This window comes from Mesoplodon mirus (genome assembly GCF_964341445.2).
Source record: "Mesoplodon mirus genome assembly, chromosome: 6".
In the NCBI taxonomy this organism is placed as follows: domain Eukaryota; kingdom Metazoa; phylum Chordata; class Mammalia; order Artiodactyla; family Ziphiidae; genus Mesoplodon; species Mesoplodon mirus.
This window is the reverse complement of record NC_138982.1, coordinates 101392280-101604836: the sequence shown is the minus strand read 5'-3', so window position 1 is coordinate 101604836 and position 212557 is coordinate 101392280. Positions and strand designations below refer to the sequence as shown.

Here is a 212557-nt window from a genome sequence, read left to right as displayed (position 1 = left end):
AGGATAGAAAAACAAATCAGTAATAGGAAGGAAAATTTGAGCGAAAAGACAAACGGGCTGGAGCTCGTTTGGGCGGGAAGCCCGGAGCCCGGCGTAGCGGGGTTCCGCGTCCCGCCGGGTCTCAGGCCAGCGCCGGCAGCGAGGACCCAACCGGCGTGGCGGACGGCCGCGGGGCCCGGGCTCGGGGCGGTGCCGAGGCCTCTGGCTCCTCCCGGGGGCGGGCGGGCTGGGGGCAGGAGGAGGAGCCGCCGCACAGCGCAAGAAGTAGCCCCGCTGGGAGCGCATCGCGCCCGCGCTTCTCCTGCCGGAGATGGATTGAGCCGCGCCGCCCGCCTGCGCCGAGTCAGTCCTACCCTCGCCGGGTCCCGCGGCGGCGTTCTCAGGGCGCAGGACACCGTCTCGCGCGTTCCCCGGAGACGGCCGCGGACCGGCTGTCGCGCCGGGGAGATGTCCGGCGGCCGGAGGAGGGGCGGCGCCCCCTGGCACAGCTTCTCCCGGTTCTTCGCTCCCCGAAACCCTTCCCGGGACAAGGAAGAGGAAGAGGAGGAAAGGCCGGGGACAAGCCAGCCGCCCGCGCCGGTCCGGGGCGCAGCCAGGTGGGAGCCGCGGGGGGGACGTCGGGGGGCCCTGCGCCGACTCGCGGGACGGGGGGCTCCTGGCCCCGGTGCCCGCAGCCAGCCGCTCTCGGCCAGGCTGCGCTCGCCACTTTCTGTTCTTCCTCCATTGCTCAAGTTTCGTCCTTCTCGCCCAGTTCTCGTGCCGCATCGCTTGGTTTGTTAAATCCGGGTGAAGTTCGTGACCCGAGGCCGCGCCAGCCCGCGGGGCGCTCTGCCTCCCCACCTCCCCTCCCCGGATGTGATTCGGTTCCCGTCCCACAGTCGCGTCTGCTCTCCAAGTTCTGCGGCAAAAGCGAGTCCCCCGGCGTCCTGCCTACAGTAATGGGAAACAGTTGTGAGCCGAGCCATCCGCCAGGGCAAAGAGGGCGCGATCCGAAAACCACTTCTGTGGGAAAGGTAACGCTTTGGAGCGCCACCCCCTTGGCTGGGATTTTGCCATTTTATTCGTGGTTTCTCAAAATGATTTAAAAAAAAAAAAAAAGAATGGTGATGCTGAGTTCCCAAGACTCCATCAAAATATAAAACCCTCGCTAGGCTTATTTACCATTGCCTGACATTTAGATGATGCCACTCTTCTTTCCCATGTCTCTTCGGAAGCATCTGCCTCAAGTTCCCAGACAGATTCCAGAAACCAGGACTCGAGCTGTCTTGGTTTCAGTAATGAAAACTTGCCCCTTCTCTGCAGTCTTTTTTCCTTCTCCACCTGCTGCTGTAAAATCGAAATTTAAAAAAAAATTCATGTCTAATAAAACTACCTATTCCTGAGTCCTTTCATCTGAGTCCCGAGGGAGGAAGAGGGGTTAAGTGATATACAACTCGCTGTTTTAAACTTTTGATGGCAAGAGAGGCTTACGGCTCCGTCTTCCCCCAAATTGCACTAGAAGATCACTCATGTGATTGGAAGGACGCTCTCCAGAAAGTTGTGTTTACTTCAGATGTTAAGGGCTTCGTGGAGGGCTTCAAAGAAAAATGGATAGGAAACAGAACTGTAACTGTGACTGAGCTGATTCCATCAATATTCATTCAGGTCTTGTGATTTGATTCTAGTCGTTTATGTGTTCCTCGGTTTCCCTATTTGTGAAACATTTCCATTTTGACCATCTGTTAATAAAATGCCACGTCTTTCCAAGAAAGCTCCTATAATATTTGGAAAACTTCTCCTGGGAAGCTTTAGCTATTATTGCCCTGTTAAGAGAAAATTTTAAATTCAGAGTTAAACAGTAGTTAAAAATAGTTTTGAAGTCTGACAGGGCTCAAGCAGAATGTCTGAATGCTGGTGTGGGCAGACAGCCTGTGGTGCCTGCCATCACTGTAACAGCAGTAACGGTCTTGGATAATATGGAGGCAGTGTTTAAAAGAAATCCCAAGTAGACTCAGCAAAAGTTGGAAACTTGTGTCAGTGTTAGCAGGGAATAGGCAGGCCAATTTCAGGTTTATATCAGAATTGACCTGAAACCCTGCCTGCTGCCCTGCCCTATTTTGGCTTTTTAGGCACTTCTCAAATCTCTTTTCTCTCTGGAGCTAACCACTACAGCAACTTGTCTCTTGTCTTCTTACCACTCTTCCATTCTCATCTCCAGAGAGGCGCACACTGTGGCTTTTTGACAGTGAGAAATTTAATTGTGCTTATATGGACACTAATTGTGTCCTTATCATTTTTAGAACTTGCCAGATGTTAAGGGGATAGCAGATAATCCTTTGTGTGGGTGTTTTACCTTTTAAATGAGTTTAAATCTCTCTTTTCAAGGATATAAACAGACACAAAGCCTTTATTGAAAGTTTAATGAAACGAATGGAAACAATGTCCTAGTAACACAACACCCTGGTGTTAACAAGATTGGAAACAGAATTGCGATTTGTCACTGTGATCTTATTTCAAAATGAAGGGGGTTTTGGCTGTTTATTTTAGAGGCAGTAAAAGCTTTTGGTTTTAGTGGGAGCCTAGTTGACCTTTTGTACTGGTGATTTTAGATGCAGGGGAGTCCGTTCAGACACGAGGGGCTTGGTGTGGTAGGGATGTAAAGATGACTGAGAAAAAGGTCCTTTCTCTCAAGGAACTGGGAGAAGGGAAGAAGACCACTTGAAAACAGTCATCCTACCATCTATGGTGTGTCTGGCCCATTACAATTGACAGAGTACTTTTAATAATATTATGCTTTGAGGTTGGACAGACCTGTACGATCAGTATTTTCATTTTACTATAAGAAACAGTTAAAGAAACTTCCCCAAAGTCACACAGCTACTTTTCAGTTAATGAACAAGTATTAAGTCCTATGCAGTGCCTGCAACTCTGAGCCCCCTTAACATACATTAAGGATTAATCTCTGCATTCTGACTTTTCCATGTACTCAAAACAAAATGCATTCTCTCAAACTTGGGTTGTATAGTCTCTGTTTCTGCACTTCCAGTGTTGGCTTACGTGAATTTTGTGATGTAACTTGTGTGTGTACAAACACAAATGGGACATAAATTCCTTAAGAACAGAATTCCTTAACAATTTCTTAAGAACAGAATTAAAAATTAAACACAGACGTAACCACAAGACCAGTAAAAGTAAAATTTACAGCATCATCCTAACAGCTGTTTTTTGGCTACTCACAAAATGCATATGGTACCAACTGGGACAAACACAAGTTTTGGGGGGGTTGCTAGGACTGTAGCACTGTGTACCATGCCATGATTCAGGTGGTCCAATATTTCCCTATTTGAACCATAGGAAAACTTTTGCTTTTATGGTGTGCTGTTATTTGGGCATCATTTGCTGTGAACACATCATTTATATATTATGTTCGCTGCTGTTCTCATTAACCTTCAGCAGTTAAAGAAGGCCTGTTTGCATCAACACTGTTGTATATGGGAATTCAGGTGTTGGCAATGGAATTACATTTCAGTACTTATGTCTTGGGTGGTTGACCAGATCCAGGAAGTGTTTATATTAATTTGTTTTAGGTTTTGTAGAGATGAAAACTGCAACTGAATTCAATTCACTGCTATAATGTTTAGCCCAGTTTATGAGCATGCAATGAATGGACTCATTAGAAGTGATAGGGGAGAGCGGGGAGGGCTTCATGGTGGAGGTGGTTTTACCTGGGCCTTCAAGGCACTGGTGTTTTCCACAGGTAGAGAATTTAGCCACAAAGAGAGAAATAGGGAGTGGGTCTTCTAGGCTGAGCGAAGGCCTTCAGAGGTTATGATCTCTTGGGGGCTGTATACATTAGTGGGGCAGAGTGAGAGAGGCGTTAAGAAAGCTAGATTAGCGCTGGGCCTTAAAGAGTGTTTGGCTCTCAATTTAAAGCTTAGAGAATTTTTGTGAAGGTCTTTTAAACAGAAACTGCCAAACTGAAATTTGGAGGATACCTGCCTTCTAATTTTCCCCACTTTGAGAAGATGATTGCTCAGTTTTGTTTCTTTGCTATATCACACATGATGGACGTGTTTCAAATGAGCTCCGTACAATGTTCGTAAACTCGGGAGGGGGATAGTAAGGCGAGAACAGCATTTATTCAAGGGCCCACTGTGCACTTCCTCCTGGGATGGGTACTTTTACTTGCATTGTCTCATTTAAACGTCACCCTCAGCCTGGAAGGTAGCCGTGGACACTGTTGGCATCTTGAGTGGAACAATTCTTTGTTGAACTGGGCTCTCCTGTCCTTTGCAGCACAGTTGGCATCTGTAGCCCCATCCACCAATTGCCAGTTGCATCCTCCAGTCATTGGGAGAACTCAAAACACCTCCACCCAGGTGGGTGGCAGGGAGAGAGATAGGACTCCCAGCTGAGAACGATTTACTCCAAATCATGACAGGAGTAAGTTTCAGGGGTGAGATTTGAAATTGGGCCTCTCTGACTCAGAAGCTCTGATTCTTTTTCCACACCATCCTGCCTGCCACCCTGCTGAACTATGCTCCTTCAGAATACATCTGAATATGTAAGTCAGTTGGACCTTTCCTTCCTTTATTCCAGAATGGGTAATGCTGTGGCCCATTTCACATGTACTCTTTTTGGCTGTTCCTTTGAGCGTCCCAGTATAGTGCTATTGATAGAAGGTAAGACAGGATCACTAGACCCAAGGTAGGGCTGTGTCTCATCTTGGTGTCCCCTTTACCTAGCTCAGGTGAGGGAGTGAATCTCTGTTGATGGAGCATTAAAGCACTTACTACTGGCTTTAAGCGAGGGTTAGTACACTCCTACCCTTAAAATGGGCATTTTGAAACATGGGGGTACCATAAAGCTCTCTAGACAGTGTTTGGCTATTGATTTGAAGTTCAGAGAATATTTGCTTTTCACCATGGCTGAGTGTGATTGATAAATGGGTAGAACCAGGATGCTAATGGGACGTAGTGCAGGAGATAGTCTCATAAAAAATGTCAATAATGCCCCTGATACCAGCACGAGAACTGTTGGCCTTCAAGTTAAATGTTGACCACAGCATCAGTTTTGTAAGGAAAAGGAGCTTTGTTCTCCAAATTTTTATAATGATTGCATTTTCATTGATTTGAAAGCACTATAGAGAATAATAGATAACTAGTTTAGTGGAATAAGAGATACCTATGTGGTGTTGAAGGACCACATCTGTAGTTCATGCCTGCAGCAATAAAGATGACTGGGGGCTTCCCTGGTGGCGCAGTGGTTGAGAGTCCGCCTGCTGATGCAGGGGACATGGGTTCGTGCCCCGGTCCGGGAAGATCCCACATGCCGCGGAGTGGCTGGGCCCGTGAGCCTGCGCGTCCAGAGCCTGTGCTCCGCAGCGGGAGAGGCCACAACAGTGAGAGGCCTGTGTACCGCAAAAAAAAAAAAAAAGATGACTGGAAAATTCCAGAAGTCCTCGACCCTGTGTATTTTGTGAGAATCTTGAGCTTCCAGGTTAATGGAAAGCACAGAACCTACCTTTGGCAGTGGAGTAGAAATATAGACTGTTTTATGGTGTTGTAGCCATACTTTTTTTCAAGTGAGATTTCTGACTTTTGGGCTTAACAGGGTGTCTGCCAGATGTCTACCTTGGGGATTCTGTTTCTTGCTGAGGAAATTCCTTGAAAGCTAACTCAATTGTACACTCTAAATGGGTTCGAGTTGCAAGTGTACCTCAAATTGGCCCACAGTAAATTTAATCAGCACTTCTAACTTTGAAAGTTCTGATTAAACAAACATTTTTGGGTTTTTTTTTATCTCAGTGGAAAATACGTAAAAAGGATACTAGCACATTCTGTAAAGTAAGAGGAAAATAATACTTCCTCAATAAAATATTTTATTTCCTAACCAGAGTTTTGATGAAATACATTGATGTGCAGATAGACCAGAAATGCCAGTACAACTGTGGTAGCAAGAAAACATAGGTTGACATAAATTGAAACTCGGGAAAGTAATCCAGGTTCTCTACTGAAAAGAGAGTATCAGCATGAAGTAAAAGTTAGTCCTATTTTTTTAGTCTGTTCATTCCATAAATTTGAGTGACTGCTACTTGTTGAGTATGTTGCTAAGGAGTGGGATACAAAGATGAATGAAAGACCAAAACTGCCCTCAGAGGGTTCCTAAATTAATGGAGGAGATAAACATGTATGTCTCTATTTTCCAGATGAGCTCATTATGTGCCAAACACGTATTTGGTGCGTGTGACATGTGGTTCAGAACTCATGTACTGTATCATGAGGGTCAAACATTGTATGAAGACTTTCTCATACAAAGTGTCCTCTCGCTGCTCTGAACTTCTCCCTGAGCATGGTTTGATGAGCAGCCTTGGCCAAGACAGACTCGTGGGGAGATGTGGCAGTAACTATACCAGCAGGGATGGAAGTGCTTTCCCTCAGTCCCGCCTGCTCCTCCTTGACTCAGCAAGTCTTAGATGGAGGCAGAAAAGCGCATCCTTTCAAAAGTCAGCATTCCAAGTAAGCGGAAATCCTTACACAAAATGGCTTGGTGTTGATAGAGAAATAAGTTGAAGTTTTGTGACCAGAAATAACTAATCTTACTGTTTATTTGTCAGTCGTGAAGGCCAAGTACTGGTACAACTCCAGCAGGATTACCTCTCAGTGTTTAACCCCTGGGGGATGTAATTGGAAATATCCCAAAGCAGTGCAACAACTGTTTGCTTAGTCAAGTGTTTCTTTTTGCCTGACAGATTAATGATGACAAAACTAAACCACCCTTAACCAGGAGATTGGGATTGAAACATATATACACTAATATGTATGAAGTAGATAACTAATAACCCGCTGTATAAAAAATAAATAAAATAAAATTCAAAAAAACCAAAAACCTAAATAAACCACCCTTAATTGAGGCCCTAATAAGATCCAAACCCTATGCTTGGGGCTTTAAACATATACATTCACTTAATCCTCAAAGCAACCTTATGAGAGAGGAAGCTTTACTCCATTTTACAGATAACATAATTTAAGGCTTGGAGAGGTCCAATAACTAATCAAAAGTATCAACATCTTGTGGTAGAGTAAGGAGTCGAATTCTCCTTCCTGAATTCAAAGCCTACAGCATTATGTGACTACATTCCCTGCTTAACTTGGGAAGACCCAAACAGAAGGCAGACCTTAGAAAATGGTATTGAATGGAAATAAAAGACAATGGCATGCAGCTGGATGTCTGCCCAGATGGCCTGGGTCAGTGCTCGGTACAATAAAGAATTTATGGTCCTGGCAGTTGAGAGAGGAAAATATATACACTTATACAACTTATAAATTTATACTTGAATACATAAAAAGAGTCAGTCTCCTTCGGAAAAGATACAGATTAAGACTAGCAAGATACCATACAACACCTGTTTGATAATCAAAACTTGAGTTTGTTGGGAGGAACTCTCATATACTACCAGTGGGAGTGTAAATTGATACACCACTTTGGAGGGCACTTTGACAAGTTCTGTCAGTATTATACATTCACATACTCTGATTTAGCAGTTCCCTTCTAGGAATTCCATTGGCTGTATACAGTTTGCAAACAGGCCAAAAGTTGCCTCTACAAGTTTAGTCATTGCAGTGTTGTTTCAATTAGCAAGAGGTGAAAAATAAAGTGTAATCCCATCAGTAGTGGACTAATTGGTAAATCATGGTATATCCATGTAGTGGAATATTACACAGCTGTCAAAAAGAATGATAAAGCTTTTTATGTACTGATAAGAAAATGTCTCTTAGATACATTAAGTAAAAAAATTTTAAAAAGCAAGATACAAACCACTGTGTATAGTATGCTCCTGTTTGCATATGAAAATGGGGGAGTATGAGAAAAGTCTGTTACTAGTGTTGTGCTAACTACTTAGGGAAGGTGAGGGACTGGGTGAATTAGTGAGGAACAGGAGGGAGACTTTTCATTTTAGACCTTCTTATACTTAAAAAAATTATGTGAATTATCTATTTCAGAAAAAAAAAAGGACTGGTTATGACCTAGTGAATATCTCTGTATAAAAGAGGAAAAAAGAGAATTTATAATCCTGAGTTGGCAAAAGTTCTCCAAAGAAAGAATGAACTCCATTAACTTTTTCAAGTGAGAAAAGTTATGATTAAGGCTATAAGTAAATGGAATATTTATAATGCAGAATAATTAGATATTTTGATACTTTCTACAGGTATGAGGAAGGCTTATATATTATTAATCTGCAATGTGAAACTGGGTGGAGTTAACAGAGCATCAAAAATATCAACTCATTTTTGTGAGATCACCTAAATCATCTGCTTTAAGTAGCAGTGTGACTCTGGGCAGTTCATTAGCTCTGTCTTTGATTATAAAGCGAGGGAGGTAGCCCTCATTGCTAAGGTCTCTTCCAGCTTTATCATGCCAGCCAAAACTCCATAGGGTAATAGGTGTGTACAAAATAAAGAAGTATGCCTTATAGATTAGGAAGACTTTTGTTTTACTGGAAAGGCTACATATGAATATGCATTGGGTATTTCCTCTCTGTGGTCCTAACACTTTCATCAGTTGATTTGAAAACCTCACCAATGTTTTAACAACAATTCATTTGGTACCACTTGTGCCAGGCCCTGTACTAGCCTCTGGGAATCCAGTGCAACATGGTCTTTGGTTCAAAATGCTCCTGCAGTTTTGTGAGGAAGGCAGACATAGCACAAATCTTTCTTTCCCTCTTAAAATAAGTACCAAGGTGTCTCACGGGGCTGTGGAGCATTTAACAGGTGTAGGCCCATTCTTGAGACTCTCTTCTTAGAGAAAATGGTTTTAGTCTCATTTAAGCTGTTTCTTCTGGCCTTTCTGTACATGTGTCTATTTACTATTCTTTCTTGATTTGTAAACTTTAGACAGTTTATATTGATTTCTGGTGATGGTAGATGAGGACTTAGCTATTTTACACCTCTTCCCACTTCCCTTTATTCATTCAGCCAAAATAAGTGTTATAATTTTGGGACTGAATCAAAAGTCAACCTTTCCATGTATATAAAATACAGTTTTGTTTAGAATAGTACAACATGCTTTTGAAGGAGCACGTCTTTTATATGTTCCTTATGACAAGTAGCTCAAATGGTAGTGCCAGAAATGACATGAAAATGGTATTTGAATGCTCTCACAAATAGTAATTTTGTGTGATTTCTACATGATATGTTAGAAATTTCTCCTTTACTCTTTTGTACTAAAATTTATGCAAAACATGGATGCTACCTTAGTGGCAGGTCATAATTTTTTATAACTGCCATGCTTCTTATGACAAGGAATGAAATACTTTGAATTTTAAACTTTGATAACTGGGAACAGGTTGGGTGAGATGTAAACTCTCAGACTTTTATTGTCTTTGTTGTCAAAGCACAAAGGATCATACCCTGGCTGGAGGGGTGGCATTGTGCTGTATTAGTCAAAGCTGAAAATATGTATGGTAATAATTTTGATTGCTCCATTGTTCTAGGTAGGCAGATAGGGATATTATTTGGCAATGTTGTATTTATTATGATACAGAGAAATTGCCATTATGAAATATTTGTACTGTTAGTATTTAGTTATTTGTCTACTTTAAATTTGCTAGCATTTTTCACTAACTTGTTTTTGTGTTTTAAAATCAACTACAATACTTGTTTTTTCTTCCTTTTGATAGTCATATATGCTTTTCTAAAACAGCTATGAAATTATAAGAAAATCAAAAAGAAAAAAAGCACAGCTCATACATAACCCTCTCCACCCAGAGACGAGTACTGTTCTTCTAGATCATTTCCTATGTGCATATCTACATGTATACATATTTTTAGAAAAAGTAAAAGTTCTCTTCAGGATTTTGAAACCTGAATTTTTTTTTCACTTAACAATGGTGCTTTGTCATTTTCTACAATAGTTCATATACTTTTACAAATTATAAAGATAATTTTAACCCTTTAAAAAATCTTAGATGGGTCATTACTTTTCAGAATCTAGTTTGAGTATCTAAATGTGTCTCTGCTTACAGAGGGTTTGTATTCCGATGGGAAAGTTATATAGATTTATATATAATGTGCTTTGAAGTAAAATAAAGCCGGGTGAGGGAAGAGGACGTGATGGAAGTAGTGAGTCTGTAATAAGGTACAGAGAGGATGGTCATGGAAGGCCTCTCTATTGGGTACCATTTGACCCAAGACCGGCATGATATTTGGAAGTAAGGACCTGAGCAAATCAGAGGAAAGGTCTTTCCAGGAAGAGCGAAGAGCCAGTTTCAAGGTTGTGGGGCAGGACCATGTTGGCACAGATGCCAGAATAGGCAGAGACCACAGAATGGAAGGGAGCCAGGGGCCAGATGAGGTAGGTCTTGATAAGGAGTTGAGATGATGAGATTACTTTTTTTAAAAAAAAGTAATCACTGAGGCATGGGTTTATATGTATTTGTATGTCTGTATATTCTCACACAGTTTATCAGCTTATTGGTATCCAGAAGAATTGACAGAGGAGGAAGAATTTGAGTTGGAGGTGAGGTCAGCCTTGGTTGGCTCTGGGAAGGCCCAGTCTCACCTGTCCTTGGATCTCCAGTGCTCCTGCCTCAGGCCAGTTTGTTGAATGGTACACGAATGGGTGTCCCATTTTAGACAGCAGCTAGAATACTGCTTTGAGTTCATGTCACAGCAAAAGTTCAGGGTATTGATTCTTTTCTTTTTAATTATTTATTTATTTGGTTGCACCCGGTCTTAGTTGCGGAGGGGTATTGATTCCTGTGAGGTGGGTCACAAATGTTCAGAATCTGAAGGGTATGAGGAAGAAGACTTTGGGAAAATAGAGCAGTGGCTGATGTCATGTGTAGATGGACAGCTCAGGTCACATCTAACAGACTGAGCTTCTCTATAGCCTGTGATTAAACTGTAATTATGGGTCTTGTTTTGGGAGCATGTGATGGGAACAGGAAGTAAATAAGCTCCAAGGTGGATACATAAATTACAGGAGAGGGTTGACATTATGGGGAAAGGACTGTCAGAAGCTCTAAGACTGCAAAGCCGTGAAGCTTCATAATCATGTCTGTTACCTCTCCTTCTTGCTCCCAGTTTCTCTCCAAAGAGTTCTGAAATGTAGACACCAGATGTTTGGGCTAAAATACATGCTGTTTGTCTTAAAAGTGCAGCATTTTGTTACCTTTTAATTTGAAACCCAGAAATAGCCATAACCACCTGTTTTATATTCTGTTAATAGTCATTAAAAAAAAATTACAAGTACTACTCTACTGCTGGCAGTCACTGTTTATGAATGGACAGTGTTCTAGATGGTTGTTTGGAAATTGGCAGTGTGGAACTGTCTTTATTCCCATAGAAGCAGGGTTGGAGCTGCTGGGTGGGATTCCAGGCCAGTGCACAAAAGTCAGTCTAATCCATAATGTACCTGCAGTAGAGCAGCGAACAAAGAGAACTCTAGAGCTTGTCGTGTGAAGATGTGTTGCTAAGATCCCCAAGGTAATGTGGATGTCCCAAGGAATGGGCAGACCCTTTGGAGGTGTGAGGGTGCTATATTTAAGGACCCAAGTGAGGGATGAGACGGAGCAGTCCAAGGGGATAGAGGACAGACCCCGGCTTGGCCTCAGTCACTTTGAAATAAGGGACGGTAGAAGTTTCTGCCTCCTTGTTGTGATGCCCTGATAGCAGTTTTGACTGAGTTGGTTTCTTGGTCCCAGTCTTTTTCTTCCTTTACCACAGAAGCCTCAAGGTTTAGTCTCCCTGTTCCTTTTTCCCCTCACTCTGCTTACTGAAGGATCATATGGGATTTTAGATCTGGCAGAGTGCTGATCTGACACTTCCAATGTACATATTTGAAAAAATCAGATCCAGAAAGAAGCATTTTGACTGAAGTGCCTTTTGTCCCTAAGGTGCCATCCCTGAAACAGACCTACGTCCGTTTTGTTTTATCTTACATCTGGCATAAAGTCAGTGGTTGCTTAATGACTGTAAGTTGGATTCCTGGTTTTCAGACTTGGTCTAAATATGTTTACTTCAAAAATGAGGAGCTTCTGTGTCACTTTGACCTTGATATTTATCTGGACCATTTTGAAAGAGTAATTTCCAGAGTTCTGTTAGCTAAGTAAGATGAGGCTATTAAAATTCAAGGGAGTCTTATTTGTGCCTACGTGTGATTATGATTACTGCCTCTCCCCCCTGCCATGAGCAGAATGTGTGCTTTCTAAAAATACTGCTGTTGAAATAATTCCCGGGTCCCAAAGGGGGTTAAATTGTGAAAGAACAATAGGAAAGGCTTGTCGTCTTTCTTAATGTTTGAGATCATCTGAATTCGAAATGTTTCTCTTTCTCTTGTATTTTTGAGAGTCTTTCGAGACTTTTCTGTTAATGTTTCTTCTTCTTCTCCTTCCTCCTCCTCCTCCTAAGTTGACATCTAAGTATGCAGTGTTTTGAGTGTCTTTATAGATTCTGTTCTAATTTTTTTGTTTTGTTTGTAAATCAATTGAAAATACCCTTGTTGCTATTGAGTAATTTTCTTCTCACAGCCCTACTCCCCTCTTTATACCTTTAGAGAAAGATGATGCAGGATGAGAGTGGATGGTACATGCTCTCAAGGGACTTATACTAGTATTTCATTAAGGAAAAAAAACTGATGTGTATTATTCCATTGTTCCCAATGGAATAGTGTTTTCTGATTAAGCACACATAACTGGAGACTGTTTAATATCAGTTATTTTAAAAATTCATTTAACAAACAATACTTGAGTGCCTTCACACTGTCAGGCACGATGCTAGGCTCTGGGATACAGCCATGAATGATATCATTCCTGAGTTAAATCAGTTCAAGTTCTAGTTCAACAGATGGACAACCAGCCAGTCATTACCAGCAGAAATGTATGAGAGGTATAATTGAGTGCAGTGGGAGCACAAAAAATACAGGTTAATGGACTTCCCTCGTGGTGCAGTGGTTCAGAATCTGCCTGCCAGTGCAGGGGACACGGGTTCGAGCCCTGGTCCGGGAAGATCCCACATGCTGCAGAGCATCTAAGCCCGTGCGCCACAACTACTGAACCTGCGTTCTAGAGCCCACGAGCCACAACTACTGAGCCCGCATGCCACAGCTACTGAAGCCCGCGCGCCTAGAACCTGTGCTCTGCAAGAGGAGAAGCCACCACAGTGAGAAGCCCGCACACCACAACGAAGAGTAGCCTCCGCTCTCCGCAACTGGAGAAAGCCTGCACCCAGCAACGAAGACCCAACACAGCCAAAAATAAATAAATAAATAAATAAATTTATTTTAAAAAAATACAGGTTAAGCTAGAACTAAATTGTAAAGGATTAAGAGTTGGACAGGGTGGGGAAGGATGTTGCAGGCAGGAGAAGAAAGTGGTTTGCTGGCATGTGAATTTGGTGCATTCTGAGAATGGGAATTAGTTCTATGTGACAGGTGTGTCTGTGACCAGGAAGTGAATAACTTTCTATATCTATATTAAGGACTCTTCAATTTATTCATCAGCTGATGGAGATTTATTGAAGGAGTTTTCGAACACAAGAGTGTCATGGTCAGATTAACGATCACTTTGACCAGGAAGAATGGATTGAAGCAGAGTGATCCTGAAGATGTCAGAGACAAATGAAGAAGGGACCCTAGTCATCTAGGAAGGAAGTGGGGAAAGCTTATCTGAAGCAGTGACTTTTATACTTAACCCCAAATTTTAAAATATTGTTTGTTTTAAAACTCAACACATTTTAAAATTTTGATTTAGCAGTAAGATTAGTGAAACAGGGCTTCCCCGGTGGCGCAGTGGTTGAGAGTCCGCCTGCCGATGCAGGGGACACGGGTTCGTGCCCCGGTCCGGGCAGATCCCACATACCGTGGAGTGACTGGGCCCGTGAGCCATGGCCACTGAGCCTGCGTGTCCAGAGCCTGTGCTCCACAACGGGAGAGGCCACAACAGTGAGAGGCCCGTGTACTGCAAAAAAAAAAAAAAAAAAAAGAAAAAGAAAAAGATTAGTGAAACATAAACATAGGATATAAGTTTCAGAAAGTTTTACAAAGTGTCAAGTATTACTTCTTTTGGTGATTTCAGCTTTAAATTCTTCAGTTGTTTGCGTAATGCAAAATACTTATGTGCTGACTTAACAACTGTTTTTCTGGTATTTTGTGTGTGTTTATAGTGTGGAAATGATTATAGCTACTTGCAAATACTGAGTTCTGCCTTAAATCCCATGGACGCCGAGCTGCATTTTCTGCAGAGTTTTTGTATTGGAAAAGACACTTTTACCATTTTCATTTACAATTTCACTAAGGCAGTAAGTTTATAGAATACCCTGTAAACACTCTAAATAAGTATACTTTCAGAAATCTTGAAGCAAGAACTAGGATACTAAAATGCCTATTGTATGTTTAGATAATTTTTAGGTCATTCAAAATAGATTGTAGTTAGAGAATACACTTATAAAATCACCATAATCAGTAGTATTCATGATTATACTCCAAATTTTTAGACCATGCTTTTTTTATGTGTATTTTGCCAGTCTCTTTGCCTCAATTTGAGCTTAAATAGACAAGTATTAATTGACATTTAATTTAAAAAACCTGAATTGTAAGTAACCTTGTGGCAAAAGATAAGCCTAGTAAAATAGGAAAAAGAGATAAGAACCCACTCACATTTAAAATATTAACCATCTGAGGGCCTCCCTGGTGGCGCAGTGGTTGAGAGTCCGCCTGCCGATGCAGGGGATACGGGTTCGTGCCCCGGTCTGGGAGGATCCCATATGCCGCGGAGCGGCTGGGCCCGTGAGCCATGGCCGCTGAGCCTGTGCGTCCGGAGCCTGTGCTCCGCAACGGGAGAGGCCACAACAGTGAGAGGCCCGCATACAGCAAAAAAAAAAAAAATAAATAAAAAATAAATAAATAAATAAATAAAATATTAACCATCTGAAACATTCTTATTTTATAGACATGGACATCTATATAGGTTACAATTCTGTGTTGTACATTATTTTTTCTACTTTTGTTCCTGTTTTTTCCTATGGAATTTCCATGTGTTAAACACATAGCTCACAGATTTATCTTATTTACATGCTTGCTTTTTCCTATTGACATTTAAAAGGCTTAAGAGCATGGTTGTATCTTGTTGGTCCTTGTATTCCTGCATAGAGTCTGAGACTAAATGAAATTTTAATCCATTATATTTTCCAGGTGTCCATGATCTTTTTATTTGTTCCTTCTGTTTTTTGATTTTTTATCATTATCATTTGTTGCCTGGATAGTCTGCTCAAGTGCCCTGGATTGTATGGATAGAAAATCTAAGTGGCACAAATATGGCCTCTTTGCATCCTGATGTGAGCTATCGACCCCTCCTCCTTTCCATTCTCTCTGTCCCTGCCAGTCACCATGATTCCTTATGTTTCTCCCCATCCAGTCATTCTCCTGCCTGAAGGCTTCCCAGTGCTTCTCACATTCTGTAACTGGTCCTCTGGTCTCATTCTCATCTGTAGCAGGATTACCTCTGCCTGTCACAAGATCCTGTGCTCCAGTCTTTTTTTTTTTTTTTTTTTAATTATTTTTGGCTGCCTTGGGTCTTCGTTGCTGCACGGGCTTTCTCTAGTTGTGGCGAGTGGGGGCTACTCTTCGTTGTGGTGTGTGGGCTTCTCATTACAGTGGCTTCTCTTGTTGTGGAGCATGGGCTCTAGGTGCACGGGCTTCAGTAGTTGTGGCACGCGGGCTTAGTTGCTCCACAGCATGTGGGGTCTTCCCGGACCAGAGCTCGAACCCGTGTCCCCTGCATTGGCAGGTGGATTCTTAACCACTGTACCACCAGGGAAGTCCCCTGTGCTCCAGTCTTATATTAAAAACAAACAAACAGAACACAGTTTCCCCAAAATGCCATGTTCTCTATCACCTCCTGCCTTTGTACCTCCTCTGTGGGCACTTCACTAAGCAGGCAGAATCACTGCCTCTTGTTTCCTCTGTGCTCCATGGCACTTCTTTCATTCAGCAGTTGTAACTTGTATCAAGTTGTATTATTTGTTTGTTTGTGTATCAGTCTCCCCTACTAGAGTTTTTACAAAGACCCTGACCAGTTACTCCTTCTTAAATCCTCAAGGCCTAGCACAATCCCCAGCACATGGTAGAGTGTCATGATAACCTTTAGAGTGGAGCTACTCAATTTGTCTAGGATTATCAAAGTATGAAAAAAAAATAATATGTAAACATAGAGACATAAATATTTAGATCTAAAATGCATGTGTGCCTAATAGGCAAACTAGGTTATTGTGACATCTCATAAGGCATCTGTGAAGGTATTCCAGACAGGACAATTAGAAGTGACTATCTGGAAAATCAGAATTTTAAGGGGCCATCTGGGACACATTTGGGGTTAGATAAACCTGCATCTATTTTGAGTATCCCCAGAATTCGCTAGATGACCCTATACATTTATAAAAATTTGCTGAGTAGAAGTATATTCCAAATAACACTCAGCATAGGCATTAAAAAAAGATTAGACTGTGGAGAACCTTAATACAGATAAAATCAAAGAATGGTAACGCTTTCCAAGATTATGATAGTTGTGCACTGGTGCTCCTTTGTTCAGGTGCATCATTAGTGTGATGCTGGTCGTCAGCATAAGAAAGTATAGCACAGAATGGACTCACAAAAATGTCTGGAGCCGGGATGAGCATTTTCAAATGTGTGTTTCAAGTGTAGAGACTCCTATCAACGTCTTTTTAGTATAACACTTTGTATATAAATCTTGAGTATTGCAGATATAAAGGACCTTTCAGTTTTTTTCATTAAATCCAGAAACTGTATGATTTTAGTAATTCTCTTTCAATTTCAAAAGAAACTGTGGTTTTTATTTTTCAGTGTTGAAAATGAGCCCATGAGCACAAGTCAGAAAAAGGAAAAGGTACTTTCATCAGAAGCAGTAAAGGTATAGTTTTAAATTAATATTATTTTATATCAAGCAAATATGTTTCTTAGTTTCTGCTGTTTCTTATTCTTTTAGATTCTGTCATCTCATTTTACGTTTCAGAAAGAGCATAAAGTCTTATTACTTTATGTGGAACTCCAGCCCAGCTCTACTGGACATTTGTGTCTTGGGGTGTGGGTAGGGGGAGAGGACTGAGGAGAGACTTGAGGCAGTGGTGCTCCTACCCCAGCTTAGCCACTAACCAACTGTGAGGCCTTCAGCTGAGGCATTTAACTTTGTGCCTTGGTTTTCTAATCTGTAAATTGGATCATCTGACTTCCACAGTCTCTTTTCTCTAGGAACTTCTTTGATGTATGTTGCGTTTTCTCAAATGCTTCTGACAACTAAGAGTGCTTTTGAGGGCGTAGAAGTTAGACATGTTCGTACATGTCATTAGTATGTGATGATATGTTTGTCAGCTCATATATGAACTGGCTTTCCCTGCATCTACAGGACAAGCATGAAAAGAGTATAAGGTACACTTCTACGCAAATAGTTACTGAAAAGTGTGGTTAAAAATCCTGGAAAACCACTAAACCTTATAACATTTCTTTTTAGTCATAAGTGATTTTATAGAAATTGGATGTTTGTGTTGTTCGGGGATGTGAGGCCAGGTGTGTGATCAAGTTTAGGTAGCTGTCTCCCATTCATGGAGTTTGGTCCCAGTTACTTTCTTTTTAAACGATTTGTGACAGTCAGTCAAGGAGAAAGCTTGTGCTTTCCAGGGATTTCTGGGTACATTAGCTTGGTCAGTGGAAGGACCAGAAAGTCATCTGAATTCTTCATTACTGATATGGGGACTCTCATTATATGAGATCCAAAGACCTTAAATATGGTCAAGATAAAGCTGTTGTCCTTCTTTATTCCCTCCTTCTCCATCATAGTTAGCAATATAAATATTGTTTTGAAAGAAAAAAAAATCAGAATCTGATTTTTTTTTTTTTTTTTTTTTGTGGTACGCGGGAGCCTCTCACTGCCATGGCCTCTCCCGTTGCGGAGAACAGGCTCCAGACGCGCAGGCTCAGCGGCCATGGCTCACGGGCCCAGCCACTCCGCCACATGTGGGATCTTCCCGGACCAGGGCACGAACCTGTGTCCCCTGCATCGGCAGGTGGACTCTCAACCACTGCGCCACCAGGGAAGCCCTGATTTTTTTTTTTAAACTTTATATAGAAAGAAAAAAATCAGGATCACCTTGCTTCCTTTCCCTTTCTTCTTCCTTTGTGAATTTGGCTACTAAATCCTGCTCCCAGGTTTTATAACACCTCCTACCTATTCTGTTTCAGCCAGTCGTTAACCAGCTTGCTGGTTTACCACTGCATGGGCTCTGTAGCTTTCTCCCTCTTGCTCAGCTTTCACATGTCTTGAGTTGCCTTACTTCAAGATTTTTACTTCTAATTCTATAGGTGCAACCTTGCTCTTGAGTTGCTTCACAGGAAGTACGTATGTTACTTCTGAGATCTCAAACTTCAAAGTTGCTTTGGCTGCCAGCTCCTGTCATTCTCTCTCTTAATCCCTCATTGCTTCTGCACCCACCCTTGAGCTTCAGAGAACCTTCATATTCTCCCTGCTCTCTTCTCCTCTCTTGGTCTCTACTTGTTTGTCTACTTAGCCTGGAACCGATATGTAACACTTCAGCTATTAATCTCACTGAAAGAAACAGTCTTCAAACTTGACCCTCAGACTTTAATTTCCAATAGTCCTGCTTTCCACCTGCAAAGTTTTGCACCAGAGAGTTACATCTTTGTGGCTTCAGTGTCTGTGTGGTGGCAAATATAGTGGCTGGGTCTCCATGATTATTATCTTTTCTATCTATTCTTAGTATCTTGGTTTGAGTGCCCAGGATAATTTCAGTTTGGGATTTGGGCCCCCAAGTAAACAGGGCTCATGTTGTGAAACTGTTTCTCTTATGGTTTGAGACCTATAGGATTACTTATACATGGGCAGTTTTGTTAGCCCATGATAGAAGGGGCACCATGGCACTCTTACTGGGGTAGTGTAAGCATTTTGGACCATGTAACTGTATTTTTTTTTTTTTTTTTTTTTACTTTCTGGAAACTATTGGTAGGATTTCCTCAACCTCGCTACACAGACCCAGTTGTTCTGGGACCTGCTGCTGCCAGGCATCAAAAATACTTACATTTTGCAGATTATATTCCATTACTGGTTATGACCAGATATTGGGTATAATTCTCTGTGCTATACAGTAAATCCCTGTTGCTTCAATTAAAAAAAGAAAAGAGAAGAAAAAAGTACTTATTTTGATAATATCAATAGTCAGATGCATACCTAGGGGGAAAGAAAGGTTAGCAACAATATCTATGATCTTATTATTTTAAATAGTCTCATTTAAAGTTTTTTATTTAGCAATTAGTATAAAACACACATTTGCTTTCTTTGTAACGAATGGTTTTCTGAAACATAGCACTCCACTGTAATGTGACATTTCTTGCCATGCTTCCATCTTCTTAACCTGAATTTTATGATAATGCCTTCCATGATAAGGAAAAATGTGTACCATTTTTCCTCTCCAGTGTAAAATGTAACAGATTTATGTATAATGAATGTTTTTAGTGCATTTCTTTTTGTATTTGACCTTGAGATACCAAATCAAGATATTGAAGATTGTATTGTTATAAATTTAAGCTACAAAAAATTAATTACATTTTTCAAACAACTGGAGACTGTAGAAGCTTTATATTATCTTTGGACATAATTAGATTCTTAGTTCTTAAAATATCACTTATACGCTATACAAATTTTGCTGTTTTGATAACATTGGAATCTATTTCTCACATGTGCATCTACTGTTCCACTGAAATGTATATTTCTTCTATATTAATCAGTTTTTGTATCTAGCTGGCAAAATTCCAGATATGTAGTCCATATTCTATGTTTATTTCTCTGTAGGGAATGTAGATTCTTGTCTTGCAGCCTTAGACTCTTGCTGTGCTCATGTCTACTGTTATTTAAAAGAGAGGGAAGGCATGTCATAATGCCCTGCTCCCTTCTGCCTGTTTCAGAGGACTATTCATCCCTTCCTGCCTTCCAAGGCCAAACTCCCTAAATCCCCCTGCTAGTGGTACTGGTCTCTAATTTCCCACCTTCTTTTGGACTTCGCCTTGCACTGCATCCACCTCTCCATCTTCACTGGCTTCCTCTATTTCTCTCTAAATATATAAAATTTTAAAAAATATATTTTTTTCCTTTCATGGGTCTGGATTCCTTTCAGGCTATCATTTCATTTTACTTGCTACCTTTAACTCAAAGATTTCTTATGAAAGTTTGTCATAATCACTGTTTAATTCTTAATGCTTTCTGATCTGACTCCGGCCTCCCTCCTGGTTCCCTTAGACATGGGAAAACCAGTACTGTGCCTGCCATCCATTGTCATAGCTGTTAAATGAGTGAGAGTCATTCCATGAAACCCTGACCTCTTGCTAATCATCAGTGCCCTTTTCTTAGTTCTTACTGTATTTAACCAGTTGAGACACTTGATTTTCCAAGTCTTGTCTCCTTTCCAGAAAGTTTCTTTTTTATATTTGCACTTATGATATTGTACATTCTTTTTTTTAAAATGCTATGTTCCATGTGTTAAATACACTAGGTATGTACATTAGGTAAATATGAGACTTGTATAAGTGATATAATTGTCCTCTGTCATGCCTGCCTTGTTACTGTAATGTTTTACACATTCTTTTTTTTTTTTTAAGATGTTGGGGGTAGGAGTTTATTAATTTATTTATTTATTATTTTGGCTGTGTTGGGTCTTCGTTTCTGTGCGAGGGCTTTCTCTAGTTGCGGCAAGCGGGGGCCACTCTTCATCGCGGTGCGCGGGCCTCTCACTATCGCGGCCTCTCTTGTTGCGGAGCACGGGCTCCAGACGCGTAGGCTCGGTAGTTGTGACTCACGGGCCTAGTTGCTCCACGGCATGTGGGATCTTCCCGGACCAGGGCACGAACCCGTGTCCCCTGCATCGGCAGGCGGACTCTCAACCACTGCACCACCAGGGAAGCCCTGATATTATACATTCTTGTTTCAATTCCTGCCTCTGGCCATTCCCTTCTGTTTCCTTCACTGATTCTCTTTTGGCTAAATTACCTTCCATGTAGATGTTTCTCAAAGTCCTCAACCCTCCTCGACATCAGTCTTTCAAAGTAGTACCTTTCAATCTTATTACTTCATCTTTTGGCTCTCAGATTTCTACCCGACATCCCTCTTGAGCTCTAGAGTTGATTGTCAGAGTTCCAGACGTTTCTACATGGATGGCCTTTGATACTGCAAATTCAGTCTGCCCAAAAGTCTCAATATTTTCAGAGATGTTCTCTCTATATAAATTTTTTTGGGAGATAGAGGCGTTGGGAGGTAGGGAGGATCGTTTAACTGCTTGGGATGGAGGAAGAGCCCTGGGGGTCAAGTACTCCATTTGGAGATTTTCAACCAAACTCTGCTCTTAATCCCATGTCTCATATTGCCCTAAGTAGTACCTAGTATCTTCAAATCCTGAGCTTTTCCAGGTGGTCTGCTGACAATCTGTCTGTAGATTGTTTCCCCCTTAATGATCAAAGTTCCCTGTTGCAGACACTTGGGTGGAAGCTTCTTCTGGTCAATTACCATGCCTTCATCTGCTTTTGCCTTCTAAACTTTTTTTGAAACCTCTTATCTGCTAATATCTACTCTCTTCCTCTCCTTGTATTTATAACTTAAAAAAAAAACCCTTTACTGTCATTTTAGAGTGTTTTGTACAAGAGAAGAAATCAGTGTGTGTGGTTTATCTCCAGTGTTAATCAGAATTTTTATCTCTTTTTCTTTCTATAAATTTATCTATTCATTTATTTAATTTTGGCTGCATTGGGTCTTTGCTGCTGCACGCGAGCTTTCTCTAGCTGCTGAGAGCGGGGGCTGCTCTTTGTTGCAGTGCGCGGGCTTCTCATTGTGGTGGCTTCTCTTGTTGCAGAGCACAGGCTCTAGGCGCATGGGCTTCGGTAGTTGTGGCACACGGGCTTCAGTAGTTGTGGCTCGCAGGCTCAGCAGTTGTGGCGCATGGGCTCTAGAGCACAGGCTCAGTAGTTGTGGCGCATGGGCTTAGTTGCTCCACGGCATGTGGGATCTTCCCGGACCAGGGCTCGAAGCTGGGTCCCCTGCATTGGCAGGCGGATTCTTAACCACTGCACCACCAGGGAAGTCCAGAATATTTATCTCTTAATAGTTGAGGAAAGTGAATCTCAGAGACATTGTCACTTGACAAACTCATATTATTATTGAGAGGAGGCAGGAGAATTCAGATGCAGTTCTGTACCATAGTGCTTCCCATTTGTGAACTTAATTTGTAAGGTATACTTTATAAACTTAATTTACCAAAAAGAAACCCTATTAAAAATTTAAAAAGCTGTGGCAGTAAGTCTGTTTTTAGAATGAGTCATGAGCTAAATAAAATGAATTAAATCTGAACCATAGGTTATAGATTTTCCAAACCAGGCCTAAATAACTTGATGATTATTAGGCCTGTTCTCAGTAGCTTGGCATCTGCTTTATATAAAGTTTAACTCTTGCCCCATTTTAGAATTGTGGCTCATAACTGATCATACAACTTTGGTGAAGGTTGTCGTATCTTTTAAGAGATATCTGGTTGCTATATGCCTATGATGTTTCTAGAGACAACCGAGGAGTATCAATCTAGTGCCTATTACTGTTAGTTGTTAATAATTCATAACCCTTATTTTTAATATTATCATAAATAATTTACTAAAAACAACTATGCTTTTTTTTATTGTTGCCACTGTTCACCGATATGTAAAAATGGAAGAATTGTAGCTCAAGAGTATCTCACTGAATAAAAAGTCACAAATTGTTCTTTGTATCAATGCCTATATTGAGGGTAAGATGAATTAGTGAGATGAATATATTAAATTATGCATTTGTTTATATTTTGATTTGTGTAACTCTTCTTTCCTTATTGGTCTTTTTCAACTCTTTTTTTTGGCCAGAGGTGAAATGGTAGTCAAATTTAAATATATTAAATGTTTGCATGGTTAGGAGAAATTTAATTACTGAACTAATTTTTAAAAATAAATTATAGCCTTAATGCATGCTTGCTGTCCTTTTTTTCTCAGTGATACAGATAGCAATATGACATGAATTTAAAATCTAGATTTAGGGCTTCCCTGGTGGCGCAGTGGTTGAGAGTCTGCCACCGATGCAGGGGACACGGGTTCGTTCCCCGGTCAGGGAAGATCCCACATGCTGCGGAGCGGCTGGGCCCGTGAGCCATGGCCACTGAGCCTGAGCGTCCGGAGCCTGTGCTCTGCAACGGGAGAGGCCACAACAGTGAGAGGCCTGCGTACCACAAAAAAAAAAAAAAAAAAAAAAAAAAATCTAGATTTAAAAATTTTTCTTTTTCAAACTCGGGAACTCTCTTTTTAAAAATTTCAACTATAGTTGGACTTGGAACCCCCTATGTAAACAGATTCAGGCAACACTCCCCTGTTGATGATGGGAATGAGTAGCCTGGAGCCTCAGAGTCAGCCACCATTCCCTTCCTCTGCCAGCCATGGCACCTCCTTGGAACAGTTTTAAAATTACATGTGCAGTGACGGAAAGAACACAGTCTTTGGAATCAGACGTATCTGGGCTTAAATCCCAGGTCTCCACGTGGTAGCTTTCTAACCTTGGGAAATTTACTCAACCTCTCTGAACTTTGGTTTGCTGCTCTGTAGTGGGAGGTGTCAGTCCTTATTTTATAGAAGTGTTTTAGAATTAACCTGAGATAACATGTGCTGCACTGCACGATACCCAACACAATTTAGGTACTGAGGAAAAGAGCTGTCTTCTTGCCATATGCAGTCTGACAACAACTTAGAATCTAACTCTTTTGCTTAAGAATGGTGCTGACTTTTTCTGGGTGAATAGTATGGAAATCAGCTATTAGAAATATTGATTCTCTGTAACATTTGAAAAGGCATACATGAATGTATGTATGCACACTGAACTTTAGCTAGAACTCAAAAACTCTTACCCTTGATTGCTTCTATAAAGACTGGGTGCTGTCAAGGTGCCTGGAGATTGCACTGTATGTTACTGCACCATTCACATGACCAAAGGGGCTGCCAGGGCTTAAGCCTGTTGATATGGCTGGTGCTGCTCTGGGGCCTTGATATCTCAGAGTTCTTGGATGTTGAATGTATTGCATGGTATCTGGTTTGATTTGCGGCGGCTCCAACGTCTCATAGACCTGGAATAGTCCTACTTTTTGGTGTGGTGGCGTACCTTATGAAAATGGAAACTGGGGATGAAGGGTCATGTACATACTCTAGATTTTTTGTGAGTGAATTTGCCTCCACAGGTGCCAGATACTGATTTGAGAGCTCCAAAAGGCTCTCATAGATTTAAAAACATTTATTATTCTGGCCCAATGTTTTCGTTGGAGAAGTGTTTTAGACCATAACAAGAAGGAATGGCTTTTCCCCTATGTTATGTCATCTTGTTCTTTTCTCTTCTCACCTTACGCACCTGCCCTGGTTGATTTGAGTTTACCTACATCTTAGCCAATGACAAAAATCACATCTGTCCCTCCAGCCCAATGTGTTCTCCTGAGCTTCAGGGTGATGGAGCCAATTCTCTGATGGACCTTTCCTGTGAAGGTCACTGAGTATGAGATCTGACTTACTCAAAGTTGAATTCAGTGTATTTTATCCTAATTTCCTTCTGTTCCTGTATTCCCTGTCCTGCTGAAAGGCGCCACCAGTTACCCAATCTTGATATCAGGGAATGATTCTGCCAGGTAATGTGTTGTGGCCAGATACCTTAGGAGAAAACTAACTAGAATTGTCTAGTAAGCAGCTGGGTTTAGTTTATGAATGCCAGATTTTGGTAACTGTAAGTAATCTAGGTAATAGTCCTACTCATGATGAAAGCATAAAGTTGTTTGCCCTAACCTTGTGGTGACAAGGAAAAATAGGATGTTAGAGTTTATTGGAAGAACACACACACACACGCACGCACACACGCATGCATGCATATATGTAGGCAATTTCCATTCTGAAAAACTTTTGAGTTGTAGTAGGAATTTCCCAGGCAAAGAGGGCAAGGGATAAATGGTCTCAGCAGTGGTAATAGCTTTGTGCAAAGACACACCTGTAGTAAGAGAAAGAGGAAGCAAGAGGGGAGAGGGAAGAAAATAGGCTCCCATGATGCCTGAGGCCACATATGGTGACATGAGTCACTGTAAGCATTGCGAGTGACAAGAGATTGAATCAAAGAGGGACTCGATCCACCAAGACCTTAAGTGCCATGCTAGGGAGTTTGGATTTTATCCTGACAAGGGTGCACCGCCAATGGAGGCCTTTAAGGATGATTAGATTTGAAATCTAAAAGATTGCTGTAGCTTTTGTCTGGAGAGCATACTGGGGAACTTTAGGAATGGAAAGCAAGGAAACAAGTCATTCACTGCTGGCAGTATTCTAGGGGAGAGGTCATGGTGTCCTGATGTTTCATCTGACTTTTGAACAAGTGGGAATGTTACAGTTTGACAGAAAATGGAAGAATGGAGACGCAGCATGGTTCAGTTCAGTTTTGGGTGTATTGAGTTTGAGGTGCCAGTGAAGCATCCAGGTGGGTATGGATGTCGGGTTGATCATTGGATATACAGTCTGAGTTGAGAATACAAATCTGGCAATCATCTGATGAATCTGTGAGACATGAGACCTCATAAGAAAATCATGAAGGTAAAGTAGTGCCCCGGGCTGGAAGTTGCAGAAACTTGACATGTAGGGAATGGCTAGAAGGATGTGCACTTGAACGAGATGGAGAGAGCGTTAAGAGAGGAAGAAGGGAAACCTCAGGGTGATGTCATGGAAGCCAAGGAAGATTGGTTTTCAGGATCAGATTCAGTCTCACCTCCTGTAGACACATCATATGAGACCGGGACAGAAAGAATGTACATTGAATTAACAAGTAGGACAGTGTCTCTGAGAGATCGTGGTCAGAGCACAACTGGGGCAGAAGCCAAATTGCAGGGACTCAAGGAGTCACTGGGAGGAAAGGGAAAGAAGATGGTGAGGGTTGGTGACTCCTTTTAAGGCGGTTGGTAGTGAAGGCAGAGGAGAAGCCTGTCCCTGGACTTAGACTTTTGAATGGTGGACTCGCAGAAGGGGCGGACGAGGAAGTGGGCTTCCTTAGGAGACATCAAGCGTTATGAAGTGGTGCCCTGGTGGATCCTTAGAGGGAGGAGTCCTTCATCCCTTTATGGTGAGGGTGAGTGAAGGAAGTGGGACAGATGTGCTGTGAGGCAGGTAGAGGAGGGGTGGAGGCCGGACCGTAGGAGAGCATCTCCATGAAGTAGAAGGTAGGTGCTTCTGCTGGGCGCCGGATGGGATGGTGGAGGGGGTGTGGCAAAGGCTTGAAATAGCTGCTGTGGAAAATGGGGACGGTTGCAGACCGATTTCCAGCAGAGGCTGTAAATCGTGAATTATTGGCAGCCTACATCTGCATAGTTGTGCATATCCCTGTGGATTTTGAAAGCAAGATGCATTCACTTATGTGGAAAAGATAAAACTGGAATCTTTCCGGGTGGGGATGACCAGAGAACAAACAAAAGAGGGGTGTTAGCCATATTTGATGGCTGGATAGAAAAGATATGAAAATTTGTGGGAGCTGAAAGGGACAGGGTGAGAGAGGCCAGAAGCTGTGATGAGGCAGGAGGACTGGTGTGGTGGGTGCACCTGGGACAGCGGGTTAAGAGAGCTGGAAAGATGACAGGGTGTGAACACTTGGGAATGCCCGAGATTGAGATCCACAGGCTGGGTGATGATGGGTAGAGACAACGGTCAGGGGTTGCCAAACAGTGAGGTCCAGCGGAAGTGGAGGTCATCGGAGTTGAGGATGCCAACACAGATCAGGGTGTTGTAAGGATTATCCCTGCTGTGTACAGTGAAGGCAGAGCCTGAGCGGGGGGAGATGACCAAGCCAGGTGCTTGAGAGAGTAAAGGAAGGGCCATCTGGCTCTTCACTATTTCTCACTCAACAGACTCTTCGTTTGGCGACACTCTCTACCCCTTGGCCTTCTTGACCTTGTTCCCTGTGCCAGTCACCATGTTGCGACAGCACCGGCCACCTGTTAGAGGCTGATGAAGGAGGTGACAAACTAATGCCAATTAGACCTGAAAATAAGTTCTCACATCCCTAGAATGTAGGCTCTGTGAAAGCAGGGCTCTTGGTATATATTTTTTTCATTGTTGGATCAACGCACATAGAGTAGTATCTCGCTGTTCATCATTTATATAAGAATGAATACCTTAAAATTTGCACTGACCCCGACTGTTCCTTGGTACACCTGGTCTCAGCCTATTGCTGCATTCCCCCAAACGCTCTTCCAAGTCTTCTCTATTTTGGGAGCTCAGATCCCAGCTCCACCTCTGTGTCCCTTGGTCAGCTAAGCATCTCTCCTCTCACTTTACTGAGGTCAGAGCCACTTGTTGGACCTGGCTCATAGCCTTCTCCCCCTTACAAAATTGCTCAGGCTTTAGCCACTTCCTTATCACTGTAGCTGGAAGAGGAAGTGCCCCTACTCCGCTCCAAGGCTTGTGCTTCCCCTTTATTAGAAGTATTAGAGACTGTACTGGTCTCTTCATCTCATCACCTTCTGCTTTTCTTTCTCAAATCCGTCATCCTTCTGTTGTACAGCAGTTACTCCCTTCCCACCAGGTGTAGAGCTGAGCCACAAAACCGGAACAAAAAGTCATTTCTTCTGTCTTGGACCTTAAACTGTCACCTTTTTACCTTTTCTCTAGTTAAAAAAAAAAGTCTCTCAAAAAGTGTTGCCTTCTGTTGAATTATTTACCGAGTGTTCCTATTTCTTTGCTCTGTGTTCACTGTTTAACACCTTGCGTTTGGGGCTGTACTCACAAATTCCTGAGCTGTTATGACTATTTCTCTTGCATTCCTAGGGCTTTTCTATGGTCTTCATTTATAAGTCCATCAAGTATTTAAGCACTCCTTATTGTCAGGCACATTTCAAGGTGCTAGAGATAACAGCAATGAATAAAACAGACAAAAAACCCTGCACTTGTGGCTTTAATTACTTTCTAGAGGTAGAAACATATTAAATAATACGTGTGTGTGAGAGATGTGTGTATTTGATACTAGCAAGTACAAAGGAGAAAAATAAGGCAGAGAAGGGATACAGGCCGTTGCAGAGTGGAGGAGTTTACTATTTTAGATAGAGTGACTGGGGAAACTTCAAATGGAGATGACAGTTAATAAAGGTTTGAAGGTGGTGAGCGGGTGTGAGTCATATAGCTCTGTGGGGGAAGAACATTCTAGGCAGAGAGAAGAGTGAATGCACAATTCCCGAGGGATGAGTGGGCCTCATGTTTTTGAAGAACAGTGAGGAAGACAGTCCTCATCTTTCTGACCTTACAGTGGCGTTTGGCATTTGCTCCCATTTGCTTTTGGAAATATCCTTCGTCGTTTGCCTTTGGAGACCAGCATTCTGGTGGGATGGCTGTCCCGGTTTTGGCCTTCCCCATCTCTTTCACTGATTTTTTTCCTGCTTTGTGCCTGCCTTTTAATCTTTTTTCCCCAAGGCTGTTTTGTTGGTCCCCCTTTCCCCTGAACACACTGTGTATCGCCAAATTGTGTTCTTAACTGTGCTCTGACTGCTTCACCAGGGGACCACACATTCTACACGTTTGACATCTAGTTTGTTGCCTCACCTCCCCCAAACCCCACAAAGGCTCTAATCTCACCTTTCCTTCTATTTCCCATATCCATTTTTGTCTTAACTACTTAGATAGTTTCCCAATTTAGAAAACTTAATCATCTGTGACTTTGTTATCTCTCACCCTCCACTAATTGGTCATCTTATCGACTTCATTCTCTATCCTCTGGGCCCCGGTCTTCTTCACCAACGGCCCTGCCGTAATAAACGTACTTCACACTTTTGTGTTCTCGACCCAGGCGCTACCTTATGTCTTGAATGCTCTTCTCGCCCTTCAGGAGCAAGCTCAAACATCACCTCCTCTGTGTAGTGGATTCTCCCCATCCCCAGCCAAATTAATTTTGTCTTCCATTGTGTACATATCTCTCCCATGCCCCACACAGTGATATAATGATGAGTATCTTGCTAGACTGTAAGTTCCTTGAAGCCACAGCTGAGTCTTATTAATCATTGTACTTAATGCTTTCCTGTGTTTCCCTGTATTGGGCACATAGCAAAGAGAATAGATAGATAGACGTATGAATTTGGACCTAAGGACACTGTGTTACAACATATTGAGTATGAAGGGAAAAAAATTAAATTCCCAAGATACATATGCCTTCATTTTATTTATTTATATATATATATATATATATATATATATATATATATATATCCTTTTTACCTTACCAAGATATATATAGCCTTTATATGTTATATTCGGGATACCAACGTCTTTGAGGGCAACTGGAATCGATGTTTTGTTAATGTTTGCTTGAATCCTGAGTGCTTTCATTCTAGTACTCGTTGGAGCAGTGGTAAACAGTCCTATTGGCAGGTGACATTGGCCCTAGCTTGTGGCAGGCTGAACTTCATTGTTGTCTAGGCTGAGGGCAAAGAGCAGCTATTTTATATCAAATTTTAAGAGGTAGTTATATAAATACTGGGTTTGTTGTGTTAACTTTGAATAGCAGTGCTCTTTCGTGCTAACTTTTGTCTCTAAATTTAAATAGTTTTTTGGTGGTGTTGTTGAAGGTATTTTAATTACTGATACAAATTTCTCACAAGATTAGTAGGCAAAAATTAAGCAACTAAGACATTAAAATGCTCTGAAGTACATTTAAGATACAGGGATTCTGGAATAGCAAAGAAGTGATAATTGAGGGGAAGGAGAAACAAGTGATTTTTAAAAATTTTATATATATCACTCTAAAAACGTTAAATGGGAAGGCTTTTACTAGTTTAGCATAATGTATTTTCATTGTTGAGACGGCAGTCCATTATATTTTTTTTAACTTTTTTTCTTTTTCTTTTTCTTTTTTTTTTTTGCGGTACGCGGGCCTCTCATTTCCGGGGCCCCTCCCGTCGCGGAGCACAGGCTCCGGACGCGCAGGCCCAGCGGCCACGGCTCACAGGCCCAGCCGCTCCGCGGCACGCGGGATCCCCGCGGACCGGGGCACGAACCCACACCCCCTGCATCGGCAGGCGGACTCCCAACCACTGTGCCACCAGGGAAGCCCAGCAGTCCATTATATTTTGAAAGGAATTGTCAAGTAAAAATAATTGAGACAGAGAAAGAAATAGTATTTTTGACAAATTATTTGTCTTGAGATTTTATGGATGTCAAAAAATGTAATTTCCATGTTCTCTAAGTTTTCCTTTTTTAAAAACCATTGTCCCAATTTTATAGAACTCCTTTGTGAATCTCTAAAGCATTTTAGGAATATTTGTGTTATTTTAGTGAGTAGCCTGTAGTTCACGTTCCTCGGGTAGCCTCCCAGGATGAGTGATCATACTTGTTGCAGAAAACAAATCACTGTTCTCTTCGTGTTGCAGTCTTAGTTCAGTTTGAAGCAGGAAGAAGTATTGTGGGTGGCCATTACAACAAATTAAATGGAGTAGTTAAAGGCAAAAAATATGTCTTTCATACACATGATCACTTTCAAAATGTCAACTAGCATATTTTCTACTGCTGTACCGAGAGGCTATCTATGCTGTCAACGTGAGGAGAGGGCGCAGTTAATTTATAGGGCAGACCCCATAAAGAGCAGGAGGCTGGGTGGATGAAGTGGAGGCACGTGGGATTGAGTTGCCGTTGAAACCAGTAAAAGGTGAGACTTTGAGTGACTCTGGAAGGCTGGTGCTACTCTAAATGTAGAGACTCACAAGTTATATTAAGGACGTAACACCCAGAAAAATGCTATGCTGTGTGTTTACTCAAAAATATCCCTGACTTCTAAGGTGGGAACAAACAAAAAATATTGCTCGCTTGAAATTAATTTCCTGGGCTAATGGGTTCTAAACATTTTCTCAACCATCCATATGCTAAATATTATTAGTGGTTAGTGGAACACTCCTTTAAACTGTTTTGAATTCGGATTAAAACAGGGAAGGGAGGTGAACAAATGACATTATACTTAGGATGTTCTTGAAGATCAGCTTCTTACAAAACTTCCTGTGAACCTACAGTGGCCTAAGGTGCTCTCACCTCGGTGTCCTGATATTTTTCTGACTCACACTTGAGCTTTCCTTTTGTAAGGACTAGTGAGTGTGACATCTGACAGATACTATCAGACCACATTCCTTTTACAAGTAGGTGAGTGAGCATGTGGGGAAGGCAGGCTGAGCCGGCCCCTTGGCCCGAAGCTAAGGCAGCTTTAGGGAGGAGTGTGCCCTGAATGCCAGCACACGCTCTGATGGAGCAGCTCGGTTTCCTCACACAGAGTATGCATGAATGGGAGCTTGCTTCACTAGTAGGTTAATTATGAGCAGGTAAGATGCACCCCTGAAAGCGTTTAACGTCTGCAGGAATTCCTGGTGCTGCCCACCGTTTGCATTAATGCACGTATCAGGGCTTTGTGTTTTACCTTGAAGAGTTTGTAGCGGGCTTTTCCTCTAAATGGATACACCATGTTGCTGTCTTTCCTCATCTTCCTGAGGAACAGTTTTCCACCATGTGGCAGCTTCAGAGGTTAACACAGTGCTGAAGTGATGAAGTATATTTAGGTGTTGTCTGATATACCAAGTGTGTGAAAATCCTGTCCATTAGCTCTGTAATAATAAAGGCTAAATTTAAACACCTCTGAGGTCTGCCGTGATCTGTCCTTTTACTTATCTCTCCATACTTACTTTTTGCTCTTCTCATTTTACACTCTTACCTCCAGTCCTTTTAAACTCCTTAGAAGCTGACACCTCTCTGGATGCAGAGAGACGGGGAGAAGCAGGGAGCGGAGAACAGAGCGTGAGGGAGATGCACAAGCATCACATAGGCACTTTTTGGGTCTCCTTCAGAGGGCACTTCCTTTAGGAAGCATCGCCTGAGTTACCACCTCTGCTCTCTCCACAACCAAATCTGGACTGGTTACTCCTGGGTCCCCATGTGGGCTGTACCTCCCCCTTTGTGACATTTACTATCTAGCTTTGTTAAAGTTGCGCTGACGGTGCCCTTCAGTAGCTTGTAAACTACTAGGGAACAGAAGCCATCTGTCTTATTCACAGATGTATCCCTGGCGTCTGGCACAGAGTGTGTCATGTAAATAGGTTATCAGTTAGCCTATGTCATTTTTTAAATGATGGTGCTTAATATTCTCTATTTCGTTTTCAAAGATTCCCCAAAGTGAGGACAAAAGGAGCCATGCTGAGAAGCTAATCACTCTTCCAACACAGGAAGATTCCAGAAAGCCAAATGACCTTTCCGGTTCCACTTCAGATGCCAAAATGGGAGAAAGCGATAAACAGCCGAAAGAAAGCTTTTTTCAGTTTCTTGGTAACTTATTCAATATCTCAGGAAAATCATCTCTTGGTGAAGCCAAGCAGTCTTCTTTCAAAGATGAACATGACAAAACTGAGAAAGACTTACGACATCCCAGTGACCATCCTGATGAAGGGGTCCAAAGGGAGAGGGCTGTTGTCAGTGGCTCCCTGGGAACCCTGGCACTTCCAGCAGAAGCACAAGAATCCAACTCAGCTGAACTCTCAGATGCCTTTTCTTTGGATACAACACAAGACAGTGAACAGGAAACCAGTGATTTGCTAAGAAAGTAAGTTCAAAATCTACTTATCTAAAAAAACTGAGCTTTTGGACCCAGCTTTTGAGCCTTAGTTCTACTACTGTTAATTAAGGGAATTAGAAAAAGTATTCTGTAATGTCCTTGCTACTAGGTGAAAAATTATATGATTCTGTGTACCATACACATATCTAGGGCCCTTTGAGCTATTTTAGGGGGTGGTACTAATACCTTTTAGGTGCTAACTTTGTCATAGTAAATGACTTATTTCTGATTTAAGACTTCCTTAAATGGGAGTGTTTTCTGTTGTCTGAATTCTTCTGTAGTAGGACAGGCAATGTGTTCAGTATCTGCATTTTGGGAACAAAAATAATCCTACGGTTTGTGTTCACGTTCCATCAATATCTTTTCTTTGTGGAATCCAATTAAAGGGGTTAAGAAAAGAAATTAAATTGACTTTATTCATGAAATTAGCCTTTTGAACCTTTCCCACAGCTCCAAGAAACAAATCTTGAACAAATTTACGGAGCACTTCACCACCCTTTTTTCTTTCTTTGATTTACAAATGGGCACTAACTTGTTTTTCTTTTACTCAAATGAGCTAGAAGGAACATTTTCTATCCAGAAAATGTTTATAACAATGTTGAGTCCATTAGACATTTTGTGTAACATAAAAATATTCATTCGTAACTGATAAGGATCTGTTTTATTTTATTTTTAAAAATTTATTTATTAAGTTATTTATTTTTGGCTGTGTTGGATATTCGTTGCTGTGTGGGCTTTCTCTAGTTGTGGCGCGCAGGGGCTACTCTTATGTTGCAGTGCTCAGGCTCTAGGCACGTGGGCTTCAGTAGTTGTGGCACAGGGCTCAGTAATTGTGGCACACGGGCTTAGTTTCTCCACGGCCTGTGGGATCTTCCTGGACCAGGGCTCGAACCCGTGTCCCCTGCATTGGCAGGCGGATTCTTAACCACTGTGCCACCAGGAAAGTCCATGGATCTGTTTTACTGATTTTAATTTAAACTCTACTTGAGAATTATTTTTGTTCCTTGAAGAGTTCATTAATACTATAGTCAGATATAGATGACAACTTAGAACTATGTGATTCTTCATAGTTTCAAAGAGTCCTCATGTGTGTGATTTCAGTGAATTCCTCATAGTAAGCTTTTGAAGTAGGGGTAGGCACAGACCCATCTTACAGTTGTGAGAACTGAGACCCCAGATGGATTTGGGTTTGCCCATCAAGAGTGATGAGGTGGGGCTTGCCCTACCAGTTGTTAAAATGTACTGATAAAGCTACATAAATTGAAATGATGTCATACTGGTGTAATATTTGCTAGACATTTATATGGAACAGAATAGACAGTCTAGAAATAGACCCTCGTATATTTTGTGATTTGAGCCCTTGAATGTGATGGCATTATGTATTCTTGTAAAAAGGAAGACTTGGGGAAATGGGATAATAATTTGGAGAAAAAAATAAAAGCTAGATACTCATTTCATTTTTACATTAAAATTAAAGTGGAATAAAAATGTTTAAGAAACATACAAAGCAGCTAAATGTGAATTATTCTGGTGAGAAACAATTTTCTAAGCATGATAACAATGGAAAGTATCAGGAAAGAAAAGATCAGTAGATAGGATTGCTTCCAGTTTTCCAACTCTCTATGATAAAAACTGTGAACAATGATACATTAAATTGGCAAATCAGAAAATTATATACAAAATTTGTATGTAATTAGTATATACAATTATATGCAAATATAATCATATATAAATATACAAATCAAAATTTAGACAAGTTATTACCTATAATTTGAAGTGTTAGAAAAATATCCTTATCAAAAAGCATTGTAAGTGATTTCACCTTCACTTAATTAAAAATAGTAAACAGCTTTGTAATTGTTTTCATGTACCGTTGAGTATGCAGGTTTCATTTTTAATACCCATAAAGCCTTTAAGTAAACCTGTTGTGCTAACACTTTTTAGATTGCTTTCCATACATTAACTCATGCTTCTCGTGTAATTTATGTAGGAAGCTACTTCATTGTTGGGTTGAAATTCTTTAAAAAGTTCTATAATTCTTACATTTTCAGCAAATTCATACCCATCATGAGAAACTCTTCTGTCAAAACTTTATTGTGATTTTTAAATAAATGTCTGGTTTTTCAGCTTTTCTTTACATAAAATAGTTAAAAGCCTTCCCTATTGTGAGAGAAGATATTCTTTTTAAAAAATTATTTTTATTTTTATTTTATTATTTTGTTTTGGCTGCATTGGGTCTTTGTTGCTGTGTGCGGGCTTTCTCTAGTTGCGGCGAGCGGGGGCTACTCTTCGTTGCGGTGCACAGGCTTCTCATTGCGGTGGCTTCTCCTGTTGCGGAGCATGGGCTCTAGGTGTGTGGGCTCAGTAGTTGTAGCATGTGGACTGTAGAGCACAAGCTCAGTAGTTGTGGCACACGGGCTTAGTTGCTCCGCGGTATATGGGATCTTCCCAGACCAGGGCTCGAACCCATGTTCCCTGCATTGGCAGGCGGATTCTTAACCACTGCACCACCAGGGAAGTCCCAGAGAGAAGATATTCTTTTTTTTTAAAATAAATTTATTTATTTATTTGTTTTTATTTTGACTGTGTTGGGTCTTCATTGCTGTGCATGGACTTTCTCTAGTTGCAGCGAGTGGGGGCTTTTCATTGCGGTGGCTTCTTTTGTTGCAGAGCACGGGCTCTAAGCACGCGGGCTTCAGTAGTTGTGGCTTACGGGCTCTAGAGTGCAGGCTCAGTGGTTGCGGTGCACAGGCTTAGTTGCTCCGTGGCATGTGGGATCCTCCTGGACCAGGGATCAAACCCATGTCCCCTGCATTGGCAGGCGGATTCCTAACCAGTGTGCCACCAAGGAAGCCTGAAGATATTCTTCACTATGTAATTTGAAAGGAAATAAATCTTAACGCTAAAAAAGTAGCTTAATCATACTTACTAAAAGTGAAGTAGATATACTGAATACTTTTGCTCTAACACTATTATTTTCAGGCTGCCTTTATAGAATTTTCTTTGAAGAATGACACATGTCTTGGTTGACCTTTGTAGTATCAGATGTATTAAGTTTATCCAGGATAGAGTACAGCCATATGTAGTACTTGGAGGCTTAATAAACTTTCACATGATAGGTAGTTATGTTTGGGCTGAAATGCATAAAAACCTTTCCAGATTTTCAATATGTATGTCTATTCCCTTAAATATTTGAAATTTCTAGATATTTTACTTTTTTCCTAGTGTTGTTTGGATCACATACCTCTACTTATATTGGATAAGCTACAGATCCCATGCACAATTACATAATACATGAAATTAATATGTTCTTTATTCAGTTTGTGAAAATAAACCTTTCTAAGTTTCCATCTTTAGTTTATTTGTAAAGTTATGTATTTTTGACATTTCCATTTTCTTTCTATTTTCTGTATTAGGGAAAATCTTAATTAAAGGACAGTTTTATGTTCTTAATACTATTCAATTATGAAGACTCAGCTACAACCTGTGAAAGAATGTTGTAGAAAATAGACTATCTTGGCATGACTAATCCTTTACAAAGTGTGAGTGTAGCTCATCAGTACCTGAAAGGACTAATTATAATACATGAAGCTAAGCTTGAAACTTTGATGTTCAGTGCATTAAACATGATAATATAGTTGTTTAGTATAAAGGGTACATATTTTAGTCACAAGCATATAACATTTCCACCTAGGGTGCTGAGGGAGATTATTTCATTAGAAATTTATACTGGTTCATATAAATCAGTTTAATCATTCTAGTTGACCTTAACCAGAAAGCTCCCAAGATGGGAATGGAAAACAATTATCTGCCTCCCCCTCCCCCAAAAAGGACTCCAAAACTACCAAAAGGCATTCTTACAGTGAACTGAAATTTTTTCTGGAGTGGATTTTTCTCTGTGCTTTACTTTAATAGAAGTTCTTTTAGAGCAAAAGTCACATTATTGGATTGATGTAGAATAAAACGCCTTGACATCTCGTTAGGATGGAGTTGGTAGTAAGAGAACCTGAGTTTACTATACTTGAAGAATAAACTTCTGATCCTTATCTCTCGAGTCTTATTTCTTTGGACATCATGTACATTTTGGTGATCTTTTTTTTTTTTTTTTTTTTTTTTTTTTGAGGTATGCATACACTTTATTTAAAAAAAGTCATTGGCACAGAAAATTAAAGAGAAATGGGGACCAAAAGTAGCACAAAAGATTATCATATGAAAAAAGCAGTGCTATAAAATAACTTTCTCAAAATTGTACTTAACTTTAGCTTCAAATAACCATAAAATCTAGTCGGAGTTACTTCAATTATCTTTAATATTTCTCATAAAGTACTGTTATTTATAGAAGAATATTATTCATTATTCTTTATAGATGAATAAGAATGGTATGGAAGTATATAAATACTGAATTATCTTCCGTGACTGATGGTGAAATTTATCAGTGGAATCCTCAGGAACATTTACCAATCAACTTCTTTTTCACTCAGAGAATAGGCTCTGTCTTTTAGAAAATGAATCACAGAAGACTTTCACATACAGGCTTCCTAACACATTAATAAACATAATTTGAAATGGTTATAAGTAGATTAAGCCATTGACAAAAATGACATGAACGTGCCATTGATTAAGGATAAACAGAAGATAAGAGATACAACTTTATATTTACAATTAAAATTTTTATGTTATTGTCTGTCATGCCATTTCTATCAAAAGTGGCTGGCAGTTATACCAGAGAGAGAAAATGAATTTTATGTCTGAAAGACTGCTTATTAAGATTTTTTTTTTCTAAATTTTATTTTATTTAATTTTTTTGCTTTATAACAAATTTAATCAGTTATACATATACATATGTTTCCATATCCCCTCCCTTTTGCGTCTCCCTCCCACCCTCCCTATCCCACCCCTCCAGGCGGTCACAAAGTACCGAGCTGATCTCCCTGTGCTATACGGCTGCTTCCCACTAGCTATCTACCTCACGTTTGGTAGTGTATATATGTCCATGCCGCTCTTTCACTTTGTCACAGCTTACCCTTCCCCCTCCCCATATCCTCAAGTCCATTCTCTAGTAGGTCTGTGTCTTTATTCCTGTCTTACCCCTATGTTCTTCATGACATTTTTTTTTTCTTAAATTCCATATATATGTGTTAGCATACAGTATTTGTCTTTCTCTTTCTGACTTACTTCACTCTGTATGACAGACTCTAGGTCCATCCACCTCATTACAAATAGCTCAATTTCATTTCTTTTTATGGCTGAGTAATATTCCATTGTATATATGTGCCACATCTTCTTTATCCATTCATCCGATGATGGACACTTAGGTTGTTTCCATCTCCGGGCTATTGTAAATAGGGCTGCTATGAACATTTTGGTACATGTCTCTTTTTGAATTATGGTTTTCTCAGGGTATATGCCCAGTAGTGGGATTGCTGGGTCATATGGTAGTTCTATTTGTAGTTTTTTAAGGAACCTCCATACCGTTCTCCATAGCGGCTGTACCAATTCACATTCCCACCAGCAGTGCAAGAGTGTTCCCTTTTTTCCACACCCTCTCCAGCATTTATTGTTTCTAGATTTTTTGATGATGGCCATTCTGACTGGTGTGAGATGATATCTCATTGTAGTTTTGATTTGCATTTCTCTAATGAGTAAAGATGTTGAGCATCCTTTCATGTGTTTGTTGGCAGTCTGTATATCTTCTGTGGAGAAATGTCTATTTAGGTCTTCTGCCCATTTTTGGATTGGGTTGTTTGTTTTTTTGTTATTGAGCTGCATGAGCTGCTTATAAATTTTGGAGATTAATCCTTTGTCAGTTGCTTCATTTGCAAATATTTTCTCCCATTCTGAGGGTTGTCTTTTGGTCTTGTTTATGGTTTCCTTTGCTGTGCAAAAGCTTTTAAGTTTCATTAGGTCCCATGTGTTTATTTTTGTCTTTATTTCCATTTCTCTAGGAGGTGGGTCAAAAAGGATCTTGCTGTGATTTATGTCATAGAGTGTTCTGCCTATGTTTTCCTCTAAGAGTTTGATAGTGTCTGGCCTTACATTTAGGTCTTTAATCCATTTTGAGCTTATTTTTGTGTATGGTGTTAGGGAATGATCTAATCTCATACTTTTACATGTCCCTGTCCAGTTTTCCCAGCACCACTTATTGAAGAGACTGTCCTTTCTCCACTGTACATTCCTGCCTCCTTTATCAAAGATAAGGTGACCATATGTCCGTGGGTTTAACTCTGGGCTTTCTATCCTGTTCCATTGATCTATCTTTCTGTTTTTGTGCCAGTACCATACTGTCTTGATTACTGTAGCTTTGTAGTATAGTCTGAAGTCAGGGAGCCTGATTCCTCCAGCTCCATTTTTCGTTCTCAAGATTGTTTTGGCTATTCGGGGTCTTTTGTGTTTCCATACAAATTGTGAAATTTTTTGTTCTAGTTCTGTGAAAAATGCCAGTGGTAGTTTGATAGGGATTGCATTGAATCTGTAGATTGCTTTGGGTAGTAGAGTCATTTTCACAATGTTGATTCTTCCAATCCAAGAACATGGTACATCTCTCCATCTATTTGTATCATCTTTAATTTCTTTCATCAGTGTCTTATAATTTTCTGCATACAGGTCTTTTGTCTCCTTAGGTAGGTTTATTCCTAGATATTTTATTCTTTTTGTTGCAATGGTAAATGGGAGTGTTTCCTTGATTTCACTTTCAGATTTTTCATCATCAGTATATAGGAATGCCAGAGATTTCTGTGCATTAATTTTGTATCCTGCAACTTTACCAAAGTCATTGATTAACTCTAGTAGTTTTCTGGTAGCATCTTTAGGATTCTCTATGTATAGTATCATGTCATCTGCAAACAGTGACAGCTTTACTTCTTCTTTTCCAATTTGGATTCCTTTTATTTCCTTTTCTTCTCTGATTGCTGTGGCTAAAACTTCCAAAACTAGGTTGAATAAGAGTGGTGAGAGTGGGCAACCTTGTCTTGTTCCTGATCTTAGTGGAAATGGTTTCAGTTTTTCACCATTGAGGACGATGCTGGCTGTGGGTTTGTCATATATGGCCTTTATTATGTTGAGGAAAGTTCCCTCTATGCCTACTTTCTGCAGGGTTTTTATCATAAATGGGTGTTGAATTTTGTCGAAAGCTTTCTCTGCATCTATTGAGATGATCATATGGTTTTTCTCCTTCAGTTTGTTAATATGGTGTATCACGTTGATTGATTTGCGTATATTGAAGAATCCTTGCATTCCTGGAATAAACCCCACTTGATCATGGTGTATGATCCTTTTAATGTGCTGTTGGATTCTGTTTGCTAGTATTTTGTTGAGGATTTTTGCATCTATGTTCATCAGTGATATTGGCCTGTAGTTTTCTTTCTTTGTGACATCCTTGCCTGGTTTTGGTATCAAGGTGATGGTGGCCTCGTAGAATGAGTTTGGGAGTGTTCCTCCCTCTGCTATATTTTGGAAGAGTTTCAGAAGGATAGGTGTTAGCTCTTCTCTAAATGATTGATAGAATTCGCCTGTGAAGCCATCTGGTCCTGGGCTTTTGTTTGTTGGAAGATTTTTTATCACAGTTTCAATTTCAGTGCTTGTGATTGGTCTGTTCATATTTTCTATTTCTTCCTGATTCAGTCTTGGCAGGTTGTGCATTTCTAAGAATTTGTCCATTTCTTCCAGGTTGTCCATTTTATTGGCATAGAGTTGCTTATAGTAATCTCTCATGATCTTTTGTATTTCTGTAGTGTCAGTTGTTACTTCTCCTTTTTCATTTCTAATTCTATTGATTTGAGTCTTCTCCCTTTTTTTCTTGATGAGTCTGGCTAATGGTTTATCAATTTTGTTTATCTTCTCAAAGAACCAGCTTTTAGTTTTATTGATCTTTGCTATCGTTTCCTTCATTTCTTTTTCATTTATTTCTGATCTGATTTTTATGATTTCTTTCCTTCTGCTAACTTTGGGATGTTTTTGTTCTTCTTTCTCTAATTGCTTTAGGTGCAAGGTTAGGTTGTTTATTCGAGATGTTTCCTGTTTCTTAAGGTGGGATTGTATTGCTATAAACTTCCCTCTTAGAACTGCTTTTGCTGCATCCCATAGGTTTTGGGTCGTCGTGTCTCCATTGTCATTTGTTTCTAGGTATTTTTTAATTTCCTCTTTGATTTCTTCAGTGATCACTTCGTTATTAAGTAGTGTATTGTTTAGCCTCCATGTATTTGTATTTTTTACAGCTCTTTTCCTGTAATTGATATCTAGTCTCATAGCATTGTGGTCGGAAAAGATACTTGATACAATTTCAATTTTCTTAAATTTACCAAGGCTTGATTTGTGACCCAAGATATGATCTATCCTGGAGAATGTTCCATGAGCACTTGAGAAAAATGTGTATTCTGTTGTTTTTGGATGGAATGTCCTATAAATATCAATTAAGTCCATCTTGTTTAATGTATCATTTAAAGCTTGTGTTTCCTTATTTATTTTCATTTTGGATGATCTGTCCATTGGTGAAAGTGGGGTGTTAAAGTCCCCTACTATGAGTGTGTTACTGTCGATTTCTCCTTTTATGGCTGTTAGTATTTGCCTGATGTATTGAGGTGCTCCTATGTTGGGTGCATAAATATTTACAATTGTTATATCTTCTTCTTGGATCGATCCCTTGATCATTATGTAGTGTCCTTCTTTGTCTCTTCTAGTAGTCCTTATTTTAAAGTCTATTTTGTCTGATATGAGAATTGCTACTCCAGCTTTCTTTTGGTTTCCATTTGCATGGAATATCTTTTTCCATCCCCTTACTTTCAGTCTGTATGTGTCTCTAGGTCTGAAGTGGGTCTCTTGTAGACAGCATATAGATGGGTCTTGTTTTTGTATCCATTCAGCCACTCTGTGTCTTTTGGTGGGAGCATTTAGTCCATTTACGTTTAAGGTAATTATCGATATGTATGTTCCTATTCCCATTTTCTTAATTGTTTTGGGTTCATTATTGTAGGTCTTTTACTTCTGTTGTGTTTCTTGCCTAGAGAAGTTCCTTTAGCATTTGTTGTAAAGCTGGTTTGGTGGTGCTGAACTCTCTCAGCTTTTGCTTGTCTGTAAACGTTTTAATTTCTCCATCAAATCTGAATGAGATCCTTGCTGGGTAGAGTAATCTTGGTTGCAGGTTTTTCTCCTTCATCACTTTAAGTATGTCCTGCCACTCCCTTCTGGCTTGTAGAGTTTCTGCTGAGAGATCAGCTGTTATCCTGATGGGGATTCCCTTGTGTGTTATTTGTTGTTTTTGCCTTGCTGCTTTTAATATGATTTCTTTGTGTTTAATTTTTGACAGTTTGATTAATATGTGTCTTGGCATATTTCTCCTTGGATTTATTCTGTATGGGACTCTCTGTGCCTCCTGGACTTGATTAACTATTTCCTTTCCCATATTAGGGAAGTTTTCAACTATAATCTCTTCAAATATTTTCTCAGTCCCTTTCTTTTTCTCTTCTTCTTCTGGAACCCCTATAATTCGAATGTTGGTGCGTTTAATGTTGTCCCAGAGGTCTCTGAGACTGTCCTCTGTTCTTTTCATTCTTTTTTCTTTATTTTGCTCTGCAGCAGTTATTTCCACTATTTTATCTTCCACCTCACTTATCCGTTCTTCTGCCTCAGTTATTCTGCTATTGATCCCATCTAGAGTATTTTTTATTTCATGTATTGTGTTTTTAATCGATGCTTGATTCATCTTTAGTTCTTCTAGGTCCTTGTTAACTGTTTCTTGCATTTTGTCTATTCTATTTCCAAGATTTTGTATCTGGGAAATAGAATCTTGGATCATCTTTACCATCATTATTCTGAATTCTTTTTCAGGTAGAGTGCCTATTACCTCTTCATTTGTTAGGTCTGGTGGGTTTTTATCTTGCTCCTTCTCCTGCTGTGTGTTTTTCTGTCTTCTCATTTTGCTTATGTTACTGTGTTTGGGGTCTCCTTTTTGCAGGCTGCAGGTTCGTAGTTCCTGTTGTTTTTGGTGTCTGTCCCCAGTGGCTAAGGTTGGTTTAGTGGGTTGTGTAGGCTTCCTGGTGGAGGGGACTAGTGCCTGTGTTCTGGTGGATGAGGCTGGATCTTGTCTTTCTGGTGGGCAGGTCCACGTCTGGTGGTGTGTTTTGGGGTGTCTGTGGACTTTTTATGATTTTAGGCCACCTCTCTGCTAATGGGTGGCGTTGTGTTCCTGTCTTGCTAGTTGTTTGGCTTAGGGTGTCCAGCACTGTAGCCTGCTGGTCGTTGAGTGAAGCTGGGTGCTGGTGTTGAGATGGAGATCTCTGGAAGATTTTCGCCGTTTGATATTATGTGGAGCTGGGAGGTCTCTTGTGGACCAGTGTCCTGAAGTTGGCTCTCCCACCTCAGAGGCACAGCACTGACTCCGGGCTCCTCAATTTGGGATGATGTGTTGTCTATTCATGTATTCCACAGATGCAGGGTACATCAAGTTGATTGTGGAGCTTTAATCCGCTGCTTCTGAGGCTGCTGGGAGAGGTTTCCCTTTCTCTTCTTTGTTCTCACAGCTCCTGGGTCTCAGCTTTGGATTTGGCCCCGCCTCTGCGTGTAGGTCGCCGGAGGGCGTCTGTTCTTCGCTCAGATAGGACAGGGTTAAAGGAGCAGCCTCTTCGGGGACTCTGGCTCACTCAGGCCGGGAGGGAGGGAGGGGCACGGAGTGCGGGGCGAGCCTGCAGCGGCAGAGGTCGGCGTGACGTTGCACCAGCCCGAGGTGCGCTGTGCGTTCTCCCAGGGAAGCCGCCCCTGGATCCCGGGACCCCGGCAGTGGCGGGCTGCACAGGCTCCCGGAAGGGCGGTGTGGGCAGTGACCTGCGCTCGCACACAGGCTTCTTGGCGGCGGCAGCAGCAGCCCCAGCGTCCCACGCCTGTCACTGGGCTCCGCGCTTTCAGTCGCGACTCGCGCCCGTCCGTGGAGCCCCTTTAAGCAGCGCTCTTAATCCCCTCTCCTCGCGCACCAGGAAACCAAGAGGGAAGAAAAAGTCTCTTGCCTCTTCGGCAGCTCCAGAGTTTTCCCGGACTCCCTCCCGGCTAGCTGTGGCACATTAGCCCCCTTCAGGCTGAGTTCTCGCCGCCAGCCCCAGTCCTCTCTCTGCGCTCTGACCGAAGCCCGAGCCTCAGCTTCCAGCGCTGCCCGCCCCGGCGGGCGAGCAGACAAGCCTCTCGGGCTGGTGAGTGCCGCTCGGCACCGATCCTCTGTGTGCGGATCTCTCCGCTTTGCCCTACCCAGGTATGTGGGGAGTTTCTTGCCTTTTGGGATGTCTGGGGTCTTCTGCCAGCGTTCAGTAGGTGTTCTGTAGGAGTTGTTCCACGTGTAGCTGTATTTCTGGTGTATCCGTGGGGAGGAAGGTGATCTCCGCGTCTTACTCTTCCGCCATCTTACCCGGAAGTCGAGCATTTTGGTGATCTTTTAGGGAAAAAAAATTTGCAGCCTTGAAAGTAGGTTTTAAGTATAAAATTTAAAAGCTTTGAAAAAAATCAAACAATAAAACTTCTTGTCATCTCTTCATACTTCTGGATCTTCATGTATTGTTCTGAAAGGCTCTTGTATTTTCTGAATAATTTATGCATTTTGATATAGGATTTTACCAATAACATTAATTTACCTATATGTATTTTTTCTTCTTGTATGTTTTCTTAGATAGGTTCCCTTATCCAACTTTTAACTTTGTTTCATAACTGTGTTTGATCTAGCCTGAAATTTGTGTAGCAGCTAAAATCACTTCTCCAAGGCAAAGCTGTTCTCTATACATCTCCTGTAGCTGTTTTAAAATAGACAGTAAGATGAATGTAACTAATACAAACTTTTACAATAGTGGTGTGGTAAGATTTTAGAGGCCAGCAATTATATAGATTGAAATAAACTATTTCAGCTAAAATTCAAGAACTATGTTAAGGGGCACAGTTAATTGAGATTTTACATGTCAGAGGTTTACGTTGTGTTTTATCATGTGGACAAACCTAGCATTCTTCATGGTGTTGCTTTAAAGTTAGGGAGAGGGCTTCCCTGGTGGAGCAGTGGTTAAGAATCTGCCTGCCAATGCAGGGGACACGGGTTCGAGGCCTGGTCTGGGAAGATCCCACATGCTGTGGAGCAACTAAGCCCGAATGCTACAACTACTGAGCCTGTGCTCTAGAGCCCTCAAGCCACAACTACTGAAGCCCACGTGCCTAGAGCCCATGCTCCACAACAAGGGAAGCCACCGCAATGAGAAGCCCACACACTGCAACGAAGAGTAGCCCCTGCTCTCCGCAACTAGAGAAAGCCCGTGCACAACAATGAAGACCCAACGCAGCCAGAAATAAAAAAAATAATAAATAAATTTATTTAAAAATTTAAAAAATAAAGTTGGGGAGAAAATACCTCTATTTTAGATACTGGAATACTGATAACTGGATTTCTTAGTTATTCATATGGGTTCTATAATGTTTTGTTAATTATATGTTTAACCTGAAAAAGAGCATACATCAAGTTTTTCTACCATTCATTTTTGTAGCTGGGACCCTAAAATGTAACTAGAGAGCAGAATTGAAAACACTTTTGTATCATCTATAAGGATTAAGACAGTCAGAAACAAATTACTTAGCATTTAGTATCATTGCTTTACTTAGCCATTCATTAATTCACACAAAGTTATTAAACATACATCATTTGCCAAATCTTATGTAGGGCACTTAAAAATATGAAAATGATGAAGATGTAGTGCCTGCCTTCAAATAGGCACTAGGTTAGTGGGGAAATAAATCAGTGCATAGATCTTTATAATCTAATATATAATCTAATATATAATCTAATATGGCAAGTGATGTGCTCAGGGCGCTTTGTCCCCATAGATCAGAGGCTAACTGCCCATTCTAGCAGTAACGGTGTCCTGGGGTAGATTTGCATTGGGGTTAACTTGGGAACTCAGTTCCCAAGACTCATCTTAGAGGACAGAAGTTTCTGTCTGGGGCTGGAATTGAAGAGGAGAGAAAGGTGTGTGTTAAGGGCTGTAAGGCAGTATAGCATAGCATAGCATAGCATCAGAACTCCCAGGGGTAGATTCTCCAAAAGAAGTTAGATGCTGAGGACATCAGGAACTTTATGCTAGGGTTGAGAAAAAGTAGGGAACATGTGCTAGAAATCTTTTTTGATTTCTGCATTCACCCAGCCAGTTTAATACTTACTCTGCTAATTGAAGAACTTAACAGGAGAGAGGATTTTTAAGGCAATTCTTTCATTTATTGACTTAAATATATATTGAGTGCTTACTGCAGGCTAGACATCTTGCCAGATGTTTTCTTTACAACTTCTCTAACTCTGTGCAAAAGTTGCTGTTCCAAATTCACATCTAAATAAAGGAAGAGAAACTCGCTATGATGCTCTGATATGATGGAGAAATCAGTGATTAGCCATGAGGTACCAGTATGAGGCACAAAGGCAATGTGGTTCCTTCTAGTCAAAAACTCCTTGGAGATCAGAGCTAGAACTCAAGCCTCAGGCTTGTCAGCCCATGTCCTCTCCATCAGCCACCGTGAGAGAGACAGACGTAATTGGGTGAGAGGGACAGTTCTGAGGAGCTCAGACATTCATGCTGGTTGACATTCATGTGCTGCTGGTCACGTCTGTATTATGGTTAATAAAGATAGGTTGAACTAAAATATTCTAGGATTTCCTTCCCAAGTTTGGACATATGAAGAATAGGAGTGTTTGAAAGATATACTTCACCATGATTTCTGGAATTACTGTTAAGTGTTACTAATTATATTTCCTGATACTCTCGTGCTATTTCTTTTTGCAGACAAATGGATGGTAAACCAGAGAGGCCTTTAGTAACACATGCAACATACCGAGGCCCCAGACAAATTAGGAAGTATTTGAAGCAGCAGACGGCGCTGGAAACCTTGAATGTCTTAGACAGAGAAAATGAAAGTTCCGACTCTAGTACGAGCACACATATTGGCCCTGGAAGTGAGATAGAGGCTGGGATGGCGTCACTGTCATCAGCTAGCACAGACGTTTCTGTGAAAAGACAAGTGCTTAAAGGCCTGATAGAAGACTCTGATTATAATAAAATAAATATCAACTCAGAAAGCCATTCAACAAACAACCGAGAACTGTCTAGCACTGCTTCTTCTAGGGATGTTTTAAATAAAAACGATCCTGGGGGACCTGAGAGAAGTCGGTCATCCCGTTCTGAGACTAACTCTAGCTCCACTGATGGAGAATTTGACTCACAGCACCATTTAAGTTGTATACCATTTTCTCAGACTGACAGAAATTTGGTATGTTCAGCACTGTTTACAGAAAGTAACAGCAAAATTCCTTGCAGTCCAGACTTGCAGAGGACGGCAACACCAGAAACTACGGTAATAGAAAGCAGCTCGATGATGAGTGATGGGACACTGGTGCAAAGAGAGGAGTGTGCTGAGCCTGAGAACCCTGCTGTTTCCCACTTCTCTGGTAGTAAATCTGATGGGAGTGACACTACCAAACATGGAAATACAGATTTGCCAAGTCCAAATAAATCAACTAGGCGTGAAGCTCTGCAGTGGCCAGAGAGTAAGCGTTCTGACAAGCACACCAAAGGTAACTCGTCAAAGCACGCTGCCAATCACACCAGCAACATTGCTCTCCGGAGACATCCTATAACAGACCCAGAACTTGTAAGTGAAGAAGACAGATTGTCTGCCCTGGACACACAGGAAAATTTGGCTCCTACAGAAATCAAGCAAGAAACAGAAAGCACCTCAGTTGGTGAACCCACAACTTCAAGTCATGTAGAAGCTCCAGAAGATAGAATCGAGTCATTACCCAAAGGTACTGACAAGTTGTTGGTAACAGAAGCCAAAAAGCTTGTTAGGCCACATAGCAAAATGCCTCCCATTATTAGAATGAATCAAAAGGATGCTGCCTCTGTAAAACACACCAGTGAATTAGCAGTTGTAGCATGCTTAGAAAATAAAATATCACCTGAACTGAATAGAAATCACATTTCAGAATCTATTCTTGACTCTGAGAGTCCTCAGCAAGCCAAAGCATCACCTGACGCCAGGACATCTCTTAACCTTGACCATAAAAAATCAGATTTCAATACTTCATCTCCTACCTTTGTTTCCCGAGTTGGCATGCTGAGCAGGTTGGATGTTCCTATTTTAAAGAATGAAGGTCCTTCTGTGCTCATTGAAACTGGGGATGTCAACATCATTGGTATTTCCCATCAGCCTAGTAAGTGTCAAGAAGAAAATGTGGCAAATCATGCTGAGGCCACAGACAGGAAGAGTCTCCCTGCTTGCCTTCATCCTGAGCATGCATCTGCAATTCTTGAGTCCAAGGAAGTTCTTCCTGATAGTGAAAAATGCCAGTTTCCACTAGGTCTTGAAGCCAGTGACACCCACTTAACTGCAGTGGACTTGAGTTTTGAGTCCGAAAGCCTCTCTAAGGACCACAGTTCCCCTTCATCTCAGGACCGTGATAAAGCAGAGTTAATGCTGTCAAACTCCAAAGCAAGTAAGGGCACTATAGGCAAGTCTGGTTCTTTTTTCTCCTTGGAAACCAAAACTGATAACCTTGCAGAAATGTTATCAACATCTGAAGTTGATGGTCAGAACAGTGTTCCTGTTGGGTCACATTCTGGAAGAGGAAGAACTCTAAGTCTCTCCAAGATATCTGTTCCCCAAACAGAGCCCAGAGACATTTCTCAGGATAAAATCTCTTCTCCACTTGAAATTACAGATGTGCCAGCAAGTCCTATTTTATCAGAATTGACTTCCCTAGAAGTTGAACGGGACAGAAGTTTTCAGTTAGTGGGTCATAAAGAGATTAAAGAGAAATATTCAGATGCCAGCCTTAAAGAGAACTGCCAAACTGAGGTATCTCCTTCTGCCTCCAAATATCGAGGTACACAGGAAGCAGAGGTGGAAGCCTCAGGTAATCCTCCTGCTCTTCTCCAAAGTAATACACTTGGGACTTCACCTCCTGTTCATGATGGAAAAGTCACTAGGCAAATGGCACAGAACTGTGAAGCCAACCCTTCTGTGATTCACCCACCTTCAGTTATTTGTGGGACCAAAAAGATTTCTGGTTTTTCAGAAATGGCAGAACTCAGTTTAACTAATACTTCCGCCAAATTCCAAGAAACTGACAGCACAAAAGTAAATGCACCTTTTCTGGGTTCTGGTATGAGTTTGGAAAAAAATGCGTTTGCATCTGAGGATTCAAATTTTCGTACTAATCCTTCTATGCCGAGATCAGAAAAGAGAGCCTCATCTCACAGAAAGAAAGAGGGTGCTCATCTCCTAAGTGGTGGTATTAATGGCATGCCTTCTTCCTCCAGTAACTCTGAAGAAGTTAGCATGGTTACAAGTTCACAGAATCCCCCAAATAATTTTAGTTCTGTAAAAGTTACCATAGATGTCCCACATGAAGGTACCTCCTCAACTAACCTGCTGTACCCTAATAGCTCTTATTTGGAATTTGAAACATCTATCCCAACAGGGGCAGAAGTCACCCCACTTCAGGACCGTTTTGGGGATCACACTGGGATGGTATCAGTTGATTTCCCAACTGCTGCCCAATTTGACAGTCCTATGGAAGCAGAGACCAGAGCAGTTGCTGGGGCCCCAGCGTCAGTTAACAGCTCAAGCCAGCAGTGTTCTGAAGCATCTGCTGAGCACATAGAAGCAAGGAGGAGAGCACATGAGCAACTTCTGGACCTCGAAAGTGGTTCATGTAAAAAGGCTGATACATTGATTGGTGAGATCTTTAATTCTGTCAGGGAAGAGCTAAAATCCAGACACACAGTTGGTACCTGCCAGGAGTATATAGCCGTAGACGGCATAATGAATCCAGGTACCCTAAAAGAAGACATCCTTCAGAAAAACCCATCAGAAGTGACACTGACAGGGATCCAGCTGACAGGGCATTTGGAAGAGCAGGCCATGGAAAATATGTCTCAAGTCCAAGGGGAAGAAAAGGCTTGTGCTTCACCTATGGTTGGTGAGAAGAGTCTCCTTTTTGATTCTGATAGAATGAATGTATCTTGGTTGTTAGAAGATCAAGCCAGGGAATTAGTCAATGAGATTATTTATTCAGCCCAAGAAACCTTAGCAAATGATGCTCAGGATACCCGGGATTCTGAACTTCAGGCTAATACTTCAAGAATTCTGAACAGTGGTAGTGTTAAGCTGCTTGATATGGTAAGAGAGTTCTTGTTGTCAGAACAGGCAGTAAATCAAAGCACATGTGAAATTAGTGAAAAAGTATTAGGTAGATTCTTTGCTGTAAGTAACTTAGTTAGTGACACAGAGTCAATTAAAGGAAGAGAAATTGTTCTCTACCAAAAATCCCCTTTTTCAGGAAATAGAGGTGGACAGTCTGATAGTATAAATTTGCAGGAGTCAGATACTATTTTACTAGCTGAAGACATGCCCCATACAGGGTTAGATGATAAGGCAAAAACACATTCGTTTCTCAACGAGGACTGTAAAGAAAAAATGGACATAAAGTGTGTTGATAATCACAAAACTGAGACAGAGGAAAGAAGAACTCTTGTATTAAATTTCACATGGCCTCCATTTGTGAATGATGACATCCATGTACCTGGGACATCTAAAAGCAGTTTGTCTGATACTCTTTTATGTATATCTGAAAAAAGCTTGCCAGGACATAGTAATAAAAGCATACCCCTTGCAGTGTCAGAAGTAGGGAAAGTACACAAGAAGGGTACTGAAGTAAATATAGGAAGAATTGAGCTTATACCTTCCATGGTAGAAATGGGAAAACCAAATAAGGATGCTGAATTGAATATTATGAAATATGAGGCAGTCCCCCCTATGTCAGAAGTGGGAAGAGCACATAAAGAGGATGCTGAACTGCGTACCTCAAAAACTGAGCCAGCAACTGAAATTCTTAAAATGAGAGAAGCATACCAAGTGGATGCTGAGAGGTATATTGAAAAAACTGAGGGATTACCTGCCATTTTAGGAATGGAAAAAGCTTATGAAATGAGGGATACTGAAGGGGATATTGGCAAAACTGACATGACACCTGATATGTCAGAATTGAAAAATGTCTACCAAAAAGATGCAGAGGGAATCACTGGAAAGACTGAAGTGATACCTGCTACATTAGAAATGGAAGATGTTTACCAAAAGGATGCTGAAGGGGATATTGCACAGACTGAGGTGACACCTGTTTCATTAGAAATGGAAAATATTTACCAAAAGCACGCTGAAGGGGATGTTGGTAAGACCGGGATGACTTTGGTTATGTCAGAAATGGACAATTTCTACCACAGAGATGTTGAGGGCACTGCCGAAAAGGTTGAAATGATACCTGCTACACTAGAAATGGAAAATATTTACCCAAAAGATGCTGAAGGAAAGATGGACAAAACTGAGGTGATGCCCATTACATTAGAAGTGGTAAATATCTACCAAAAAGATGGTGAGGGGATCACTGGAAAGACTGAAAGACCTATGATGGACATGGAAAACACTTACCAAAAGGATGCCAAAGGGGTTATTAGGAAAACTGAAATGGTACCTCCTTTTGTGTTAGAAGTGAAAGAAGCACACAAGAAGGCAGTACCTGCTTCCTTAGAAATGGAAAAAGCACATAAGAGAGATGCAAAAGAGACAATTGGAACGATTGTGTCCATGCCCTTTAAGATAGAAATGGAAAGAACATCCCCCCAAAATTCTGACGGGACTGTCAGGAAACATAAAGTGTTGTCCACAGTGGTAAGCATTGAGAAAACATGTGGAACAGATCTGGAATTGCCCGTTACACAAGAAGAGGCCACGCCTCCCATATTTGAAGCTGAAAAAGCACTCCAAGAGGTTGCTGAAGGGAGTGGTGGAGAAATGGAGGAGGAGCCTACTGAAATGAAGGCATGCTTGATAGCGTTTGACACTAGACTCGCCTCTTTCAGGGGTTATAAATCACCTACGCTAAGTGAGGATTATGAAGGCTACGCAGCCTTAGCAATGCCAGATTTTCAACCTGAGGCTACCATAGGAAAGCTAGACAGAAGAATATCTGTTACTGCAGTACGTAAGAAAATAAGAGATCTAGATTATGGAGATGAAAAGGAAGAGCCTAACGTAGCCTTCATTTCTCAGGATGAACAAGAAAGTTCTTCCTTTACTATATTATATGAAGAGCCTCTTCAAGATGAGGACAAGTATGCTACTGCAGAAGTAAGAACACAGTCCCTCCTGATTCCGGACACATCTACCAACAGCATGCCTGTTTTCACGCGTGAAAGTTCTGAGAGTAGAACTGACCTCGTCCATCATTTTGAAAAGGAAACTAAATTAGGTGAGACATTCGATGATGATAGTTCAGAGATGTTCTTATCAGTAGAGGCCAAAAGGTACAAGATTTATCCCTTAGCTTTGTCTCCCATTTATGAGGATGACAGCTCTCAGGAGGACATTCTATCCAGCGAAATCTCACCTGGTCATCATGGCTCCACGAAGTCAAGAGAGAGTGCAAACCAGTCCTCTTCTGTTTTATCGCTTCTCCAGTCAGTATCGGAGCGTTTAAAGATGAATTTGGATGAAGATGACAGATGGAGGGGAGGGGAAGAGGAGGAGGAGGAAGAGGAGGAAGAGCCATTGCATAAAGGAAGTCTGAGAGCTAGAAGGCGGGAAAATGTTATCTTCAAGCTGCCAGATTCTTCTACAGCATTTTGCCCTGATGATGACCAGGAAAGTACTGGCGTTTCTAAGAGTTCTTATGTGATGTCAAATGAGCCTAATACCTCTAATCGGCAAATTGGTCTGTGGCCAGAAAACGCCTCATTTCTACAAAAATCTGACCTTACTTCCAAACTACATTCTTCTTTAAAGAGTGCTTATCATCAGTATTTGCAGACTTCCAAAATCCATTCCTCAGAAAAAGGAGCCAGATTTGGTGGAATTTTTCGGGAGCCAGTGTCAAAATATTTCCGTGCTCAAGACACCTCAGGCCGATTAAGCTCGTACACAGAGGTAAGTTATTGTGATTATTAACTAGTGAAGTAGTGCTTTGGGTCATGAAATGATCTAAAAGTTTATTAAGAAAATCAGTGTTTTGAGGTTGTAAAAGATTGTTTTAAAAAATACCAGAGGTTACTTTGTTCTTTGAAGTGTATCATAACTCATGAATTTTAGCTGGACTGTTATATTTGAGAAAACAAAATTGCTTCATCAGAATTTAAAAGGCATAAGAGAGAAGCAAGTTATATCCCAGTTCTTTGCTAATTTTTAGTTTTCAAACTAAATTAAGTGACAGCATTCTGAGTTTCTCAAGGTACTGTATGTAGAAAAATTGTCACTTGCTGTTGAGCTTATGTGTCTCATGAAAATATTTCACAATACTTAAAAATATTTTAACTACTAAAAATATTTTAAGTCTTTGCTTGACAACAGTCTCTCACTGTAGTTGGTCTTGTTCATACATAGGGCAATGAACAGACTAATTCAGAGAAAAGGAGATGAAAACATTATAGCTGGAAAATGTCTTGAAATTCAATTACACTTTTCTTCAACTTATAAATATTTAAGTGTTTACTATAGAGTATTCATTGAATAGGGGACATTCCTTTTATTTTTTTATATTTATTTATTTACTTTTGGCTGCATTGGGTCTTCATTGCTGCGTGCAGGCTTTCTCTAGTTGCAGCGAGCGGGGGCTACTCTTCGTTTCGGTGCACGGGCTTCTCATTGCAGCGGCTTCTCTTGTTGCGGAGCACAGGCTCTAGGCACGTGGGCTCAGTAGTTGTGGCTCACAGGCTCTAGAGCGCAGGCTCAGTAGTTGTGGTGCACAGGCTTAGTTGCTCCGTGGCATGTGGGATCTTCCCAGACCAGGGATTGAACCCATGTCCCCTGCATTGGCAGGCAGATTCTTAACCACTGCGCCACCAGGGAAGTCTCAGGGCATTCCTTTCTGACATTCCAAGATCATGGAACTTTCTCTAGGATTCCCAAGGACTCTATCCGTACTTTGAATACCCTTAGTAGCAAGTACTAATACTTGAATACCAACCAATAGCTTGCAAGGCAAGGTCCTTTTAAAAGAAAGCTTGGTATTTGAAGAAATGTTTCTTTAATGGTTCCTGATTTCCTACTAAGTCAAGTGCAACCTCTTCACTCTATGACGAGGTCCCCAAGTCTTGTTTGCTCAGCATTGTCTCTTTGTGCACTGGTTCCACGCCCTGTAAGATGTCTGCACTTTTTCTCAAGATGGTCTCTTCCTGGAATTTTTTTCTTTACTACCTCCACACCAACCTGCCACATTTTTTCACTTACTGAAGTCCTGTTTTTCAAGGTCTGCTCCATACCACTTGTTCACACAAGCCTCTTGGGAACCTTCTTCTGCCATCAGCTCACCTCCATGCTGGTGCCATTTCTCTTGACTTCCATAACTTGGCATTTTGATTGTATTTTACCTGAGGGTTGAACTTAATCCCCCACCTAGAAGAGACATGGGAATGTGATCATCTGTTTCCCCTTTCTAAGCTATAAGCTTCTTGAGGGCAGAGACAAAGCTTTATTTTCCTTTGTATTTACCTTTATATCCCTTATAGTACCTAGAGGTGCACCTTGTAATGATGCTCACTAAATAAATATGCGATAAATTGGACCTGTGACCGCTAAGAAAGTGAACTGTATATCTTTCTGTTTATGTTTCTTAAGGCTTACTTCTTCCACTTTTATTATTTCAGAATGTTGACAAACAAACTCTGAAGTGTAACCCAAGACCTGGGAAGGTAAGCATAAGTTTCTTAGGTAGACTAAAATAAAAGAAGTAAGGTTACTTTTACGTTTGGGAGTTTAAAGTAAGTACTTTTAACTGACTTAGAACATGATTGTTTTACTCAAGGATTTAGCATCTAAAGTAATATTTACTTTTATATATTTAGGATGTTTTATTTTCTACATTCTAGGACATTTTGGAATTTTAAATGCATTCTTAAAATTAGTTATTGTGCCTGCTTACTGTGTGTTGCAGATGGTTATCTATGATCTCCATGGAAGTACATATAAACAAGAGATCTACTGTAATATTCCCGATGCTACATCTTGGTCCTTTCCGAATGGGGTACTGATAAAAGTTGTAAGGGGCTGGTAAGAGATCTCTTAAAATTTATAGCATTTTCCCCCTAAATTAAGTGTTTTCTTGCTGTTTATGCTTTATGTTTTTTGTATCAAGGTCACATTCCTTTTCCTCTAGAATAACTGTTTGAAACGTTATTTGTATTTTATAACGTAATTGTTCTCTTTATTTACTGTGACAGAAAATATAGGTTGTTTTAAGTACTTACAGCCCGCAGTAAGTAGTAAGTCCTAATATATACAGTATATATAATCAGTACCATTTTGTAACTGCATTATTAGCAGGATAGATTTGGCAAGTTTAGCTGAAGGCTTCAATTGAATGAAGCGTAGCTTTGAAAATGAGTTCAAAATTTGTGGGACACTAAAGAATGTGAAGGCCACATGCTTAAAGTCAGTTGTATCGGGCTTCCATGGTGGCACAGTGGTTAAGAATCCGCCTGCCAGTGCAGGGGACATGGGTTCGAGCCCTGGTCCGGGAAGATCCCACATGCCGTGGAGCAACTAAGCCCGTGCACCACAACTACTGAGCCTGCGCTCCAGAGACTGCGAGCCATAACTACTGAGCATGCGTGCCACAACAACTGAAGCCCGTGCGCCTAGAGCCTGTGCTCCACAAGAGAAGCCACCGCAATGAGAAGCCCGTGCACCGCAATGAAGAGTAGCCCTCACTCACTGTAACTAGAGAAAGCCCACGCACAGCAACAAAGACCCAACGCAGCCAAAAATAAATAAATAAAATAAATTTTTAAAAAGTCATTTGTATCACTGATCTGCTCAAGAAGTGAAAGATTCTTTGTATGGTGTAAAAATGATGGAAAACCTCATTTGTTAGTATGGACCATGTCCCCTGGACATGTGGGGGCCAGAGTTTCTTTGTCCAGTGTTTGCGTTACCCACTGGTCAGTAGTCACGTTAAACAGTGTGGTGTAGTGTATCTTCATGTTATAAAATGAGACACATGTGCTCTATTGTCCAATGACAGGAAAATTAGGGTAGAAGTGGAATTTGGAATTGTTAAGCTATTGTTTTTAATGTAAATGTGTATACAGCATCTGTAAAGTGTATGTATACATAAATACAGGCACGGGCATAAACTGTGGTGTTGTGTTCAGGAAGTATTACTTCCAAGTTCTGTGCACTTTTATTCTTCACTCTTTGCTTATCTTTACATTAGCATATGTATCATTGTTTCAAAATAGGATTATGTGCTAGTAGTGGAAAATAGCCCAGATATTAAAATTTAAGTAGAGAAGATGGTCTGTGAATTATAAGTATCATTTGTTTTATGCCTCGTTTCTTAGAAAATTAATTATAACCGATCATGCTTTCATATTTGTTCAGCTGGATTTTATATGAGAAACCACATTTCCAAGGTCAGAAATGTGTACTAGAAGAAGGGGAAAAGGTGTTAAATCGTGACTGGATCCTTCAGAACAGAAAGCATCCACAAAGAAACTTTGTATTGGGGTCTATCAAACGTGTCTTGAAGGTAATGGAACAGTTGATTTTATCCCGATTTTTTATTTTATTTTGTTTGTCATGTAGTAAAGCTGTACTTTGGCCCAGCAATGCTTAGAAATGGTTGCTAATATTTGTGCTAATTTTATTAATCTTCATTATCATATTGACAATTTTTTGACCAGATATGTATAAAGTGTTAAGTGAATGAAAATTTAAAATATTACATGTAATCTGGCACATAAAATGTTACATGTTGTAATATATATATATGTATTTTTAATAGTAGTAGGGGTATACCATCCAGACATCTTTAGGATAAGATATTTACAAATATATCTTTTTCTAGTGTAGATTTCTACTCCTCATTGTAGCTCTGTGTGTGTGTGTGGTGTTTATGAGAAAGGGGAAGAGAGATGAGTGTTAGAAGAAATTAGAGAAGGAAGGATGTGGAGAGGAAGCGAAAAAGTGTTGCTTTTTTATTTTCTGTTTAGAAAATATTATTTAATACTAAGATGAGGAAGATCTTGCCATATAATGAAACATTTTGTGGGAAGTGCCTTGGTGGTTTAGAGGAGGGGTGAGTTAGTGATAATGACAGAATTCTCCCATGTATTCTTACGAGTTCCTTCAGCAGTAATGTAGTACATGATTTAGTGCAGTTACTCCTGTGACAGTCGTGGACATATATATTTTTCAAATTATGGAGATTCCATTTATATGCTAAAAATGTCTAAATTGGAGTGGACCCTATCATGATGACTTGAATCCACATTATTTAACACTTGATAGTTGCAGATAGCATACAGAAAAATAAGAGAGCATACAGGAAAATTCATATTATCATAAAGAGGTGTCTGCATAAATTCATACCGTCTGCAAAACTGTTAAACAAACCTGTGTCTAACAAATGTTTGTGTCTTCTTTTGGACCCAATACTGTGATAGGCACTGGGAATAGAAATACAAGTGATGTACAGTCTTTTACTTCAGATTGCTGAGAGTCTAGGTCAGAGACAGCTGAATCACATGACCATATGATGTGAGAAGTACTATGCAGGGCCCTACAAGTGCTTGAAGAAGAGGTACCTCACCCAGAGGAGGTGGTACCTGATTGGCATCTTGACCGAGTGAACAGGAGTTAGGCAGCACGGGAGATGTGAGGGAGTCCCTAGCAGAGCCACATGTGTCAGATACTGAGGTGAATGTTGGTGGCTTGCTGGTACTTCAGGGAGATTGATGGCTACAACATAGAGGGCAGTTTTCGTTTTCATTGAAAAATTTAATCGCAAGCAGTTCAGCTCAGCAAGCAGCATTTGAGTGCTCACATAATTAGCTAACTCACGAGAAATTCCTTGAAACAGATCATTAGTTTGTAGGTGGAATCTTCTAAGATTTAAATAATGTGTGGTTTTGTGCCTGCCTTGTGAATGTCAGGCACTGTGCTAGGCCTAGTGGGGGGAAAAAAAAGATGAATAAAGTATTGTAAGCAGCAACCTCCACCCAGAATCAAACAACAATAAAATCAAACAGAAATTCAATCTGTTGAGCCTGGGTATATAAATGGGTATTTGCACTTCCGCCATTTGCTTCGAATATATTATAAGGAAGAATAAGTCATACTTGCATTTTTTTCTTCTTCCACTGTTTGTTTGTGGAGTCATTTTTTAAATTGCAGTGTTAGTGCCCGCTTGTCTTGGACATGCTAGCAAGTTTTAGTGAGGAAGGAAAATAAAACTATTGAGCATTGAATGGAAAAAGCATTAGCATTGTTCTAAATATTTTACAAAGCAAGAATCAGGCATCAAACTGCTTCCTTTCTCCCACCTTGTCAAAATTCTGCCTATCGATAGCTTCATTTTCCTGGCAGCCATTCCAAATTCACCTAGGCCTACACCAGCTTTATCTTGTTTCATCATCTTTTAGTGGCTCTAATCTGAGTAGTCAAACTTTTAATGTTCTTTAAAGAAAATACTTTCATGATGTCTTTCTTTTGCCGTGAATAGATCGAGCAAGTAACAGAAGATACCATCAGTCATCAGCAGCTGTAGATCCTGCTCAAGGGTCATCTTTGCCTCCAGTGGAAATAACTGGAGGTGGGGTAGCAGTGCAGTGAGTCTTGACTCAAGTGCTTTCTCTTCTCAAATAGAAAAAAGGAATATTGCACATTACTCTGTTTATTATGCATTTAATATCTATTTTCAAAGAATGACGTTTCCTTCTTTCAGAAGTTACTTAGGTTGTGCCCTCATTAATGAGCTGAGAAGAGAGAGATCTGTTGTTAGATCAGGGACTGAAGGTATTTCATGTAAGGTGGAGGCAGGTTTTTCTTACTGTTTTTGTAATTCATTCCCACCCTGTTTCTCTCCTATAGCTTTGTCTCCATACTAGTTGTTTTAATAGTCTAAGCTTGTAGATTTCACCAAGATATTATAAAGTATATCATGACTAGAAAAGTCTGGGAGGAAGCCATATAAATTCTACTAAGAGTAAACTGCTTATTGTTGCTAGGTTACTATAAGGCGCCCTTCAGTTGCTAGTGTTTACTGCCTTTGTCAAGAATTATACAAATCTTGCAAAAGACATTACTTCTGTGAATAGCCACCATGGAGAAAATAGAACTTATCAGTGAAATCTTTTTCAGTCAACTAGAGAAAAAAAATTGTCCTCTAGTAAAGATAGTTGAGAACATAAGCATTCTTATTTTTATTTTCAATTTTTTAGCCATCATTATGCTTTTTCCATTATCTGTTTCCTTCTGTGTTGTGGTAGACTCATGCCTCTTAGCTTTTTCCCTTTTAAAATACACCACCCAAACATTGTTTGTATAACACAATGCAGAGGAAACTTATTTGTGTGAGACACTTAGTTATGTATTCTGTTACTGTACCTCAGATCCCTGGGGGAACATTAGTATGGCAGCATTTTAAATAATGTTACTAGAGCTCTATTTTTAATAGCAAACAAAAGAGTCTTGAAGATTGACAGGTGACTTCTGGAGATTTCTGGCTATTTTTTAAATGAAACTTTAGAAGGAAATACACCTTTTATACTTTAAAGGATATTTTAGGTTATACCTTTTTACCATATTGCATTTTAGAACTAACTTTCTGAAAACAAGATGTATCAATTTGCTTGCTTTTACATATTAATAAGAATGATTAATAATGATTAATAGGAGAACTCAGTTTGAAGAAAGATTAAAAAATCAGAAAATTGCAGTTTTAAAATTGCAAAGCAGATTATAATAAAAATATAATTGTTTAGTCTAATAAATGTCACCTCTAAGTGTTATTGCATTTACCTGTTTCATTAAAGCACAATCATTTGAATTTCACAGTGTCTTAGATAAGAATTATGCTACTGAAACTTGAGTTATGTAATTAAACACTCATGATTACTGAGATAGATTGTGTGTTCAGACAGAAGCACATCTGTAGTTTTAGAGAAGAGAAAAATAATTGTGGTTTTGATTCTTTAAGAAATGATCAGGTATTTTTTTAATTAATTAATTTTGGGGGGGTCTCTCCCATTCTTTTTTTTTAATTTTTTAATTATTTTTTTAACATCTTTATTGGAGTATAATTGCTTTCCAATGGTGTGTTAGTTTCTGCAGTATAGCAAAGTGAATCAGCTATACACATACATACATCCCCATATCTCCTCCCTCTTGCGTCTCCCTCCCACCCTCCCTATCCCACCCCTCTAGGTGGTCACAAAGCACCGAGCTCATCTCCCTGTGCTATGCGGCTACTTCCCACTAGCTATCTGTTTTACATTTGGTAGTATATATAAGTCCATGCCACTCTCTCACTTCGTCCCAGCTCTTTTTTGAGTTAGGACTTGACTACCGAAAACAAACTTATGGTTTGCAAAGGGGAAACGTGGCTGGGAATGATAAATTAGGAGCTTGGGATTATCATACATACTACTGTATATAAAATAGATAACCAACAGGGACCTACTGTGTAGCAAAAGGAACTCCACTCAGTGTTCTGTAATAACCTATATGGGAAAAGAATCTGAAAAAGAATGAATATATATATATATATATATATGTATAACAATCACTATGCTATACACCTTAAACTAACACAAGATTGTAAATCAACTATATTCCGATAAAATTTAAGAAAAGATTTTCGTAAGTAATGATACAGAAAATTTTGTCTTTAGTTACAATAAGGGAAACATTTACAAAGCTTAGAGAGGCCAGAAGCAGAGGTAGTATGAGAATGGATACCAGTATGACTGAAGAGTTTTGGGGGGTTAGTATAGCTCACTGGGTTGTTGCCATATTATAGAAAGGAAAACAGAAATATAAATTTGAAATGCTTGGGTCTTGAGCCAAGGAGTATGATGAGGGAAGTGGTGTTCTCACAAGCCCAGCTGTATAAAGAGTAAGCTTACTATAAAGAGTAAGCTTACTCGACTGGTGGTCTAGGCCCATAATCAAAGTCTTGGCCTTGATGAAGAACCTTGACAGTGGAAATTTTAAAGGAAAGTTTGACAGGACATGGTGACTGTGGATGTGTGACGGAGTATAGGTTCAAATTTCATAATGCCTTTCTTCTTCAAACCAACTTGTACTAAAGAAAATAAATACCACAAGTAGGAAAACATTTCCTTTACCCTCACCTCTAATTCCTATTTCTTTTGTCAATGTAAATTGGATAACATGCTGAGAGAACAGTGCCTCTCTGTTATTTATTTTTTATGTTCCCCATGAGATCAGCTTTTATTTAACTCCCTTCCTCCCTATGGCTTTGTTATGCTTCTAAGAAGGAAGGCTTACAGACTCTTGGCACTCAGATAGTTTGGTAAATCTGAACCTTGGTTAATGGAGCAAGACTTTTAAAAACAAAGCAGAGAGAATTGGAGTAATACTTTTGCAATCAATAATATTTATAATTTTCATGTTATCAACGTAACTCCTTAGAGAAATTTATTTTAACAGACTGGTAAGGAGAAACAGTACTTCCTTTAGGCTGTTTTTGGATAGAAATTCAACTGAACAATGAGAATAATTGTAACTGCATGTCCAGGGTGTTGAGAATACTGGAGTGTGTGTCTCTAGATATTTCAAAGCCAATCTTTTTTTTCAGGATTGCAGCATTCCAGAGATAGAACTTTGCGCACAGTCTGACCCAGCATGTTGTCCCATCTACCTACAGTGCGCAGTCCCCAATTTGGAAGAGCTGAATATCCCCAAATCTGTGTCTTTTACTGTGAAGTCAGGAGTGTACGTATCTGTTTCTCTTTATTACAGTGATTGCTGGTTACCAAAGTTAACTTTTTATTTGTTTCAATTGGTGACATACACATTTCTGAAGTTTTAGTTAATTTTACTGTTTATACTTCCGGATACCCAAGGAAGACTTTTGCAGGGATTAAAACAGATTCTGTCTTTTTTCAGATCCAATTAAGTCTTTGATATATGACTCACAGGAGCAGATACAGATTCTCAGACGTAGTTCTTGATCGATGCATCCATTGTCTTTTCATCCACCAGACTGTGGGACTGAGAAATAAATACATGTCCCTGGCCTAAAATTCTGGAGCCTGAGCTGTTTGTAGAGTGTCTCAGTGCTGATAGTTATTGAGGGCCTTCGTAGGACCAGGGACATGGCACCTTTTTATTACTCCTCTATTCCTGGAAGACAGGTAGAGCTGCTGTCATGTCATAAATGAGGAAATTAAGTGGCTTGTCCCAGGCTACCAGTTGGTAAGCATTAGATTTGATACTAGGCCTTTCTGATTCCAAAGGTATCTTCAGGACTGTGGATCTAAATTCAATCTTAATTCAGTCCCAGATTGGCTTAAATCATAAGTTTGTGATGTCTGGTTCAACATGGATCCTTCTCTCTTTCAGCATTTTCGTCTGCTCTGGAGATGGTTAGTGTCGAATTTGGGGGTCACTGTTGGTCATCTTTCTTCATCTCCCCCAAGTGTAGATTAGAACTGTTGGGCAGACCCAGTAATTGACATGATCCTGAGAAATGTCTGTAATTATCAAGCTTAGCTGGTTGCTAAATGGGTCTTTTAGGAATCTTATTTCAAATACTGTTCCTGAGGCAGCCCAAGAACTGATATTGATTCTAAAACTGTGGGTCAAAGGTATAAAATGCTTAGTGGAATCCCTACGTCTTATTGTCCTAGTTTAAAAAAGAATGGAATATAGTGGAATGGTTTTTATTTTTCAGTTACATCCTAATTGAATTAAAGGTTTCACACCTTTTAAATATTGGAAAATTCTAAGGAAAGCAATGCCGGTGCTTGGAAATCATATAGTAAACTTAGGATAGTATCTGAATGTAAGTACTTAACAACTTGTTAACTCATTGTTATATGCTGTCTGGCAATGTCACTTTGAATGTGTTTTACTAGTGTAATTCTGTGACAGAGGTTTCTTTTACTTTTTGTAGCTTTTTTTTTTTTTTTTAACTTTCAACTCTTACAGAACCAGATTAAGGTATTCCTATTATACTTTAACCAACCATTCATTTCTTACTTAGTTGGCTTGCCTACCCGGATATTAATTTCAAGGGGCAAGCTACAGTTTTGGAGGAAGACCATGGACTCTCTGAGATTTCTGCAGCAGAAATGAAATCATTGCATCCACTTCAAATGGTAAGCAGATTTAAAAAGAAGCATTTTCCCAAGCATCCATGAATTCAAAATTAAGATAGCTCTGATGTTTGGTCATGCATCTCGGTCTTGAGAAATGTATATGTATACTACTGAATGGGCAAACTATTCATACATTGTTTTTCTGTTTCTTTCAGTGTGTGTGAAAATATTTTAATGTTTTCTAGAAGACAGCTGTCTGAATTTACTTTGTGCTAAATTTATCACAATACAAGCAGTTTCCTTATAGTAGTATTCTGTGAAAATTTTGCATACTTTAAAAGTTCTGAATTTGTTTTTTTGATGCTTATTAGAAAATTGCTTGTTGTAAATTATACTCTTCCATTGCAGTAATGAATGATAAGTTCAGCATTAATAATAAATGGGCAGTTCTGTCAATGGTTGCCTTCTTAAAAGTAATAAATGCCTGCATTAGTGATTTATTTTGTTGAAAACATTTTTACTTGAGGGGCAAACTTCAATTAAATGGTACTATGTGATAAACCATTATGGTTGTGCTATGCCTTTAAAAAAATCAACAACAGGAAAAACTGAGAAATTTTAAGGAATATCACAGTGTGGAGTAGCATTGGAAACGAGGAAATTATAAACTAGAGCTTTTGTGAGGAGTGGGTTACCTTTTATGCTCTACACCCATGCGGTCACAAAGATAGTAAATGTGATACGAAGTGTTGATAGAACTTGGAAGAGGAAGTGCTCTCTCTAATGTAGAAAGCCCAAGCGATTGTAGAGAAGAAATTTAGTATTAAGTGGTTTAGAAATCTACTCTGCCAGATGAAAGTTTTAAATCTACTAACAACTCCACTGTTCTGAGACACTCTGCTGTGGGGTTAAATCTTTAATTGGTCACATGTACTTAAGCACTAAAGTTTGGTTTCCTTCCTTGTAGTGGTTATACTCTGGAGAGTATCTTTTAAGATTTTTTACCCCATCTACACTGTTGTAGAGTAGTCTGACTTGATTTTGACCACTGTAGAATTCTCTACCTAAATTTTTAAATTTTAAAATACACAACTTAAATTTGACTGGTATGTAATCTTCACTAATCAGATTTTTATATAACCTACATACATCACTTAGTTACTTTTGAGTATTTTAAATATGTATATGTCTAATATTAAAATTTCTTGTCATCTTAAGGGTGGACTGAAAGTGGAAATGCCTATGAACTTAAAGGTGAGTCTTAAACACACTTTGGTAGCAGGCTAAAAAGTTTGAGTATTCATCTTTAAGTATTTTGGACTATTAAAATAAAAAAATGATTACCTGAATGTATGCTAATAATAGCTAGCTAATGCATATTGGGGTGGTGGGAAGTGACTGCACACAGTGGTTGCTGAGAGCCCAGGCTTGAATGAGGAGAGGGCTCAGTATGCAAAGGTGGAGGTCTGTTCTGACAACCTAGTCAGACCCAATAAGTACCTCCTAACAGGGTGGAAAGATGATAGGTTTGATATTTGTTTTGTGGAGTGGTTGAGGTGATAGCTAGACATTCAAGTGCAAATACCTGGCAGGCATTTGGGCGTGATGCTGAGGATGGAGATCAAGGATGATGGGAGGAGGTGTAGGCAGCTCCTATCGGGTGATATCAGTTTGAAAGTATGAGTATCTGAAGGGAACGGTAGAGGCAATGAAACCTGGGGTAGTAGTAATGCCAGGATTAAGTACCTTTTGGGAACAGAAAAGAAATGGAATTATAAGATTATGGTAAAGAGAGATAGGAAGAAAACCTCTGTTTACTTAAGTTACAGCGTTTCCAGAGACAGGCAGCGAGACAGGGATTCATCCTCCTCTCCTCCAAAACAAGGCACAACGCCTCCAGCTTTCTCATTTCTGGGCTTTCTAATTTGTGGAATTGACTACCGTTCTCTCAATCACATAGATGGAGTTTTTTAAAACTTAGTATCTGACTGTCTCTAATACACCTTGGCTGTATGTTGGAATCATACATATGTGAGTTTTAAAAAAATACTTATGCCTGGGTTCCACTGGAAGAGATACTTCTTTGGTCTGGGGTGTGGTTAAAATTTTTCAAACCTTCTTAGGTGATTCTAACATGCAACCAAGGTTTTGAACCAGTGACCTAATAGATGCAGAATTAGTTGTGACACAGTTGTGACACTCCCTGAGTGATGTCTCAGTCTCCTTGTCTGCTGAATGAGAATTTCAGGTGCGACAGGCTGGGAGTCTGACAGGTTGTAGAGGTGTGTGAAAGGAATGGCTATCCTAGATAGTCACAATTTTCAAGTTGTTAGGTGTTGGCTTATGACTTACTCATCAAAAAATTATTGCTTCTTACTTAGTTTGAATGTGTTCAGCATATGTAGCATGTATTAAACCCAAATAATACTTCATCACTTCCAATAAACACTCTGAAAATTTAATACGTAGAAGACAGCAGGAGCAGTACTACGTATTTTTTTCAGTCTGTGTAATGTTCTCAGTTTTGTTTTGTTTTTTTTAATAAAGAAGCTATAACTTGGTTCAGTGTGTCTAAGCATGGGTCTTATTTGCCAACTGTGCACAACTTATGCCATTAGCCATAAATAGGACCAAATGATAAGAGTGTGAATAGATGAGCGCTGTTATCACTTTCCTGTACTAAGGGCAGCTTGTGTTTGGGAAGTTAAGAGCATCAGGATGGTAGAGGAGAAGTACTTGTACCAATCCAAGTTTGAAGTAAATGAAATACTAGAAATCTGTTTCCTACTACATTCCCTCCTCCCCCGTTTGAACCAAATATCCAATAAAAATACCAAAATTCTTTCAATCATTTCAAACTTTTAGGAAGTTTTGTATTTAAATTCAGGAATTTGCATATCTAATTCTTCTCAGTGATTAGTAGTGACCATACAAGCAGTGCTCCAAGAAACAGCATGTTTTCTCAAACCAGTAGATAATTTGTCATTATGCCCTGGAACCCCTAGAGAGTTTTTATTTCTTATAGAGGAAGTTAAATAAATGTAAGGCAGGTCTGTATCAAATTTTGAGCAGAGAGAAAAACATAGAAAGATAATTCAAGAACCAGTTATAAGACAGTTTACTCCACGAGATGGTCCTAGGATTTGGGTAACTAGAACAATGTAATCATACTTGAGTATAGTGATACGAGAGAAACATATAATCAAGATGTTTTAGCTTTATGATGATAAAGACTCACGTATTCCTTGTGAATGTCAGACAGTGTGCTATATTTTGAGTATGTATTAATGAAGAAGATGGACAGTGGCCCTTAATTCAGGTTGTGGCTTTTAGTGTCACTTAAGTAAATCAGTATGTGTCTATTCTAAAATATGAGCATGCTAAGTAATTTTCTTTCATATTTTTCAGGTTATTATTTATGAAAAACCTCACTTCCATGGACAGGCCAAAGAGTTTAGTGAACATGTGGATTCTGTCCCTAATTTTTTAAAAAATGATGTAGACTTTCATGGAATTGGATCAATTCGTGTCATCGGTGGAGTGTGAGTGTTATATTTTCAATATGTGATTCAGTTGTCGATTTTTGAAGATCGGCACAAAAAATGTGCTAAGCAGAGCAAAAACAACCTACCTTAGTCTAAAAATATACACCCCTTCTGAAATGTGGGAAATAAAAAATATTAGTTACTGACAGCTTCCTGTGAACTCTTGTTAGTATTAGAGATTTTGAGATGGATTAAATGAAGAAAACAGTTTCTAAAACTTAGAACACTTAGTATTTCTAAACACAATATAGAAGATAAGAATTGCAAGATAAAATTATTTTTTGACAGATTGTGCACATGAATGAGAGCCCCAATTTTTACCCCCTATTCTACCTTAGTTGACTTTCTGTGCTGAGGATCTTGGCAGTGAGTCCCCCCTCATTGAAGAAGTAGCCTGGATTGTGTGTTTACAAAGTCAAGGATTCTTGACACTGGTTATCCCCTGGCCCTGCATTGTTTTAAGAAAGCTCCCTAAGAATTTCTAAGTACAAATCCAAGTGTAACCATCATGCTACTATCCCAGTCTCAGTCGGCAGTTACTGGGGCAAGAACCCCAGACAATCTATGACTGCACCTGTGATGTGCCTTTGTATTTGTATCCTGGCAGGTAAAACCATAGAGAAGAAGCCTTCCTCATAGCGTATTTGCCATTGTCAACTCAGTGCTAGAATTCCTTCAGACACATTGTGTTAGTCTCCCTGTTGATAGGTTGGATTGTTTGGAATGATGGTTTATTTTAATTTAAACATCCGTATCTCTTATTATTTGCAGTAATAACATCATATAACTTGTTAATGCTATTGTAGCAAAAGATGCTACTCAAATATTTTATTCATAGAAGTTAAATAACTTGTTTAAGATCAGTCAAGGGTCTACATTTAGAGACTTAACCTTTGCAATTTCTGACAATAAATCAAGCAATGGCCACACTAGCCAAAATGGAAATATAAGAGAGTATGCAATGCCTTAGATATGTAGGTCATGTCCATAATTGGTCTTGTAACTGACCAGGGTTCTTGGCCTCTTTAATCAATAGGAGGCTGACAAGAAATTCAGGCAAGGCTTCACTGGGGCCCCTGCTGTAGCAGTGGGGGAGAGAGAACAAACAACAGATTCCCTTTCTTGCTCACTCCCTGGGCGGGTGGTGAGCTTTTTCCTTATATGGGGTGAGGGTAAGGGTGTGTCCAGGGATTGAGCCCGAGGGGTGGCTTAGGTAGTTTGCCCACCCCTTAGGTGGTGTTGTGTGCAGCAGGCATGGGCAGTGCCCTGCCTTTGCTCCCCAGCCCCCTGCCTTTGCTCCAGGCACTTCAAAAGTGGCAGTTGTGTTTTTTGGTCTCATTGTATCTTTTGTTCAGAATTTGCCCCAACTGTACATGTACTCAGTTATTTTTAGTCCCATATAGTTTCTTTGTATTTTGTTGCTCCAGGAGAGGTTTGTTCAGGTGCAAGCATTGTGGCACTGCAGCAAAGGGTCCCAGGTTCCAGCCTGTCTCAGTCTGACATATTAGTAATCATCTAATTCCTTATCTTTGAATTTAAAAAATTTATTAGAGGCTTAAAAAACACATCTCTTTTAGATAAACAAATTTTTATTGTGTTGTATTTAGTTACAATGTTCTCTGATCTGTGGACACACATACTTCTTGTTAATCCTGCTATAAAATATTTTTTGCCTTTTCTTTCCTTTAGGATCTGAATGGTTTTATCATTAACTATATAGTGATTTGCATTGTTATTTTCTAAGTGTATTTGCAGTTATTTTATAAAAATCTCAAAATATTATGGCTGGTAAAACAGTATACACACTTTCATTTTTTATGTGACACCTGCAGGAGAAAAATGTGATGTCCTAATTTAAAGGTGAACAGCTGACTTCGTTATTTTTTCACAATTTCTACTATTTTTTGTTTCGTTTTACTGTTTCTCTATTTCATTATTTTCACTTTTAACTTTTGAACTTTATCTGTAAGTAATAGGAACTCTTCCTCACCTCTGTCTTGTCTCAAGGAGTCTAGGGAAAGTGAGGTTGATGTGTCTTAATTTTTCTCAGATAACATCTATTTTTAAATATCCCAGATAGATATATAAATTGAATACTAATCAAAACTTAATCTATCGAGAAAAGCTGGGCAGAAGATTTTTGAACTGTCATTATGTAATAATTGCTGATCTATCCTTTAATATTAGATCTTCTATATCTTATATTATTTTTCCCATTCAGGTGTATTAAAAGCATGTTTCGAATAGCCACATTTATATAAACTTAGAATTTGAAAGTTCTCGTGTGAAATTTATTTTCACATAATAGTTTAAGAATAAAATAATGTTAGTTTCTTTATATATTACAAATTAATGAAGATGTATAAAATGTTTTTTCCACCTCATGTGGACCCTTACCCTGCCATATACACTAAGGAAATTGGAGACAGGTTCATGATTACTGAATGGCTACTGTTATTTTTGTACCCTATGAAAACGGTTCTTTGGAATATTTTTTGTATCTTCCCAAAATAATCTTAGTCAGCCCTACCTGGCTTCATTTTGTCAAGCTCCAGAATTCAGAGGTCCCCAACCCAGGACCCCAAAATAGTCACCCTTGAAAATCTGCCCCATTGGAGGGGGTCCCACTCTAGTTACACAGTGCCGGCTGAAGGCAGATTTAAGCAGGTCAACATGTGTTTTGAACCATCTATGCCCACATTGCGTTAGCTACTGTGGATTGCTCCAAATAAAGGTAAGTTTCCTGGAGGACTCATGACTAACGGTGTTTATCAGTGTTCTGTACTGATAATTTTAGAAGTCAAGAAACCTTTGTCCCTGGAAGACTGCCACAGTGCTTCCAGTTTCCATTATCACCACTGATAAACTAGTGGGAGCAACATTTCCTACCCATACATATTTACAGAAGTCTTTGTATATATTTAGGCCACGAGGGCTAATACCAGCCCAGTCGCATTTCCCAGTTCTTGCTTGCTAAACCCACCTGTAATGTGTTTCAGATCTGAAGCTGGTGACAGGTTCCTTTGCCTTAAACCCTAAATAAATATTTAATATGGTAATCATTCTGTGGTTCCAGCAGGGCTTAATCAGAAAAATAAGACTGATTATCTTTAAATCTCAGTGTGGGCTTGCACCGTTTCTCATTGGCTATTTGTGCTTTCCATTATTTTTTACTCGGCAAACTATTCTCCGACCACCTTGAGATGTGGTATCGGGTCATGCCACAAACATTGAAGGAGAGTTCCTCTGTTGCAGTTCTACAACAGTTAACTTTTTGTTGGGAAAAGCCTCCAAACTATAAAAACTATTGATCCATACACCATTTGTTTGTCTTTGTAAACGGTAGCAAAATAAATGTGTTGCTTTTTAAAATATGGTGATGTGCAACTAGTTGCTTTATTATGATTTTCTCTCTTGCTTTCTTGACTGCAGTTTTATTAATGACTCAGTTGGATATCCTCTGTATTTCTAGGTGGGTTGCCTATGAAAAAGAACATTTTAAAGGCCAGCAATTCTTGCTTGAAGAAGGAGATTTTGAAGACAGTAGTGCCTGTGGGGCATTAAGTGGTTCCATCTTGTCTTTCCGGTACTTACAAGCTGTGAGTTAACCTCCTTGTTCTTAATTTTCTATTTTTTTTTTTTTTTTAGCTTTCCATGAAAACTGGATATGACCTCTGGTAGAACATAAGATTATAAAATGTTTCTAATACCTGAGAGCATTAAACTGAACGGCTTATGTGACTTGCATGCCTTTCTTAACTGCCATGATTAATATAGAATATTTATGTTTAGTTTTCATCCATTGATTCCATAATCATTTTTGACCACCTGCTTTGTTAGATGTATTGTGTCAGGTGCTGGAGATATGGTGGCCAGAGACTCAGTCCCTGCCTTCGCAGAGCAGGCAGTGATAGGGTAGATAGCACCTATATAAATGTTTGATATTGTTTGACTGTAACTGGATTAAGCACAAAGTACTCAGGATACCCAGAGAAAGGTCACGTACTTCCCCTTGGAAGTAGAGAGGAAAAGAGGGCAGCTGAGTTGAAATTTCAAGTTTGAGAGTTAGCCAAGTGAAGAAATTTGGGGACAAGGTGAAGAGGAAAGACAGGTGTTTTAGCAAGAGGTTAACATATAAAAAGGCAAGGATGTAAGCCAGTGGTTCTCAGCTGGGGGTGATTTTACCTAGGGGGTATTTGGCAGTGTCTGGAGACATCTTGGACTGTTATGACTTTGGGGCGGGGGTGGTATGGCATGCTACTGACATCTAGCTGGTGGAGGCCAGGGAGGCTGCTAAACCCCTGCAATTCACTGAACAGCCCCCCACAACCACGAATCATCAGCCTAAAATGCTAATAGTGCTGAGGTTGAGAAACCCTCATGTCAGTGAACCTGGTGTGTTTTGGAAATGCAGCAAAATCAGGATATTAGGCAGAACTTTGGGAAGATGAATCCAGAGCCAGATAACGAAGGGCCTTATATGCCATGTTGAGGAGCTCACACTTTTTTTCTTGACCTTCTTGGCATGAGGTGAAGAAGGTAAGTAAGTCTGGAGGCAGGAGGTCTAGAATGTTCCAGGACTCCAGGCAGAAGCTTATGTTAGAGAGTTCTGCAGGATATCAGGGCTTATCAAATGTTGCTCATTTTTCTGACCAGCTCTGGAGACTTTTTCGGTGTGTGTTCAGAGGGGCATGTTTTCTCCTAATTGAGGAGTTATACCACTGCAGTGTATTTCCAAAATAATCTTCACCCATATAAACTCTAAACTATCTGGCATGGCCTCCAAAGCCTCCTTTAGAAGGAATTGATAATGAAGTGAAGGGTGATTATTGGGTCCACGTGGGCTTTGCATGAGCACAGGGGTTATGTGCTCTGTTCCTTAAGTTTCTGTCTGCCGGGGGCCACCAACACCACTGTTGCAAACCCTCACCTGGTCGGGCATGAGGAGCCTGAATGGGAGAGAAAGAAGCACAGGGAACAGGAGAGCTTTTTTTTTTTCCCATGAGTGATCCTTGTTAGTAAGAAAGTGAGTTGGAAACCGGTTCTACCGAAAAGAAATGTAGCACAGTCCACTGAAGATTGGGCACTGAGTTTGCATGAGCAATGGATAGATAGCTTTTGAGGTATTTAGTTCAAATTCTAATGTACAAGGGCCACGGGTTTTCTCTACATAGCTACTCCTTACTTGAGCCCTAAAAGGCAAGCCAGACAAAACACGATACAGGCTTTTTTTTCTTTTAGGTCATTGTGACCACATGTGTCGAGGAAGCTAAGGGTTGTGATTCAAAGCATCTTCCACCTAGTATTGAGTAATTTTTAAAATTTTCCCTCCTGATTTAAAAAAAAGAGTTGGGTGGAAGTGTTGCTCCTAGAAATGTTCAGTAGTGAATATGATGGTATCTTCCAAAGATGACTGCGACTAAAACAAGCAAAACAAAAACCAAAACCCCAAGATTTAACTAGTTGAACTCTCCCAATAGTAGAAAAGGTAAAAATAAAAAATACTGTGTAACTATGTAGCTAAAAATTTAGGAGATATTTGATATAGACAGTCTATGATAAAATACATTGGAAAAATTAGCAGAGATTGGCATGTCAATTACCTCTGCAAACAAAAGTTTTGGGTATTTACAAAAATGATGACACAGTTTTTGTACAAATAAGTAAGACTTTCCCTCAAAGAAAATCTTTTTAAATTAGATTCTTTAAAAATTAGGACTATGGGGCTTCCCTGGTGGCGCAGTGGTTAAGAATACGCCTGCCAATGCAGGGGACACGGGTTCAAGCCCTGGTCGGGGAAGATCCCACAGACCGCAGAGCAACTAAGCCCACGCACCACGACTATTGAAGCCCACGCCCCTAGAGCCCATGCTCTGCAGCAAGAGAAGCCACTGCAGTGAGAAGCCCATGCACCACGACGAAGAGTAGCCCCCGCTCGCGGCAACTAGAGAAAGCCCACGTGCAGCAACGAGGGCCCAACACAGCCCCCCCCAAAAAAAAATTAGGACTAGTTTACCTTGTAAAGATGTTAGCATAATCCTCATTATAATAATCCTAACATTTTCAGGTACTTATTAATGGCTTTACATGCATACTTGCACTTAATCTTCACAAAAATGAAGAGATAGAGACTCACGATTCCCATATTATAGATACAGAAACTGAGGATCTAAGATGTTCGGTACTGTGCCTGAGTGTTAGAGCTGTGATTTGAGGGGCAAGTCTGTCTTACTCTAGAGCCCATGTCATATTACCCATTTTCCTTTGTTACAGAATGATTAGAGTAAAAAATTTAAGCACTTCAAGAGTGGAAAGCTGGAATCTCATTCAGCCAAAGGATTATTAGCATTTCGTTTATAGCTATAAATATATAGTTACTCCGCAGACTAATACACATGTATAATAAATAATTATTTACATACTTTTCAGATTATTTATAATTTAAATGTATGTTCATGAAAATGTTTTCAGATGAAATATTTTATACTCTCCAGGTATAGCATATAACTGGGGAGGAGTTCTTTTTTAAAAACCACTTTATTGAGTTATGATTGACATGTAAAAAGCTGTACATATTTTTTGTAGACAACTGAGGAGTTTGGGAATAAGTATACACCCATGAAACCATCACCACCATCAAGGCCATAGACATATCCATCTCCTCTCAGAGTTTCCTCATGCCCTCTTTATAATTATTATTAATTTTTTGTGCTATAAGACACAACATAAGATCTACCCTCTTTGAAAATTTTAAGTATATGACACAGTATTGTTAGAAATAGGATTTAAAGCTCTTGGGGTTGTCACCTATGTCAACCTGTGTGATTAGCAGGCAGAGATGATGTGAGACATCTTTTCCCAAGTAGACTCTCAGAGGTCTCTAACCCGGGAAGAGTGAGGCACTGCATTTACGATCTAAGCTGAGGGCTTCCCTGGTGGCAGAGTGGTTGAGAGTCCGCCTGCCGATGCAGGGGACACGGGTTCGTGCCCCGGTCCAGGAGGATCGCACATGCCGCGGAGCGGCTGGCCCCGTGAGCCATGGCCGCTGAGCCTGCGCGTCCGGAGCCTGTGCTCCGCAATGGGAGAGGCCACAACAGTGAGAGGCCCGTGTGCCGCAAAAAAAAAAAAGAAAGAAAAAAGAAAAAAAAAAGATCTAAGCTGAAATAATAGAAAATAGAGGACAGATAGAAAAGTTGCATAACACAATGCAGTCTTCTAACGTCCTGGCTGTAGTGTGTGGAACACTCTGAATCTGCGAAGGTCAGATCCTGGATATGTTCCTCAGGGATAATGTGATCTGTGTCATGGATTGCTTTGGAGAGGACAACCAGAAATGTGTTTCTAATTCCAAATGAGTTAGGCAGATATATTGACTTGGAGTTGATTATTTTCTAAAGTGAAAAGGACCAGAAGGAATATAGCAGTATTTAGACTCCAAGGATTAAAGAAGGAATTTTTATTCCTTGGCTTCCTCTATAAAACTTTCTTGGGATGCTTGTTTTTCCTCAGTTTCATACTAGACTAACTTCTGGATTTGCTTTTGTTATGATTTTCAGACTTGGGGCCTCTTTTCAGATCTCTGAAACCAGGTGGTATGCAGCAGACACTGTTATGTCTCCTTAATTAATGGATACACCAGATCTCAGCTGGTGTCTCATATTACGCTGCCCACCCCTGGGGTTGTAGCGTAAGAGTTCCAGGGCCCAATGAGCTGAGGGATTTTATGAAATTTAAGAATAATCAAATTACTGATCCTTAAGACTTATTTTTGGTCCTGAAGCAACAGTTTGTTAGCTTGCTCTAATTGTGGGGAGTACTGTACCTGAGACCATATTAGACTACCCAGAGTTTTCATTGGATTTAAGTGCTTTAAAAATACAAAACGGAGTACAGATTTGAGGTCGTTCCATCATTATTCATCCTTCTGGAGCAACAGAGCTCCACTTAAATCTGTGTGACTTTCAAAGTTATTTGATAAATTTAAGTATTATGTAGTTGTGCTTATAGTCAGAATGATAATAACCTAGTAACCTCACAGGACTTGTGTCCTGTTGCAGTCACCTCATGAGCAAGGCAGTTAGAAGTTTTGGTTTTTTGTTTCTGTGTTTTCTTGCATATTTCATCCCATACTTTGTACATCTGACCCTTGAGATTTAGCCCCAGATGACTGGATTTGGCTTGGAGTTAAGAGCTCTGAACAGCAGGGATACCATATTGATGGCAACTAGTCAACTGGATCAGATATTGTATATTTGGTAGGTTTGAGTGAAAAATGCAGAGAGGGTTAAAGCCAGAAGCCTGGCTCAGAAACATACTTAGAAAAAGATGGAAGGCAGAAGCTACCAGGCATGAATAAACAAAAGCAGGAGATTAAAGAAGAGAACGATGTCACTTAGGAGTCTGCTCTGGCCCTTGGCCACGTCTCTGGGAATGGTAGCCAGGGTAGGAAGGACACAAACTCAAGCCACATGAGTAAATTTATTTGTGAACCCAGTGCTGCCAGCACTTGTACTCGGCACTGGGTCCTGTGACAGTGGGTCCCTCCTCCTCTGCTCCGCTCCCGGCTGCATCATTGCTAAATGGCCTGTGCCTTCAGCCTGCTTCCCAGCTCACCCTCCTCACTGCCGCCACCCTCCCACGACCCACACAGTAGGGTTTGTGCAAATCAGTGCTCAAGTAAAGTCCATGACACTGTAGCACAAGTGATTTCTCAATGAAAAGGCACAATCACAGCACCTGTGCACATATCTGTGATTATCTTTGTCCTTGTCCCGTTTCACTCCAACGTGACGCAGTGACCCATGGTTTATGTCAACTTATTCCCACTCAATTCCTACAACCCTAACAGGGAGTAGAGAACAGTTGTAGGGGCAGAGGAGATAAAAGCAGAGATAGAGCGTTCCAGAATCACCAGAGTAGGGGAGGAGGAGTCCATGTGTGAGAGCTGCTGAAGACCTGCCCATTGTCATGGGGCCTGACTTGGTCGGCGGCTATTGATACCAGTTCCTGACCAGGACCCAGATGGGCGCCTTCAGTTGGCATTACCTCATTGTATTCTCACAGCCGCCTGGAGCTATTTACACACTTTCAGGTTGCAAGAAACGGAGGCATGTTCATGTTCCTTGGATGATGGAAGTTTATGTTGTCAATATAACCAGGTTTGTTGATGTGGCGCCCAGGCTGTAAAATGTCATTGGGGAGGCTTGTCCTGGAGACCTTAAGGCAAATCTCTTCTAGGATGTTGAAGCCTTGATTTAATATATGTACTCTAGATTTGTATCTGGAAAATGGCAGATCTATATCTGTAACAAGATAGATATAGACATCTATGTATATATGTGCACGTATATGTATATATATGTGTATATATACACATATATATGTAAAATAAGGGTTTAAGGGAGCTCAAAAGAGATAACAAGTGCAAGTGTTTTGAAAAGTGTTCTATTAATAAAATGAGGGGTGGTGGGAGTCATGAAGAGTAAATCCACCCTGCTCCCGGTTTTCTAAGAACCATGAGAAAGTAATGAAGGTGACAGGTGTTCTCAGGTTCCACATGTTTATTCTCAAGGAGGAATTGAGAACACAAATATGGGTTAGAAATTACTTTATAATAAAAATTTCTGGTAAAAAACCTTTATCTTTTAAAGTTTCAAATGAAATTTGACCCAGCTGTGTTAGCAGTTTTTAAATCCTTCAAACTTGACAGGTTGTAAGTGCAAGAGAATTTTTTTTAATGTATTTTCTTTCTCTCCTCATAGGTGCTTTGTTTTTATTAGACACTGTTTTGCTTGTTCATGTAAAATGAATGGTTATACTAGAAATCTTAGATAATATTTATAATAATCATCATCATAATGAGAAATTTGATAGTGTTTGAGATGTATAGAAGCTGATAACTTTTTTCCATAGGTCTAAGACTTGAGTTACACACAATGAAATATAGTAGGCAGAAAGGAAGAGTCTTTGTTTTGGGTTTTTTTTTTTTAATTTACTTATTTATTTACTTGGCTGTGCCAGGTCTTTAGTTACAGCACGCGAGATCTTTAGCTGCGGCACATGGGAATCTTTTAGTTGGGGCACGCAGGATCTAGTTCCCTGACAAGGGATTGAACCGCGGCCCCCTGCATTGGGAGTGCAAAGTTCTAGCCACTGGACCACCAGGGAAGTCCCTCTTGTTTTGTTTTTTGTTTTTTTAATGCATTCTGTATTTTCCATTTAAAAATATACCTATTATAAAGTTTTGAAAAAAATATAGGGTAGAATTGTTCAACTTCTGGACCCAAAGATAACCACTCTTGGTGTTTTCTTTTTTTTCTTCTAGTCTTTTTTTAATGAAAGTTGGGTTTTTTTTTAGAACTTGTAATCTTACCAAGTTTATAAGTTTTAGTTTTTGTCCTACTGTTTCATCCTTACATTTATATCTGACAGTGATTAAGAGTTTAGAGTAGACAAATAGACAGATTTGGACTCAAATTCAATCTCTGCCACTCAGTAGCTGTGTTATATCAGGCAAATTACTCAATTTTGTTAGCTGTAAAATGGGAGTGATAGTAATATAGTCACATTGGAAATAAGGCATGTAAAGCTCCTGGCAGGTAGTAAGTGTATGATATAATTTTTAACTGTTAGCTTGTTAAAAACTCTGCTTAATTGTATTTATTCCATCAAGCAGTGGATGCATAAAGGTTTATGTTTGTAAATCTTTTGGACATTTATACTTTTTACAGCTTTTCACTATGATAAATAATTCATCTTTGCATATAAATTGGCTATCATTTAGTTTTAGGAAACTTAAGAAAAAAGGAATTTCAGACTCAAAGAATGTAAACAATTTCAGTCGTTTAAATATATATCTAAATTATTTTCTAAAGTAGCTGTAAAATTTATATTTCCACCAGGAACGTTCCCTGGTAAAACTGGGTTTTTAAAAAGATCTTTCTTAACTTAAAAAGTGAAATTGTATCTGTTTTAATTTGAATTTCTTTACTTTTATTAGTGAAATTATACATTTGTTTGTTTTTAACATTAATCTTTTTTGTGAATTATGTGTGCCTTTTGCTGATTGTCAAGTTGGGTCTTAGAATTTTTCTGTTATTTTTGTTTTAAATATGCCTGACTATACGGAGATGTCCTCTGATTTTAATTTTTAAAGAACAATTTTTTTGTCAAGCGGATTTTATTTTTTCTGTTACATTTAAGCTCATAAAATCCTCTCCCACAATGCCCACAGTACACTGTGTGTTTACTTTTTGGTTCATATGGCTTTTGCTTTTTAGGCACAAATGAGACTTTAGTTTCCTTTACAATTAGTGTTATATATGATAGTCTGTAAGTCCTGGCAATTTACTAACTGTTGACTAATTTCCAATTTCATAAAAATGTGTTTTCCTGATTAAAGTAAATTCAGACTTATTCTTTTTTCTTTAAAGTATATAGGAGCAGTGACAATTAAAATTGTTTTCAGTGCCATTTAAAATTCTTCCTGGATTTATTTGTGTGAAAACTATCCCACAAGTATGTGAAAATTGCTAAAATACAGCAATCCATAAAACAAAATACCATTGTTCTCCTAAACTTTCCTCTTCCTCCTTTTAGAATTTCATAGAATCTTCTATCACGCTGTTTGAATCTGATCTAGAAAGTGGGAAGTTTATTGACATTACAAATCAGGAAGTTTCTGACTTAGAAGAAATGGGTTTTGGCAGTGAAACAAGATCCATTCACGTTAAAAGTGGCGTGTAAGTTGTTTCCTATTCTGAGAACCTAGAGCTTCTTTGGTGTTTAAAATTACTGGTTGCTCGATTCTGTGTCACCTCAGTTCTTCTTACTTTTTATCCTGCTAGATGGGTTGCCTACCAGCAGAAGTTCTTCTGTGGAGAACAATACATTTTAGAGAAAGGGAAATACAAATGCTTTTTTGACTGGGGAGGATCAAATAATACAATCATGTCAATACGACCTATCCACCTGGTGAGTTAAATGTGAACGTAACCAATGCCAGTGGCATGTAATGGCATACAATTGAACACATGGAACGGGCTTTTATAAAGTGGAGCTGTTGGATTATTTTGTATGTATCTATAGAGAAAATGAACAGCATATGGATTTCTGCAGATTCCATAGAGAGCTAGTAGATGGCATTAGCACCCCGACAATTAGGGACTCTGTAATTTGATCAGTTCATTCATTCAGTAGCATTTATTTAGTGCCTTTGCTGTGTCAGACAGGACTGATCACTGGAGATGAAAGATGAATAAGACTGACCTGTCTCAGTCTCTTAGAGAAGACAGGCATATGCACAATTGCTTATGGTATGACTAGTGAGGAAATGAAGTGTGTAGGCAGTGCTGAGGGACCAGGGGAAGGGAGAATGGAGAGCCTGGGGAGCTGGGGACCATGCCTCTCCTCAAGAAGAGGATGCATTGAGTGATGTCTTAGAGGATAAAAGCACTTTTGCCAGGAAGGGAAACGGGGCAGAAAAGGCAGTTCACCAAGAGGGAATCATCTCCTCATGTGCAAAATTATGAAGTTATGAAAGAGTGTGGCCAGTGTGGTTAATAACAAACACTGCAGAACAGTAGGGTGCCCAGGAGGTAGTGATGGGAAAGAGAATGTTGACAAGTTCAGACTCTATCTTTCTAATGGACTATTGGGGCACATTTTTCTTCTAGCTATAATATTACTCAAAATGAATTAGTAATAAACATTAAAATTATTATAAGCTAATTTAGTCGGTTATTTGAGGGTCCTAACCAGTTCAAGGAATCTAGTAAATTGGTCAGACCATATATTTTTTCATTTTTCAAAGGAGATTTTCAGCACTTTCAAAGACAACTGTGATTATACGATTATAATTTTTAAAATGTTTTAATATATGTTTCAGGAACCACTTGGGATAAATGAGCCTCCACATTTGGTATGTTTAAAAATATTCTTAACTTATAATTGTTAAATTGTTTACTAAAAATGTATGCCCATTCTCTCAAGTCTGTCCCTTTCCCTCAGATAACTTTTATGGGTCTGTATGGCAGGGCAGTTTCTATTGTCCTAGGAACCTGGGAACACAAGAGTGCCCATCTTGGTTACTGGTCATATTGGCCTGGATTTGTCACGGTTCCTTTCTTTTTCTCCTACTAGAGCTTCAGCACTGACCACTTTGGGTTCGTTTTGAACCTCTGCCACTCCTTCTTTCCTGTTGCCCATCCATTCTTCAGTGTCACATTCATATTCAGCACAGTACGTTATGCTGACTGGAGGAGCAAACTTACCATGGAGAAATGGCATGCTTATTATGTAAATGTATTTCTAATACCTAAATCACATATTTCTTAAAAGCACTGATAAAACTGCAACCCTGCTCCTTTATTTCTAGTGTGTTCATGGTTTGAAGGATTGGGTAATACTCTGGAGCCTAATGTTTGTTTATTATCCATTGAGGGCTAGAAATTGTGCTTAATTAGTGCTTCTAATAACTCTGTGAGGTCAGGATTTATTCCCATTTATTAATGAGAAAGCAAAGATTTAGAATTTAAGTAAGCGTCATTTCACACAGCTAGAAGTAGCAAAAAGAGGCATTTTTTTAGTATCTAATTCCAAGATTTTATGTCAAAGAAAGACATATCATGATATGAGCAGTACAACCATAAAAGAAAGGGGATGAGTTACAGTGCTTCCTCTGTCTCATTTTAAATAACAAATTCAGAAAAATTTCTTCAGAAAACCAAATACAATGATTAATTTTAAATATTTGACATTTGCTAGTTTTACATAACGCTGAATCTTTTTCTCTGAGTGTGTATGTTTTTCGTGTTCATGTCAGTGTTTATATATTTCAAATCAGCTTAGTTTAACTGTGATTCTGTTCACAGTGCTTCCAGGTTTTATTATTTTCCGATTAGCTCAGGCCGATTGGGAACATTTCCTCTCTGAATATAACTCAGTTGCTGTTCTGGAGACACTTCCTGCCAGATCTTTACTTTGAATCTTAGAAAACTCCAACTGTGGACTTTCAAAGCGCTTTTTCACATGAATCAACACAACATGAGTAGATAAAGAGGTAAACCAGGATAATTCCAAGCTGCACATTCTCTGAGTTTTAAGTGCAGATAAAAAAATCACATTCTTTTAAGCTCTGTTTTTCCCCCTCCTATATCCCTGTTCTTTCTTATGAACTTCCTTGTTTGGGGCAGATTGCTCAGAGGATTTTCTTAATAGTATTTACAGTCCAACTTGAAGAGAAAGTAAGCAGCAGCAAACACCCAGTGAAATTGGCCCTGCTTATTTTTCTCAATATAGCTCAGCCATTGCCTTGTGAAATAAAGGTCTCTGACTAGTGTATGACAGCTGGATATTTGGTAACATGCAGACAAAGCCTCCTTAGTTTACCCAGTATCGAAGCCCTTATTATTTCCATTGGACCAAATATTCAGAAAGTTTTGCTTGTTTTCATTTACCCAAATAAAAACAAACAGATCTTGGCTGAGAGTCTGGTTCCATTCAGTAACTAGAAGGTATTTTCTCCTTCGCAAGTAGTTGTGATAGTCAGGTTGACAATGCAGAAGCTGTGTTCGTATGGGGTAGTTAGTTTCCCTATCTAAGGTATAAGGAGGAAGTTACATCTCAAGTTCAAGTCAGAGAGGGAATTCTTGTGTGCTGGTGATTTGAAAGGAAACCTCAAGCAACTTAAGGGAAAAGCCAGAAGATATATGTGTGTAGAAATTAATATATAGCATGAGAGTTATGCTAATAAAAATATTATTGCTGATGTGTAAGCATATTATGATGATATATGTCTTTTTGGGACACAGAACACCACCTTTTATTGAGAAGATTATTTTTTCCTGTGGCTGAAGATTGATCACCAAGTCTGATTGCCAACTCACAATATTTGATACAATGACAGGACCATTATAGAGTTCTTCATAGTTAGCAGCTGGCATTTTATTTTTGTTTTTATTTTTTCCCAAACAAAACAAAAAACAAACAGAATGTGGATTATGTTCATAATGTCCTCATCTCTCTCTTTTAGCAAGTCCTGAACATCAGAAATCTCACTAGATTAAATCTTATAAAAGTGAGTTTCATTTCCAGAGAGGCTATAGTCAGGCATCCATTCTCTAGAAATTCTAACCAGTTCCCCACTTTGACCCAACCAAGGACCTTTCTTTCCTAGAATCTTTTAAAAGTCCATTTGCAAATATAATTAGAAGTTTGGATTTCTTTAAGTACTGAGCCTCTGTTCCATTTTATACATGATTCTAGCTGAGAAAGAGCAACTGAATATTTTCTTCTATTGGATAATTTGGCCAAATTGAATTTCAGAGTGATCACAGGATCTTTAACAGTGGTGGTTACTGTTATCATGTATGGAGGATAAGAAAACAGTAGTTTTAGTCAAATATCAGTAAGATTCAGGAGCAGTAGAGGAAAACATTTTTTTGGTACTACGACCAGATCATTTTTGTAGAATCCAGACACCAGAAATACTCAGGAAGTAGTACTTATCTAAGTAAAGAAAGCCTTCTATGAGTAAACAGGGAAGTAAAATTATTATAGAATATGTAATGGATGTGAAAACTACATGGCACTGCATTATGAGACAATGTGATGTAATGGAAGAGTGGAAACAAAACTGTTGTTTGTTTAACAATCAGTACATTTATTTGAGGGCAGTCCAAAGGGCTGCAGAAAGTCTTGTTTAGACAGGATAGAATGTTTCTCAGAGAAATTATTTTAGCATTGGAATAAATAAAATTACATTCAAAAATTATTCTGATATTGTGGAATAACTTGAGAAAGCACAACTGTTGTTCAGTAATTAATAAGTTCTTGAGGTTTTAGTTTGTCATATTGAAGAACTATGACATCTATTTCTGTATATCATAAATGAAAAGTACATAGTAAACAAAGGATTTCTACAAAATTTTCATCATAAAGGGGTGATAATATCTGCTTCAAAGGGTAGTTCTAAAGAAGATAAAAGATAGATATATGAAAAGGTACCTTGGAAACCAGTGATACACTTTTTTTTTTTCTTCTTCCATACAGTTCCATTTGGTGCTGGTAGGGATTAAGCCATGCTCACATGGCGCGGAGGAATAGGCATAGTTCAAAATAAACTCATTTCTTGTTCAACTGACTATTCATGTGTTCTAAGCCACCTATCCGAGTTGTTTTGTACATTTATTCTCCATTAACCTGGAAAGGAAACCAAAATAGTGAGTCATCCAGCTAGCTTTTCACAGGACTTATTTTCACCAGGGCACTGCCACTTAATTTCACCAAGGGTAGAAACCACAGATTAATTATTATAATTAGAAAGTGCAGAGTTGGTTTCGGGTGGTCCATCCTCAGAACATTATTATGAGAATTATTCTATTCTGAGGCATTTGTAAGGTACTCAGAATGAGGGGTTACTTTTCTGGGGTTGGACAAATCTTGAGTGAACTGTGTATCAATACCGTATCTCATTTGGGGGGTAAAAATAAACTCAGGTCAGTATTAAGTCCTTTTTTTTAAATTTGGGTAAAGAGTATTTTAAATCATCAAAACAGTACTTTATGGCAGAGTGAGTGTGTGTATGTGTGTGAATTTTAATGCTTCTGGGTGTGACAACTGAGACTAAAAAGTAGAGGTGGCTGTTACATACATCAACTGCAATATGATTAGCTTGCATCATCAGTTGTCCAGGATTTGACATTTCACGACTTCATGGTGAAATATTGAAGTGTAAATCTTAAGCTCAGCAATATGAATATAATTAGTTCAACAAACTGGGTATACACGTAGTGAATCAGACAACCATGATCTCTGTTCTCATGTGCCTTTTCTGATTCTTACTGTGAATAAAGATAATATTTGCCTGTAGGAGAAATTACTCCACATTTTTGGGAGTTAAATGTGATTTACTTTTTAGCCTCATGTTTTATAAACCTTTAAGTTAAAAAACATAGTCTGAAAAACCACTAAGTAAAATATATGCTCTTATCAAGGAATCCAGGGCAGTTTGCCTGGACATGTAGAATTGTTCTTATACAGGGAATCAATCATTCCAGAGGTTTGTATTGTTTTGGGCTTGCTTTTTCTTTCTATCCCCTGTATCCACCAAAGGACCATGGTGTAGGAACTTGATGGATCACACTTCCTTAAGGCAGGGAGTCCCTTGGTGTTTTAATGCTCCAGATACAGCCTCCTTTCACATTAGGAAATTGTATTGTGCAAGCCCCGGTTGGTCAGGGGGAATGGGTTCTCTCAGCTTTCTGGTTTTGGCTTCGCTTTGATATCAGACCTAGCAAGGTCAGAGCAGAATGAAATAGCTAAGAAACAGTTCCTCAGAACTCAGAGACCACCCGTCTCTAAGAGGACCCTTGGGAAAATGAAGGTGAACATCAGCTGCTCAAAGAAGCCTTGTTCTCCATGACAGCCGTGGCAGGAGAGAGGGCGGTGCTGTACATGGTTATCATGAGGCACTCTTAGCTACGACGCAGGCCTCTTGGTGCCGGGTGGATCTGTGGGCCATGTTATTTCAAGGCTCCACTGTATTATGAAATATTTATAGGCCTCATTCATTTTTTTCTTACTTATTAGAGATCCAAGGCCACTAGTGTTGCAGATTATTATATCTCTGGTCTAAAGGGAATTATAGTTGAGACTTCATGAATTTTCCTTGACAAAAAGGACTAAAGCAGAAATGTAGTTATATAAAGCTGTAAGCTGTGCATTTAAGGTACTCTTCAGTAAACTGAAACCTGTAAGCTGAAATATATGGCACAGACATCTTTCTTCACCATAAATCTTCCACTAATCCCATCATTATTGTCTTCTCTGCCATCTGCTCCTATGGTCTCACAGATACCCTCATGCTCTCTTATGGGCATGTGCTTGTGCTTTCTCCATCTCCCTTTTATTAACTGTGGATCAAGAAGGCTTGGGGAGAGAAAAGGCATAGCCACCACACCTCATACCACTCCAAACTGCCTTCGTGTTTAGCACTAAATTGCTTCTTATTTTACACATGTAGTCTCACCACAGGGGATAATAATTGCTTGATACAATGGACAAAGACCACGTTTTAGTAGAGGAGGGATTTTGATTTACTCTTATAGGTAGAATTATTTTCCAGGCCTCTGTGTCCAACATCTGATGCAAGAGATGGATGGAAATGATAAATAAATCTTGACACTTCTGGCAAATATGTAAGGGGAAAAAATTGAGTTTAAGGAGAATGTCATCCTTAACATGGATTCCTTGTTAATAAATAAAACACGAGTCTAGTATTTTGCTGAATTTTTATAAGTGCATGAAATGAAAGGTTTTCATTTGCTTTGTGATGATGTCAAGCAACTGTTTTCTGTTTAATTGTTGTGTTGTTGCTCTTATAGCTCAAAGCATTCAGTAAACCAGGGTTCCAAGGTGAATGTATAGATTTTACCAAAGAAATTTCGGATTTGACTTCATCATTCACGCCATGTTCTTTTAAAGTTCTTCGGGGTTGGTAAGTATGCTTATGGAATGATTTCTGCTGCTGTTTACATAACTAAATTTCTTTTAAATTTACAGAGATTTAACTTTATTTTTTGCGTATACAGTGAAATAAACATATTTAATCATTAGTCAACTGCTAATTTGCCTATATGATCTTTGCCCAGCTTGTATTACAAGCTACTGTGAAATTGAATGCTGATTAGCCAACTTTGGGAGCATTTTGGTGGGGTTTTTTTTTTCTCATTGTTATCTTAGATTATTTCCTAAATGTTTTGAATGTTTATATTGTGTGTTTACTGTGTAGTACAATAGAATGCTATAAAAATTAGCATTTTTTGTCCAGATAAGACATATTACTCCTAAATTTAAAAAAACCTTTTTGTTTGTTTAAAGTATTCATTGTCCTTCCCTGGTGGCGCAGTGGTTGAGAATCTGCCTGCCAATGCAGAGGACACGGGTTCGAGCCCTGGTCTGGGAAGAGCCCACATGCCGCGGAGCAATTAGCCCCGTGAGCCACAATTACTGAGCCTGCGCGTCTGGAGCCTGTGCTCCGCAACAAGAGAGGCCACGATAGTGAGAGGCCTGTGCACCGCGATGAAGAGTGGCCCCCACTTGCCACAACTAGAGAAAGCCCTCGCGCAGAAACGAAGACCCAACACAGCCATAAATAAATAAATAAATAATTTAAATAAATAAACAAATAAATAAAGTATTCATTGTCCCCATTTCACAGATGAGGATCCCTGATTTAGAGTTAGTTTCCCAAGGTCACACACCAAATGTCAGACCCAGGATTGTTGGGCCGTTTTTTTTTTTTTTTCTGTATTCTTCCAGCTGTGGCAATGTACTGGACCTTTCTCACATGTATATGAGACTGTATGTGATTCTCAATTTATATTCTAACATATATTCCTTTTTTTAACATCTTTATTGGAGTAGAATTGCTTCACAATAGTGTGCTAGTTTCCGCTTTATAACAAAGTGAATCAGTTATACATATACATATGTTCCCATATCTCTTCCCTCTTGTTTCTCCCTCCCTCCCACCCTCCCTATCCCACCCCTCTAGGACATATATTCTATGTATCATTTTTTATTTTTTTTTTATTATTTATTTATTTATATTTTTTGCGGTACACGGGCCTCTCACTGTTGTGGCCTCTCCCATTGCGGAGCACAGGCTCCGGACGCGCAGGCTCAACGGCCATGGCTCACGGGCCCAGCCGCTCTGCGGCATGTGGGATCTTCCCGGACCAGGGCACGAACCCGCGTCCCCTGCATCGGTAGGCAGACTCTCAACCACTGTGCCACCAGGGAAGCCCTATCATTTTTTATTGTGGTACAATATGTATAACATGAAATTTATCATTTTAGCCACTTTTAAGTGTATGTATCTTTACAGTGGCATCTCTGTATGTCAAGTATCTACCTAATAACTCATCAAAGTCTCTCTTCTCCCTTCAAAATATCTTGGATTCATCCGTTCTCCTCCGTTTCTCTTGAACTGGTAGAGACAGGGGTCCTATCTTCCACTTGAGGAATTTCAGTCCCCTAATGAGCCACACTCCAGTGTCATCTTTTTGTTTTTTAATCAATCAATTAATTAATTAATTTTTTGGCTACGTTGGGTCTTCTGTTGCTGTGTGCGGGCTTTCTCTAGTTGTGGCAAGCGGCGGCTACTCTTCGTTGTGGTGCGCAGGCTTCTCATTGCAGTGACTTCTCTTGTTGTGGAGCACAGGCTGTAGGCATGCAGGCTTCAGTAGTTGTGGCACACGGACTTCAGTAGTTGTGCTCATGGGCTTAGAGCACAGGCTCAGTAGTTGTGGCGCATGGGCTTAGTTGCTCCGCGGCATGTGGGATCTTCCTGGACCAGGGCTCGAACCTGTGTCCCATGAATTGGCAGGCAGATTCTTAACCACTGCACCACCAGGGAAGTCCCCCAGCGTCATCTTATTTCCAGTGTTTACCACAAACCAATCATAGCCCAGCTATTTGTCCCCAAATCCAGCTTAATATTTTACTACTCTTCTTTAAATCCCAGTCATTCTCTAATACCAGTCAGATCAAGTTCAAACTCTTCCTTTTCCAGGATTTACCGTCAATGAGTCTCGTTTTCCATATCCATGCTCCATTCTGTCCTTGTACTGTCCTCCTTTCCTCCTGTCTTCGGGCATTTCCTCAGCTGTGTGTTTTCCTCCTTACCCGCTGTACCAGGGGTCAGCAGACTTTTTCTGCAAAGGGCCAGGTAGTAGATATTTTCAGTTTTGTGGGCCATACAGGCCCTGTCCCAGCTATTCAGCACTGCCACTGTAGCACCAAAGCAGCCTTAGGCAATACATAAGCGAATGAGCATCGCTGTGTTCCAGTGAAACTCTGTTCATGGATATTGAGATTTGAATTGTATATAATATTCACATATCACAAAATCTTCTTTTAATTTTTTAAAACCATTTAAAAATGCAAAAATCAGTCTTAGCTTGTGAGCTGTTGGAAAACGGGCTATGAGGTGGATTTGGCCTACATGCTGTAGTTTGCTAATCCCCGCTCTGTATCAAAGGTGGTAGGTTTCAGGTAAATCTAGCAGATGTTATTTGGTTGGCCTACACACTACGTTTTAAAAGTTTTTTGTATCAATACTTAAGTTTAGAATATTTTTCAGAAGAATCTGTTTTTCACCTTCTCTTTAAAAAATCAGAAGATTTGGAAACTCTGGGGAAACATTCACCTTTGGTGATAATTAGCTGGTGTTGAGTAGAGGCATATGTGCTCCCCAGTGTACCATAGGATATATTGCCAATTATTTTTCATCTGGTACACTACTCATTTATATTACGTGCCTGACCTCCTGCAGGTACGTAACGTCGTGAGCCCTGCTTAATACTAACCTGCATATATGTTTTTAAGGTTCAGTCCATTCTCATTCCCTCTGTTAACCTTCTTGATTAACCCTAAATCAAACAGTCTTTTCCCTTTCTGATTTCCTATAACTCTTACTACTTTGAACCTCTCTGTATCTGTTACTGTTTTTATACTTACTTCCAAGAAGGGTATGAAAGTTTTACAATGTGAAAACACATAAAGTAGGACACGGTTAGTTAAATAGATTATCTGCAACTCTTTAGTGAGAAATATGTATATCAAGGGCCTGAAATAGTCTTGTTCCTAGTATTTGACTCTGAGTTTTCTTCTCTAAGAAAAAAGAAAGTATTTTGCAAGATATAGTTTAAATTTTCTGATAAAAGGAAGCACTGAAGTTTTTTTTGTTTTTTGGAGGGAAATGTTTTTGTCCTAGACACTGAAGTCTAGGACAAATTAGTCATATGTATTGCTTCATGTAGGAAATGTATATGTTATTTACTTATAAATAAATGTATATATAATTTATACATATTTTTCAGTATAATGTGTGTGTGTATATATATATATATATATATAATTTATATACACAGTTGTCCCTTGATATCTGTGAGGGATTGTTTCCAGGAGTCCCCACATATACCAAAATCTGTGGATGCTCAAGTCCCTTATATAAAGTGGCTGACTACAGTCGGACCTCTGTATCTGCAGGTAGGAAACCTGTAGATACAGAGGGCCAACTACATACAAAATGTACATTTTATTTACATATTTTATTTAGGTTTATGTGTAATTTATTAAACTATAGTTTTAATAAAAGAATACAGGAACCATGGTGATTGTTTAAGTATGGGGGATGCTTCAGAGATGAGGATTTGAGCCCAGTTCACCCCTATGTAATCTTAAGCAAATTGGACCATCTCTCTAAACCTCAGTTTCCTCCTCTGTAAATGTGGGCTAATAACAGTACTTACCTCAAAGGATTCTTATAAGAACTAAATAAATAACGCACATAAGGGCTTAGCTGCATGCCCAGCACATTGAAAAACCTATCGGAAATATTGGCTATAAAATGCTTATTACATAGGAGACATGGCAGTAAATTTTGTCACAGAGCATTTCTGTGGTTATCTAAAGTTAACCTCGTATAGCTAGAGCACAGTTCTGGTGATCTTAAAATACAGAGCTAGAGCTTAAACACACCAAAGCTAAAGTAGTAACAGTCAATTAACTTCTCCCTTGTGCCCCTTCTCTCCAAAATGGCATGTCTTAGCCGAGCTTTTGATGAGTGCTATATTGAAGATAATTTGCTATGGAAGATTCTAAAGGGTTCATTTCTTTTTAAAAATCTCCGCTTGCCATCAGCTATGCAGGTGACAGGTTTTAAATACTGTTGTGTGAGTTTAGGAGTCTAGCTTCTAACTCAACCTAGACTGAAAGCAAACTCATCATTAAGGGTACAAATTTTGGTTTTTCTCAAAAAGAATTTCTAATCTGTTAAAGTACTTAATAATTACTATAATTTGATCCCAGGTTTTTATACTGGAAAGCACTGAATGAAGTTAATGTCTTTAGCTTACAGCAGATGTTTTATTTCAAATTTATTTAATAGTTGGGGGAATCTTGGGCAAATCCCCTAACTTTTTTACCTCACTGGTTTCTACCTCATAAAGTAATGAGTACGTGGTGAAATAATGCATGCAGAGTACCTCGTCTGGCACGTGGTAAGCAGTCAATAGGTGACAGTAGTAGCTTTTTTTTTTTTTTTTCCCAAACCAACTCTGGGTATTTGCTGCTGACCAGCACCAGGAATTTTGTGTCCTACTCCTACCCTGGCTCCCACTGCATGGTGACGAGTCAAACTGCCAACTGATGCACTTTGACTGAATGTTCCACCGCTTGGTTTTTCAGCTGGCTCCTGTATTACCAAGAGGACATTTCTAATCATCAGTGTGTGTTAGAAGAAGGGCTGTATGCTGACCTTACGTCCTGTGGCTGCCCAACATCTAGAGTCAGATCCCTCAAGCCCATTGACTATGTAAGTACTTCGCTGATGCATATTTATAAGACTTTTTCTTGTCCATTTTAATTACCGTGAATGATAACATGAAGTTGGAAGAAATAATACAGGGGAAAATATAAAAATTTAAGTAACTTGCTTGAAGATTGTAAAATTGAGATTCACTCATGAAATCCAACTAATGAAAGATTGATTTTTGTTGTTGTTGCACTGCGCAGCTTGTGGGATCTTAGTTCCCTGACCAGGGATTGAACCCTGGCCCTCGGCAGTGAAAGCACTGAGTCCTAACCACTGGACCACCAGGGAATTCCCAAGATTGATATTTTTCTTCTTTCTTTGTTTTTTTTTTTTTTTGATCAGAATGCAAAATTTAGGAAGTAGAGTAATATAGCCCTGAGCTTAAATGAATACTTTAATGACTTTGGGTGACATTGACAAAGTTACTTAGTTTCCTCATCTATAAAAGATAGTAGTACTTTGTAAGGCCACTGGGATATTAAATGTGATGGTGCTTGTAAAATACCTAGCACATGGTGAGCGCTCAATAAGTATTAGCTATTAGTATCGTGGCTGTAATTGGTAGAGCTGCTTCATAAAAATAATAACCTGATCATTTTATTATTCGGCTAGATAAGTCACATAACAGCTTGCCTGCTACTTAGGTTTGCAGTGTTACTTTAAGTCATGGAACACCATTGGTATTGATTTCAAACCTTGTTTTGGGGGAACTAGGGCTTTCCTGCCTAGAATGTGCAGAGTTATCTGGGTCACCTTGGAGGCTTACATTTATAGAGTAAGTAATTTCTCCTTTCTGTCATATTTACTCAGAATTTTAAGTGTGAGAAAAACAAGATAGCTATTCTGGGACATTCATTCCAGGTTCCTAGTTAGTAGTGTCTTTGCAGAGGAGGTAGTAAGGATCTGGAATATTTTTAAGATGTCTAGTTATGATGATTCCCTAGGAGCATTTGGTCAAAGCTGAGATTTACACAATGATGACTAGAAGCCCTACATGGTGACAGGAGTGACTCAGTCAGATCTTTCAACCAGAGCTGACTCCAGGAGTGACGATCATACTCAGGATCTTCGATCCCAACCTCAGCAATGTAGTCTTTTTTTTTTTTTTTAAGATTTAGTATTTATTTATTTATTTTTAATTTTTAAAATTTTTGGCTGCATCAGGTCTTAGTTGCGGCAGGCGGGCTCTTTATTGCGGCACACGGGCTTCTCTCTAGTTGTGGTGCGCATGCTCCAGAGCTCATGGGCTCTGTAGTTTGCGGCACGTGGGCTCTCTAGTTGAGGCGTATGAGCTCAGTAGTTGTGGCTCATGGGCTTAGTTGCCCCGCAGCATGTGGGATCTTAGTTCCCTGACTAGGGATCGAACCCGTGTCCCCTGCATCGTAAGGCAGATTCTTTACCACTGGACCACCAGCGAAGTCCCAGCAATGTAGTCTTATTTCAAGGCATTCCTGGAGAGAGTATTCTTGGTATCAGGGTAAAAATAGAGTCTTGGCTGAGGAACAAGAATAAAAATAGAGCCTCGGTCTCTCTTAGTGACCTTTAGACACCAACTTGGAAAGACTCGGTGGCTACTGATGCTTCCTGTCTATTGGAGGAAAACTGGATTTAAAAAAAAAAAAAAAAAAAAAGAATGTGTTTTGGTCAGTCTCTCCAAGTATTGATAAGGCTGGAAGAGGCATGGGAAAGTAGTCTGCATTTACTGGGAAGGGAACTTTTTAGCAATTTTTAGTGGTCAAACTAGCAAGACAGATACTTAGGTGCTCCAAATGAATGGTATTACTATTTTTGTTTGAGCAGTTACATTTCTTCCACATTCATGAAGTCAAAAATAAATAGTTAAAATTAGGAGTAAAAATACAGACAGAGAAAAGAAACATCTCTACATAAGTTGAACTATGCAGTTGCATGTCCCTGGTTTGGTCCTGTGGAATCCAGGCAGTGTAGATGAAGGTGCCTCTTGGAAAGGATTTGAGAGCTATAGCCTTTTCACTTCAAGAACTGATTAAAGAGTGTATTCAGTTTATGTAAGGAGAGCATATAAGTTTTCTTAATGCCTTTACCAGGTATGTTTTGAATCTCTGAAAGGTCTTTGTTGAAGCCATGTTTAGGCAGTAGGTTTGGTGGTGAAATGGAAGGAATATGGGGTGACGTAGAGCATCCCAGTAAAGATCTGCAAGCTGACCAGGCGGCAGCCTCAACAGGTAACATTTCCTTGGTGAAGTCAACCATGCTTCACCCTGGTGGCCCTGAAACCCTGAGTTGATCAGACCTAGGAGATTGATAGGTAAACCAGAAGGCCAACCTGGTAATTTGTAGTAGGTGGATTCTAGTGGCTAGAATACTTGAGAATTCTGTCCTGGGCATTTTTCTGCCTCTCTGGAAGAACCCAGGAAATGGAATTAGTCATCAGACATTTTAAGATTTGGATAAAATTAGGTAGATGTCTTGAGTAGTTTACCTGGGCTAATATTACCCACAAAAGAGACTCCACCACCCCACCTCCCCAGTTGTTTGCATTCTCCAGATTCTGTGTCTCCTTTCCTTGGAAAATTCTAGACACACTGTATCTATCCTGCTTCTCTGATTACTTTCACAGTCCTGTCCCCCTACTGTGTTCCTACTTAGGAATTGATATGCCTTTTTCTATAGATTGGTTAATACTACTGCTCATGCCACAATCCAGTGTGATTCTGGATTCATTGTGGGAAATGTTACGTCCAGTTGAGTTAACTTTACACGTATATGAGCTAAATTTTTGATTTTTGCTTTTATTAGTTAAAACTGCAGAATTATGAGGGTGTTGCTTGTAGTTGGCATTCCCAGACATGCTGTGACTTTTAGTGTTAAAGTGTCATAATGGTATAGTATTGAGGAATCCTAACACTTCATCTTCATACAAGATCAGTATGTCTTGCAAATGACAGTTTGCTCCAGGCTGATTTCTATCTGTGCAGACATATGTTACATTCTAGAGGTCCATGGATGCATAATTTGCAGTCATTTTACTGTGAAAGGAGCTGCGAGCATAGTTTACAGTTCTGCTTTTCACTAGTGTGACCTTGTACAAATCACCTAATTTATTTTGACCTCAGTTAACTCATCTGTAAAAAAAACTGTTAGAACAGGTATTTTTACATCTTTGACAGCCTCCACTTCAACAGAATAAGTATCCTGGGCATATTTCTAATTGGACATGAAAAGCAATGTGTCCAGTCTTAGGCCTCACATGGTCTGAGGGAATAAGATGGTATGTTAGCTTTCAATAAGGTTATGCCAAATAACAGTCCCCAGAACAGTTGATGAGGGGCTAGAGGTGGGTGGGGAACATTAAGTAAAATGTTTTTTAAGATTGGTCTAGTAGTGTGTGGGGTAACCTGCTTTTGTTGCGTTTCCATGGGAGCAGCAGTCTTCCCATTACTTCTTTAGTGTCTCCATGGTGGCTTGGCATGGAAGTTGGCCTCCTTTGAAGTATAATCCAATCCTGGTAGCTATAAGCAGGCAAAGCAAAAGAAGCATTGTAACAAGAGGTTGTAGAAAAAGTTCAAATGAAATTTATGACTGTGATGACATAAATGATCTTAAAAGGTAGAATAAGAATTGGCGAGACAATAATTCATTCTGTGCAAGAGTAATGAATAAGGGAGGGGTACAGCTATAAATAGAAGAGGACTGTAAATCCAGCCACAGATGAAAGGAAGCAATGACTTTATAAAGTGTAGAGGAGTTTGGTTACTTTTAAATTTTCAGATGAACTCATATATAGTTAATAGCAGTAACTACTGTGTACATTTTGAACATGAAGGCCAACAAAAACCTACAGTAAACATCATACTTCCAAGTGGGATATCTGAAGCATTTCCTTTTAAATTCAGGCAGAAGACAATGATCTCTACTATCACCACTTCTATTCAACATTATTTTGGAGTCCTAGGCACTTTAATAAGATTAAAACCAAAAAAGGTATAAAGGAAGAAACAAAATTGTCAAGAATATCCACAGACAAGTTATTAGGATTAATATGAAATCTTTAAAAGTTGCCAATTACAAGATAAATATCAATTAAAATATAGGATACTTAGAAATAAATCTAACATAATGCAAGTAAGTTCTTTATGAGGAAAATTGTAAAAACTTTCTTGAAGGACATAAAAAGATGGAGAGAGATTTTATAGATGAAAAGACTCAATATTGTAAATATTTTGGTCTTCCCCAAATTAATAAAATTTCAGGCAGAATGCTTACAGAATCTTTTGTCTTTTGCAGGGGTGGTGGTAAAACATGACGAGCTCCTTCTAAAATTAATTTGGCAAAGATAGGGGTTCAAAATAGCCAAGATTATTTTTAAGAACAATAGGCAGGATCACTTGTCCTACCAAATATAGATATTGCATTATTCATCAGTAATAATTAAGGTAGTGAGTATTGGTGCAAGGAGAGACCAATAGAAGAGTGGGATAGGAGAGCATAGAAACTGACCTACATGAATAATGGAATTTGGAAGGTGACAGAAATAGCATTTCAGTGGGACTATTATGAAAGACGGTTGGCCCTTTACATGGAAAAAGATACCATTTGAATCTTGCTTTATTCCAAACACCAAAAATAAACTCCAGATGGATTAATGGCAACCTAAATGTGAAAAACAAACCTGAATGAAATGTACAGTGCCGGGCATATAGTTAGTAATTACGTGATACCTTTGTAAGGTGACAGATGACAACTCGACTTCACGGTGATTGTTTTGGAATGTATAGAAATATTGAACCACTATATTGTGCACCAGGAACTAACATGGTGTTGTAGTTCAATTATACTTCAAAAACAAACAGACAAACAAACTCATAGAAAAAGAGGTCAAAAATAAAAAAAGAAAAAGAGGTCAGATTTATGGTTAACAGGGAGTGGGAGGTGGTGGAGGGGGAATTGGATGGCAGTTAGTCAAAAGATGCAGACTTCTAGTTATAAGATAAATAAATACTAAAGATGTAATTTGTAATATGATAAATAGAATTAACACTGCTATATGTTATATAAGAAAGTTGTTAAGAAAGTAAATCCTAAGAGTTCTCATCACAAGGAAAAACAATTTTTTCCAATTTCATTTTGTATCTATATGAGATGACGAGTGCTCACTAAACTTACTGTGGTCCTCATTTCACAATGTATGTAGGTCAGATCATTGTGCTGTACACCTTAAACCTGTACAGTGTTGTGTGTCAATTATGTGTCAATAAAACTGGAAGAAAAAAACAGAAGAAAATATGGAAAACTATGCTAATGTTATTGGAGTAGGATGGATTTAAACGCAAAACATACAAGTCAGTAGTAAAAGGCAAGTGTATCAGTTTCCTGTTGCTGCTGTAACAAGTTACCACAAATTTAGTGCTGAAAACAACAGAAATGATCTTACAGTTCTGGAGGTCAGAAGTCTAAAATAGGTCTTACTGGGGTAAAATTACGGGGTTGGCAAGGCTGCATACCTTCTGGGAGACACTAGGGACGAATCTGATTCTTTAACTTTTCCAGCTTCTAGAGGTCCCCAGCATTCCTTGGCTCATGGCCCTCTTCCATCTTCAAAGTTTATCACTTCAAATTCTGTTCTCTATCCTCTGTCTCTGACCCTCTTATAAGGACCTATGTGATTATATTAGGTCTATCTGGATAATCCAGACAAATATCCCCATCTCTAGATTCTTAACTCTTAATCACATTTGCAAAGTCCCTTCCACTATATCAGCTAACATATTCATAGGTTCCAGGATTAGGATGTAGACCTCTTTTTGGTTGGTGGTGGGGGGAACATTAATTACTGAGCCTACCACAGCAAGCCACAGACTGGAGAATATATTTTCAGCCCTTACAAGCTACAAAGGTTTAATGTATAGAATATAAAAAGAACTCTTTCAAATCAACTGAAAAAAAAAGAAAACCTATTTTAAAAATCAGCAGACTATGAATAGGCAGTTCATAAATGTGAGAAAATGGCTAATAACATACAAAGGATGTTAAACCTCACTAGTGATCCAGTAAATGCAAATTATCAATAAAATAGTAATTAGGTAGCATTACCTTACTTTAGGTACAAACATTGGAAGATCTGACAATACCAAAGCTTAGTTTGGTGGCAGAGAAGTGGAATTATTCGGACAAAGCTAGTGGAAGGAGTATCAGTTGCTATAAGGGAAAATAAGGATGTTTGTTGCAGCATTGATGGATGAAACAAACTATAGTACAGCACAATCATAAAAGGAAATATAATATATTAAGTGAGGTTCATGTGTTACTAAGAATGTTACAGTAAGATATATTTCTGTGAAATTTAAAAACAAAGGATGTATAAAGATTCACAACTTCAGCATAGTGGTTACTTCTAGGGAGGGGGGAAAATTAAAATTCATCTGTACATGTTATGTTTTTACTTGTTTATACAATTTGATATAAATATAGTAAAATTCAAATGTATTACTTCTGGGTGCTAGATACATGATCATCTAGATATTATTTATTCTTTTTGAAATGTATTATAACTTTTTTTTTAAAGGAAGAAGATCAGTTAGAAAGGTAGGCCTGTGATGAAACTGATTTTCTAAGCCAAGTGAAAGAGGCTTTTATGAGGGGCATTACAGTTCACTGGAGAAGAGTTTGGTTTGAGAGTCTGACAGACCATTGCTTGTTAGCTGAGTGACCCTGGGCATGTTTCTGATCACTCTATGCCTCACCTTTCTCATCGACTAAAATGAGGATTACATGAGCTAGTGCATATGAAGCCTTTAGCACATGAAAACACTCAATAATATTATAATAGCTCATAGACAAGAATTAATATTTGTTGTGCAACATCAAGATTTGATAAGACTGAAAGTATTTATGTGATTTTGTTTTAAATGGGCCAAACTTAGAAGATTCCGGATTAGAGTCTCATTAGAGATTTATGAGCCTTCTATTAAATTTTCATCACTGCAGATACGTTTTTGCCAGCACACTGTTTGGTATTTCTCTGGATTGGAATGGTATTTGAGGTGCACATTATGGTTACTTTCCTTGAATTCAGTCTAGTTGTTCATAGTTTTTTAGCCATGGTTCACTTGGCAAAGATTAGGGTGAAGTGATATTGTTGGGCTATACAGATATGGCTGTTCTTAGTGGCTGTTTGCTTAGATATTTTTAAAATAAAATAACATGTTATATTTAGAGTCTAACCAACTAACATAATCCTAAGGTAATATCAACACCTTTTCCATACAAGCAGTGATTTGAAACTCAAAGAACTATACAATGCTAATGTACAGGTCTCTATGGTTTTTGGGGTTTTTTTTTTTTTTTGTATGTAAATAAATGAGCATGTTTACTGCCCAAAGGGAAAGAGCCAGGAAAAAGTGGAAGGTGGAAATGTCAGAGACAGATGATATGGGACAGAAGAATTCCCCTGGACTTGGCAACTGGAAATACCTCAGAGTGAAGATCTGGTTAAGGCAGATAAGGATGTAAAGTGCTAAAAAGCAGTAGAGATGATAGCTAACTTTGTTACTCTGGCAGATGAGGCTGCAAAGCCCTTTGGAGATCAGAACGTGAAGGGCTTTGTATACCATGAAAGGAAGTTTTGGATACTTCCTGTTAGAGATCAGAGCTCAAGAGCTTCCTTCCATCTCAGTGTTTGAACTTGTTTAAGTATCCCAGGCACTTGGCAAATTATCTGGCATGCAAGAAAAATTCAGAAATGTTTGCTAAATTGAATAATTTCTTCTTTCTTCTAAGCAATGAGAAGTAAGGCAAAATTTTATCAGATGCTTTGTTTTTAGTATTAATAGTCAATAAACTGTCCGAGTAATTTTCACCTCTGTTCTCACTTCCAGAATGGCCTCTTTTTCTCCAATAAATGTGGTCTTTGAATGGGATGTTCCCTTTCATTATGTTTTTGTCAGAGGTCTCTCTCCCACCCCCGCCAACTCCCCCCTTTTAGTCTAACACAGACTCTAACTAGAGATATTCTGTGTGATTACACAAACCATGCTTCTAGGACCCCAACATATTTCCATTTCAAAAATCTTTTGACTATGTGCTTTCAAGTTATAGTTTATGTACTCCCTGGAGTGAAAAATTGAAGTCTTGGTCTCATGTTGACACTGAGCTAACCAATGTAATTCAATATTTGCTTCGTCTTTAAAATTAGGAAAAGACCATTTAACAGACTTCATTCCACCTCCAAGACTTGCTATATGGATAAAAAAATAATGAAAAAAAATGTATAAAGTACACATGTTCTCTTTACCATCTTGCAAACTCATGCAATTGATGATTAGGGAAACTAATTCACCCCCATTGTTAAATACTATTCAAGCTCATATTCAAGTCTGTATAGTTTTAAGAAATGTCAAAAATTAGTAGTTAGATTTAAACATTTTATCCAATATATATTGAAGATGTGTTCATATAAATGTAATTCTTCTAGCAGAGTACCTATACCCAGGTCTCAGAGCTTCAAATTTAGATGGTGTACACACTTGCTAAGTTGATGGGATAGGTAAGAATGGGGTCATAGATATTACCCAGATGAGCAAGATGAAGTCAACTGCTTCAGGTAATGTCACACATGCCAATCAAAAATATTCTACATGATAAAATTACTTAAAACATTTTAGAACTATAGTGGAGGGGTTAAGAACACAGCCTCTGAGGCCATTCTGTCTAGTTTCAAATGCCAGCTCTTTTATTTACTGTATGTGACCTGTGCCTTCATTCTTCATCTGTAAAGTGGAGATAATAATGGTACCCATGTCAAAGGAAAGTTGCATGGATTAAAGGAGTGAATACAATTCTACAATTCCTAACATGAATGTATTTTGGGATTTGGAACTTTTCACATTTTAAACAGTAATATGGTTCATAGATAGCATATAAGACAATAACCCCAGAAATGTTCTGGGCAACGCCCCATAATTAAACACATTTCTGTTGCTGTAGCAAAATATAATCATGGCTACACAAGTTGGATAAATATTATAGTTTTTTACTTATTCAGATCAGATTTTGTTGCCAAATGAATTAGGTTAAAAAAATTGGGATATATATGTATATGTATATATACACACATGTATATATATATCCATCCATTCACAATCCCTTCTATATAGTTTGTGTGTGTGTATGTATATATGATGCCCAGCACATATTAAGTGTCATGTATATTAGTTCTTACTATTATTGTCATTTAAAATATTATTTTAGTTGATGGAGTGATGTTTTCTTTTCATTTATACAGTTTAAGTATTCTTTTCCTTTCTTAACCACAGCCTCCTTTTAGAGGCTGTATCCTCTTTGCATGGCTTAGACTTCACACGGCAGGAATGTCCTTTTCCTGCTGACACCTAAGAGCCTTTGGCCCCAAATGGTTGGCTGTCTTCTAAGTTAGCATGGACTGAGGCCAAGAGATTTGTAGAGCTCAAGTTGTAATTAAATTCTGGTGGCTTCTGTTGTCCTTGGAAAGTTCAGATTACTCTGTCATCTTCAGCTTTAAAGACTGTTAATAGTGTATATATACTCTTCCTACTTTCATATTTGGAAAATGTATCAGAAAAATAAAATTTTAACATAGTTCTTTAGTGCTGTTTATTTCTGAATGATTGCCTTCCTAATCTTCCTAACCTTTAGGTACATTTATAAATCGAGTACATTTATGAATTTAAGTACAGTTGACCATTGAACAACACAGGGGTTTAGGGGTGCTAACCTCCCCATCTCCACCCTCTATAGGCAGTGGAAAATCTATGTACTATTTCTGCCTCAAGACAAAGGAATTGATAAATGTCTCACCCAAGGGCAGGAAGGTGAAACAATTTGGATAGAATCAGGACTCGAACCCAGTTCTTTTGATTCCATATATTGTGAGCTCTAATGAACACAGACTTTCCCCAACACTTAGTTAATTTAAAGAACTGTAAAATGAAAATACAGATACTAAATTTATTGGAAAAAAATCCACGTTCAGGTGGATCTGCACAGTTCAAACCCATGTTGTTCAAGGATCAACTGTGTATTTATAAATTAAGACCATTTAAGTAAAAATAATTTAAATAGAGAAAAGTTAAGTTAAATATATATCTCAAACCTCTAAAGAGGGAATGACTTTAAGCTCAGAAACAATAGATGTTCACAAATGAAAAGTTTGATAGATGGGACCACATGATGATATCTCGTTGTTGTTCATGGAAAGGAGGGAGGTTTGTCCATGCCTGTTAGTCATGTTTCCTCCTTGGTTAATGCTGTTGGTTTGTGTTCTTTTTGCCCATTTATGTACTGGGTCTCTTAGAGGATCCTTACTGATTTATGTAAACTCATAAAAATATCTTCAGTCATTTTCTGCAATTTTTTTCTCAATCTTCCTGCATGATCTTTTTTTTTTTTTTTGCGGTACACGGGCCTCTCACCGTTGTGGCCTCTCCCGTTGTGGAGCACAGTCCCTAGACACGCAGGCTCAGTGGCCATGGCTCACAGGCCCAGCCGCTCCGCGGCATGTGGGATCCTACCGGACCGGGGCACGAACCCACGTTCCCTGCATCGGCAGGTGGACTCTCAACCACTGCGCCACCAGGGAAGCCCCTGTATGATCATTTTTAAAACAATTTTTGAGATCCCCTCCATCAGATTTTGCATTGTTATCGTAAGATAAATTTCTTGATATAGAATTGCTAGATTGTCTTTGAAATGGGGAGTGAATTTGATGCAATTTGAGTGATAATGGTAGTCTTTTAAAAAAATGCCTTTAAAAAAATAAAATAAAATAAAAAACGCCTTTGTGGACATTCCACAAAAGGAAGATGAAAAATGTACACAGGACCTATTTTCTTAGAATATCACTTAGCATTTAAGTTATATCCTCACATAAGATTTTAATTTTTCCCTGTGGAATACAAAACAATTACCTCCTGTCAGCGGTAAGTGCCTGTAATGTAAGTGCCACTCTCACCGCAGCAAACTCTTTACTGAGGAGGGTGTTGCTGATGGTTGATCCTGAGCCCAGTCCAGGCTCCTTGCCTGGCCGCCCTTCCTTACTAATTGGTAACTCAGCAAGTGGAGGTAAGCTGAAATGCTTTTTTATTAGCTTAAGGGTGAGAATGTTGGGAAAAGGCCAGCAATGAAGTCAGGGGCTTCTCTGTGGATTTTGACTGTCCACTAATTTTCAGTCACCAATTTTAGTGGGTAATTTAGAGCCTGCTATCGGCTGCATTTCTAAACTGCTGCTGTTCTGGACCCTCCTATAAGGACATTTCTTCTATAAATTGTTGGGATGCTTCCAATTTTTATTTTGCAGAGAGCAGAAGAGAAGCCTGATCTTGTCTGCAGTCACTCAGGAACTCAGTGGCTTGAGATGAATTTCCATTCCTGACCCAGTTTATGTTGTTTACTGAAGGAAAATCAGTGCTCCCGGGCAGTGTTTTTATGCTTAGCTACCGTCTCACTGCACACAGTGATGCTTACCTTCTTTTCCAGCATCCTCTAACCCCTCAATCTGCACTATCTGATACCATAGCACTAGCCACATGTAGTTTCTGTGGGGTTTTTTTTTGCGGTACGCGGGCCTCTCACTGCTGTGGCCTCTCCCGTTGCGGAGCACAGGCTCTGGACGCGCAGGCTCAGCGGCCATGGCTCATGGGCCCAGCTGCTCCGCGGCATGTGGGTTCTTCCCGGACCGGGGCACAAACCCGTGTCCCCTGCATCGGCAGGCGGACTCTCAACCAGTGTGCCACCAGGGAAGCCCCACATGTAGCTTTTTTAATTAAAATTAAATAAAACAAATTCACTTTGGTCACACGAGCCACATTTCAAATGCTCAATGGCCATGTATGACTAGTAGCTACCATACTGAAGATACAGATATACAATATTGCTGTCACTGCAGAAAGTTCCGTTGGACAGTGCTTCACACCTTCCGTGATCCACAGGCAACCTTTGCCACATAACATAAAGAGAAAATTACAACACGTTTTACCTATTTTAGAAACCTGGAAATTTCTCGGCATCCTTTTTCTATCTTTCCTTGTATTTCAGAGGAAGCATATTTCATCCTTTTCAAAGCGATCCTTTTCCTCATGGACTGATTCCAGTCAGGGGTCTGCACTGATGGGACAGTGGATTGCACCTCCGCCTTCTTCCCTAGAACCACCCCTCTTGTCTTGCGTCATTCAGATTCTTCCCGTTATGCTGCCACCTTCCACCGTGCCTGCCATGTGGACCAGCCGCCAATTTCCCTCCTCTTTACCAAACTTCTCTAAAAAATAGCCTGTATGCCCTGTCTACAGTCTCTTCCTGCTTATTCATCAGCCCTTGCAGCCTAGATTCTGCGCCTTATCTCCTGCATGTGGCTCAGTGAGCTCTCTCATTGGTTACCAGCTGCCCCCTGATCGCCAAACCCAATCAGCCTCATCGCAGTCACCCTCTTCCTCGACATTGCAAAAGTATTTGATACTGTGGCCAACTCTTGCTTATAATTTTCTTTCGCCTTTACTTCTGTGATATGTCCTCCTTTGTCTCCTCTCTCCTAGTTCGTTCTTCAGTCACCTCCACAGGCCTGCCTTTCATCACCACCGCCTTCGTTTGTCAGCGCACTTCTGTCCTCCTGTCATTTCCGTTTTCTTACCCATAACTGGCTCCAGTTATTACCCAGATTCTGAGAGTTCCCAGATTATCATCCCTACATTCGATCTTCTCCCTGAACTCCAGATCAGAAGGTCCAGTGTTCATTGGACATTTCTGTTAGGATTATCCTGCCTCTATCTCAACCTTCAAACCTCCAGTTCTCAATATAAGTTCTTAGCTGCGGGGCATATTTCCTCTCCAGATTTTCTTACAATTAGTGTTGACTGTTGAACAACATGGGGGTTAGGGGTGCCGACCCTGCGCACAGTTGAGAATTGGCATGTGCCTTTACTGGTGGCCCTCCATTTCCGTGGTTCCACATCCAAGCATTCAACCGACCTCAGACTGTGTAGTACGTATTTATTGAAAAAAATCCCTGTACAACTGGATCCGTGCAGTTCAAACCCTTGTTGTTCACGGGTCGACTGTGTACCGCCGTGCCCCCAGCCACACTCTCGCACATGTTTTTTCTCACTTTCTCATTCTATCTGTTTGTCTCACTTGGTCTTTCTCATCGCTGCGATAGTTTTCCTGGTCATCCCTTATTCGCCAATCCTAACCTTCCAACGCGCCCCCCCACCACCACCACCTCCTGTTTTAGGTCTGACTCTTCTTCTTTGGCCTGGAGGATTCTTCCCCTGTACTGATACTTGCATTCTTTCTTTTCTTCACTCATGTTGTTGCCAGATAAGTTTTCTGAAGTCCATTGGAAGAAAAATATATGCAAATACATTTACATGCAAACATAAGCATAATAATTACCAATTTAAATTTTTGAATAAATATTTCCGTGATTCAAAAATCCAAAAGGAACCAAAAGGCATGCAGTGAAAAACTTCGCTCCCACTTGGGCCTTTTATCTTCTCAGATCCTAGTTTCCTGACAGACACATTCACCATGGAGTAGTTTTATATTGATTTTTTAAGGAAAATGTTAATGTGTATAAAGCACACGTTATATATGTGTGTGTGTACATAAATTTTCCCTTCTCTACACAAATGGCAGCGTAAGAAATATGCTCTTCTACACTACTCTTAACTTTGTCTTTGCCACTAAAGAACATATCTTAGAGATCTTTCATAACATTCTCATTCTTTTGTACAGCTGTATAGAACTCCTCCACAATTCACTTAACCCGTGCCCACTTGATGGACATTTAAGTCATTCTCTGTCCTTTGCCATTCCAAACACCGCTGCCAGGAATAACACTTTGATCAGTCATTTTGCTCTTCTGCAAGTATATCTGCAGGCCACTTGTGAGAGCGGTTGCTGGACTGTTTATTTACTGTTCTCTGAACGTCCACAGTCCCTGCCCCCAGTGCTCTGCTTCTCATGTACCAACTTACACATAGTTCAGCCCCTTCCTACTCCTCTGCCCAAAAGCCTTCAAGGACTCCCTGTTGGCAATAAATCTGTCTCTGCCCTGTCAGTGTAAAGGAGAAGCAGGCAACTCAATACACAGTAGCAAACAGCCAGAGCACTGGGCACTGTTTCTTGTTGGACTCTGTGTTCTAGCTACATAGGTCTGCCTGCTGTTTCCCTAACATGGCCCGTGCCTTTCTGTCTCCCTTCTTTGCACAGAGTGCCTTCCCTTTATTCTCCATAGGCCTCTCCAGATCCATGGCATCTTTTGAGGCTGAGCTCCTATACCACCATGTCTGTGAAGCTTCCTTGATTCCTACACCCTTCTGCTAAAAAGAGTCTGGGCTTCCACTGGGTACTTTCATAGGGCATATCTTTCTCTGCCCTGGATTACGTTCCAATATCTGTGTAATTCTCCTAGTTTAGCTTCTAGTTAGTAACGCCCCAAACATAAGGATGGTGACTTGTTTTGATTTCTCATCCCCCCAAACTTGCCTACCATGGTGTCTTGTATATACCAATGAATGAGAGCAAAGTTGATTCTATTCTTGTCTGACATGAGGGTTGGGGGAATACTTAAGAGCCTAGAGCCAAGAAGTCTTGTATTCTCAGTGACTGCTGCTGTGACCTCCTGGGAGATGAGAGTGCTGTTCCATTCTATGTTTATTCTATGGCCAGCATTGGCTGGACCAAAAATGTGGTATTACAGCACAACCAGACCTTAATATGTGATTGGAACCAGGTCTCCATTTTTATTATGACAGCAAGACTCCTTTTTTAAAGCTTCAATTTTAATTTACAAAAAAATTGAATAAAACTTATTTATGGAATCTAGTCTCACCACTGCAGCTTTGACTATAAGGCCATCAGAGGGTAGAGCAGTAAACTGCATATGCAACAGTGGATCCAGGGTACCCTGCGTTCTAACTGGGATGTCACTGAGGTGTGGCCACTGTGTATGGTGATGTTTTCTCTTTTCTGTGCTGTTAGGTTTTTGAAGAACCCTCCATTAGCCTTTTTGCTCTGGAACATTGCGAGGGGAGAGAGTTACATCTAGAAGAGGCTGTGAACTCTGTTCTGAACAAGGACCTGCACTTCTACACCCAGTCCGTGTGGGTAAAAAGTGGACTGTAAGTATGGGACAAGGGCTTGGCCTGCTTCAGTCACTCTTGTAGGACAGAGTTGCACAGTTGCTTTTTACTCCCCCACTGCTGCTGTTACTTGGTCTGATGGTACTCTTACTCCTTCTCTTCTCTCTCCATGTAATAATAGTAGTTTCTCTCAAATAAGAGAAGACAGTGGACTGTGTCCAGTATGAAGTAGCAGGCAGTGGTCTGGGAGAAGAGCCTGCTGGGAGAGAAGGGCTGCCATGTGTTCAGAACGTGTCCTAGAGAAGGTGGACCAGATGACCCTAACAATTTGCGCCCACTTTCCTTTCAGAAGAAACCTAATTAAACCAGCAACTTTGACTGGTTGAGACCATTGCCTGCTTATGACAAGTGACTAAAACTAATAGGTTTTTTTTATATTTTGATTTGACATCTTGTTTATTCTAGAGCTGTTTGCTCCAAGGCAGTTATTTTCAGGCTGGATGTCCTGGCTGACCCAGCCCACCTACCAGCGTTGCTGTTCATTCAGGATGTCAGTCAGGGTGGATCCAGGTCTTGCGGGGCCTGCACTTCTACAATCTAGGGAGATGACTCTAAGAAACTAAATGAAAAATGATGGGTACATAAATTAGGTATGAACTTGCAAATTTATTCAGAACAGAAATGGTAAGTGGCCTGCAGGGGAGGGGTCCTGAAGTTGAAGCTCTAATGCTTTCTAGAAAATCTACATCTCAGGCCATTTCTGAGAGTGGCTGTCAGCCTGCCCCTCCTCCTGTACCTTTGGTGTTTAGGTACCAAAAGTCATCTGAAAGAACACACATTGCTCTCAATGATTAATATAAAGATGCCTATTTTTATGTCTTATGACTCTGAAATTGTGTGATAATCAACTCTCCTTGTTAAACTATCTGGGAATAATGAAAGACAAAGCTGAGACTATAAGTTGATTTGAAAACTGAGTTAACTATTATAATAAGTGGTTTCTGTATCATTCACGTGTACAGCAGTTTAAACTTTCTTCTGCAAAGCATTTCACATGGTTTGATGTTTATTAAACATAAATTGATTTACTCTCTCTAAGCATAATAATCCCTATATTATATTCCAGTATATCATTTACCACTTAACTAACTCTGAACTGAATTCTACATCCCTGTGATATAGGACTTTCACAGCATTTTTTTAATACTAAATTTATTTATTTTATTTATTTATTTTTGACTGCGTTGGGTCTTCATTGTTGCGTGCGGACTTTTTCTAGTTGTGGCGAGTGGGGGCCACTCTTCCTTGCGGTGCACGTGCTTCTCATTGCGGTAGCTTCTCTTGTTGCGGAGCATGGGCTCTCGACGTGCAGGCTCAGTAGTTGTGGGATCTTCCTGGACCCAGGGATCGAACCCGTGTCCCCTGCATTGGCAGGTGGATTCTTAACCACTGCACCACCAGGGAAGTCCCTCACATCTTTTTTTTTTTTTTTTTTTTTTTTTTTTTGCGGTACGCGGGCCTCCCATTGCCGTGGCTTCTCCCGTTGCGGAGCACAGGCCCCGGACGCGCAGGCCCAGCGGCCATGGCTCACGGGCCCAGCCGCTCCGCGGCACGTGGGATCCTCCCAGACCGGGGCACGAACCCGCATCCCCTGCATCGGCAGGCGGACTCTCAACCACTGCGCCACCAGGGAAGCCCCCTCACATCTTTTTTTTTGTTTTTTTTTTTGTTTTTTTTTTTTTGCATTACGTGGGCCTCTCACTGTTGTGGCCTCTCCCGTTGCGGAGCACAGGCTCTGGACGCGCAGGCCCAGCGGCCATGGCTCACGGGCCCAGCCGCTCCGCGGCATGTGGGATCCTCCCGGACAGGGGCACGAACCCGCGTCCCCTGCATCGGCAGGCGGACTCTCAACCACTGCGCCACCAGGGAGGCCCCTCACATCTTTTTTATACATTTCTTTTCTTTACATTTCTAAGTGGAACTGATAGTTATTGACTCACTTCTGGAAATTTCTCACGAGCTTATTTCACTCTTTTGTAGAAAACTGGTGCCATTTTACCTTAACATTCTTATTGCTTCTCTTTAGTTTATTATGTACCTCCTCTCGCTGTTCTGAATTCTCTTAAAAGAGAATTGGTACATGGAGTAAGGACTAGTGAAGGCTGTCTGAAGGTTTTCCTAGGCTACAGGTGGCTCCCAGAATACCACTTAATGCACAGCCAGCTGCCCTCAGTGACAAGTTTTGTTCTGTTTAATCCCTGTATTATGCCACATCTCTGATCTGTGGTGCTAATGGGGGCCAAGTTAATGCTTTTCAACTGAGAAATTCATTAGATTAATATATAATGAGGTATAGTTTATTGAAACCTTGCCTGGGTTTTATAACTGAGACATCCCTGCCTGTCTAAAAAGAATCTGCACAGCTGGAGAGGTAGCTCAGCCTTTCCATGGTCATGCTGTCCTGACTCTGCACCAACCTGATGGTTTAGACTGTGTTGGCAAGAAGGGGTGGAGGGAAGGTCATATGCCTTGTTCATCCATTCATGATTTGGCCAAGCCTGATCTTGGCTGTGAGAGCAGGAGGCTTCGTCTGAACCAAGCAAGGCAGCCACCTCGTCTTCATGCCTACTTTCTGAAAGCACCATATGCCATGACCTGGAGTCCTGCTGAGAATTTCAGATCCTCTTGGCAGTCCCAGCTTATTCTCCTTAGCTTGATAGCCACCTCAAGCAGGACTCAGCAAACCTTTTCAGTAGGGGCCAGGTGGTCTTTTCAGTTTGTTGGCTATCCTGCCTCTGTCACAAGCATTCAACCTGCCATTGTGGTGCTGAAGCAGCCGAGGCCAATCCGGAAAGGAATGGGCATGACTGTGTGCCACTGGATGAGTCTCCAGGCTCAAGACGCTCACCTTGAGGCCCTGCACACTTTAACTTGGCCCGATTTGAAGGCCCCTGGGGTCCTGAGAAGTATTTGCAAAGGAGCTAGACCTTGAAGTAAAAGAGTTCAGACCAGATTTCTGTGGATAATTTTAAGTAGCCCTTGCTAGGAGTTGTTGTGGAAGGAGGTGTGTCTGCAGAGGTCACCAGAGCTGTCCAGAGAGGCTGTGAGGGACATGGGACAGTGAGCCTAAGAGTGGAGAGGAAACAGGTCGTTTTTAACTGGGTAATTAGGGAGGAATTACGATCTATCTCTGAATGTTAAAATGTTAGGAAAAAAACTTGGTATTATCAAAGGAACAAAGAATTCTAAAGCTGGAGGGAACCTTGTTTTGGAAGTAAGAAAACCAGATTCCTGATGAATCTAAATCTTCTCAAAGCCACAGTCCAGTGGGCTTTCTCCTAGTCCTCCCTGCTTTTTCCATTAAAATATACAATTACACAATGTTTTTTCTTAAAAACAGTCTACAATCCTGGAGGTTTTAAAGAAGGAACCCTATATGGTATAGTAAGAGGTATTTTTGTTAAGAGATTGCTTTCTGTTTTAAGCATCCCTTTTTTTTCCTTTCCTGTTCTCGTATAGGTGGATAGTTTATGAAGGATCCAATTTCTTAGGAAGACAAATCCTACTCAAGCCTAATGAGATCCCGAATTGGACAGCATTCAGTGGATGGAAAACAATTGGTTCCCTCCGTCCTATGAAGCAGGTAAGGAGAAGAGAACCGTACGATCCAAAATAGCTCCATTTCTTAGTAGAAATGTCAAAAAACACAGCATCTGAACTATGGACCATTTAATTTAGTTTGCCATTTATGTTATAGGAGGATCTGATTAGGATGGGGATTTTATAGATTTTAACTAATTCATAAAATTGTACCTAAGGTCAGCACTGGGTTTTCGCTTTGAGTCCAGAGTCTTATTGACCTTGTTGCCTTTTCATGGGAAAATAAGTATCATAAGCTCTGTGGCAAGCAGTGGAAAGAAGAATGAACTCTGAGAGTGCACTAGTTTTACTTCCTAAGTACTTGGCTTTTTCCCCCCACTTACATAATACTCAGGATGGATCCTGGCAATTTAATTAACATAGTATTTATTGCACACCTACTGCTTGTCAGTCTTCTATTCAAAAGCTTCCCACTGCACTTCGGATATAGTCTAATCTCTTCAACGTGTCCTGTGTGATCTGGCTCCCCCTGGCTTCTCCAGCCTCATCTCTCATCACCTCCCACTCACACGCATGGCTGTCACATGCACCAGTGCACAGAGTGTTTTCCCACACTAACACAGACTCTGCCCTCTGTCTAGAAGTTTCTTCCCTCATTCTTTGCCTGGCTAGTTCTTACTTCTCCTTCTAAGTTCATCTGTAGTGTCAGGTCCTCCAGGAAGCCTCTTTCACTCTCTCTCTAAATCCAAACTACATCCTTAAAGACCTGGTTCTTTTTCTACAAGACACTGCCTGCAGTTTGTAATGACATAGTTGTTGTTGGACTGGGTGCTTTCTCACTCTACTAGAAGCCCCGTGAAGGCAGGGGCTGTGCATATTTTGCTTATTACTCTACCCTGTCACAATGTCTGGCACATTGTAGGAACTCAAGGACTATTTGTTTAATGAAGGAATGAATGTATAAATGGATAAGTGAATGTTTGACATTATGCAGAAAAATTATGGAAGATATTTAAGGGTAGACATGATTTTGGCCTTCTTGGAGCTTCCATTTTTGTTGGGTAAAAAATACAACCAACTCAAAGCAGTAATATAAACTGCAAAATGGGGAGGGACCAAGATGGTAGACTAGAAAGACCCTGAACTCACCTCCTCTCACAAGCACACCAAAATCACAACGATCTGCAGAACAACCATCGATGAAAAAGACTGGAACCTACCAAAAAAGACATTCTGTAACTAAAGACACATAGAAGGAACCACAACGAGTAGGAGGGACAGACTTGCAATATAATCAAATCACATACCCCTGAGTGGGTGACCCAAAACCTGGAGAATAATTATATTGCAGAGATTCTCCCAAAGGAGTGAGGGTTCTGAGCCCTACATTGGGCTCACCAGCCTGGGGGTCCTGCACCAGGAAGACGATCCCCCAGAGTATTTGGCTTTGAACGCCAGTGGGGCTTAATTTCGGGAGCCCCACAGGACGGGAGAAAATAGAGATGTCACTCTTAAACGGTGCAAACAAAATCTCATACACAATGCCCAGGGAAAAAGCAGTAATTTGATAAGAACCTGGGCCAAACCTACCTGCTGGTCTTGGAGAGCCTCTCAAAGAGGTAGGTGGCAAACGGATCAGTGAGCTGGAAGACAGAGTAGTAGAAATCACTGACGCTAAACAAAAGAAGAAAAGAGAAAAAAAAAGAGGACAGTATAAGAGCCCTCTGGTACAACATGAAGCACACTAATATTTACATTGTAGGGGTCCCAGGAGGATAAGAGCAGGAGAAAGGGCCTGAGAAAATATTTGAGACATAATAGCTGAAAACTTCCCTAACCTGGAGAAAGAAACAGTCACTCTAGTCCAGGAAGCACAGAGAGTCCAATACAGGATTAAACCAAAGAGGAACATACCAAGACACATTGTAATTAAAATGACAAAAATTAAGGATAAAGAGAGAATATTAAAAGCAGTGAGGGAAAAGCAACAAATAACATACAAGGGAACTCCCATAAAGCTATCAGCTGATTTTTCAGCAGAAACTGCAGGCCAGAAGGGAGTGGCATGATATATTTAAAGTGATGAAAGTGAAAAACCTACAAGCAAGAATACTCCACCCATCAAGGTTTTTGTTCACATTTGATGGAGAAATCAAACTCTCTACAGACAAGCAAAAGCTAAAAGAGTTCAGCACAACCAAACCAGCTTTACAACAAATGTTAGAGGAACTCCTCTAGGCAAAAAAAAAAAAGGCCACAACAAGAAACAAGAAAATTATGAAATGAAGAAGCTCACCAGTAAAGGCAAACAAGCAGTAAAGGTAGGAAATCATCCACACACAAACCTAGTAGGGAGGTTACAAAGCAAAAGTAAAATCATCTATATCCACAATAAGCAGTTAAGGGATACACAAAACAATTAGGTGTAAAACATGACATCAAAAACAGCAATCATAAGGGGAGGAGAGTACAAATAGAGGCTAGTTAAAATGCATTTGAGATTAAGAGATCAGCAACTTAAAACAATCATTTATATATATAGACTGCTATATAAATACCTAATGGTAACCATAAACCAAAAATCTACAACAGATATACACACAAAAAGGAAAAAGGAATCCAAACATAATACTAAAGATAGTCATCAAATCACATTAGAAGAGAACAAAAGGAGAAAAAAGGGGAGAAAAGGGCCTATAAAAACAAATCCAAAACAGTTAACAAAATGGCAGTAAGAACATACATATCGATAATTACCTTAAATATAAACAGACTAAATGCTCCAACCAAAGACACAGAGTGGCTGAATGGATACAAAAACAAGACCTGTATATATGCTGTCTACAAGAGACTCACTTTAGATCTAGAGACACATACAGACCAAAAGTGAGGGTTTGGAAAAAGGTATTCCATGCAAGTGGAAATCAAAAGAAAGCCAGAGTAGCAATACTTACATTAGACAAAATAAGACTTTAAAATACTGTTACAAGAGACAAAGGACACGATATAATGATCAAGGGATCAATCCAAGAAGATGACATAATAATTGTAAATATATATGCACCCAACATAGGAGCACCTCAATATATGAGGTAAATATTAACAAACGTAAAACGAGAAATTGACAGTAACACAATAATAGTAGGGGACTTTAATATCCCATTCACATCAACGGACCGATCATCCAGACAGAAAATCAATAAGGAAACACTGACCTTAAGTGACACATTAGACCAAATAGATTTAATTGGTGTATAGAGAGCATTCCATCCAAAAGCAGCAAAATACACATTCTTTTCAAAGTATACCTGGAACATTCTCCAGGATATATCACACGCTAGGCCACAAAACAAGCCTCAGTAAATTTAAGAAAATTGAAATCATATCAAGTATCTTTTCCGACCACCATGCTATGAGACTAGAAATCAGCTGCAAGAAAATAACTGCAAAAAACACAAGCCTGTGAAGGCTAAACAAGGCTAAACAACTAAACAACCAATGGATCACTGAAGAAATCAAAGAGGAAATAAAAAAATACCTAGGGACAAATGAAAATGAAAACACAACAATCCAAAACCTATGGGAAACAGCAAAAGCAGTTCTAAGAGGGAAGTTTACAGCAATACAGGCTTACCTCAGGAAACAAGAAAAATCTCAAACAACCTAAACCTTATGCCTAAAGCAACTAAAGAAAGAAGAAACAAAACCCAAAGTTAGTAGAAGGAAAGAAATCATAAAGATCAGAGCAGAACTAAATGAAATAGACTAAAAGCACAATAGAAAAGATCAATGAAACTAAAAGCTGGTTCTTTGATAAACCTTTAGCCAGATTCATCAGGAAAAAAAAAGGGGGGAGAGGGCCCAAATCAATAAAATCAGAAGTGAAAAAGAAGTTACAGCTGACACCACAGAAGTACAGAGGCCCATAGGAGACTACTACAAGCAACTATCTGCCAATAAAATGGACAACCTGGAAGAAATGGACAAATTTTTAGAAAGGTATAATCTCCCAAGACTGAAGCAGGAAGAAATAGAAAATATGAACAGACCAATTACCAGCAATGAAATTGAATCAGTAATTGGAAAACTCCCAACAAACAAAAGTCCAGGACTAGACGGCTTCACAGGTGAATTCTACCAAATATTTAGAGAAGAGTTAACCCCTATCCTTCTGAAACTATTCCAAAAAATTGCAGAGGAAGGAACAGTTCTAAACTCATTCTCTGAAGCCAGCATCACCCCAATACCAAAACCAGACAAAGACATCTCACAAAAAAAGAAAATTACAGGCCAGTATCACTAATGAACATACATGCAAAAAGCCTCAACAAAATACTATCAAACTAAATCCAACAATACATTAAAAGGGATCATACACCATGATCAAGTGGGATTTATCCCAGGGATGGAAGGATTTTTCAGTATCTGCAAATCAATCAATGTGATATACCACACCAACAAATTAAAGAATAAAAAAACATATGTTCATCTCAACAGATATAGAAAAAGCTTTTGACAAAATTCAACATCCATTTACAATAGAAACTCTCCAGAAAGTGGGCACAGAGGGAACATAACTCAACATAATAAAGGCCATATATGACAAACCCACAGCTAACATTATACTCAAGGATGAAAAGCTAAAAAAATTTCCTCTAAGATCAGGAACAAGATAAGGATGTCCACTCTTGCCACTTTTATTTAACACAGTATTGGGAGTCCTAGCCACGGAAATCAGACAAAAAAAGAAATAAAATGAATCCAAATTGGAAAGAAGTAAAATTGTCACTGTTTGCAGATGACATGATACTATACAAAGAAGATCCTAAAAATGCCACCAGAATACTAGAGCTCATCAATGAATTCAGTAAAGTTGCAGGATCCAAAATTAATATGCTGGCATTTGTTGCATTTCTGTACACTAACAATGAACTATCAGAAAAAGAAAGTAAAGAAACAATCCTGTTTACCATTGCATCAAAAAGAAAAAAACACCTAGGAATAAACTTACCTAAGGAGGCAAAAGACCTGTATTTGGAAAACCTTAAGACACTGATGAAAGAAATTGAAGACAACACAAACAGATGGAGAGATTTACCGTGTTGTTGGATTGGATGAATCAGTATTGTTAAAATGACCATACTTCCTAAGGCAATCAACATATTCAATGCAATCCCTATCAAAATACCAATGGCATTTTTCAAGGAACTAGAACAAATAATTTTAAAATGTATAATGGAAACAAAAGACCCCCGAATAGCCAAAGCAAGTTTGAGAAAGAACTGAGCTGGAGGCATCACACTCCCTGACTTCAGACTATACTATTGTACAAAGCTACAGTAATCAAACCATTATGGTACTGGCACACACACAGACACTTACATCAGCGGAATAGGATAGAGACCCCAGAAATAGATCCATGCACCTACAGTCATTCTATGACAGAGGAGGCAAGAATATGTAATGGAGAAAAGACAGTCTCTTCAATAAGTGGTGCTAGGAAAACTGGAGAGCTACCCATAAAAAAATCAAATTAGAACATTCTCTAACACCATATACACAAATAAATGCAAAATGGATTAAAGACCTAAATATAATACTGGATAGTATAAAACCCCTAGAGGAAAACATAGGCAGAACACTCTGACATAAATCACAGCAATATTTTTTTGGATCCATCTCCTAAAATAAAGGAAATAAAAGCAAAAATAAATGGGATCTAATTAAACGTAAAAGCTTTTGCAAAACAAAAGAAATCATCAACGAAACGAAAAGGCAATCTACTGAATGGAAGAAAATGTTTGCAAATGATATGACTTAAGGGATTAATATACAACACATAAAAACAGCTTGTATAGCTCAACACAACATACAACCTGATTTAAAAATGGGCAGAAGAACTGAACATTTTTCCAAAGAGGAAATGCAGATGGCCAACAGGCACCTGAAAAGATGTTCAACATCACTAACCATCAGAGAAATGCAAATTAAAACCACAATGGGATATCACATCACACCTGTCAGAATGGCTATTATCAAAAAGAAGACAGAGGGCCTCCCTGGTGGCGCAGTGGTTGAGAGTCCGCCTGCCGATGCAGGGGATACGGGTTCGTGCCCCGGTCTGGGAGGATCCCATATGCCGCGGAGCGGCTGGGCCCGTGAGCCATGGCCGCTGAGCCTGTGCGTCCGGAGCCTGTGCTCCGCAACGGGAGAGGCCACAACAGTGAGAGGCCCGCGTACAGCAAAAAAAAAAAAAAAAAGAAGACAGAAAAGAAATGTTGACGAGGATGTGGAGAAAAGGGAACCCTTGTACACTGCTTTTGGGAATGTAAATTGGTGCAGCCACTGTGGAAAACAGTATGGAGGTTTTTCAAAAAACTAAAAATAGAACTACCATATGACCCAGCAATTCCACTCCTGGGTATATATCCAAAAAAACCAAAAACACTAATTCAAAAAGGTATGTGCACCCCAATGTTCATAGCAACATTATTTACAATTGCCAAGATATGGAAGCAACCTAAGTGTCCATCAACAGATGAATGGATAAAGAAGACGTGATGTGTGTGTGTGTGTGTCCTTTAGGGTAGGAGTTATTACAGTTGACTCTTGAACATGGGTTTGAAATACGTGGGTCCACTTATACTCCAATTTTTCCAATAAATACTACAGCATTACATTATACAGTGATCCAAGGTTGGTTGAATCCACAGATGTGGAACCAAGGATGCACAGGGCCGACTATAAGTTATGCTCAGGTTTTCAACTGCGCAGAGGGTTGGTGCCCTTCACCCCTGCATTGTCTAAAGGTCAACTGTATTCCTGTTTTCTAGAAGGAAAAATAAGGCTGAGAGAGAGAGCAGATTGGCAAAAGTGTCAGAACCAGGATTTGAACCCATACCTGTTATGCTCTAACATCTGTGTTCTTAAAACAACCACACCCTACTTTCCTCCAAAATAAGAGAAGCATTTACAGCGTGGTACCATATACTTCAGGCACTGAGCAAGTGTAGGTAGCATAGTGGGTATAAATGCCGAGGCTCTGATTTTCAGATCTAAGTGGTAAATAAATGGTAGCCAATAAAGTTACCCTAATGATTGGTCTTGCTGCCCCCTTCTCTCTCTCGCTCTGTCACACACACACACACACACACACACACACACGCGCGCGCGCGCTCATCCCTACCATTCTGGTTCTGTTGGTTCAAATCCTAGCTCTGCCACTCAGAAGCAGTATGACTTTGGGTGAGTCACTTCATTTCTTGGCACCTCAGATTCCTCACTGGTGACACAGTGATCGCATTGCTTACCTCTCAGTATCACCGTGAGGGTTAAATAAGAGACTGACACAACACGTGGCTCATATTGCTGTGGTAACACATTTATTTTGAAAGGTTCTTTATTCACGATGTCCTTTGAGAGAACCAGAGATGCCTGACTGAGGGATACTAAACATCAGTGCACTTTCTTGGCAGAGTGTGTGGTACAGGATTTCTTGACCCTCACATCTTGCTTATTCCTCAGTCCTGTCACGTGGGATGATGGGTAACCGCCCTGAAAAGCCGTGGGGAAAAGGCACGGCTGAAGTGGGATTTCAGTTTAGCTTTTACCGACTATATAATAACGCTTAATCCCATGTTGTTAGAAACTTTAGAAGCCAAGTTGGATGCTGAGAACATTTCCTTCACTTTTGAAAGGGGGTTCCTTGCTGGGGAAGGATGTCTCTGCCTATTGTTCAGGGTCCTGAGATAAAGAATAGCTAGAACAGTGGCCTCTGATTTTACAGTTTTTTGACAATTAACATTATATATTATTCTCCTTGCATTGTGCTTTGGGAAATTATTCCTGGTTAAACGTTTAATTTCAAAATAATATTTTAATAGATTATTTTCCCTTTGGTTATTTAGGCCACAGCTTTGAAACGCAGCAAAGGAATTCTAGGTTTCTAAAACAGTATTATGGGTCCTGTTTCCTTTTTGGTAAAGCTCTTGGCACTGCTTTAGTTCATATTCTTGTTTAGAAATTCAGGAATCATTAAAATGTGATCCTCTTTGAGCTTGGGAATTAGGAAGTGACTAAGGCACTTATACTGCATATCAGTGTTTTAATGTATAATTAGAGGAGTCAGACTACAAGTGTGTAATAAGGGTAATTAGTACCTTGCTTGAGTTAATGGATTAAAACTGTGATGTTTGGTCCTAACATAATTGGAACTGTCCTCTGTGAAGGTCACACCTGTTTTCTTATATATATAAGGTAAGGAAACTGTAGCAAAGAATGTACTGAAGCGTCCAGAATTAATTGCAGTGGGAGATTTATAGAATTATGATTTATAGACTTTTGAATTATAGGAATTTAAGTACCTACTGTTGCACTATGAATGTGGAAGTAGTGGTTTGAAACAATTAAAACATTTTGCCTAGTAGAGGTCTTTTTCACCTGCTTTAAATTACCAGATTAAAAAAAAAATGTCTTTCTATTTGCTCATTTAAGTGTCCTGAATGTTTATTTCCTTAGGAAGGCAAACTTTAACTGGTCTCATGTTGACCCATCTTAAGTTTCAAAATAGAATATTCATTGGTGGGTTTACCATGATACCTTGTTGAATTTACTTAGCACTTACATTTCTCAGAGTGAAAGTGCTCTTTTGTTAAATAACAGATCACGTGTTACTATTATGTGACAGGGTTGTAATTGGGATGCCAACACCTGACCCAAGGTGGGGATGTTGGGTGTCCTGTGTTATATTACATTAAGACTGGAGGCCTATGTCCTGGGACTGAAAGAATAGTTTCTGTGGAGCTTCAGTCATGTGCTGTGTCCTCTTGTCATCTTATTTCACTGCCACTTTTGGAATCGGTCTCATTCCCTGCGTCTAAGAGTAACTGGTGCATTTCTGCACAGGCCTTAGAGCATCCGGGTGAAGAGGGAGTGTTTTGCTGCGGACAAACCTGGCTCTTCCTTGTCTGTGTCACCCTTATTTACAAAAATGCAGGTCATAATTGTACTTTCTTGAGGGGTTGTTCTGGTCATTAATTCTGACAGATGATATACTGTGGCCCAGAAAGCATTTAGGACTAAGTCTCAATAAATAATAACTGTTACCCATAGAGGCAAGTCCCAGATTTAATATTTTATTTGCAAACTTCTTGTATATATTCCAGGCCCAGGAGATGAAGTCCTTTGTTGCCCAGTTTTTGAATACCTACATAGTGATCACCTACATGCATGGTCTCTTTCCTTGAAATATTAACGTCAACAAAGTATAAACAAAGAAATTACCAGTGCTACTAGGGCCCTCAGCTACCTGGGCTTTTCAAGACCTCCCATAGCATTCATTGGGCACTTAGTCATAGCTCAAGCCAGTATGTCTGATTATTGTACTGTCGCTGCTAAGTTGTTGTTACATCCACGTAGGTAGTGCCCTGCCCTTACTCCTACTCCTCTGCCTTCCTCAGGCCAGCTAGGACATAGTAGTTAGTGAATGAACCTCATTAAGTGCCTAATTCTGCACTGCCCCTTGCCATAATGGAGTGCGAGTGAATGCAACTATTACCTTTCACCCTTCCAAAAGAGTGTATTTCAGAAACAATATAATAGAGACTGTACAATTTAAGCTGTGTGCTCTGTGGTGTAAGGATTTGTTAATAGAAAATATTAATTTACACACATCTGCTAAAGTGAAACAGATATAAATAAGCTAAATTCTGTTAACCTCTCACATCCCCCTCAAGCTCTCCTTTGGAAAGATTGATTTCCAGATTCAAAAGGTTTTTTCAAAATGTCTCTGTTCCTCCCGTCACAGCCTGCAGTGTACATTAGAATAAAGAACCGAGCCCAGGATGAGTATCTGACAGTCACCGGAAATGTAGCTGACACAAGGGCAACATCTGTGTGCATTTCTCCCTACAGTGGGAAGAATACTCAGATCTGGCACTACTGTCGAGGACTCTTTAAATCCAAGGTAACCGACCCCACTGATAGTATACCCCGCTTTTCGGTCTTTGGTCTTTTTCGTTTGGAAACCAGAATCTTGCCAAATCAAACGGCATGATAAAATATGCAATTTCCTATCAACAGTTTTTTGCATAAGAACATTGACACATGTATTACTGAAGCATCTAGGTGAAATGGACTCAGAAACTAATTTTCTACATCAAAAAATTCTCTATTTTAAAGTAAAAAGTAAGACTAACACATACTATGGATATTCCTAAATGGTTTTTTTAAACCAATGATAAAAGTCACTGTATCCAAATGGACAATGTGCTGTTGTGAGACATTCCTTACACTCTGTGGCCCAGATTAATTTAGCTGTCTTTGTGATTCCAAACATGTTGAAGCCTCCTCATCTTCAAAATATACAATGAAGGTAGAAGAAAGCTGCTGTTTTTTGGAGGAAGCTTAGAAAACAAAATTTAGGTTTCTTTGTTTTTCTGCACCCCTTCCATTATGTTTGATGCTGTGGGGAATAAGACACCAGTTTTATTATGTCACCAGTGGATTCTCGACCATTTCTCATGCTTCAACAAAAATGAAAAGCACTTAAAAGTAATTATTGTCCGGGTATCTTGCACATCACCCAATGTTTTTGTAAGAAAAACATGCTCGACCTTACACATTTAAGCTAAAAGGGATTCAACATTTAATTGTAATTCAACAAACCTTTGACCATCTGTTGTCAGATCCAGACCATCCTTTTAAAAACAAGTACCTCTAGTTCAGTACGTTTATTTCCATACCATCTCCTTCCCTCAGCCATAAAGACGACTTAAAAAGTTGACTGAATTTATAATTATGCTAGTTTTCTTTTGAGATTAGACAGTCATGTCTCTGATCTGTTCACATGGAAGAAAAGGGGCCCAATCCAATTGATTTTAGTAAACACAGTACTGCCAATTTATTTCTTGACCCTTTTAGGCCAGTGACACATGTCTCGATGTGATTGGTGGTCGAGACATACCTGGAGCTAAAGTTGCCCTATGGACTGAACATGGGCAGTCCAGGCAGAAGTGGAGACTGAACAAAAATGGGACCATCAGCTCCTACCTCAGTGACCAACTTGTCCTTGATGTTAAAGGTAGGCCTGTGGTGAAACCCAGTGTTCTGTGTCCTTGGATATTCATTTTAAATTCCAAGCCTCCTCCTCCTTATGGGTAAAAGAAGTCCTTATGCATAAGGGAAATATTAAATCATTTTAAATTATGCTTGAAAAAGTCGAGATATGCCATTTTTAACAAAACAATGAGCTATATATGGATCAAGAAAAAGCCTAAGGACCAAGCCTACAAAGGTTTTTGTTTATCAGTACAGTTGTAAAATTTTCATTTTCTACATCATCTTTGAGAACATTTCTAAATTTGAAGCATCATCAACCATAAAATGTCATCCATTTCCTAAAGAAATATTTATCTTTCTGTTGTGAATTGCTGTGGTCCTTAAAATTTATGGTCCTTTAAATTTATCATTTAAACTTGTTTTTGAGTTCAGCAAGGTCAGGGCCAATATTATTCAGTGCTGTCGCTTTAATTGAGTTAGTCATAGCCATTCTTGGTGTAGAAACTAAAACCCAGCACCTGACGCTGAGCTGGAGCACTCTCAGAACACTGTGTTCTTAAGAAGCCCATTGTTAGGGCACACCGCTTATGCAAACATCTATTGTACCGCTTAGCTTTTCAATCAGTCATAATGTCTGATTTGAGGTGAAGAATAGCTACGCCCGTTTAACCTCAGTTTCCCATTTCAGACCGCTTTACAAATGACATATTAATCTACCCCAACAGTGAGTGGGCTGAGCAAAAGCTTGTGAAAACTGTGAAATTGCTAAGCACCTGTGTGAACAAATAATCTTTCCTTTTGGGATTTCTATTTTAGGAGGAAATTATTATGACAAAATTCATGTAATTGTAAATGAGCCCCTGGAGGGAGAAGAAACACAGAAATGGGACATTGAAATATTGTGAGAGAATCTGCAGCATCCCTGAGAGAGAGCAAAGGGAGAAGGACCCTCATGCCCCGTGAAAAGGAAGCTACCTGTCCTCATGCTTCTGGGATCACTGAGCAGGATGAACTTCTTCCCCAACCTTGAAGACCGTTGTTGTTAACCACGGAAAAGCTCAAAATATTCTTGCCAGTCATTCAGTGTTCCTGTGAAGAATGCGTTACGATTTCTGGGAAAGGTTCTACTCCTGCTTGATCTCCAGCTTCGGTGAGCAAGTTTCTTGAAGTCTGTTCTCTCTCCTTTCCACCAAACACGAATCCTATTCCTGATAGCCACTATAGGACATTGGTGATCCTGTCATCCTGTGTTAGTTATTAATCTCCTAGTAGATGTGTGTGTGAATGCAAGGCACAGAGAAGCAGAGTCCTATAGGTCAAGTCATACTTTTAAAAAGATGAATAATTTTTTTAGCAATATCTGAAAACATATTTAATAAACCTTACTATTAAGCTGCTGTATTAGATAAACATTAAAGGTTCCCTACTGAAGCTTTTATAACTGAAGCACCGTAAGTATTCACACTTGTAACTGACCCCAGGGAGGGACCTCAGCTTTGTAAGGAAAAAGCTCAAGTACAGGAGTGTTTTCTGTGGCTGTTCTTTGCTCGGTCCTTCAAACTAAAAAAGCACAAATAGCCTGCGGCTGTCCTTGCACTCTAAGTATTAACAGAGACACCCTTCTGGGTGACAAGACTGTAAGTAACCAGGGCTTACCTATCCTGGTTCTGAGACCTCACCTGATCTACCCTCAAGAAGTGTTTATAAAGACTGTCACCTACGTGTAAGGATAGTCAAATTTTTCTTTGCCTGAAGTAAAGGGAAAGTTCAGATGTTCAAATTAAGACCAAGTAGTATTTGATCCTTGACTATACCATTTTACTTTACAAAATGTGACAGAAAACTCAGTTTTTCACTCCCATTTTAAATAGCTTTCATTCAAGCAAAATCAGGTAGGATAATGTCTTTGACTTAGTTTCAAGTAATCATTACCACCATCACTATACAATTCTCAAGCATTTTTTCCCTCCTGAGTTGGTTTTAAACTTACATTGAGACAACTGTTCCCTTCATCCCCAACTTTTGCCAGAAAGCAGAAAAAGGTCTGCTCTATTTTTATATACAGAAAGATTAAATTCTCCAGTGATATTTTAAAAAATATCAACCTATATGCACTTTAGAATGTAAAGTAACAGTGAACTGTTTTAACTCAAAGACCCACTATTTTGCGTATTTTTTATAGAGACTTGGTCTTTCCATGTAAATATTGTTTTTTTTTTCTTCCCTTCAATCTCAGGCTCTTTTGTCATCTTTCAAGCAACATCTGTAAAACTATTTTATGCCCACAGATGTGAGTGCCTGTTAGTGTGGCAGTATTATTTAATGAAATTGATGTTATAGGGTAACTTTATTTTAATGGGAGGCCTTGTGTATACACAAAGGTATGTATATTTTCACTGTAAAAAACCAAGTTAAAAAATTCTTCATGATAATTGTTTAAAATTTTTCTAGAGCCAGTGAGGCTCTTTAAAGAAGTTGTTTCTTCCAAAGACAAAGCCAGGTAACGACATTTAAATTTAAATGATACATTTATTGAGCTGTGCCTTTTCTACCACACTGGATTATAAATAAACTTGTCAAGAAGTACAGTTTTTGTCACCTTCTGGGACATTTAGTAATTTGCTGTTCTTTCTTCTGTGTACCTCTCTTAGTACATATGGCCAACTGGTCACCTGTAACAGGTAGGTCTCATGTTATGTTATTAGATACACAGGTAAGGAAAGTTACATTCATTATGTCCTCGGTTCAAAGCAACAGGGGCTCCCTAGCACGTAAATCTTTGCAGAATCAAGTGTCTACTATTTTATATATACATATTAAAAAAGAAGCAAAGGCACTAGACTACTTGGATTAAACATTCTGTCCAGAGGGATAATACCAGGCTTTGCTTTTCCTCATCTGTAGTAAGTTTCAGGTCCTTGACAGAAATAGCTGAACTGTTCCAAATTTGCTTCAGTGCATCGATATGTGATAAAGGAAAGCGAAGTCCATGAGACTGAAAAAAGATAAACTATTTAGTCACTTAGGTGGCATTTTCCATAATTCTCAATACATCATTGATATCCTTCACAAGTATGAAACTTGTTTCAGATAAGCTACTTACAAAAACTATCATTAGATAACTTATGAAAGTTGCTAATTCCCATATGAAAACTCAGACTTCATGAAAGGTATTCTATTTTATAGAGTGGTATTCTATTTTATAGAGTAAGAAATATTAATCATTTGAAATGCTTCACATTTGTTACACCTTTCCTACAAGGCCACAGGTCCTAGTATCTTTTAAAGCAGGTACATATATCACAGAAATGTCTGACTTAATCATCCCTGTGCAAGGGCTGTCAATCTGTGAAATGTGAAGTCCACACTGCAGTCATAAAAAAGGTCATTACCCATAAATCAAAGGTAACAGATTCTTCCCAGCCACCACCAAATCACAGGAAAGACATGCATTTTAGGTTGGAACAAACCTCTGTTTCCTCATTTCCCATCATGTGTGTCTCTCTCCTATTCTTTAAGGAATGATAGATGTAAACCATCTTTCCTCGAGTTTCATCCTTAAAAAAAACAAAGCAAGTCGTCAACACCAAGAAAAATCTTAATGCCTCAGTGCTTAAGTGAAATTTATTGAACACTAAAGAATCCTTCTGGCAAAAAGTTATGAGATACAGATATATAGATATATACACACGCAATGTAGAATGAACGTATTTCATTATAGTACTCACAGATTACTATTTGTATGCAGCAAATGACCACTCAAGTCATTTTTTAAAAAGATAACCTCTTCAGAAACTTGATTTAATGAAAAAGCAACCATTTATATATCAACTTAGCAATGAAACATTCAAGTTTTTCGTTTCATCATACCTGCACTATCTTTTTGCATCAGGAAAATTTGACATTCCTAGGTACACATAAATGGACAATTTATGAACACCACAGAGTAAATATTAATTCCTAAGAAATACCAGCTATGTGATCTACAGAAACTTCTATTCCACGTAAAGTAGGCTCCCCAATGGTCTCGACTTCCCTTCCCTCTCCACCCGCCCTAACACAGTGCAGTGTATTATCTCTTCCAGAACCTTTAGAAATTCCTTGTCACCTCTCACTCAGATGAGGACCAAAAGCCTTAGCCTGAAATAGAATGCCTCAAACTGACTGATTGATGATCAGAATAACTAGGATTTTCTTTTTTTAAATGGGGATGTGGGAGTATATACTTTTGAGGTTTTATATATACGTTATAAACCAGTCTTCTCCAGGTCTGGCCCTGATGGCTGGAAAAATCTGGTTATGGAGACATCTAGGTGCCCCCCGACTCTCATCCCCCCTCCAGACATTCATTGGATACCTCCCAAGAAAGCTGATTAGGAGGAACAGGGTGAAGCCACAGGGCATGGGAGAGTTCCCAAGGTTTAGGGTTGTGTGGCGGTGCTTTCAAAATAAATGCAGAGGCTCCACACCAGACGAAGCCCAGGAACTTATAATTTCTAAAAATTTTCCAGTTGATTGTAATCAGCCAGTTTGGGGAACCACTGGGCTAGGTGGCAAGGTTATGGAATGTAGATTTTCCTCTCCATCATCTACAGAATAGAGATTTTTTGAGAAGAACCATCAACAAAACCATATGTAAAGGCAGGTCTGCGCCGTATACAGGATGGGAGAGGGACTGAGACAGGGAGATGCATGAACAGGGTCTGCAGCCGTCTAAGCAAAGGCAACCTGGCCTGAATTAGGAGACAGAGAACAGACATTTAATTACTAATTAGAGGAAAGAAGGAGGGTTCTGTGGGGCCGAAGACAAGCCCTCAAATGCCCAACAGGCAGGAAACCTTGGAACCATAACAGTTAGATCTGGGCATGATCTGATCTAAAGAGATGGCGTTAAGCTGTGAGGAGGTGGATGCCCAAAGGAGGAGGGCAGGGCCGTTTGTCAGTCTGATAACCTGGGGCCTGCGATGGAAATGCCCTGAGAAGAACGGAACCCTCTTCCCCTCTGGATACTCACGGATGGGTCCTGATCGGGTCCTACGGTGAGGACGACATGGTCTCTAAATTGCAGCCTCACAGTGCTGTCCAACCCCGGTAACTGTCCACCTGGAAAACCCAGAGATAGGGAAAGCCAGCCTTCAGAGAGCAAAGCAGCAGGCTCAAACTTGCTTGCAGGAGCAACTATTTAGGAAGTACACTTAGTAACAATTTGCAGGTGAATCCAAATGTGGGGCGCCCTCTCCAACTCACGTATTTACTCTCCCCGACATTTACAGTGATCTGAAAAGTGTAGCTTACAGCTTGATGGAGCTCATCCTTATACTGAAGACATACATACAGACTTCTGTTGTTATTTATTTAATTGTAAGTTCATTATATAGTTGTCACCAGTACCCGAGGATTAAATACTATCACAGGACAGACAGGGCCACCGTGCCTTCTGCACAGAACTCTCTCACGTCTCCAGTTTCTATCCCCTGCTTGCTCCACATGTGGACTCTGAAAGGACTTCCTGGGCTCACCACCCCTCCAATTACTAGTTGCATGACCATGGCAAATTATTCAGCCTGTGTAGGTCAAGTGCAGTGTCATAAAAAAGCCACCCAATAAAGTCCACAGAAAAAACTACTCTTTCCTAGATTGGATTAAACTTAGTGAAAAAGCAGCCACTACAATCAGACCAGCCTTACAGGGTCTTCTGGTTGGAGAAAGAGTTGAGGGATCATAACTTTATTGACTACAAGGACTAAGGCAAGGAAAACTCTGGAGAAAATATCCTGGGCCATAAGCCTATACTCAGAACACTGTTCTGCTAAAGATTAAAATATGCGCTGGGAAAACATGTGCTAGGGCTTCCCTGGTGGCGTAGTGGTTGAGAGTCCGCCTGCCGATGCAGGGGACGTGGATTTGTGCCCCTGTCTGGGAAGATCCCACATGCCGCAGAGCGGCTGGGCCCGTGAGCCATGGCCGCTCAGCCTGCACGTCCAGAGCCTGTGCTCCGCAACGGGAGAGGCCACAACAGTGAGAGGCCTGCGTACCGCAAAAAAAAACAAAAACAAAAACAAAAAAAAACCCATGTGCTATTTTGAGTAGATGCTATCAAAAACAAATTTTAAACTGCCACCCCCCACCCAGAGACTATAATAAAAATGTACATAGAATTCATGTTAGAAGGGACCTTGCAGAGTGTGTATCTATCTCAGTGGTTCTCCACTGGTGATAAGGCTTTTATGAAAATTAGTGAAAATGAAACTCTCCTTGTACCTAAGAGAGAAGCAGCCTGAGAGCCAGCCTGGCACTCACAGCTGTGTCTCCGTGTTCTCCAGCAGAACATAGACCATTACACAGAACCCCGATACTAAACGAGGCCACACTGTGACTGAGAGAGATTGAGACAAAACCAAGACCACTTCATCATCAGGTCAGAACTCAGGCCAAAGCAAGGACACTGTCCACAGAAGTGACCAAACGTGCCCCATCCTGGCTAATCTGAGTGACTGCTGCTGCTTTACCAATTGTCACCTTGGCTTCATTTCACTCCTTCTGCTACTGGCTAAGATTTACAGGAGACCCAATCCGAGAATCCCTCCTTTTTCCCGACAGCATTCAATCCCGAGTGAAGCCCTGCTTCCTTGAACCCTCCTGAAAATCACCTAACTCAAACCCAAATCCTATAAATCCTTTCCAACATCCTTTTATTGAGGTGCCTGCAGCCCCCAACGGCGTGCTCTCTTCCCTGTTACAAGTCAATAAACCCAGCTTTGTCCGGCTACAGGAGTGTGGTGTGGTCTCTGCTCCAGGACCCCGATATCACCATCCACCCAGAAGTCTATCGATGTCATCTGTACCTTAAGCCTGTCACCAAATAGTCACCTGGGACTTGGGAGAAGGTCTGATAATCTTGGGCATTCTGGTAGTTCCCCTGCTGATGGCAACATTTTACCCATCCCTGAGTTAATTCCAACAAGATTATTTCAATGTTCAAGTTCTTAAAACTTCCTGAAGATGATGAATTCCAGAGGGGCCCTGAACACACATACTCCCCACCCCAAATCACAGGGCTCTCATTCCCCATCAGGCTGCATGTCCTGTCCAACCTCACACTAAGGATAGGCCCACATTCATCCTCAAATGCTTCATACATTCCATCAGCTCAAAGAGGTGCCCACCCAGAAAAGCTCAAAATATCCCCCGTTAGCCCCTGACCACCTGGAAGGAAAGAGCGAGCTGTACCTGGTGTGGAAAGTTCTGCTCCGTCTCCCAGGTAGTAAGGTGGGAGTCTGTTCATAGCAAAATCCTTCTTCATGTCCGCTGAAAGCAGTTCTCTGGTGCCCTCCAGCCGGTCTGCAAGCATCCTCAGAAAGCCACTTAATTTTCTTGTTGCAACGGCTGTGGTTTCCACCTGCTAGAAACACAGAAGTGACTCCGGGCCCAGACTCCAGCGACCTTACTGCCCAGGTCCCAGTCTCTGGAGTGGTCCACTGAGCACCAGCACCCACGGCAGACGCAGATCCATGTCACTCCCTTAAGAACAGTATCCCTTTATTTCCTCATAACCACTGTTCATCTTAAGCTGCCTACCGTTTTCAAAAAAAAGATCAATTTTCAGGATTTTGCCTGAAAAGAGGGATCCCTGGGAATATGGTACAGTCTCGGCTTTGCCTTTGGAAAAGCAAATCACTGTCTGAGGTGACTGCTTCAGACCGCGAAACCACCCTTTGCTCAACTCAGCACTAATGCACTCATCTTCTCAAAATTAGCCAACAGGGCCGCTGTTTCAAAGGTAAAACCAGGGCTTCCCTGGTGGCGCAGTGGTTGAGAGTCCGCCTGCCAATGCAGGGGACACGGGTTCGTGCCCCGGTCCGGGAAGATCCCACATGCCGCGGAGCGGCTGGGCCCGTGAGCCATGGCCGCTGAGCCTGCGCGTCCGGAGCCTGTGCTCCGCAACGGGAGAGGCCACAACAGTGAGAGGCCCGCGTACCGCAAAAAAAAAAAAAAAAGGTAAAACCAGGACGGCCAGGAAAGCCAGGGAGCACACCAAGGCCAGGCTCTCCAGTGGGTCTCTCCTAACTAGTGATCTCACGTGTGCTCAGGCTACAGTTCCCAAGCCAGGTTAGTTATTCATTCAACCACTGATTCAGCCAGCGCTCCCAGTGCCTGCCACTGCCGCATGAAGTACAGGAAGCGGGCCGTCTGCACAACACTGTTGGTCCTTTGGGCAGCACGCAATGTGCAGCACTCCATTCGTTCTGCAAACCACCACGCCCGGGAGAAGACAAGCTTGGCTCACACGGGGAGGATTCTGGGGTCCCGAGGAGGGAGCCACAGCTTCAGCTGGCCTGGGCCATGGTTACCCCTCCTTTCCCACCTGCCTTTACTCCTTACCAGGAGCAGCTGCCGGGGTATGCCAGCCCGTAGCTCGACGTCTGCCTTTGCAGTATCAAACACGAGCCCTGAAATGGTGTCCAAAAGTAAGTCTCCCCATGAACTGGAACATGTACCGAGAAAAAAAAAAAAAAAAAAAGAGTGAACACATAAGAAATGTGCATAGAACACTGATTACTAAAAGCCTAAAGCTACAAACTGTCACACCAATTCCCCTGGCCTGACATCCTGAGCTCCACTAATTTCATATTACTCAGCATAAAGACTACGGCCTTCATCAGTCACAGTCTTCCCTTCCTTCCCATCCCAGACACTCAGGTGCAAAATTAAAGGTGGGAAGCTAGGCTTCCTTCATGATTTGTCTTAAATGTAAAGATACCAGAGAATTAATTACAGACTGTCATAAAGTAGGAAGTTCAAGGGACCAATTATTTTTTTAATGTTTTCAACATTAAAAAAACCCCAAAGCAACACTTTTAGGGTAACAGCAAGATCCCCGGACTGTGTAATCATCTGAACAGTTAAACACTACGTTTTCCTTTGTTCCTTATAAAAAAAGAGGGGTTCTCTTCCTCAGCAAAATATCCAACATCAACAATTTCAAAACAGTTGATTTTGCAACATGTTGAACTCTGGCAGTGGTCTTACTGGGGTAGGAGATAGAAGCCAGAGGCCAAAAATACCATCTCGGGACAAGCATCAGTGTTCAGTTGCCTCTGCTTTCTCTGGGGCATTTAGAATCGCTCACCCCTCAATGTGTGACGGTGTGAGAAGCACACGCTGTGGGGCTGCTCTCTTTAAACACTCCTGAGCTGTTTAAAATTTTCCTCTGTGTCACCAGCAGATTTCAAATTGCTGGCTACATGCAAAATGGAAATTCACAGTATGACTTTTGCTTCTCACTCAGTAAGCAAAATTAACATGTTTATGCTTCCCTCCTGGAAAAGTGGCAAAAGAGGACAAAAGCCACATGAGAGACACTTCCCCCAAGACGTCCACTCCTCTGTGGTAGCCTCACCACTCTGTGACATAATGCTACACCCAACCTCACACCTTTGATTGAACTTCGACCTGGAGGACACAGAGACCTTTCAGCAGCATGAAATAATATCGTCCTTTGAAGGGTCCCAGGTACAAGTCATGCAGCAGTAGCTCACGGGGGAGTTTAAGTGCAGTTAAATTGAGCTCTGTGTTCTTCTAGGAAAATGGACCTTGGGCCTTTCCAAAGTCTGGAAAGAACACCTCTGGAGGGGTTCACTTTGGTAAAGCAGCCAAATCGACAGGCCACGGCCTCCTACGGCTGGCCCTAAATGTCCAACGATGCTACCCTTGAGAGGCATTAGGAAAAGGCCCAAGTCCTCGCTCTGCCACAGGCCTTAAGGAGCACCAGGACCAAAGCATAGGGACATCTCCGGGGAGCGATGGTCCTCGAGGTACATCTGTCCCGTTCCAGCACTGGCCCCGCTGACCAAGGCCCAGGTCGGCATCCAGCTTAGATGCACGGGTCACGGTGCCTACCCACAGCCCCCCGCAGGCATCCTCTGTAACTCAGACTGCTCTTGCCCAGCCCTGCTGCCTGCAGAGGGGGTGGGTGGGACCAGGGAAGGCCACCAGTTCATCCTGGGGACTGGGAAACAGCGCGTCAGGCACTCAGTGGAAGCAAAAGCTAATAGGTTCAGCGAGATGGAGGGAGGTCAGAGAAGTAACCGAGGATGGCCTGTGATGAGCCAATGTTGTGAGTAAACAGACCCTGAGGAAGGAAAACAAGGGAGAGAAAGCCGATTGCTAGGGAACCGAGAGAAATGAAAAAGAGGGAGAATTAGAGAAAGAGGGAACAGCTGAGTAACCTCAACGGCGGGGCACCAGAAGATGGACATTCATGGGGCCAAACTAGCAATATGTGGCTGCCAAGGCCCAGAGCTGCTTTGGTCCAGAACGAACTTCTGGTTCAGAAGCCTCCCTGCGGCCTGCCCTTCCCCAGTTCCTACGACCCACCCCGTCACCCCTGCTCTTCCTGAGCTGCCCTCAGAGACTGTTTCTCGCTATGCAAGGCACCTGACCAGCCACGGTGACAAGGGCATTTTACAGAAAGGAAGCCCCAAACGAGCTTCGGCTTCTACTTGGGGGCAAAGAGAGCCTAACTTCAGGCCAGACTCCAGGTACCTCCTCCTGTCTCTTAAACACAGGGGGTTCACTGCTCGCTGAAAAGCCAGACGAGAAGGCAGAAGAGTGCTTACTCACCTGTTCTGCACGACACAGCTGTGAAGTGAGGAGGCGACTGGCTGTCCCTCAGGCCGGGAATATCCTCTCCTACTCTGACCTCCTGACCCACCTGTACTGACTCATCCTGTGAATCTCCCTCAGCTTGGGTGTCAAGTCATTTCCGAAGCCTTCCCTGAGGCCCCGGCTTAGCTAAGTGCGTCCCTCTGTGCTCCCAGTCTCCTCTGCAAACCTATGGGATGTATCACACTGCTGGGTAACTACACGCCTATCTCCCCTCCTTCCACCCCTCCCAGAGAGTAAGTGCTCTCAAAGCGCCTTCAGTCCCACGCCCACAATGCCAGCAACTAGCACAAGGCGTAATGCTGCGTGATGAATACATTAGTGACTGGCGTTTTTCATGGGACCTGGACCACTGAGGTCGCTGCTACCAGGGAATGACTCACTGGGCACTGCTGCCCAGGCCGTCTTGTGACGAGGCACTTGCTGAACTGGAACATGGTTTTAACTGGAATTGTTTTTAGCACATGTGCTTTTAGGACTCACTGTTCCAGACTTCCTTTCTGACTTTAATTTCATGAACTGTAAAAAATGGAAGCCTTAAAATAGACCCAGAGGTTTCAAGGAATAGAGTTTCTGTTTGGGGCGATAAAAATGTCTTGGAAACAGGTAGTGGTGATGGTTGCACAACAGTGTGAGTATAATTAATGCCAGTGAATTGGACACTTAATGGTTAAAATGGCACATTCTTTGTTATAAATATTTTACCACGATCAAAACAAATTTTGAAGGGGGCGGGGAGAGAGAGAGAGAGAGACAGAGAGGGGAGGGGAAGGGAGGGAGAGGGGCGGGGGATAGGGGTGTGGGAGAGAGACTACAAGCCCAGCCTGGCAACACGAACACACTGCCACACCCACAGCTACGCTTCTATCTTCCCAAACCATGGGAGCCTTTATTTGGGCATCTCCCAGCGTTCTGTAGAGTCAGGGTCATGACAGGCCAGGAGGAAGCCCAGACGAGTGGGTCAATGGCACAGGTAGGACGCTGAAGGAATAGGAAGTCAGCCGGAAACCCCGGGGCCAGATATGTAGGAGAGAAGCAGCTAACTCCCTCACGTCTCCTGAACACGCTGCTGCGGCCACAGCTCGGAGCTGTCGGGGACGCGAGGCTACAGGTGAGTGCTCACCTGCTCTGGTAGGTGCTGATGGTCACGTGCGTGGAGTGGGCCAGCCCTGAGGGAGTGTCCGCCTGATGAATGGTCCCTCTGGGGAAGTACAGCAAGTCTCCCGGCTAAAGGAAAAAAAAGGGGGGGAAGGAGTTAGTAGGGAGGATATCTTCTCGTTCTTCTAGAAAGGCTGTGAGTTTCAGTTCTGCATTCTAGAAACCTCTATGTGGTTTCCACCCGTCTAGCTCTGCTGTGTCTGTGAACCTGTCACCATGAACCACAATCCTGGAGAGGCTTCCAGAGCCTGAAGTCACTTTCTTTGTTCATAAGCTGAGACCAGATACACCTGAAGCCACCCTGGGATCAAGGTGACAGCCTGTGCCTGGGAAGCCTGCACCCGCCCTCCACACCCTTCAAAGGGGGCAGTGAGGAATAGGAGCTTTAGAGCCATACAGAGGCTACACTCGCTGGCGGCCCCAGCAAATTACTTGACCTCCCAAGGCCTCAGTTCCTTTATGTGTAAAATGGAAGCAATCGCCCCATATCTCACAGAATTATTTTGAGGATTAAAGGAAAAAAGTTATTGGAGCTGCCTGCCCTGGCGGTCCAGTGGTTAAGACTCTGCACTTCCAATGCAGGGGCCGTGGGTTTGATCTCTGGTCGGGGAATTAAGATCCCACATGATGCACGCGCGGCACGGCCAAAAACAAAAAGCTCTTGGAGCAATGCTGGGCAAGTGGCTGTGGCTGTATTATAATTCTTATTTTACCTGCCAGTCTCTGATAGTCTGTGAGCTCTCCCAAGCAGGGTCCATATCCATCTTGTAACCCCAGGGCCTAAACCACCTAAGCATCCAGCACACACCAGAGGCTCAAAAGATGTTTGGAAGAATGGATGAAAAACCCTGTGACCCTTCATTTGAACCTAAACACTATATGTAACTAAAGATCAGTCACTTCTCGAGCAGGTGAGCCTCCTCCACCCTGTCCTATTTTCTTTCCCAAGCCACGGAACAGAAATATTTTCCCCAAATCACTACTGCCCGGGAGCTTCCTCCTCCCTAATCCCAACCAGAAAAAGAACATTCTGTATATAGCAGTTGCCTGAGCAGAGGAGAGGGAATCTTGAGAGTCGCTTATCTGCTCTCTGCAACCCTGCGAAGCCTTATCTCACTGGTTAAGAGCATGGGCCCTGGAGAAAGAGCTCAAGAAATATCAGATTAAAAAAACTTCTTTTTTTAAGGTTAAGTACATACATAAGTAATTATATATGTACTCATAAGAGCTATCTTGCCCTGAATAACACCAATCTGACAGGGAAACTAGTACTTCAAGTAAACAAATGCATTACTCATAATTACAGCTATCATTTGTGAGAGTCTGCGTGCCAGCCCTGTGACTGAGGCCCTCATGTACATATTTCATCCATCCGTTCATTTATTCATTCCACAAACACCTGATTAACCCTTCCCTGCCCACCACCCAAGCCAGGCACCTGTGCTAGGCACCGGGGGTGGGGAGCACTGAACAAAACAAAGACCTGCCCTGATGGAGCACATTCCAGAAGAGAAAAACATTTGAGAAGGGAGAAGGTACACTAGACAATGAAGACATTCTAGTGGGGCAAGAAGGATAAAATAAAGCAGCAAATAAATAATGTCAAGTGATGGCGAATGCAAAGAAGACAAAATAAGCAGAAGGAGGAGGAGGGGAATGATGTTGATGGAAGTGGGGGGTGGCGGGGTGTGTCTGGGATTAGAGGTGCTATTTTACCCAGGATGGTCCATTAAACCTCACTCTGCTAAGATGACATTTCAGTAGAGACTTTAGGAAATGAGCAAGCCAGCCATGCAAAGACCTGGGGAGAAAGGATTCCAGGTGGAGGGAAGAGCAAGTGCAAAGGTCCTGAGGCTGGAACGTGCCTGGCAGGTTGAGGGGCATCGGTTAGGCCAGTGTGTCAGGAAGGTAGTGAGTGAAGGTGGGAGTGGTGGGAGGTGAGGTGAGCAGGCAGCAGAGGGGCCAGATTACAGGGCCTTCTAGACCATTTTAAGGACTTCGGCTTTTTATAATGATAAGACAATTAGCCATTTGACATACCACTGTCCTGTTTCTATTTATTCTGAAAAAACTAGAAAAGCTAATTTTTTTGACCAAGAAAAAAAATATTTCTGGCTTCAATCCAAAGGCTACATAAACCAGCAGCATAAAGTCTTGAGAAAAGGAGAATTGGGTATAAATGAGTTCCGTTTTCATTGTCTTTAATTATTCCATTGATATTAATGCCTTTGAAAATATACACAATGGTAATGAATATGGTGGTACACTAGGATGTTGAAAAGAATTTTAAGGAAATTTTATTATAATTTTCCATTAATTAGATCATTAAAACTTACTGTGCTATCAATTTTCCATTTAAGTAATAAAGCATTGATTATTTTTTTTAAAAAAAGGACTTTGGCTTTTATTCTGGGCTTAACAGAAAGACTGTAGAGGTCTGGGCAAAGGGTTCACGGGATCACAAAAGGATCATCATGGTTATTATGTCAGAAAAGTCTGCAAAGGGGACACTAGGTAGGACGCTTTTGTATAAATCTATGTCCAAGGATTTTGCCCCAAACAAGTAGAAGGCTGACACATTTGCAGGGAGAAGGAGGTTGGGGACAGGGTAGGATATGGGATTTTGGTTTGGGGAATATTAAATTTGTGGTATCTTTTACATTTCCAGGGAAGACATTAAGTGGGCAGCTGGATTATGAGTCTAGAGTTTAGAGATGTGGGCTAGAGATCTAAAACAGCATTTAAAATACATCAGTGTAGAGGGTATTTGAAACCTTGGGAGGGGATGCTGATTGATCGAAGAAGTCCAGGAAATGAGCCCTGTGCCCCAAATTAGAGAAGTAGGAAGACTGAGAAGAAAACAGTGAAGGAGAATGAACAGGACAGTCAGGAAGGTGGAGAGAGAACCAAGAGAAGGTTGCATCCCGGAAGCCAGTGGACAGGGTGGAAGTGACCCACTGTGTCAAATGCTGACGACAGGCAGGCTAAGATGGGGACTAGGAGTTGACCGCTGTACTTGACAACGTGGAGGTACCCTTGAGAATATTTCTAGAGGAACAATGGGGAAGAAACCCTGCTAGAAAGGGTGCCCAACAGTGGGAGAGTAGAGGAAATGAAGACAGGGCATTATGGCAGGGTCTCCAAAAATGTCTACATCCTAATACCTGGCATCTGTGAATACTTAGGTTACACGGACAAGGTGAATTAAGGCTGCTGACGGGGATTATTCTGGATTATCCAGGCAGGCCCAATGTAATCACAAGGATCCTTAAAAGTGGAAGAGGGTATTGGAAGAGAGCACCAGAGAGAGGGCAGCATGAGAAGGACCAAGCTCCATGTTGCTGGCTTTGATGTCGGAGGAAGGGGCCATGAGCCAAGGGATGTGAGCAGCCTCCAGAAGCTGGAAAAGGCAAGGACACAAATTTTCCCCTAGAGCCTCCGGAACGAACACCGTCCTGCTGACACCTTGATTTCAGCCAAGTGAAACCCCTCTTGGACCTCTGAACTGCAGAACTACAAGGTAATAAATTTGTGTTGTTTCAAGCCACAGAGTTTGTGCTAATTTGACAGGCAGCAATACATTGACATATAGCCATCACTTCCATGGAATTTCACTGTAAAGGCAGCATCAAAGTAATATTTTTAAATCTTTACAACCTACAAGATAAACAGTATGACCTCCATTTTAATAAAGAAGAAACTGAGACAGAGATCAATAACTTGCGCAAGGACACGCAGCTCATACGTGACAGCAGCTGAATTCAAACCCGGGTTTGTCAGATCCCCAAGCCGCAGAGATGCCTTTCCATCACAGGGGTGGTCCTCACCCCAAGACCTCAGGTTTGGCAGACATACAAGTCAGGCTGCCACTGGGGTAGGAAGGAAGAGGGGTGAGGAGGGCTCCAGACCGCTCATCGTAGCCCCCAAGCCCACTCCCACCCAGAGCGACTCAGATCTTCGATTTCATACACTGGGCATTTATGCAAGATTTCACTTGAAGAATTCCACTGATTAAAAACTCAACAGACATACAACTTGAAAATCCCCGCAGGACACAACGCTGTCTTTCTCCTTCCAGGAGACTCAGGGCTTCTCGTAGTGAGCTGTGACCAGGATGGGCACGATCAGCGTGCAACGCTCCATCTCCTGCAAGTCCCATGCCCTCTCTGACCACCATGAAGCCCGACCTTCTCGGGCAGGGCAAGTAGCCAGATGTCAGTCTGGGTAACAGCCCCTGGCCTCAGAGACCATGGACAGCTTAGTCTTTGGCTTAAAAATAATCAGCCAAGAGCAGGGTTGGCAAACTCTCTCTCTGTAAAGGGCCAGACAGTAAATATCTGTGGTTTGTGAGCCACATGGTCCCTGTGGCAACTAGCTGACTCTGCCCTAGACAGTACATAAGGAATGAGTGTGGCTGTGTTTCCATAAACTTTATATACAAAAGCAGGCAGCAGGCCAGATTTTTGGCCTATGGGCCATAGTTTGCTGATTGCTGACCAAGAGCATAAAAAAAATGAAGAAAGGTACCTTTATTGTTGTATTTATTCAAGTCCCCTATAACACAGGCACCCATCCTAAAAAGGGAAATTGTTTCTCCCAGTTATGGCAGGCAGGCAAAGATCTTAAAATCAAGAAAGAGCTATGAGGCCCTGAGTAGGAATTAGATACTAAGTATAACTTCAAGACACAAGAAATACAAAAACAATAACCATATGCAAGTCTATCAGTTTGGTTAGAATCTTTGGTATGGTTTAAATTACCAATTTTCTTATTACCACTGAAGGAAATTAAATTTTAAGTTTTGTAGGAAAAGGTATAAAATTGAATTATGCAGCTATTCTTTTTTTTTTTTTTTTTTTTTGTGCAGTACGCGGGCTTCTCACTACTGTGGCCTCTCCCGTTGTGGAGCACAGGCTCCGGACGCGGAGGCTCAGCGGCCATGGCTCACGGGCCCAGCTGCTCCACGGCACGTGGGATCTTCCCGGACCGGGGCACGAACCCGTGTCCCCCGCATCGGCAGGCGGACTCTCCACTGCACCACCAGGGAAGCCCCTATGCAGCTATTATCCAAGATTTTTTCCTCAACAACCCCAGCTGCTGGGGATTGGCTATGATCCCATCCAGCTAACTGCTCAAAGACACACTTTCTCAGCAGCCAGATGCCAGCGAACCAGCACATGCTCGAGCCACCTGGCTTCTTGGGGAAGGCCTCCTCAAGGGCTTTCGTGATGACTATTCTTCTGGGGACTATATGCAGGGGGAAGGGAGCTCAGAGTCTACTGCACAATCAGGAGGAAAAGGGGTCAGACTGGAATTTTACCAACAAAAAAAACTACTGGGTCCCTGGCCGTGCTCTGTTCAAGCAGCCTATGACCCTGCAGTGACCACTGGCCGTGCCTTCCACCTTTTGCTCTAGAGAAGTCAGTGGTTACCGAATTCATAATTCATTCCTGTTGCACTTGGATTATATTTGGAGACAGGTGATTTGGAAAATGAACTTAACATTTCCTCAGCTCATTTCCGCAGCCACAAACTACCAAATGTCCTTTAAGGAGCCCCCTGTGCTGGCTAGCTGGAATGAGAGCCACTTGCCCCCAGCCTCTTCGGTACATTTGCCGGGGACCATTACACAAACCTCAAACCAAACCTGTCTCAGGAGAGGCATCCACAAAAGCAGGCCCGTACCTTCAATGTGAACTCGTGTGCTGGCCTCCCGATCCTGTCCTCAGCCTCCAAGCTGTACTCCCGCGCCAGGGGCACCGTCGGGTGGTACAGGCGCCAGTGTTTCTCTCCCTCCAGCTGCAGGATGAAAACCTACAGAAAGCACAGGACCCCGGAGTGTCAGAGAGCCTCCAGACAACTCATGAGGCAAAGTGCTTCTAGAGTGTTAGCCCTCTCAGGGCTCAGATGAATCACAAATTTCAGATAAAAAAATAAAAGATCACAGATACATTTCACTATACACTTAAAGTTGCCACTACTGGTATTCACTTTTAAAAACAGGTAATCGTGAAGTCTGACACTGGAGGGCTAGTCATTCTTTTCACTTTCATGAAAGCCTCACTGAGTTCTTTATATCCCAATATCTATCCCACTATCTCATTCTTTTAAATCTTCCATCAGACAGCTGAAAGCCCATAATCTCTGATGGAAAAGCCAAGCTTCAGATATTACTGAGTGTCTAAAATCCTGAATACAATCCTTGGCACATAGGAAAATGTCAAGTTTTTTTATTCTTCATTCAACCAAAGATATTTTAAACTTCCGTTAGAAATATATTTTTTTTAATTTATTTATTTATTTTTGGCTGCATTGGGTCTTCACTGCTGCACGCAGGTTTTCTCTAGTTGCAGCGAGCTGGGGCCACTCTTCGTTGCGGTGCGCGGGCTTCTCATTATAGTGGCGTCTCTTGTTGCGGAGTGCAGGCACTAGGTGTGTGGGGTTCAGTAGTTGCAGCACGTGGGCTCAGTAGTTGTGGCTTGCGGGCTCTAGAGTGCAGGCTCAGTGGTTGTGGCGCACGGGCTTAGCTGCTCCGCGGCATGTGGTATCTTCCCAGACCAGGGCTCAAACCCTTGTCCCCTACATTGGCAGGTGGATTCTTAATCACTGTGCCACCAGGGAAGCCCTATTAGAAATATTTTTAAAAAAATTTTTTTGGAAACTGTATTGATATCAAATTGCTCTCAAAGGAGGGGGTAAATAGAGGTTTTTTTTTTACTAATAACTCTGTGTTCACACATTGTCTTGATACAAAAATAAAACTATCAAATACCTAAGCCAAAGAGTTAACTCTTTTTGGCAGCCACATGAGAATGAAATCAACACTTGTCAAGGCGCCAGTGCTTAAGTGAAACCATGACCTTCATTCAAGCTGCCCCAAGATCTTCACAAATGGAAAAAATATATACTTTTGGTAGCTACAGAAAAAGGACAAAAGAAAGCAGATGTAAGAATTACTTAAGACCTCACCTTATTAAAGACCATACGTTATGAAATTAAAGAAAAAGCCAATCACACTTTTCTGTAGAAAATTCAAAAAACACCTATTTCGGAGGAATGTGTGGCTCTTTCTATTAGTAAATAAACAATCTCCCCTTTCTGAAGGAGCAGGAAACCAGTTTGATGGGATTAATTTTGGCCCAACATCCCGGTGAGGGAGGTCAAGCTCTGCAGAGCCCGCACAGGAAGAGTGGGCAGAGACCCGGCCCGAGAGCTGAACTGAACCCTGGCAACCCACTAGCCCGGGCTGGCAGCAACGCGTCCTCCCGGAGCCGAGCAGCCTCCTACCCCCTCACCTCTACGTCATCATAATGGGGCGGCAGGCCCTGAGAACCCGCAGGGGTTAGGTACACATTCGAGCCAACCAACGAGCCAAAGTAGCACTCCAGCTTCTCCTGGATCCTCCAAAGCTCATCCTTTAAAAAAAAAATAAAAAAGAGGTGAAAAATACATTAGAAACAAGGAATATGTTTTTTTTAATTAGTTTCTGCTTTATAACAAAGTGAATCAATTATACATATACATCTGTTCCCATATCCCTTCCCTCTTGCGTCTCCCTCCCTCCCACCCTCCCCATCCCACCCCTCCAGGTGGTCACAAAGCACCGAGCTGATCTCCCTGTGCTATGCAGCTGCTTCCCACTAGCTATCTACCTTACGTTTGGTAGTGTATATATGTCCATGCCACTCTCTCACTTTGTCACAGCTTACCCTCCCCCCTCCCCATATCCTCAAGTCCATTCTCAAGTAGGTCTGTGTCTTTATTCCCGTTTTACCCCTAGGTTCTTCATGACATTTTTTTTTAATTCCATATATATGTGTTAGCGAATATGCTCTTATGCGCTCAGCAAGTCTTTATCGCACAGCTATTATGTTCCAGACACTTGGAATTCAACGGCGCCCAAGCCAGCACCTCTGTCCTCAGGACCCTCCCGTCCTCGTGCAGAACAGCTCAGAGAAGAGGCAGCAGCAGACGAGACCGGAGAGGCAGGCAACAGGGAGTCACGGGATCTTAGGCAGGACAAGGGCAGGATCCAATGCACACTTACAAAAGCTCACTCAGCCTGCGGTGTGGGGAATCGATTGTAGAAGAGCAAGAGAGAGCCGTGGGGAAGCTACGAAGGCAGCAGCGTAGGCTGGGAGTGACCAGGGCGGTGGGCGAGGGAGAGAGAAGTAGAAAAGCCGAGATGCGCTCAGAAAGCAGCACTGACAGGACATGCTGATGGCAGGGCTATGGGAGTGGGGAGAATAAATCAGAGAAACATTCTTGGGTTTTTGACTGAGGCAGTTAGTCAGCTCCCAGTTCCACTGAAATGGGAAAGATTTGCTAAAGAACAAGCTTTCAGGGGGGAGAAAAGGAAAGCCGTACATTAGAAGTGCTAAGTGTGAGCTGCTAAGACCCCCGTGTGCTGGCTGGCTAAGTCTGAAGTTCTGGCAAGACGAAGAGCTAGGGGTTACATCTGGGAACTGCCTGCACAAAAGGGTACTTAGAGCAATGGAAGCAGAAAGGACTACCTAGGAAGGGGGTACAGACAGCGAAGGGTAAACAGGGTCGAGGAATGCTCCCTTTCTCCAGTCACTAATCAGCTCTTCAGGGCCTAAGTCGAACTGAGGGGCCTAGAGAGGAGCCACACATCCCTGCAAGGAAGAAACCTGACTGTCCCAAGGCAGGTGAGAGAGGAGAGGCAGCGGTTAGGCCACGTAGGTATCGGCACTTCCTATGTGCCAGGCACTGTTTCCAAGTGCTTTACCTACTTCAGTTGTACAACCCTCCCCACCACCCTGTCTCATAGGGTGGGTCCTATCAGTATCTTCAGTTTGCCGATGAGGAAACGGGCACGAGAACACACAGCCAATGAAAGGTGGAGCCAGGATTCAAATCCATGCAGCCTGGCTCCGGAGCCACACCTTTTTTTTTTTTTTTTTTTTTTTTTTTTGCTGTACGCGGGCCTCTCACTGCTGTGGCCTCTCCCGTTGCGGAGCACAGGCTCCGGACACACAGGCTCAGCGGCCATGGCTCGCGGGCCCAGCCGCTCCGCGGCATGTGGGATCTTCCGGGATCGGGGCACGAACCCGTGTCCCCTGCATCGGCAGGCGGACTCTCAACCACTGCGCCACCAGGGAAGCCCCGGAGCCCACACCTTTAACCATGACTCTATATTGCCCCTCTAAGGAGCTACCTTAAAGAAGTCACCTACAAAGAACACTGCAGAGCCCCTTCAAGCACATGCATGTACAGTGCCTGCCACACACGAGACATTGAAACATTGAAAGTATTTGCTGAGTAAACCAGTGACCACAGCTTGGGACTCAATCCTACCACTGGACTGAAAAAAAACAAAAAAACAAAAAAATCTACAGTATTAAAAATGCCAAGTGGGAAAGAATTGGGTCAGCATGAAAAAAGCTTTGGGAGACATCTTCAGTATAGACCACTGAGCTTCTCTACTCACACATCTCAGGCAACACAGGAAGAATGATTTTATGGCATCTGAGTAGCTCCAGAGAGTTAAGAGATCTCCCAAGCTGCCTAATTTATACCTGGGAGGGGCCAGCAGGACCTGGCCCTGTAATTACATTTATACAGTAACTGGAACCAGTTTCTCTCTCGCTCTTTCTCTCTGTCTCTGATGGCCTGAGAGGTGTCTCAAGACCATATGGGTGACTTTATGGCCCCCAACTCAAGCTTCTGGGTCTGTAATTAAGGAGTACACGTCTCTTTTCTTCTTAGAAGTTACTGAAGGGCTTCCCTCGTGGTGCAGTGGTTAAGAATCCGCCTGCCAGGGCTTCCCTGGTGGCACAGTGGTTGAGAGTCCGCCTGCTGATATAGGGGACACGGGTTTGTGCCCCGGTCCAGGAGGATCCCACATGCTGCGGAGCGGCTGGGCCCGTGAGCCAAAGCCGCTGAGCCTGCGCGTCCGGAGCCTGTGCTCCGCAATGGGAGAGGCCACAGCAGTGAAAGGCCCGCGTACCGCAAAAAAAAAAAAAGAATCCGCCTGCCAATGCAAGAGACACGGGTTCGAGCCCTGGTCCGGGAAGACCCACATGCCACGGAGCAACGAAGCCCGTGCGCCACAACTACTGAGCCTGCACTCTAGAGCCCGCGAGCCACAACTACTGAAGCCCGTGCACCTAGAGCCCGTGCGCCTAGAGCCCGTGCTCCACAATAAGAGAAGCCACCGTGATGAGAAGCCTGTGCACCACAACAAAGAGTAGCCCCTGCTCGCCGCAACTAGAGAAAGCCCGTGCGCAGCAACAAAGACCCAACACAGCCAAAAATAAAATAAAATAAAATAAATAAAATTTTTTTTTAAAGTTACTGAAAACCCCATCATTTGTACAATTTTTCTATCTCTCCTGGAAATAGAACCTTTGGCTTCTCTATCTGCCCAGTGTGGCCCAGTAGAAAGGGATCTGGAGTCAAATCACCACCGACCAAGTTGTAGGTACAAGTTAGCTTCTTTATTTGCAAAGGAAGACTCCCACCCTAAGACTGTGGGAAACAGCATATTTATTTCAAAGCCTATTTACATTGCAAAGCAGCGTACAACTGTTACGGGCTTCACCAGCGCTGACTTTGGCACAAACAAGGCTCCTGAAATCTGTCTCCTTTGACTCAAGACTCCCAACTATGTCTGGAGATGCCAAGGAGGACCCCAGAACAATGGGAAAGGGGAAGGGAAAGGGGAGGCTCCTCCTCTCTCCACTGACCTACCTGCAGACTCAGCTGAACACAACAGCTAAGACCAGAAGCCCACACTCACACCTAAAGGTGAAAGCAAACATGCCAAAAGCCCTACTACATTTCAATTAATATCTTTAGATATATGGTTAGGAAAAATGCTTTAATTTTGGAATCAGAAGTCCTTACTTAGTAGCTATGGAAAAGTCACATCTGTGAACTCGTTTTTTCCACGTAAAATGGAGACCACAGTGATTGCCCCAATTATTTCAAATGTCTGTTGGAGGGTTCAAAAGTGAACACATGTAAATATGTGGTAAACTCATCTGGACTCTTGATACACGGATTACCCAAAGCAGATGGGGAAGAACCCACCACTCTGGTTACCTCCTTACTCATTTCCAGACAAACTAGAATAATAAACTGTGCACACGGTGTGACCTGATAAAGAAAGGGCGGACTGTTCACTCTGATAGTCTCTCAATCTGGCCAATGAGGAACTGCCTCTACACTTTCTCTATCCTGATATCGACATATCCATTAGTAAACACACACACACAACACTAAATCTGGTCATAATATAATACGTGGAACCCAGCTTCTAGTGTAAGAGGGTGAGCTCCTGAGGCTTATTAATAGATTTCTCAAGTCCTGGTGGTGGAAAAAACCAAGCAAAACAGGATGCATCCTAGTCTAGCCTGGGGGCTGAGTTGAGATGGGAAAGCTCATCCTGCTTTAATAAACATGGCTAGAGAGCTGAGTCAACAGGGCAAAGGAAACACAGTCTTGGCCACTTGAAACTGGGGAAGAGGAACATGCAACATTTAAGCAGACGAGCAGAGAAGAGCCCAAGATGATTCTAAAGCACAAAAATGACAGCCACAGAGGACACCACACATACGCCAAACAATAACTTTCTGCTGGTCTGTGAACAAATTACATGTAATCAACATCAGTGATCTTTTCTATTCATAGTTCTTAGGTGTCTAAAAACCACTCTTTTAAAAAAAAAAGTGCTACTTCTAGCTAAGTAAAGAGTCAAGGACAAGCTCAGAGGGAAGTACCTCGGTGTCCATATTTTCTGAATACACATCATGACTTGGTCTGCAAGTGATTATTATAAATTCCTTTTGGGTGCTAGGGACAAAAGGCTGGCATTCCAAGGACATTTCAACTGCTCATGATCGCCTCACTCCTTTGGAAGGAGTACTTGTACTGAAAAGTCTAAGAGTACTTGTACTTTATCCAGAGTACAAACAGGTTCCGGATCCTGTAGACAAGAAAGGGAAAGGCATTCAACAGATGAGGGAGGCCTAATGGATCTAACAGGGCAACTCGAGTTCAGTTGTGAGAAGCATTACTGGTAATTGATGACAGAGTCCTAGGAGCCACCACACAGCCAGAAGCCACCCCCTCAGGGTGGAACTTCACGTGCTGCTCTCCTCCTCCTCCCAAGCTGACATTTTGATTCAGCCATGGGTCACAGAAGGGCATTTCTGAATGGGGATAAACTTTATCTAAAACTCAGAACGGGCCCTCAATTGTTCTGGGCCACCTGTCACGTAAAGATCTCATGCCTCTAAGAGCAGATTAGCTCATCCTAAGTCTACATTTTATAAACACAGAAACTGGGCAGAGGAGGCAAATTATTTCTCAAATGTCAACCACTGACGCAGAATAAATAAAAGGTTAGCCAGTCTCCCCGACTCGCAAATCCAACCTACCCTCCACCTGCGAATGCCCCCCCAGCAGCAGTTCCAGGACCCTGCCCCTAAGTGCCAGATGGGCTGCTGTTAATAAGGGTAAAGTCTCTTTCTTAAACGTGCCTCTGGTATGTGGTCTGGTCACTGCTCAGAAGCCTCTGCTTAGGTAGATGTAGGCAGTAGAGGGAGGCAACTACAAGGAAAAAAATGATCACCTTGACACTATCGTGCCTTAAGTTACGGTGAAGGGACAAGCCAGACAGAAATGTCTACCATGTGTCAAAACATACACCAGCCCACGGAAACGCTCCTGGAGGTGTAACGTCACTTTAACAAACTTTATAAACCTGAAGTATAATTTAGTTTTTGCACCTCACCACGTCCAGCCTGAGTTGTTGCAGATTCTAACAGTTTAGCCAAAAGGGAACATAAAGTCACTGACGTTGTAATGCATTTGAAGACCAAACAGGTGCTGCCTCTTCTCAAACTGGCATCAGCCTAATCATCATCAAAACAGATTTACCCCTGAGCTGATCTGTGGCCAAATGTTAGCACTTTAATACACACCAGGATGCTGCACTGGTGGGGACCTGTTACCTTAAATCTCTGAGGTTGGTGAAACTGAATTGTTGCCCTTTTCTGATCAAAATCTTTTCTCAGCTGAAGAAAGTGCACTTTGCCATCTTTATTTAAAACCTTCTTCTTCCCATTGACACACCGGCAGACATTTACGTCTCTTCCATAGTACATACCCCGGCTGCACAGACTCTTCAGATCTGAGAGCCTGAACAGGGACCGGTAATATGTGGCCAGCACAGGGTCATCCCTCTGGATAAGAAGGGGCTTCTGCTCCCAGAATTCCTTGAAAAAAGTCTCTGTCTTGATGGGCGAGATTAAACTTTCAAAGAGGCCACTGGGACTGTCAAGGTTCAAAGGGGAAGGCCCACCAGCTGCCTCCAGCTTCACCTGCTTACAGGGAAGAGGCCCCTCTTCCTTCCCATCCCCTGCAGGCTTCACTTTCTTTGGCATCGTTGTCTTCAAGACAAGGCAGCGAGGAAACGCAAACCTGCCAAAAAGAAGAAAACACTCGTGTTTAGGCGTCCCAGTGCCGGTGTCAGAGGATCTCATACACACAACTTGCATGACTATTAGGCCTTTGTGCGAGCTCTTCCTAAGCCAAGGCCATTTCTACCAGAATAAGATACAGCCTGAAGCCAACACCGTTTCTCCCAAGATATGATTCAGCCTCAAACACTATGCAGATCACATATTCACAGAAAGGAAGGCACAAGTACTTTTCTTGTACACAAGTACTAAGTCGTGGAATTCATCACTTATCGGAAGGTATAATTATCCCAAATTAAATGATTCAACTATCTCAGCAGTTCCTAGTCACAGTTTTAGCCTGTGGCCATTGACACAGCAAAGTCGAAATCTTAAAGTTGGCTTTAATCAGCACCAGATCCCAAATCTAATTAGATGCACTCTGAGTTATAAATACTTGACTCAAGAACCACCAAGAGCTGCCCACAGCCAGGTGCTCCTCACCAAAGCACTACCCCCAGCTGCTGTCCTGGAGGCCACCTGGGCCAGAGGTGCCACCTGATGGCTGGGGCAAGAAGTTGCCTGCTCCCAGGTCCTTAAGCACCTGAATTGCCTCACTTCCAAACCGCAGCTTATTCCTAAAAATTGCCACTTTATCAGAAAAATTAAAATATAGCAGAAAACTAATTGGGGTCTGAAAGTGAAAGGTAAAGATAGTTATATCTCAAGGCTTTAAAAAGCTCTACCTTTTTTTTTTTTTTTTTTGCGGTACGCGGGCCTCCCACTGTTGTGGCCTCTCCCGTTGCGGAGCACAGGCTCCGGACGCGCAGGCTCAGCGGCCATGGCTCACGGGCCCAGCCGCTCCGCGGCATGTGGGATCCTCCCGGACCGGGGCACAAACCCGCGTCCCCTGCATCGGCAAGTGGACTCTCAACCACTGCGCCACCAGGGAAGCCCCCTAAAAGCTCTACCTTTTTAACTAAAATAAGACATAATAAAATGGCAACGTCATTAACCTCTAACGAAGCTCTCCTCCCTCCAGCCTTCACGTGCACACACAGCCCCTGGGCGCCTAGGGCTCAGGTGGGACTTGAGAGTCTGCATGTCTAACAAGCCCACAGGTAGTGACGCTACTGCTGGGCCACAGACCACACTTGAGTAGAAAGAGGATCGACTCCCCTGAGTATTGCCAAAGGTCTCTCAGAACTGCCTCAACCCACAACTGTCGTCACGTTTACAATGCAGATGTCCTGCATCTGGAGTTCAAGAATGTATGAATTTAAATTATATGAATTTCCTGAAACTGCAAAATGCTATTTGAAGGTCAGTTTTTTTTTTCTGGGAAAGGGGGTAGGTCCATTGCTCTTACCAGATTTTTAAAAGAGTCCCCCTCCCCAAAAAAGGTTAAGAACCACCGTGCTTATAAAAACCAATTTTTCCCAGAGACCAGTAACTTATTTATAAATGTTGTGCTTTTCTATTTTGTTGGGCTATCAGAATTGCAAGCACACTGTTTTCTGCTCTTTTGTCATTATAACTAAGCTGTATTTCAGCTACACTATGGACTGAGTAGAGTTAATGGTCTGGCCTGGGAAGTAGGCACCTGAACAATGTGTTACACATTGCAACAACTAACTTACAAATTTATAATTGATAAATTCAGAATAAACCTAGAAAATAAATTTAGAATTAATCCCTCTGTCTAGTGTATCCAGCCCATTAGTCACTTAGTGGCCGTCTTGGTGATCAGATTGACTGTCCTAGTATCACAAAGCTTGTGTTCCAGTGACCCTTATTTTACTTAATAATGATGGCCCCAAAGTTCAAGAGTAATGATGCTGGCAATTCGGATATTCTCTTACTGTGCCTAATTTACAAATTAAACTTTGTTATAGCTCTCTGTGAATAGGGAAAAAGCACAGTATATACAGACTTCAGTACCATCTACGATTTCAAGCATCCACTGGGTGTCTTGGGATGTTGTCAGCCGTGGATAAGGGGGCGCTACTGTTTAAAACTCTCTAGTGGCCTCATTTTAGCTTCTAAATATTGTACCCACAGATAGCTCAGTTCCTTCAAAAGGTCCAGTGCTTTTGGCAGGAAACACAGGACCATGGCATAAAACTAATACAAATTGATACGAAAAGCTTGCACTGAAGGGGTAAGGGCTTAAGCTTTTCTCTTAAACTTTGGGAAAAAAACCTTTAATGTCTTAGGATATATCATCAATGAGACATATTTTCTGAAAGTGTTTCTTATTCCTTTTAAGTTAAACAGGCCAGTGTGCTTTCTCAGCTGAAGAATCAAAGCTTCAGTGAGACGAAGTACTGCTAGTACTTGGAGCCCAGAAGTGATGCAGAAATACGAAAGATATGCAAACAGGTTCAGTAGACGGCATTGCTTGTGCAGAAAAGAGCTACCTGCTGTCCTTTGAGAGGTCAGCATGTGGTGGATGTCAGGTCTGGGAACTTAGATTTCAGATGTGTTCCCACCACCAATAACTAAAAAGAGGGACTCACTGTGTCTAAAGCTGTTTGGACAAACAATGCAGGTTATACTGAACCCCCGCATTCCTTCTGGGTGCCTGGAATTTTGATACATGCCAGCCAGAAGGTCCTACATGATGAGCCCCCAATAAAAACCCTGGGCATTGAGTGTCTAATGAGCTGCCCTGGTTGGCAGCATTTCACACATGTTGTCACAACTAGCTGCTGCAGCCATGAAGCACTTGGTCTCCATCTGCTGTAATAAATCAGCTGTGAGTCCTAGCAAATCACTAACCCTGGGGATGGTGTTGGGGACCCGGGATACAATGCTCACATTTAATTGTTAAAAACTGTTAGGTTGGGCCTCCCTGGTGGCGCAGTGGTTGAGAGTCCGCCTGCCGATGCAGGGGATACGGGTTCGTGCCCCGGTCTGGGAGGATCCCATATGCCGCGGAGCGGCTGGGCCCGTGAGCCATGGCCGCTGAGCCTGTGCGTCCGGAGCCTGTGCTCCGCAACGGGAGAGGCCACAACAGTGAGAGGCCCGCGTACAGCAAAAAAAAAAAAAAAAAAAAAAAAAAACTGTTAGGTTGCCTCAGAAGGCTTGCATAATTAAAGGTGTTCATTAATGGAAAAGTAATTTCATATTCAGCTACACATTTCTTATCCCTCACAACTGGTCAGTTTAAAATTTATTGAAGGGATGGGAGCAGCAGGGAGATGCACACAAAAGGCTTGTTTGCCTTAAGCACAGTATATGAATACAGTATAAGCATATTCACCAGGAAGTGTGGTGAAACAAAGTGTGCAAAATACTTAAGCCAAAAATAAAATCACTTGAAGCATATTTCCCATCTACAATCAGTAACAAAATAAATCCCAACAGTGCATAACGAATGCTTTTGTTAGACTATGAATTTCACTACTTTTACTGCCAAAAGTTACATCATTTATTGTTTCTATGTGTTCATTTTGAAATGATTTGAGGCTCAGTTAATTGGAACCCAGCTTAGAGGTTATTAGGCAAACATACTATTTCTCTGATTTTCACACTGTCCATACTGTAAGACAACCATTCTTTTTCTGGGAGGTTGAAAGGAAAACAGATGACATACTCCACCACATTAAACAGTAAAAACAAAACAAAAAAAAGTGTGTTTTGTAATGTTAAGAAATATAGGAACTAAACAAGAGAATGCTTTGTCTGGAAAAGTACAGCCAACACTAGCCTGCCTCTGAATCTCACAGACCACCCAAACAGAAGTTAGAGTAAGTATTTTCATAAGCTACAGGGGGGAAAAAAAGCAAGCGTTTAAAAAGCAATTGTTTCCAACTTAAGTTGACCATAGCATTCAAATGTAAAAAGATTAAGTTAAAAGATTCAAGGTTCATATTTTACTAACTGCCCACAGATGAAAACCAGCAACTAATCTAAACAACTTTGAAGGATTAAACTCCACAAGAAAATCAACAGTAACACCCATTCTACAGGCAACAAATACAAACAAAGCCTTTATATTTTTAAGTGTCCTAACTTTCTTTTCTTTGGTAATATTCACTGACCAGAAGTCTTAACACAGGACAACTATCTGCACATTTTCAGAGCCTAGCACAGACCAGGGCACATAGGAGGTCTTCAGAAAAAAACGGCTGATTTTTTTTTCCCTTTTTCATCTTTTGTATACAATTTTAGAGAAAAAAAATCTCAAAAGCCTTACACAAAACAGAGTTAAGGGAAAACAGATGGTTTGTTCAGTGGGGATTATTCTTCTGATGGCAGCTGTAGCTTGAGTATTCAACAGTACGGTCAGAGCTGAAAGGCACCTTAGCCATCAGAGGTCATTACCAACCAGGAGAGGGAGGTGTGTCTTTATAATCTCCAGAGCTGTGTTTTACGAAGTGTAGTCAAATCACCAGGAAAGCTTGTTAGTATGCAAATTTCTGGGCCCCATATCAAACCTACTGGACTAGCACTTCTGGTAGCTGAGCCCAGAAATCTGCAGTAACAGTTTAAAAAAAGTTAAAAAAGAAAAGGAACAGTTCTCCGCAGAATTTTAGATCCACTAACATAGAGGAGGATCATAGGCAAACTCAGCTCAGTTAAACGCACACAAACTGACAGAAACGATATATTGCCTGTAACAAGGTTGCCTAGGCCGACTTACAACATTTCTTTTGGGCCCTCATTGAGGTTTATCAGTTCAGAGAGGGAAAAGTGGTTCTCCTGTTGACCTAAAGCTGTGATTGGCACTTATCTTTTTAATTCTATTTTAGAAATAATGGATTGAACCTCATTAATGTATTTTAGTAACCCTGAGGTTACAAAGGATGAGGGCAGAGAGGCAAAACTACCCAAGCGACGGTGTTAGAAGCTGGATAAATCAGGCTTTTCCACTTAAAGATGAGCCCAGTGAAATCAAAGGCCCGGCGCCGAATTTACAGCTGATTATTGGAGTAATCAGAGCCTGCGATTCCCAGGCCAATCTTCCTGAAAACACGGTGAAAAACCTGGTCTCATTAACCTGATGGACGACCCAACAGTTGAGCAGCCGTTCTAGAAATATTCGGTGACAAATGAAAGAAAGGGAGGGTAGGCTGTCATTTTAAAGTTACGGTGGGGCGAGAAAGACGCAACTCTCCCGCCCGCACTTCAGGTTTCGCTGCTGTAAAGCCGGTCTCATAGGCCCGCCCGGCCGCCCGGGAGAACAGCCCACGTGGCGCTCCCAGACAGCCCGCCGCGCGGGGCCAAGGCCTGCATCACCCTCCCTGCAAACCTCCAAACTTGCCGTGTGCTCGTCCCGTCTCTAGACCACCGGCCGAGCACGTGGTCACTCTTGGTGCCCAGGCCATCCGCGACCCTGGGCGGCACCAGACCCAGCGTGTCCACTATTCCCGTGCCCGGGATAGTCGAGCGCGTCGGCTCGCGTCCCCCGTCCCGAAACCAACAGCGCCAGCCGGCCGGGGCCCGGCCGTAGCTCCCGGCCCGAGCCCTGCGGTCCCCCCCAACCCCGACCTTGCTCCACCCACACTCGCGCCTGGGCGCCCGGAAGTTGAGCACCACCCCACATAGCAGTGACGGGGACGGAGAGCCGGGATCGCTCCACTCACCCGGCTCTGCGTGGTACGCGCGGCCTCCAGCCAAGCGGGCGGCGGCGTGGGTTGGGGGCGGGGCAGCGCAGCGCGGCGCGACGTGCGCACGCTCCGGCGGCACCTCCTGCTGGGCGCCCTTTTCCACGCCCGCCGGCCGGCACGCAGCGGGTGGGAGGCGGGCTGCTTCTAGCTCCCGAATGCAGGGGTGCTTTGGGAGTTCAAGCCCGCACATTTTTTTCTCCGGTGCGAAAGGAAATAAATGAGGGTTTTTCTTGAATTGGGGAGGGATGAGGCTCAGGATTTGGGGACGTGCTCTAGTACCGCCCTGTTCCTTTAATGAATGCAGAAACTGAGGCCCGGAGGGAGTAAGTAGCTCACTTACCTGGGCTCCCCAAACCCAGGCTTAGGGAGCTAGCAGTCCAGGTTCTCCATCGCTGCCCTTTGGGGCTGTCTGCTACACTGTGCTGCTTTGTACTAAGTCAACTATAATTACTATCGTGTTGCTCCCGGAGAGAGAATTAAATCCTGATTTAAAAGGATTCTGGAAATTCTTGCTACTGTGCCTGTAGAAGAAAAGAACAAAAGTAATTATTTGAGTAACTTTGGCCTAACACTCTCTCCTTTTGACTCATTATCAGGACTTTTGGGTGGGGAGGCTGGCTGAAAGGAGTTGTCAGGGGATCAGTTGCTCACCTCTGCTCTGGCCTGTGCGTTTCATAGCTCTGTAGACAGGCAGAGGGGTCACAAAGAAAGTCCTTATTTCATTCTGTTAATAGGATTGAAACCAGAAGCTCTTTCTGATGATCAAGGGACACATGAGCAAATGGGAACAAAGTTCACCCTTATCCAACACTTGTCCAAACTAACAATAATCGCAGCCAGTAACGAATATTTCTAAAACTGAATGCATAAACTGTGATGAAATAATTTGTATAGGAGTATACCTAATGGGATTTTCACTTGAAATTTCAGTTAATGCCTCAAAACAGAAGACAATCATAATACTTTTGCTGAGCACCTACCGTTTTCCAGGCACTTTTTAAAATTTGTACTCAAACTTACTAATCCATACAAAAATCTATGAGAAGGATGCTACAGTTATCCTCATTTTACATGTGAGGAAAATGAGGCACCAAGAGACTACGTTATTAGTCAAAGGTCACAGAGTACACCGGTCAGAATGGCCATCATCAAAAAATCTACAAACAGTAAATGCTGGAGAGGGTGTGGAGAAAAGGGAACCCTCTTGCCCTGTTGGTGGGAATGTAACTTGATACAGCCACTATGGAGAACAGTCGGGAGGTTCCTTAAAAAACTAAAAATAGAACTATCATATGACCCAGCAATCCCACTAGTGGGCATATACCCTGAGAAAACCATCATCAGAGTCATGTGGGCTTCCCTGGTGGCGCTGTGGTTGAGAGTCCGCCTGCCGATGCAGGGGACACGGGTTCGTGCCCCAGTCTGGGAAGATCCCACATGCCGCGGAGCGGCTAGGCCCGTGAGCCATGGCCGCTGAGCCTGCGCGTCCGGAGCCTGTGCTCCGCAACGGGAGAGGCCACAACAGTGAGAGGCCCACATACTGCAAAAAAAAAAAAAAAAAAAGAGTCATGTACCACAATGTTCATTGCAGCACTATTTACAATAGCCAGGACATGGAAGCAACCTAAGTGTCCATCGACAGATGAATGGATAAAGAAGATGTGGCACATATATACAGTGGAAAATTACTCAGCCATAAAAAGAAATGAACTTGAGTTATTTTTAGTGAGGTGGATGGACCTAGAGTCTGTCAGAGTGAAGTAAGTCAGAAAGAGAAAAACAAATACTGTGCACTAACACATATATATGGAATCTAAAAAAAAAAGGTTCTGATGAACCTAGGGACAGGACAGGAATAAAGACACAGACATAGAGAATGGACTTGAGGACACCGGGAGGGGGAAGGGTAAGCTGGGACGAAGTGAGAGAGTAGCATGGGCATATATACACTACCAAATGTAAATAGATAGCTAGTGGGAAGCAGCTGCATAGCACAGGGAGATCAGCTCGGTGCTTTGTGACCACCTAGAGGGGTGGGATAGGGAGGGTGGGAGGGAGACGCAAGAGGGAGGAGATATGGGGATATATGTATGCATATAGCTGATTCACTTTGTTATACAGCAGAAACTAACAACACTGTAAAGCAATTATACTCCAATAAAGATGTTTTTTTTAAAAAAGGTCACAGAATAATAAGAGGTAGAACCAAGGGGCTTCCCTGGTGGCGCAGTGGTTGAGAGTCCGCCTGCCGATGGAGGGGACGCGGGTTCGTGCCCCGGTCCGGGAAGATCCCACATGCCGTGGAGCGGCTGGGCCCATGAGCCATGGCCGCTGAGCCTGTGCGTCCGGAGCCTGTGCTCCACAACGGGAGAGGCCACAACAGTGAGAGGCCCGCGTACCGCAAAAAAAAAAAAAAAAAAAAAAAGAGGTAGAACCAAGATTTTAATCTAGTCAGTCTGGCTTTAGAGCAGGCTTTCTTAACCTGGGCATTACTGACATTTGGGGCCAATAATTCTTTCTCGTATGGGGCTGACCTATGCATTGTAGCAGCATCCCCAGCCTCTACCCATTAGATGCCAATAGTGCTCGCACCCAATTTGTGGCAGCCTAAAATGTCTCTAGACCCTCCATAATTTCTCTGTGGGGAACTACTGTGTTAGTAGTAACCCCTACCCAGCTTTTAACCTCACACTATGCTGCAGTTACATTCCGCACTTCTCAAGGGGAGGTGCTCAACGTTGCCCTATAGGACTCACTAAAATAGGTTCCACGACCATCACCCACATTTAGAGTATGTAAAGAGAAGACTGGAAATTGAAGGGCAATCTGTGGCAGTAGGGAATATATGGGAATAGAAGATCATCAGACTAGTGGAGATTGCTGTAGCATTTCTCTTCCTCCCCCAAGCCAAGTGAAGGGGACTCCAGAGCCCAGCAGAGAGACTGAGGGCATCTGCAGAGGAGTACCTGACCTGCTGCTTGCTGAGCTGTGAACCTGATGGCCTGTCCTGGGGCTGCTATCAAAGAAGAGCCCGGTGTAGTTACAAAGTTCTTGGATCCCTGAGACATGGCTGTGGGAGCTGGGGGATGGTTTGTGGACAGAGACAAGTGGCTGCTTCTTGCCGGGAGGATCCTGAAGGAGGCGGCACTCTGAGACCAAAAGGCAGCATGAGGCAACTGCTCTAACACCCTTTGTCTTGTCAAGGACCCTTGAGTATCCTCTGGGTGGAGGGGGTGCTGTGGAAAGTATCAATACTTGGGCTTGGTCCATCGGGAGGTAACCTGCCAAAGAGTGACATAGCAGGTGATGAAGGCCAAGCATTAGGAGGCAGTGGGGTCCACTGGCATGGACAGGAAAGGAGGTATGGGGCCACAGGAGGTCAGTCAGAGATGTCAAGTTTAATTTTAATGCAGCCCAGTGTGTAGACCTCCAAAAGAACCTTCACCTGCATCCCTTGAAAGCTTCAGCATTTGAACACCTGTTATCAAGGCCAGCTACACAATTGGTGGGGCTCAATGTGAAATGAAAACGTGGAGCTCCTTGTTCCAAAGGTAGGGGGAAAGTGTCATTAAAGGTTCTAAGGGGGCTTCCCTGGTGGCGCAGTAGTTGAGTGTCCACCTGCCGATGCAGGGGACACGGGTTCATGCCCCGGTCCGGTAGATCCCACATGCCGCGGAGTGGCTGGGCCCCTGAGCCATGGCCACTGAGCCTGCGCGTCTGGAGCCTGTGCTCCGCAACGGGAGAGGCCACAACAGTGAGAGGCCCACGTACTGCAAAAAAAAAAAAAAGGTTCTAAGGTATAAAATGGTTCCTTTCTTTTGCAGCCTCTCTCTTCACTATGATGGCAGTGTTTTCAACTTGCTATTTAGTGTCATACTCTAGGGAGCACAGGAATACTTGAAAGGTGAGTGCAGACATTCAGGAGCACTGGAGGGCCCTTCAGTGCAACTTGGACCCGTGTATGCACAGGAGCACCTGTCCCACAGGCTGTCGAGGTCCCCCACCTGCTGAACACTGGTCCAGCACTGCTGTGCCCTGACCAGGGGTGGAGAAACCAATCCCTGATGCACTGGCCCCAATCCACAGCAAACCAGCAAACCTCAGGAGATTGCAACCTCCGCCCAGGGAACACTCCTTACCTGGGTTGGGGTAGTGAGAGCCTTGCTCTAGTCCAGTCACCTTCCAAACACACCAAGGTGCTACCTGCCCAGGGCGGTTACAGGGTGTGGGATGTGCGCCCCGACCCAGCCCACCCTGCATCTGTAAGGCTTCTGACAGGGACAGAGGGCAGCCGTGGGCTTCGGGCGGGGCAGGGAGAGGGGGCCAGGAAAGCGAGGTCCAGAACCCATCTCACAGGGAGGAGGCAGAGCTGCGCAAAAGACTTCACTTAAAAGACGAATTCAGATTACATTAGTAACAACTATAAGACAGCAACTGCAGAGCATTAGACTCCAAGGGTGAGGCCCTGTGTGAGGGCACTGACTGCACGCCCAGGAAGCAGACCCTACCTGCCAACCAGAGGACATCAACACACTAAGCTAAAATACATGTCATTTCAGTAAAAGATTTGCCAACTCTTTCCCTAATCCTCCCCATCCATTCCTTGCCCCTAAACCTGATGGAATGGAGGAGGGTGGGAGAGAGGTGGGAATTAAAGAGCATATTCTACGTTCTTCCTTGGACCGTTTCCTCAGTTCGGGGTGCAGGCCTGAGCTGGGAGAAGGGAAAACAGACTTGAATCAGTCTAGGCATTATAACTGAAAATTATTATCATTGTTATCAAAGTGAGTATTTTGTATGTATGTATGTGCTTGTTGATTGATAATTCAAAGTATCCAAAAAGCAATGGGATTCACCTAAGAAGTCAGCAAGGAGCAGAGGAGGAATAGCTAATAAAGCATGTTTGACAATAATTGGTGAAAAATACAGCCATTTTCTACCTGAACCTCCAAGGAGTTCCAACTGTTTCACATAAAACTATGGTTCAGGGATATGATAAATGGGTAACCAAGTAGAACTCACTGGAAATTCTCCACCAGTAAATTCACTGCATAAAAGGGGTAAGTGATAAAGTCATGAGAGAGTAATTTGAAATGGGTTATTTGTGTCAAGATGGCATATTGATTACTTAGTGACCAACATGCAATTTAATTGCTTTGATTGCCCAAAGACACACCATCTTTTGTACAAATGAGCAATAGTCATCTGATTGCATTAATCTAGACCAGGATATTATCCAAAATAATCAAAGTAATTAATTCTACATTCAAATCCAAATCTTTCTCCAAGATATATGGGACTTTAAGGAGTTTGTTTTGTGGATCAATCACATTTTTAGCTTCCACCTTGGTCTTTCCTTTGCCTTATTTTTCTCACCTACTTTAAATTCATATTATCTTTATAAGTCGTATTAAATTATTTGAGCTCATTTTCACAAAGCTTTCTCTTTCTTTTCTGTCTACCTGAATTGCATATTTATTTAAAAGCTGTTTATCAGGTCCCGAGTGAGCCTCCTTTCACCTTTTTGATTCACCATTTAATTTAAATATGACCTCATCCAAGATACAACCTAATTAACAAAAGATATTTTAATCTATTTTGGGGTGGTGTGATAGCTCTAGAAATGTATTTGATGAGTGGGTTTATGTTTATAGCACTTCTTTAAAGTGCAAAATGCTTGAAACACCTGCATTAATGTTCTCTGAAGAAGTAAGAGAAGAAACGAATATGGGTGCAACACATCCATCCTTCAGATGCCTTTTTCAAATAGTCTGCTTGGAAATATTAGAACTTATATGTCACTTTTAAAGGACACAGTCTTGGGCTTCCCTGGTGGTGCAGTGGTTGAGAGTCCACCTGACGATGCAGGGGACATGGGTTCGTGCCCTGGTCCGGGAAGATCCCACATGCCGTGGAGCGGCTGGGCCCGTGAGCCAGGGCCGCTGAGCCTGCACGTCCAGAGCCTGTGCTCTGCAACAGGAGAGGCCACAACAGTGAGAGACCCGCGTACCACAAAAAAAAAAAAAAAAAAAGGACACAGTCTTGTATATCAAACCTCAGAAAGTCTTAATACTTCACACTAGCTTTAAAAAGACTTGGTGATGACACCGTAACTTCATCTATTGATACTTTTGATCGCCTAAGGCAAGAAGTGATCAACTAGCAGCACAATTCTGTAGACAGCCTTTGAAGCACTCTTGTATAAATACGTTTCTATAATGAATTGTAGTGATCCTAGGTTTAAAAGTAATAGTTCATCCTTCATATGACCTAACTGATAATAAAACATAGTTCAGTTTTTCCTACAACAAATTAAGTATCTATATATTGAAAAGAAAACTATGGTAATTTTTCCCAATGACCGTGAAATCTGTCGTCACTTGGCCCCATCACTGACCAAAAAGCATTATGATTCAGCAGTGGATTAAAATGGAAGAACAACTGACAATGCTGAACTTTTTCTGAAGCCCTAGTGTTCATGGAAAGCACAGCAAAGGTTGAAAAATCCCCCCACCATTTTGTTTTCTGAGAAATGGCCATTTTGCTCTCATATATTCTGAGATAAGACCCACCGCTACCCTTCCTCATGGATCTGACTCCCATGTTTAATCCACCTCTTTGGGTTTCTCAGTCCCCTTCCTTTACTTTGAGATATTCCTAATTATGAACATCCTTCCTGTTGCAATAGCCTGAAAAAATCATCTCCTTAATTATCCCATGCATTTTGTCTTGCATAACTTCTTTTTTCAATTTAATTTTATTTATTTTTGGCTGTGTTGGGTCTTCGTTGCTGCGCGTGGGCTTTCTCTAGTTGCAGTGAGCAGGGGCTACTCTTCCTTGCGGTGCGTGGACTTCTCATTGTGGTGGCTTCTCTTGTTGCGAAGCACCAGGCTCTAGGCTCGTGGGCTCTAGAGCGCAGGCTCAGTAGTTGTGGCGCACAGGCTTAGTGTCTGCGGGGTATGTGGGATCTTCCCGGACCAGGGGTCAAACCCATGTCCCCTGCATTGGTAGGCAGATTCTTAACCACTGTGCCACCAGGGAAGCCCCATAACTTCTTTACAAGAGGAAAAAAAAAAGTGTTCAAGCTCTTCATTAAATCCTGGGAAGTCAAATTGCAGTTGGAAAGTGATATGACTTTGAAATTAGGCAGGACTTTAAGTTTGATCGAGTGTTTTAAAACAATGTTTACAAGGGAAGAGTGGATGCCTCCATTCACAAATGAGGTAGTTGGAGTGTAACACTGACTGCTTTGCCTAAGGCCCTGCCAGGAAATAACAGTAGCACCAGGTATAGAATTGTAGTTGAAAATAGCAATTTCCTTACCACCGCTTTCTCTTGCTTCTTTAAGGATGTTACTTAATTTCATTGGAATTTTGACCTTCAGTATGGTAATAGAATTAGATATAATTATTTTCCTCATTAATCTTCATGTTAAAAAATTATATGTTTATATATGTGCGTGCATGTGTGTGATTTGAACAGGCTTATGAGTGGTACAAAACAAAATGAGACCTTACACATTAAAATTAACCCACCTGCAAGGATTAAGACAATGTAACCATAAATTATGATTTTGTAGCAACTCATATGCAACTATTTACAATCTCAGTTATTCTTCTACTTACAAAGATGGTCTGTTGTGGGAATAGCAGTCATGCAAGGAAACAGGATTTCAACAAATAGGACTGCTTTAATATAAGCATGTTATACAATGCTGAAACATCTTTTATATAAAAGGAATGCCAGTGGATATATATTCATATATATACATATATGAAGGCTCTGCTTTGGGGGGAAAATGAATTAAAAATAAAAAAGTTCCTTTAGTTACAGTAATCTATACTCCAGAGCTTCTGGACAAATAGGTAAGTCTGACATGGCAGATTCTAGTAGCAAATAGGGATTCTTATAAAGAGAATAAATGCTGAAATTTGGATAGGGCTAGAAATTTCATTTGTTTCTAAAATAATTTCACTTCTAAATATACTTTATGTTGCTAACTGCAACCCATTATAATGGCACACAATGGGAAATAAAGCAGATGTCCCACAGGAGGAGATGGGTTAAGTAAACCACAGTGCACTCATTCAGTGGGCTGCTCTGCACGTATAAAAATTAGTTTGCAGGAAAAAATGGCATAGTTGTCTATGGAAAAAAATTAAACAAATTGAAAAAAATGTTGTTTATGATCCAAGGAAGAAAATCTGGCTACAAATGGCACAGTTTAGACACATTTTCAAGTTGAATGTATGTTCAATAAGTCAGGGGGTATTCATCTTCAGTTACAGTATCCCCAGCAGTGTTAAGTATGACATAAGGGTTTACATTAATAAATGAATATATATACAAAATGATTTCATTAGAAAAATATATGTTATGCATAGAAAAACTCTAAGAATATTCATTAAAATATGAACTATTTGAGTGGATTTTTTTTTGCCAACTGGTATTTTTAATTTTTATAATGAAATTGTATTTCTTTTGTAATCAGAACAAAAACAATAAACTTAAGTTAAAATATATCTTTTCATAGGTTTTTCAGAGCAGTCCTTATAAAATAGTCCTGATAAAATAGTCCATTTCTATATTTAGGCAGTTTATAGAGCTGGCTGGCTCTTTCTTAATCTTGGAAAGCAACTTATTTTCTGAAATCTTCACATTTTATCCAAGCTTATCCCTCAGTGAATAATCACACACAGTCTGTTACAGATTGTAATCAGTAAATGAAGTGAACATCACGATGAGATAACTATTATATGCTGTCTGTCACTTACAGATTTCCCAGGTAGCTGTGATTTCATTCTTCATGACATAAGAACCAAACCAGGAACGTTGTTGCTCCCCAGCAGAAACAAAGCTCACAGGAACAGTTCTGTGCTCACCATCTTCAACAAGCCACCGGTTTGAGAAGAAAGTGAGCTAAAATCCTAGGAACTAATTGTGAACGCTCTAATTAATACTCTTGAGCAGTAAATATATTTTAGACATTTATTACTGAAGAACGCAATGACTGTGTTTCTAGACATTAACAAAAGTTATGTTTGCTTGGCCAACAATTGTGCATTAATGCCCCTCAAGAGGAATGCCGAGTGTATGTGTCCTGTGATAGAGACCCATTTTTCTGGGCTAGATTGCCAAATGTATACCATGATGAATCTAAAATTGTGCAATGAATATGCCCAAGGGAAGTGTTAGCTGTCCTGAACGTTATAGATCAAATGGAAGAAAGAAAGCAATGTTTGAAAAACTGGAGACTCAGAAGAAGGGAATTGTGCAGATTTATTCTGTTCATTTGCAGATTTGTCTTTTTTGGGGTTTTTTGCATCGTTTATATACGGAGTATATCATATATCAGAAGTAGAAATGTTAATCCAACTGTAGTATTTTGCTTAAATAATAGCTACAAATTCCCAAAGAACCACCTAGGATATTAATCTGTTCTAGATTTTGAAAATATAATCCTAGAAAATTTTACCCCATTTAAGTCAAGCTTAAAAACTATTAAATGAATACTTATAAATTGTATTTATGGTTTATCCAATTAAACAGAGAAAGTTTTAAAATAAATCATATTAGCTCAATTTTGGACAGTTTCCTAGAAAAATATAATCCTTGGAAAGTTTTGAAAGAACTGAAAAAGTTGTATTAAGAAAATAGAATGAAGTATCCCAGAATTAGCCTGCCCATGAGAGAAGTCATAATAGAGAAAGAATTTGCCTTTAAATCTTTTGCACCCAAGAGGAAAATAAGTTTCTAGAACAGTATGTTATTCACAATAGAGAACCAAAACCAACGTTATTGGTAAACAAGCAGGACATTATTTGTCTCTTCACCTGGCATGAAATAATTCAAATCATTTTAGTTCACTTTATGGTGAAATAAATGGCAAGACACTGAAAGTAATACACCATTTAATTTATTTCCCTTAATTCAATCCCAGAAATCAAAATAGGATGGGAAATATTTCATACTTCCTATCAAGAACTTATCTCTAAATGGAATCTTTTTCACAAATACTCAACACAAAAGCATGCAAACTGTCAATCTACAAAATGAATGCTGATCATTGGAGGGTTTTCTACTTACCAAACATTTATTTAATACCCACTTGACCTGATTTACTTGGTTCAACCAAAGTTACTACAGACTGCTACGGGATACATAAATTTCATTCAATTTTTTCACTCAATACCAAGTCTGTAAACATCTTCAGTTGTTTTTAAATTGAGAGTCCACATCCCTTCATGGATGTTTTTTCCCTTCTTTTGATATCCTCTTTTCAGAACTCAGGTAGCGTAGTGTATATACCTCTATTTTAATATCCATTACATTTATTATTTATGGTAACTGCCATTTCACTGTTCCTACTATGCTGTGCACTCACTGATGGCAGGAATGTCATTTTGTATTCATTTTTTAGTATATAACACCTAATAAAATACCTAGTACATGTAGGAGGTCAATAAACATTTGGTGAACAAAGGTAACTAATTAAATACCTCCAAAAAGCTATGAAAGCTATAACTACGAGATGTTACTATTGAAGATTAATGTATTAATCTAACATTAGGATGGGAAGACTGAGTGATGTTTAGATTTTTTTGTCCCCCCTTGGTGTCAATAACATATGAAACTTAATAGTAAAATAGGATGAAAGACTTGATTGGAGATGGAAGAAGGAGGCTCTTCATGGGAATCTCAGCTGTGTGAGTGACCATGGTGCCACCTTGATGCTGATATTCTACCTCAGAGGGATTCAGCACTGTTAGGTAATCTAGCACTAAGGAACAGACTCCCCTGGAATTATTGTGATAGTCCAGCTTTATTCCTCAGTTAAATGCAGACAATTTACATTTAGAAAGCAAGGAGAATCTAGATGAAGCAGTTACAAAGCCTTTCCCTATGGAAACTGTTTTCCCATACTCTGCATGCCTGTGACTCTTATTTTTTTTTAATATCTTTATTTGAGTATAATTGCTTTACAATGCTGTGCTAGTTTCTGCTGTATAACAAAGTGAATCAGCTATATGTATACATATATCCCCATATCCCCTCCCTCTTGCATCTCCCTCCCACCCTCCCTATCCCACCCCTCTAGGTGGTCACAAAGCACTGAGCTGATCTCCCTGTGCTATGTAGCTGCTTCCCACTAGCTATTTATTTTACATTTGGTAGTGTATATATGTCAATGCTACTCTCTCACTTTGTCCCAGCTTATACTTCCCCCTCCCCGTGTCCTCAAGTTCATTCTCTTGTAGGTCTGCGTCTTTATTCCTGTCCTGTCCTTACGTTCTTCGTGACGATTTTTTCTTTTTTTCTTTTAGATTCCATATATATGTGTTAGCATACGGTGTTTGTTTTTCTCTTTCTGACTTACTTCACTCTGTATGACAGACTCTAGGTCCATCCACCTCACTACAAATAACTCAATTTCGTTTCTTTTTATGGCTGAGTAATATTCCATTGTATATATGTGCCACATATTCCTTATCCATTCGTCTGTCGAAGGACACCTAGGTTGCTTCCATGTCCTGGCTATTGTAAATAGAGCTGCAATGAACATTGTGGTACATGACTCTTTTTGAATTATGGTTTTCTCAGGGTATATGCCCAGTAGTGGGATTGCTGGGTCATATGGTAGTTCTATTTTTAGTTTTTTAAGGAACCTCCACACTGTTCTCCATAGTGGCTGTATCAATTTACATTCCCACCAACAGTGCAAGAGGGTTCTCTTTTCCCAACACCCTCTCCAGCATTTATTGTTTGTAGATTTTTTGATGATGGCCATTCTGACTAGTGTGAGGTGATACCATATTGTAGTTCTGATTTGCATTTCTCTAATGATTAGTGATGTTGAGCATCCTTTCATGTGTTTGTTGGCAATCTGTATATCTTCTTTGGAGAAATGTCTGCTTAGATCTTCTGCCCATTTTTGGACTGGGTTGTTTGTTGTTTTGATATTGAGCTGCATGAGTTGCTTGTATATTTTGGACATAAATCCTTTATCAGTTGCTTTGTTTGCAAATATTTTCTCCCATTCTGAGGGTTATCTTTTCGTCTTGTTTATGGTTTCCTTTGCTGTGCAAAAGCTTTTAAGTTTCATTAGGTCACATTGGTTGTTTTTGTTTCCATTCCTCTAGGAGATGGGTAAAAAAGGATATTGCTGTGATTTATGTCATAGTGTTCTTCCTATGTTTTCCTCTAAGAGTTTTATAGTGTCTGGCCTTACATTTAGGTCTTTAATCCATTTTGAGTTTATTTTTGTGTATGGTGTTAGGGAGTGTTCTAATTTCATTCTTTTACGTGTAGCTATCCAGTTTTCCCAGCACCACTTATTGAAGAGGCTGTATTTTCTCCATTGTACATTTTTGCCTCCTTTATCAAAGATAAGGTGACCATATGTGTGTGGTTTATCTCTGGGCTTTCTATCCTGTTCCATTGATCTATATTTCTGCTTTTGTGCAAGGACCATACTGTCTTGATTACTGTAGCTTTGTAGTATAGTCTGAAGTCTGGGAGCTGATTCCTCCAGCTCCTTTTATCTTTCTCAAGATTGCTTTGGCTATTTGAGGTCTTTTGTGTTTCCATACAAATTGTGAAATTTTTTTGTTCTAGTTTTGTGAAAAATGCCATTGGTAGTTTGATAGGAGTTGCATTGAATCTGTTGATTGCTTTGGGTAGTAGAGTCATTTTCACAATGTTGATTCTTCTAATCCAAGAACATGGTATATCTCTCCATCTGTTTGTATCACCTTTAATTTCTTTCATCAGTGTCTTATAGTTTTCTGCATACAGGTCTTTTTTCTCCTTAGGTAGATTTATTCCTAGGTATTTTATTCTTTTTTTTGCAATGGTAAATGGGAGTGTTTCCTTAATTTCTCTTACAGATTTTTCATCATTAGTGTATAGGAATGCAAGAGATTTCTGTGCATTAATTTGTATCCTGCTACTTTACCAAATTCATTGATTAGCTCTAGTAGTTTTCTGGAAACATCTTTAGGATTCTCTATGTATAGTATCATGTCATCTGCAAACAGTGACAGTTTTACTTCTTCTTTTCCGATTTGGCTTCCTTTTATTTCTTTTTCTTCTCTGATTGCGGTGGCTACAACTTCCAAAACTATGTTGAATAATAGTGGTGAGAGTGGGCATCCTTGTCTTGTTCCTGATTTTAGAAGAAATGGTTTCAGTTTTTCACCATGAAGAATGATGTTGGCTGTGTGTTTGTCATATATGGCCTTTATTATGTTGAGGTAACGTCTCACTATGGCTACTTTCTGGAGGGTTTTTATCATAAATCGGTGTTGAATATTGTCGAAAGCGTTTTCTGCATTTATTGAGATGATCAAATGGTTTTTATCCTTCAATTTGTTAATATGGTGTATCACATTGATTGATTGGCATATATTGAAGAATCCTTGCATTCCTGGGATAAACCCTGCTTGATCATGGTATATGATCCTTTTAATGTGCTGTTGGATTAGGTTTGCTAGTATTTTTTTGAGGAGTTTTGCATCTATGTTTATCAGTGATATTGGTTTGTAGCTTTCTTTTTTTGTGACATCTTTGTCTGGTTTTGGTATCAGGGTGATGCTGGCCTCATCAAATGAGTTTGGGAGTGTTCCTCCCTCTGCTATATTTTGGAAGAATTTGAGAAGGAAAGGTATTAGCTCTTCTCTAAATATTTGATAGAATTTGCCTGTGAAGCCATCTGGTCCTGGGCTTTTGTTTGTTGGAAGATTTTTAATCACAGTTTTAATTTCAGTGCTTGTCATTCATCTGTTTATATTTTCTATTTCTTCCTGGTTCAGTCTTGGAAGGTTGTGCTTTTCTAAGAATTTGTCCAATTTTTCCAGGTTGTCCATTTTATTGGCATAGAGTTGCTTGAAGTAGTCCCTAATGTTTCTTTGTATTTCTGCAGGGTCAGTTGTTACTTCTCCTTTTTCATTTCTAATTCTTTGATTTGAGTCTTCTCCTTTTTTTCTAGATGAGACTGCTAGTGGTTTATCAATTTTGTTTATCTTCTCAAAGAACCAGCTTTTAGTTTTATTGATCTTTGCTATCATTTCCTTTGTTTCTTTTTCATTTATTTCTGATCTGATCTTTATGATTTCTTTCCTGCTGCTAACTTTGGGGGTTTTTCTGTTCTTCTTTCTCTAATTGCTTTAGATGTAAAGTTAGATTGTTTATTTGAGATTTTTCTTGTTTCTTGAGGTAGGATTGTATTGCTATAAACTTCCCTCTTAGAAACGCTTTTGCTGCATCCCATAGGTTTTGGGTCGTTTTGTCTTCATTGTCATTTGCTTCTAGGTATCTTCTGATTTCTTCAGTGGTCTCTTGGTTATTTAGTAGCATATCATTTAGCCTCCATGTGTTTATATCTTGCCCAGATTTTTTTCCTGTAATTGATGTCTAGTCTCAGCATTGTCGTCAGGAAAGATACTTGTTACGATTTCAATTTTCTTAAATTTATCAAGGCTTGATTTGTGACCCAGGATATGATCTATCCTGGAGAATGTTCCATGAGCACTTGAGAAGAAAGTGTATTCTGTTGTTTTTGGATGGAATGTCCTATAAATATTAATTAAATCCATTGTGTTTAATGTATCATTTAAAGCTTGTGTTTCCTTATTTATTTTCATTTTGGATGATCTGTCCATTGGTGAAAGTGGGGTGTTAAAGTCCCTTAGTATTATTGTGTTACTGTTGATTTCTCCTTTTATGGCTGTTAGCATTTGCCTTATGTATTGAGGTGCTCCTATTTTGGGTGCATAAATATTTACAATTGTTATATCTTCTTCTTGGATTGATCCCTTGATCGTTATGTACTATCCTTCTTTGTCTCTTATAACAGTCTTTATTTTAAAGTCTATTTTGTCTCATATGAGAATTGCTACTCCAGCTTTCTTTTGATTTGCATTTACATGGAATATCTTTTTCCATCCCCTCACTTTCAGTCTCTTTGTGTCCCTAGGTCTGAAATGGGTCTCTCGTAGACAGCATATATACGGGTCTTGTTTTTGTATTCATTCAGCCAGTCTGTGTCTTTTGGTTGGAGCATTTAATACATTTACATTTAAGGTAATTATCAATATATGTGTTCCTATTACCATTTTCTTAATTGTTTGGGGTTTGTTTGTGTAGGTCTTTTCCTTCTCTTGTGTTTCCTGCCTAGAGAAGTTCCTTTAGCATTTGTTGTAAAGCTGGTTTGGTGGTGCTGAGTTCTCTTAACTTTTGCTTGTCTGTAAAGGTTTTAATTTTCCTTCGAATCTGAATGAGATCCTTGCTGGGTAGAGTAATCTTGGTTGTAGGTTTTTCCCTTTCATCACTTTAAATGTTTCCTGCCACTCCCTTCTGGCTTGTAGAGTTTCTGCTGAAAGATCAGTTGTTAACTTTATGGGGATTGCCTTGTATATTATTTGTCGCTTTTCCCTTGTTGCTTTTAATATTTTTTCTTTGTATTTAATTTTTGATAATTTGATTAATATGTGTCTTGGTGTGTTTCTCCTTGGATTTATCCTATATGGGACTCTCTGTATTTCCTGGACTTGATCAACTATTTCCTTTCCCATGTTAGGGAGGTTTTCAACTAAAATCTCTTCAAATATTTTCTCAGACACTTTCTTTTTCCGTTCTTCTTCTGGGACCCCTATAATTCGAATGTTGGTTCAATTAATGTCATCCCAGAGGTCCCTGAGACTGTCCTCAATTATTTTCATTCTTTTTTCTTTATTCTGCTCTGCAGTAGTTATTTCCACAATTTTATCTTCCAGGTCACTTATCTGTTCTTCTGCCTCAGTTATTCTGTTTTTGATTCCTTCTAGAGAATTTTTAATTGCATTTATTATGTTGTTCTTCATTGTTTGTTTGCTCTTTAGTTCTAGGTCTTTTTTAAAACTTTCTTGTATTTTCTCCATTCTATTTCCAAGATTTTGGATCATCTTTACTATCATTCTGAGTTCTTTTTCAGGTAGACTGCCTATTTCCTCTTCATTTGTTTGGTCTGGTGGGTTTTTACCTTGCTCCTTTATCTGCTGCATATTTCACTGTCTTCCCATTTTGCTAAATTTCTGTGTTTGGGGTCTCCTTTTCGCAGCCTGCATGTTCGTAATTTCCTCTGTTTTTGGTGTCTGCCCCCAGTGGGTAAGGTTCGTTCAGGGGCTTGTGTAGGCTTCCTGGTGGAGGGGACTTGTGCCTGTGTTCTGGTGGGTGGAGCTGGATCTTGTCTTTCTGATGGGCAGGGCTGCATCCGGTGCTGTGTTTTGGGGTGTCTGTGAACTTAGTATGATTTTAGGCAGCCTCTCTGCTAATGGGTGGCGTTGTGTTCCTGTCTTGCTAGTTGTTTGGCATGGGGCATCCAACACTGGAGCTTGCTGGCCATTGAGTGGAGCTGGGTCTTAGCATTGAGATGGAGATCTCTGGGAGAGCTCCCGCCAGTTGATATTACATGGGGCCGGGAGGTCTCTGGTGGTCCAGTGTCCTGAACTCGGCTCCCCCACCTCAGAGGCTCAGGCCTGGTACCAGGCCGGAGCACCAAGACCCTGTCAGCCACACGGCTTCTGAAATGTAGTCACGTTCTCCATTTAATTTGCAGCTCCTTGTAGAAAAATGATTAGCCAACAATAAAGACTGCAGCCAGGCAGTGCTCTCTGTCTCTGTCTGTCTCTCTGACTCGCTTTCTCTCTCTCTGTATACGGTCCAGATGTCTCAGTAAGCCCTTACTATCGCAAGGCTCTGTCCTTACGGCAGCTTCTAGTGTGGGGGAGGCAAGCAGAATGCCCACTCTCATTGATGGAGCCAAATTCTCCTAAGACCTTAAACTCTTTCCTAGATGTGAATCAGTTAACTTTCAAAATTTCTTTGGGCCAAGAGAAGTGACTGGCTGACTCCTGTGTAGTCTAGTACTATCCAATTTATAGTTAAGAGTTGGTGGTTTTTATTGTTGTTTTTAACATAATCTGACTCCAAAACAAATCTTATCAACTGGGCTTTCCTCTTCACACGTAAATACTCCAGTAAAACAAATTAAATGTAATGTACACAATGGGAAATAAAATCCTTGAATAGGTGTCAGTGACATGGTTGTTCTCCAGAACGATTCTACCAACCTGCTCTCCTAGCGATTTTCTTCTCTTTATCAGAGGTGAATCTGTGCTGAGGTTGCCTGTGCATCTTTCTTGCATAGAGTCCTCTTCTGAGTGTAGAGAAAAGGAAGTCTGGTCCATGTCAGTTGTACTGTCATGGTAACAACCATCGAAGGCCATGGCTTGAGCTGCATCAGTACTGTACATTCCAGAAATCTGACAAAAAGACTTTTGTTAGTTAGTCATGAATATGGTTTTAGGAGTTGGAATTAGAGTAAAAATCTAAACAATCAGATTTTTTAAATAGTTTCAATAAATACTAAGAATGTTTGCTTACTTTAAAGAATAGAATTCTGGTTTTGCTTCTGGTGTCTGATGAAAAGTCATTTTCATAATAAAGGAAAACATCATCTTAGACATCCATTTTTTTTTTTTTTGCGTTACGCGGGCCTCTCACTGTTGTGGCCTCTCCCGTTGAGGAGCACAGGCTCCGGATGCGCAGGCTCAGTGGCTATGGCTCACGGGCCCAGCCGCTCCGCGGCATGTGGGATCTTCCCAGACTGGTGCACGAACCCGTGTCCCCTGCATCGGCAGGCGGACTCTCAACCACTGCGCCACCAGGGAAGCCCTTAGACATCCATTTTTAATAGGGATTTAGAGAGAGATATATTTGAGCATTACACAAATAAATGTATCACAACTATAATTGTCAATGTTTTCTAATTTAGTCCAGGCCTGACAGACTGTTACACTCAATGTTTTTTTCCACAAAAGGGAACATTGTTTCAAGTTTTCCTCTGTTTCTGAGTAGTATGAATTGTTTGCCCTAAGTTTGTGAGTTGAAATTGAATATGATTTTTCAGAAGAGCAATATAAGCCAATTGGACTTGTTTTTCAATGTATTTTTCCTCTTTAGAGAAAACATAGCAGTATGCCTAATCAGTGTGGGCTTTTTGTCCCAAAACAGAACAATATCATCTGGTGATCCATTTTTGCTTGAATTTGGGGTGGAGATAGGGAATGATTTTAGCTGCTCTTTTAAAATGCAAATTGACCAAGCCTTCCCACTTTTGCTGAAAAGTACCTTTAAATGATACTAACATAGCTCAATTAAACAACTTGAAATTGGTGTATTTTTTTGAAGGAGTGAGTTATCAATGCTTTCTGGCTCCATTGCTTGACTGAATCTAAACCACTGTTTTTCTTTAAGGTTTTACTCTGTGGGAGATAGTGGTTTTCCCTGATACAGAGCTGTGTCTAGGAAGCAGCTGTTACTAACCACTTTCTGAGAAAACAAAATTTCTTTTTGATCTCTAGGGAAGTTAAAAAATGAACAAATATGGACAGGCTACTACTGGATGAAAGTATTCATAATTCAAATTGGAGGCTGCAGAGTAAATTCTGCCAAAACGTGTATTTGGTTCAATACTGACTCAAGAACCTAATATTTTACTGAATTCAAGAGACATAAGGACTATTTTGTGCAGTCAGTAAAGTAACCAGGGACCCATACTCGAATTATGTTGTCCCTTTTTGTTTTAGTTGTAGAAACTTTTCATAGTAAAATGAAAATGGGGAAAATAAACATGAAACGACATTGAGACTGAATTACTAACCAATAGCCAAAAATAACACTTATATCCAACTCTGGATCTGAGGATAGAATAACTATATACTGTCTCCTTGGTTTTGCTAGCCCCTCAGAACACTGCTGAGTCATCCCACTGGAATCCACACTTTTAACAAAAATGTCATTAGTATTTAAAAAAGACGTAATCTTCTTTGAAAAACAATGGTACCATTTTCTTTCTCCATTATGATAATTTAGATCTATAAAACTGGTTAAACCTTGCAGTGCACAATTTACCAGTAGGCTGCTAATGTCCACAAGTTTGTAAGTTGGTTGTTCCAGTAGAAACAGTTTTAGAACTGGTCTTTAATTTTTCACTCCAGCTTAAAAATAAGCACAAAGCTAAGGCATACTATATCTAAAGTATAGATTTGACGGTTTTAGACTGAGTTCTAAGTCCTAGAATTAGGAAAACATTTGGATGAAGAATAAGAAAGAAAATAGCTTCCTTTCTCCTTTCTGGGCAATGGTCAATGCTAGGGACAAATTTTCCATGGACCTTGCTGTTCTCCCATCTCTTGGTATCTGGGGGTGGTTGGGACAGGTGTGTGATGGTGGTGATGGTGGTGTTGGAAGGAAATGAGCTTTGCTTAACTTCATGATTTCATAGGGAGGAACTCCATAGCCTAACATTCCTGGTCTTTCTCATCATCCCTCAATCACTCTACCCTAGGGGTTTGGAAGAAGGAATGGCATGTGTGGTTTTAGACCTTTTGGAGTCACTTTAGGATCTGCATTGGTGTCCATGTTTGTTTTCTGAAATGAGGTAAAGGAGACTGTCCTCACAGGGGAATCCTGAATTGTCTAGCTTCGCCAGTGACCAAGAGAGTAAGTACACTGAATACAGCGATGAAATATTAGTGGGACCCCCTGCTCACAGATCTAAGACAATTTCTCTAAACTGCTTTGCCAATAACAAAGGTAACATTATCACATCCATCTGTCTGGCTCCTACAGCTCTGTCTCTCTCTCAGACTGGTTTCCCAACTCACATACAGAGGGGAGAGGTATCATTGATTAGCCCCCAAACCTACAGACATATCTTTCTTCCCTACATCTCACCAGAGCAACCCACCCCTTTAAAGATCTCTCATCTCAAACAGCCTGTTTCCACTATCCCTATCAAAACTGCTACTCCTAGGCTTCCCTGGTGGCGCAGTCATTGAGAGTCCGCCTGCCGATGCAGGGCACACGGGTTCATGCCCCGGTCCAGGAAGATCCCACATGCCGTGGAGTGGCTGGGCCCGTGAGCCATGGCCACTGAGCCTGTGCGTCTGGAGCCTGTGCTCCGCAACGGGAGAGGCCACAACAGTGAGAGGCCTGCATACCGCAAAAAAAAAAAAAAAAAAAAAACTGCTACTCCTTCCGAGCATATGCTCTGGGCACTACACAATAAGAACATAACATTTGTGTAGCACTTTATGGTATGCAAAAATGTTAAATGCATTTATTATATCATTTGATCTTCACAACAGCTCTGTGAGGTAATAGGGAAGAAATTCCACCATTGTGCAAATGCAGAATGAGGTTTAAGAGACAGCCTGACACACAGAGCTAGGATATGAGGTTTGAAATCACTTCTGACCCCAAATCTGTGCTCTTTTCATTTGTACCACAAACATATGAAGGGCAAGCAGGACATTTCTTTGAGATCATTGCACCTTTGAAGGAGAATGCATAGAATGGTGGTTTCCAGAGGTTGGGAGGAGGGGCAAATGGGGAGTTGTTTAATGGGTACAGAGTTTCAATTTTGCAAGGTGAACACTTTCTGGAGATTGGTTGTATGGCAATGTGTATACTCTTAATACTATGAAACTGTACACTTAAAAACAATTAAGATGGCAAGTTCTACGTTATGTATATTTTACTACAATTGAAAATAAAAAATAATTTTTAAAGGGAACAATGCTTATTAATTCAAAAGAATATCTTCTGGGGTACACAGAAGACTGTGAACAACCCGATCAAGTGAAAAAAACATGCAGGTAGTGTGAGCACATGTGTTTGTGGTGGGGTGGGTGGAGGTGGGGAGTCAGAGGACTAGCTAGAGGGGGCCGAAATTACTACAGTGCCTCTGTCGTGGGTTCACCACTCCCCACATGAAAACAAAACAAAACAAAATAAAACAAGAACAAAATTCTTCTCCTCATCACACATTTATCTCTTTCACTTCACAGCTTATCTAATCATGGCTATTCACAGTGTGGCTATGGATTGGCAGCAGCCAGGGCTTAGAAATGCAGACCCTCAGCTCCCACCCCAGACCTACTGAACGAAAATCTTAACAAATGCCAGGTGATGCGTACATGCCAATTACTGCATACTCGTCTAAAAGCTCCTGATTTTCTCATGCCTGCATAGCAGTCACTGTGGGTACATATGTGACAGAGACTCATACTTCCATGCTGTCAACAAAAGAAACTAAAGCATCTGCAATGAAGCAAAATCAGTTTCTATTACAGCTTTGACTCAAAGGATATGAAATAAAAGACTGAGGTAGCATTACAGGAGATCTGAACTGCGATTACAGCTCTGTTGGCTGTGGATCTTTTGGCAAATCACTTTACGTCACTAAAACTCTGCTGCTTCAGTTTAAAAACAGAGATAATCATCTCCGCAAGGCCTACATCATGGAGTTGATATGAGGGCTCAGTTCCAGAAGAGGATATAAAAATGCTCTGAAAAGTATGAAATACTCTCACTAGAAGTATAAAAATATTAAATAATATTTGGGGTGTATATAAATAGTCATTATAAGAATTTCTTAAACCAGTGTGAATATATCACATTAAAATTGCACATATATATATACACATATACACACACACATATATATAGCAAACAAATTAATTTGATCAGTTAGGTTCCTGAAGTAAAATATCATGTGTCAGTTCTCATAATAACAGGAAGTTGGTACCCCACCCCTTTGTGAAATGAAGCACGTAGAGAGCAATCTATCCAGATTGATAAAGTAATGTCACAAGAAACAGGTGATAACATTTAGGGCCCAGAAGGCACCTTATTCCCAGTACACTGTGAAGAGAAGAACCTTCCCTCATGCTCTACCACTCTCCCGAGTGACTAGCAAAGAAAAATAAATCCTAGCTCTTGGTGGAGAGCTATCGTTGATTGGTTGAGAGCACAGCCTTTGGAGTCAGGGTGCTCCAGAAGCAAATCCTGATTCCTCTTAAGCTGTGTGACCTTGGTCAAGTTACTCCCCCATCTGCTCCTATTTCACCTCCGTAAAATGAAGGTGATAAAGTACCAACCTCTTGAGAATTAAAAGACACAATATGTTGGATGGTTAGCACAATGCCAATATATAAGAAACACTCATTAAGTGTTAGCTATCATCATGATCATCATCATCTACTTGAAAGGATGTGATTTGTACATCAACCCCTTCTTTTCAAGGGTTAGAGTCAGTGGAGGGAGCACACTGAGAGAAACTCCTCAGACAGAAAATCTCTTGGCAAAGGTGAATGAGGATGCTGAGGAAACCAACCAGCGCAGAGCAGAAAGAATAAAGTTCAATATCAAATTGTCATCACCCCATAAACTTGCATCTTGCCAAGGCACGTGGACTTCACACAAGGGTTGCGATGCTGTCAGGAGAGGGCATAGAGGAGGATAGTCTTTTTCACATTCCAGAAAGGACATAACAGTCAAAAGAAGGCAATACCTTCCCTGTCTTCTTGAATTGTTTCCTCTCTTTCACTGTGGTGAGGTAGATCACGGCTGCGTACTCAAGGACTGACAGGAAGACAAAGAGGGAGCTAAGCCACAGGTACACGTCCACGGCCTTGACGTAGGACACCTGGGGCACGGAGGCACCCACCCCAGAGAGGATCGTGGACATGGTCAGCACCGTGGTGATCCTGCCATTTGAGAACAGTGATGAGTTCAGTGACATAACCCTTCAGCTCCAGGTGCTGGTGCTGGATGACACCAGGGGATACATTTCCAGATTGATACCTGGTGATCAAAGGTGTGTGGGTGTGGGCGGAATCCCAGCATGTTAACCTCGTACACGGCTTGAGCCTAAGCAAGAAACTCTGCTTGAATTTCTCTTTCCACCTCTTTTTCTCACCCTCACCCCCATTGTCTGTGACGTTTCCTTCCCTCCAGCTAAAGTCTCCACTGAGTCAGACTTGTCTTTAAGGATCCATTGCTTCCCACCCTCAGTTGGGCCTCTTTTAACCATCCCAGGAAGGTAATAATGTATTCAAGTTTTAAAACTTCTTCTGAGAAAGAAATTCTAAAACCATTTCCACTACCCTTCCCCATCATTTCACAACTTTTACTGCTCAGAAAGCGTTTTCATGTCAATCTTTCATCTTTCATTTGTCAGGGAGTGATCTTTAGTAGCATTAAAGATTGCTTTCTCTGTATTTTTCTTTCATATAGAATACTTACAAGCCATCGTTATTGGTATCACTTTGCCCCTTGTTATTGAAACTACAATTCAGTTGAGATTCAGAATGGAAGTGTGTTAGTAGAGGCTGGGTTCAGTGTAAGTATTTACTAAGCAACTGCTAAATGCCACTTACTTTTTGTGCCTCCCCTCCCTTTCCCTTGTTGTCCAGTACTCCCACCACTTTCCTTCTCTTCCCTTCCTCTTCCTGACCACTGCCTTCCCCTTCCCTTTCCTTTTCTTCTCTTCCTTTCCCTTCTTTAATCCCTGCCATGGGCATCAGAGGTAACGAGATCAATGTTCTGGGGAACAGTGGAGAAAGAAGTGACTCTGAGATTTCCTTAATAAAATGCCAGCCTTGGGGAGGGCTATTCTGTGTCTACACTAATTTCTCAGAGGCATACTGCAAGAGTACTGCCTGGAGAGAAAGTAAAGTATTGTAAATATTTGAAATGTACACTGGCTGGCATGGTTTTATTTATTAACTTCCCACTAGGGAAGTGCAAATGGAATCCTTAATGATTTTTATAAGTTGTGAGGACATTTTAATGTTAACAGACAGAGTCCCGAACAGCAGGAAGAGCACTGCGATTTACTCCTAAATGTACAGACACAGCATGTGGACAGCTTTCACCCACACATTTCTACCTTTTCAACAAATTCTATAATTCTGCAAGGTTCTCATCTGAGGGAGGCCCAGATCAAAGACAATGACAGTGCTACAGAGCTATCCAATTTCAAATTAAGTTTTCTTTGGATGATCAAAACCAATGCAATTTGGCAATTTGATAGTCACCATAGGAGGGCCTGGAATCTCACCTTCACACTGATTTGAACTCCAGAATAAGAAATCTAGAAGCTTCTCTAGCACTTACCATGAAATGCAGGCCACTGAGCCATTGAGTCTCAGGTTTCCCCAACAATGGTAACGTCAATAATCTGCGTATCAGTGGATGCTGCTTGCATTCCTTGCTACATAAACATGGAGATGCGAAATTTTTATTAATGGATCAGGTGTATGTATAGCTGAAGCTGAGATTAATAAATAAAACTTGTTTGCCTTTATTGAATGTTTACCCGCCACAAACCTAGGTAAATATTAGCCACAAGTTGCAGAAAAGAAACATGAGTGGAGAGTGGCTAATGAGCCTGAGTTTGGTCAGGAGCAGGACTGAAACCTTTCTCTCTGAGTGTAGAACCCATGCTTTTTTCATGCAAACCTGTGGCCTCTCAGTCTGAACCTGTAAAGGTAATTTCCTTTTGTTTTTAAGATTATAAACCAAGTTCGGGCTTCCCTGGTGGCGCAGTGGTTGAGAGTCCGCCTGCCGATGCAGGGCACACGGGTTCGTGCCCTGGTCCGGGAAGATCCCACATGCCGCGGAGCGGCTGGGCCCGTGAGCCATGGCCGCTGAGCCTGCGCGTCCGGAGCCTGTGCTCCGCAACGGGAGAGGCCACAACAGTGAGAGGCCCGCGTACCGCAAAAAAAAAAAAAAAAAAATTATAAATAAATAAATAAATAAAAAGATTATAAACCAATTTCTACATATGGAGTATCTCTGAGACAAGATGCTGTAAAATTGAGTGTAGAATTATGTCAGGAAGCATGAAGGTACTTTGTGCTTTACAAGAGGCCAAAAGTCTTCTGTCAGGATTTCCCTGGCAAAACTGTGAAAACTGTGAAAATCCTAAATGAACATTCCTATTTAGGAATGCTTACCTCATTTGCTCAAAAATGTTTAAATGTTTTCTCTTACTGGTTTTCTAAGTATGGAAGATAGAACTTGAATTTTTTTCAGTGAACAGTAACATGAAGCTTAATGGACAAAATAAGGGTTTAGAAAAACACACAAATACATGCTCTTGTCATGTATTTTAAAATTGATGACTGTTGGGTCAATAAAAGGGAATTGCATTATCTATATTTGCCAGACAGCAATAAACTAGCAGTCGTTTTCTTTAGAAGGGTGCTTAGTCCAACTAATTTATGGTAGCTTTATTTATTTTTAAACCAGCATTCTAGACTTTCCTCTTTAAAAGGAGCAAACAAAGAGAGAGAGGGAGAGACAGGGAGACTGGGGAGAAGGGAATGTTGAACACAGGGAGTAAGGGGTGAGAAAACTGATATATAAATTCCTAAAGCAATAGGACTTGGAGTGAGGAGTATTACAGCTACATTAACCACACTTACTTTGTCTTGAGCCACCCCTTAGAAATACATTAACCTTGACAAACTGTATTCATTCCAAGCCCATTAAAGTTAACATCGCAATAAAGGAGTTTTGAATTATATGAAGTGACCATTTAGTCAAAGAAAGGTCCTGTGTTGGAATTAGAGAATTATTTTCCCACCTACTGAAATTGTTATGCATAGTTAGGAAAGTGTTAAGAGGCAATAGTTAGTTAGTCTGGCTTCTAGGACTCAACTTCCCTGAGACTTGCAGTTTCACTCACCATATTAATTCTTTTTTTTTTTGCGGTATGCGGGCCTCTCACTGTTGTGGCCTCTCCCGTTGCGGAGCACAGGCTCCAGACGTGCAGGCTCAGAGGCCATGGCTCACGGGCCCAGCCTCTCCACAGCATGTGGGATCTTCCCGGACCAGGGCACGAACCCGTGTGCCCTGCATCGGCAGGCGGACTCTCAACCACTGCACCACCAGGGAAGCCCACCATATTAATTCTTAAGGACACATATGAGATCCAAAGAGCCCTGCAGTTAGGGGAGAATTATTCATCTATCTTTGTGTTTCATTGGCTATTTTTTGACATATATGATGGAGAGGTTCACTGACCTGTGTGAAAGCAGTAGGGTCCACAGACATCACTTAGAACTATTGAGTCAGTTCACCCCTTCAGTGGCTGTGTGGTGGGGAGCTCTTTTGAAGGAATAGGTGTCTACATTCATCTTTAAATGAGTAAAAACATTTTCCCTGTAGGCCTAGGCAGAAGAAAAATACTAAGTGATGTGAGGGAGAGAAACATAGGCTGGATATCCAAATACCACTTTATGGCCAGAAAGTAACAACCATTATTCCACAAAGGTGGTGCCAGAGTCCATGGCACAGAAGTTCTGGTTACTTCTATAATGGTAAAATGAATAGTTCCTAAGTATTTACTTTTCCAGGTATATGGGATATCCTCTGTTAGACATTTTTCTTTATGAATGACTACATGCCTGAAAGTTATAGTTGCCTTTCTCTGCCATGTTTATTTCCTGATAAATGACCCCATTACTTCATACATTGTACATGAATGGCATACCCCAGCAGAGGGGTCAAAACAGGAATGGAGGCAAGGAAAGAAGGAGGGAGATAGAAAGGAGAGGAGAACCCTCCATGAGGATCAAAACATCCTTGAACAGCTTGTAATAGTCTCACACCAAATCGAATAGAAACATAGAATGGTGTTTTAACCCTTTACACATTCCAAGTTATGACAGCTATTATCTCTTATGAGAAGTGCCTAATCACAATGGATACTTTTGTGCTGTTCAGCTTCCACTGTTCTTTATCTGAAACGTGACAAATGTGGGACGGTTTTAACCAGCAAATGATTCATCCTCAATCAGCAAATGAACCCAAATGTGGAAGAGTCTTAATGAGCAATGAATCATCATTGTTTTCAGTTAGTAGCTAAAATACAGTTATTAAAAACATGGTGGGCTAAATACTGGTAGTTTGACAACTATGTATTGAGCACAAAATATGTGCAGGACACTGTGCCAGTCACGTAGGGACAAAAATGAGGATAATAATGATCCCTTCCCTTAAGAAACTCATATTCTAATAGAGGAGACGAGACGAGCTACCAACCCATCCCATAGCTGAACATGAAATAGAGGAAGGAGGGGCCTCAGGAGAGGTACAAAGTGCTATGTGGTCCAAAGATGGGAGACACCATATCTGCCTGGAACCATCAGTAAAGGCTTTTGGCTGTATAGAAATGGCTGAATTTGACAGAGAAAGACAGGTAGGGAGGGCATTCTAGGCAGAGTGAGAGCCAGAACAAATGTACAGAGGTGAGATACGCAGATAGGCATGAGGGCCTGTTTGAGAACATTGAACATTCAAATTGGTTGAAGCTTATTAGGGCTAGTATGTTGAGGAAGGAGTATGATTGAAAATTTAGCAAATAAAAATACAGAACACTCAGTTATATTTCAATTTCAGATGAACAATGAGCAGTGTTTTAGTATCAGTATGTCCCATACAATATTTGGGATATACTTAAACGAAAACATTATTTGGTGCTTATCTAAAATACAGATTTAACCAAGTGTCCTGTATTTTATCTGGCAACCCTCAAGGGACACCTTGGATTCCAAGTTGAGTGTATTTACTCCAATGGCATTTGAGATGAGAGTATTGTGATCACATTTGCATTTTAGAGATATCACTCTGGTCATAGGGTTGAACTGGGGCAAGAAGAGCAGGAGGTGAAATAAGCTATTACAAGGCCTCTGCAAGCCCAAACTACATCTTTGTACAAATTAGTAAGAGGTGCCCCTTCCTCTGGAGGACGTCACCCCAAACCATGTCCCATGGAACTTGGGCTGGATTTCTGCTCCCTACTCCTCACTGAGTGCACTGAAAGATCAGGAGTTTGGGATTAACAGATACATGCTACTATATATAAAATAGATAAAAGCAAGGACTTACTATATAGAACAGGTCACTATATATAATATCTTGCAATAACCTGTAACGGGAAGGAATCTGAATCACTTTGCTATACGCCTGAAACTAACACAACATTGTAAATCAACTATACGCCAATTAAAAAAGTTTTTTAAACAGAGGGCAAAGTATCTTTTTTTTTTTTTTTGCAGTACGCGGGCCTCTCACTGTTGTGGCCTCTCCTGTTGCAGAGCACAGGCTCTGGACGCGCAGGCTCATGGCTCATGGGCCCAGCCGCCCCGCGGCATGTGTGGGATCTTCCCGGACCGGGGCACGAACCCGTGTCCCCTGCATCGGCAGGCAGACTCTCAACCACTGCACCACCAGGGAAGCCCGGCAAAGTATCTTTGAAAGAACTTGAAGGTGGTAGGAAGGAAAAGCCTGAGAGGATAGCAGTGACCTAGGAATATTCCAGTTCTATTAAAAAGAAGGAGAGGGACACTTCTTATTTGTATATTATTTTACATAAATCTGCATAGCAATTTCCTAACCCTGAGGAATCAGATGTAGACGCAAGAAGCACAGAATTTCAGGGGCGACTTAAATGGATTTCAGTGTTCTCCATTCACCCCACCCTGCCCTGGAACCAGCTTTTATTGCTGGCATTTTTAAAGTATAAGAGTTGAGCAGTCAGCTTCAGGGATCCCATTGAAAATCATATCCATAAACCTTTAGAGACTGAATGCCCTTCTCATTCTGTCTCAAGGGCTGGAAGTAGGCCTTTAGTCTCCTCTTTTGGGTCCACACTGCCCTATTGCCCTACTGAGGTCAGGGCCAGGCTGCTCTGATGTGAAGGAACAGCCACAATAATTTAATTACTCATTCAGATAGTATGTTTCCTCCTGAAGACATTCAAGCCTCAAATGCTGGTAGATTGAAGCTTTTAATAGGGGAAAGAGGTGAACAAATTATTAATATTAATGACGATTTATGTCTTTCAAATGATCTTTTGAAGTATGCATATAATCTGTGAACATTAACTTAGAAATCACCCCTTTCTGGAATGAACTGTGTGATAATTACAATGATTATGAACCACTTATGACAATCTTCTCTCTAGTTAGAGCATTACAGGTGAAAGAACAAAATCGGCCAAAATGATCGAGTTCTGCCCCAAACCAGCTAAGAAGGCAGGTGGGATTGACTCTTGGGTTCCCATTAAGTAACATGTTACCTAAGTGCTTAGCTTGGCAACTCCACTTTGTAAGCACTCAATAACTGCTAAGTGGGTCTGAAATCATGCCCATAAATCTGTATGTGTGACAGTGGCATATAACATATGTAGATAGAGGAGATAATATACCCATTAATGAGGCTGGAAATGTTTCTCCACCTGAAATCTCTTGCCCACTAATGTGTCACCATACCTAAAATTCCACTGCAGCTGATTCTGATTTTAGCATTTTGATTATGCCCTAATTTCTAACTAGCGCTCATGTTTCCAAATTCAAACATCCCCCTCTCCAAGAAGTAATTTATTAAGGTACTAGTAGTATAGTGTGAATTGGTTTGAATAGAAATCTTCTGTGATGTACGGGTTTGTCAGGGAAAGTGAAATGAATTTGGGCAAGGGATAGGGAGATTTTCCTGAAAGGGAGAAGAGAGACATTTATAAAGTGAGGCTGTTTATGCTTCATAATTTCACCCTCTCTCCTTACTATCATCCAGCTTTGGTCAGTTGGTACAGCCTTCGTACCTAATGTCTGGATTCCTGAGGAAAGAGTCCAACTACAGTTTGCCCTTGAGGCTGTCAAGCCAAATACTGTAACCTGAGCCCACATCAGTAACTATCCCTACTAAATCATCAGTCTCTTTCCCTCTCCACTTATCACCCTTTTTATTTACCTTCCTCGACATTTCTCCCATATTAACATTTCACAAAGATGTGGAAAGACTTACCCGAGGAAACTCTTGCAGGAACAGCTCTCTGGTCAATCCAAAATGAAACCCAGGAAAGTATTACCATCAACACAGCTGGGAAATAGGTTTGCAGCACGAAGAAGAAAATATGCCTCCTTAGCACAAAGTTGATGAAAAGCCTGTTGTACCAACCTGTGAGAAAAAGCCAAAATTTTCATCAGAAGAGGCTCCTTCATGGAAACCCCACACTTAGTGAAACAACCTGCTTCTTTAGACTCCAAGCTCTTAGGGAGCATGGAACTTAACACATTCACCCTTGTTTACCCAGCATTGGCATAGGACCTGGGCCTGGCACTCCATCTAATGTTTGTTGAACTAACTGAACTGCAGTCTGTTTAATTATCTGACTCAAAGATCCTCCTTTAAATTTCATACCTGCTGTTCAGGGATGAATGGTAATTACATTTTATGGGATGGCCTTTAAAGACCTTTCTCCAAAATATGCTGTGTTTGCAGTGTTTCTGCAGGTGAGAAAGTCTTCAGTACATGGCTAATGACTGATGCAATAGCCAATAAACTATTTATTAGCTATAACAAATGAAATGAAATATTTTATGTGAAGGAAAAGATTCACAGTAGCTACTAGGTCACTGAATTCCAAGTTAGGATCCAGACAGCTAGGGATTCAAAGAAGAGCTAGGGGGAGGGAGTATCTGTAAACTATTTTTTATTATTTCAAAGTTTCATGGGTACCATTAATTTATCTGTGATAAATCTGCCAAAAAGTAGCCAAATGGTGTTCTTTTGCTTGTTGTTGGAATTATATAAACTCACATTGGTAATATTGATTAATTTGTGCTGATCAAAAGTACAAATTGTAGTCACATCCACACACATTTTGTTCAGATTTCCCTTTTCACACTGGCTGCAAGGAAGTTTAAAGCCATATTTTTGGACCATCTATAGGACATCTCTGAGTGCCATTCTCTAATAACCACATATATTCTATAACATAGCTTACCCTTGTTTTACATTTTTCTTTCTCACACATTTCTAATTCATATTATGCTTTATTTCACAATAGCTGTGATGTCAATCTTATTAAACCTTTTCTAAAATAAGGCAGTGAATAATGAAATGGTAAAAAATGAAAGTATATCTTTTATAAATAAGTGGTAAGATTAATTTGTCTATGATAAATGCAGTTTACTTTGCGACAAAATTATTCAAATCACAGAGACTATAGGTCAAAAAATAAATAAAACTAAATCATAGATGTTGCAAAGTGGGAGAACTCTTCTACTTCCTCAGTAGTATTTTCTTAGGTAACCCAAGATGGCAAACCTATTTAGACAGATTAGGTAAATATTCAGGCACTTAGTCTAAGATATACTCCTAGTCAATCCACACCGAATTGGCAGACTGCATGCCTAATATTCTACTCTTAATTAACTGCTGGTTACCCTTCTCTTTCCTACTTGTTCTGAGTTTCTCTCACCATCAGTTGATATGTTTCAGGAATACCAAACAATTTCGTTACCAAGGGTAATAAAAGATACACTACATAGTGCATTCTAAAGTCAAAATATACATTTTTTAAGCTACTCATTGTCTTGTATTACCCATGTCACAGCCCACTTCATTATGGTTTGCAATTGAGAAGTTTGATTATGGTTGTAGAGTAGAATAATAGCATCTCTGATGTTATAGCTTCATATAATTATTGAAATTAAAAGAGATAAGGAAAAGCTGTGAAAGCACTTCATAAAGAAAGACATTAATGCATATGGTTTTAAGTCTTGAAATATATTTAGGTAACGAGGTCCTCTCTTTACTCATAATTTTCTGATTTTTTTTTTTTTTTTTTTTTTTTTTTTGCCACCAAGCAGGAGAAATGTTGCTCTGTCTTGCTGGGACAGGGGAGACTAGTCTCCCCTTCTTCTGGGAAGGGGAGACTAGGGATGGTTTTGTTGTTGAAGCTGTAGCCAGAAGAGCTCCCTTTACCAACCAGGAAAGGTAGTGCTGCTTTGGAAAGATGTGGCGCCCTCATTTTGGGTAGTGTAATAAATAGAGTGTGACTCCATTTTTCATATTTGACTTCTGATAACTTTTTAGCCCCACTTCCCCTTCTGTTCCACACCTGGGCAAGCTAGGAGGAAAGCCAGATGTTCCCTCTTTGGCACTGGTGGGAAGATCAAACCATGCAAGCGCTGCACCATTTAAGGGAATCCTCACCTTAGCCCCACTTTCTAACCACCATAGAACCCCAAGCCAGGCACCCTTTTCTGTTCTCTCAGACATTTTCAGACCTGTTCAGGAGCCTGCCCTGCTCTCTCTAGAAAACCTCATTATGTGAGTAATAAATCTCTTTATACCCTTTTGGCATGTGTGTGGCATCACAATGACGTACTTGATTGATTGATTGATTGATTGATTCAGCTGCTATTTATTGAGCACCTATCATGCACCAGGCACATTCGAGGTGAACAAGAGAATGGGATGGTGAACAAGGCAGACAGATCCCTGCACTCTTTCTAGTCAGGCACTCAGACAATAAGGCAGACAAATAGAGATGTATTTCAGGACATGGTTAGTGATGTGAAGACAAATACACATGGGGAATGGTAAGGAGGGAAGTCTATTCTAGGAAAGCATTATTTTGTGTGTGTGTGTGTGTGTTACGCGGGCCTCTCACTGTTGTGGCCTCTTCCGTTGCAGAGCACAGGCTCCGGACGTGCAGGCCCAGCGGCCATGGCTCATGGACCTAGCCTCTCCACGGCATGTGGGATCTTCCCGGATGAACCCGTGTCCCCTGCATCGGCAGGCGGACTCTCAACCACTGAGCCACCAGGGAAGCCCTAGGAAAGCATTCTTTGAGGAGATGATATTTGAACAAAGCTCTGAGCAAAATGAGGAGGCTGGTCATCAAAAGATCAGGGGAAAACATTCCAGGCATAGAGAGAAAAGGCCAAAGCAAAAACCCTGCAGATGGAATAAGATGGGTGTGTTTGAAGACAAGCAAGAAGTAGGGAGAGGGGGCAGGGGTAGTTGGTGAGGTCAGAGCCTTAGGCAGAGAGAGATCACGTAGGGCCTTGCAGGCCATGGTGAGAAGCTTAAATTCTGTTGTAAGTTTGGTGGAAAAACACCAGAGGGTTTTGAACAGAGAAGAATTGTGCTATTTATGTTTTCAAAAGAACACTCTGTCTGCTGTATTAAGAGTAGACTGCAGGGGCTGAGAGGAAGCAAGACATCTAGTTAGAGGTGGTTATATAACGAAGACAGAAATCTGCACAGACGGTCCCTGACTTAAGACGATTTGACTTACAATCTTTTGACTTTATGATGGTATGAAAGCAATACACATTCAGTAGAAATTGTACTTCCAATTTTGAATTTTGATCTTTTTCCCGGGCTGGCCATATGCTCTTGTGTGATGCTGGGCAGCCGCAGTGAACCAGCCCCCGGTTAGCCCCAGATCACGAGGGCAAACAACGGATACACTTACAACCATTCTGCACCCAGACAACCATTCTGTTTTTCACTTTCAGTACAGTATTCAATTAAATTACAGAAGATATTCAACACTTTATTATAAAATAGGATTTGAGTTAGATTAATAAGTGTTCTGAGCACATTAATGGTAAGCTAGGCTACTTATGGTATTTGGGAGGTTAAGTATATTAAATGCACTTCAACTTATGATGGATTTATTGGGAGGTAACCCCATCATAAGTTGAGGAACACCTGTATTGGAAAGGTAGAGGTGGCTGCCTATAAAAGAAGGATGATCTTATTGGCCAAATGGGATGCTTGTTTGGACTCGGGTCTTTCCACTCGTACTTTGCAGACAGTAGATGCTCAATAAATGCTGATAAACTGTCCACATAAAATACTGTACCTGTGCTGCTATAGAAAGCAAATCCATTGGATGCACCGAATTCCTCAGTGAAGAACTGAGAAAGCGAAATATGCTCGTCAGTATTTAGGGACTTGTTTCCATGTTTCCAGTACAGCATTAGATCCTCCTCGTTGTAGGCATCTAAGACAAGAAAATAACATTCTTTTATTGGAGTAAGCTCTTGTAAGTTCCATGAGGTCTATGACCATGTTTTATACAGTTCTGTATCCCTGGGGTCTGGTCCAATGTCATGGCTCTGAAATATATGTTTGCCAATAGACTGATAATATCCACATCTTCAAAAAGAAAAAAAAACCTCCAAAATTTAGACCCCGATTACTGGCATAGTGGGGCAGCTTTTCCTGTGCCCACGGGATGCATTAAAACTCTCCTAATAGCTGTTTCCATGTCTGTGTGCACTGCGATGTTAGAGCACCGGCTTTCACTCACAGGTCTGATGCCAAGTCTTTAGGGCCCTTTAGTTTTGTAGCTCTATTGGATGAAATTCCAGAGTAAGCTGGGCTTGTACAGAATTTTCTTCTATAATCAAATACTATTATAGAGAGTTTCCAATGGACTTGGGGAGGAGCATCTATGTAGGAGACATCCATTGAGATTCCCAGCATTTTACCCACATTATGGAAAACTGCAGTCAGCTTTTAAGATATCATGTCAAAAATAGCTGGTGGGTCAAAGTAATTGACAGGGAGCTGGCTCAGATGCCCTCTGACAGGGCTTTGATTAGGAGGTTTAAGTCTAGAGCTGGGTTTTTCCAGGGAAACAAAGTATACTTAATGGAAGATTGGGATTCATACGGGAACATAAATGGCAAAGCTTTCTAAATCTGCCAGTCTGTGTTAATAGCATTAGCAAGAATACAACTTTTGAGGGAGCTATTCCTTTAAAATCATTGTGGAAGCTGCAGAATATGTAGTTATCAAAGCATTTTTTTCCTTGAATCTTCTATCTTCTCATTTGAGAGACAATTTGCCATCATCATTCTTACTAAAAAACCAACCAACCAACCAACCAACAAGCTGTTTTGGACAAATATATTTATCAAGATGTTTACATGCTTGTTAAGAGTATGCTTATTTATATGCAAGTATGTGGTGGTGTGTTCAGACCACACATACTCCATAGGGAAGTAAGACTTACAGCTTTCCAGTTCAAGGGAACAATTTTGAGTGTCAAGTGGAAACCTGCTGAAATCCATAAAGCACACTGCTGTAACAGTTATCCTATAGCAAGAATGAGAAAAAGAAAACTGCAGATCATTTAAACACATGGTCAAATAAGCAATGCAGCATTGAAGCTCTCTGACACTTTTCAGTGCCTTTCAAGACTAATGCAAAACAGGTGTTACCATCTTCTTTCCAAGTAACCCATAAGGAAGCAAACCCAGGAAGGTAGGTGATTTGCTTAAGACAGTTAATGAGTGAATTCCTGCCCTAATAATTGCTTCTGATTTCACCATTTCCTGCTCAGCTTCCTCTATATTTTCTGGGTGTTTTCAGAAAAACACACTTCAAAGTGAGAAGACTTTTAAATAGATTTAAATATTTTCTGCTTTCTGGAAGATCCAAACTTAAATAGTTTCCAGTAATAAAGAGCTGGAATGGTGGTAATAAAAACCTATGAATAAAGGTTTCTTTCACAAAGCAAGTTTACCTGAGGAAATTATCTTTCCAGGAGTGAGGGGAAAGCCTGGAGCATTTTCAGTTATAGATCTACAATCCAGGTGCTATTAAGTTGAAAGTCTTGCATACTGATGAGGACTGTTTTTTTCAAATTTTATGTCCTTTTAGCTTTTCCTGCCTTCAGGCAGAGGCTGTTGAACTTTGGTATCCGCAATAGCAGATCAGAGGTTCCTTAAAAGGCCCCTGAGCAAGTCTGCAAAAAACAAAGGCAACAGCTGCTCCTACCCATGGTGTATCCAAGTTAATCAGAGGAGTAGAACCATTTTATCTGCCGGGGGTTGAATTCTACTGTCAATAGTCAGGCAGCAAAATGCCAAGCCAGGGAGATATCTGGATAACTTTGTGTCACAAAACATATTCATTTTGGCATCTTCCTTGTACTTTAAAGCTGCAGAGGACTTCTGAAATCTTTGAGTCTACTTCCTTCAGAGTACATATGAATAAATTAACAACCAAGGAGATTAGGCAGGCACTATTAAAGAAAAAATTATTCATGACACTTGTTAAAGAATGGTAAGGCAGACTCTATTTAGGAGGGCTACTATAATTTTTTTTTAATGGGTAAGAAAGATTGGGCTCAACTCCAAATATAATGAGTGGGAATTTATAGTGAAGGAAGAGGGAGTGGCGTGGAGGTGCGGAGGTCAGTGGATGAACAATTACCAAGAGGAAACATCAGGGCTTGGGGGATTCTGGCTAAATGGACCTAACAGGATTCTTGCTGAAGGGGGGCCAGGGTGATCAGATATCAGCTGGGGGTTAGGGGGTGGATGAGGAACCTCATCAGATATGGAGGGTGATCAGATATTGAGAATGGGGGAGCAGGGCCTAGGTGAGTAGAGAGTTCAGAGGAGACTGAGTAGAATTTGGTCAAAGAGAGAACCTTTGTCAGTAGACGGTGTCAGAACCAAGCCTGAAACCAGGTGACTGGCTGGGCTTCGACTGGCTCTGCTGTCAGCTGAAATAGCTGTGCAGGCAACAGTTTTGAGTCCTTCTGTGTTGGGGGATCTCCAAGACCAACCTCAGTTTCAATGTTTCACTAGAAGTATTCACAGAACTCATCAAAGCTGTTATACTAACAGTTAATGGTTCATTGCAATGAAAGGATACCAGTTAAAATCAGCAATGAAATAAGATGCATAGGGTAGGTTCCAGGAGAGACCAGGAGCAAGTTTCCAGCTGTCCTGTTCTAGTGGAGGTATGTGGACAGTGCTTACTTCTCCTAGCAATGATGTGTGACAACATGCACGGACAATTGCCAACCAGGGAAGCTATATAAGCTTTGGAGTCCAAAGTATATATTAACTGAAGGTTGGTCACATAGTTATGGCTGACCTTAGTCTTGAACTCCTCCAGAGATCAAGTTGATACCGTGTGGCTCAAGGCCTCCGGGTAAACAAAGACATACTTATCAGGCAGGATATTCCAAGGGCTTGTAGGTTATTTCCCAGGAGGTAGGCAAAAGCTAACTCTTTCTTTGGAATGTGCAGGGTAAGGATAATCCACTTAATTCTCCAGTGGATATCACCTCATCAAAATAATTAATTTTAATCAGTTGATTCCTTGGCCAGATGCTGCCAATCGGCTTCTGATTCCTAGGAACACTTGATTCCAGTACTTATTAGAGTCCTGTTACTTCTGATTTAAAAGTCCTATGGAAAGTAGTATTTTCCTTTAATTTCATTTTTTTAAAAAAAGCATATGAAACGTCTGGCAATAGCACCTTTGTACGAAAGTGAGCAAGGTGTTTTTAATGAACAAAAAGAATCTGTATTGGTTTGATAGACCATCTGAAATGGTCTATTTCCATTGTAACAAATTACCATAAACTTGGTGGCTTAAAACAACAGAAATTTATTCTATCACAGTTCTGGAGGCCAGAAGTCTGAAGTTAGTATCACTGGACTGAAATCAAGGTGTTAGAAAGGCCCTGCTCCCTCCAGAGGCTCTGGGGGGAAATTCATTCCTTGCTTCTCACAGCTCCTGGTAGCTGCCAGCAGCATTCTGGGGCTGGTGGTTGCATCACTCCAATCTCTGTCTTCATGGTCACACTGCTTTCTACTCTTCCATGTGTGTCAAATCCTTCCTCTGCCTTTCTCTGATAAGGATACGGATGATTGCATTTAGGACCCATCCAGATAATCCAGAATAATTCCCCTATCTCAAGACCCTTTATTTAATCGCATCTGCATAGATCCCTTTTTTTTTTTTTTTTTTTTGCCATGTAAAATAACCTTCACAGGTTCCAGGGATTAGGACATGGATAACTTTTGGGAAGCTAATTTTTTTTTTCAGTTTACTACTGAATATTTCTGGGATTTCTAAGACATAAAAAAAATGAATTGCTTGGATTTACCAAACATTTTTAGGATTACCTATGGTAAGCCACTCAGTAAGCACAGGACTCAGGCTTAAAAACATATGGTATATTAAAGATGGAGGGATATTATAGCATAGTGTCAGAACAAATGTATTAAATTAAATTTCATTTTCAAAATTTTTTAAATGAAGAAACTAGGGGTAACTTGGATGATGACTATATATTCCTGTGAAAAATGAAGGAGATAGTTAACAAAATTATTTAGTTGATCCAAGATTCCAGGACTGCTTGCTGGGGTGCAGGGTGGGGTGGAATTGGTGAGGAGGAAAAGTAGTTTTGTATACTTATAAAATTGTGGGCCAGATTATTAAGGATTTCCATAATTCAGCTCCAATCTGTCCAACCTTATTTCCTATCATTCTCCAATACATGCCCAGAGTGGGTACAGTTAGACTAGGAAACCATTCTTTAAAACCTGGAAGTTAGAACCAGGAAAAATCACATCTTCTGCTTGTGTCCCAAGCTCCAGCATTACTAAATACAGCAATATTGGGAGTTTAGCCTGAAGTGAGACCCATCAGCTTTGGTGTAGATGGTGTGGTATAAGGAAGCCAAAGGCAGTAGACAGCCCTCCTTACCTGACACTGAAGAGGACATTTCCATCAGGGTGTACACACAGCATGATGTTCTCCACAGTTGTATCATGGATGAAGGACCTCTTAGAATGGACAAAAAAGATATCAGGCACCCAAATCTTTTCGATTAATCTGTGATCAAAAGTCATGCTTTTGTTGGTTTTGCTGGGAAAGGCAAGTCTTTCATCTTTCCAGTAGTGCCTGAGATAAAAAGTCATTGTAAAGTCCTAGGCAGAGAGAAAAAGAGACAAGTCAAGGTCAGTAGGAATATGGTTCAGGATGACCAATCAATGCTATTAGTCTCGATTGGTTTCCATGGGTGTTAGTGACCTGTCCGTGAATAGCTTATATATTCAGGTAGATTTAGAATGAAGCTACTGAGCTTCAGTCACAGAGCCTCTCCCTCACCTGGACTCTGGTGAATGTTGAGAGTTTCTGAAAACCATCAAGTATTCAAGTTGGTGAAGGGAAACAGGTTATAACTGGGAAGCATTTCTACGTAAGCACTCTGGTAAATCACCTAAAGAGATCTCAGAAGAAAGGAACCTGAAACTCCATGGCCTGGTATTTTATTTTGATTTTTTTCTCATTATAAATAGATATTCACTTTTGTGATTGATTTTGTATCCATACATTTATACTGTTTTTGTTAAAGAAGCCCTCCCCAAGTTGAAAAAACTACAGTCCCACAAAAACCTGGACACAGCCTTTATTGGAGCTGTTAGTGGAAAGCATGTTTTCAGAAGTTCTGAAAAAGCAACAATGATCTCCCTCTTCTTGAGAGACAGAAAGAATGCCAGGAAATGGTGGTGCTGGAATTTTAGTGTGCAAAAAATCACCTGTGAATTCGTTAAAATGGCACATTCCCCAGAAGCTAGTTCCCAGAGATTCTGATCCAGTATGGCTCAGGTATTTGAATTGTTAATGTGCATTCCAGTTGTAAGGAGGTAAGGATGAGGGGAAAAAGCTATATTAACATTATGTTAGCAGAAAAAAAAATGGTTAGTCAATAATTCGAGTTTTATTTGGCTCTCAGATATGACATTAAATATTTTGTTTGAACAGAAATTCTCCTATCTTCGTCCAAGTCATTGGGTGTGGGCAACGACAATGTGTTTTACCTTTCCCAAATGCTTACTTCATACTATCATTTATTTCCCAACAACACTCCTATTTTTCTTGAAATAACACGTATAATAGAACTTTGACATTTATTACACAAGCAAAGAACAAATCTCAGTAAACCACAAATAAGTCATCAAGTAACGATGAGCTCATTTGTTTTTCTTAGGATCAGAATAGAGGTACATTGTATTATTGCTCTGCGTTAATCTGGGAGCATCAGCCCTGTGTAATTTTGGATTACGGTGAGGGTGAATAAATAGAATGGTTCATTCATTACTGTAACACTACTCCACAGGGAATCCTGTGGGTTACTGCATGGATTGTTTTAATGAGCATATATTTGGTTTTAGATGCTCAGTCTGATCAGAGGGCACTGGGCAAATACTGAGCCTATGAAGTCAAATGTCAGACATTGGTATGTACATATCAGTGGTACATCAGCATCACCGCTAGTTGGCACTATCATGAGAAGCGGGCTGAACAGCCTGTTTTGAGGAGAGCAGGACAAAACTAAAAGGGATCGAAAGTGAATTCAGGGTGGGACAAGGGAGCATGGGAAAATGATAAATGAGAAGCAAAAGAAGCCAACACTGGAGGTCACTGATAATTTTTTCAAATTAGGCATGGAGAATGCAGACCAGTTTTTGCTGATACCGAGTACTAAGGCTGAGCTTATTCAGGAGAAAAGGATGAGGTCCAGTGTTGGGGGCTGTAGGGTAGACACAAGGAGATTTTTAGATGCAGACTGGGTCATTCAGGTATCACTTAGAGATTATGCCAGGAGAGGCGAAATGAGAGCCTGCTTCTGGAGCACAACGGGCTCGAGGAAATGTCACTAAAAGCCACTTCGGGTAAGGGACGAGCCAACGCTTTCTAATCAAGGCAGTTTTGAATAGTGGGAGCTATTGGTGCTATTCCCTCTGGGGGTAGGTGCTTCAAATGAAGGAAGTTGCATTTAAGGTCTGATTGGAACTGAAATAAATATTAAATTAGATAATGACAAGGACTAGAAGGACATTAACTGAACATTGAAACCAGATGTTGGGCCATAGAAGATCTTATTTAGACTTTTCTGGAATTTTTATGTGTCCTGTCATTTTCATTGAGCTAGCATTGGGATGGCAATGACTAGTTGAAGGAATCACTATAAATAAAAATATTAATTAAGTTGACATATGAAAAGATTATTTGCTCTTTCAATTTTAAGTGATTTATATTTTCTAGGTCCTGCTTCCTTAAGAGATCCCTACTGTATTCTCTCTCTTTCATTCTCTTCTCTTTAAAAAAAAATTATCTTTGTGGTAATTGCATACTAAAAATAATATGTAGAATCTAAATTTCAATACTTAATTCTATGAAAAACACTATATATAAGCCACAGTTCATATATCAAAAATACTTTTATTCCAAAAAATATCCCAAAGCAACTTTTGAAAATTTCACAAGAACACACATGTAAAAGATTCCAGAAAAGGGAATAAAATGCAAGGATTAACATACATGAAATGACCAGATTAGATAAACAACAAACTAAATCTTTCCAGGTGGAAAACGGAGTTTGAAAGTAATTCATATCTTCTCTATTCATGGAGGGGGTATTCCCTGGTTTTATTTTTATCACCCTCCAGCCCCCTGCAAAAACCAAGCTTCCATATTCAAAGTAGAAAATGAAAGACAATAAGCATTTGGCTAAGAGTTGCAACTTCAGATGTCTCCCTGGATCAGGACCTGGCAGGAAACACCAATGAATGAAGCAGGATGAACCTAAGGGGAAAGCCAGGCATGGGTTCCAGGGCAAACGGGAGGGCACAGGCCCTATCTAATGGCATTCACAAACTGTCTAAAACTTGGGGGGAGGTAGGAACAAATCCAAAATTGAAACCACAACCAAAACCGAAACATGTTCAAAGCTGCATCCTACCAGTGAGTACCTGTTAGGGCCCTTGTCATTAATAGTTGCACATAGTGTAATGTTGATAGGAAACAAAAGAAAGACAACTACAGGAGATGATGAAAAAGACAACATAACTGAAGAGAACAAAATTACATGGAAAGAGTGATTCAAATATAAGAATATACATCACTTAGGTAAGAACAAGGAGATGGACATTGAAAATTTGAAACTATAACGCACTTTTTTTTTTTTTTTTTTTTTTTGCGGTAAGTGGGCCTCTCACTGCTGTGGCCTCTCCCATTGCGGAGCACAGGCTCTGGACGCGTAGGCTCAGCGGCCATGGCTCACGGGCCCAGCCGCTGCGCGGCATGTGGGATCTTCCCAGACTGGGGCACGAACCCGTGTCCCCTGCATCGGCAGGCAGACTCTCAACCACTGCGCCACCAGGGAAGCCCTATAACGCACTTTTTATTTGGCATAGAAAAATACATTAAAATGGGCTACACAAAGCTCTGAGACATTAACAAATTAACAGAATAGTAGTAGGTAAAAAGGAATTACATCAATAATGTATATGTTTGTGCAAGTAAATATTATTCTCAAAGTACCTGAAAAAAGCTTAAAATGACTTAAATGAAACACAACTCTGGTAATTATGTAGACTCGGTAGTTCTAAAGTGGGAGTAGAGAAAATGAAATGGAAAAATTATGGTAGGGGATATTAAAACATAAAAATAGCTAAAATGGTAAAAACCGGGTTAGGGGGAATGGGGAAGAGGAAACAAAAAAGCAAAGCATATAAAATGGCAAAGGAAACAGAAAAAGGCTGAAAGGAAGGCTGAAGATGATAATAATCAATCAGTTTAAAGTTTTAAGGGATGGTGGTTTTCAAGTACTACTCCATAAAAATGGCAAATATTTCAGTGCAAAAATAAAATAAGGGCAGTCTCTTCTGGATTTCTAGAAACTATAAGGGAATGGACAAACTTTTCTTAATTTAAATTTTTAGTCCTATGAGTTTAAAAAATCCTTTGTTCTCTGCTATTGTTTGTCTACAGATAAGCAAAGTTAGTATTAACTGAAAAATGTGGAAGCATTCTATCAACCCAGATTCAAGTGTTTATCATTTTGTGGGTAAGGACTCATGGTTGTGACTTCATATTTCACATATATTATGATCACCTTTTCTTCTTGTGCAATTGTTTCTGGTTCATGTCACATAGCTAAATATATCATGTCCTTCAGTGATCCACCACTGTAAAGCCATTAGAAGGAAAACAGAAGAGGAGAAAAGGAATGAGAATTTTAATTAGAGGTAGAAAGAAGTGGATAGAAGAGAGTAAAGCAACTTCAACTTTATTAAGCAAAGTAGGAAAAATAAGTAACATACATAATTAAGATGATTTATTAAAACACCAGTGATTTTGACACTATTGAGACTCTATCCTTTCAGAAAAAGTATCTCATGGAGAAACTTACCATGTTAACCTGTGAAATGCTGTCAATGCTTTCAACCTGGACATCTATACCCACTGGCACTGGAGATCCTTCAGAAAGAAGAATGGGTAATATAATGAGGAATCAGGATTATTTTGGAAACATTTAAAGTGGAGAGAGATCAACGTTGCAAATGAATTATTTTTCAAGTTTTAACAATAAATCTCTCCATTGTCTATTGATATATTATTACACATTCAGGGAGTGGATGTAGTCATGGAGTTCATGACTTTGGTAAATATGGGAGCCTTTCCTCCCTTGCCAAAAATTCAGCCTTTTTCACTTGGGCAGTGCATGGCAGGCTAGAGGAACACTTCTAGTACAGTGCTACACAGGGATGCTGCACATTCAGAAATGTCGCTTCCCAGATCATCAGTAACCACAACCTGCATTTGGGATAAAGCAAACATCCTTTGAAATGTGTGGCTGAGAGTATTCTGGAAGTCAGAATTGGAGCAACTTCAGACAGACAAGTACTGAGATTGGTGTGCAGCTGGGTCTCACAGAATCAGGCTCATGCACCCAGAGAACAGACTGAGACCAAGACATTTCCTTGTTACACCTTACAAAGGGTTTCATCTGTTCCTGTGTGAGGGGATGCTGATGTTAATAACTTCATTATTTAGTATTGTGTATGAAATTTGATGCATATATATGTTCAAATAGTTTGTATATTTACACATATAGTCTTCATATGTTTTCTTTCCATGGTGACCAATTCTCAAACTTTATAGTCCCGAGTTAAAAAATGCTTTCAACTATTGTTGACAAAACAGAAATCTTGCCTAGATGGATCCCAGGTGGCTGTTTCAGTCAAGATTCTGGGATTTAGAAGGGACAGGCCAGAAAAACTTCCTTCCTTATTGTCTGGATGTGCTACATGTGACATATATGTGAGTATAATTTAATAAGGCACCTAATTATTGTGTTTTAAATGCACATTATAAAACAAGATATGCCTCACCAGTCCCTGTGCCCCATCTATGACCCCCCTGGCCCATTAATTGGCTGACGTTACCTTCACTTTATAGACCCAGATTCACTCTTCTATTCCATAAGTCTAAACCCTCAATATCATTCTTTACTTACAAGGGTATCAGCTGGCCAGGCACTGGGCCTGTCACTAGAATATATTTCTGTTTCAGGCTTTAGGAATACCTTACTTGAATCTTAACCACCAGCTACGTCCTGCCATATTGGACCAATTACTTCCTGTAATGTATAATGGCAATTCTATTAAAATTTTGTTTAATGATAATTATGATTAAGCATTAACTTGGGAACAGCTCAGTATTATTCCTTTATCAGCTTCACCTCTGGTGCTTTTATTTTGTTTGGTTGTCTTTTTTCTTTAATTGGTAGAGCTATCAAAATAAAAAAAATTATGGAAAGATCTCATCCCTGCCCCTATCTGGCCTTTCAGGATGAGTAAATATTCCCATTAACTCCAATACTCCAAGGGACTGAAGGGATTGGACAGAGAACAGAATGTCCTGGAGAAAATTCTGGCATTAGAGTCCAGACCAGAGTTTGAATCCAGCTCCATGACTCACATGTGACCTAGGGTCAGTAACATCTCTAAGCTTAGTGTCCTCAGCTCTAAGATCCAGTAGTAGTACTCACTTTGGAGACTTACTGAAAGACTAGAAATAATATACAGTAAACTTAACTGATACTCAGTAAATAGCACAGAATAAATGTTACTCTTACTGCAATCAGCAAAAATGTGAAACTGTTCCTAGGACTGCAAACCACAATTCCCAATCTTACACTCAAACATTTAGACAATCAGTCCACCCTTCACTACAAAATGATCCAGTGCTTCTCACAGAGAGCCTATTTTATGACAAAACCTGAACACAACTTGGATTCAAGATCTCATGACTTGTACGTAGGACCTATTTACTGATGACTATCTCTGCAATCCAGGAACAGTCTTATAAAGCCACCATACAAGGACATTCATGCCACCACTGGACAAGCGCTGGGCCCTCGGGGTTGTCTGAAGGCTGGACTGACAGTGGGGTAATAATATAGCTTGTCTCTTAGGAATGGGTTCCTGGAAACATCTTAGATTTCTTCTTTCTTCCCTCTCATTTTTTCTATTCTTGTGGGGATGAGCTCTTCCATCGCAAAGGAAAGTGTTTGTCTTCAGATGCTGTCTGACCTCATTTTTGTCTCCTTTCCATTTGATGCCCAAGTGTACTTTCTCCTGGGTCTAGGACTCTGTACTCTGCTTTGACATTCTGAGGACAGAGTGGAGGGTGAAGGCGTGTAAAGGCAAGATGCAGAATCATAGAATTTTGGAGCTGGATAAAAGCTCCAAAGATCATTCTTTTTGTAAAATAGGAGCTGAGTCCCAGAGAAAAGGTGTCAATAAAGCAAAAACCAAACCAAAACAAAAAACCATGAAATTTGTAGCCACATAAACCCGAGTTAAAATTAAATGTCTGGGGCTTCCCTGGTGGCGCAGTGGTTGAGAGTCCGCCTGCCGATGCAGGGGACACGGGTTCATGCCCCGGTCCAGGAAGATCCCACATGCCACGGAATAGCTGGGCCCGTGAGCCATGGCCGCTGAGCCTGCGTGTCCGGAGCCTGTGCTCCGCAACGGGAGAGGCCGCAACATTGAGAGGCCCAGGTACCGAAAAAAAAAAAAAAAATTAAACGTCTGTAAATCCTTAACTCCTCTAAGCCTCAGTTTGCTCATCTGTAAAATAGGGGAAATAAGTATATGGTATGTGCCTAACTGGGTTGCTGTGAAACAAAATGAAAAAATGCATGTTAGGTCCTTAGCCTAACCTAACATTCAAGTGTCTTAACCAACTTATTCAGTATCTATTTGATGTGTAATACATAGAATATGAAATATAACACTTTCATAAATACTCTTATTAATTCTCTATGTAAAGCATTTGGAATATAGTAAAAATTAAATGACTATTAACTATTACGATTAGGTGTTGATTTCCCAGGATCACTAACTAGATAGTGGCATAGATGTTTATACTGCTCTCTCTCTCTCTATATATATATATATGTATATATATATATATATATATATATATATATATATATAAAGCTAGATCATCAATCTGGTTTTATGCATGCTGGAATAAGGAGAGCTAAATGAAAGTTATTCATCTTATTTGTGAGGTGCATTTAAAATACTTTATATATTACCTAATGTTATTATTATAGCCACTTCGTTAGTTAGCTGGGTAGAATCAATTTTAACTCCATTTGATATGAGGGAATTCATGCTCAGCAAGGTTGAAGAGCTTGCCTGCAACTTAGAGCTGTTTAATGCAGGAATATAGCCAGGTCCCTCTGGCTCCCAATCTGGTCCTCCTGTATGACAAGCAAAGACTACACAAGAGGCTTTTACAGCTTTAGCTTTTGTTTTGACTCAGTAGTCAGTATCTAGATGCTGAATTGTTTTCACTTTAAAGAAACAAAGAAATCATCATCTATAAAACTAAAACAAAAAAACCCCTTAGTTATGGGAGATGTAAAGGGTGGGAAAGTGTAAATAAAGAAAATGAGCTGCAATTTATAACCCAAGTTAAACAAAAAGCTCCCTTAAATATGTATCCTCCTTTATCCACATAATGAGTCAATTAATCTTCTAATGCTTTATAAAAGACACTGCAGTAGCAGCTGGTTTTAATGTTAAGGCTAATTAGGAAAACATTAAGAGAAGTGCTGAAGTTACATTTAGCTCAAGAGGAAAGAAGTATGTGTGTGTGTTTGTGTTATGGACAAGTATAAAGAAAGAGAAGATAAATTTAAGCCTGTCTTTTATATCCTGCAGGCGGATTTTCCCAGGAAGGCAGGCTTGAGAGAACAGAGAAGGGGTGACCTGTATAAAAAGCGGTTCTGACCAAGACAAGAGAAGGTTAAGGACTATATTTCACAGGGCTACCAGACTGACACTTCTGACTGAATTTATGGATTTTTCTGCCTGAACTGACTGAACACACAAGCCATGTGGCTACCATTTAGCTCCAGTCCATGATTGTCAGAAAAATTTCTTAATCGTGGGATGATTTGCCACCTGCCACTAAGTAGTACATTTCAATTGCATTTTTAATGACCCCACAAAGTAGCCGCAGGAAAAAAATTGTTTTAAAAATTCTTAACCTGTATCCCTAACAGATCAAGAGAAGTGGAATTTTAAGATCAGTTTTATGTTTTTCTGAGGGATGAGGATGATATATAGGAGGGAGAATGGAGGCATAAACGCTTTAAGATAAAAGTAGAGGGTTGGCTCTTGGTAATCTATGACGATGCTTGTCAAATTGTAAAGTGTATTCAAATCACCTGCAGATCTTGTTAAAATGCAGATTTTGATTCAGAAAGCCTGGGGTGGGGCCTGATCTTCTGCATTTCTAACTAACTCCCAGGTGATTCTGCAGCTGGTCCTTGGACCACTTTGAGCTACAAAGTGTAGCGTGCTTGTTTCAAGGTCCAAATTCAAGGACGGTAATTTTTCTCTTAATCTTTCTGGCTTTCAGTGGTCTAAAATAGGCCCATAAAACCCTTTCCTCTAGGATAGGAGTTCATTTAATTGAGGAACCTAACCTGACAGGAATTAGGGCAGCTTTTTGAATTGGTGTTGAAGAGAGAACATCATTTTGCGCTGCTAACCGTTACTCGGGAGAGGCCCATTCCAAGCCGTTCCTGTGCGTCTGGAGCCCCCTAATGGCTCAAAGGACCCATAGCCCGGGAAGTTTAACTTCGTGAGATTTTCCCCAGCTAAACCATGGGAGGGAAAAGATTTTAGAAACTCTTTATAGAATCATAGAGACCAAGGTTCAGAATACCTGAGTAAGAGTTGTAGAGTATATTATCCAAACTTTGGGCAAAAATTTGGGGGAAATAAACAGTCTGTTGGGAATGGTAGTTAGATTTCGGGCATCTTTTGGAGAATTGTCATCCTTAATGACACATCTGAGAAGTGGTGATGTAAGACAACAACAACAAACCAAAAAAAAACAAAAACAAAAACAAAAGAAGATTAAAAAAATAGACCTATAAGTAAAAAAAAAAAAAAAACAGAAACGCACACATCTTTAAACCCGATTGATTTTGAGGCTTCTAAAAATCTTAAATTAGGTTCAATAAGTGTGAGAAATGCTCTGGAAAACAAACAAATTCTACTCACCATGATTTAATCTGATGCTGATAATCTAATTCAGTAGTTATCAAATGTGATCTCAGATCAGCTGCATCAGCAGCACCAAGGAATTTATAAGACGTGACAATTGGTGACCCCACTCAAATCTACTGAATCGAAACCTCTGTGGGTGAGGACCAGTAACCTGGCTGTTGAGGAGCCCCCAGGTGACTCTGATGCTTGCTAAAGTTAGCATCATTAACCTAATGAAATCAATACCATACCCTTAGAACTGCAACCCAACGGATTCCAGGAAATGAAAGAACAAAAACCAAACAACCCTCAACATAACAGCTACCTGATGTACTTTTAAATTTTACTCGTTAACAAATGAGTTTTCTAGGGTACCTACACACCTGTTGTGCTTCCCTTTGTCATAACCACAATATGATGAGTATCAAGTTCTCCTCACCCATGGGGCTTCCCTGGTGGCACAGTGGTTGAGAATCTGCCTGCCAATGCAGGGGACACGGGTTTGAGCCCTGGTCAGGGAGGATCCCACATGCCGCAGAGCAGCTAGGCCCGTGAGTCACAACTATTGAGCCTGTGCGTCTGGAGCCCATGCTCCGCAACAAGAGAGGCCACGATAGTGAGAGGCCCGCGCACCGTGATGAAGAGTGGCCCCCGCTTGCCACAACTAGAGAAAGCCCTCACACAGAAACGAAGACTCAACACAGCCAAAATAAAGAAATAAATTAATAAACTCCTACCCCAAACATCTTCTTTAAAAAAAAAAAAAGAGAGAGAGAGAGAAAAGATGGAAAAGCCATTGTTTAAAAAAAAAAAAGTTCTCCTCACCCACGCTGAGTACTTGAAGCATTGGTTATTTATCGAAAAGCGGTACCTGTTCTACTGCTGGGGGATCCTGCCTCCTCACCACCACGCTCACTTCTTTCACCTCCATATCTCTAGCATGAAAAGCTGTCAGTTCAGGAGTTGTGGGTGTGGGAGACCTTAGGTCAATGACAGGAGAGTCAGGATGGGTTTAGCAGTAAGACGGGGAGTTCAGTTTACCTTGTGGATTTTACCACATCCTGTGCATCTCTGGGAAACTTGGTACCCTCAGTGATGCAACTACATGCACAGTAAACAATCTGACAGGAGGAAAGGCTTTCTTACAAGTGTATCCTTCTAATGTGGTTTGCTTCTGTTCCCCTCATCAGCCATTGCATCTTGGTTCTACCACTTACTGCTTTTTTCATGGCCTTGAGAAAATGTCTTGACTTCTTTAAGCCCCAGTTTCCATATTAGGGATCATGATAATGCCTACTTCATAGGGTCACTGTGAGCGTGGAATGAGACAGTGCATTAAAGGGCTTAGCACAGTGCATTAAAGGGCATTCCAACATTTTGATCACTTTTTGTTGCTAGGAGTAAATAAAGGAAAAATCTTCAGCAGAGGTGGTTCGTAGGAAGCCATGGCGTTTGGCAGACTAGTTCTTCAACAAAAGCCAGGCATTGCAGCTCATAAGAATGTTCAACAAGATTTTATGAATATTATCATATAACCCAGCTTAACAAATTTTGATTAAAATAATATGTTGCTGTATGGGCAAGATATATACATTCACTATTTTTGAACACATACTATTTATTGAACACACTATGATAATGTATATAGAAAAAATGAGTCTTTTTGGTTAATTTAAAATGCATAAATTATCAACTGTTCTTATTCAAGAGAAGATCATTGTAAAAGGTTTTTTGTTTTTTTTAAATTGGTGGTCTTGTGTTTTGGTCTTAATTCTTTCAAATTTTCAACTCAATTTTGACAGTGCAATTGATTGTGACACAAGAGTTTTGTAAAGATAGTACTCACCTCCAAATCCAGGTCTCACTGCAGAATTGTGGTCCTCTATATGGAGAAGTTGCTTATGCTTCAGGGGCCACACTTTGGTACTGTCATCTTTCCTCATTCTAGTTTCTTGTTTGCTGTACCTCCAAGGGAGAAAAATGCTTCTGAGATACATATGCTTCTGGATATTTTGATTTAGGTTAGCTTTCTGTGCTCAACATGGTATGCTCTAAAATCTACACATAAAAGCTCATTTTCTCAGTTCATATTACATATAGCCAAAGATCTGCCAGCATTTACTGTTTATTATACAAGGGTGGGGCAGGTAAGCAAATCTTGGAGCACCTTAGATGATAAACTGACTTTGGACGTGATCCTGACAGGCAATGTTTCTCAGAATGTGGGTTATAGTAGGAAAACATGGTCACTAGCACCTGGGTGGAGGTGATCAAGATTCAGATCCACGGACCCCCACCCAGATCAACTAAACCAGAACCAGAGGAAACAGGGCCTAGGCATCTGCATTCAATGTGCTACCTAAGTGATTCTTAGAGTCAATGAAGTTAAACTACCTCTTGAAAAAAACAAAACAAAACAAAACAAAAAACTACCTCTTGCACTAAGACAGTAAAAAAAAACATGAAAAATTGTAGACTGATGAAAATAGTGTTTTACAAAGACAGAATGTGCTGGTTGAGATTAAAGGAAGTACCCCTATGGCAGATTCTGGAACCTGAGAGAAGGCGATGGGCATGGATGGAGAGGAATCCCAGGGAAAAAATGGATGATGTGACAGCTGATTGGACGTAAGGTCAGGTCCAGCTGTGAAGCAGGTACAGCCTATTTTCACCTGCAGTTTTCTAGGGCAAAGGCAAAGTGTGTGGCCTCTCCCGTGTGGGTGGAGTCCTGATCTGGGAGTGAAGCCCGTTCCTCCCTGGGTCTTTGAACTCTGGCAAGTTGCTGGGCCTCCCTGACTCATTTCCTGTGCTGTGACACATACCTCCCAGACGTATTCTAAGTGTGGCGGCAGAATATCTGTGGAAGCGCACACAGCTCCTCTGTATGTGACATGCTGCTGTCTGCTCATCCCCGGTGCCCGAGACCTAGTTCACTGCCTCTTCCAGAAGAACGTTCCTGTCACCATCACTGTCAGCAGCAGCAATAACACAAGACACTGAGGGGTCTTCTAGGCGAATTCTAGTTACTCTGAATTCCTGACTGGCTTTTGCATTGATACATGTCTTCTTCAGGAAACACACGTAAATTTTTAACATAAGACTTGTGAATGCAATTTCCTAACTCAATAAAGTGACTTTGATGGTGGGAATTTCACATCCTGAAGCGGCTGGTTTAAGAAATATGTCCAGGCTTATGGGCACCTCAGATCACCTAGTATGGTCTTTAAATAGAGAAGTTTCTGGCTGAAACCCTCAGAGATTTATGTATGTATTTTTGCCACTGATAGAAATGGCAAAGTTGGAGGAACAAATCTGTTTTGAGTAGAAGACAAATGAGTTTGATTTTAAACATAAGTCATTTTATCCTATGAATAAATGAACACATAGAACTATTTCTTCCAAGGATCTCTTAACTAGAAAACTTCTTTCAAGGAGCTAGAATGAACCATTTATTGAAAAAGTAATAGCAGCTAGTTTTTATTAAATGCCTACTGTGTTCAAGGCTCCCTACCAGATGTTTTGTAAATACTGTCTTTGGGGTGCATCTGAATCACCAGGTTTGCTGGGGCCCATGCCCAGAGTTTCTGGTTCCACAGTTTTAGGGTATGAGAATTTGCATTTACAACAATTTCTCTGGAGAACTACTGGTCTGGAAAATAGCAGACATTTTATAAAAGCTAGCTAGTTGTTATTATTTTATGAAAAATGGAATGTAACCTTGGGTGGAAATTCATGGAAATTTGTGAACTTCTTCAGTAATATACACAACAAAACGGCAATCTCTAATACTCTTTTCAAAAGCATACCCCTCCATGAGATTGGTAGGGATAAATCTTAATTAAGAATCCCCAGAACAATGAACATGCAGCCTGCTATGAAAGGCACTCTTGGCAGTACCTGAAATCACACACACTTTTTCTTACCCTAAGGGCTCTTCTGATGTACAGTGAGATGGCCCATCTTTATTTATTTTTGACTTTATTTATACATCTACTTCTCAAAGAGGTTTATGCGGCTTAGATACCCTCTAAAAGAATTTTTAAAACCTCACACATATTTAAGTAGACACCTACAATTTTTTCATCACAAAAGTGAAAATTACTTAAATATTGATAATAATTTAAAATAAAACATATTCCTCCTTTTAATGTATCCAATGAACCTAAAATACCCACTTTATGCATTTTAAAACACATGAATAAACTCCTCTTTAAAAACCAGAAGTTTTATCTCATTCCTTGTTTTCTTGGAACTTGTATTTTATTTTATTTCCATTTTATTTGAAAGTTCATTCGGGTTTTTCTGTAAGATGTTACGGAAAAACCTGAATGAACTTTTTGGCCAATCCAATATTTCCTTCATTGAATTTTATCACCCCATCATACTTCTTTGCAAGAATATATGTATACATATTAAAATCATCTTTTTTAGTCTCTGTGACTATTGCAAATGGAGCAAAACATAATGCATATAAATGTTGATAAATACTTATTAAAATTATGAATTAAATTTTATAGGAAAAGTATTTCTTAATAAAGTGATGGTATATTTTCCCTATTTTGTGTATCTGTAAATATATATTACTTATTGCACTTGTTATTTCTTGTCTTTTTGATAAAGCCCTTCTAATAGGTATGAGGTGATAGATATCTCATTGTAGTTTTGATTTACATTTCCCTGATCCTACTTTTCACTTCTTTTTTTTTTTTTTTAATTTTTTTTTTTTTAAACCCACATTTGTTTGTTTATTTATTTTTGGCTGTGTTGGTTCTTCACTTCTGTGCGAGGGCTTTCTCTAGTTGTGGCAAGCGGGGGGTCACTCTTTTTTTTTTTTTTTTTTTTTTTTTTTTAATTAATTTATTTATTTATTTTTAGCTGTGTTGGGCTTCGTTTCTGTGCGAGGGCTTTCTCTAGTTATGGCAAGTGGGGACCACTCTTCATCGCGGTGCACAGGCCTCTCACTGTCGCGGCCTCTCTTGTTGCGGAGCACAGGCTCCAGACGTGCAGGCTCAGCAGTTGTGGCTCACGGGCCCAGCTGCTCCACGGCATGTGGGATCTTCCCAGACCAGGGCTCGAACCCGTGTCCCCTGCATTGGCAGGCAGACTCCCAACCACTGCGCCACCAGGGAAGCCCCGGGGGGTCACTCTTCATCGCGGTGCGCTGGCCTCTCACTATCGAGGCCTCTGTTGTTGCTGGAGCACAGGCTCCAGATGCGCAGGCTCAGTAGCTGTGGCTCACGGGCCCAGTTGCTCCGCGGCATGTGGGATCTTCCCAGACCAGGGCTCGAACCCATGTCTCCTGCATTAGCAGGCAGATTCTCAACCACTGCGCCACCAGGGAAGCCCCCTTTTCACTTCTATAGATGAAAATATTGAAAAACTTTGTTGATATATATATATGTAAGTACATGGAATTCCAAGAAATTTTGTTTCAGGAATGTAACTTAATTATTTAAATTCCTTCTTATTTTCCAAAATTCACGTTGTGCTCTATCATCAATTATTTCTAATGATTTGTAATCTGACAAATTAATTAGGTTCTTACTTCAATATTGATGAACTCAAAAAAAAAAAGAAAAAAAAATCACGCAGTTTGTAAAAGGATGTGTTATTTAAACTAAAGTCATCCATTACCTCAACAACAATATCTGTAAAGGTTTCTTTGTACCTGGGAGGATTTTATACACTAGTGTAATACACATAGTTAAGATTCAGGAAGAGGGAGAGGCATGCCTTTATTTTGCCAAATGGGACAGAGCAATCATTAAAGGGAGGCTACAGAGGAGATTGCAGGCAAGTTTTCAGGAGGATCAGTTTTAGGAAAGAGGTCAGAGGAAGTCAGGGATCCAGAAATACTTATTTGAAAACTCTCCATGCCCACGTGCCCCTCTGATAGCTTGCATGTACCCTAAGGGGAACATTATACTCTAGGAGTATAAGTGCCCTATTTGAAGACCTCTGGCTTATTTTTAAAAAAAGACATATATAGAAAGGTTAATAAAATGAAGACTGAAATAGAACAGACAAAGGCAAGAGAAGTAAATATGCTTAATAAGGGGATGAATTTATGACAGAGAATCAGATTTCGCTCAGAGCTTTCTGGCCTGATCCCATATATGTATCATTTTAAGCCCCTTTGTCTTCTGCCCTCTTCCCTTTCCTAGAAAAAATGATTTTGTTTTTAGTAGTTACTGAAAGAAATCTTTTGGATGACTTCTGTCTGAGGAGAGGGTCTTCTAGAAGGCTAGATGCCAATGGGATAGAGCAAAGAAATCTCAACTCATGGAAGAGTCTTGCATCATTACATCATTCTTAATCTTTATAGCATTCTTAATCATTACAGCATTCTTATTCTTTCCCCACAAAGAAAGATTATGAACATTGTTTGAGAAACAACAGGTAAGGCTCGGTAATAGTTATCATTTTTCTTTTTGAGTTAAAACCTTTTTCTTTCTGGATGAAACAAAGGAACCATATTTTTATGTTCCCCCCTCTTGTCAGTATCAGAAACTTTACTATAATTTTGTCACTAAGAAAGTGTGGGTTCAGGGGGAAGGAAGGGCTGGATTTTGAGTGGTTTCAGGGGAATAAAGGGGTCTTTGAGGAGGATATACTAGGCAGAGAATTAAAAAGTACCAGAACTGCTTGAGGAAAAGCAAATACATCCAACTCATTCTGATACATTGGTGTTCAGTAAGTGGAAAGACAAAAACTCATTTTAACTGAGTCATACTCAGCTGGTTGCTTTACCAAACTGCTTTCCCAAGGGCCTATATAGTTGATTAGTTTACTAGGATCAGGACTTGAAAATGACTAGGCCTGACTAAATAGACTATTTACCCAAGAGAGGTTATAATTAAGAAACATATTAAAAAATATTTAATCTAGAGAGTTAACAGTGAGATAAAAATTAGAAGTATGAATGCCATTTTATACCTATTAAATGAGCAGAAAACAAAAGAATTTTAGTACCCAATGCTGCTAAGAATAGGATGAAATAGAAATGTTTATACTTTGTGGGTAGCAATATACGCATAAAACCCGTTTAGAAGTTGATTTTGAGAGCTACGAAGATGATTCTCATCCTTTGATGCCAATCCAAGGAATGCAGTAGTCAGAAGGAAAATCAGTTGATCCAGTTTTTGATCACAAAGAAAACCTTGATAATTCTGGATCCAATGTTCATTTTTAGGTCCCTGATGCTTTTGAAACTTCTTAGAGAGGACATGGTGCATTATAGGGAGTGAATCTTGTGGCTTCAACTGAACTGCCCTTGAACTCATGACTCTGGGAATACACACTTGACTTTAGTCAACAGCCCGTTTCTTATAAAGGAAAAATCTACATGGACGAGCATTTCTGTGGAAGAGCCAGCCAGAGAGAGTGCCCCACTTGAGACCCGACAGTTTCCATGACTTAACTTGTGTCTCTATCAGATCATGAGCTCAGTGAGGTCTCAGTTTCCTCATATGTGAAATGAAGAAATTGGACCAGATTAGGAGCTGGTTTGCAGACATTTTTTGGATAGCCCATATGGTGTATTAAAGTGGAAAATTTCACACGAAAATCTGAATTTTTCTCTTGAAAAATCAGAAAATCTGGCAATACCAAGCTCAAGTTGTCTTATAAGAAGTCTTGACCTGAGCAGCCTCTGCCCCCAGAGGAGCATATAGCCTGTAGTTGCCACAGTCTCTGCCACTCCCTTTGTTATTTGCAGTAGCAGTTGAATTGGCAATCTCTAGGACCCTCTTGGCTTCTACATTAGGTTCCTGGATGTGCTGGTAAATGTTTAAGTGGCTCTCCTGGAAAAAAAAAGCCCTACTTGTAGTGTTTGTTGATTTCCATGATGCAAATACTGCCACCATAGCTGATTCCAAGCTACTGATATGACAGAGATGTGTGTAGCCCATAGTATAGTATAGTATAATAAAGTATAGTTTTGTGTATTATAGTATACTACAGTTTATAGGATAGTATAGTACAGTATAGTGTAGTATTTCTACCAGACATAAATAGATATAAATAATGGAGAACAATAGACAATAGCAACATGTAGTAAAGTAGTTAGGAAGTGGTGAGTTTTAAGTATTTATTACCTTCATTTTAAAAATAATTTATTTAATTGTATATTTATATAATTTAATTTTTAATAATGCTTATATTTAACAGCCTTAACATTTAACAATTGGCTCTTGCAAGCCATTTTGCGTAGACACTGGCACTCTGCTGGTTATTCTTAAAGCCAGAGACAGTGTGTTGTTCTTAACTCTCAACCCAGTACTTGTCATACAAAAGGCACTCAGTACAATTGTTGAAAGAATGAATAAATATTCAGTGAGTCTAGATGTCTAATCCTCTTTGCATCCTTAGAGAGCCAAGTCTCTCGCCTAGGCAAAACAGGAACATTTTCCCCTGCCATGCTTAATTTATTCATCAACTCCTCCTCTCCCCCATTTTGCCTTTAAGAAATAAAGGGAATGTTTGGATGAAAGATTTTTAAAATACTTGGATAAAAAAGGGAATCTTTGGGCAAAAAGTAAGATTATATTCTGAATGAAAAAGGTTAATAGCAAAGGATTTAAGGGCCTGATTGTAGGAAAACTGGCTCAAAATAATGTACATAAATGTGAGCTAATATATAAAGATATACTTCCTAATTTTTAAAGAAAGATCAGGTCTTTCTTCCATGTTCATTCTATTAGTTCTCTTGCATTATGACAGAGTGGACTGTTCATTCATTCATTCATTACTTATTTAATCACCGATAGTCAGGTTGTGTGTAGGGCAAAGAACCTCACGGCATTTATTCATATACTAAGGTCTAAAGTATCCTGGGCTTTTTACTCTAGAAACTATCCTATACAGTAATTTCAGTATTTTTGTCAAAATGCCTTAAAATCTTCATGAGAGAGTGCTGAGTGACAGCTCAGAAACAGGCTGGCTGAATTATTCTGTTCACTGGGGAAAATGCTTAACTTTCATCCTAAGTGGCTGTTTCTGAACTAGGGTCTATGTTTGACACAATCCCTAGTGTCCTAGAGGATTTTTCTTTGAAGAACAAAAGAAGCAGATATAAATTTTAATGAATCATATTGTAGCTTATCGCTGAAAGGGGTACCTCACTTAGAATATAGAGAAGTGAAAACAAACATGCTTGGCCCCATGGAGTAGGAAGCCCGGGGTTCCCTCTTCATTTAAATAGATTCTAAAAATGAGACACCTAACATAGAGAGAAATTCCCACCCCACCACAAAGAACACATGTTCTTCTCTTGTCCCTTAAATGACACCTAAAAAATACACATGGTAGGTTTTACTGCAGCAACTCTTCCACCGAGAGTGTGCTGGTGAGACTGATGAGTTCCTATGACCATCTCCCTTCTTATCTGCACATCCACCCCACAAACTGGACAAACTTCCAATTATTGTTTGAGTCGTAGATGATATTTTAAGCAGTCTCTATTTGTTTCAAAATTAGATAAAATATACTACTAAAATATACTAGATGTAATAAGCAATCTGAAAAAACATACAGTTTGGTTGTATAGCCCCATATTTCCCAAATATTGCTTGCCCAATTGCCTTGAAGAAGACTCAAAGTGTTTAAACTGGGCAAGATTTCATAGCATCTCAGATCCGCGTGTGGGAGCAGAAGCCTGGAAGGGAAGTGTGGGAGGTGGTCCTTGATTTTTAAAAGCAGAGCAGGAATTAGGAATCTAGTGACCTCTCCTCCCCTCCCCCCATACCTCTTTTGTTTTTGGTCATTAAACCTGAGGCTTCAGAAGGATTTATTAAATTTTTGTGTTCTTTCCTGATGTTATAGTGAGTGCTTCATAAATATCCAAGATGTGAGGGCAATCTGGCTGAAACAAAAGTTACCTCACTGATTGCTAAGGTTGGCTGGGTGATATTACTCACCTTTATTCCTCAATTTCTCCTACTGGGTCTTTTTGGGAATCTTGTGCTTGGTGAAAAGGAAAGACTTTCCCTACAACAGGAGGTCATTTCTTGGTTATTAAAGGGTAGTAGGGTGACTAATCGTTCTAGTTTGTCTGCGACTGAGGGGGTTCCTGGGACTTCTAGTGCTAAAAACCATGGAACCCCAGGCAAATCAGGATGAACTGGTCATTCTAGTAGAGAGCTATGCCCCTTCACTAGCAGGTCCAAATATACTCTGATTATTGATGATAAGATAATAATGATGATGTATTGACATTCAGGATGATATCTGAAAGATGATTTTCAAAATGGAAAATGAATTTTAAAAAACAACAAATGGCTTTAATGTCTTTCAGTACTGTCTCATCGATATACAGAACTAAACACTCTGCAAGTAGTTGACATTAGAAATTGGTGCTTAGACTAATTTCTACTCAAAAAATTTGAAGAAACATTAAACTCATGTCGTTATTTATAATAAATGCATTACTCACTGGAGAAATACAATCCTTGAAAGAAGATTCATACATGAGCCCTTTAACTGTTTTCTCCAAAAATAAGAAAGCAAATGCCAGCAGAAACCCCAGATTCTGCTCTTTCTATGCTAATTAGAGGTGATTTATTTTGATGGGTGAATGCTATCTCTAGAGACAACCACTGCCACAAATACGTGCTACCATTAAAGATATAGTTCTGAGGCAGGTGGTGAGAGAAACTGGGACTACACTATGGATATCTTACCGGGTCGGCTTCACTGAAGAGAAGCAGCACTGGTGGGGCTTCTTGATTTCACCAGCAGCACAAGCATTTGACATCAGTATGATCCAGATGCAGGTGAAGAAGACCAGCTGGGAAGCCGGTCTCATCTCTGCAGAAAGAAAGGAATGTAGATGGATGCAACCAATGCTGTTACCAATATTGCTTCTTCATGTGTCTTTTAAAAAATAATTAGAGTGCCAGGTAAAAAGGTATCAAGGAAAAAAGAGAGACATTGTTTTCAATGCTGTGTCTTTTGTTTTAGTAGGTTAAATGGATTGACATCATTTACAGGCAAACATTTGTCTGCATCACCAGCAATTTAAGAAAAACAAAGCAGATTTTTTCATTTTGTTTCCATCCTTTAGCCCCTGTTTCCAGGGAAGGTCCTTAGTGGGATGCTTGATCCCCTACTCAATAAACTCTCAGCTGCAGTCCTCCGCAGACAAAGAAGTGAGATTAGGCATTAAGTCACCTTAATCCAACACAATATCATTTGAATATATTTAATGACTCAGCAAAATAATATGCTTAATGAGAATAAAGATGATTAGTTTAATTTTAGTTATAGTTTTAAAGATCCTTTCCTTTACCTCATGGCTGTTTTTTTAATCCAGAAAGGAATCTTTCCCTCTCCAAATGCGTACAGATTGCCAGAATACAAACAAACTTAAATTATTATTTTATCAAATAAATAATCATATTTTAAGATGATGGTTTATTCCATTGATATAAAAAGTAGTTCAATTTAAGGTTTAATGTGGTGAGCAGCCAGATAAATAAAAAAAGAAATTAGTCTTGGGCAGTGGGTAAGGAATTAAATTATGGCCACATCGGCTCCTAAATGTACTTTGCACACATCGAGTAGAAATATTCCCTCCATGTATGCAAAGTACCAGTGAATGGGCAGGTTAGTGAAATTCAGTTTCTCCAACTGGAAAAGCACAGGGTGAGCAATCCAGCTACAGCTGACCTGTTTACTAGGACTTAAGAAGAATGCTGTTTTCTTCCCAGGGATATACTGTGAAGGAATTCTTAAATTTCCTCGAATTGATTTGTCTCCTTGACACCTCATATCCTGTGTTATTGCTTGATGGTGTTAATTTATTTTGATTTGGGTTATCTCTTCTCTTGGCCCATGCATCTCCTCCTATGTTTCTTTGGCATGTCTTTCCTCTTTAAAATATGTGTTTAATATAAAATATTACAAGTATTAAAATATTACAAATATACAGAATGATGTAATAAATACTTACCTCTCTCTTGATCCCCTATTTAGTGTTTATCATTGTATACAGTTATACTATTATGTATATTACGTACAAATTTTTTGCATATTTCAGAAAGCTTAATAAAAATGGTGTTAAATTATACTTTTACCTCTGCAACATACTTTTCCTCTCCACATTATGCTTAGATTTATTGTGTTGATAGCTGCAGTCCTAGTTAATTTTTGAGTGCCATATAGTATCTTACTGTATAGATAACTAACATTTTATTTATTCTTTTGCTGATGGGCATTATTTCTTACTTTTCAATGATAAACAATCTATTATAAGCAACCCTGCAGTGAATTTTTGTCAATATTTTCTTGTTCTCATACATAAGAGTTTCTCTAGGGTAAGTACCTAGGAGTAAAACTTCTAGGCCGAACAATTTTCACATCTTCAAATTTATAAGAGACTATCATAATGCTCCTAAACATGACTGTACCAATTTACAGCCCCATTAGAAGTGAATGAGAGCCCTCATTTCTTAAAATCTTTTTTTAACATTAATATTATCAGGCTTTTAAATGTTACCCAATCCAATCAATGTTGTAGTTTTAAGTTTAATGTCCCTAATGGCTAGAGAAGTTTGAGCATTTTTTTTCATGTATTTCTGGGCCAGTAAGCTTTCCTCTTCCGCAAAGAGCCAGTCAATAGAAGAAATGTGAGGAAAGTTGCTGGTCTTAAGCTACTTCTGGAGGATGCCACCATGGTCAAAGTTTGTTTTCTACCCTGGTGATCTCATGAGATCCAGGGCCCTGACACTTGACCCGAGCACTCTCTGCTACCTGGCCCTGTTCTCTTCATTAAGTACCAGGATCTACACCAACATTTCCCAAAGTAGTTCTTGGCTACACTGGAGATGTTTTGTGAAAAAATGTTCTGTGCCAAGGGAGTTTGGGAAACACTATACAAAAAAAAAATTTTTGTGGCTGTTTACCAATAAAATTTGTTTGTTGACATTTGAATTTCATAGAGTTTTCATGTATCATGAAATCTTCTTCTCTTTTCTCCCCCAATTAAACACTGTAAAAACCATTTGGTGGGATGGATACAGCCCACGGGGCATAATTTGCCAACTGTGAGTCCCCCGTCTAGGTTGGGGATTCACAGTTCACATCACACGGTTCAGTGAAAGTGTTCTCCTCCTTCAGCAACGGGGAGGATGTGAGTTCAATGGTCTAGCCTCAGTGCTTATCTTACTAGATCTGTTGGAAACAGCCACACACCTGAGCTCTCCCTACTTGAAATATTTTCTTCACCTGCCCTCTGGGAAACTGGACTTGCCTGTTTTCCTCTTACATCTTGCTCATTCCTGCTCGGTTCTATTATCTTATCTCCCTTCCTCTAACAGATTTCACAGTACTCGAATGGCCCTATGCTCAGCACTTCAGTACTTTAGTACTCGCCTTTCCTACCAACTCACTCATTTTGTGATCTCAGCCAGTCTCAAGGCTTTAAGAACTGTATATACACTCCCAAATTATATAATCAGTCCAGGCTTTTCTCCAGAAATTCCATCTCATATTCCTATGGTCTCAATATTTGTGTCCCCCAAATACAAATGCTGAAATCTTAACCCTCAAAGGTGATGGTTTTAGTAGGTGGAGTCTTTGGGAGGTGATTAGGATGAAGCCCTCAAAAATGGGATGAATGATCTCATAAGAGAGGCTCCAGAAAGATCTCTCACCCCTTCCACCATGTGAGGATAAAACAAGAAGTCTGCAACCTGGAAAACAGCCCTCATCTGACCAAGCTGGCACCCTGATCTTGGACATGAACTGTGAGAAATCAATTTCTGTTGTTTATAAACTGCCCAGTGTGTGGTATAGTGTGATAGCGGCCCAAACAGACTAAGACACATATCCAACTGCCTGCTTACTTGGATGTCTGATAAGCATCTCAAGCTCAACATGTCCAAAAGTAAGTTTGTTAATATCCCTCCCCCCAGCCCACCAATAGCCTTCTCTATATCAACTAATAACAACACTGTTCGTTCTTAACTCCTGTCTCTGACATTCCTTGTCCAGTCCACCTTAAAAATACATCCAGGATCCAAGTGCTTCTCACCAGCAGCTCAGCTACTACCCTGGCCTTTTAGTCATCATCATCTGTTGCTTGAATTATTGGTGGTGGCCTGTCTCCTTGCTTCTTCCCTTGCCTTGTTTCAGTTAGTGCTCAACACAGCAGCCAGCGATCCTTTAAAAATGTAAGTCAGGTCAAGTCACTCCTCTCTTCAAAACTCTGCAATGGCTTCTCCTTTTCTTCCATTTGAAAAGTCTTTACAAAGGCTAGGAAAGCCTTACCTAATCTACAGTTCCCTCCTCTTCCCTGCCTTCTGGCTTCTCCACTGTTCCCTCCCCCACCACTG

The 212557-nt window shown here is 40.6% G+C and overlaps 3 protein-coding genes across 9 annotated transcripts; 1 reads left to right on the top strand and 2 right to left on the bottom strand.

Annotated features, from left to right (window-relative positions):
- The first annotated feature begins 343 nt into the window (after positions 1-343).
- On the top strand, positions 344-121264 carry CRYBG3 (crystallin beta-gamma domain containing 3). Of its 2 annotated transcripts, XM_082625910.1 has the most exons (22): positions 346-596; positions 16840-16906; positions 32247-32680; positions 46477-52672; positions 54388-54432; positions 54675-54790; positions 56123-56270; positions 61344-61480; positions 62754-62868; positions 64027-64062; positions 66217-66350; positions 69826-69952; positions 77952-78094; positions 78200-78326; positions 79240-79272; positions 84737-84849; positions 89607-89733; positions 104722-104861; positions 108342-108465; positions 118228-118386; positions 119343-119502; positions 120297-121264. In XM_082625910.1, the coding sequence occupies exons 1-22, from the start codon at positions 448-450 to the stop codon at positions 120383-120385; spliced, it is 8919 nt and encodes a 2972-aa protein (XP_082482036.1). In that variant the 5' UTR covers positions 346-447; the 3' UTR covers positions 120386-121264. The 2 variants fall into 2 exon arrangements, with proteins under 2 accessions (XP_082482037.1, XP_082482036.1); XM_082625911.1 differs by lacking the exons at positions 61344-61480; positions 62754-62868; positions 64027-64062; ... (10 more) ...; positions 119343-119502; positions 120297-121264 and adding an exon at positions 58245-58340 and having other exon boundaries at positions 344-596.
- Positions 121265-121989: 725 nt separating this feature from the next.
- On the bottom strand, positions 121990-150379 carry RIOX2 (ribosomal oxygenase 2). Of its 6 annotated transcripts, none has more exons than XM_082625912.1 (11): positions 150322-150379; positions 144284-144752; positions 138599-138718; positions 136989-137117; positions 131269-131372; positions 127863-127965; positions 126711-126882; positions 124495-124583; positions 122951-123037; positions 122359-122475; positions 121990-122152 (listed from the first exon to the last, which is right to left on the bottom strand). In XM_082625912.1, the coding sequence occupies exons 2-11, from the start codon at positions 144713-144715 to the stop codon at positions 122057-122059; spliced, it is 1449 nt and encodes a 482-aa protein (XP_082482038.1). In that variant the 5' UTR covers positions 144716-144752; positions 150322-150379; the 3' UTR covers positions 121990-122056. The 6 variants fall into 6 exon arrangements, with proteins under 6 accessions (XP_082482038.1, XP_082482039.1, XP_082482042.1 ...); XM_082625913.1 differs by having other exon boundaries at positions 126711-126879; XM_082625916.1 differs by lacking the exon at positions 150322-150379 and adding an exon at positions 149988-150211.
- A 16963-nt stretch (positions 150380-167342) lies between these two features.
- On the bottom strand, positions 167343-209028 carry GABRR3 (gamma-aminobutyric acid type A receptor subunit rho3; the record flags this gene model as incomplete). The annotated part of the gene is made up of 9 exons (XM_082626084.1): positions 167343-167645; positions 172742-172937; positions 180042-180198; positions 183905-184045; positions 185063-185145; positions 188563-188786; positions 193058-193125; positions 200071-200183; positions 208904-209028. 9 exons carry the CDS (start codon positions 209026-209028, stop codon positions 167343-167345), a joined length of 1410 nt encoding a protein of 469 aa, XP_082482210.1.
- Positions 209029-212557: the final 3529 nt, after the last annotated feature.

Coding starts and splice junctions, on each gene's coding strand:
- CRYBG3 (XM_082625910.1), top strand. CDS start 448: ATGTCCGGCGGCCGGAGGAGGGGCGGCGCCCCCTGGCACAGCTTCTCC. Junction 32,681..46,476: donor ACCAGTGATTTGCTAAGAAA/GTAAGTTCAAAA, acceptor TTCTTTTTGCAG/ACAAATGGATGGTAAACCAG. Junction 118,387..119,342: donor GAGGACTCTTTAAATCCAAG/GTAACCGACCCC, acceptor TGACCCTTTTAG/GCCAGTGACACATGTCTCGA.
- RIOX2 (XM_082625912.1), bottom strand. CDS start 144,715: ATGCCAAAGAAAGTGAAGCCTGCAGGGGATGGGAAGGAAGAGGGGCCT. Junction 131,373..136,988: donor CACACGAGTTCACATTGAAG/GTACGGGCCTGC, acceptor TTTTTCCTTTAG/CCGGGAGACTTGCTGTACTT. Junction 127,966..131,268: donor ATCAGCACCTACCAGAGCAG/GTGAGCACTCAC, acceptor TACATGTTCCAG/TTCATGGGGAGACTTACTTT.